At 46.5% G+C, this 288,358-nt stretch overlaps 2 protein-coding genes and 1 long non-coding RNA gene across 3 annotated transcripts; 2 read left to right on the top strand and 1 right to left on the bottom strand.

The window, feature by feature from the left end:
* The first annotated feature begins 54,490 nt into the window (after window positions 1-54,490).
* LOC146200875 (endothelin-converting enzyme 1-like) lies at window positions 54,491-236,776 on the top strand. Its single transcript, XM_084592984.1, has 7 exons — window positions 54,491-54,754; window positions 95,889-96,067; window positions 117,932-118,128; window positions 135,520-135,830; window positions 161,394-161,633; window positions 201,251-201,541; window positions 236,663-236,776. The coding sequence occupies exons 1-7, from the start codon at window positions 54,491-54,493 to the stop codon at window positions 236,774-236,776; spliced, it is 1,596 nt and encodes a 531-aa protein (XP_084449110.1).
* On the top strand, window positions 67,811-75,194 carry LOC146200877 (uncharacterized). The gene is made up of 3 exons (XR_014704855.1): window positions 67,811-67,966; window positions 69,840-69,990; window positions 74,842-75,194. It is a non-coding gene; the product is annotated as an uncharacterized LOC146200877 (long non-coding RNA).
* On the bottom strand, window positions 143,216-148,461 carry LOC146200876 (uncharacterized). The gene has a single exon (XM_084595610.1). The coding sequence runs from the start codon at window positions 148,251-148,253 to the stop codon at window positions 146,967-146,969; it is 1,287 nt and encodes a 428-aa protein (XP_084451736.1). The 5' UTR covers window positions 148,254-148,461; the 3' UTR covers window positions 143,216-146,966.
* Window positions 236,777-288,358: the final 51,582 nt, after the last annotated feature.

The raw sequence follows: 288,358 nt of genomic DNA, 5'->3' as shown, positions 1-288,358 counted from the left end.
GTCATCGACGGTACCGGAACCATGGAAGAATGCAAACATTATCCTCATTCACAAGAAAGGGGACTCTAAGGACCTTAAAAATTACAGACCAATCAGCTTACTCTCTGTTACGTATAAGGTATTCACTAAGGTAATCGCTAATAGAATCAGGACAACCTTAGACTTCAATCAAGCAAAGGATCAAGCAGGGTTTCGGAAACGGTACTCTATTATCGATCATATCCATACCATCAATCAGGTGATAGAAAAATGTTCGGAATATAACCAGCCCTTATACATAGCATTCATTCATTACGAAAAAAGCATTTGACTCAGTTGAAACCTCGGCGGTGATACAGGCATTCCGAAATCAGGGGGTAGAGGAGCCGTACGTGAAAGTGCTGGAAGATATATATAGTGGCTGCACAGCAACCATAGTTCTGCATAAATAAAGTAACAAAATTCCCATAAAGAAAGGTGTTAGGCAAGGAGACACAATCTCCCCAGTACTATTCACAGCTTGTTTAGAGCAAGTATTCAGAGACTCGAATGGGAACAGTTAGGGATAAGGGTAGATGGAGAATACCTCAGTAATCTGCGATTTGCTGATGACATTGCCTTGCTAAGCAACTCGGGGGATGAACTGCAAATAATGATTGATGACCTAGACAGGAAAAGTAGAAAGGTAGTCTTGAAAGTCAATATGCAGAAGACTAAGGTAATGTTCAACAGCCTCGGGAAGGAACAGCAGTTTACATTAGGTAGCGAAATACTGGAAGTAGTAGGCGAATATGTCTACTTAGGACAGGTAGTAACCGCAGATCCGGACCATGAAAAGGAAATAACAAGAAGAATAAGATTGGGATGGAGCGCAATTGGCAAGCACTCGCACATTATGACTAGCAGCTTACCGGTATCGCAAAGAGGAAAGTATACAACAGTTGCATCTTGCCTGTACTCACCTATGGGGCTGAAACGTGGAGGCTAACCAAGAGAGTTCTACTTATGTTGAGGACAAGTAAGAGGGCTATGGAACGAAAACTGGTAGGGGTAACATTAGGAGATAGAAAGCGTGCAGAGTGGGTCAGAGAAATAACTCAAGTTACCGACATTCTAGTAGAAATTAAGAAGAAGAAATGGACATGGGCAGGACATGTAGTACGAAGAGAGGATAACCGATGGTCGCTGAGGGTAACAAACTGGATTCCAAGGGAAGGAAAGCGTAGCAGGGGGCGGCAGAAAGTTAGGTAGGCGGATGTGATTAAGACGTTCGCAGGCGTCAAGTGGATGCAGCTAGCACAGGACCGGGTTAAGTGGAGAAATATGGGTGAGGCCTTCGCCCTGCAGTGGGTATAATCAGGCTGATGATGATGATGATAATATTGTGGCTGTTCATAAAGGGCAGACATGTATAAAATATATAATGATATGCATACATATTGATTGGGAGAACTGGGACTAGGGCCTCCCATCAATTACCTGCGTCATGAGAATAATGTGGGCAAGCCCAAGTGCGGCTTGCCTTATAGAACCCGCATCGGTCCCATGTTACTATCTCAGGGGCTAACCGAAATAAAAAAATAAATGTTCAACCAAAGCGGCTGCCAGAATCTCTCCAAAGCAGAACCATCAGGGGAGTTGGCGGCATGTGCCCTTTTGGCATGCGGGAAAAATGTGGGCAGCCCCGCAAGGGCTGCCTGCACCGGTCATTAGTGGGGCTCATCGAGGCTTTGTCGACAGCCCCCTTCAGGCCTACGTCGGCCCCTATTGCAGCAGCCATATTGGGCCCACCTGGGCTGTCCTGCATTGCTTACATTGGACGCACCGGGGCCCCACCTTCATTGCCCACTTTGTGCTACCTGGGTTGTAACATACCCCCAAAGATGGCACCCCTAGAGCAGAAAGAACCTTTGATTTTTTTCCTACCCCGTGAGCTCCCCTGCTTCCAAGGGCGACCGGGCAAGAATGCGGAAGACTTCATAAACCTGTTGAACGCGTGGCAACATTAAACGCCTAAACCGGCGAAGCGAAGAGAAGGCAAGTCTACTTCGCTCTAGAAGGATCTGCCCGAATATAATTCGAAAATTAGGAGACTTCTTTGAAGGATTGGGAGGCTTTTAAGAAAGCGTTTTTACAACAACCTTTAGAAGTATCATCCTGATGGAAACAACCCCGCCCTTCCGTGAATTACGGTATCAGTTCCCAATTGAGCTTGTTCTGGCTTACGTTGAGGAGATGAAACACCTCTTCCGTCGGGCCAACCCAAAAATGACGCAAGGTGAGATAGTCTATTTTTTTGATGCGAGGCATGAAAGAATGACTTTTCGCTTCCTTCGTCAAAAGCCCACCCATAACCGTGGTCGAATTCCAACGAGAAGCATCCTCACTAAAGCTGACCGTCGGTGCCCGTACTCGCCAGTGCAATCGGCCTCTCCAAGTGTTCTCTGCAAACAACTGCGGCACCACAGCTCCAACTACGGGTAACCTTCATGAGATTATCCGTGAGGTTGTTCGACAAGAGCTTCGCCACTCCTCTCTTCGCCAACGCAGCCGCAGGTTGCGTCGCTCACGGACACCATCCCTGAGGACACCCTCCCATCAGCATGCATTGGGCGTTCCTCAGCCGACGGCTCCGACAGCTCCAGCTCCAGAAGTAACAGAGAGTAACTTTGCTGCTCCATTACACTTCCCTATACACCGACGCGACCCTCTAAGCCCCCTTCGACTTGAACAAGATCCACCTTGAACATGGCCCCCACCCGCCAAGCCTAAGAACGATCGCGAAGCCCTAGGAAGTGCTGCGACGTCTGCGACACTTCCCATACAGATGCATCGGCCTGCTTTGCTTCGCTATCGACGCTCCACGACCCCGTTCTGGTGGACGATCAGAAGAAATCGAGCGCTACTTGCGCAGGGCAGAGTCAAAAACCCTTCGGTACCGCTCGTATACGCCCGATTTGCATTGCCGGGCAACCCTAACATCTAAGGAATGTCTCGTAGCCCCCATAGAAGAAACTAAAGGCAGCAACCTTTGGCCGACGAGGAGTGACGACGCTGCCGCATTTACTCCTCCGCTAGCACGACGATTCGCCTAGACTCAAAGCTGACACCGCCCACCCAGCCAAGTGGCAATAGCGTGCCATAGCCGCAAGCTCTGTACACGACGGAGTCGAGATCGAACACCGAAGCGAACATGCCTTAAGAGAACACGAGCAAGTGACCTAGCCGTCGCTGTCGACGGCCGCACCGTTACTGCCTTAGTGGACACCGGAGCTGATTATTCTGTCATTAGTGGACTATTCGCCGCCCACCTCAAGCAAAGGATGACCACGTGGGATAGCCGACTCATCCATATTGCTTCTGGTGACCGTATTAGGCCATCGGTGCAATGCACCGCTAAGGTTACAGTAAATGGACGTGCCTACCCAGCTAGCTTCGTGGTTGTACAAAATACTCGCGCGTTATTATCCTGAGTATGGATTGTCTCAGTGAACATCGAGCGATCATCGCCGTTCCATCAAAGCTCATCAAGCTTTCGACAGACAATGTCATTCCTACTACGATTACTTCGACGCAATTTGCCGATGTGAACGTCCTGGACGAAGAATTGTGTATTTTGTTGTGTTGGATTTTATGGCTAATAGCAACTAAAATCATCATGCGCCAAACTCTGGGTAAATCAGTTCCTGATAGAATAAGTTACAACTTGTTTAGCAGCTTTTCATTTAAATATTTAAAAGAGAAAAATACGGGAATGGCGTTCTCTCTTAGCAAGAGGCTTGGTTGAAATAGAATGTATTCACTATAGAAACATATAAAATGTTTCTTCCGGATTTTTCTCTATTTCGTGCATCATATTGAATGGGGTTTATTGTCAGCTATTCACTACATGGCTCACATATAGGCTTTTTTTTTTCCTCGGAGGAGTATGAAGCTGTGTGTGAGGTGTTTGCCCAATTCGGAGGCGACATAGGATTACTTTGTAAAAGCGCTCTTTATGACGGAATGACTTCCATTCTTGAACAATAGGCTTGATCAATTTTGTTGTTTTTCCATTATCCCAGGGAGCCTGCCATTTAGTTGTTAATTTACCCGCTATGAATTTCATAGTGTCTTTGCGGGGCATATTGACTTTATTTATTGCAGTCCTATGAGCCCGTGCAGCACATTGGTTCGCTTTCTCATTCCATTTATGCCCATGTGGCTAGGGACCCTATAGAATTTTATAACCTTCCTTTGGGTGGGTTTTGCTACGAAAGCAGAATCAAGGTTCCGGGTCTGTTAGGATCCATTATTCGGGGCTTCTTCATTTTTTTCTTTTAAGAGGGTTTTGTGCAGGCGAACTCTGACTAATTTCCATTGCCAATTCGGAGGTCCTGGACATTCGCAGGGCAGTTTCAGATGTTTGAGTTTCAGGCTTCTTTTAGTAAGAAGCCTTTTGGGCCGTCAGCAGACAGGCCGGTGGGCCCTATTTTTCATATGACAGAGAAGCTTTCACTGTCCCTGCCTGATGCGGGGGTGATCCTGCCCGAGGCATAGCCTGGGCAGGAGCCAAACTAAAGTGTGGCCTGTCACCCCCATGTGTCCTCTAGGAGTAGTCTGCCTTTGCTGAAAAGATAAAGGGATTTTCTTTTTGAGGCGTTCCCGTGCTTCTTTCACTCTGATGTTTTCTGTTGTTTTTAAAGTCATGATTTCTTTTTCATTTTTCCAAGATTGGCACTACCTGAAGTAGGCAGGGTGGTCCCCATTACAGTTGGCGCAATGCGGCACAGCAGCACAGTTGTGCCAAGTATATGGTCAGTTCCACCACATCTTGCACATTTTCGACGGTCATGGCAGCTTTGTGAGCCATGGCCGAAACTCTGGCAATTGAAACATCATCGTGTATTGGGAATATAATATGGGACAGTGACCTTAATGTACACTACTTCGATTGATTCGGGTAGCATAGAGGTCGCAAACCTGAGCACAAGAAGTTTATTTGGCATTTCCTTGTCATTTTTTCTTATTTTAATTCTCTAGACTTTTGTTACATGTACTTAATTGAGTCCGTCAAGCATTATTTCTTCCTTTAATGTTTATGAAGTCGCTCTCAGATATAACTCCATTGACAGTGTGTATTGACCTGTGAAGAGACGCTGTGATAGGGATGTCCCCAAATGACTTCAGCTTTGGAATATTGTCACATTGGTCTTTGTTTCGAACTTCAAGAAGCAGGTCTGCACTACCTAGTTTCGATACTTTGGATCCTGGTTCCAGGGCTTGTGTTAGGAATTTTGACACGATGAAGGGAGATGCAATGCGGGTTGACTTCTCTGGTTCTGCGCTGTTAATGACGGAAATTGTGGAGCACTTCTTAATTTCTATAATAGAATTCAGATAGTACTGTGGTCCACCTTTTGTGTTAGGCAATAATTTTGTTTTGAAGAGGAAGCTGTAAAATAAATATGCTCTTCGGCCTCAGTACCAGCCATCCATCATCGAGCGCAACAAGGGAGCGGGGCAGGAGCTTTAAAAATAAGTCCTGCCCACGCCAACTGTACACAGTAACTATAACCTAAAATGGGCAACTTAGGGTAGTTACGCCACACAAGATTAACCCTGGTCGTCAGGACGAAGGAACAGTCCAAGATGAGATAAAAAGCCTTTATTCAAATCACTGAAATCACTACCTCTGAAACCTACTAAAAACTGCAGCAATAGTGCATATTATTTTATGTCTAACCACCCGCTTCCACTGAATCTCTGCCGACTTCCCAGTAGAACCATAATAGCTGAAACCGTGCGCAATTTTAACCTACCAATAGGCCACATTACTAATGGGGTAAGACTAATCGAATTCAATGGTGACAAAATTTGGAATGGAACTCTTATGATTTGAAATTATAAGTAATTTAGCGCCCACATTTAATACATTACTCCTTAACCAGTGGTGACCTATGTGAATTATTGTAGTTTTCTTTTATTATCTTTAGTTCATTATTACTCATTGCTATTTTGTCTGTCTATATTGTACCGTAATCTGGATGGACCCAAAACTAGCCATCTGGCTATGGGATCAAACAATAGTTGAGTATTTTTGTACATTGCATTCATAATAAACGAACTGATGCACGGTAACTGTCTCACTTGTTTTCTGTGGACACCTCAACCACGCCATAAGGGAAGGGAGGAAGGCGGGAGTGAAAGTGGAAAGAGAGAAAGTGGAGCCGTAGTGGAGGGCTACGAAGTAATTTTGACCACCTGGGGATCTTTAACGTGCGCTGACATCGCACAAAAAACACCATGACAGGATAGTTGTAGGGTACAAGATAAGAAAGTAAAAGATGAAGGGGAGGATAGCAAAAGATAACTGCCGATTTCCACCGGCTGGGTGAGCCCGGAGGTGCCGTCTATGGGAAGCGTGGGCCAAAGTGGTGTGTTGCCTCCGCCGAGGAGTACTAAAGGTAAAAACACTCGACATCGGCTCAACCACCAGGATCCCCTTTTCCCCAGACACAGCGATGCCCCGCACGGCTAAGCGAGGGTGGTCAGGGTCCGTGGTGTCACACAGTACACACAAATATCTGCTTTAACTGATGCCCCCTTTGGGATGGACGAAGCATTGGCCGTGCCGCCCCGATCAGGTCTCGTAGTGTGCTCTAATCTGGAATGGAATTCGTAATGGTTTGAAGCATAAAAGCAATTTCGCATGCATAAGGCATCCATCCTCGACCAGCAGAAATCCTATGTGAATTGTTGCAGTTTTCTTTTTATTATTGTAGTTTATTAATTGTTGCTATTTTCTGCCTTCCTATACTGCATCGTAATGTGTGGATGGACGGATGGAATATCGGAGCGTCCCCTTTGAAACGGGGTGGTAGCAGTAGCTATTGGATCAAGCACTAGCCCTCTGGCTACGAGTCCAAACAAGGTTTGAGTATTTTTGTGCACTGCATGCATAATAAACGGAAAAAACAAAGACAGGATACTTGTAGGATATAAGATAGGAAAGTGAAAGATGGAAGGGAAGATAGGAAAAGACGATAGCCGATTTCCATCGGGTGTGTTAGCCCAGGGGTGCCATCTATGGGAAGCGTGAGCCAAAGTGTCGTCCTTTAATGCTCCGCCGAGGAGCCTTAAAGGTCCACAAACTCGGCATCGGCTCAACCACCATAATCCCCTTTTCCCCAGACACGGTGATGCCACGCACGGCTCGGAGTGGGTGCTCAGGGTCGGTGGAGTCGTAAAGTACACAAAAACATCTGTAACAGATGCCCCCTACGGGATGGACAAGGAATTGTCGGTGCCACCCCGATCAACCCTCGTAGTCTGTTATGGTACGCATTCATCGAAGCCGCCGAAGGCATCTTTGAAGCAAGCACTAGACTGCTCTTGGAACGAGTGGCATCGCAGGAGGCATCGACGAACCTCACCGAAGAATGCCGGCACTTTAACCAGGAAACGACGATCGCTTCCCTCAACGCGCTAGAAGACCCCCGAGAGGTGTCCGTCCTACCCGACCAGCCCGCAGACGATGCACCCACCCGAGGAAATCTGCCGACGTTCGAGATCGAGCAAGCATTACTCCGGCGTAGGCAGTGCCATATTCGCAGTCTTCTTAAAAGACACAGCGAGTGATTCTCGTCAGCGTCGAAGATGTGAGAAACGCCATTAGCAAATTACCACATTATCACTAACGAACACGCCCGACTTCTACGCCAAAGCTCGCGTATCACCGCAAAACGCCAAAGCATCCGTGAGCAAGTCGATGAGATGCTTCGTCATGAAGTCATCCACCATCTCTCAGCCCCTGGGCAGCATGGCGATGAAGAAAGACGGAACACTTCATTTCTGCGTTGAATGCCCCTGCTTAAATAGCATAATGAAGAACGAGTTTTTCCCGCTTCCTCTCATCGACGACACACTCAATCTTCTCTGTAACGCTAAGTAATTCTCGTCGTTTGACCCTAAGAATTGGTACTAGCAAGCTGAGGTCGACGACAGAGGCCACGAGAAGACCGCGTTCATCATGCGAAACGGCAATTTCAGTTCAAGATATTGCCATTCGGCGTCTGCTCTGCCCAGCAACATTCCAGCGAGTAATCGGCACCGTACTGGTTGGCTTGAAATGGAAAATACGTCTGCTGTTCTTACACGGCATTATTGTCTTCTCTTCAAACTTTGAAAACCATCTGAGAGGGCTTCGAACAGTGCTTGACGCAATCAAGTTGTCAGGTTTAACATTGAAAGCGGAGATGTGTCACGTCGCAACGAAGAGATTTTCCTTCTAGGTCATATTGCCGGGAAGGAGAGCGTTCGCCCAGAGCAACAGACAACAGATGCGATCGCACACTTTCCAGAGCCAGGTGACAAAGCTTTACGCAGATTCCTCGGACGGTGCACATTTGTCAACGACTTTTCGTGCCTCACCGAATCTTTGACTCAGCTCACACAGGCAGACGTGTATTTCAATGGTAATCACCGCAAGCGGAAGCCTTCGAAGAACTCCCCTCCTTTTCTAGGCCACTTTGACGAGAACGCCGAGACAGATACACACCGACGCGAGCAGCGAGCGAAGACCGTTCTCGTTCAGAAGAGTACCTGACAGGAGAAAGTAATCGCCTACGCTAGCAGGTCCCGCTCAAAAGCTAGTCAATTATTCGACGACCGAGAAGCAGTGCCTCGCGTCCATCTGGGCACTTCAAATCTCCGCCTCTACCATTCAAGATAGTAAGCGATCATCATGCGCTCTGCTGGCTCACTAATTTGAAAATTCCCTTCGGCCGCGTTGCTCGATAGAGCTTATGTCTCCAAGAATTTGACATCACAGCGGTCTACAAGTCTGCTCGCAAGCATTCCGACGGAGATTCCTTTTCCCGCGTCCCTGCAGACGCACCTCCACAGGACGACGGCGATGCGTTCTTGGGACCAGTAAGCGCCAGCAGTTCCCCTCAACCGCAGCCCTCGGACCCTGAGTTGAAGGATCTAGCGGACAACTTAGAAGGAAAGATAACTTCCCTTCCTGCTGTGTTTAGACATCAGTAGTCCTCTTTCGCGCTACGCAACGACGTCCTCGTGAATAAGAACTTCGCGTCCAACAAAACTACAGACCTCCTTGTCGTACGTAAGGAATTCCGAAAGGAAAATTTGCAGGCGTTTGACGAGGAGCCAATAGCAGGGTACCTTGGAATGCAGCGCACGTTGCGTCGGATTCAAGAAATGCACTGCTGGACGCGGTTACTGCCGACTTTGCCCCATACGCGAAAATGTGCCGTGAGTGCCAGCGACGTAAGAGGCCTCCAATCTGACCAGCTGGGCTACTTACCCCATACCACTCCCGACAAAACCCTGTCAACATATTGGGATGGATCTCTTCGACCCCATTCAAAAGTTCATCCTTTGTTAACAAATGAATCATAATGGCCACTGTCTACCTCACCCGCTACGCCAATGCAAAAGCACTGCCAAATGGTACTCCAGCAAAAGTCGCCAAGGTTTTTGTCGAACACATTCTCTAGCGAAACGGCGCGCCAGACGTACTCATTACAGAAAAAGTACAGTATTTACGGCGGAGCTGATGCGAGCCCTGCTGACCTACAGCCAAACAAGCCGCCGACGTATAACAGCGTACCAGCTTCAGACCAACGGATGTACAGAGCGTCTCAAAACGACTCCGGACGTAATTTTCATGTACATCGACTCCGAGCACAAGACCTGGGATGCCATTGCGTCCTAAGTGACCTTTGCGTGTAAATGGGCCGTCGAGGAGACAGCGAGAGCAACCCCGTTCAAACTTGTGTACGGTAGGGAGCCCACAAAAACGCTCGAGGTCATGGTGCCGCAAGTGACAGAAGAGTACCTCGACTTCGCCGCCTACCTGCAGGCTGCAGAGGAAGCGCGAAGACTCGCTCGACTGCGAATAAGTCCAGAAAAGCACGGACGCCCGACGATGCAACTTGCGACGACGCGTCGCAGAGCACGAACCAGGAGATCAAGCTTGGGTTTTGACGCGGATACACCTCGCGGACTTATTGAAAAGTTCTCGCGCCGGTACTTCGTCCCATACAAAGTGCTTCACCACATCGGACAGCTTAACTATGATGTCCACCCCGACGGCACGACGACATCCCAGCGGCACTTGGCGCGTCCAGAAATCGTCGATGTTGTGCGCCGAAAGCCTTGTTTCTCGCACTCAAGGCCCTTGTTATTTTAATTTCTCCTATTTGATATTCTGTGTTTATTTTGTATGCATCGAGGCGATGCCTTTTAGGGCGGTAATGCCATGAACTTTTCGAATCTTGTTCCTTTTCGACAACTGCCGGTGTGCAGCCTTATCACCGTGATTCTAGCGCAGAGATCGATATGTACCCTGTGTTTGTTCATTTCGCTAAACGCGGCTTTATCATAGCCTTTGTTGCAGAAGATGCTTCGAGATGCATCGCGAAAGGTTGCAGCCACGCGAGTGAGTTTTTCAATGTTCGAGACTTTGCTAATCACCGTTTGCGGTTTTATCTCAATATTTCTGCGCCGCCTTTAAATCGAGTGCTGACGAGTGAAACGGGCATTCGTAGATCGATGACCGCTGAGCACGCTTGTTGCTATCACCGCCACCGATTGTTTAGTTCTTCTGCAGGCGCAAGTCAGCCCAATAAAGTGTCGACGTGATTGTCATCACCACGTGACAATACTAATCCCTGGGTTTCCTAAGAAACTGTACGCCTGAAGCGGAAAAGGGAAAAACAATTGAGGAAAAAACATCAGCGAGTATCCCTCTGCGCCGAGTGTGTCAAAGCTTTCACAATCCGCCTTAAGCTTAAAAAATACGTACCAAAGGCAAAATACGCATACCACGTTACAACAATGAAGAATGTTCTTTTTTCTTCGCCTGTAAAGTTCTGCGGCATTTGTCACCTAGCAAGGACACATTCTCTGGCACGAATAGAGACCAAGGAACTATTACAGACAAGTTAAGAATTGCGAATTCCTTTAACAAGTTCTCTTACATTTTTACATCTGCTGATTGCTACATTCTACATTTTATACACCATGACAACAACCTTGCTATCAATAACACAGGTATAGCAGAACAAGGCGTCTTGCCCCTTTTACTGAACGTTGACACAAAAAAGGTACAAGGAATTGACGACATAGCGGACACCTTCCTATACAGACACGCAGAATGGTCCTCTAAGTATTTATTTGTCATTGTTGAAGCATATTTATCCCTAGCAGCCCTACCCAACGACTGGACGTATGCGAAAGATATACCCATACCGAAAACAGAGAGCAAGGCAATTCTTCCATCGTAAACGTCCATTTCGTTTTTGTGCACGAGCTCCAATTTAATGGAACATATGATTTTCAAACACATATGTGCTTTTTTGCGGGAGCACAATCTAATTGATCCTCGGCAAAACTGTTTCGGCAGGGGGGAGTCCACGATCACAAAACCGATTCAAGTAGTGTATGTCTTCGCTGCAGCAATATTTAAACGATGCCAAGTATACATTGTTTTCTTGGACTTCGAAATTGCGTTTAATTATGTGTCTCACTCAAAGTTATTATTAAAACTACAATACATTCTTACGAATGACACACTGATCGCATGGACTGCCGCATATCTTTCGTCTAGAAGTCAATATGTGTCAGTTGACGGAGTGTGCTCAGGTTCTGTTTGTAAGCTCAGGTGTTGCAGAGAGGTCAGTTCGTCTGCCTATCTTTATTATTGATATTGTCTACGAAGGGTCTGTGAAAATAAAGCGTTTTGCTGATGAAAAGTTCAAATGACCAATCTCCACTAAATTCTTCATTAGCCAAAATAGAAAACTGGTGCACCACATGGCACATCATAACCAAGAACAGAGTAGCATTGGCAATGACGCGGTCGAAAAGAAAACCCTTTTATTCCCATATTCCTTTAATGACCACCTTCTGTCGTCCTTTAAAACCAACAAGTATTTAAGTGGAATGAGAATGTTTTAACAAGATTAGCCGGGCTAGTTGGTCCATAATGAAAAATGTGTTAAATGCGCGAAAACAATAGGACAGCAGCAAGAAACAGATACGCAACTTTTAAGTGTCATATGTGTTTCTTCCTGTTTTCTATTTTTTTCGCGGAGTTACCACATTTTTCTTTTTGAGCATGTTTCGTGCTTCGTATGCTGCCCAAAAAGCAATAATTAAGCTAGTTTACACTCGAGAAGGGCCCTGCAAATGTGCACTCACGATATAGAACACTTAGCTTACAAAACATTTAAAAGATCTGTTCTTGAATATGCTTTGGCTGTGTGGTGAAGGTATTATTATAAAACTAGAATCAGTCCAAAAACGAAATGAAAGATTCTTCTGCGGCCCATACTGTTGGCGCACCTTATAAACTGCTGTAGTAGACAAAGCTAATTTAGAACCTTTACAACAACGACGGTCTTATGAGAGAATGAAATGTACGTCTTCAGTCGATAATAGCAAGCTCGATATAAACAGGAACATTTGTGTCGAGCCTATTGCACGCGAGCTACACGAGCATATTATTAAAAAAAACTCAAAGAATACAGCTGCAGAAGAGAAGCGTTCAAGAATTCATTTTTCCGAAGAAATGTCCGCCAGGTGAACACTCTGCATTCTCATGCTATGGAATCTCTGCCTGTCGAATCTTTTTCATCAAACATGAAGCGCCTGTAATTAGTTTAAACAAGGCGTTTTTGTATATGCGAAGCGTCACGACACCTGAAATTATTTGTCAGTGTGTTTGGTGTTGTAGTTGGGATCTGGTCTCCTGATGTAGCAGTATACGCTCGCGATAACCCCTTTTGTGCTTCCAATGCTTATCTGCCATAGGGCGCACCGTGCAATGTGTTCTCGCCTATTTCTTCTTCCATGTATCTTGTAAAACTTTTTTCCTTTGTTATCTTTACTTTGCACCCCGCTTCTTTCCAAGGCCTTCTGCGAAGGCTGGCGGTATTTGTCAAATAATTAATTATATCTAGTCGAGCACGGGCTCGTTAGGGAGCTGAAGCTGGGATTGGAGGAAGAACTGAGCTCTTTTTTTGTACGGTGCTGGTAGCGTCCTGTAATTTAACCTAATTGAGCGCGTTCTAGTTCTTCAGCACAGAGTCGTTATGTTCGATGCATGTCCATGCACATTGCTGGAGTTAAAAATGGGCTTACCTTAGCTTCGCTTCATCGTTCTAAGCGTTGAATGTTGCAGTGCTTTCCAAGAGGTCAATCAAGTCTTTCTCATCTTCGTCTGGCCGTCCTTGGAAGGTGGGGGACTCGCGGGGCTGAAACAAAACCACGGGCGGTTTGGTTTCTGTTCGGCGGGCACTGTCTCTGGTGGTACGTCACGCTGATGAAATTCAACACCTTAGGTAGCTGGGATTCAGCACCTACATAAGGAATGTGGCAGTGGCGACGCTATCTAGAAACAACAAGGAGACTCGCGTGGCACTGAAAAACACGCTTTATTGGGCTGACTTGCACACTAAACGCAGTAACTCTGCGGCGACATTAGCAGCAAAACATTCTTTCTGGTCGTCGAGCTACAAACTTCCGCTGCACTCCTCAGCGCTAAATTTAGTCAGCGAACAAAGATCTACAACATGCCGCAAAAGCGGCAGAGGTGTCCAGAACAAACTGCAGCATTGTGAAAACAGACGCGTATGGATGGAATAATTCGAGATACATCTCGGCGCATTTTGCTCGACAAATAAAGTGATAAAGCCGCGTCTCGCAATACGGAGTGCAGAAAAAAACAAAATACCACAAGATTCTTTTATGCGTTACATTTTTGATGATAAATCGATGAAAACAAGAGGAAATAAAGTTGACAATTGTTCGCGGGAATATTATACAGAAACTGACAAGAATGCTGTGTAACACTTTGCTGCTTACGATAGTCAGACACAGGTTGATTTGTTTAGCTAAATTGTTGTCACTGGAAGGCGGGTCGACAAATCAATGCATTGCACGGTTCATGGGAGAAGCACCCGTTCTTTTTTCGACGATCTTTAGGAATGTTCGCAGTGTCGTCATTATCCTCCGGCGCTTTAATGCAAGTAACATTCCATCTCTCTAAAGGCCCGTTTAAAGTAGCCCTGCAAGCAAGGATTGTCTACTGAAGAGTTGTCTATAAAAGGCTTCATGTACGTTCCTACTTTTGATAACCTCTTTACCGTTTTTGGCAACGAGAATACTTTAGAACTACATTTAAAGCTTTTTTTGCGCATTTTCGCCTAATTAATGAAAACGTTTTAGGAACTTCCCTTCTGCCATGGCAGGCGCTCCTGCCCACAGTGAAACTTAATATGTGTTCTTGGCAGCGATGAGATAAGCCAAGAGCAGCTTTTTGTCGTGAATGAGGGCTGCTTCATGCCATAGTCAACAAAGCCGGAAGCGTAGCTCAGCAGTTGAAACGGCTTCACTCAACATGGATGTGTTCTTGAAAGTATCTTTGCTGCTATCTGCAAATGAGCATGCGGACAGCTTTTCCAGAGTCACGAGCATAATGACCAACAATCCACAATGCTGACGATATCACGATAGAGCTTGCACAATTTGCTACAAGACTTCGACAAGCCTCCAAACGAGAGCAAATAACATTTTGTTTAGCATGCTTGGAAGGCTTTTTTTGCAATACCACGTTTCGAATTTATTAGCGGCCTAGTACCGGGGGTTTCTGCTGTGAGTTAGACTTCTGATAAGTAGCTTTCAGTATGCCCTCAGATTTCACTATGTCAGCAAAATTCTTATACATGGTATGATTTCCATTACATAGGATGCCGTCATTAAGTGAGAGGTTTTATAATATTTATTTTAGCTTACGGATATTTATCTGCTAAATGAGATGCATTAGTAGCTAGCTAATCCACTGCATTGCATTCCTTCGTCTGCGTGCACGCTCCTTTCGAGTAGGTGTCCTCTGGAATGAACAGGTCCGCCTCCCCGTGCCGTGACTTCTACGAGTTCGCGTGCGGCAACTGGGCCGAAGCCAACCCGGGTCACTCTTCTGAGGCGTCGCGCAGCACGGTTGAGCTAATCGCGGAAGCAGGGACTCTGCTCGTGCGAAGCAAGTACACCGAAGGAAACCAGACGGCTGTAGACAAGGCAGCCATCCTCTTCTCGGTGAGTGAAACGGATTTAAAACGGAAGCTAGGGCACGTTGGTAATCCATTTATTGTGTGAACGTGTTCATATATATGGATGCAGGCATGCAGTAAACTTGTCAGTTGAAAGTCAGCTCTCGTCTTGTTGTCTTCCTTCGTCCCTGTCGTTTTTTTCGCGCTGTTCTACACAACGAGTGAAACGGCACGTGGTCACTAGCAACATAGACAAGGCGCTGTAATGCTGTATTCAAGCAATGTATCAAAAGAGAAAAGTCTGGTTGCCATATGAGGAATCAATAACTGCTGCGCTGTCTCTGCCTTGTTACTTCGTTATTTTTCACCGCAACCAGCTGTCTTACCTGGCCCACTTCTAAGCTGGATAGTTTGTCAAGACCTAAGATTTCTAGAGGGGGGGGGGGGGGGGCTGTTCCACTCTCTTCAGACACTGACGTCTGTGCCGGCTACATAAACTTACCAGCCGCCTCCTAAATATGGAAGTTTTAGGTTGTCGAAAACTCAGTTTTCACCCGCATCTAGATCGTCCCCTCCACTATGGAGCCTGCTTTAACCACACGTGCTAGTTTCAATACCCGGCATCAGGAAGAAGGTCGAGCTATCGCCGACAGAACTAAAACAAGTCACTCTTGAATACTTCCATGAACACCATACCAATTGTTTACATGTATACACCGACGGCTTAGTGAATGCCGTGAGTTCTTCAGGCTTCATGATCATACCCGCAATTACTAGAGAAATAAAAGTTAGGAAAATTCACCGGATTTTTTCAACAGCCACAGAGCTAACCGCTCTACGTGTCGCAATTAGGCATATTAGTCAGCAGAGCCCTCAGTGGTGGTCTATTTTCACAGATTCAAAACCAGTCCTGCAAAGCCTTAAAAGCGGCTCTTCGCCGTGGAACTCATGAGAAACTCGTCGCGGAAATACGACAACTTCATCCATATGCCATAAATGGAGGACATGACATCATCTACCAATGGCTTAAAGGACACACCGGCATAGCGGGCAATCTCCGGGCGGACGAGGTCGCACGACAGGCCCACCAAGACAGCAATTGCGTGTTGATCTCCTTTTCCAGGGATGACGCAGCGGGCAGGCTTCGCGCACTTGCGCGGGAGCACACGTTGTCCTTGTGGAATTCTGGCTAGTTTGCGAACTGCCGCTTAAAATCCCTGGACCCTGACCTGAAGCTCCTGCTTCCAGCTGGCCTTCGCCGACGTGAAGAAACTTTGCTGTGCCGCCTGTGGGTTGGTGTAGTATTCACAAACTCTTATTCTTTTGTGATAGGTAAGGCAAATACTCCTGCATGTACAAACTGCGGGTGCGACAAGACTACGCCACATTCTTTACAAGTGCCCAGTATACAGTGAGGAAAGACAGTGTCTATGCCGTGCGCTGGAGCGTCTAGATGGACGCCCACTGACTAAAATTAAGATTCTAGGTACCTGGCAAGGGTGATCGTCTGCGGTGAAGGCCTCCCAGGCACTGCTCCGCTTTATAAAAAGGACCGGCCTCATCGAAAGGCTATGATTTTGCAGTTATGTTATGTGATATGACTGTGACGTGATCTGATGTGAGTGTATTGACTTCACCCATCTATCTCTTACCTACAACTTTTAATCCACTCACCCCTTTCCTCCAGTGCAGGGTAGCAAAGCGGTTTCTTTTACAGGTTAACCTCCCTGCGTTTACTCCTCATCGTCGTCCTCCTCCTCCTATCGATGGCGCAGACGTTGCGTCCTAGCACGCGCAAAGCTTTGTGGGGCATGGGAAAACGTAGAAGCATGGCTGGTTGTTAACAGCGCCCCTTCAAAATACTAATGGTGTGGGCTATAGTGCTTGGAATTTCATTTCCGTAATGCTTCTCTAATCAAGCTGCCAAAATAGACCTCGGTGCCATCCAACGACGCACGCCCACCCTTTCACCCCTGACAGCTGCAAACCTATGCCCCCACCCTTTCCTTAAGTGCACCGTGCATAAGCGGAATCCAGGGCCGCCGCGTGCTGGTAAATAAACGATTATCTGCCCCCCCACCCCATCATCATCATCATCATCATCATCATCAGCCTGACTATACACACTGCAGGGCGAAGGCCTGTACCATATTTCTCTAATAAACCCACTTCTGTGCTAGCTGCATCCACTTGACCCCTGCGACCTTTTAAACCTCATCCGCCCACCTAACTTTCTGCCGCCCCCTGCTACGCTTTCCTTCCCTTGGAATTCAGTTTGTTACCCTAAACGACCAACGGTTACCCTCTCTTCGCACTACATGTCCTGCCCATGCTCATTTCTTCTTGATTTCCACTAGAATGTCTGTAACTTGAGTTATTTCTCTCACCCACTCTACACGCTTCCTATCTCTTAACGTTACCCGTACCATTTTTCGTTCCTTAGCCCTCTGCCATTGTCCCCAACTTAAGTAGAACCCTCTTGGTTAGCCTACAAGTTTCAGCCCCATAGGTGAGTACAGGTAAGATACAACTCTTGTATACTTTCCTCTTGAGCGATACCGGTAAGCTGCTAGTCATAATCTGGAAGTGCTTGTCAAATGCGCTCCATCCCAATCCTAGTCTTCTTGTTATTTTCTTTTCGTGGTCCGGATATGCGGTTACTATCTGTCTAAGCAGACATATTCGCATACTACTTCCAGTGCTTCACCACCTAACGTAATCTGATGTTCCTTCCCAAGGCTCTTAAACATTGCCTTAAGGCGGAGTCACACTGCAGAAACACAACAGCGACATCAACCGAACAAGTTCGCCAAACAAGCCGCCAACAAGTTTCCGAACCAACTTGTTGCCCAACAGCATGTCACACCGCAGAAACAGCAGGGAAGCCGAACAGGTTGCTGCAGTGTTGCCTCGGTGTGACAGTGTTCAACCAAACAAGTTAGCCAAACAAGCCGTCAACAAGTTTCCGAACCAACTTGTTCCCCAACAGCATGTCACACCGCACGAACAGTCGGGAAGCCAAACAGGTTGCTGCAGTGTTACCTCGGTGTGACAGTGTTTGGCAACCAAAACAAGCAGGAAACAGTGTCCGTCAACGGTGTTCGGCCTGTTCGCTGGCCGAGCGAATTTCCGGACGACAACAGACCAACCAAAGTACTCATATTTGAGCTGATTGACTCATTCCTGCGAATTTCCTACTTGGAGATACGGTTTTCTTTTTTTGCAGAGTTTCCATGCAAACCATTTTCCCCGTTGTGGCGTCTTGCAGGCAGCGCATTCACCCGTTGGCAAGGGCACGGACGGCGCCTCCCGCGGGTGGCGATGATATGCGCTGCTGCCTGCCAGCCGTAACGTCGGCGGCTGACTTATTGCGCCGGGAATTCCCGCCTTGGCGGCGGCTGTGTGAACCTTGAACCAAACGTGAGCGTCCCGTGTGTGTGCCTGGGAACATGTAAACTGACAACCCCCATCTGCAGCGTCCCTCCGACGATTCGGCGCCGCGGTGGCTGGCGCCGTGCCATCCGTGTTTACCTTGTTTTGGTAGTGGTGTTTTCTTTTTGGAATGGGCTTAGTGCGCAGCAAATACAGCGTCCATGCTTTGATGCGAGAGAGTGCGATCACGGGACACCGAGCAGCAGTGCGTGGTGCGTCGACAATGAGAGCGGGCACGTGAAGAAATGGGCAAAGGAGTGAGTGGTGCGTCAGCACGGAGAGCGGATGTTTGAAAACTGTGTGCGAACGTGCGAGTGTGAAACGAAGAAGTGTATTTGTAATCGAGTGGTTAATTATTGATAAGGCGTATGACGTGATCGGATCAGCGAAGCTCGCGTGGGCGAGCTGTATGGTTATGCGGTCAGAACGCCGACTCGACGTCCGGACGAGGAATTCCACTCGTGTTGTGTTGCAAGCCAAGGTGGTGGTCTGTCGGATTCGCGTTCTCACGGTCGAGACCTCACAAATTCCTCTCATGTGACTTTCCTGTACTTCTGTGAGTATGTAGATAAATCTCATGTAATGTCTTCTCTGCCGTAAGTCTCTGCCCATTCCTCCAAACAGCTCATCATTTCTCAGGACGGGACCTGAGGAGATCGACTAGAGTGAGAACCGAACCGAGGTTCCCACATATAACAGTGCCCTCGTTCATCATTAAAGCAAGTTCAGAGTAATTGGGACAACCTCTTTGTCTATTGAATTTTTCACAGGCCCGTGTATAGCGCATGAATTTGGGCGAAATAGTAGCAAAATGGGCGGCTCCTGACATAGCGTCTCAACGAGCAACAAGTTTCCGCGGTGTGACACGGTGTCGCCCAACTGTCTGAGAACAAGTTCGCGGCAGCTGTTGGCGGGCGGCAACGACATGTTTCCCAATAGTTCGTGTTGGCGCGATGTGACAGGGCCGCCAACACTGCGCGAACACGCTGTTGACGGACAGAGTTGACCAACTGTTTCCGCAGTGTGACTCCGCCTTTAGTCTTCTGCACATTGATTTTCAAGCCTACCTTTCCTGTCTAGATCATCAATAATTATTTGCAGTTCATCCCCCGAGTTACTTAGCAAGACCATGTCATCAGCAAATCGCAGATTACTGAGGTATTCTCCACCTATCCTTATCCCTAAAGGCGGAGTCACACTGCGGAAACACAACAGCGACACCAACCGAACAAGTTCTCCAAACAAGCCGCCAACAAGTTTCCGAACCAACTTGTTGCCCAACAGCATGTCACACCGCAGAAACAGCAGGGAAGCCGAACAGGTTGCTGCAGTGTTGCCTCGGTGTGACAGTGTTCAACCAAACAAGTTTGCCAAACAAGCCGTCAACAAGTTTCCGAACCAACTTGTTCCCCAACAGCATGTCACACCGCACGAACAGTCGGGAAGCCAAACAGGTTGCTGCAGTGTTACCTCGGTGTGACAGTGTTTGGCAACCAAAACAAGCAGGAAACAGTGTCCGTCAACGGTGTTCGGCCTGTTCGCTGGCCGGGCGAATTTCCGGACGACAACAGACCAACCAAAAGTACTCATATTTGAGCTGATTACTCATTCCTGCGAATTTCCTACTTGCAGATACGGTTTTCTTTTTTTGCAGAGTTTCCATGCAAACCATTTCCCCCGTTGTGGCGTCTTGCAGGCAGCGCATTCACCCGTTGGCAAGGGCGCGGAGCTTCTGCAACGGCGCCTCCCGCGGGTGGCGATGATATGCGCTGCTGCCTGCCAGCCGTAACGTCGCCGGCTGACTTATTGCGCCGGGAATTCCCGCCTTGGCGGCGGCTGTGTGAACCTTGAACCAAACGTGGGCGTCCCGTGTGTGTGCCTGGGAACATGTAAACTGACAACCCCCATCTGCAGCGTCCCTCCGACGATTCGGCGCCGCGGTGGCTGGCGCCGTGCCATCCGTGTTTACCTTGTCTTGGTAGTGGTGTTTTCTTTTTAAAATGGGCTTAGTGCTCAGCAAATACAGCGTCCATGCTTTGATGCGAGAGAGTGCGATCACGGGACACCGAGCAGCAGTGCGTGGTGCGTCGACAATGAGAGCGGGCATGTGAAGAAATGGGCGAATGAATGAGTGGTGCGTCAGCACGGAGAGCGGATGTTTGAAAACTGTGTGCGAACGTGCGTGTGTGAAACGAAGAAGTGTATTTGTAATCGAGTGGTTAATTATTGATAAGGCGTATGATGTGATCGGATCAGCGAAGCTCGCGTGGGCGAGCTGTATGGTTGTGCGGTCAGAACGCCGACTCGACGTTCGGACGAGGAATTCCACTCGTGTTGTGTTGCAAGCCAAGGTGGTGGTCTGTCGGATTTGCGTTCTCACGGTCGAGGCTTCACAAATGCCTCTCATGTGACTTCCCTGTACTCCTGTAAGTATGTAGATAAATCACGGCAGAGATGCCGTAAGCCTCTGCCTATTCCTCCAAACTGCTCATCATTTCTCAGGACGGGACCTGAGGAGATCGACCAGAGTGAGAGCCGAAACGAGGGTCCCACAATAACAGTGCCCTCGTTCATCATTAAAGCAAGCTCAGAGTAATTGGGACAGCCTCTTTGTCTATTGAATTTTTCACAGGCACGTGTATAGCGCATGAATTTGGGCGAAATAGTAGCAAAATGGGCGGCTACTGACATCAGCGCCTCAACGAGCAGCAAGTTTCCGCGGTGTGACACGGTGTCGCCCAACTGTCGGAGAACAAGTTCGCGGCAGCTGTTGGAGGGCGACAACGACATGTTTCCCAATAGTTCGTGTTGGCGCGATGTGACAGGGCCGCCAATACTGCGCGAACACGCTGTTGACGGACAGAGTTGACCAACTGTTTCCGCAGTGTGACTCCGCCTTAACCGCTCCCATTCCAAGTCCCTCAACACTTCATCTAAGCAAGCTGTGAATAGTACTGGGGAGATCGTGTCTCCTTGCCTAACACCTTTCTTTATGGGAATTTTGTTACTTTTTTTATGCACAACTATGGCTGCTGTGCAGCCACTATATATATCTTCCAGTACTTTCATGTACGGCTCGTCTACCCACTGATTTCGCAATGCCTGCATCACCGGCGGGGTTTCTACTGAGTCAAATGCTTTTTTCGTAATCAATGAATGCTATGTATAAGGGCTGGTTATATTCCGAGCATTTTTCTATCACTTGGTTGATGGTATGGATATGATCAATAGTAGAGGGCCGTTTCCGAAAACCTGCTTCATCCTTTGCTCTATTGTAGTCTAAGGTTGTCCTGATTCTATTAGCGATTACCTTATTAAATACCTTATACGTAACAGAAAGTAAGCTGATTGGTCTGTAAGTTTTAAGGTCCTTAGTGTCCTCTTTCTTATGAATGAGGATAATGTTTGCATTCATCTATGGTTCCGGTAACGTCGATGACACCAGGAACTGCGTATACAGAGTGGCCAGTTTTTCTAGCACGATATCCCCCCCGTCGTTCAACAAATCTGTAGTTATCCAATCCTCTCCAGCTGCTTTCTCCCTTTTCATAGTTTCTATTGCTTTCTTGACTTCGTCCTTCGTCACTGGTGGAACGTCTGACTGTTTTTCTCTACCGCCAATCTCATTACGGTCCTGACTACTTTGTCTACTATAGAGATCAGTATAGAACTCCGCGGCTACTTTGACTATCTCGCCCATATTCGTGATGACGTTGCCCGCCTTGTCTCTTAGCGCATACATATGGTTTTTGCCTATGCTCAATTTTTTCTTCACCGCTTTAAGGCTTCTTCCGTTCTTTACAGCATGCCCCATTTTCTCCATGTTATACTTCCTTATATCGGCCACTTCGCGCTTATTGATTAGCTTTGATATCCCGGCCAATTCTATCTGGTCTGTTGGACAGGAAGCTTTCATACTGTGGCGTTTCTTAATCACATCTTTCGTCCCCTTAGACAGCTTACCGGTATCCTCTCTAACTATCTTACCACCTATTTCTAAAGCCCACTCAGTAATGATATCTCTGTAATTATTGTTCATTGCTTCTAGGCTAATGTCGCCATCCTGCCCCCCAATTGTGCATAAAGGTGGTCGTGTGCCGTCGTTCGTTACGCTACCAGTAGGCATGAGCAAGCAGAAGAAGCATGTAATTGATATGTAATTGCTTAATAACGCGATACAATTCAAGCTGTTGGTGACTGTTGTGTGCCAGTAAGTTATTTGTGTGTCAGTGAGTTATTTGAGTGGTCGAGAGGAACATATGACGCCACAATTGCATGACCTCCGCGGATAATTTAAACACACGATAACGGTGATGCGGTAACATCAGTAGCCAATTTCTCACTCGTCCCCAGTCTCATTATGTCAATCCACAACCATTTCTTAGTGCCTCTGAGGAACGCCGATTTCCCGGGAAAGCGGCCGTGAGGGGGAATCAATCTGTCGTTTTGGTCATTTGCCGGACCGCTTACTTTTAGGTCACTCATTACCATTCGTTCAGAGCGATAGGTTACATGCCAGAGCTCAGCAATTGCTTACTTTTAATGCAAAAACTCTTCTTGTCACAAGAATTGCAACTAAGTGAGGACAGACCCAGCCATGATAACGTTTCAGGGCGTAATGCTAATCATCAGTTGCGAGTGTAAATATTATGTAAGCCGAATAAACAATCAAGCAATGAATAATAATTCATCCCCTAAAATATTGCAGAATGGAATAGGTATTTATTTAAAATTTAATTATTTTGGCCGATGTTTTGCAGCTTGTTTGTAGGTTCATTGACTTGGGAAATCAGTTAATTAGGGGTATACTCACTTATTTATTAGAATCAAAATGCATATTTCAAAAAACTTGGCGCTTGCAATTCGAAAGCATTTTTTGGCTATGGGGGTGTGACTTCGGTGTGTGACCACGAGATATCACAGGCGAAAATGACCAGAACGTCAAGTGACAACAGCCAAATATTTTGACAATATTTGACTATCCAATCTAACTTGAGTACCACCAAGTCGACAGTGCCAACCCTTCCCCTCCGTTTGGATGGCTCACTCTCTGCGGAGATCCGCACAATTTGGCCACGTCAGAATTAGACCAAACGTACGTTTAACTTGGTATGGTCAATCCACTCTTGACATGCAAATTTATGATGGTCACTTCCAAAATTTAGACCTACTGAACCCCACCAAATTGACTTGATCCAAATGTGACCAAAATTGGTGAATAATCGAATCAGAGCATTGTCAGTTCTATGTTTATTTCTGAATCGGTATGGGCTACCCCCCAATTTGGTCCCTGGACCCTCAAAATTTGACCTTTTCGGAATTTTATCGAAATCGATGTGTAACAAATTTGAGTACAGTCAGTTCAATGGTGACTTCCAAATTGGTATGTGGCACTCTAAACTATTTTCCCTAAGCCCCAAACCTTTATTTTGTCAAGATTTGGTCAAAATTGGCATCTAACTTAATTCGTGTATAGCTAATTCATTTTGTACTTCCAAATTGGAGTGGGCCGCCCGTAAACTTTGGCTCCCGATATCCCCACAATTGCGCCTCGTCAAAATTTGACCAAAATGAATGCCTAAGCGAACTCTAGTGTTGCCCACACAGTGGTAACATTCAAATTCCGATGGGTCACCTACGAAATTTGCTTTCATGACCCCCAAATCTGACTTTTGAATTTGAGCAATAGAAACGATAACTGGTCAGTATACTGAGCAGCGAAGCAGATAAATGGAACTAGGTGCGAAGATCGCAATGCTTCCGCATTTCCTCTCATACGAAATGTTAATTTTACCCTTGAAATTTTATACCCAATTTTTAAAATATTGTAACGCAGCGAGAAGCCGGAGAACAGAGAGAAGGTGGCCGATTTTCGTCAGATGATTTTAATTAATTGCGGCCTGCGTAGCGCGAACGCTCCTGCCCGCGCCACTGCCCGCTCCTTTGTCCGTAGCAATACTCGGGGTCACCGAGCGATGGTCCCGAAAGTGGAAAAGGAAGATTCTCGATGTCGATGAGATCAATGGCATGACGATGGACGTGAATGAATGGTTGAAGATAGAAGAGGAAGAAGCAAGAAACAACGGCTTGCCACCACGATGATTTCCGGATGCATCATGGTCCAGGAAGCTTTCGAGCCACAGGTTGCCAAGACCCGATGGCTGAGGCCCAGACACGCACTGCAAGGCATGAGCAGGAATGATGTGCTAATGTTTGACGTCGTCTTAGATTGTTAGGATCTCTCGTGGGCGTCTTGGATCGTTCGGGTATATGGTCGGCATTTCGGGTCACTGGGGTCCTATGTTCAATTAGCTCTCTCGGTATGTCTTGTGGTCGTGCTGGTGGCGTCTCGGGTCAGCCTCTCCTTCGTCGTGTGTTGTGCCCAGGGTGCGGGATGGGGCAATGAAAGGAGAGCTCGCAACGGATCTGGCATGCTCGGAAGCGGCCAATCGGTGCCTGCTAGACCTTCTGCCGACGGCAAAAGAAGACGCAGTGCGCCGAAGCTCCGGACCAGAATGAGGAGGGATGAACGCACCCTGCATCTCCGACCAAAATATTACGAGGCGGAAAGCCGGAGAACCGAGATGACCAATGACAGTGAGGTAATTTTATTGAATCCCGGCGGGTCTAACGCGGGTGCTCCTGACCGCGCCACTGCCCTCTTCTTCCTCGTCCGTAACAATAGCGCGTTTGAACCTGTGTTCAGCGTCAGAAAAATCTATGATTTGTCTTGAAAGTTCTGACATCAATAAAGTATGTGGCATCAAGATATCAAGCATAGGGCTGCGCAAATTTTGAAAATTCCCACCCGACATTTGGCAGCTATTTGGCCTAGGAGGCAGAAAAACATGGGCCGTTCAAAATGTTTCTCTCGATCAAGCAAATAGGTTGAACCCCCAAATAATCGAGGATCAAGAGGGGTTAAATAGTTATGAGGTTGGTTGAATAATAGGTTTTATACGTGACCCTTCTCAAGTTTCTCAAAATTCCGGTGTTGAAAAGTGTTCGTGGGTAAGGGGTGGGGTTAAGATAACAGGTAAAGTTTCCAAAAACCAGTGCGAAGAAACGGGGACGCAAGGAAGAAACCACAGGAACAAGCGCTGACTCTCAACTGAAGTTTAATCACAGGAAACAGGCTTATATAAGGAAACAGAAACAATAAAACACCAAAACCAGAACGCACGTGTTACTATGTGATACCCTGATATGCAACCTCACAGTCACGCAGGAGCAGGGATGGTTTTTTTGGATAATGTGTCACCAACTCGCCCGCTTAACTATCCTGGTAAAGTTTATTACGTGGAACTGCCTAAAACATTCAAGAGAAGGAACTGACGCCTATGCCTATGCTTTCGCATTAACTATCAAAGAATGTGGGTAAGAAGGCTGCAGTGTTTTTCTGACTTGCTGTGCTGCTAGCACGCACCCTCTTTTGGCGAATAGCTGTGGTATGTGTGCGCGCACAAGTAATAATACATTGGAATTCAAGAAATCTACCTTAGATGAACAGGTTTCGCAGGCTTTTATTTCGTTGATATTCAATCTTGATTTTACGATCTGTTTCTTCCCTGCCGTTGGGCTAAACGCACTGGATGAAAGTTAGCGCACAGACGCCTTCAACGGGCGAAAGATGGGTGGCTACGTTTGGGTGGTGCAGAAGTCTGTTTTCCTCCCGTGCTCCCGTCCCGCAATATTCTGACCGCGACATTACATTCCAGTAAGACTGATACTGTTATCAAAAAAATGCTCATCAAACTAACAAAACAAGCATAACTGATATGTGTTCCCGAATTAGCAGCGCTTACTACGCCCCTTCATGGATCACTGCCTTGTCGTCGCGGAGGGGCTTGCGAAACTCGATGAAGTCGTGAGCTCTGCTGTCTATGGCCACCCAAGATAGACAGGTCACGGCAGAGAGTTCTGGCAAAATGTGATTCACTGGAGAAGGTAATGGCATCTCACTCCAGTATTTTCTGCCAAGAAAACCCTATGGCCAGTCACAGTAGCATTAATGATTGGGCGCCAGAAGATGAGCCCCCCAGGCTGGAAGGCGTGCCACATGTTATTGGGAATGAACAAAGAGCGATTCCTAGTAGCTCCAGGACGAATGAAGCGGCTGGGCTAAAGCCAAAAGGACGCCCAGTTGTGGATGTGTCGGGAAGCGACCGGAAAGTCCGATGTCGCAAGAAGATGTACCACATAGCAACATGGAAAGTAAGATCTATGACGCAAGGTAAACTGGATGTCGTCAAGCGAGAAATGGACAGATTGAACATTGATATCTTCGGTGTCAGCGAGCTCAAGTGGACCGGAATGGGAGAATTTAATTCCGGCGACCATTATGCCTTTTATTGTGGGCACGAATCCAGGAGAAGGAATGAGGTCGCTCTCATAGTAAACAGAAGAATGGGCAAAGCAGTACTAGGGGGCAACCCCAAAAACGACTGAATAATTTCACTTCGAATCCAAGGTCACCCTTTCGACATAACAATTATCCAAGTCTATGCACCAACCACTACTGCTGAAGAAGCTGACGTTGAGAGATTTTATGCTAACCTGCAATGCCTTTTAGATCGCACTCCATCATCAGACGTCCTTTTTCTCATAGGACACTGGAATGCTAAGGTGAGGAGTGAAGAAATATCAGGAATTACTGGCAAGTTCGGTCTTGGTGAGAAAAATGAAGCTGGTCAGAGGCTAGTAGAGTTTTGTCAAGAAAACAACCTGACCATAGCGAATACCCATTTTCAACAGCACAAGAGGCGCCTGAACACATCGACTTCGCCGGAAGGTCTGTACAGGAGTCAGATTGATCATATTCTTTGCCGGCAGAGATGGGGAAGCGCTATACAAGCAGTAAAAACAAGGCCTGGGGCCGATTGTTACACCGATCATCAGCTTCTTGTTGGCAAGTTTAAGCTTCGATTGAGGAAAACGCAGAAAACTAGAAGGCCTTTCAGGTATGATGTGGAGCAAATTCTATCAGAACATGCAGTGGAAGTGAGGAATCGATTTCAAGAATTAGAACTAGATAACAGAGAGCCTGAAGAGGTGTGGACTGATGTTAGTGATAAAATACAATAAGTTGCCACTAAGGTAGTATCAAAGCAAAAGAAATGCAAGGAAGCAAACTGATTATCTGAAGAGGGTTTGCAAATAGCTGAGGAAAGGAGGATAGCAATGTTATGGGGGAAAGAGAAAGGTACAAGGTTCTCAATGCGGATTTTCAAAAAATAGCAAGGAGACATAAGAATGCTTTCCTGAACACACAGTGCCAAGCAGTTGAGGACAACAGCCAATTGAGAAACACAGCAGCGCTGTATATGACAATCAAAGATATCAAAGGAAGCTTCTGTGCTAAGCTGGGCGTGATAAAGGACAAACAAGGCAGGGACCTCACTGAAGCCTCAGAGATAAAGAAGAGGTGGCAGGAATTCACAGAACTGTACAAGAAGGACACGTATGTGCAAACCCAACATAAGATGGTTGTGATTACTAACCTCTAGCCGGGCATCCTGAAGAGTCAAGTTGAATCGGCCTTAGCCAGACTTGCTAAGAGCAAAGCTAGCGGAATTGATGGCATTCTAGCTGAGTGGCTTCAAAACCTCAGCCATGGCGCTGTTAGCGTTCTGTATTCTGTATACATTTCGTCAGAAAATCTGCACAACCCTGCAGTGGCCACAGGATTGGAGGAGGCCAGTTTACATCCCCATTCCAAAGAAAGGCAGTGTCAAAGATTGTTCCCTCTACCGCACGATCACGCTTATCTCGCATGCTAGCAAGTTGAGGTTGAAAATCCTCCAAGGTAGGCGGCAGCAGTATTAGGATCGGGAGCTTCCGGACGTGCAAGCTGGGTTTCGAAAAGTCAGAGGAACTAGAGAAATCATGGAAACTTCTGAATCATGGAAAAAGCAAGAGTTCCAGAAACCCATCTACTTCTGCTTTATTGATTATACGAAAGCGTTTGACTGCGTAGATCACAGCAGATTGTGGCAAACTCTCCAAAAGATGGGATTCCAACTCACCTCATCTGTCTCCTCAGGAACCTGTATGAAGGGCAAGAGGCCACAGTCAGAACTGGGCATGGTCTTACTGATTGGTTTCCGATTGGGAAAGGAGCGAGACAAGGTTGCATACTGTCGCCCTGCCTATTTAACCTATATGCTGAGTGCATCATGAGGAAGGCCGCTCAGGACGAGTCTTCAGCGGGAGTGAAGATTGCTGGAAAACGTATCAACAACCTTACATATGCGGACGATTCCACTTTAATGGCAGAAAGTGAAGTGCAACTCAAGAGACTTCTGATGCGCGTACAAGACGAGAGTAAAATGTTTGGGCTTAACTGGACAATAAAAAGACAAAGATCATGGCGTCTTGCCCTATCAAATCCTGGAGCATCAAGGGACAAGAAGTGGAAGCTGTGACAGATTTTCTCTTCTTGGGCTCCAAGATTAGCCGGGAAAAAGTCTGCAGCCATAAAATTAGGAGACGCCTGCTTCTGAGAAAGAGAGCCATCGCTAGCCTTCACCGCCTAGTAAAGAGCAGATACATTAGTCTGCCAACCAAGAGCCGTATAACTCGTGCTATGGTCTTTCCAGTTGTGATGTATGAATGAGAGAGTTGGACTGTGAAGAAGGCTGACCGCCGAAGAATGGACGCGTTTGAATTGTGGTGCTGGCGGAGACTCTTGAGAGTTCCTTAAACTGCCAGACTGTCAAATTAGTAGATATTATTGATTATAAACCCTAACTGCTCATTGGAGGGTCGAATTCTAAAGAGTAAGCTCAGCTACTTTGGTCATCTGATGAGAAGAGAGGAGTCGCTGGAGAAAGATTTGATGTTAAAGAAAGGTTGAGTGTCACCGGAAAATGGATAGGCAGCGAACGCGGGGGTTGGATGGCATCCTTGAGGTGCTGCAGATGAAGTTATGTGATGTTAGGAAGATAGTGAGGGACCGGAAAGCGTGGCGGGATATGGCCCGTAGGGTCACGAAGAGTCGGACAGGACTGAACGACTGAACTGAACTGAAGCTATTACGCTGTCACGAACTGTGTTAAAACATGTGTAACGAAAAACTTGATGTAACATACATGTAACAGCAGTGCGAACACAATCACAAAATCATGGAGATTGGATAGGGCGCTATTTCGTGCTAATTTGTGAGCCTCAACACTCTGTCCATCGGGCCAATAGGGTGAATCAAAGATATTCGTGTAAACAAAGAGAGGAGCCACGCGAAGAAATACACTGGACAGCGGTGTGCCGTACATTCCTTGCCGTATTGCACCTCTCAGAAGGCACCATAATTGGTGATTTTCCACTGGACACAAAATCCTATCCTTCTGCTACCTTTTCCCGATTTCTGAAGACGCAGCATTGCACTCATATGTGACACTGTACATTGAACAAATTACATAGCATTCCAAAGACATGCGCAGCAGAAATATGGGAGAGGAGAGTTACACAGACTGGGGAGCGGTCTTAAAGAGACGAAAAATCTCATTAACTGTTTTAGAAATACAGAAAAAACGAACGATCCTGAGCAGTCTTGAAGAAATAATTTAATGAGGCAATATTTTAGCTATATTGCAAATTTTAGCAATTTAGATGCTTGACACACAAAAATATTGTTTCACTTTAATTATGTAACATAAGCAAAAGTTTCTCTGTGAAAATAAGGTGAATGAAAATACAACGAATGTCTCAAGAAGCACGAGTGAAAAATAGGAAGTATGCAAAGAATGATGGTTTAGTTTATGGAGCTCCAATAAGATGTGTTGTCGGCCTAGTTGGTGCAGTACTTCAGACATCTTAAGTTACTTCAGACATCTTAAGTAGATGTCGTAGACCTTTTCTACTCCATACCGCACGCGGATTTATTCTCAACGGTAAGAGCATGTGTGGAAGAACATGGAGAAGTGTCGTTCCAGAATTCTGTAGGCGTGCCATTAGATGATTTTGTGGCTCCTCTGGAATTTTACCTCAGCAGTACCTTTATTTCATTTGACAAAGACCATTATCTGCACCGCCAGGGCATATGCATTGCTTAATTCATAGCTTCAGTACTAACCAACATCTTTTTATCGCATATTGACCACTCATTGACGACAGCCCTAGATGGCAGCAAGATTTTATAAGTGTTCAGATACGTGGATTATTTTTTAGTTCTGTTGAGCAAAAGCCATCCTATGACGTACCAGGATACGGTGAATGGTGTTTTATATCAGTTTAGGCAGCATGGTAAAGGTTTAACATTTACTCGTGAAATGCCTTTGAAGGACTGCCTACAGTTTTTAGACATCCACATGATCCTTTCGAACAGCAATTATTGCTGGTTATATCGCCCCAGAGTCCAGAAGGGTCTGTTGCCCTATAGTTCGCCACACTCAAGAGTTGTTAAAAAAAGGTGGATTGTCGCTCTGTACCTGGAATCCGGTCTCATGAAGTCGTGTCCACACAAAATGCAGGAATGTTTTAATGATCAGGTGGACAGGCTTTCCTCTGCTGGTTTCCCCTGTACAATCGTGGCGGCTATGGCTGAGACATTGCTGCAAAAGATAAGAGGCAAAGGGCGGAAAGCAAAGGAAAACCGGTAGTCATGCCATATGTTCACAAGATATTGCACAACTTGAAGAAGGTGGCGGGGAAGTTCAAAGTGCCGGTGGTGTTTTCAGCACCTTTCAAAATGGCAAAGCTATGCCCCCGTATCGCCAAACAAGGAACAAAGAAAAGCGGCTGCGGCAAGAAACATGCTAGGCCCTTCGCCAAGTGCGCCATCGGAGTTGTCTACGAGATACCATTGTCTTGTGGAAAGGTGTATGTAGGCCAGACTGGACGCTGCGTGAACGATCGTGCACGCAGCGTCATTAGCGACGGGGCAAAGTTCTAATTTGGCTAAGCATTGCGTGCCTTGCAGGGGTTGTCAGCCTCGCCTGTATGAGATTAGGATTCTCTGCAAGAGCTGCAATTCACTCGCACGTGAGATCATGGAAGCGTACTTCATAAAGATAAGAGGGACTGACTGTATCAGTGGGTCTTCTGTAGTGCTCTACAGCAGTGAGGTATCTGAAAAGAGTGTCCCAGTGTCTACTGTTTGTAACCTGCTTCTGACGACCTGTCTTTGCTGGTAGTGACTTTTTATTTACACATACATTTTTTTTCATGTATTTTTATGTGTATTTGTTTAATATTTTTTTCTTATTTTACCTTGTTTAATATTTAGGGTTTTGACTGTACATGACACTGCCTTTGCTACAAGAGATGGACAATTTTTTTTGTTCAGTACCCTTGGGTTTCGTTTTTTACCTTGTTGTTTGTTAGATCTTTTGCTTCGTTACGTGACACTGTTTTTGCTACGATGGCTATGACTGCTATCGCTTTTTTTTGCTAGTTACCTTTGGTTTTTACCCTGTTGTGTGTTCTAATTTTTACGTTCTTTGGTTAAGTCTTGACACTGCCTTGCTACGATTAACTGTTAAGATCTGTGTCGTTTATTTATCGCTAAAATTGTGTTTAAACGTACATGCCTAGGCTTGTCATTGATGAATTTTGATACCGGGTGCGGGGAGATGCGAAAGGGCTATAAACGCCTGAGTGGCCGAAGGTTTAAATATGCGTTCCTCTTTCTTTTCAATAAACAGTTGGCAGTTTGCACTCGTCCTGTACCCTGTATTGTGTGTGTCCTTGTTCGCGCAACTTAAGATGACTGAATTTATGGAGCTCCTACTTCCCAAAATGTCTCATGCTATTAGAGACTTTGTGTTTGGGGGTACTGATGAGAGTCGACCACCGGCGTTTCTTTACCGCTCCATGAGGTCGCACAGCACACAGACAGGTGCCGCTGCCGGGATCCAATCCAGCATCCTTGGCTACAGCAGTCAGCCCTTACCACTGCGGCTCCCCGGCGAGCTAAAAATGATTTAACGTGTGCAAAATATGCTGCGCCTCCTCATTTCGTGGTCGTTAAAATATGCAAGCCCAGCTGTAGGTTTTTTACCGTAACAATTCGTCGTCTACGTTTCCAACTTGCATCAGAGCCATCCCAGATAGGACGCAGATTAAGCCATGACGGCAGCAGGGTGCCGCGGAGACTTCCCTTGTTTTAGTGCAGTTTCAATAGCGGAAACTTTAATATGGCAATGTATATCTCCAGACCAATGATCGTCATTTGACTTGTTGGAGGCACCCTCCCAGCATCTGTGCAAATTTAAAATTAGCGTATATATATATATATATATATATATATATATATATATATATATATTGACATGGTTTGCTTGTGACTAATGGGACAGAGTTAAAATCAAACAGGATGTCACACAACTTTCCCGATTTTCTATATCTTAACAACAACAGTTTCGGACTGTGGGCTGTCCTTCTTCAGAGTAGAATTGAATTGTGTGACGTTGTGTGACATCCTGTTTTAATATACATATATATATATATGCAGATAAATGAAGGATATATATATGTATAGACATGGTTTGCTTATAATGCAAACACGGGGGCCAGTTGGTTGATCATTCTGTGGAATACTGCGCTACTTGATATACAGAGACAAATGGAAGACGACACACGAATGAAGCGCAAATATTCGCGCTTCATTCGTGTGTCGTCTTCCATTTGTCTCTGTATATCAAGTAGCGCAGTATTCCACAGAATGGTTTGCTTGTTACTAATGGGCCAGAGTTAGATTCAAACAGGGTGTCACACAACTTTACCGATTATCTATTTTATTCCAAAAGTTTCGGACGGTGGACCGTCCTTCTTCAAGGCTCAATTCCACCTTGAAGAAGGACGGTCCACCGTCCGAAACTGTTGGAATAAAATAGATAATCGGGAAAGTTGTGTGACATCCTGTTTGAATATATATATATATATATATATATATATATATATTGTTACGTGGTGGCATGACAAGCGATGGAACACGGTGACACAACAGAAACAGAATGACGTGCTGACATGACGATGAAATATGCTTTAATGGCCAGCGGGCCTGGCGCGAGCGCTCCGCCCCGCGCCACCGCCCGCTTCGTCATCTTCGTAGCATTACCCGGGGCCACCGAGCGATCGTCCCGATCGATTGCTAGAAATCAATTGCATGAAGTGACGATGAACACAGACGCAGGATTTTGACATAAAACGTTGGACACAACAATGAATGCGAAGATGGGAGGAATGCTTGCACTGGAGCATCAAGTCCAATCTTCACCGTTTGCCGAAGGCCAAGGCTCGTGGACACGCCGAACGGCTTGGGCTGGCGTGCTGTCTTCGCTCCAGTGGTCGTGAGGTCGCTTCCTCGTGGGGTCGGTAGGGTCGGCTTTGGGCTCTTCCTGGTCGTGTGTTGTGGTCAGGGCTGGGGACGAGGCGGGGGACAGCGCCTGGTCGGGTCTGAGCAAAAAGGGCTGGGGCAGAGCTAAGCGGCGATCTCCACGGGCTTTCGGCAGATGGACCCGGCGTACAGTTGGCTTCGACGGTGCAAGGCGAGGATGGGGATGAACCGCACCTCCAACCAAACGTTACGTGGTGGCATGACAAGCGATGGAACGCGGTGACACAACAGAAACAGAATGAGGCGATGACGATGAAATATGCTTTAATGGCCAGCGGGCCTGGCGCGAGCGCTCCGCCCCGCGCCACTGCCCGCTTCGTCATCTTCGTAGCAATATATACCGGGTGTCCCAGCTAACTTGAACCAAAGGTTACAAAACAATATATTTGAGGTAGGTCAGTGAAACCAATTGCATACAACTGCCAGCCTGTTTGCGCACTACAGGCAATTTTTTGTTTTGCAATTATTAATTAGCTAATTACGTTAATTTTCTAATTTATTAAATATCGTTTAGACCAAAAATGTGAATTGGAAAGTTGTACAGCACCTTCAGAAACCCCTATTCCATTAATTGCGATAAAGAAAGTTTCACGTGTATCTTTTTTCCGAGCTCAGAAGAAAGCCCGCGAAATACAAATAATACCAAGTGACTAGCGCATTTGTGCGCCGCGATTGTGCTGCGCTCAGTCGTGGTTTGAGCGAACGAAATCAGCTGCGGCCGTGACCCGATGGTCCCGTTGCAGCGGCAGGCAGAAATGTTGGCGATGGTTCGAACGAGCTCGAGCTCGCACGTCGTCACCGCAATTTTGGCCAGGCCTGCGCACCGCAGCAGCCTATATCACGACAAGCGGATGGCGATAAAGAACCGCAAATGAAGGTGCAGCGCTAATTTATTCGAATCACATGATGTCATCTCGCCCCTTTACCCAAGCCTGTATGCGCAGATTCAGTGGCTGATACCTTATCGCTCATCCGTTTGTGGTGGCGTTCGCCGATGGGAGAGGAGGAGGCCTTGTTAGAATTTCGGTGGTGTCGGCTCGCCGCTCTCGCTGCTACTGCACCGTCACGTGGGCCGGCTGTCTGACGCGGGCGAAGAAGCCATCCCAGGCATATCGGCCTGCCGCTTTAACGGGGCCAAGAAGACACGGCCGCAGCTAATTTCGTTCGCTCAAACCACGACTGAGAGCACCACAATCGCGGCGCACAAATCCACTAGTCACGTGGTATTATTTGTATTTCGCGGGCTTTCTTCTGAGCCCGCAAAAAAAGATACACGTGAGACTTTCTTTGTCACAATTAATGAAATGGGGGTTTCTGAAGGTGCTCTACAACTTTCCAATTCACATTTTTGGGCTAAAGTCGATATTTAATAAATTAGAAAAATTAACATAATTAGCTAATCAAGTAATTGCAAAACAAAAAATTGCCTCTAGTACGCAAGGAGGCTGGCAGTAGTATGCAATTGGTTTCACTGACCTACCTCAAATATATTATTTTGTACCCCTTGGTTCAAGTTAGCTGGGACAACCGGTAAATATATATATATATATATTGAAGAGGCTGTCACAAAACTTTCCCGATTATCTATTTTATTCTAACAACTGTTTCGGACGGTGGACCGTCCTTCTTCAGTGTAGGACAGCCTGTGTGAATATATATATATATATATATATATATATATATATATATATATATATATATATATATATATATATATATATATATATATATATATATACATATATATATATTCGGAGCTCGTGCGTTCGGTTCCCACCATCGGCAAATTGTTCTTCCTTTTACTTTGTGTTTATTTACCTTTTCCTACTACTCCTATTACTAAGTTTACCAAAGTAAAAATTAAAACAAAAGACAAAGTACAATCCCAATGCTTTCCTTGGCCTCGCCGACTGTTGGCTTCTTTCATTGGTGTATTATAACGAGCATCCTCATTTCTCCTTTACTCATCTGCTTGTAGCCTACGGGGGTCTCGGCTCTGGCAGTCTTGTGGCCATATGTAGCGTAAGAGGGTTCTAGCACAGCTTTCGGCCTCGCTCTTGATCACGTTCTACGTGACGCTTGCGGTAACAAAGGACGTTCCACGTCCGCCGCTATGGCTGAGAGTGGCGCTGGTGAACACACTCAAGGTTCGTATACAGACAACATAAATACCCAAGAGAGTAGCAGGGGGGACAGCGGCCGATGTAGCTCAGTTGGAAGAGCACCGGACGCGATATTCGGAAGTCGTGGGTTCGGTTCCCACCATCGGCAGGCTGTTTTTTCTTCTACTTTGTGTTTATTTATCTTTACCCTAAACAGATCACATTACTAATTTGTGTGATTATCCAAGTAAACATTAAAAAAAAGAACACAAAGTACCATCCCCAACGCTTTCCTTGGCGTCGCCGACTGTTGGCTTTTTTCCTTCATGTATTATAACGAGCACCCTCATTTCCCCTTAATTGATCTGCTTGTAGCTTACGGGGGTCTCGGTTCTGGCAGTCTTGAAGCCATAGGTAGCGTCAGAGGGTTCTAGCACAGCTTTCGCCCCCGCTCTGATTACGTTCCACGTGACGCCGGCGGTAACAAAGGACGTTCCACGTCCGCCGCTATGGCTGAGGGTGGCGCTGGTGAACACTATCAAGGTTCGTATACAGACAACATAAATACCCAAGCAAGTAGCAGGGGGGACAGCGGCCGATGTAGCTCAGTTGGAAGAGCACCAGACGCGATTACTAATTTAGGTGATTATCCAAGTAAACATTAAAAAAAAGACACAAAGTACCATCCCCAACGCTTTCCTTGGCCTCGCCGACTGTTGGCTTCTTTCCTTCATATATATATATATATATATATATATATATATATATATATATATATATATATATATATATATATATATATATATATATATATATAAACTTGAAGTAGGTGACGCACGGTGAAAAAACAACAGTTTAATCCGACGTTACGGCTGGGGTCCGGCCTTTGTCAAGGAATGTAGCATTCCCTACATTCCTTGACAAAGGCCGGACCCCGGCCGAAACGTCGGAATAAAGTGTTGTTTTTTCTACCGTGTGTCAACTACTTTAAGTCTATGCCCTACCGGACCCATTTGAGCTTCAACCCCCTCCCTATATATATATATATATATATATATATATATATATATATATGTATATATATATATATATATATATATATATTGTTACGGACAACAGGGCTAGACGTGACTAAAACGACGTGACGAAGCTGTACCAGCCGGCCCAGTTACACGCACAGCACGCGAGCCGACTTCGGCGTCCTTGTCTTCCAGGCGCCACCTAAGAACATCAGGGACACCAGGTGGCATTACTCCCCTACTAAAAAAACGAAAGCACAGACTGGGCGCGTGCGATGGGCGATGCAAGTCAGTACAGAAACCAAATAGAAAACGGAGGCTGTGCCCTACACAACTACACCAGCGCATAGTACACTTTACATTACAGCGTGAAATGCGGCTTCATGCGGATAACGTGCACCACCTCAGAGCGTGGTTGCCGACGCAAGGTTTGCACAGTACCCGCTGGAAGGACTTCGTATGTGACTTCTGTGACACGGCGCAGAACCTTGTAAGGTCCATAGTAACGCGACATCAGTTTTTTAGACTTCGATATTTTACTGGCGCGGCGACAGGGGACGAGGAAGAAGATGAACCAACTAGCTCAAATCTCTGTGTTACTACAATTTATTTCTAGTTCGATGAACTCTGTTTCGTGTCCTAAGAACTGAGCGCTTGTCTTGTCGTCTCTTCTTGTCCCTCGTCCCCTGTCGCCGCGCCTGTAAAATATCGAAGATGAACCAACTAGCTCAAATCTCTGTGTTACTACAGTTTTTTAGACTAGCCCGGAAGGCGCACCGTGTCCGCACCCAAACTTGCTTTTCAGGTTGGTATGTGACGTGACGATGACGGAGGTTGTAGCGACGCGTGTCCTTGCCCTGTTGTTGCTGAATGTGAATGTGGGCAAGTTGACGTGCTTCCTCGGCGTGCTGAGCAAACAGTTCTGCCTCAGGCGTGAAAGAATTATCAGTGCAGCACGGAAGCATGGCATCCAATATCATCTGAACGTCGCGTCCATAGAGCAGACGAAATGGCGTAAAACGCCTCGTCTCTTGAATGGCAGTGTTATAGGCATATGTGATGTACGGGAGAATCTCGTCCCAGGTCTTGTGCTGGGTGTCTATGTGCAATCATGTCGGCGATCGTTTTATTGAGTCGCTCCGTGAGGCTATTCGTCTGTGGGTGATAGGCAGTGGTTTTGCGATGGCTCGTGTGATTGAGCTCAAATACGTCGGGCATAAGTTGTGCCTCGATCGGTGATGACTTGGGACGGTGCTCCATGCGGCAACACAATTTGCTGCATAACAAACAGGGTGCCTACTAATTGCAGCACTTCGCTACCTAATGTAAACTGCTTTTCCTTCCCGAGGCTGTTGAACATTACCTTAGTCTTCTGCATATTGACTTTCAAGCCTACATTTCTACGCTTCCTGTCTAGGTCATCAATCATTATTTGCAGTTCATTCCCCGAGTTGCTTAGCAAGGCAATGTCATCAGCAAATCGCAGATTAGTGAGGTATTCTCCATCTACTCTTATCCCTAACTGCTCCTATTCCAAGTTTCTGAATACAAGCAAGCTGTGAATAGTACTGGGGAGATTGTGTCTCCTTGCCTAACACCTTTCTTTATGGGAATTTTGTTACTTTCATTATGCAGAACTATGGTTGCTGTACAGCCTCTATCTATATCTTCCAACACTTTCACGTACGGCTGGTCTACCCACTGATTTCGCAATGCCTGCATCACCGCCGATGTTTCAATTGAGTCAAATGCTTTTTTGTAATCAATGAGTGAAGTACTGGAAGTAGTAGGCGAATATGTCTACTTAGGACAGGTAGTAACCGCAGATCCGGACCATGAAAAGGAAATAACAAGAAGAATAAGATTGGGATGGAGCGCATTTTGGCAAGCGCTCGCAGATTATGACTAGCAGCTAACCGGCATCGCTCAAGAGGAAAGTATACCAAGTTGCATCTTACCTGTACTCACCTATGGGGCTGAAACGTGGAGGCTAACCAAGAGAGTTCTACTTAAGTTGAGGACAACCCAGAGGGCTATGGAACGAAAAATGGTAGGGGTAACATTAAGAGATAGGAAGCGTGCAGAATGGGTCAGAGAAATAACTCAAGTTAACGACATTCTAATGGAAATTAAGAAGAAGAAATGGGCATGGGCTGGACATTTAGGGCGAATAGAGGATAACCGATGGTCGCGTAGGGTAACAAACTGGATTCTAAGGGAAGGAAAGCGTAGCAGGGGGCGGCAGAAAGTTAGATGGGCGGATGAGGTTAAGAAGTCCGCAGGGGTCAAGTGGATGCAGCTAGCACAGAACCGGGTTAAGTGGAAAAATATGGGAGAGACCTTCACCCTGCCGTGGGTATAGTCAGGCTGATAATGATGATGATGATGATGATGATTATGATGATGATGATGATGATGATGATGATAAACAGGGCGATGTGCCACTCTTCACCGCCCTGGTTTCCGCATACCGTGAGAGATAGTCGGTCGCGACGATAATCCATTTCTTACCGACCTATGTCAGCGGAAATGGGCCCAGAAGGTCGATGCCGATTTGGTCAAACGGCGTTCGGAGAGGCGCAATAGATTGAAGCAAACCCGCTGGCTTGAGAGGTGGCGCCTTTCGACGTTGGCACTCATTACAGCCTCTGTCGTAGCGATGAACGGTGTTAGCAAGTTTAGGCCAATAATAGGCTTGATGAACTCGGGCGAGTGTGCGTGCAAACCCCAAGGGGCGAGAGGTGAGCTCATCGCGCAAGCAAAAAGGATATCGGCATGGAGGTCGACCGGCTCTACGAGGAGGTACGCTCGGTCAACAGTGCTGGAGTTTTTCTTGAATAGAACGCCATTCCAGAGACAGAAAGCAGACAGGTTCGGAGCACATTGGCGAGGGATATCAGCAGCGCGACCCTCCCGGTGATCAATCACAGATCGAAGGTCAGCCCGTGTCCTGTGCGATGTCAGTGCACGATAAAGAACACCAGGTGGTCGATAATTCAGGAGTCCTCCACTACGGTGTCTCTCATAGCCTGAGTCGCTTTGGTACGTTAAACCCCACAAAGCAAAGCAAAGCAAGCACAAGAAGGTCCGGGTTAACTCACATTCGGGTCATTGTGTCTGAAGCACTTACCAGTCCAAGAAAACCGCTCTCGTCGTCCGTGCTCTAATCGAGTAAACCGACGGGTGCACGCGACAGCGCGTCAGCATCTTCGTGCTTCTGGCCGGATGCATACACAATGGTGTACTCAAATTCTTAGAGGCGAAGACTCAAGCCATCCATCACAAAGAATGATGGTCGATGAATACTTTAAACTGGCGGCCAAAGCGGTAAGGCCTAAATTTCATGGTTGCTCACACAACCACAAGGCATTTTTTTCCGTAGTCGAATAGTTTGTCTCGGCGAGGGAAAGAGTGCGGCTAGAATACGCGATGACCTTTTCAACGCCAGCTTGGTGTTGAATGATTACAGCGCCGAGGCCGATATTGCTGGTGTCTGTGTGGACTTCAGTGACAGCGTTTTCTTGAAAGTGCGCAAGAACAGGGCTTTTTTTGCAGTCATCTGCGCAGCTCCGCCAAAGCCTCTTGTTGCCGAGGGGGGCGGCAACCTAGGAAAAATTGGCGATGAAGCGGCGGTAGTATGCGAGAGACCCAGTAAGCGTTTCAAACGTTTCTTGTTTGCAGGAACGGGAAATTTGGTGACAGCAGAAGTCTTGTCGGGGTCTGGCCTCACACCAGCGGCGGTCACGAGATGACCGAGAAACTTAACACTCTTTGTAGCCAAAGTGACATTTATCTGGCTTGAGCGTTAAGTCAGCTGAACGAAGGGCGTCTAACGCTGTGCGCAGGCGTTGAAGGTGTTCGGCAAAGGTTTCAGAGAACGCGACGACATAATCGAGGTAAACTAAACAAATTTGACTTTTCAGGCCAGCGAGGACCGTGGCCATCCTGCTGTGGAAAGTAGCCGGCGCTGAACATAGGCCGAAAGGCAGCACTTTAAACTCGTACAGACCGTCTGGGGTGACAAAAGCCGTTTTTTTGCGGTTACGCTCATCGACCTCAATCTGCCAGTACCCGCTCTTCAGTTCGATTGAGGAGAAGGACTGGGCGCAACGCAGTCTGTCGAGCGAGTCGTCGATACTGGGCAGCGAGCATACATCATTTTAGTGATGTCGTTGTTTTCTATAATCAGCACAGAAGCGAAAGGCCCCATCCTTTTTCTTTACCAGCACGACAGGGGACAAGTACGGGCTTTTGGAAGTTTAGATGACACTATCACGAAGCATCTCCTGAACCTGTGTCTGAATTACTTCACGTTCCGTCGTTGAGATGCGGTACAGCTGCTGGCGTATAGAGCGGGCATCATCAGGCGTAATTATGCGGTGCTTCACAAGAGGCGTTTGCCAAATTTTCTATGAGGGCGCGAAACAAGCACTGTTTTCTAGGAGGAGAAAACGCAGTTCGAACTGCTGTGTTTCCGAAAGATCTGTGCTAATATCACGACGGTAAAGGAATGGGCGCACATTTTCAACTGCTCCGAACATAAAACATTCAGAAACGTCTGCTAAGGAGTCGGGGAATGCAATTGAAGTAGCGTCGAAACGATGGTGGGGTTCGTTAGTTAAGTTAGTCACCAGGAGCTCAGATCGGCCGTTACGGAGGTGGATGAGGCTCCGCGCATAGGTGATGCCGTGGGTAAGCAAAAGGGACTCGTTGCCCTCGGCGATCGCCGTCCCGTCACATAGTTCGTCGCAGGTAACAGTCAAAAAGCACTGGAACGTGGCGGAATAGAAACGCGCTCGGCAGAAATTCGAATGGAGGCGCAGTGTTGGTGGTCCACGGTGTCAGTATCATCAATCAGATTTCTGGGTCGAAAAGGTCACGGTACGCTTCCGGAGATCGATAATGGCTCCATGCTCCTGGAGAAAATTACACAAAGATTACAGTCTCGGGAGCTGACAGGTATCACTAGGCAGCTGGCAGCAAACGTGGAGTTGCGAATTTTTAACTCTCGCCGTGCACTGCACCGCCCGGAGTTACGACATGCCCGCCAGCGGTGCGAATCTGCGTGGAAGACTATGGCGTCATTACTTTTTTCAGAAGCGCTGCTAGCTTCCCGCTTAAAATCGAAACACCAGCGCCAGTGTCTACCAATCCGCTAGCCTTATAGCCGTCGAGGATCACGGGTATATCCAACGAGAATCTATCTTCATGTGTACGAACTGTTGTCGGGGCCATCAAGTCGCGGTCGTCACAGGTTGCGTTGTCGGGGGGTCTTCGTCGCGTCGATTTGAAGCGACCTCACCCCAGGGGGTCCTTTCTTTATTTTTTCTGACGCAGACTAGGCGACCGTCGCTGAGCCATCCAGGAGGAGCTGGGCTGCGCCGATGATCGGCGTGGAGACGGAGATCGTGACTGTCGCTTAAAAGTTGGCGCCATGCGCTGCTGGGCTACGTAGTGTTATATATCCTGGGATCGTTGTCCTAATGATGGGCGACGCATGTCGATGGAGAAAACCCTTCAGTCCCAGTTGTCTATTTGGGCACTGGTGATACAGATGACGTGGTTCCCTGCAGGAGAAGAACAAGCGCCGCCGATTTGGGGCACGCCACAGGTCTGCCTTTCGCAGAGGTGGTTGACGGTTGTTAATGTGCGGCTCAGGGTGGGCTGAATACAGTGCGCTTTGGGCAGGTGGGAGAAATAGTGTGGAATCAAGCGGAGGACATCGCAAGATGTCCGCATACGTTAGCGACAGGACTCGGTGGAAAAAGATAGCAGATCAGCACAAGGTACAGAAGGCCGAAATGCTTGCTGATGCTCTTCTCGGACGATACTAGCGACAGAGCCGACCGTCGGCTGGGGAACACCGAAAAGCACCTGGAGCTCTTCGCGCAAATGGAGCAGATGATGTATCGAAGAAGATCCGGAGCAGCCCCGAAGGCCGAAAGCGCCTTCGTGAGCGAAGCGGCGAGTACCGGCCTGTCGTAGGTCGTAGACCACTGCTGGAGCATCCTTTCCATCGTGACTACCTCAATAAGAAACTCGGCAACCATGCACGGGGAATTGCGCACGAGGCCAGCGAACAGTTGATAATTAATGCCGTGCCTGAGTTGGCGCACCTTTTTTTCTTCGGGCATGGCCGGGCCAGATCGTCGGAACAGCCTGGCCATGTCCTCTACGTACACGGTTATAGTCTCGTTCGACATCTGTATGCGAGAGTGTAAAGTCCTTCCCGCTCGTTCTCGGCGATCCGAGCTGGTTTAGGTGTCCAGGATGCAGCGGCAGAACTCGCGCCGCGATGTTAGGGCGCCTTCGTGACTCTCGTACCAAGTACGAGCGCCATCTTCCAGGCTACAAAAGACATTCCTGAGCTTCGCAGCATCGTACCACTGATTAAATGAGGCGACCCTTTCAAACTAGACGAGGCAGTCTTCGACGTCTTCAGTCTGACTGCCGCGGAAAGGCTTAGGCAGTCGTGCCTTCTGTAGAGTGTAATACGTTGCAGCTTGCATCAATCAATCAATCAATCAATAAATCAATCAATCTTTATTTCAGTTTGTACATGCAAACTGGGAACTGAGGATGGTGAGAAAAAGCAGTGAATTACATACCGCTAGACGGGCCTCACCACCACTACAAGTCAGCAGTAGGTACAAGGCAAAAAAAATCCACTGTTAAAAAAAAAATACGAGTGCATCTACCGAACAAGGTTGACAGAAACATGTCTCATAACAGGCAGCAGTAATAGACGCAGAAGACCGTGAGGCTGTAACACACAGTGGCACAGTATGTTCACACAGTTGACATCACTGTAGCATAGATTGCTGAATAAAGCTTTTCCGAATAAAGCTTTTCATGTCAAGGGGCGCCTGCTGCGGTGAATTCCAACATCCCGTGCTCAGGTGGTAGGCCTAGGTTCCTCCAGCTATCGCGGTGCACAGCAGTGTCGATTGGCACAAGACCTGAATCCTGGGCGTGCGGAGGAGTGCGGGACATATACTGGGATCGATACCCTGCTCCAACACCAAAATATGTAACGGACAACTGGGCTAGACGTGACTAAAACGACGGGACGAAGCTGTACCAGCAGGCCAAGCTCCACGCACAGCACGCGAGCCGACTTCGGCGTCTTTTCGTTCCAGGCACCACTTAAGACCATCAGGGACACCGGCTGCAATATATATAAACAGAATGCCATACAACTTTCCTGATTATCTAATTTATTCTAACAACAGTTGCGGACGGTGGACCATCCTTCTTCAGGGTAGAATTAAGAATCGACCCTGAATTCTGCCCTGAAGAAGGACGGTTCACCGTCCGCAACTATTGTTAGAATAAATTAGATAATCAGGAATATTGTGTGACATCCTGTTTAAATATATATATATATATATATATATATATATATATATATATATATATATATATATATATATATATATATATATATACATATATATATATATATATATAGAGAGAGAGAGAGAGAGAGAGAGAGAGAGCGAGAGAGAGAGAGAAGTGTACGCTTCATTTAAAGAAACATTTTATTGTACTTGATGTTTCATCATGAGTGCGAATGTAGACGATGCGGGTAGATTTTAAAGGCGAAGAGCGGAAAAGAAACTTGTGGCGCCTTCGCCTTTAAAATCTATTCGCATCGTTTATTTTCGCACTCCTGATGAATTTTTTTAATAAAGCGCGTACATTTTGCTCTGTAAATTTTTAAGCGGCCAATTACGTTAAATGCTCTCGCGTCCTGTATATATATATACAGGACGCGATATATATATATATATATATATATTTATTATAAGTGAAAAATTGCTTCATACTATTTCCATGTTAATTTGTAGTCGACGTTTCGGCAGGAGCCCTGCCTTTCTCAAGACTGTATAATACATTATTGAAGGCTTCTGGAATAAGGGTCCGCGAGCCATGGTCTCGCCCGACGTGAAGAACCAAGACTTTCTTAAAAACCCCTTTTTATTCCGGATCAACATAAAAGTAATGAATAAAAAACAATAACCTCATTGGACAAAACAGCGCTGAAAACATGCCGTCGAGGTGCGCGGCAATGGACGATCAAGAATAAAACAACAAGGGTCAGGGCCCTACCGCGGCTACACACAACACTGCGGCGCGAAAAGGGCGAGTAATAGGGCCAAAGCATTGACGACGGTACAAAAACATTGCTTCTCGGCATCCTTGTAGGCACTGTTTCCGTCTTCGTCGGGCAGGACCCCGCTCCGTCATCCGTGTACATCTAGCCGGCTTGTGACGCTCACTGGCCTCCCGGTGAAAAAGCCACTAGCCTTGCTTCCGACGCGCTTATCTACCTTAGGTTTCGCGCCAATAACATGCCGCCCCCGCTCCAGGCAGCTTGCGCATGCGTACTCGCGCTCTCCGGCCAGCACAAACAGGACGAAGCGCGCGCGGTTTGAAACACTTAAAGGGGCTAGGGGCCCCACAATATATATATATATTGACTTATTTATGTACAGATATAAAGTAGGTTTTAATGGGCCAGTTTACGGAATAAAGTAGATCGTTACGACAGACGCGACTGTTCGTTTTCAAAGTTTATTTTGTCGACTGTTTCGGGAATGATATTCACTTCGTCGGGAGAAGTTTAAAATATCCCAGTCTTGTGATAATCGACTTGGAGAAAAAGCACGAGGAGGTCTGACCCCGCCTTCGCAGCTCATTCGAGAGGGAGGGAGAGACCGCACAGTATGCAACATTCAAAAGGTGCGATTCAATCGTATAGCGCAATGACAGTCAATTATAGAAACAGTCTACGCACAGGCACTCGGACGTAATTGACAACATATTTTATTTGCAGAAGGTCGCACCTTATACAGGCCGACGAGTTACGTGAGAGGGAAGGGCACGTTTCATAACAAATACTGATGCCTGAGCCAGCAACAAGAGCGCAGGTGCAGGCAGGAAAGGTATATGTCTCCATAAAATTGTAATATTTATTTTTATTTTTCATATTTTCAACAATTGCATCTATTCGAATATCCATCTCGGACACAATCGGAAAAAGATTGTATGGTGACATTATGATTTCAAAGCTTCTTCTAAGGTAAGCTTCTAAAATATTTTGCTCTGTCTTCTCTGTACCCTTGCCAAGAATGTTTGTATGTTCGAACCGGACCGCGCACACTTTGTTATTAGTTACGGACGCGTGTTTTGCACCGTATTAGCGCACTTGCACAAATAAATTTCCGGTTGGATATTGTGAACGGTCACTGATGCAGCGGCCCATTGGCCTACATAAAACTTTCCGCAAGACATGGGAATAAAGTGTGCCACTCTAGTGGACGAGTTCATTCTCTGCTTTTCGCAATTTTTCAGGAATTTGCTCTGTATGGGGCTTCTAAAGCACCCACATAACTTTCCAAACTTGCTGGAGCAGAGGAACTAACGGACATGCCCTGCCTGGCTAAACAAGCAATAACGAAAAGAAAGATTGAAAAAAATAGGGCACTGAGACAGGTTAGTCCTATCAAGGCGAAATGACGAATGTTCGTGCTATTTGCTGGTGTTTGTCGCTTTTTATTATTCTGTTTAGCATTTTTTACTATTGCTGATTATCACAATTATTGAATGCATCGCAAACTCACTCGGGCCAGCTCTATTAAATTCGGACCAACGTGCTTTCAGGACTTGCGGGTAGTGTGCCCATCTTCAACTCTGAAAGTCATAGATTGATACCTAGCCTATTCGAATTACTAGAATTTTGTTTTGAGAATATTTTTTTTCTGCTTTGGATTTACGAAGCTCGGGAATAAATACTCCATCGGTCCCAACATGTTTGCCTGTCTCTGCTTTGTGTTGCCATATGGTCAAGAGGCCCTTCGAATTGGGTGATGCTTGTTCATTAGGCTCTTTTGTGCTGACGCTGCAATCCTGCTTCATCAACCTGAAATTTTTGGCACCACGTTTTTGAGGACGAACGCCCGTTTATGTTGCTCAGGAACGATCCAAGGCTTTCGCCTCAAGTAAGACGCTCTGATGGGCTAGTTGGTTTATTTGAAGCCAACGAGTAAAACTGCGCGAATAAGGCGACACTGAAGGAATACAGAGGCACAAACAAGGCGTAGACTTCCAAATATATTTATTTATGAATGAGGCGGCTTATAAAGCCTCTGAAAAAAAAAAAACAAAAAAAGCAAGTAAGACACTGATTCCTAAAAGAGGTGAAGACTGCACCAGTTCGCTGTCAGTATCACTATCGAGACAGGAGATTGAGTATTTAGTAGGCCATGTTCGAGTTGCACAGTTGCGATGACTCAGCTATTAGCTGCTGTTGTCACTGTGTCGATCGTTTTTCGCAACAGTGTCTTTAAGGGTTTCTTCAGAGGCTTTATAAACCACCTATTTCATAAATAAATATACTTGGTAGTCTGCGGCTTGTTTGTGTCTGTGTGCGCCTTCAGACCCGTGTATTTTACGCTGTTTTACTCGTTCGTTTCGGCTCAGTAAGAGAGCTGTCTTCAAGAGTAGATGCTAGTGCACCTAGCAGCATGTTGAAGCAACTGGCTGGTACTTTTTCTTTTGGTTTCGCTTCGCGAAATGCTTGCATGTTGCCGGTGTTTGGGCTTGGCTGAAGGGGCAGATGTTATCTCATTTAACCCCTCGTGAGAAGTTTACCATACGACACATTTCTAAGCTGGAGGGAAATGTATACCTATAATTCAATCCGGTAAAGACTCGTGAATTCCAAAGTGCCTTTATATCTGGCGTGCTTGTTTTGTGTTTAGAGCAAGTATATGCTCATTTAGCATTCGGTAAACCAAAAAAGAGACAGAATGTCCAGGAAAATGTTTACATCAGGGCAAGGTAAAGAATTAGCCCATCTAGGCTGTATTATTAGTTAGGAAACATTTGCATGATAACAATGACAACGGCATGGCAACGAAAGAATACTGCGCCCAATGCACGTACCCACGAGAAAAAAGACAGATACGAAACTGCCGGTGCAGTAAAAAAGCGGCAGTGTTTGACAAATTATAAGAAAATGCTTCCAACTGCCGACACAATGAGTGCACGAGCCGGAAATTACTTTAGTAAGCAAGCCAGCCGCACATATGGCTGAAGTGACGGACGGAATAATGTTTCTCACTTTCTTCTTTCGCGAATATCTTTTGCGCCGCCACCCTAATAACGAGTCACAACACTTACATATAGCTATAGCTCACCGGTTGCCTAGCATGTCAAAAGCACCTGATGCGGCAAAGCAACACCGAGACAGCCGGCGCTTACAATGCCTTCGCAATGAGTGGTGTTTTGGCTACGGCCTCGGTGAGTGGGTCAGTGGTAGAAAGAAAAACAACCTTGGAACGTTTTTCAGTAAATTATAATTTAATACACCCACGCGAACTGGTATGCTTAGGCGTGAGGTAATTATTTAACAAAAACGAGCTTGTAGCTTTGAGTACAACGATAGTTCTTTAAAGCTTCCGTTCTAAAAAGTTTGAGGAGAATAACAAGCACTAGATTTGTTTGTTTTGGAGTTCATCCTGTGGGCGCATTTGCCAAAGTACCCCCTCTTTAGCCTTTAAATATGGCGATAGTATTACGAATTCCGCGCCAAGGAGAAGCCGACGTCGGTTAAGTTGTTTGCAAGAAAAATGCTTATTAGACCAGGGGACATGACGTCACAGCCACATAATCTCGCTTGCAATTTTTAAACTCGCCTGACGCTGTCTTTGAATATGACTTGAGGCGTATAACGAAAGGGGTTATCACATAACTTGTATTGCTAACTGAGCGTCAGAGATTGCCTCACCCAATAAACGTCTTAAAAAAAATGAATTCGCCTATGGAGATGTTTGAAGAAATTTCGACAGCAGTAGAACCTTGACCCTTTCGGTTACGATTCAGGACCAGCTGAAGACATGGCCGCGCCAAACAAGAAGACAAGTCATGTTCCTTCTGAAAAAGCAGAGTTCATAATGACTGCTGCCTAGCTCGGAGCATACCGGCAAATAACACTCACGGTAGAACTGCTCCTTGATTGAAAACGGTGGCGTAAAGGAGTAACTTATTTTGTTGTACGTTTGTGGGTCATACCAGCCTAATTTGTCAGTTTTAATCCATATATCATCATCTGCGGCGATGGCGGTCGATAGTAGTGAAGTTTCTCAGCAGCGGTGCTTGTAGCGCCACTTGTGGCCATCGGTGAAATGACCAAACTGCCGTGAAGAGTACGGAGGTGGGCACTCGTTCGTCTGCTGGGCGCGAGATTGTTCTACCAGTACAACTAGTACGAAATTTTGCTCTCTTCACAGCCGTTGAAAATTTGATGACCGATTCTGAACAAATCATATGAGGCCTTCTACCCAAGCATGGTAAGAAACAATATCGCCGCTAAATTATACCGTTGTCCAAGAGAGAAATAACATTTATTGCACCCGTCAAAAGGTTGGTGAGGATCCGAGGCGAAGCTCTGTCCCAACCATGTCCTCCCCCTCAGCCGTCGACCTGGATCCCTTGGATCTTAGCAGCGGCCAGGGCAAGACGGATGACTTCTCGTTGCCCTTTTTCGTCCTGCTTGAGAAGTAGTGCCTCCCAGGACTCATCTGTTCGGTCAGGTTCTCCAAATCTAGGACACGTCCATATCATATGGATCATGTCCGCTATGCCATCGCAACGTTTGCACCTGGGGCTAAAAATTTCCGGGTGCCACTTGCTGTAAAGCTGGGGGTTCGGGAATACTGCAGTCTGTAGCTTACGCCACATAACCTCGTCACTTTTGGTGAGTTGCTTACACGCTTTTGGTAGTAATGATCTGCCTAATTTGTAATGATTTAGGATATCTTGGTTGGTGTTAAGGTCGTCGTCGAACTGCAGGGGCTCCTTATCGCGCAAGGGGTACGGGGTTCCGCATAAGTCGTCACTGGGATCCCGGAATGTAGCTAAGCCTCGGGCCAGTAGGTGCGCTTTCTCGTTCCCCCTCAACCCCTGGTGCGCCGGTGTCCAAATGAGCGCGACCTGCTCTACCGGTGGTGAACCACTGGCCAACACTCTTGCTGCTATGGCCGAAATGCGGCCCGCGTCAAAGTTTCTAATCGCTGATTTCGAGTCTGTAACTATAATTTTGACCTGTTGTTGTGTTAGAGCTAGCGCGATGGCCACCTGTTCCGCCTCCGTTGTGGTCGAATTTCGGGTGCTGCAGCAAACTACCGAGCCCCCGTTTTCTCTAGTTGCTACTGAAACACGTCCCCTACCGTTCGCGCATTGTGCGCCATCTGTATATAAGACGTCCTGTCTGCCCTCAAAACGGTCTTGCAGCGCTGTCCAAACTTCTACGCCAAATATGCACACCATTAGAACGAGGAAATTTTCTTGGGCGTGCCGCGAGCGACGCATCAATCAATATGCATCTATCTCTCTTTCATGTAAAATATTAATATTACGACAAAATACTAACAAGTATGTGCGTGATTAGAGAGCCCAACAGGACACCATCACGTCGTATATATTGAGGCCAAGTCAAGTCAAGTCACTTTTATTTTCAACATTTACAATGTTGACGGTCTCCAGGCAAAAAGCTGTAGGGACAGCTTGACGGGGCCTGGAGACCGGCGGCAGGCAACAGTGACAGCAGTCAGTGACAGCAGTAAAAAAAAAAAAAAATGAGTACAAGAGATCAGTTGCTACTTGGGAAAAAAAAAAACGCATATTTTATCACAGACATACAAATGAGACGAATGAAGTGAAAATATAAGTTATATCAGGGTGTTATATAAAGACTAGCGTTTACATACACAAAATATTACAACAAACCGATAATTACAACATGACGGACACAAAAACTCAATCTACTATGTATATTACACGCGGTACCATTTTACACTGGAAACAAGCAAAAACACAGGTCAGCCTATAAACATTGATCGTAAAACTTTGCGTGTTAGTACAGCGTTACTAAGAGTGGTTAAATTGAACTTATTTAGCAACATTGGCACTGTATAACTTAATGACTGCAGAAGGTAATTTGTTCGGTGGTGCGGAATTGTCCATTTTTCAGGTGCACGTGTTTTAGAAATATTGCAGCGTAATGTTGCACCCGAGAGCGTAATTAGAAATTCTTTATACTTTTCATTAGCAAAATGGAGGTGGTGGAGAAGATGGTAACTATAAAGAGACTGAATATTGATTATATGATGCTGACGGAATAGCTCAGCTGAAGGATGCAAAAATGGTACTTTGTTTATGCAACGTATGGCTTTTTTTTCTAGACGCAGAAGTGTACTGATGTTTTGTTTGGTGGTCGTCCCCCATACTAGCGTGCAGTAGTTAAGGTGTGAGCGGAAGAGGGCATGGTACACTTGTAGTCTGACAGACATAGGAAAGAGGTCGCGCGTTCTAAATAAGGCACCTGCAGCAGACGAAAGTTTTTTAGTCACTTGTTCAACATGACTGTCCCATGTCATCTGATTGGAAAATGTCACACCTAGGATTTTATGCTGTTTAACGATATCTATTTTAAGGAGACCTAATTTTAGCTCCCGACTACAGGCCAGACGTTTGTTTTTAGGAGCAAATAAAATTGCTTTTGTTTTTTTCCCATTTATTTCTAAGCTGTTTACTTCGGACCATTTCAGTACCTTTGACAACGCCCTATTCGCCATTTCAAACAATTCGGCTTCATTAGTTGAGCTAAAGAACAAACTTGAATCATCCGCATATAATACAAATACGGCATTATCATCAGTACGCATAAGATCATTAACGTAGACATTAAATAAAAATGGCCCAAGAATACTGCCTTGTGGGACACCAGATGAAATTGGCTGGAAAGCGGAATAGTAGCCATTAATGTGAACACACTGGGATCGGCCGGCTAGGTATGACTGCAGAAGAGTATTTGTTAGCCCACGGACACCATAATAATCTAACTTGTTAAGGAGGGTTGTGTGACATATTGAATCAAAGGCTTTACTGAAGTCTATATAAATTCCCAGTGTTAACTTATTAGCTTCAATGTTTTTAATGATGATTTCTTTTTGCAGCAGAAGAGCAGATTCCGTTGACCTACCCTTCCGAAAACCATGCTGACAGTCAGATAAAATATTGTGCTTAGTAAAAAAACCGTCTAGTCGGGTGAGCATAATCTTCTCAAGACCCTTAGAAAAGACTGGAATTATAGATATTGGTCTGTAGTTGCTTAGATCGTTCCGGTTTCCACCTTTGAATATAACAGAGACTTTTGCACGTTTCATGTCGTTAGGAAATGTGCCAGATGCTAGCGAAAGATTAAATATATGCACTAAGTACGGACATAAGAGATCAAGGACATGTTTGATAGGTTTAATCTGGATGCTGTCAATGTCAAGGGCTTTACTATTCTTCAGGGAGAGAAACGTGTTGAACACTTCAGATTCATCTGTGGGTTTTAAGAACATGGTCTTTGTGGAATTTGCCTGTAGGCAGCACGAAACTTTACTAAGTGATGAGCCTTTCTTTGGTCTGGCGGCGAAGTGGGAGTTAAAGCGGTCAGATAATGCAGATCCGGAGACTGGTTCACCGTCAACTATGATCTCGAGCATATCAGGGCGGTTAGGGCACGTTCCAAGCGCGTCATTGATAATTTGCCAAGTTCGGTCTGGTCGACCAATAGACACTTCACTGAACAGGTGTTGGTAATAGTGTGCCCTTGCTTTTTTCAGTTCGGCCGTAATTTTATTGCGAAGTTTTTTGAATGCTTCAAACGCTGTTGGGTCCTTGGTTTTTAAAAATGCACTGTAGAGTTTGTTCCTTTGACGAATTAAATGAATGTGCTCCGGATGGATCCACGGTTTTCGCGCACGCCTATGAAGCTTTAGGTTTTTTAGAGGAAAACAAGATGTGTAAATGTTCAGAAACATAGACATAAAGGTATTGTAGGCGTTGTCTGCCGTGCTTTCTTTCAGAACCGCAGACCAGTCGTTGTTGTGGATTCTGTTCCGAAATAACTCCAAGCTAGAATTACTGATGCTTTGATATTTAATTATGGGGACACGTGCCTTTGCTCGAGGAGTGGAGTGCGAATAAGCCATGAATATGGGACAATGATCACTGATGCCAGAGCTTATAGTGCCAGCTGCCACCACGGGAGTACAAACATTAGTTATGAACAGATCCAGAACTGTAGAAGTCGTTGGAGTTACACGAGTAGGGGTAACGATTACGTTCCGAAAACCAGTGGATGTTATTCTGTTCACTAGTTCTTTTTTTGCAACGCTTTGAATAGAAAGATTGATGTTCATATCACCACCTAAAACCAGCCTTAAGCCATTAGTGGAGGCAAAATCGAGAACAGAGTCAACAAAATCTAAAAAAGCACTAGTATTAGCAGAAGGGGGGCGATACATAACACAAAAAAGGGTGTTGCTGTTTTGCAAACATAGAGCCTCATAATTTGGGCTTACAACCGTAAAATTGGGCAATTCATCGCAAGATATTGTGTCCGAAACATAAATCGCTACACCGCCACCACGTTTGTCAGTTCGATGCGCAGAAAAAAACTTATAGCCACTCAGATAAGGTGCACTATCCTGTGCAGAAAACCATGTTTCGGTTATCATTATAATTGTAAATCTGAAGGCAAATTGTTCGAGAAACAGCGTGAATTGATCATTTTTTTTAACGAGAGAACAAGCGTTGATATGAAGAACAGTTTCTAGGTGTTGGTTACCAGGACATAGTTTCAGCGATTCGGGTAAAACAAATTCCTGATAATCCTCGTGCGTAGCCATGAAGAAAGATTGCAGCCTAATTAATCCCTTAATTGTGAGATTGTGCGTGGTTTTGAAGACGTAAGGCAGAAATGGAGGCTGGTAGGCCCTTCTGGTGACCTTCAGTTGCTTTTATTCCGCATTTGCGTTTTAGTTTAGAAGGTGGCGTTCCAGAACGCCGATGACGTTCAAAGTCCGACTTAAATCTTTATTAAACCTCCAAAGGTTTTGATCTGTCACGCGATTTAGCTGGTTCAATGCATGGCGTCAATTTTGAATATTTGATTGCCATGCGACAACTGCTTTTTATACGTGGATAATAACCGCAGCGAACATGTTCTCCAGATAGTTACTTTAATATCTTAACACTAAACCAAACATAGGGCCGTTCATGAGTAAAACTCAATCCGGCACTGAGAGATTCCTCCAGAAATGGTAAGTGTTGTGTTATTGTGTTCCATTCTTTATGTGCCTCGTAGTTCGCGCTGTTCGACCCTGGAAACAAACCAGCCAAATTGACAGATATATAGTGAGGTTTACTGTGGAATTCCAAGGGAAGGCAAGTGTACAAGAGGCGGCAAAAAGACAGGTAACAGGACGAGAGAAGCTTACAGGGACCACAGCGCCACGGCGGGAGGAGGACATAACTGTATGAAGGGATATAGAAGAGGTCGCACTCTTGCTTTAAGGGTAAGATGCCTGGGGATGATGTAGTACTGTGGAGTGAAGTGCGATATCTGGTAGTGTAGTCTTCGGTAATCACCGAGCATGCGGTTGAACGCAGAGTTGCGTGGACGGCGACGACCAAATGGCCCGGCTAAGGGACACGCTGTTGCCCGAGATGGGCATCCAGTGGCCTCGCACGCGAGGCGATGAGGATCCCCTGCAGAAGCTCGTCGAGCTAAGCGTCCAGTGGCAACTGCCCACGCTGTTCGGGGTGCGCACCGACGACTATGTGCAGCTGTCGCAGCAGCGAAGCCCCGTTTTCGATACGGAGTCCATGAAGTGGTGGCCTCCGCTATTCCGGCTAATGAGGGATCATGGCGAATACCACGGCTACGTGCGTGCGTTCTACGACGCACTTACCAACGACAGTGACCAGGAGGTAAGATTCCCTGCAGGTCGGCCTGAGTTAGAGACAGTCTTTGTCAAACGTTTATTGTCCACGAGTTGAATTCTGTGCCGTGTAGTAGCACTGCTTTAATATTCCTCGAAGTCCTTTCCGTTAGAGGGGGTAGCGCGAAAAAGTTTACCTTCAGGCGATAAGAAATATTCGGAATGCGTTACGAGCCACGCGCGCGGTTCGGAAGGAAGCCCTCTGGACCCTATAAACTAGTGACAAAGACTGTACATGCTGCATGGCATAGCTTTAAGCGAATAAACAGGTGTATGCCTGTTTATTGGGCACCATGCGCACTGCGACTTTTTTTTCACAAACAAGTGTCGTCTGCCGGAAACCCTTTTTTCACCTATACTGTGGGTACCGGCCGAACGCGTGCGATACACTGAGTGGAATCCATGGTCACGATGATCCGCTATTCGACACGGCGATCCATACGTATTGCTTACGAATAAAAACGCAAGGAAACTTCGAATCATTCAGGAGGAAGCAGCAGATATGATACTGTGGGCCCTTTGCGCACCACCACTAGATACAGACAAATCTGGGTCGCGCGAACGTGCCCGCCACGTTCTAGACGGGACGTCCAAATTTATATCAAGACTCTATACTTATTTTTCTTCTTTCGACATCTTGAAAGCTACGTTTTCTTTCTAACAATTCGGCAAGGCCGCAGAACAGGGCGGTACAGGGAGTAGCTGTCAGTGCCGTTCTGTGTTGTCGCCCTGCATCTGTCCTGCTGTTTCTGTGCTTGTACTGAAGTAAAACTGGTTGCTGGGCTTCATGATAGTACGGGAAAACAGTAAGCGCAAAAAAAGACAAACACAAGAGAGGAGACAGGACAAAGCGCTGTCTCCTCTCTTGTTTGTCTTTTTTTGCGCCTACTTTTCTCCCGTACGTCCTGTGGTTGTGTTCCGTACGGTGTCTAACAGTTGTCGACCATGAACCCTGACTGCTCATTGGAGGGTCAAATTCTAAAATTAAAGCTGAGCTACTTTGGTCATCTGATGTGAAGAGAGGAGCCGCAGGAGAAATATTTGATGTTGGGAAAGGTTGAGGGTCACCGGAGAAGGGGTAGGCAGCGAACGCGGTGGGTAAATGGCATCCTGGAGGCGCTGAAAATGAAGTTATGTGATGTTAGGAAGACAGTGAGAGACCGGAAAGCGTGGCGTGATATGGTCTATAGGGTCACGAAGCGTCGGACACGACTGAACGACTGAACTGATATATGGTATATGGAGTTTAATGTCCCGGAAATGGATTCGGCTATGACGGGTGCAAAATAAGCAGAATAAGATGACGCGCATTTGAATAAACATGGTCCAATGCTGTATTCAGTTTCATTTCCTTTCATTTATTTACCCTCAAGGCCCGAGGGCGTTGAAGAGGGGAGTGCTAGTATACAGTGGTTACGTACAAGGTGTTCCAATTCTAATAATACAATGTGAGCGAATGCAGAACAAAACGCTTGTGATCGATGATGGAGGCAGTAGTTCCGGGAAGATGGCTCTTGTCCTTTCCTGTTTGGGGGAGGAAAGGCTCAGCTGCAGTTTAGGTTTAAAGAAAGGAATACCTATTATATGCCAATAATAAACTCATGTCGAAACATAAGAAGGAAGGGGTATAAGATCGCTGCACAGACTGGGATTACGCAGTCTTGGTCAAAAATATACGGCGAAACGTTTTGCTTCTGAGCCCCGTAACGGGGCTCGTTGCGCACCTCTAGTGATCGAAATCTCGTAGATGACAACTCTCCCCCAATATTCTCTAGCTTGCCTGTATCTTCCATTAGAGCTTCCAGAAGCTCCATTACTGGGCTTAGAAGCGAACTCCTAGGGCCGTATATTCTTGGCAAAGGCTGTACATTATTTTCTAAAGTAAGCAAAGACGAGCGTACTTTCGACGGCTAGCAAAGAGATGTAAAATGTAATTTATTCTTCAGAGATTTATAGTAGGGTACCGTTTCCGAAAACCTGCTTGATCCTTTGCTTGATTGCAGTCTAAGGTTGTCCAGATTCTATTAGCGATTACCTTAGTAAATACCATATACGTAACAGACAGTAAGCTGATTGGTCTGTAATTGTTAAGGTCCTTAGCATCCCCTTTCTTACCCCGCCGGGGTGGCGCAGTGGTTATGGCGCTCGACCACTGTTCCCAAGGACGCGGGATCGAATCCCGACCTCGGCGGCCGCTTTTCGGTGGAGGCGAAAAGCAAGGCGCCCGTGTGCTGTGCGATGTCAGTGCACGTTATAGAAACCCAGGTGGTCGAAATTTCTGGAGTCCTCCCCTACGACGTCTTTCATAGTCTGAGTTGCTTTGGGACGTTAATCCCCACAAACCAAACCAAACCAAACCTTTCTTATGAATGAGAATAATGAGCGTTCTTCCATTGTTCCGGTACCGTCAATGACACCAGGCACTGCGTATACAGGGCAGCCAGGTTTTCTGGCGCGATATCCTTCAACAAATCTATAGGTATCTGATCCTCTCCAGCTGCTTTCCCTCTTTTCATAGTTTCTATTGCTTTCTTAACCTCGTCCTTCGTCACTGGTGGAACGTCTGACTCTTTTTCCCTACCACCAATCTCATTACGGTCCAGACTTTGGCTACTGTAGAGATCAGTATAGAACTCCTCAACTACTTTGACTATCTTGTTCATATTCCTGATGACGTTGCCCGCCTTGTCCCTTAGCGCATACATCTGATGTTTGCTATGCCCAATTTCTTGTCACCTCTTTAAGGCTTCCCCCGTTCTTTACAGCATGCTCATTTTCTACATTTATACTTCCTTATAGCAGCCACTTTGCGCTTATTGATTAGCTTTGATGTCTCGACCAATTCTATCTGGTCTGTTCGACTGGAAGCTTTTATACTCCGGCGTATCTTAATCAAATCTTTCGTCTGCTTAGACAGCTTACCGGTATCCTCTCTAACTATCCGATCGCCTGCTTCTACAGCGCACTCAGTAATGAGCGCACTCAGTCATCCGCAGTACCCAGCCTATTATTGCCAGCGATGTTTTATTGCATTGGCACTTGCAAGTGTGGGTCGAGGCCATTAGGTTTGAAGCCAGCCAGACTGGCACGAAAAATAAAATCACCATGACCAAAATTACCAAGCGTGGGTTTTGAACCCACTGTAATGCAAAAAGATGAACTGTGTCAGCCGCTTCAACACAGCGCTACGTGATCGGCGATATGTACCTCTTCGGGTGTTGGATGAATGGTTCTAACTCCTCTCTTTCGCGCGCGCTGCAACATCTGCAACCAATGGAATGCCGCGTGGCACATAATTCCTCAAGTCAAGAACTTCGCGAAACGCAGATGCAGTCGTGCGGAGAAACCGCCGCCAGCGCTTTTCGTGTTTCATGTAGTTTAGCAACGTGTCAGAACAAGTTTTGTCGCCAAACGACAAAGCAACATCAAATAAAACAACGTTCAAGCTGGGAAGTGTTGCTAGTGCTTGATGAATCATGATTTACCGAGCTCAGGTATTTGTGTCTTTGGTTACTTTGCAGCTAAATGTTTAAGGTAATTACCACCCCAGTGCTTTCTGTTTTCGGGCAAAAATCGCTGAACGAGCGAAGGTCTTTTTTTTTCTCGCTAATTCAAGAAATAATTGTTACTACTACTAAACAGAGTAAGTAGCAGCAGGCTTATTTTCAGCTGAGGTGATGAAACACTGAGAATAATCAGAAGAACGCTTTAGTTTCTCTTTGACAGTAGAGCGACAGCGCCTTTCAAGCCACCTTTTCATTCCGCGAATTTGTTCATCACATTATCTAATTCAATAATGTTGTAACATCACGACGGATCCCGAACCCACGTCAGTAAGTCCTACCAACCAAAACGTGTTCACTAGGTGCGGCTCTAACATACGGGGGCGACCGTTCGTCGGGAACGGACTTGTGCATAGAAAAAATGAAAGATTTGTCGTGTCCACTATGTTGCGTGCTCTCTTGGCATGCAGATTTCCTGGACTCCAAGCCCTTTTTTTGTGACAAATATTTCAAAAACATCTATTTTTACCGTCCCCGTTATAGAAGCCTCATCTAGAATTTTGGATTGATTTCTATCCTGTCTCATTTACTTCTCTTTTTTTTAAACTTCTGGTATATTTTCTGACGGCCGCTTGAGGATGGCAACTGGTGCGCCGAGTTTTCAGCACAGCGAACTCGGTCCACTATTTCGTACACCACTCTAACAAGTCAATGTTCATGACTTTGCTAAGATCAAATTAATGGAGTGATGAAACCATCAGGAATTAAAAAAAAAAAGAAGTCATCGAGGACTCACATACTCAGACCGATACTCTTAAATTCACAAAGGTTAGTATTCGAGAAGTTTTCTCCTCTACAGCCAACAAACCTTATCTTGCGGCTTATTCTAAGATTTCGCAACTCGCCAGCGAGTTGCATGCTATGACGAAAACAGTAATTGCAGAATATGCTTAGTCAAGGACAAATCTTTCTAAGGAGGCAGCAGGAGCTTTGGAGAAAATGAAATCAACAAAACCCATTACTTAAAACGCAATGCAATGACTGTTATTTTGGTAAAAAAATAACGACCCTGTCAAGGAGATGAAGCTGGAAAGACATCTTTCCTATATTGATATGTGTTCCAAAATTAACCTTGAAAAAAACCAAAAGTAATTTCTATTTTTGTACGGTAAGCAAAACATTCGCGAAAGTAGTATTCAATGCACTTTCTTGATACTGTGCGCAAATCAAGTTACGAAACGATGGGCCTCATGCTCTCGTGCCTTCATTACTGAGGGATTATTTCGACGACCAGCTACTGAGGCCTCTGGCAGCTTCCCTTATCGCCTCAATGTGAGTAGATGTTGTTGTCGCTAAAACGTATATCTAGTTCTTGAGAACGATAATCTGCCAACTCTGCAGGGCAGAAAGATGTAAGTTAATATTTCGCACTCCTGCCCAATATATCACAAACTATGTTCTCAAAACTTGGACAGGAGCTTATATAGTGCTCGAATTATCAGACGAAATTGTAAGGAATCGAAACATAATTTAGTTTTCCGAGTTCCACACTACTCTTAAAACAACTAAAAAAGAAATTTATGTGCTGACTGGGGACAAAATATGAACACAGAAAAATACTGGACGACGTGCTGCCCCGCCTTCTGTATTGAAATTTTTTTTAGTGCATCCGTAAGGGGGGGGGGGGGGGGGGGCGATAAACTATATTTTATCCGAATCAAGCATGTGTAAATAACCTAAAGGAGATCGCTGCTAGGAGCACCCAATTGCAAGAAAAAAGCTGCGAATTTGCTTGGTATGGGATTGCGTGCATAACGTGTAAAAAGGTGCAAGGCTCGTACGAAGTCGTGTGTTTCACACAACAACAAGGCCGAAAAGCAATTCCTTATCGTGGTTGCAACTGTCCCGACAACGTGACATCTAGTATTAGAATGCATCATAAAACCGCGCAAAAAGACAAGGGACAGAGAAGAAAGCGACGGGACAAAGCGCGGAACTTCAACGCATTCTAATACTAGCCACCAACTAGCCCGTCTCTCACTATTATACTTGTGACATCTAGTGCTGTAAAAAATATGGCATAGATCTTGTGCAGTTTGTTGTGCACTAGGCCGAAATGTTACGAGCTCTCTGCATAGCGCAGACGCATTAGCGTAGGAACGGGCAACAGTGAATCATGCGAGTTACATGCGAGCCAGCTAGGATGGCGCTTCTACTGCAGGGGCTGTGCAAGGCATACTAGAAGTTAAATGTAGGAAGGCTTTAATAAAGTAAAAAAACACCGAGGAAATAAATATATAGGTAATAAAAAGGTTGCAGCGGTGGCGTAACGGTAGAACATCCGCCTCGCATGTAAGAGGACCGGGGCTCAAATCCCGGTGCCCCGCAATTCTCCATCGGATTAAAAAAAAAATCCGCGTGTCGATGGAATTGCATAAATAGGTTTGGGGTGCGACCTGATGCCGGTGAACACCTCCGGCAACGCACCCCCCCACCAGGATGGGAGTTGGCCACCCTGGTGCAGTAAGTGGCCTAAACCTCTCATGATAAGCTCCACAAAACCCCGGCCCTCAGTCACCAGCGGCTGCGAAACAACTCACCACGGCGGCGGTCAGACCTGTGACACAGCAGGGGGGTGCTAAGAATGCCTGGCTCCGCTGGACAGGCCGCCATTGCAAACTGACCCTGGCAACGTTTAATGCTAGAACCCTAGCTAGTGAAGCTAGATTAGCAGTGCTCTTACAGGAACTAGAGGGTATGAACTGGGATGTCATGGGGCTTAGTGAGGCTAGGAGGCCGAATGAGGCATATACTGTACTGAAGGATGGGCATGTACTGTGTTATCGAGGTTTACCAGAGCGGCGACAACTAGGAGTAGGAAAAAGGTTTCCTTGTCAATAAGTATATAGCGGGTATTATAGATGAATTCTATAGTATTAATGAGAGAGTGGCAGGCATCGTAATTAGGCTTAATAGGCGGTATAAACTGAAGGCTGTACAGTCCTATGCACCTACATGTAGTTATGAAGACCAGGCAGTTGAAAGCTTCTAAGAAGATGTAGAATCAGAAATGCGAAATGTAAAGACGCAGTATACTGTACTAATGGGCGACTTCAATGCCAAGGTAGGGAAAAAGCAGGCAGGAGACAAGGCAGTAGGTGACTAGGGCATTGGTACCAGGAATAGCAGGGGGGAGTTACTAGTTGAGTTTGCAGAGCGCAATAACTTACGAATCATGAATACCTTCTTCAGCAAATGGAAGAACCGGAAATGGACATGGAAAAGTCCGAACGGGGAGACTAAAAATGAAATCGACTTCATAATGTGTTCAACCCCCGCCATCATGCAAGATGTACAGTTAATCGGGAAAGTGCGATGCAGTGACCACAGGATGTTGAGGTCCCGAATTAGCCTGAGTCTGAAGAAGGAACGAGACAGATTAGTAAGAAAGAAACCCATCAACGAATCAGCGGTGAGAGGGAGGGCAGAAGAGTTCAGGATCTCGCTGCAGAATAGTTATTCAGCTCTAACCAAGGACGGCGACATTACCCTGGAAGCAAGGAACAATAATTTCAGAGATACCATTACTGAGTGCGCGGTAGAAGTACGCGGTAGGATATTGACAGAGAATACCGGTAAACTGTCTAAGGAGACGAAAAAATCGATTAAGAAACGCCGGAGTATGAAGGCTTCCAATCCAACAGACCGGATCGAATTGGCCGAGATATCAAAGCTAATCAATAAGCGCAAGGTGGCCGATATAAGCAAGTATAACATGGAGAAAATAGCATGCTGTAAAATAGCAAGGCTATAAAACAGATCTATGCGATAAAGGACAAGGCGGGCAACGTCATCACGAATATGGATAAGATAGTCAAAGTAGCCGAGGAGTTCTATACAGATCTCTACAATAGCCAGAGTAGTCAGGACCGTAATGAGATGGGCGGTAGAGAAAAACAGTCAAACGTCCCATCAGTGACGAAGGACGAGGTCAAGAAAGCATTAGAAACAATGAAAAGAGGGGAAATCAGCTGGAGAGGATCAGATAACTACAGATTTGCTCAAGGACGGGGGGGATATCGTGCTAGAAAAACTGGCTGCCCTGTATACGCAGTGCCTGGTGTCATCGACGGTACCGGAACAATGGAAGAACGCTCATTATTCTCATTCATAAGAAAGGGGACTCTAAGGACCTTAAAAATTACAGACAAATCAGCTTACTGTCTGTTACGTATAAGGTATTTACTAAGGTAATCGCTAATTGAATCAGGACAACCTTAGAATTCAATCAAACAAAGGATCAAGCAGGGTTTCGGAAACGATACTCTACTATCGATCATATCCATACCATTAATCAGGTGATAGAAAAATGCTCGGAATATAACCAGCCCTTATACATGGCATTTATTGATTACGAAAAAGCATTTTAACTAGTTGAAACCTCGGTGGTCATGCAGGCATTGCGAAATCAGGGGGTAGACGAGTCGTACGTGAAAGTGCTGGAAGATATATATAGAGGCTGCCAGCAACCATAGTTCTGCATAAAGGAAGTAACAAAATTCCCATAAAGAAAGGTGTTAGGCAAGGAGACACAATCTCCCCAGTACTATTCACAGCTTGCTTAGAGGAAGTATTCAGAGACTTGGAATGGAAGCAGTTAGTGATAAGGGTAGATGGAGAATACCTCAGTAATCTGCTATTTGCTGATGACATTGCCTTGCTAAGCAACTCGGGGGATGAACTGAAAATAATGATTGATGACCTAGACAGGAAAAGTAGAAAGGTAGGCTTGAAAATCAATATGCAGAAGACTAAGGTAATGTTCAACAGCCTCGGGAAGGAACAGTATTTTACATTAGGCAGCGAAGTACTGGAAGTAGTAGGCAAATATGTCGACTTAGGACAGCTAGTAACCGCAGATCCGGACCATGAAAAAGAAATAACAAAAAGAATAAGATTGGGATGGAGCGCATTTGTCAAGCACTCGCAGATTATAACTAGCAGCTAACCGGTATCGCTATAGAGGAAAGTATATAACAGTTGCATCTTACCTGTACTCACCTATGGCGCTGAAACTTGGAGGCTAACCAAGAGTGTTCTGCTTAAGTTGAGGACAACCCAGAGGACTATGGAACGAAAAATGGTAGGGGTAACATTAAGAGATAGGAAACATGCAGAGTGGATCAGAGAAATAACTCAAGTTACCGGCATTCTAGTGGAAATTAAGAAGAAATGAACATGGGCAGGACATGTAGTGCGAAGAGAGGATAACCAATGGTCGCTTAGGGTAACAAACTGGATTCCAAGGGAAGGAAAGCGTAGCAGGGGGCAGCAGAATGTTAGGTGGGCGGATGAGATTAAGAAGTTCGCAGAGGTCAAGTGGATGCAGCTAGCACAGAACCGGGTTAAATGGAGAAATATGGGGGAGGCCTTCGCCCTGCAGTGGGTATAGGCAGGCTGATGATGATGAATAAAAAGGTTATAAGAAGCGAATCATCATGTCTACCCCACAAAATAACTTGACTGTCGCTCGGACATTTGGAGTATGGTGTCAAGGAAAACAGCAAGCTGTAAATAGACTGAGGGTAGAAGCTCCCACACGCACACACAGCTAACAACTTGGGGCTTATTTTATAGCTCTCAATAATTTCAGGAGCAATAAATGAAACAAGAACTGAGAAGGAAACGATGAGCCCCTTTCGCCACTTACTGTCTCCCTGAGTTTCCACGCTATCCAAGATATCTTCTATATATCTTCTATATATATATATATATATATATATATATATATATATATATATATATATATATATATATATATATATATACATATATATATATCACCGCGAAGCCTTCGAAACTGTATTTGTTGTTTTTTAACCGCCACCGGAATGCAGCATTATCAATGTGATTCTATGATGCATAAAAACTGTATTCTCTGTTTGTTAATGCTCGATGTCGCGAGAGGCGCCCTTATCAGTTTCTTTGTTGTGCAAGATGCGCCGAGATCTGTATCGAAGCTCACGGCCACTAGCGTATGTTTCTACAATGTTCCAGGTTGTGCGAGTAACAGTTTGCGACGTTACTTAGAATGTTCTGAGCAATCTTTAAATTCAGGGGTGGCGTGTGCGACAGGCATTCTTTTTTCGGCGATCGAAGAGCACGTTATTTGCTATCGCCGCCACCGAGTTGCATAGTTCTTTTGCAGGCGGAAATGAGGAATATATATATATATATATATATATATATATATATATATATATATATATACTGTCACCAACACACGTAACAAGCAGCACAACAACCGAGCTGGCCCTTTTTAATCAAGCGAAATTCGAGACAGACGAGAATGTCAACGGTGCACAACGGCAGCTAGCCTGGGCCAGTAGTACTTTCGGCGTATCCGTGCCAATGTGCGAGAAAACCCGAGGTGGCCGTAAGAAAGGTCATCCCCAGGCAGCACAAAGCATTGGGCCAATGTTGTAAGTACGACGGCAAGCAGTGGCCCTACATTGGGCCAGCCTAACCAGCATGCTCCCAACATAGGACATGCCAGTCAACACAATGTCCAACAATGGCCCAGTCTAGCCAGTGCTCTCCCAGTGTTGGCGCTGCCAGTAGCCAACACTGGCTAGCTTGGGCCAAGATGTACAGTGAGTACCCGATATTGGCACTGCCGTACATACAGAATGTCTATGTTGGACCGAGATTGCCATTGTTCCTCCAATAATGGTCGCACGGGTTTTAAAACTGGCTATAATGGGCCAAGCTGTCCTGCCTTCCTCCGTCATTGGATTTTCCGTTTTTTAAAACTGGCTACATTGGACCAAGTTGTCCTGTGTTCTTCCGGCATTGGATGTTCCGGTTGTTAAACATGGCTACAATGGACAATGTTATCCTCTGTTCTTCCAGTATTGGATGTTCAGTTTTTTAAAGATGGCTACAATGGACCAAGTTGTCCTGTGTTCCGCCGTCGTTGGCCGTTCCTTTTTTAAAACTGGCTACAATGGACCATGTTGTCCAGTGTTCTTCCGGCGTTGCCCGTTCAGTTTTTAAAACTGGCTACAATGGACCAAGGTGTCCGGTGTTCTTCCGACGTTGACCGTTCCGTTGTTTTAAACTGGCTGTAATGGACCATTGCAATTTGTCTTGTGTTTTTCCAGTATTAGCTATCCCTGTATGAAAACTGCCCACGATGGACCACTTTTTCCCCTGATCTCGCAAATGTCATTGCCATCCTAAAAACGCAGCTTTAATGGGCTGCCGAAGTGAATATTTTCCGTTGACCATTCAATCAAAACAAATTCTCCATTTTTATGGTTGAATACACGTGCGCTGGACGCCAAAGCGCGGCATTTAATTCCGACAACATTTCAGCCGATCGTTCGGACCTCACCAAGTACCACGTACGGGACGACAATTACTATAACGCATTCAAGAACGTACCGCTGCAACTGTCTGGATTCGTCATATGCGGCGCACCTTTGGGGGTCAGCTATATGTGTTTATGGTTTTAGCCTATTGGCATGCATGCAGATTTCGTCGCAGGCGCGTACGTTTGTCGCACAATTATATCTAATGATAGCACGACCGTGCGACCACATTTGTATACCCCAGACCGGCTAGCACTCACGACCCAATATGCCTGTATTGGACGCCGATTACATCCCTGCATCTATACGTAACCTATAGTACAAATCCAGTTGTCAGTGAGAACGCGCATAAAAACAAAATCGTGTCGCCATAGCATGTTCATGTGAAATTAAATTAGTGATTAGAAGGTAGCTTTTTCATTGCCGAGAAGGAAAACGTTGCCTCAAGTTGAAGGAACAAATGACCATTTTCTCAGCGATGTTTTTGTTCTAGTGCTTTTGTATTATCCATAAGGAACTACGCGCAGCATCGTCTGTTTACCTGGAGAAAGGACCGAATACGATGTGTGTACTTTCTAGACACAATCACTGGAAAATGAAAAGCCGGAAGACTCGCGAGGTTACCATTTTAGTTTTGGGCATTCACACGGTGGTAAAAAGAATGAGTTTTTCGTGCAGACTACGAGCATGAAGGCGCCGGTACATTTATATGGCGCACAACATATATATCGCCAATAAACAAAAAAAAATAGTTTTTTCCGCCTATTAGTTTAGAGTTTGACCATTCCAACCATGCTAGGCGGTGGCAAAGGAATAAAAAAAACTGTACAGGAATGAAAATAATGTGCGCTGTCGAGTCATTCGAAAAAACGAATGCAGCCTACAAACACTGTTTTAATGAGGCAGTTTTCCATGCCCTTTCCAATTCTTTCATTCTACTAAAATGATTTGGAATACGTTGCTTGCTCATTGAACGTTATCGTCTTTTTGTGCAATCCGCGTTAAGGTGAAGGTGATTGCGAAAAACATCTGTGTATTGCACTTGCGCAACAAAATTATGCAAGGTGTTTTAATGGTTTTGAAAGCTGAGGTAGTGTAGAATAGGTGGAAAAAGTTTAAACAATGTGAAAACTGTTTTTGTTTTCCTAAAAATTTTCAATGTTCGCTGTTTTCTGTAAATTAGCGCGATCGTATCTCTGTATCCAAATGTCATAAAAATATGAGCTTTAGCTGTTTGCGGATAATTATGCTGAGAACATATCGTGGAATTATTGCTGCTCTACCATGAACCTTTTCTGAAGTAAAGGCCTGCAAATTAGGAAAATTTTCGTTTCCTGGGCCGATGTTGAGAATTTTTATAAAAACATCTACTCATAACCGAAAAGCGAACATTAACTGAATACAAATAAAAACATGTATATATTTAGTCGGATAAATTTCAGCTAGCTAACTTGAGCATAATTTGTATAATCTATAACCAAAGTTGGCCAGAATAGAAGAGAAGCTCGGAACTCCACCTCTTTGACATTATTAATCAGTCATCACGCAACAGTATATAATTAATATTTTGAAGTAAATATAAAAGGTCGAACGACCATCCTTTGTTCGATCATAGGTGGCGAAAGGGAGGGGACGCGCGCATTTGTCGATGCACCAGCTGTATGGATTTACGCAAGAATGTGGATGGTAGATGGGGAGGCTTTCTATTTTTTTAGAAAATGTTTGTCCGTGGTTGGCTTGAAGAAACAATGCGTTTGCGAACACACAAAACAAAACTATTTATTAGAACTCGACTCGAGCGGTGCGCGCTGGCGGCCGCTCATCGGCACGGTCCGAAGTCACGGCTGGCCGGTGCAAGCAGAAGAGGGCCGGGTAAAGTAGGAATGGAATGTTGAGAGGGTCGTTGGTCCTTCGTTCCCACGCGCAGCCCTTGCGAACACAACACCGCGGCGGGAATCACGCGCTGGTTGAGCGGGTCGTTGTTCCCCCTCGCCTACGCGTCTACGTGCAAGACACAACAGACAGCATCCCCAGCTGCGCTGCTGTGCGGCCTCCTCCCGAAGCGTTCATTTCAGAGCTTGTTGGAGACGCTACAAGACTTGTGACAGCTTCTTAAACCTTTCTTTAATTTCTTCCCTCATTTTTTCTTTTTCATTGTGCTGTGCATAATTTTCTCTTGCGCCTATACATGTCCATGTGCTCCGGTTGGTGCTTGCTACATATCAGTGAATAGCTGAGCTGTGAAATGTCGCCAGAGTACGGATTACAGCAACGGCGGGATACCATCGGCATTATCAGACTCAGTGAACGCCGTCATCTTAGACCGTGAGTATATATCTTTGCAGCATGCCATTGCTTCATAATTGGTTCTATATAATCTCCTACCAGTCCCAAATGTTCTCTTTCCTTATTCTCCTCGAAACAACTGCGGGAAAGAATGACTTCAAGAACTAAGCGAATTTTCGTCCGGGTTACATGCAAGCAATAAGTGCGTGGACCTATTTGCTGGCTGCGATATGAATAGCATTTGCGCCGAAAATAGAGGAGCCGTGCGTAACAGGTGTGTATGCCACCAACACGTGACAGAACACTGCAGGCAGCCATTTGCGCAGTTTTTTGACTGTGCAGCGCGCCGCAATCAATTAGTAACCAGATACTATGCGCCCGGCTTTGTACATATATTTTGGACAGCCTCTCTTCTGCGCGCAGGAAGCCATGTTCACACAGTTTTTGGATTTTGTTAAGGGTTAAGGGCAGTTTTTTGTTTTCAGATGTACAGACGAAGTTTTGAAAACTGTTCGTGCCGTCTGTGCAAGCGAATTTTACAGTGGGGCAGACATGTGCGTGATGCCGCTTGATGACTAGGCTATAATTAAGTCATAATGAACCTCCACTTTTATAATGGTTAATATCATATTGAGGAATTGAAAGCCGTGAACAGCGCGTGAGCCCCTATTCAAAATTTTCTTAATCGACGCCCCCCTTCTGAGCACGTGCCTTCAGGTGAGGGCGTTATCAGAAAGCGGCGACAATAGGAGAGCGATTTCGCAGACGCGCTTCGAGGGCGGGGGAAAATAACAATACAAGCAAAAAGGCACATCAGCCGTGTGTGCACTGCGTCCCTGTCACTGCAAAGTAAACAACGTGCACGCGGGACACAATGTACAAAACATTGACGGCCGGTATGAGGCAACCATATCGTCCGAAATATTGCTCGCGAAGCGCTCGATGACGGCGCGCACTTTCAGGCGAAAGGGGACAGGACGTCAGGTCCGCCTGTTCGGCAATTACAGCTCTTTGTACCTCACGTGCCGTACCGTATGCATGAAGTGCACGCCATAGCCATCGTGCAAGAATGTTGAAACCGAAGCAGCGATCCACGTATTCTAATCCTATAAGAAATCATTTGGGAGTAGAAAAGAGCAACTTAATATGATGTGCATGGTTCTTTAATGAACGATATGTATAAATGGACGGTTGAATAGTTACAGTAATGGAGTGTTCCGCTAGAATTGTTTACGGCCGTGACCGCAATAAACATTACTCATATTGCTCTTAGCTTTAAGCTCTGGCATTGATAAGCCTATCTAAAGAACCGACTGGCAGTGACAGGTTGTTTACAGCTGTTGATCAAAAGGTAGGCCATCATGCTATTATTGCAGGCATATTTGCTTCTTTTTGTACCTCTGTTTACTAAAACTTAATTTTGTTCCCCATTCCTAGGGACGCTGCACCTCTTACAACACTCCCTGTTCAGTCGCTTTTATTCAAGTATACAAAAAGGAGGAAATGCGCATGCACTCATAGGATAGCCTGTCTTTCCGTTAACAGCTGCAAATAACACGCCACTGCTCCTCGGTACTTTGGATGAAGTTTTCAATGGGGTTACCTGAGATGCCTAGCAATTGCTGTAATATTTATACCAATCACTGCAGTGAAACAGAAAGGTAACACTGCATCACTTTAACTGCTACATGCACCTATAAACGTGCCTTAATTTAATGCCTATTCTTATAGACGCAGGACCTCTTACTATAGGCTTTGTTCAGTAAGCAACCGTCTTTCATTGCTTCAATTTCTATCTCTCCACCACTTTCTTGTTGCTCTGGGTGTGATCATTTGATTTCATTGTTCAAATCATATTGTTTTATCATGTGTGAATGATTTAGCCTGCACATACATGCTTTCATTTTTTTAGATGCGCATCGGGAGCGTTTTCTACGTAGAAGTGGATCGATTGAGTTGTATCACTGGTGCGAAAACCGACAACCCCCAGAAGATATGTGTCCTGTGGTTGGAAGGGCAATAAAGAAGAAGAAAATCAGCGGAAAAGCCTGCCTAAAAAAAAGGTAGCACTGCATCACTGTAACTGCTGCATGCACCTTTAAATATGCCTTATTTTTATTGCCTATTCTTATAGACGGTGGACCTCTTGCTATTGGCTTTTTGCAGAAAGCAACCGCCTTTCATTGCTTCAATTCCTATCTCTCCATCACTTTTTTGTTACTTCGAGTGTGATCCTTTGATTTTATTGTTCAAATCATATTATTAAATCGCCGGTGAATGATTTCGCCTACACATACATGCTTTCATTTTTTTTAGGTGCGCATCGAGAGTGTTTTCTACGTATAAATGGATCGATTAAGTTGTATCACTGGTGCGAAAACCAACAGTTCGGTACCCCCAGAAGATTTGTGTCTTGTGGGTGACAGGGGTATAAAGAAGAGGATAATCAGTGGAAAAGCCTGCCTAAAAACTTACAAAGATGGCGCAAAAGCAAAATGCTGATCAGGGTTAGAGTCTGATTACTTCTGTTATCCCATTTCACTTGCTAGGTGATGTGACATATATGAAGCACCTTAGTATAATTTGTGGTATACTCACTGAAAATTGTGTACACATTAACTTTTTTCTCGTTCAATTATTTTGAGTGACGCACGAATTGGAATAAAACGAAGTCATCCACACGTCTAATGCCCATAGACATTAGATGCGTGGATGAGCTCATTAATTGTGTTCCTATGTGAGCATGCAATAGTTTGTCGAATATATTAATATGTTAAAAGTTGATTTTTTTACTGTTAACCGGAGTAATACATATGCTCCATATCATAGCATTATTCGCCTGTAGTTTGTATCTGCTCTTTCCTAAATTGTATTCTACAAAGTATACGTGTGTCATCTCGTACGTCTATTTAACTAGCGAACAATTTGCAATCGAATCCCTTTTGTGATGTTTCAGCTACAAATAATGTATGGCAGTTGTGACAATATAGGTAGCTTTAGGTATAACATATAGCGCGGAAATCTTTAATATATGCGCTGATATTTTTATTCACCGCATTGGCTAAACCAGCCTGTTGAAGAGACGAAATGAAAACAAATATGGATGTCTTCGGACAGGAACAGTAATCGTGGTGCCATGACCATTTTTTTAATTAAATTTTCATATGTCGTGGGCTAATGTCTCGACACAAAGGAATGACCCTTAGGTTTGCCAGATGCGGCGTAGTATTCTCGAAAAAAAAAAAAAAAACGCCTATCACTAAAGCTGGAAAACGCCGTTTTTGTCGTTTCAAAAAGTTGCACGTTTGGAGGCCGGCTGGTTGCGTAAAATTTTGTCATCCACTGTTTTTTACTCACCGCATTTGGGTAACGTTTACTTGTATAAGAAGTATTAAAAGTGTGTTTCATTGGTGCAGTTGATTTAGTAAAAAATCGCAAACTTTGCTTCAAGAACAACGCGCTACAAAAATGTTAATGTTCAACCTTACATACTGGCGTGACGCATTGCGTTGTTTGCACTAAAATATTCTGTGTTTATTACTCAGGTCATATTGTTAATTTAAGGCAGAATTTGGAGCTCTAAGCTGCTATGTGTGTTCTCTGTAGCGCCACCAAAAGTATTATGCTGGAAAGCGATTTGCTTAAGATTGTAATTATAAAAATTACACATTGAAAAATCATCTTCAAAAATATAGTATTGTTAGTGGTGGGCAAAGATGACAAATGCAATAATATATTAATAACCTAGATTGAATACTATTGCACCTAGCAATAAAAAAGAATGCAGGACAGAGAAAAAGTTCAGCCTTCACTTGCGTTCTGCCATGAAATTGACAGAAATAGTGAATTAATACCATTTTAAGCTATATTAAGTATTTGTCCCAGAAGCAGAAAAACGGTGTTAAGCGCTGACAATGTTTTAAATTTTACTTAGGGTAAAATGTAACTAAATTAAGCAAATACTAAATTGAAGTTTTGATGCCTATTCCATAAGGGGGAGCCATATAAGCACATCTATAGAACAAAAACAAGCATTTGTATATTTCTAATATTACATTTTGCAGAATTAAATATATTTACTGACTCAAATTAACAAAGTACTTTGCATTGTTTCCACAGATTTTGATAAAAATTGATGTTGCGGCCGTTTCTTCAATTCTAATCAGTTTTCCTTATTTTACCATTTTCTTACTTTTGTCCAATTTCAAAATAATATGCAGATACACACACAAATCTAGAGCTTCAAATTTTTTCAGAAATAAAGAATGGAACCTAGATAATGTAGAAAAATAGTTTCTGTGCCAAGATATTATTGGATCTTGCAAGAATGCAGGCTGAGTTTGGCCATTATCAGCACAAGCACTCGGTTTAATATTTAATGTTATATTTTTAAACAGTATAACGCAACACTTTTTAGTCCGTGATATTTTTGAGGTACTGAAGATTTTTGAGAGGGATTTGAATGAAAATCGAAGATGATCTTTTTTTAATTGCAGCAAATTTGCCCTTTACTGCTGTTTTCGAATTCTGAGCAATTTTGATGCGTTGTGGAGAACACACCTAGTGGTCTGGAGCTCCAGATACTGCCTGGAATTAAGAACATGCGTCAGGAAGTGAAAACATATTTAGTGCAACCAACCTAATGCATCATATGCCAGTACATAAGGTTAAAAATGAATATATTTGCAGCGTATTGCTCCTGAAGAAAAGTTTGCGATTTTTTAATAACACAACTGCAAAAACAAAATAGGTTTCTAATAGTGTTTGTAAATATAAAACCTGAATATATTTAGTGAGTAAAAAAGAGCAGATGACAAAATCATGGCATCCAAACTTGCAACATTTTGAAATGGCAAAAACAGCGTTTTCTACCTCTAGAGATATACCATACAATTGTTTTTTTTTCGAGGAAACTACGCGTATCTTGAAAAACTAAGGTTAATTATTTTGTGCCTAGATACTTGCCCACCACATATAAGAATTTCATTGGAAACGAAAGATGGCCATGGGACCTCGATTATGTTTCTTATCTAAGGCACCCATAATACGCTGTGAGAAAGCCAATATCAAGGGCTTTTTTTAATATTCCATATTTCGAACGGTTGTGCCATCTAAGAAAATTAGAAAGCTAGGCACACCTTAGGTGTAGCCAGCCCTCACTTTCTGTTACAGCTGCATTTGCTAAGCTGAATTAATGCGTTGATTACTTTATTTTAGCCACGAATATAGCGCTATTACGTGTCAATTTTAAAGAAAGGCCGCAGTGACGCGATTCCTGTAGAATTTGTAAGTGAAATCTGTAAACCTTACAAATCTACCCATATATATATGATCTCTTGCAGGTTTTATTCAAGCTACATTACACCTCCTGCGCCCCATAGCTTGAGCCAAGGGTTATAAATAAACCATTAGAAACAGACGATGGAAACCGGTGGTGCATTGCTGGCAGCCACTTAGGACAGCGCAGAAAATTTTTATTTTGTACGTGGGGAAGTGAGGTTATTCGCTTCAAGTACTAAATATTCACTTTAGACAATAAATAGGACTTACAAAGTCGGTGAGCACGTTCGGAAACCCCTGTTTCAATATTTGCGGTTAGAAACCTCATGTGTACCTTTTTTTCCAGCTGTAGATAAATTCCGGGTTATGTAGATACCGAAACCGTTACCAGCCCATTCGCGCACCTCAACTGTGCTGCTCACAACATGATTTTGAGCGGACAAAACAACCTGCCGCTAAGATTGCTAGCCCCATGCATGAGTAAGGGTGATATGCTGGCGATGGTTGCTTCGCGTCGGCCCTTTGGCGCACATGAAGGCTCGAGTTACAATGAGCGCTCCGAACTTTGCAATGCGGACAATGACTACAAAGCGGTAAGGATATAAATGAGTTTAACAGTATTTTTCAGCTGTAAAATACAAATACAGTCTTGTTGGACGATGTGCTGGCGCGGACGAAGAAACCATAGGCAACTTGTAGGTCTAACGCTACACAGGGCTGTCGAGCCAAGCCAAGTCCTCAATTGTATTGTCCGGGAATCAGATTTCTGTATTTTCGTGGTTTCCTATTGTATCTGGCGTTCAAAATGCAGACGTGAGGGTTCTTTATCACAAATAATCAAACGTGGATTGTGCCGGTACTCTTCAAAGTAGCAACACCATTTATTGTGTAAGTCATTAATCAGTAATTTAGGTAAATAATGTCAATAAGGATTCCAAACAAAACCTTTTCTGTGGCGCTCAAGGTAGCTTCCAGCAATATATATCTGGTTTCCTTTGCCTGGCTCCGAAATGTTTTTTTTATCCCTTGGATCAAATTTGCTTGGACAAGCAGTATATGTGTAAAAATGATGCACCTGTGAGCTACCCGTTTAAGTGAGCTCCCGTTTAAGTGAACTACCCACAAAACCAGTCAAAAGCGTATATCAGCTAACCAGCGGCCAGTGCAGCAGTCGTGGGCTTAGATCGCTTGTGTATATTATATCTAGCCATTTAAAAAAAATGAAAATGGTCGCCGAACATTCTTTTGGTAACGATTATTAGTATAAACTGTTTGCACATCGCAGAAAGCGTAGTAGCGGCAAAAAACTAGCGCGCCAGTCATATGCGGAGACAGCCGATAATCAAGCACTAATTCCTAGTGTGGGATGAAACACTGGCTGTCTCAGCCGTATTGCTGTGGAGGCGATCAAAATGCAACAGGGCGCATGCTATGCAATGTATGTGCGTCTTTCATCCTAATAAACCCAAGGCAGCTGAAACTAGTCTGGAACTCATCAGTATAGTGTTTCTCATTGACCATAAATTTCGGTACATGAATCCTGGAATTTTCTACATCTTCCTAAAATAATGCGCGCGATTTTATATGCCTCGTAATAGTGTTGTAAATTTTGTTTCCTCATTGTTTTTGTGCAGGTGCCATTTGCGAAAAAGTTGGGGTGGACGATTTGGAGGCACACGCATTTATTCGCAGGTGGCTGCCTGGTTCCTGTGACAGGGGGGGGGGGTGGAAGAAAAAGGCGTTATGCTGAAACCTCCCCTGGCGAACCAGGCATGCCACCTGTGAATGCAATTGCAGGGTCAGCCCCCTCACTACGCCTATGAGTGTGCCCTCCAGCTCCCTGGCCCCTTCCACTTCCCGAGAGCCCGCCCTGCCCTGACCAACCCTGCCACTGCCCCGCTAACTGCTGCTGTGTGTGCCCTCAGCGCTGGCTAGTAACAACTGCCGTCTATAGTAACAATTGCAATAAATATTATCTTTTTGTGAACCATGCCCTTGTTTTGTGAATATCTACTGGTTGCTCATGAGCAACAATTTGAATTTATATGGCCACTCCTATTTGATAAGGCCATTATTGTCCCAGCAAGTTCGATGTGCTGTCACGAATATGGCTAGAATGAAAAAGGCCGCATTTTATGGCCTGCACAGGCAGTGCCACAAAATGTGTAATCTTGACATCATCAATGGCACATGAATGGAGTAGCCGGTGTACCCATAAACCATTGGATTAATATTGGTATCGACAATATGCGGCATGAATGGAGTAGCCAGTGCACCTGCAATGGCTAACCATTGGTATGATATGGCATTGACAATGGGCCATCAATGGAATAGCTGGTATTAAACAAATATTGGTAATACAATGATGGTATAATGCTGGACAGTATTGGCAAGAAGCATGGTGCATGAATGGAAAGTCTAATATTGTGCCTACATTGGTGGCTCCAGCTTGGTTGAACACTGGACCAATCTTGGAACGAAAGATGGGCCAAGAATGGAGAATGTGGTAGAATGCCCAAATGCCAATATCAGTCCAATATTGATGCCATTCTTTTCCAGTGATGAACCATTGTTGGACCAATGCTGGTGTGCTGCTTGGGTCGTGGCACGCACGAAGAACTTCGTTATGTAGCGTTGTGGGTACTACAAGCAGATAAGCAGCTTCTGCTGGACCGTAGTTCCTCTTGTAGAGCACACAATCGCGCAGGCAAAATGACTACAGTCCGCTCCTGAAGAGCTGAGGAGGAGATGACATGGTTCCTTCGAGGTATTCAATGAGGGACAAAAGTTCAGTCAGCCCGCTGCTTTCGGGATAAGGTGGACGTCGCAATAACACCGAGGAAAGCGGAATCGTCGTTGGAGCCGTCCGCATGGCAGGGAGTAGGGGCAAGGGACAGACAGTCAGCATCATTGTGTTTCTTGCCAGACTTGTGCACGATTGTAACGTCAAATTCTTGCAACCGAAGGCTCCATAGAGCAAGCCGACCCGATGGATCTTTCAGGTTTGCCAGCCAACACAGAGAGTGATGGTCGCTCACGACATGAAACGGACGACCGTACAAGTACGGACGAAATTTCATGACTGCCCACACAACAGCGAGGCACTCTTTTTCGGTAGTTAAATAATTAACTTCAGAACGGGACAAAGTGCGACTGGCGTAAGCAATGACACGTTCTGCACCATCCTGCCACTGAACAAGAACCGCACCGAGGCCAACGTTACTGGCATCCGTGTGCAGTTCCGTGTCGGCCTCTTCGTCGAAGTGGCCAAGTATTGGCGTACATTGGAGACGGGACATGGGTTCCGTGAAAGCGTTTTCCTGGCCGGGGCCCCAAAAGAACGGCTCGGCGTCTTTTGTGAGGCGGGTCGGAGGCTCAGCGATCTTGGAGAAATTGTTAACAAAGCGACGATAGTACGCACAGAGGCCGACAAATAGACGCAAGCTTCGTTTATCCGCTGGTTTGGGGAATGAAGAGACAGCGGCCGTCTTCTCTGAGTCTGGGCTAACACCTCGAGCGCTGACAATGTGGTCAAGAAATTTCAGCTCGTTAGAAGCAAAGTGGCATTTTTCGGGTTTTAGAGAGAGGCCGGCAGATCGGATCGCCTCGAAGACAGCGCGCAAACGTTTCAGGTGCTCATCGAACGTGTCCGAGAAAAACACGTCGTCGAGATATACTAGGCATGACTGCCACTTCAGACCAGAGAGTAGTGTCCATCATTCGTTGAAATGTGGCAGGGGCCGACCACAGGCCAAACGGGAGCACTCTAAACTCACACAAACTGTCCGGCGGAATAAAAGCGGTCTTCTCACGGTCTCGCTCGTCAACCTTTATTTTCCAATATCCACTGCGGAGGTCAAGGGACGAAATGTAAGTGGCATGGCGAAGGCGATCGAGGGAATCGTCTATGCGTGGCAGGGGGTACACATCTTTTTTCATGACGTTGTTGAGGCGCCTGTAATCCACGCAGAAACTCAAGGTTCCATCCTTCTTCGCAACGAGGACAGCAGGCGAAGACCAGGGGCTTGTGGACGGTTGAATAATGTCGTCCTGGAGCATTTCTGTTCCTTGGCGGCGGATGGTATCACGTTCTTTTGAAGACACCCGGTAAGGACGCTGACATAGTGGACGTTGGTCATCGGCAACTATAATTCGGTGCTTCGTTAGTGGCGTCTGTCGGACCTTGGAGGTTGATGCAAAACAATCGTGGAACGAATTGACCAGATTCTCTATGCAGCGTTTCTCACTGCGCAAGAGGTGCGGGTTCACATCAGTCTGAATGGCTGTAGGCGTCGCATTGTCGAGGTCTGATGTGTTGTATAAAGCGTACTATCCTGTACATTCTCCAAGTTCTTCAAAATAGGCGACGTCGTGTTCGCTGTCAAATGTTGGGGTTCACATGTGAAGTTTGTCACTAGCACTTCGGCTTGGCCACGGACAAGTTCGACAAGGCCCCCAGCTACACAAACTTGTCGAGTTAGATGCATTGAAATGTTAGCTTCAGCAATGTCACGCGTGCCGGTGCTGTGATCACATTCGACTGTGACGAACTTGCTCGCATGCGGAGGGATCGTCATGTGGTCGTCACAGACTCGCAACATCGTTTTCCAGAAGTCCGTGTTGCTATCAACGGCTAGCTTGGTTGAAAACGATACCATGAGCTGCTCCCGAAGGTCTATAACAGCACCATACTCTTGAAGAAAATCCATGCCGAGAATCAGATCTTTGCAGCACTCTTGTAATACGGCAAATGTACCAGTGAATTAAAACCTCAGATCTCTATGCGACTAGTGCACATGCCAATCGGCGTCATTACATGACCACCGGCGGTACGCATCATTGGCCTAGACCAAGGCGTCAGAACCTTACGGAGTACCGTTGCTAGCTGGCTGCTCATGACGGAGAAATCGGCGCCGGTATCCACAAGTGCGGTCACATCACAACTGTCGGCAATTACAAAACTCTCCCCGGAAACAATGCGTTCGCAACACGTCGGTAAGTTCATCGGATCGGGTCGTTGCCGCTCCGGACGTCGCGTCAAATCGTCGGGTGGAGGCCGTTTAATCTGAGACGTAGCGGCGGCCCACCCCCGGAGGTCGTCGTGTTTAGTTTTCCCGGTTAGGGGACGTGCCTCTGAATTTCCCAGAGGAGGAGTACCGACTGGGCGAAGCAAAACGCCTCGGAGATGTCGATCGCGACCGCCGTTGTGGGGACATTGGCTGCATCTCGTTAGCAGCCAAGTATTCCTCAATCTCCTGTGGTCTTTCTCCATAGCGGGGTCGAGGCGCGTTTGGTGGAAATCCTCTCAAGCCTATTTTCCGGTATGGGCAATTGCGAAGAATGTGACCAGGTTCGCCGCAGTGATAACAGAGCGGCCGTCTGTTGGGCGTGCGCCACAAATGTGCCTTGCTGATAGCGGGACGCTGGTATTGCTGCGGCTCGATGGGGCGCAGATCTTGTTGCTGCTCGACGGGGCGCATGTAGCGAGGTGGTGGTCTGACAACGGGACAGAATGGATCTGGCGCGGGGGCAGGTCGACGTAAGACGTCACTATAAGTCATGACGCATGGCTCCGGTTGTGGTGCTGGTGGTGGTGGTGGCTGCACCGCTCGCCGAATTTCATCACGGATGACGTCCACGGTAGAATAATTCTTTGCAGAGGGAGCATTCAAGTTGAGGTTTTGCAGCTCTTCGCGGACAATGCTCCTCACAAACTCCCGCAATGCTTCATCCCTGGCTGCTGGCACAGGCGCAGCAGGGTGTGGCCGCTACGCTTGCCTGGCGGCCGTGTTGGGTACTTCGTTCCTGCAGGAAACGTTCCATGCTGGTAGCTTTTAATGAGGCCAGCGAACAACTGCTCCTTCACCCCGCGCATGAGGTGCCGTACCTTCGTTGCCTCAGGCATGGTAGGGTCGGCCCGATTGAAAAGCCGCGTCAGGTCCTCGACAAACATGGCCACACTCTCAATTGACTGTTGAGACCTTGAGCGAATTGCAATCTCAGCGTTTTCTTTGCGCGCACTCGAGCTGAATGTTGTAAGCAACCCACGGCGAAAGGCTGCCCAGTTGACAAAGGACGCCTCATGTTTCTCAAACCACGTCTTGGCCGAGTCTTGCAGCGCGAAGTACACATTCAATACATTCCGCTCGTCGTCCCATTGCTTAAATGCAGCCACACGGTCAAAACTGGCCAACCAGTCTTCCACATCCTCTAACCGGTCACCATGAAATGATGGCGGTGATCGCGGTGCGAGAAGGACGAACGGTGGGGCGTTGCTGGAAGGCTGACTTGTCTGGCTGCTCGTCGTGGATGTCATGGTTCGTAGTGGGGTGGACAGCGGTTCAAACTTAGGTTGTAGGCCTCAAAGGCGACGGCTGGCTTTATGGACAGGCGTCGCGTCCACGCGTTCATGAGCAGCGTCACTGACGTCTTCGGGGGCAACATACATGGGATCTTATCCTGCACAATCCACCAAATGTCACCAACACACCTAGCAAGCAGCACAACCACAGAGCTGGCCCTTTTTAATCAAGCGAAATTCGAGAGAGACGAGGATGACGCTTAGCCACGTGCCCAAGACATTCGGTCACTTGGTGGCGCCAGAAGAAGGTCAGCGGTGTGGCAGTATACATATATATATATATATATATATATATATATATATATATATATATATATATATATATATAGCGACCGGGCAAGCGATTCTCGTCCTCGAGAAAATTAGGTAGATCGAAGATGGCAGCGCTTCATGCGAGCCAAATGAACAACTCGTGTCTTGCGGGGTTGGCGGTTATTCGTCGTGACTTTGGCGATAACGTAATTCACGTCATTCAGTTGGTCCAACAGATGAAGAGGCCATCGTACTTGCAAAGAAATTTCTCATATTTATTTATTTTATTTAGAACATATTGCAGTCAATATAGACCAAGCAGGAGGGCAATACAGGACAAAAAATGCATTTCAGCGCCACCATCGGCAAGCAAAAATATAAAACGAACAGGGTACAGTGCAAACATATGATGGTAAAAAAATTGAATCAGCAAATAGGGAAGCAAAAAATCAAAGCAGGGCTTTTCGTACACCTTCTTCAAAAACTGTTACATTATTAGCGGAGAAAACATCTTTTGGAAGTGCATTCCACTGGGGGACAGTGCGCGGAAAAAAGAGTTCTTCAATCTGTTAGTACGGGCAAAGATTGGTTCCAAGTTGTGATGATGGGAGTGTCGGGTTGGACAACCCACGCGTGGATGAATGAACAATTGTGCATTGATATCAAGTTGGTGATTGCAAAGCCGATACAGAAACCGCGATCTGGAAATCATTCTTCTCGTTTCTAATGTCAAAATGTTGTTATCACTCATTAGAGATTATGGGGAATCTAATCTGCCATATGCATTGAATCCTCGCTTGCGAATAGGCGTCCAAAGCCAGACGTAGTCTCCAGGGAAGTAAGCCACTGCACGATGATGCAGATCGTTGTGTTCTTTCGAGCTGCTTTGAGAAGCCAGTGTTCGTGAGCGGGCTATACGATGGGCGTTTCGGCACGGCATAGTATCTGGGAAACAGCTGCATCGTAGTTGGGGGAAAATGGCAAGATGGTGTATAAAAAAACGTGGGAAGGTCTTGCATAGAGCAAATAGAAAGGAGGATAGCCGGTAACTTCATAATTTGCAGTGTTATAAGCGTACGTCACATACGGTAGCACTGAATCTCAGTTGCGATGGTCAGACGAGATGTACATGGACAGCATGGTTGTCAAGGTGCGGTTGGTACGCTCGGTGAGACCGTTGGTCTGCGGATGATACGGTGTCAAGCGTCTGTAGTGTGAACCACAAAGTTAGAGCATTTCTTCCACGACATCAGCAGTGAATTGCCGACCACGATCACGTATAATAACACGGGGTGCGCCATGGCGAAGAATAACGGAATGCAAAAGAAACGACGAAACATCAGCAGCCTTTGCGGTAGTGAGAGCAGTAGCCTCCGCGTATCTCGTAAGATAGTCAACGCGGACGATAACCCAGCGGCAGCCCTCTACAGGCTTTGGAAAAGGACCGAGCAGGTCAATTCCAATCGTTTCAAAAGGTGAGGTAGGTGGCTTGACGGTTTGCAAAGGTCCGGCCAGCGTGGTGGTGCGTGTCTTAAGTCGTTGGTATTTTTCACATGTCACAACGTATTGCTTGGTGGTCTTATAAATTTGTGGCCAATAAAACGCTGGCCAATTCGGTGCAGGGTACCACAGAATCCTAGATGTCCAGAGGTAATATCATCGTGCATGGCATGTAAAATTTGTGCACGGAGACCTTTTGGGACGACCAACAGGAGGGCAGCACCGTCAACTGAGTAGTTCGTCTTGAACAAAACACCATCTTCAATTGTAAACTGCGTTGACTCTGCTCTTCCTTCTGCCTCTTGTATAAGAGGCTGTAGCGACCGGTCGTTGCATGTTCTCGCCTAAAGGTCGCCATACTAGGAAATGTCGACGCGATTAAGGCTAAACACCCGTCGAAGCCGTCTTCATCGTTAACGGAAGTCGGCAATGGATGCCGTGACAAGCAGTCTGCATCACTGTGATGTCATCCACTCTTGTACGCCACATCCAAAGGTGTATTCTTGTAGGCATAATGCCCAGCGCGCCAGACGACTAGATGGATCGCGAAGTCCGATAAGCCAGCATAATGAATGGTGGTCAGTAACTATGGTGAAGTAGCGTCCATATAGGCATGGTCGAAACTTGTGCACAGCGAACACAATGCGAGGCACTCCAATTCGGTAACTGTGTAGTTCCGTTCACATTTTGTCAACGTGCGACTGGCATATGCAACAACGTGTTCAGCCCCACTATGCAGCTGCACAAGCACCACCCCAAGACCGACGCTACTGGTGTGAGTGTGGACCTCAGTCACAGCAAAAGGGTCGAAGTGGCGCAGCAGTGGTGCTGAAGTTTGAGAAGACTTGAGCAGATTGAAAGAGGATTCGCACTTTAGGGTCCACGCAAATTGCGAATCCTTGTGCAATAGAGAAGAAAGGGGGTGGGCAAATTGTGCAAACAAAGCAATGAAGCGACAACAATAAGAACAGAGGCCAAGAAAACTCCGAAGACTTTTCAAGGTGCGTGGAGTTTTGAAGTCGCGTACTGCAGCAATCTTCTGCGGAGCCGGCCTGATACCATTCTCGTTGACGAGGAATCCAAGAACTAAAGTTTGTCGCTCTCCAAAATGGCACTTCTTCGAATTCAAAATGAGGCCAGCTTTGCCAATGCATTCAAGAACTTTATGGAGCCTCTCATTGTGCTTTTGGAAGGTCTTTCCAAAAATGATAACATCATCAAGATAACACATGCATATTTCCCATTTGAGGCCACGAAGAATAGTGTCCATAAATCGCTCGAACGTCGCGGGAGCGTTGCATAATCCAAAGGGCATTACATGAAATTCGTATAAACCATCTGGTGTTACAAAAGCAGTCTTCTCACGGTCAGATGGATGTAGAGGAATTTTCCAATAGCCAGATCGCAAATCAACAGAGGAGAAATATGACGCCGAATGCAGACAGTCGACAGCGTCATTAATGCGAGGTAACGAGTATACGTCTTTCTTTGTTACCGCATTCAAACGACGGTAGTCTACAGAAAATCGCCAAGAATTGACTTTTTTTTCGCACCAGGATCACAGGTGCGGCCCACGGACTGGAAGAATCTCGGATGATTCCTTTGTGCAGCATTTCGTCCACCTGTTTTTGAATTATCTTGCTCTCTGCCGGGGAGACTCTAAGGTTTTTTGGCGAATAGGGGGTGCTCTTCCTGTGTTAGTTTTGTGCGGCAGCCGAGAAGCAAGGAAATGGCTACTCGATCCATTTGAGGCAGTCAAACACTTGGCCAGAAGTTGTCAAAATGTCTTGCAGAATACAACGTTCCCTAGATGGGAGCGATTTGTTGACCATGCCCTCAAACTCAGCACAATATTCACACTTGTCTTTCTCGGCTCCTCTGCAATCGGAAATAATTCCAACAGTATGATTCGCAAAATTCTCAAATCTCGCGAGTGTCAAACCAGAAGGAAGACGAACGGGCTCTTCTGACACGTTCACAGCCCAGAGGTATGCGCGACCATCCTCCGCCTCCACGACCGGAGCGTGGCACAAAAATACTTTTTTTCGCTCCATTCGAGACATCTGGCTCGACGACTATTGAATGTTTACCCATGAAGGATGCGGATGACTTCACGGGGAGAAACGTCGCCGTCATCGCAGGCAGCATCACATCTTCCTTCAAGGCGAGAACTCCTTGATGACTCTGAGACATGTTATCTACTAATGCGGGGATAATAGTCGGCTGCAAACAAATTTCACCGGCACTAAAGTCTAAAGTCAACACCCAAGATAACGTCATGTGTGGCACGTCTCTGTACAACGAATTCTGCCCTGTAGCACTCGTCACCAATTACAACTGAAACTGAGCACAGGCCAACCGAAACTAAAGTTTCACCCCCAACTCCACAAAACGTACTCTTTTTGTCCCACACAAACATAACACTCTGTCGAAGGCGGTTCTTAATGAAAGGCTCATAACAGACAAAGCGGCACCAGTGTCAACCAAAGCATCTGTTTTAACATTGCCTACACATACTGACACTTTGTTCTTTAGCCTGACGATAAGTAGAGGTATGCGTGAAATTGACCCTCAGGCGACCTTACCTCCATCGGTCGCACCACCTAGTTTCCCAGCGGTGGAGAAACAAACGGCGACGCGGGGATGGCGAACGAGGTTGTCGCTGCGGTAGGGGAGTGATGCTGCGATCGGACACAGGGGAGCCATTCCGTGCGTGGCGTTGAGGGGAAGAGGGCCGATAGACGGTAGCGGGTGGCTGCTGCTCCCACTGGGCACTATTCGTGAAGCGCGGTGCTCTTTGGACAGGGGGTCGGGTAATTTGACGACGCGGGCAAAAGCGGAAGATATGTCCGCTGCCCCCACAGCCGTAGCATACGGGTGGCTGGCGGCTCCGGTAGTTCACTTCAGGATCCTTTGGAGGCCAAGGTGGGGCGATAGAAGCGCGACGAGGAGCACCACGAGGCACTTCATCCGGATGGGCTGGACGCTGCGGAAAATAAGGGTGCGATGTTGGTTGCAGGGTCCGCTCTGCGCCGTTGTTGTAAGATGTTTGGCCGCTATTTTGTGCAGCCCATGACGTGCGTTGTTCCCATGATGATACGGACCTCGATGTCGGGTGGTAGGGTACATCGAAATTTGTACGTTGCCGCAGAATATCGAGCACCTCGCGTGTAATCCTCCTGACCATAAAAGCGATGTCTTCAGCCTCCGGAATGTCGATACGGGCAACAGTTGTCACATTTGAAAGACGGCCAAATTTGGGCGCTATGCGACGTGCCTTTAACGCCTGAAATGCCCGGCACTGCTTGATGACGTCTGCAACTGTGGCAAGGGTGTCCCACGAAATAAGGAAGTTGTACACATCCTCAGCAATCGCCTTGAGAAGGTGCCCTACCTTGTTTTCTTCTGACATCTGCTGGTTTACAATGTGACAAAGTTTCAATATTCCTTCGACATAACGTGTGCATATCTCACCGGGCAGCTGGGCTTTCCGGGAAAGCTGACGCTCAGCGCGTTCCTTCCTTGCAAGGGTATCCCGAAAGGACTTCGCAATGTCTTCAAAAAATCGGACCCACGTCGTCAGGAGTTTTTCGTGGTTATCAAACCAAGTCAGAGCCGTGCCAGCGAGGATGAAAACAACATTGTACAGACGTGCGATTGAGTTCCATCGGTTGTACTTGCTGCATCTTTCGTAATGTCGGAGCCATTCCTCAACGTCATCTTCGGGCTCATCGTGGAACGTACGCGGCTCTCGCTGGTGGGGAAAGGCCGTCGTCTCTTCAGATCGCTGTCCATGAGTCTGCGTCGTGCGGGTGGTAGCCATTGAAAGGTACTTTTGAGGAAATAAAAATGGCAAACCTGCTACACGACGGCTGCGACGAGGTACTGGTGGATCCACAACCTTTTTACCCAGCGCCTAGCACCAAATGTAATGGATGAAATGGTTTTAATACAGGTGACTTCGTATGAAGGATGGACGCACAAGGCTCAGAAAAACCCAAATCAGTCTGCGCGCGCCTCGCTTCCTGCGCTGCTTCTGCTGCGCTCAGTGCGCCGCTACGCGGCGTAACAATATAGATAAAATATATATATAAACATATATATATACCATGCCAGCCTTTGGCACGCTTGCCTCGGTGCACGACAGATGGCGCACCATGTCAAAGCAGCTTTTCAGCTCTCTTCTGCGAAAATTGTGCGCGCCGCCGAGAGCAGTCTATTCCGGAAGTCTAGGCAAGTATCGATGTTGAATAACCTAAGTATATATATATATATATTTTTAGGTGATTCAACATCGGTACTTGCCTAGACTTCCGGACTGCTCTCCGCGGCGCGCACAATTTCCGCAGAAGAGAGCTGAAAAGCTGCTTTGACATGGTGCGCCATCTGTCGAGCACCGAGGCAAGCGTGCCAAAGGCTGGTATGGCGCTTGCATTGCTGCTCGACAGATGGCGCACCATATCAAAGCAGCTTTTCGGCTATCTTCTGCGAAAATTATGCACGCCGCCGAGAGCAGTCTTTCTTCGACTCCGGGAAGTCTAGGCAAGCACCGATGTTGAATCACTTATCAGATCATGTTTTGCTACTTTGTGAACGTTATTTCAGCTCGAATGGGATAGTAGATTTGCACTGAAAGTTTTTAAAACCGGCCCCCAAATATTCAAGAACCTGTATATATATATATACATATACCGGGTGTTCCAGCTAACTTGAACCAAGGGTTACAACATAATATATTTACCAGTTGCATATCACTGAAATGCCTGCTTGCGCACTACAGGCAATTTTTGTTTTGCAAATACTTAATTGGCTAATTTTAATTTTTCTAATTTATAAATATCGACTTTAAACCAAAAATGTGAATGGGAAATTTGGAGAGCGCCTTCAGAAGCCCTCATTCCAGTAATTGCGATAACGAAAGCATAACTTATATCCTTTTTTTCCGGGCTTAAAAAAAATGTCCACGAACTACAAATCAAACCACGTAACTAGCCTATTCGCGCGCCGCGATTGTGGTGCTCTGTCGTGGTTTTAGTGAACAAAATCAGCTGGGCCCGTGTCTCCTCGACCCCGTAAACCGGCAGGCCGATATGCCTGCGACGGCTTCTTCGCCCGCGTCCAACATTCCGCCCGCGTCCAAGCCGGCCCAACCTTCCGGCCAGGCTTGAGCACGCAGGACGTGATGCTCCGACTAAAACACGACATCATAGACTCACAATTTAGGGACGCCAAAGTATTCTTGTGACTGGACTTAATGAAACAACGTCAGGCATGAGGCGATTCTAAGCGGTCTTCAGGAGATCGGAGTGGGATCCTGAAAATATAACTACATAAGAGACAGAACAGCTTGCATTGAATTCTAAGACATTGAGTCTCCCACATTCAAGCTAGGAAGCAGGGGCACACCGCAGGGATCGGTTCTCTCCCCATTCCTCTTCAACGTGGCGATGAGGGACCTCCCAAAAGCGTTGAGCAACATTGAGAAGCTCAAATTTAGCATGTACATGGACGCCACCAATTTCTGGATAAACCAGGGGAGTGAGGCGAGCATAGAGAGACGACTGCAGGCAGAGGCAGACACAGTAGTGGACTACGCGGCTAGTAGGGGGCTTTTGTACTCACCGCAGAAATCAGAACTACTAGTCTACAACCCAAAATCGTTCAGGTGCAAGCAAATCGCAGAATTCGATATCAAAGTGGAAGGAATGTCCGTACCAAAGGTTGATCAAATACAAATCCTAGGGCTATACATTCAAGAGAATGGATACGACGGAATACTAAAGAAACTTGAAGGCTACGCCACACAAGTCCTAGGCATATTCAGTAGAATAACACTGAAGGGCCAAGGGTTAGAAAAAGGAGCTTGATCAGATTTTTGCAAGCATATGTCTTAAGCCGCATAGGCTACTCTACGCCGTATTTAAAACTTAGAGCAGAGGAAAAAATAAAATTAGAAGCACTTATTAGACGATGCATAAAGAGGGCCCTGGGTCTACCATTGAGTACATCCACATAGATGTTGCTTGCTAGGGGGGTACACAATACGTGGGAAGAAATAAAAGAAGCAGTCAGAGTGTCAACTCGAAAGGCTCAGTGAGACAACAACAGGAAGAAGCATTTTAAATATGGTAGGCCTGCTGGCAGACAGAGGGTTGCAACAAAAGTCGAGCATCCCGCAGATATATCGAGATAAGCTAACCATCTCTCCTCTTCCTCGACACATGCACCCCATATACAACGAGGAAAGGAGGCAAAAGAGAGCAGAAGCACTCATAAAGAGCTTCGAGCCACTGGACAGCAAGGCAGTTGCATACGTTGATGCAGCGAGTGGGACGTCAGTGCGGCGGTAGCTTCGGTAGTCGACAGCCGAGACGCCCCAGTATCGGCAGCCACGATCAGAAGCCGCAACTCCGAAACAGCTGAAGAAGTTGCGATAGCGCTCCCTTGCGTAGGAACGGAAGCAAAATTCATAATTATTGACAACAAAACAGCCATCTACAATTACGCAAAGGGCAGGATCGCACCAGAAGCGGTGCGAATCCTGATCGGAAAACAGGTGAATAGAAAAGTCAGCTTAATATGGACTCCAGTGCACTCGTCTGTTCCTGGTAACGAGGCGGCACACAAGTTAGCCCGAGATCTCTACTTCCGGGTAACCGCGGAGCCGCCTGATTGCCAGAACATAGACGAACGTGTATTAAATTACACAGAAATAGTCTAAAATTATAGACAAAGCAGAAAACCGGTGCCACCACCAGATAAGCATCTGAACAACTGATAGGCGACTGCATGGCGGTGTCTACAGGTAGGGACTTACATCCACCAGGTCTGTGACTATCACGTGCAGAAAGATGAGCGACAGGACGATAAATGCAAGCAATGTGGGGAGAGAGGGACCCTCAACCACGTAATTTGGGAATGCGCTAGCTCCACAGGGACTAAGACGAAAATACTTAGTAGAGGACCCTGGGAAACCCTTCTGCGGAACGAGGACCCAACTCTTCAGAAGCAAGCCATCCGCCTGGCGGAAGAGGCCGCATGGAACCAAGACCTCTTTGCCTGCCTCTAATCGCGGAGGTCCCGGCCCCCGTCCCCTCGGCTTGCGTGCCGGGGGCGGGGAATAGGGGCCTTGTTGTCCACACACACACACACGTGACGGTGCAACTAGCAGCGAGCGAAGTGAGCCGACACAAACCGAAATTCTAACATGGCCTTAACATTACCTTCTCTCCCATCAACGAACGTCACGGCTAGCGGATGACCAATAAGGTCTCAGCCACAGAGTCCGCGCTTACAGGCTTGGGTAAAGGCGTGAGATGACGTCATGTGACTTGTCTCAGATTCGCGCTCGCACCTTCATTTGCTGGTACTTTATCACCATCCGCCTATCATGACGTAGGCTGCTGGGGTGCGCAGGCCTTGTCAAGATCTCGGTGGCGACGGGCGAGCTCGAGCTCGCTTCAACCATCGCCAATATTTCAGCCTGCCGCTGCAACGGGACATCGGGTCAGGGCCGCAGCTGACTTCGTTCACTCAAACCACGACTGTTAATTCGCAGGCTTAGTTTTTAGCCTGGAAAAAAAGATATACGCGAGACTTTCTTTGTCGCAGTTAATGGAATGGGGGTTTCTGAATATGCTCTAGAACGTTCCAATTTGCATTTTTGCTCTAAAGTGAATATTTAGTAAGTTAGAAAATTAACGCAATTAGCTAATTAAGTATTTGCAAAACAAAAAATTGCCTGTGGTGCACAGGGAGGGTGGCTAATATTTTTTAACCTTTAGTTGAAGTTAGCTGGGACACCCGGTGTGTGTATATATATATATATATATATACATATAGTAGAGCGTTACGACAGACGCGACTGTTCGTCTTCACAGTCTATTTTTTCGACAGTTTCGGGAATGGTATTCCCTTCGTCAGGGCAAGTTTACAATATCCAATATCAGCCCAATATCCACAAGACTGGATATTGTAAACTTGTCCTGACGAAGGGAATACCATTTCCCAAAACTGTCGAAAAAATAAACTCTGAAAACGAACAGTCGCGATTATCGTAACGCTCTACTTTATGCAGTAAACTGTCCCATTGAAACCTCTGTATATATATATATATATATATATATATATATATATATATATATATATATATATATATATATTTCATAAAAGTCTTCCAGGATCCAGAAATATGTATAAGATGAGGGGTAGGGGCGCACAAACGAAAACAAAGGTTTATTTCCGACGTTTCTGCTGGGGCCCGGCCTTCGTCAAGGAATGCCGGGGGAACATATATATATATATATATATATATATATATATGTTCTAATCTCCAGCGCATCCTAACATCTGTGTAAATAAACCTCGTAACAAGTGTGGGTTTTCTTGGCAGGAAATACTGGAGTGGGTTGCCATTACCTTCTCCAGTGACATGGTCCATAGGGTCACGAAGAGTCGGACACGACTGAACGCCTGAACTGAACTGAACTGAACAAGTGTGGAGGAGTTTGCGGGCTATAGATCACCACAGACCTCTACTACACCGCCGAAGCAGATGCTATCCCCCTTACGGACGGAGATGGCGCAAGCAGATGTTTCAACGCCGCCCATGCCAGCAGCACAACCGACCACCCCACAGCCTTATCGGGAACCCCGACACTCAAGCCTGGGGAAGACGTGGATGACTGGCTGACCCACTACAATCGGGTGAGCAAATACAACCGCTGGGATGCGAATACCAAGCTGGCGAATGCGGTATTTTTTCTTGATGAAACTGCACTAACATAGTTTGACAATCATAAAGCATCCCTTACCACGTGGGATCGCTTCATGGAAGAAATGAGAGCGGGATTCGGCGATGCCGATGCTCGAAAAATGAGCGCCGAACAGACTCTGGCTCAGCGAGCACAAGCACCGGGGGAGACCTGCACAACTTATATAGAATTCCTTAAGCTATGCAGAATAGTTGATACTCGGGTGACTGAGGAAGACAAAGTGGGCCACCTCCTCAAAGGAATAGCGCAAGATGTGTACAGCTTTCTCATCTGCAAGGAGGATTTGAATACTACCGATGATGTAACACGACACTGCCGCACGTTTGAAGGTTTGAAGCGACGCCGTATCATTGCGAAGTTTGGTCGGTTGCCTAATGTCACAAGTGTTGCCAGTGCGGATGTGTCTGAAGTGACGAGCATGGCAGATACAATTCGACAGATCGTCCGCGAGGAGCTTCGGAGACATCAATATATTGGGGGTCACGTCAAACCCGTCTACAGTGGCACATCTTCGGCAGACAATAGCCCATATTCTACCGGGGTAGGCTCCCTCTGTTACAACTCCTTCGGATATTCGATGCTCTGCAGCTCATCGCCCGTACATGCAACCTCTCACAATCAACGCCTACAATAGCGAGCACTCTCGTCCTCCTCGTCGACTGCATCCAGAACGCGATGCGTTTAATTCAAGCGAATATTAGCTTTATTCATCGAATGAATGTGAGCCGCCAGTGTGTTGTGCCTGTGGAATGATCAGCCACATTTCGCGTGTTTGCCGCAATCGCCGTCCTTACCTGCAGTATTGCCGATAGTGGGTGCGCTCCCAAGCAAGGTTTCCTGCATATAATGATGATTCATACCGAATAACACCTGGCCGGCATAAGTACTGAGCAACAGCTAGCAACCAAGAACGCAGAATGGCGCTGAACCGAAACGAATCCCCGGCCTCTGGCCGTAGCCTTACACCACCATCTCGGCGCCTACGACGCTTCCCTTCTCCCCGACGACGGTCGCCACCTCCGGGAAACTAGTAAGTGCGGCCGATGGAGGTGAGGTCGCAAATGATTCTAACTTACCTATGCCTCTGCCCGTTTCGATGTTAAAGAACCGAATTAAAGTGTTTGTAGACGGTGTACGTTCTATGGCGTTGTTGGACACAGGTGCAACCATTTCTATTATAAGCCTCGCTTTTGAAAACTGCCTTGTTCGTAAAATTATGTTTGGTTGGGATAGTGCGGCAACATTGTGTGGTGTTGGTGGCGAACCACTTAACCCACTTGGAGTGTGTTCCGTGAATTTTGTTATCGCTGACCATACATTCTGAACTGAATTCGCAGTACTTACTCGATCAAAGCATGACGTAATTCTTGGACTCAATTTTCTGGAACAATTTGGGGCCACTGTCGAGTTTCGCAATGGAGACATTTCTGTGAGCACTCGAATTCAATATGCTTTGTGCGAACATTCGCGGACCAATCCAGCACACTTTCGGTTTCGGACGACATAGTCATTCCTGCAATGTCAGCAGAGTTTATACAAGTTGTTCTCTGAAGCTGTGCCAGTGATGAGTTCGACGCTGTGGTTGAACCACTCACCCTCAACTACGCGAAGAAAAGTATTCTCATTCACCGCTGCGTCATCTCAGTCATGAATGGCCATTTTTCTTTGTGGACGACTAACTGCTCTAACGAACCTGTTGTATTACCAAGTGGTCTAAAACTTGCCAACTTTGACGAAGACGCTGTTAAATGAGTGGCAGTTCTCAGCACAGACATATCCCAGCCTACCGCATTCTCAGAAGTAGATAAAACAAAATTTCTTGCCACGATTAACATGCCCATGTCAGCAAGTGACCTTCACAGTTTAGTGGCAGTTCTGTCGAAACATACTGCGGCTTTCAATTTCTCTCGGGACTCACCACCACGAATTCCCATTTCTCCTACTCAGCACTGAATGAATACTGGGACTGCTGATCCAATCCGTCGGAAGCCTTATCGTGTATCCCCATCAGAGCGCCAAACAATCGAAGAACAAGTTCGTGATATGCTGCATAAGGGTATCATTCAGGAATCGTCTAGTCCGTGGGCTGTCCCTGTAATACAAGTAAAAAAAAAAGATGGCACATGGCGATTTTGTGTTGATTATCGACGACTGAATACTGTTACCAAGAAGGACGTGTATCCCCTGCCACGTATTGATGAAGCCATTGATTGTTTACATTGTGCTTCCTATTTTTCCTCAGTTGACCTGTGATCATTCTATTGGCATATCCCCATGCACCCGGAAGATAAAGAAAAGATGGCATTCATCACCCCAGACTGGTTGTATTAATTTAATCTTATGCTGTTTGGATTATGTAACGCTCCAGCCACGTTCGAAAGATTTATGGATACAGTTTTGCGCGGACTGAAGTGGCACATTTGTATGTGTTATTTGGACGATGTAGTGATATCCGAGACTACGTTTCGTGAACACAGCAGTCGATTAGAGATTGTCTTGGAGGGCATTGAGAAAGCTGGTCTGGTACTCAATTCTAAGAAATGTCGTTTTGGAGAACGCAAGAATGTGGTACTTGGACATCTCGTAGACAAGAATGGAATCAGGCATGATCCGAAAAAGATCGAAGCTGTCACTTGTTTTAAACCGCCGAAATCATTAAAACAGCTCAGGAGTTTTTTGGGGCTTTGCTCCTATTTGCGGAGTTTTGTTCCGACGTTTGCTGGTCTAGCATCCCCTTACTTGTCTTCTGCAAAAATATGTGCCTTTCAAGTGGACTGCCGATTGTGACTCCGCCTTTCGTCAGGTAAAATTTATTTTGACATCTGGGCCTGTATTACGCCACATCTGCCCATCAGCTCCAACAAAACTTCACATTGACGCCAGCGCAGTTGGAGTTGGTGCTGTGCTCGTACAGCGCCACAGTGGCAATGAACATGTTGTTGCATATGCAAGCCGTTCTTTGAGCAAGGCTGAGCGTAATTACACAGTAACTGAACAGGAATGTTTAGCTGTTGTTTTCGATGTGCAACGGTTTAGGTCATATCTTTATGGATGTGCACTCAAAATTTTGACGAACCATCATTGCTTATGTTGACCTGTAAACCTTCGTGACCCCTGTGGACGCCTTGCGCGGTGGGCTCTGCGCCTACAAGAATTCAATTTTACTGTGTCCTTTAAGAGTGGTCGTAAGCACGTTGATGCTGACTGCCTGTCACGGTTGCCGCTTGAAATTACTGATTGCGACAATGAGATCTTGGATGAATATATAGCTGCCATCTCTCCAAGCTTCCCCGATGTTGGGGGATTCAAGATTGCGCAGCGGAACGACAAGGAGTTGGCACCGCTTTTTGATGCAGCAAGTTCCCGGAGCCCTCCGCCCTCATTCTGCATTCGTGAGGGTCTACTATACAGGAAGAACTACTCGTCAGTAGGTTCGCGGTTTCTTCTGGTAGTTCCTACAAGACTTAGGTGTCAGGTTCTTCGGGTAATGCACGACGATGCCAGGGCTGAACACTTGGGTTTCGCCAGGACATTGCACAGGAGTAAGGAATGTTTTTATTGGCCGAAGATGCATCAAACTACTCAAAGTTATGTGGCCAGCTGCCTCCAGTGTCAGCGTTTCAAGCACCCAACCTGTTCTCCGCCAGGTCACCTTCAACCTATAACGCCACCACTAACCCCCATTCGAACAGGCGGGAATTGACCTTCTAGGACCATTTCCGCGATCCTCCAACGGAAGCCGCTGGGTCTACGTGTGCACAAGATTACCTTACGCGGTACTGTGAAACTGCTGTCCTAACCTCAGTGACTGCTTCTGATGTCTCGGCCTTCCTCCTACGGTCCATCATTCTTCGACATGGGCCTCCTCGTGTGTTAAAAAGCGACCGTGGGCAACAGTTTACGGCAGAAGTTGTAGAGGAACTTCTTCGCCTCTGCTCATCCCATTTTCGCCATTCAACTCCTTACCACCCACAAACAAACGGTCTTACCCAACGCACCAATCGTACGCTTAGCAATATGCTCGCAATGTATGTCGACTCCCGCTACAAAAACTGGGATGAAGTCCTTCCGTTTATAACGTACGCATTTAACACTTCTAGGCACGAAAAAACAGGCTACAGTCCGTTTTTTTTGTCTTTACGCACGAACTCCAAGAACTACTCTGGACACATTTTTACCTTTTTCACTCCCTGCTGAAACTTCACTCGCGCATACTCTCTCTTTGGCTGAAGAAGCTCGTCGACTCTCTATACTTCGCACTCTTGCCTCCCAGGAACGCTACAAGCACCGCAACGACAAGCGTCATCAAGATGCTAATTATACCCCTGGTGATATGGTGTGGCTTTGGAAACAGTTGAGTAAGCGCGGCTTGTCTCAGAAACTGTTGCACCACTATACTAGTCCGTTGTACTGAAATGCCTCCGCGCAGTCAACTTTGTAGTCTCTCGCCTGACCACCCAAGGTCGTCGTTCTCAGAAGACTCAAGTAGTCCACGTGGCCCGCATGAAGCCTTTCTATCAACGTGACGAACCTTGACTCGCCCGTTGGGCATCGTCTACGAAGGGAGCAGTGTCACACACTTCGCGCGGTCCTGTATTGGAGGAAGATGAGGTTTGGCGGGATAAGCAGAAGAAGAAGAGGAAGATGGTTCTGTCCACTCTGGTGTGCTAATCTCCAGTGCATCCTAACATCTGTGTAAATAAACCTCGTAACAATATATATATATATAAGGATATGGGGTGCTTATGCATGTCTCGCCTTCGTTTTTGTGAGGTAGACTTCATAAATCTCGCCTTGGTTTTGGTAATTATACCACTTCACAATGTGGCATTACTCACATTGCGCAATACATTTACAGGCAGATATGTGTTTCTTCAGAGGGCGGCCATATCGCTTGTTGATTGCAGTATCATCTTAGCTTAGGCGTTCTTCGATGCTGCTTTCTGTTTCACCCATAAAATACGCCTCGAAAGACAGTAGGATTAACTAAATTACTTCAGTTACGTTAGGAGCTGTATGTCACTCCACTGTTTACCCGCGCTGCTTTTAAGCCTTCACTAGTCACAATTGCTTATATCATATTCAGCCTCCTGGACGGGGATAATATCAGATTTCCTCACACATATTTACTCAGGCAGTCGTTACGGACAAGCTGAAGTAGATAAGCGGCCAGTAAGGTATTTATTGAATGGTATGCAAGAGAACAATTTTGTAATAAGCGCGCCAGTTCTGCTTGCACATCTTAGCGGTCAAAATCAGTGGGAGAATTCGAGAAAACAGGCGGTAGTCGCAAAGACGGAAGAGTGGCGAAGTTCGCGGATGGTAAAAATATTCTTTCTGGCGTTTACCTGACCACTATGCAGCCGCGCCACATCAAACAACAATACTCACTGCTATTTTCTTACTTCCAAATATGAATTCATTGATTGCCGTTTATCCTCCCAGCTTCTGGCAGCACCAATTCTAAGAATAGATTTCTTTATTTAAACTTTGCACAGAAAATAAGAAGGAGACTGTTAGAGACGATTTCCTTCCCGTCAATTCCATGGCATTTATTTCTGCTTTCTCGACAATATAAAATGACAATAGCAAGTCAGCAGTAGCTGCATTCATTTCTACGCTTGACATCTTTTTATGTTTGCAGGTTGCCTGCAAACACGCTTTTCAGGATTTTAATCATGATACATGTATACAAAATTAGGACTACCATTAATTCTTGTTTTTTACGGACTATTTTTTGCCATTCATTAAAAAATGAATGTGTGCCCTGCAGTTGATGATCTGCCGCTCGCAGGTGCTGGATCGGGTGACGGACACACTGACCCGCTGTGACACATACTTGCTGGAGAGCATTCGTGGCGCAGAGACACATCGCGATGGACTTCTGAACAAATTCCAACTCCAGGAACTCCAGAGCAAGCACATGCTGAGTATCAGCGTCGACCGATTGGTCGAGGCACTGAACCTGAGATGGTATGCTACTTTCAGGAACATTTCGTGAAGGACGATATTGAAGGACAGTTAGAAGTTAGCTAGTCCTGTTGTACTATAAGTGCAGATGCCGGCTGTAGTGATTTAATGACCGCAGCGCCCGGTTTCTGAGCCCAAGATATTGTCTTGAAATCTTCGTTACTTTAGTACAGTGTTTTTACATGTGAAAAAAGTACCTGTGTCCAGTCTAAATCTATTTAGGAATAAAAAACTGATAGAGGAACTCATCGCCAGCCGTTAACAACGGCCTCTCAACGGAACGAAATTCAGATGAAAGACACAATGCGGTATTTAATTAGATCATGAATAATTTCGCAGCGACAATAGTATCATTGATGCTTGAATGATGTGATTGCAATTAATACTGTTGGCGTGTATTTGAACATATCGAGAAATGTTTAGAAGATAGCCCGTCTGGCGTGACACTTTGCTCTGCTCTGCGTGAAGCAATGGTAGTGAGAAGGGAAAGAGCATAAGAATATGGGCAGGCGCAAGGATACGCTGCAAATAAATGCGATGACTCTTTGAGGAACACAAAACCTTTCAAAAGACGAGCAGAATGAGAAAAAAAAGGACAGGGTGCGCGCATGCTCGCAATTAATTTACTACTGCAATTAAAGGCGTTTCACGCTCTTTAACGTAGCTTGCGCGGGTTTACTGGGGTCGTACTACAGACGATTCCCCCCTTTCTTCTTTCTACTCGCCTAATTTCCCGTTTGCTGTTCAAGCGATAAAACATACCGCAGAGCTAGGAGAGAATCCCATGGCATTATAACATTACAAGAGGTTATGCTAGAGCAATAAACCCTTTTACTCTATTATGGGCTGATTTGTGTGTAGAGCGCAGGCCATGCAGGTGCGTTCATAAAGTTTGGTTAAAATGTCTGGTTCGGGTGATCAGGTACGGCCACTAGCAGGATAACGTGGCAGCTTAGGACTATCTACTGAAACGAATGAGAGTGATATTAGAGGCACACAATAATGCAGTTCAGCGAGCAGAGGCGGGATTTATGCGAACAGGGGACCGCAGACCGGAGCCATTAGCTCAGTCGCGTCGTGCTCTTGCTACGACGGGCGCCTCAATAAGGGTTTCCGCAAAGAACTTTCGCAGCATCCCAATGCGGCGTCCCTTTCAGGCTGAACCAGTTGGGGACATTAAAACTTATAAACCAAAAATAAACTCTTTTCTAGCTCAGCTTCGCCTATGCTGTTGTTCATTCTTCAGATTTTTAGCCAAATATACCGCCATGACTAACTATTCCTTCATATTCATGAACACCAAACACAATCCCCTATGCCTTTTTTGTGTGAGCCGTGGAAGGCTCCTTTCTTATGTATTGTCGTAGGTTACAGACATGAACATTGGAACATCTCTATGCAAGCACCTTGATCTTTCCTTTCAGTTGTGTGCGACCGCTGTACAGCAGTGTATGCTTTAAGTGTGCCTTAGTAGTTTACTTTTCTTTGTGCAACGAGATATATTTTTCTAAAAACATATTCTGAAGTATATTTCGCGGTATGCTGCAATGGGAATTATTGTGGGACATAAATGGGATCGTGTGCAATTTCAGCTGAGGGGATTCTATTCTCAGGAGTTTTCTGTGTGGTGAAAGTTTCTGTGTACTTCAAATTTTCGCCAGCAATGGTGGAGTGCCATGCTTACCAGCCTCTAAGATTTTGTATGCTTCGATGAACAAAGTATAATAAAAATTTGTTCTAAAGCTTGAAAAGGAGGCACCGGATTTTTTGTTGGTAATTTTTAGCTATGTAGAGTTTAGCTTAGTTGTTTGCCTTTCACAACCTTACCCTACAAAACACCGGTTTATTTATTTTCAGGTCCTTGCCTCAAAGATGAAGTATGCGAGGGTACAGTTAAGTTTATATTGTTTTTTTTTTTTTAATACTGCAGACCCTTCCCGGGCACATGCAGGAGTGGATATAAAGAAAGAAAAATTGTTAAATAGAAAAAGAAATGTAGGCATAATAACGATTCACACACAGCGTGCAGATTAACAATTCATCACAATAGTGGCGTAATAGTGGCGATGACATCAATGAAACAAAAAGAGCTTGTTGAACAGGTACGCAAATATAGTTATAAAGTAAAAAGTTAGTACCATTGATTGATCACGGTGGTAGTGGTGGCGATTCAACGCCAATAACATGCTCTATGAATTATTCTACTGAGTTACCGTTTGCAGCAGCGGAGGGTAGTTTATTCCAGCAAGAAATAGCCGAGGGAAACAAAGACTAAGCTTTAATCTGCCTAATGAGTTTAAGTACTTTTTCATGGTTAGTTCTCGAAGAGTGACGGAATGGTTACCGGAGGTATGTTTCTCGGCATATGTTCAGATGATCGCGATAGAGTAAGTACAGATATTTAAGTCTTGATATTGTTCTACGATGTGCTAAGCTGTGAAGATTTGGTTTTTGAAGTAGGTTTGGTACGAAGGAATGTCTGGAAAAGTCTGAACAAACACAGCAGAATGGTATGTTTCGAATACGTCCCTGTTTTGTTTTTTAAATATTTCTGGTGCGGACTCCAAATAATGTCAGCATATTCTAATGCCGGCCTCACAATTGTTTTGTATGCATTAAGGTAATGAACTATTTTCACGGTACCGGATAATAAGTGTTAAAGCAGTGTATGATTTCAGTCTTATTTACTCATTTTTGTTTGACAGCAATAGGTCTAAAACTTTTCTTGAATCTTTATCAAACGTAACAGTGTTTTGTCGTGACCACCGTACCCACAGTTGTGATAAGTGGCTTATTTCTCACAGGCGCACTGACTACATGATGTAGTCCCTAAAAAAACAGATAATCTTTTTTACTAAATAAATGTTTAAACCAAGTTGTCAATTTGACGACTGCTACCCGGAGACAAATACACGAATTCTTTGTTACCTAACTGATGACGGCTTCTATTTTTGATGCTGATTTGTTCATAATGAAATTTTCTTGGTGCTGACTTTTCTTTGTTACTTTTACTTTTTAGCGATATTTGTGATCTGTGTTTGCTTTGCTTGTAATCTTGACCCGTACACTAAAAAATGGTGATTTTTGTCTTAGATGCTAATGCATAGACATGCTTTGTATGCTGCTGCCTTGTAAGGACCCCAGGCACCCTCAAGCTGTTTCTCAACAGCTTTTTCCTCTGGGGACCCCCAACGACATGTTGGAAATAAATGATGATGATGAAGTTCTACATTAGGTGTAGCGTTGCACAACCTTCTTCTGAAGTAATACAGCTTTTCTTAGGTCTTATGACATATGGTTTTAATGCGCTGTTCCCAGCTTAGATTTCGTGATAATGTCACTCCTACGTATGTTATATATTTAGTTTTCTCGACTATGACATTGCCTACAGTGTATAAAAAATCTAATTATTTTTTTTTCTTGTTACTAAATATTAGTTTCTTAGTTTTGATAGCAATGAGTCCCTTCCCAACCTAGTGCACCAAGACTTAATAGACGATGGAGATTCATTCAATTTAAGTTGATCTTCGATGGTTCCTGTTGCTTTATGTACTGCGCAGTTATCCACAAAGAGTCGAATTTGTACCCCAGACTCATCACATAAATGAATACTGGTGATATAAATTAAGAACAATAAGGGGGCGAGAACCGAACCCTGCGGTATTCCTGAATACACATCCAGATAATCAGATTCGGAGTTTATCGGCCTGGCGCACAGTTTACGGTTGCTCAAAAAGCAATCAACCCATGTAATGATGTTGTTTTCAATCCCTATAGCGTGAACTTTCGTAAATAAGTTTTTATGAGGATATAAGTTAAATGCCTTAGAGAGGTCTAAAATTATGGCGCCTAACTGACCTCTTGCGTTAAGGGAGTTTGCGACATCGTGCGTTAACTCTGCCAGCTATTTGTTGGTTGATAATCGTGACCTAAAGCCACGTTGTTTACTGTAGAGAAGGTTATTAATTCTAGGTGGTTAATAACTGCTTTGTAAATGATATGTCGCAGCACCTTATAAGTTGAGCTTGTTAGCGAAACAGGCCTATAGTTGTCTAGTTCATTTTTGCGATCGCCCTTATGAATTGGAACCGTTTTAGCCCTCTGCCATTCTTTCGGGATTGTTAGTTTTCAACAACCGAGCTAATATTTTTAATACATATGTTAATGTCCAGAAAGCTTATCTGTTTAAGAAATTATTTGAGATGTCATCAGGACCAGATTTGTTCGCCCAGTTTCCGCAGCACGCAGAAAATGCCATCTTCTCTAATGTTTATTTCAGACATGGGATAAGTGATGGAGTATGAATCAAGGCAGGCGCCTAAACCGAACGTGAGAAAACAGATTGTAAAACGAGTAATATTTTGTAGTAATAATGACAGGGTTAGTTATGATTCCACCGGACGTTTGTATTCCGGAAAGTATTAATTGCTCGCTTGGTAAGCAGCGCCAAAAGATTCGTGGGTGAAGCTCCATAAATCACGGTAACGTCTCCGAGAAGAAATGTGTTTTCGCGGTTCAAATTTTGTCTTTGAGTGCAGTGACAAGGCTAGCAAGATCGCCTGATAAGCAACGCTTGCGCCGCCGCTTGATCTTTCTTTTCGGATGGATAACTTTTCGCGCTATCCAGGGATAATCTGGGTTGACTTGTTGTTTCCTCCAATGAATGTATTATTTTTCGAGTAGGGAACAGCTTGCTTAAAATAGGACCACATAGCATAAGCATCTTGATTGCTTCAAAAGCCGGGTAACAAGCTCCCAGTTTGAAGGTTTGAAGGTTTATTAAAACGAAATACAAGTCAATTATAAGTGCATAAAAAAGTTTGTACAGTAGGAGGTCCCGAAGTAAGACTGTCTGGGGGACCTCCCATCAGGAATACATGAGTATAAATACACAAGTGTGGCAAAGGATCTAGAAAACGATGTAATCAAATTGAAACCTATTAAAATTTCGGCAATGAATAAGTTACACAATAGTAAGCGGGCGTAAGTTTTCAAACAAGAAAAAAAGAAAAAGAAAAAAAGCAATCAAAGGCATACATCATGCAAAGCGCAAGAACATTATGAAAAACACAAAAAATATCAGACATGGAATGGGCAATGGATGGATGCAAAGATAATAAGAACGGAAGCAGAGACAGATAAGAAGGTTCACAATGACAAACACTTTGACCGTTTGCTGTCGGAGTGGGGAACAGAAAATGCGATTAAGGTAACCTTAGGTAAGGTATGAGGCTGAATTGTTTGATAAGCGATGTTTTTTTAGTAGAGTGTAGAAAGCGGGTTTCGAACGGGCTGATTTAACTGCTAGCGGTAATGAATTCCAAGTTTTTATGGCGGAGAAAAAAGTAGTTTGTTTTCCGTAATTTGTGTTTACTTTTGGTAGTAGCATATTATTTTGTTCAGAGAATCGAGTGTTATTATTATTAGCGAGGATAGATTCAGAGAAACAGAGAACTTGACAATTATCATTGCGAGCGCGGTAAATTAAAAGACCTAACCTAAGATTAAGGAGGCAATTCAAGGTAAGAATGTTTAGGTCAGAGTAAAGGCGTGAAGCAGAGGCTGTGTATGGGCTGAATGATATAATTCGAAGCGCTTGGTTTTGAAGATGAGAAATACATGATAAATGGTATGAGTACGTATTACCCCATGATGATATGCAATAATTAAGATGACTGTTAATGAAGGCATAATATAGGGATAAGAGAACATGGCGTTGAAAAAAATGTCTAGTTTTTATTAACACCCTTATTCCAAATGAAATTTTTTTACTGACAGACTTGGTGTGTAAATTAAACTTTAGGTGACAGTCCAGCGTGATGCCGAGAAATGTAACGGATTCGGAGGCAAAAATCATATGATGTCCCAGACAAATGTTTGGGTTCGTGATAATTTGCTTTTGATGAGTGCGGAATATCATGAAGGTGGTTTTTGTAGAATTAAGTTGTAGCATGTTATTTTGGCACCATAAAACAATATTCTGTAAGTCTGTGTTTAATTTGTTTATTAGGCGTGTGAGATTACTATCCTGAGTGAATATCATTGTATCATCCGCATAAAGTATACACTTAGTATTAGTTAAGAGCAAAGGCAATTCATTTATGTAAATGAGGAAAAGAAGTGGACCTAAAATGGAACCTTGTGGCACTCCTAAATTTATAGTTACAGGGTCAGAGAGCGTGTCTTGTAACTGGACAACTTGTGTACGGTGAGTAAGATAACTACGTAAAAGGGCTAAAGCAGGCCCACAGATGCCAAGGGATTCTAATTTAGTGTACAGTATTGTATGGTTAATTTTGTCAAAAGCTTCAGTGAAATCTAAGAAAACAGCACCGGAAAAAAAGCCATTATCTATATATTGTTTAATACTGTCTGTGAATTCGATTAAAGCTAGCTCTGTGGAGTAATTAGGGCGGAATCCAAATTGCTCATCTGCTAACTGTTTGAACTTAGGCAGGTAATTCATTATGCGATTGACGATTAGCTTTTCTATTACTTTACTAAAGAAAGGTAATATAGTAATTGGACGGTAATTAGTTAGGCATTTTTTGTTGCCTTTTTTGAAGATTGGTATCACTTTACCCTTTTTAAGTTCAGCTGGAAAAACACCAGTCCTAAATACTAGATTTATTATGTGACTAAGAACATTTGACAGCTCAAGACCAACCAGCTTTATTTTGAAAGACGGAATTCCATTGATTCCAGGAGCAGTATTTTTTAAGCTGGAAATTATCTGAAAGACTAAATCTGGTGAAGTAGGACGTAAGTAGAAAGAATGAGGGCATCGACTAGGGCTACAGAATCTGCTTGGAGGCAAGGAACCGCAGCGCGAGAAGAAGGAATTAAATGCATTGACAATGTCGGATTGATTATTTAAAGTACTCTCGCCATCAGAAACTTTTGTTATGCTTATTTTATTTTCAGCCAGGTTTAAGAACTCTTTAATTGTTGCCCAATTCTTACGACTGTCATTTCCATTTATAAGTATCTCATTTTGATAGTATTCTTGTTTACAGCGTTTAAGTGCTGCGGAGAGAATATCCGAGTATTTTTGAAAGCGCTGTTTTAGGTGGAAGTTAAATGGCTGTGTCCTAACCTTTTTGAGGAGGTTATTTTTTTTCTTTATACAGTTTAGAAGGCTGTTAGTGATCCATGGGTTCTGCGGAACTGAATACCAATGAATGATGTGGCTTAGTGACGTGCATGAGCTAATGATTTCTTTGAGCTTCACGGAAAATTTACTGAACGCGTTATTGGCGCATGTTTCATGTAATATGCTATCCCAGTTAGTCTCAGGTACTATCTCAACAAACCGGCCTCTATTGAAAGATTGCTTGTGGCGTATTCTGGGGGTCGCCTTATTAGGGCATTCGATTAACAGAAAGACAGGGTAATGGTCCGTGATATCAAAGTTGATAAGTCCTGCGATCGTAGGCGTAATAACATTTGATAATACATGATCAATGAGTGTGCTTGAGCCTTGATGTGTGATGCGCGTAGGTGACTCTAATAATGACTCCAATCCGTGGCCGAGCAAGCAGTTTTTGTATAATGAACAAGAGCTATCAGAAATGTCAGTTATATCGACATTAATGTCACCTAAGATGACAATGTTCATGTTTTCACAATTCAAATTTTGAAGGATAACGTCTAGTTCACGACAAAAATGCTCGTAAGATGCGGAAGGTGAGCGATAGATACTACCAATGATAGTGTTTTTGTTTGAAGCAAAAATGGATTTTTCAAATTCTAGCCAGACTGATTCGCACTTTTCTGTATTAAACATGATGTCGTGACGGCTTTTGTAAGATATAGCATTAGAGATAAAGATTGCAGATCCGCCGTGCTGGTCAGTTGACCTATGACAGTATTCATTTTGATAGCCGGGTAAAGCAAATAGCCTATCATCGTCAGGTGACAGCCCTGTCTCAGAAAGACAAATTAGTGAAAAGGAGTGACCAGCGAGCGTTAAAAAGTTAACTAAGTCATCGTAGTACCTTGGTAAACTGCGAGAATCGAAGTGGATAACAGACTTATGGGTATGAGCTGAATTAATGAGAAGGCTTTTAAGGTGATCTATTGAGTTGAGCATGATGATTATCGATGTGTGGTGCACGGTTTAAGTGAAAACACACAGATCATCAGACCCAGCGATACTATCCTATCCTTGGATCACTATCCTATCACTATCCTTGGTCTTCCTTGCCTTGATACGTCCGTTATCCACCCACACAAACTCCCAGTTTTTTTCTTTTTTCAGGGTTAGTGCTCTGCCAAGCAAACGTTTGTTCTCTGGGGTAAGATGATCGTTCACGTAGATTGGCTTGTCGTCGTTAACAGAGACTCTAAATCCAATCGAACTTTCGCTGATGCGTGCTTTCCTAGCTTTTGCAACAAACTCTGCCTTCTTGGTACGGCAAAAATAGCGTGCTATGATGTTGGTGTCCCTTTTCGCAGGAACGCGATGAGCAACTTCTAAGTCAGTGCTAGAAAATGGACAACCTATTTTCAATCCGATTTCTTCCAGGATTGCGACGCAGCTCTCACCCTGAGTCGAAGGAACTCCTTTAACCTCAACATTATTTACCCTAGAGTATTGCTCCTGTTCAGCCAAACGTTGTGCCAACTGTTTATTGCAACGGGCAAGTTCCTTATTTTCTTTTGTTAAGTCAGCTTGCTTGTTTCCCGTTTCCTCATAGAGTTCATTAAACAGGGCAAGGCTGCTCCGCAATTCATGCACTTCTTTTTTCAGTTCGTCAACATCTTTTGCCAATTCCGCGTTGGTAGGCATTTTGACAGTGAAATGATTGGCAGTGAAACTACTGGCAGCAGTGGTTGCGCCAGAAAATGTACAAAAAGGAATCGATGAGAACTAACTAACCTGCGTGAAGAGCACAAGATAATCAGGGCCTGTTCACTGCCGAAACCCTGGCTGCCAAATGGTCGATGCTGTCCGGTGTCTGTCCTTAGTAGTCTTTCTGGGGGGCGGGAGGTCACGTTGTACGTCGGTAGCGCTGGCGGCTGATGATGGGTGATGAATGAAGGATTCTTTTCTTGACGTTGTGTCACTGTGACCGTCACACGTGTGTGCCGCAGTAGGATTACTTCTTACGGAGAAATACCTGCGTGAAGAGCACAAGATAGTCAGGGCCTGTTCACTCCCGCAACCCTGGCTGCCAAATGGTCGATGCTGTCCGGTGTCTGTCCTTATGTAGTCTTTCTGGGGGGCGGGAGGTCACGTTGTACGTCGGTAGCGCTGGCGGCTGATGATGGGTGATGAATGAAGGATTCTTTTCTTGACGCTGTGTCACTGTGACAGTCACACGTGTGTGCCGCAGTAGGATTACTTCTTACGAAGAAATACCTGCGTGAAGAGCACAAGATAGTCAGGGCCTGTTCACTCCCGCAACCCTGGCTGCCAAATGGTCGATGCTGTCCGGTGTCTGTCCTTATGTAGTCTTTCTGGGGGGCGGGAGGTCACGTTGTACGTCGGTAGCGCTGGCGGCTGATGATGGGTGATGAATGAAGGATTATTTTCTTGACGCTGTGTCACTGTGACCGTCACACGTGTGTGCCGCAGTAGGATTACTTCTTACGGAGAAATACCTGCGTGAAGAGCACAAGATAGTCAGGGCCTGTTCACTCCCGCAACCCTGGCTGCCAAATGGTCGATGCTGTCCGGTGTCTGTCCTTATGTAGTCTTTCTGGGGGGCGGGAGGTCACGTTGTACGTCGGTAGCGCTGGCGGCTGATGATGGGTGATGAATGAAGGATTCTTTTCTTGACGCTGTGTCACTGTGACCGTCACACGTGTGTGCCGCAGTAGGATTACTTCTTACGGAGAAATACCTGCGTGAAGAGCACAAGATAGTCAGGGCCTGTTCACTCCCGCAACCCTGGCTGCCAAATGGTCGATGCTGTCCGGTGTCTGTCCTTATGTAGTCTTTCTGGGGGGCGGGAGGTCACGTTGTACGCCGGTAGCGCTGGCGGCTGATGATGGGTGATGAATGAAGGATTCTTTTCTTGACGCTGTGTCACTGTGACCGTCACACGTGTGTGCCGCAGTAGGATTACTTCTTACGGAGAAATACCTGCGTGAAGAGCACAAGATAGTCAGGGCCTGTACACTCCCGCAACCCTGGCTGCCAAATGGTCGATGCTGTCCGGTGTCTGTCCTTATGTAGTCTTTCTGGGGGGCGGGAGGTCACGTTGTACGTCGGTAGCGCTGGCGGCTGATGATGGGTGATGAATGAAGGATTCTTTTCTTGACGCTGTGTCACTGTGACCGTCACACGTGTGTGCCGCAGTAGGATTACTTCTTACGGAAAAATACCTGCGTGAAGAGCACAAGATAGTCAGGGCCTGTTCACTCCCGCAACCCTGGCTGCCAAATGGTCGATGCTGTCCGGTGTCTGTCCTTATGTAGTCTTTCTGGGGGGCGGGAGGTCACGTTGTACGTCGGTAGCGCTGGCGGCTGATGATGGGTGATGAATGAAGGATTCTTTTCTTGACGCTGTGTCACTGTGACCGTCACACGTGTGTGCCGCAGTAGGATTACTTCTTACGGAGAAATACCTGCGTGAAGAGCACAAGATAGTCGGGGCCTGTTCACTCCCGCAACCCTGGCTGCCAAATGGTCGATGTTGTCCGGTGTCTGTCCTTATGTAGTCTTTCTGGGAGGCGGGAGGTCACGTTGTACGCTGGTGGCGCTGGCGGCTGATGATGGGCGATGAATGAAGGATTCTTTTCTTGACGCTGTGCCACTGTGACCATCACACGTGTGTGCCGCAGTAGGATTACTTCTTACGGAGAAATACTTTTTTTCGGCCTTAAAGACGTCGAAAAGAAACTTGTTAAGAGTCGGAAACAAAACTTGGAGACCTGTGCTCCACTGAGCTCGATGTTCATTTAATACAGAAGCGTGATCAGCCCGTTCGTACTCTGAATAAAAGTAACAGATAGTTTGACAGTCTTATTTGAAAGAGACAATGAAATTGTCAGGTTTAACTTGTTATGGTTTGGAATTCTGTTAGTCACGTTTACTGAATAGTTTTCAAGGGAATTGCTAGCAAGCATGCTGTCGGTAGAGAAGAGCACGAACCGAAAGTTCAAGTATTAGATTGAAACTAAATGATTTAATGAAAATCTAAAGGTGCTCGGTAGCAACATTTCTGCGCTTTTTGCTTCTTTGTTGTCGTGTGGCAAGTCTGACCAATTGATTCCAGGCAAGTTCAAGTCTCTTGTTACGCTTATTTTGGAATTTAAATTCACACGTTGTACGAGGTAGCCGTTCATTGTTTCGAGATACTCAGGGGAGCGTTGGGAGGTTAGTACACGCCTTCAAAGAGTATGCGTTTGCCTGCGCATTGTGTATTGGACCATACGCATTCTCATGACCATCAAGAGGGTTTCTAGTTGGGCTAGTTGGTTGATAGTTGGCGCTCTTGTGTTTCGTGCCGTTCTTTACGTCGCTTTTTCTTGCGCAACGATGCTTGAACATCTCATGACCATCACTGTCATCCATGCGAAAAATTGTAATGCGGTTTTATTGCTATAAAGACTCCTCCTCCTCTAGCGCTTCGGCCATTACGGATAAGTTTGTACGATGTAGTGATTATTTCCGAGTCTTGCACTTCTGCACTTCTGCATGCAACCACGTTTCGCTTACGACCAGAATGTTTGGCTGATATAACAGTATTATACCTGCAAGAACACTGAGTATTATGACTGCAAGTGTACTGCGAGCATTCAGAGATATAAGTCTATGAGTTTTATGGCCATATCATTTTTACGCCGGTCTTTCGTTTGGTAAATTGCCGAACCATTGGAGCGAGATGCCCCAAATCTGTAACTTTGTTGTGGATTCCATATGTACACAGTCTCGTCCACGTTCAACTTGTCGAAAACAAGTGACACTTTCGCTCCATTCGCCTTTTCACCCGCTGCAAAACGCCAAATATTTGCTCGTCTCTCTTACGATCTTTGAGAAGTCCTCACTTATAGAAATATCTGATTCCTTCTATTTAAACCAATTGGACATAATCTTAGCTTTTTTAGAAAAATGAATAAGCCTCAACATGAGCGGATGCGAGTGTTCGCTGTTGCTGTATCTGATTTGATGTATTCTCTCTATTGAGGCTACTCCTACTCCAAGAACGGTCTTAAAAATATCGTGGTTAACTTTATCCTCAAGTACTATTGTATCTTCTGCCGGCTATCTATTCTGAATCGAAAATGAGAAGGTTATTGCGCCGGCTCCTGTTTTCCAGATCCTACCTTTGCTGACAAAATCGAGCCCCGGTTTGTCGTTATTCATACAAGTGGCTACGCATTCTGCTATTTTCTCTTCACACTGCCTCAATATGCTCATTTCTGTCTCGGTTACTGTGATCCTTTCTTGGACACTAACCGTTTATTCTACTCGTTTTAATTTTGTTGTTATCTCTTTCAATTCTTTGTTCGTTTTCGTCTGCTCTTTTAGAATTTTTTCAAGCATTTCAGCTCGCATTTCAAGCATTTCGACCTAGACTCAGAGTCTGAGTCAGAGCTCGGACCTGGGTTTGATTTTACGCCACCACATGTCAGTAGCAGCATTCTAATTACAATAACACAATCAGCCATTGTGGAAACAAGAAACTGTGGACTTGGAGCACTGTCAAGGCACCAGAGTCAACCTGACCTGAATAAACTATGTGTTTATCACCAACCTAGGCAACAAAGATGAGATGCGTAAGCATCCCTGCTCGTGCGGTGCCACCAAGTCCACTGAAGTATCGGCCGGTGGAGCCCTTGCTTATATAGCTGCGCAGACGTGCTTCTGATGACATCACCGCCTGGGTCAGCTGGTATGGGCGTACCACGCGTGCAAGGGAATTGAGTGACTGTGGTAGTACTCCGTCGTTGATAAGGCCGTCAGTCAAGCGGTCCAGAGTATTCAGAAATGCTGCCTCACAGCAAGCATGCGCACTGTGTCCATTGATAAATGCAGCTGATGACAGTGCGATCTGGCAACAAAGAAGAGATGGGTAAGCATCCCTGCCCTTCCGGTGCCACCAAGTTGACCAAGTTATGTCCGGATAAATGTTCGAATTGTGTAAGGTATTTCTTTTGCGGTGTCTAGATAACGGGATATAGCCGCGCTGTCTACTGAAATAAACTTACGAGGATGAATAAAAACATTATTGACCAATGTTCAAAATATTCTCATTTATTACAGTTCAGGAGCTGTATAAATACTTTGCACAATGCTACACAAGTTAACGTTCCCGCAATGAGACCCTCCCCCAAGCCTTGGCACAACATGAAGCTCTGATAAATGTGAAATTAGCCAAAAGTTTATTGATTTACTTTATTGTGCTTTGTGGTGCTTACCATCCCGTCCCGGTGGTACTCGCAGGAATGGGCGGCGCTGTACTGAAGGACTCTTGATGTGTTCCTATTCCTATCATTAGTGTGCAGCGACTTCACATGAAACATGGACCTTTTATTGGTACACCTAGGTTCCCGCTCAGCAGGTACCCCGGAAATGCTGTAGTCGCCGATGTGTCTAATAATATTTGTGATTGGTCAAATTGGGCGACTTTTTCCGCTCGAAGTGGAGCAAACAGAAGGTTGAAATATCACATCTATTTTGATTACACGGTCTCAATGTGAGTCAAGCATGCTCCTTACATAAGAATATGATGGGAGGTAATTTTGCACTCCCGGGAACTGTGTTCATTAGGTTGGAATCGGACGCATGGCCCTTATCTTACGAGCTAGGTACCCTACCCCTAGATCAAGCAGACCCTTTTCTACAGCTTGATTAAAGCGAGTCTATAAATGTATGTGAGGAGGTATTTCACGTAATATTGTATCTTACAATGTCATCCTAATGGATACGTGTGTAACAGCAAATCGATGGTAGGGAGGTACTATGCTGTATAGGGAAGTATTAAGTCTTGCCCCATCGGATCCTTAGCCGGAGCAAAAATGTGCCTCGAAACCTTGTCGCCTTTTGCTTTCTTTCAATGGTGATCGGGTTTATATACCACGATTTTTATAACGGAGATGTTAAATGAAGAAAAATAACAAGTGCTAGCAGACTAGCTAACTTCGCCTAACCTAACCTAAGGAACACACAAGCACAAACGTCGAATAAACTGCGTGAAAAGTGCCACAAAAATCGTTTCATTTTTGTATGTCACCATTATTTTGGAACAAGGTAGCAACGCGTACTGCCTACCTTACTGTAAAAGTAAAGTTCGTCTCTTGCAAGCTCGTCTGTATGTACAACGCGCACATTACAATATAATCTCTTGATGACCGAGACAGTTGCTAGGTAGGCAAAGATTGAAAGTCGTCGTGCACTGTCATCCATTCACTTTTAAGGCGCAGGAGTAAGCAGCGTCTTTCCTCCCTAAAGCAGCGCACTGTATTTGGCTGCGCTAATAAGATTCAGGGACTTGCTATTAGATTCTGAAGCCCTGCTTCCGCTTGATGACATGCGCAAACCCACTTTCATGAGTAATTGTTGTGGCAAATTGCGTAAAATGATGAATGAGGTCGGCTTCCTCGAACATTCTTGCCATCTCGCGCCTCAGTCCTGGGAGTAAATTGTTTGTCGTAGACCTACTTTCTTCTATTTGCTAGAGTCAAGCAAGCATGAGGAGAGCCGTTGAGCCATTTGTCTATGCCAGCGGAAAATTCTTTATATTGTCGTCAACATACATGTAAATGTAATGGTTTAGTTGAAATGCATCGGGACGCAATACAATGCAATCCTCACTAAGCGGGAAGAATATATTGCTTCAGCTCAAGGCATTTATTTTTTTGTAAATAGATTTATAATGTGGCATGCCATCGGGGTCTCGGCGCAAAAGAAAGAACTGCGCGATGGCATGCCGCGATACCATAGCTTCTGCCGACCAAGTTTAGGTAGCCTAAATAATGTAATGCCACATTCTGTAGATGTGCTATATAAAGTGACTCCTTAGAGCTACACGGTAAGAACTGCAAAAAAGTATCCTTAGCAGGGCTGCATTTACTACAGCGGCAGACGACAGCAATAACTTTCTGATACAGAAACATATACAGACGAATATCTCGACCAAACATGAAAGCAGTCAGATGCCGATATTACTTGATTTACCTTCACACTTTTTGTTGTTCAGCGTTTATTTAGCTTTTCGTGACACTTTTGCAAATACGCATCACGAACTTAAGCTGTTAGATATATGTGTAGAAAATATGGGGAATCATTGCACGTTTCCCGTAAAGCTTTCTGGAGAGAACGATCTTCACAAAAAAACTTTGTGAACAAGTGTCACAAATATTTATTTATTTATTAATTTATTTGTGTACATACCGCAGACTATTGCTGAGTTCCAAGCAGGCAGGTTAACAGCAGTGAACAATACAATAATGTACGACAATAAAATTCAGCATAAGCAGACATGATTTTGCAATGAATAATAATAATAACCACTTATGTTTTCAAAGATGGCTACAAACAACACAGGTTACAAATTTTTAGGCTGTGATGGCTCGGGTAGGGAGTTCCAGTCATGGATGGTACGAGGAAAAAAGAAAAATTTTAACAAATTGGTTCTTGAACAATAAAAGGTTAGTACAGCTTTGTGAGTGTCTGGGTAAAGATAAAGCGAAGTGTCAAGCCTAACCTAATTATTCAGAACTAAGCAAAGAAAATGTAAACAAAAAGTTTGCCTCCTTGGCTGTAGTTGTTCAATACCACGGACTAGCATTAGTTCGGTTGGGGAGTCAGTGCGGAGAAACTATGAATATATTGTCAGGCATGCGCACAGAAGAGGAGAAGGAAGTACAAAAAGAGGCTCTCCGGAATAGAGAAAGAAGAAGAAGCTCACCATCTGTTACTTAGCACATCAGGCTAAGGTGCGGAATTGCTCTGTAAATAAACCCTGACAGTGTGGTGGAAGGTGCTGCAAAGATCACCACGGATTCCTCTCTACCACGTTCGAGCCGAAGACTCGCTGGGCTTCCCCCTTTGACCACCGCAATGATCCAGGACGGCGACGCACGGCAGCCAGGCCCAGCGGCACCCGTATGGCAGCATTACCGTGGGCCGCGGACCTTTTCTGGCAAGGCTGGCGAAGATGTGGATGAGTGGCTCACCAATTACCAGCGGGTGAGCAAGTACAATCGCTGGGATGCCACTGTAATGCTGGCAAATGTTGTTTTTTTCTTAGACTCCACAGCCCTGACATGGTTTGAGAACCACGAAGCGTCTCTAACGAGCTGGGATCGTTTTGAAGAGGAGATTCGAAATTGTTTCGGGGATACCACGGCAAAACGGAAATGCGCTGAGCAGACTTTATTCCAGCGAGCCCAAGGGCCTGGTGAAACATGCACAATGTACATAGAAGAGGTCCTAAAACTCTGCAAAGCGGTGAATCCGAGCATGTCTGACGAAGACAGAGTTGGCCACCTCTTAAAGGGCATCGCGGTGGATGTATATAACTTTTTAATTACAAAAGAAAACTTAGATTCTCCCGCGGCCGTGATCAAGCACTGTCGTACATTCGAAACTTTAAAGTTCCATCGCATAACCCCGAAATTCGGCCGTCTGCCTAACGTGACCACTGTTGCAAGCGCGGATTCTCACGAGCATTCACGTGAGCCTCCGAATTTGGCAGAGATGATTCGCCAAATTGTCCGTGATGAGCTCTCCCGCCATCAAGATGAGAACCGCAGTGCAATCCCATGTGATAGCTGCTCCCTGCAGGCAGCTCCCATCCAGCGCTCTTCTTGGTGTTCTACCGCTCCTCCTCCTGTCCGTGACCACCGAAACGACTCATATGGCCCTGCTCCCCTAGCTCGTTCCCACTACAGGGCGCCACCTCCTCCGCAACAACCCCAGCGGCTGGACTTTGCTGATCGCTGCGATCCTGTTACCGAGGGCTATTATTTGGACCGTGCTCGTGCACCACCCGTCTGTTACCGCTGTGGTATGCTTGGCCACATATCCAGATTCTGCCGCCGCCGGAACCCGCCACCACGCTACCAGCGCCAATGGACAAATCGCCGTTCTACTGTGAGCCCAGAAGTCCATGACCCGACCTATCCCCCTCCTTCGGGCTCCTACCGCTACGTACCACCACGCAACGACTCGCCAGTTTCTGATCGCAGCCTGACTCATCCTGCCCGCCGCTCCCGACAATCGCCTTCTCCCCGCCGTTCTTCTCCGCCACCGGGAAACTAGCGTGTGCGGCCGATGGAGGTGCGGTCGCCAGGTCATCGATATTGCGAATTCCTCTACCGGTCGTTATGCTGAAGAACCGCTTGGAAGTGTCAGTGGATGGTGTTTGTGTTATGGCCTTAGTGGATACTGGTGCTACAGTTTCCGTGATGAGCTTAGATTTTAAGAACCGTCTCGGCCGCAAAATTATGTTTGGCTGGGATAGAACTGTCATATTTCGAGGTGTAGGGGGAGAATCGTTGGTTCCGCTTGGTATTTGTTATGTAAATGTAGCGATGGCTGGACACGAGTTTAGAACTGAATTTACGGTGCTCCCTCGCTCTACGCACGACGTTATTCTAGGAGTTGACTTTTTACAGCAGTGTGGCGCAACTCTCGACTTCAACAGTGGCGAGATATCAATAAGCCCCAGCCTTCGATCGGCCCTCATAGAAGAATCGCCGCGGGCGGTCCAAGTGTTTTCTGTCTTCGAAGATACCGTCGTCCCGGCGATGTCCGCCATCTTCGTCCCAGTTGTGTCTTCGGGTGCGGTTCCCAATGCCTTCGACGCTCTGGTGGAACCCACTTCCATTTCCGGTGCCAAAAAGAGTGTGTTGGTGCCCCGCAGCGTTGTTCGAGTGAACGAGGGCCGTACCCCGCTTTGGACTGTCAACCATACGAATGAACCTGCCGTATTGCCGCGTGGTTTGAAACTCGCCGACTTTGAAGAACGCCTTTCTATGCACATCGCCGCGTTCAATGATGGCGTTGCTCGTTCAACTAGACGTCCCGATCATGCTGATTCCCAGTTTAAGTCTATGATAAATGAATCGCTACCCACCAACGACCAGCGAATATTGATGGAGGTTCTTATGAAACATGCGGACGTGTTCGACTTTGCTCGAGATCAGCCACCACCGATTCCGCCTTCCCGCACCCATCACATGATCAACACTGGATCTGCACACCCGATTAGACAGACACCATACCGTGTGTCACCTTCAGAACGTAAGATAATTGACGAACAGGTCCGTGATATGCTGCAAAGAGGAATCATTCAGGAATCATCTAGCCCATGGGCCGCCCCTGTGATTCTCGTGAAAAAGAAAGATGGCACCTGGCGATTTTGTGTCGACTATCGCCGCCTCAATACTGTCACCAAGAAGGATGTTTACCCGCTCCCACGTGTTGATGATGCCATTGACTGCCTCCATTCAGCTTCCTACTTTTCATCTGTTGATTTACGGTCCTTATACTGGCAGATACCGATGCATCCGAAAGACAAGGAGAAGACGGCATTCGTGACTCCCGATGGGTTATATGAATTTAACGTGATGCCTTTCGGCCAATGCAACGCTCCGGCTACCTTGGAAAGATTTATGGACACTCTTTTGCGTGGTCTGAAGCGGCAAATTTGCATGTGTTACCTAGATGACGTAGTGATTTTTGGGAGGACCTTCGCCGAGCATAACAGCCGTTTAGCTGTGGTCCTTAACTGCATGGAGAAAGCGGGTCTCGTGCTGAACTCTAAGAAGTGCCGCTTCGGTGAACGCCAGATCGTTGTGCTTGGGCATTTGGTGTACAAAGACGGTGTTAGGCCTGACCCACAGAAGATTGAAGCTGTCAGCTGCGTCAAAGAGCCCAAGTCTGTGAAAGAACTCAGGAGCTTCCTGGGTCTGTGCTCTTACTTTCGACGCTTCATCCCTAAGTTTGCTGACGTAGCCTACCCCCTCACATGCCTCTTGCAGAAAGATATTCCTTTCAAGTGGACTCCTGAATGTGATTCTGCGTTTCGCCAGCTCAAGTTTCTTCTTACCTCGCGGCCCATACTGCGTCATTTCAGCCCGACAGCTCCCACTGAACTCCACACTGACGCAAGAGGCATCAGCGTGGGTGCTGTGCCCATACAACGGCATGACGGAAACCAACACGTTGTCGCTTACGCAAGTCGCACCCTTAGCAAGTCTGAACGCAACTATATCGTGACGGAGCAAGAGTGCCTTGCCGTCTTTTTTGGCGTACAGCGGTTTCGCTCGTACCTTCATGGACGTTCCTTTACACGTAAGATAATTGACGAACCGACAACCGACCCCTGCGGTCGGTTGGCCCGCTGGGCATTACGCCTTCAGGAGTTCAACTTTACAGTGTCGTACAAATATGGCCGCCAACACGCTGACGCTGACTGCCTCTCGCGGCTGCCTCTCGCAACTACCCTCTGCGATGACAACTTTGACGACTATCTTGCCGCCGTTTCCGTACAATTTCCGGATCTTGCCACTTTCCAGCGAGAACAACGAAAAGATCAAGACTTGGTAGCACTTTTTAAAAAAGCTCGTGATCCGGCATCTGCGAACCCTTTCTGCATTCGCGATGGTTTGCTGTATCGAAAAAAACCTCGTCTGGCGGTGCACGCTTTCTGCTAGTCGTTCCGGCTAGCCTCTATTCCTCTGTTCTACACTCTATGCACGATGACGTTACAGCTGGGCACTTGGGGTTTGCCAGGACTCTTACGCGCATTAAGGAACGTTTCTACTGGCCAAATATGCGTCGAACGACTCAGCGTTACGTGAACTCCTGCGTGCAGTGCCAGCGGTTCAAGCTCCCCACGACTTCTCCGCCGGGCCACTTACATCCGGTGACACCACCGACCACACCATATGAGCAAGTGGGTGTTGACCTCATAGGCCTGTTTCCCCGCTCGTCCAAAGGCAATCGCTGGGTCATCGTGTGCGTTGATCATCTCACGCGTTACTGTGAAACTGCCGCCATCCCTTCCGCCACCGCCGCTGACGTCTCGTTCTTTCTTCTTCACGCTGTCGTCCTCCGTCATGGACCTCCTCGTGTAATTATCAGTGACCGAGGCCGGCAGTTTACGGCAGATGTTGTGGAACAGCTTCTGCGCTATTGTACTTGCCAGTTGCGTCACTCTACGCCGTACCATCCCCAGACAAATGGCCTCGTCGAACGTACAAACCGGACACTGACAAACATGCTTGCGATGTATGTTGACTCGCGGCACAAGAACTGGGATGACGTGCTTCCCTTCATTACTTACGGCTACAACACCTCAAAGCATGAGACAACTTCTTATAGTCCATTTTTCCTCCTCTACGCCCGTCCGCCTCGACGTACTCTTGACACCATTTTGCCGTTCTCTCTCGACACTGAGCCGTCTGTTTCGAGCTCTCTCTGCCGCGCTGAAGAGGCTCGTCGGGTCGCCCGATTACGCACTCTGGCCTCGCAGGACCGCTCTAAGCAGCGCTACGATCGTGGGCATCAGGATGTCTCCTACCTTCCCGGCGACTTAGTGTGGCTCTGGACACCTCTCCGCAAGCGTGGTTTGTCCCAGAAGCTGTTGTCGCACTACATAGGCCCATTTATTGTTCTCAAACGCATCAACGAGTTGAATTACGTCGTGTCTCGCCAATGTTCCCACGGTCGCCCCTCTCGGAAAACACAGGTAGTTCATGTCGCAAGAATGAAGCGCTGCCACTCTCGCTCGGGACTCTGACAGCCCAGGGGCTTCGTCTGCCAAGGGGGAAATGTCAGGCATGCGCACAGAAGAGGAGAAGGAAGTACAAAAAGAGGCTCTCCGGAATAGAGAAAGAAGAAGAAGAAGCTCACCATCTGTTACATAGCACATCAGGCTAAGGTGCGGAATCGCTCTGTAAATAAACCCTAACAATATTAATCTAACTGCTGTTCTTTGTATTCTTTCGAGCTTCTTGATGTTAGACTTGGTGAAAGGCTCAAACATTAGGCACGCATAATCAATCTTAGGTCATGTTTGTGTATTATAGCTTAGGAGCTTAACATCAGCGGGAGCGTTGCGGAACTTATGCCTGAAGTAACAGAGTTTTCGGAACGCAGTTTGATATCTTGAAACAGTTAAATTTAGTACAGGGCTAGGAACAGTATCTGTATAATTACAAAAGATTCTGAGGCACCAGAGTAATATAATATTTCAGTCCAACCAACAGCACACTTAGCCCCAACAGGAGAGCGCGTAGTGTGCGGAACTCCTCCTTGACAAGTCCATTTATTTGTCTGCTTCTGTACCAATATCCCCAGAGAAAAGCGAGATGGCGGAAAGCTTAGCTGAAGCACTAACAAACCAAGGGGATGAAAGCCTTTACCTCGCACCTTCTCCTAAGGTAGCGGAGTCTACGTAGAGTCCGGTGACGGATCCCTAACACATGGTACTCAAAGCTTTTTTCCCTAATTAGCATCCAACACGTACCTCTGGCCAGTAACAGCCCCATGCTCTTACATATATCCAGGTGTTGTAGTGGTTAATCACTGCACGAAGAAACACCACACAGGTGGAGTGGTGAGAGGCAGCACTGACCAGCAATTATCCAGAAGATCAGCTAAAGTTCATTGATAGTGTCAGGATGGTGGCAGTAGCCACTAGAGCTCTGAAAGCAGAATGACAACTACTCATTCCTCAAATGCATGTTTAAATAAAGGTAATCAATTGATACATGATTAGATCGTTCAAGCAATAAACAATTCAGCAAATCCTTTATTACCTGCTTCACAAGAATGGGGCAAATATTACTTGCAGGTTTCTTTGCACCTGTATTTAGGTTCTCACATATAGAAATATCGAACAAATTTATGAGGCCATCTAGCTAACTTTCGGATTATCTTATAGCAACATTCGCAACGCAGGTCCTTCAACGTCACACCCGAGACCACAGTGTACAGCCTCGATCCGATGGCTTTAGAAAGCAGAGTCCACTTCCTCTCAAATTTTACGTGGGCTGAGTCCAACCTGCTCATCGAGTGGCACGTACTGCAGAGGATTGCTCCGGCAGCTAGTCCACCCCTGCGAGATCTGCTGGTGGCGGTGTTCCTGAATGACAGCGGTGAGTTAGCGCTTAGCCCCTCCACGAACGACTTGTTACTTTCGTCGAAAGAAACGCCTTTCGCAACATTATCAATTCCATCACACAATAGAGCAAATTTGCTATATTTAGAACACAAAGTACCAGTGGTTATCTTCATCGCAATATTAAAATTCTTCTCTAAACTGTCATACCAATTGTGAACCGCAACACAAAACATCAGACAGCCAAATTACGAGCAGGCGGATTCAGCAGTGAACATTCCTTTTTCAAGCCTTTAAAAAAAAAAAAAAACTTTTTTTCTGAAAGCAAAATATGTTGTTACGGTTGTCAATTGTTTGTATATGAATGAAGCTAAAAACCTGTTTGTTCTGAGAAATGTTATTTAAATTAGTGTGCTTGTTATCAGAACATTATCTAACAAAAAGGCCCCCTTATTCGTCTGAGAGGCACCTAAAAGCAGAAGGCGCATCGCACTTAAGATATGGGGCAGGTAGAACGAGACGAAGAAGATGGTTACGCGGTATGAAAGAAAACTGAGCAAGAGTAGAAGGGGGAAGTCTCAGTTCGCAGGTCGAGCCAACATAGCGGCAAGTGGACTTGTCTTCGTTTGTCCAGACAAAGACAAGTCCACTTGTCGAAGCGTTGCTTCGACCTGTGAACTGAGGGTTCCCCCTCCCCCCCCCATCTACCTTAAACATTTGGTTGCGATTTCCTTTGAGCTTTGGCGACCTCTGAATTGTAAGAGGCGCTCTTTTGCAATGGCTTAAATTTATCTCAAAGGATAATGAGACGGCAGTAAATATCCGGTTGTTCGAGGACTGAAATACTCCTCGTTTAGGCGTTTTAACCCCGTTGAATGTATGTTATTATGAGGAGTTAAAACCCACTAATAGAAGGGCAGATTTGGGGGGTCAAACAAAAGCATTACCAGACCAGTCAGACTAGGAACTTGTGGCTGAAACCAGCGCTAACACGAGGCGAAGGGTAGAGAGGGGGACACGATTCCATAGGGTGGCGGGTGGAGGGGGCAATGCCGTGTCCCCCCTCTCTATCATTCGTCTCGTGTTACCGGATTTTAGCCGCAATATTATAACCATTCCAACATTCCACCCTATTATAGGAACATATCTTTTTTATAAAGAAAGATTATACAACACAAATACCAACAAATAACGTACTTAACAAACAAGACGAAGACGGACATAAACTGGTAGCAGTCACGTAAGCTAGAAGGTAAATTGGTTCACAGGAAGGGAAAGGCGCAGTAACTGTCACACTTACTCTGTGGACACCCGAACCGCGCCGTAAGGGAAGGGAGGAAGGTGGGAATGAAAGTGGAAAGAGAGAGAGGAGCCGTAGTGGAGGGCTACGGAGCAATTTCGACCACCTGGGAATCTTTAACGTGCGCTGACATCGCACAGCACACGGATGCCACTTCGTTTCGCCTCCATCGAAACGCAGCCGCCGCGGTCGGGTTCGAACCCGGGAACTCCGGCACAGTGGTCGGGCGTCTTACCACTGCACCACCCCGGCGGGGCTCACGTAAGCTAGAAGAAGGAATTCTATGCAAACGCTCCCGGTCGCATGGGCTCACAGTGCAGGGAACACACTTGTGTCCACAGGCGCTTGGTTCAGGACAGCGGGTGGCTAGTAAGCGGGAAAGGCTGGACTGAGGCTAGAGGCCACAATTTGCCGTCAAGCGGCATAAACACCAAATTTTTATGTGCGTCTCTCCAGCGCACCCAGCACAACGCCGAACGTGCAAGATGGCTACGTGCTCCAGGAGCACAACACGAGTCGGCAACTCCCAGGTGTAGTCACCCTTGTCATAGGACACGTAGGACGCGATCAGCAGGAGCTCCGTGGACACTCCGAGGTCTGGTCTCCCGGGTCGTAGGCCAGGCGGGACACGATCAGCCGCAGCTCCCTGACCACCCGTCTTTCTGCAACGCGGATCCGCCTTTCTCCCTCTTGTCTCTTCTATCCCGCACGCAGCACACACTTTCGTCCTCTTCTTTCTCGCTTCTCCCTCGTGCTGAAAGATGCAGCCGCCGTGTGGCACAGCTACTTACAAAATTCCTTCTTTCCGAAAGTTTTTATAGGACAAAACTTCAACCAAACGAGCGTGGCACTTGGTGTTCTCGACGACCAGACAGCATAAAGCACAGCACATTGCGCACATCACACATTTTAGGAGTGTCACCAGCGTTCAAAGAAGAGTGTCTATAGGTGTTCCTTATAAAACACTAAGTACAACAGAGTGCTTCTAAAGTCCCCGTGATCTACACTAATGTTCTTAAAACGTGGCGATCATAAGAACTTGAAAACACAGAAAAAAAAAAATAAACGAAAGCAGAATATGCACAGAGAATCAGACGAACGCTTCCGATTTTTTCAACTGTTCAGCAATCCCTTTCAAATCAAGCATTCTTGTACATGGTAACCAAAGACAACACTGTAAACATTAATTGATCTACGTCACGAAATTACCAGCGACAGAAACACGCGATCTCTTTCAACAGCACTAGCGCTCAGTGTCTCAATTATACAGAGAGCAAACATTCTTTCACTCAACTCTAAACATACAGGAGCTCTTTACTTCTAGGTTCTTCGTTTTAAGCCAGCAATTTTCAGCGAATGCCTCATTGAGACCGCCCTGAAGTTCATTAATGCGTTTCCTTGACTTCGAGTACAAAGTCACCTGAGGAAAGGCGTCTGTACATCGATGTGACGACTTATTGCTAGTTTTGGCCCTAATCCTTCTGGCAGAGCGATGCTTGTCAGCGAGGTATCCTGTAAAAATCGAGAGTACTGATTTGGGCTTAAAACAGTGACTCTTGTAGATTTGAATGTAGTCCTTCAGTCCTACAGTTTTTCTGCATGCTTTGGCTATCTCTTTCGGACCTTCACTGCAAATAGCAATCATCCTTGTTTCTCTGATATGAGTGCCTGGAAAGATATGCAAAGATTAATCTCGCTCGCTATTTAGCTCGACATTCCTTTTCGGCACGATATGTTGGCCCGTGTCGCATGACCTGATAAATGTTCTAATGTCAGCCTGTACCCCCGGCCAATAGAATTCAGTGAGCACCTTCTATCTTGTTTTCCGGATCCGCTTATGGCCTGTTGGCGGGCTTTACCGAGCCGGTATGAGGACCCGAGAACGCAAGCATTTCTTTACCACTACTTGTTCAAATATTCGCCTGGGGCAGATTTTATATGACCAGAAAAGAAGCCCGTTCACAAAATGATAGTATGGCTTCTCTTGCTCTTACCAAGAAAAGTTTTTCGTAGCTTTCTCCAACAGACATTCCTTTAAGGTGGTACACTTTCGTGCTCAAGACATAACGCAGAACGTGGCACATCGAGCGCATTGTGGGCGAGACCGTTGCTGCCCTCCGAAAAGCTCGCCACTACACTAGGGGAAGGACCATTGGCTAATCCTACCGGGGCAGGGGAAGTCATCTGCTACGTAGGAATGGGTGAGTAAAGTAAAAATGAAACCTTTGCACAAGGAACATTGCCAATTATGACGTCATAAATGGGAATGAATAGGAAACGTGCAGTGACCTTGCGCGTGAAGTATGGTAAGGAGATCATCGCCTTCGCTTCTGGAACATCAGTGTAAGTTCCATCCGCCAAGGACAGCATTGCCTTTTTTCCTGTAAGCGCATCCGTGGGAATAACAACCTGACTCACTACAATGTTATTGCTGCCTGTGTCACGCAACACGGAAGCTGCCAGTCCGAACACCTCACCGTGCGTCACGGGCATTTCGACATCTTTTCCAGCTGGCTTTCTAGGTACCTTATCCCTGGAGGTGTTAGAAGAACATCGAGGAGTCAGGCAACAGGCAGACTCCGCACGGTTCCTGAAATCTTATGCATGCATTACTGTTCTGCATGTCCTGACCTACGGCAGAGTGTACAGTTAGGTTGATTTGCCTTCATACTGCAACCTGCGTCTCTGTGACCAATCTTCTCGCCAATAAAGCACCGAACCGTGGACTGAAAGCGAAGAGCATAGGTTTCGGGTCTCCATTTATTTTGTTCTGACTTCTCATTAGAAATCAATAGATTCTTCTGCCGCTGTGACTTGATGATGTGACTGGCCGCCTCCATCAATAGTTCAAAAGCCTTAAAATCCCGTTTACGTAAAACACGCCAGATGGAATGCCAGTTGTTTACGCACTACTCAGCCACCTGCACGTCATGAATACTCTCAAATGTGCGGCTTTGTTTCCGAATTTCGACCCAGTGGTAAAAGAAGCTAAAAAGCCTAGTAGCTTATTGCGATGCTGTTTCGCCGTCTTAGGATTTCCTTTGGCCACATTTCTCATGATACCCCTCAGCATTAAATCGAAATCTATGTAGTAAAGCAAACTTAGCTTTCTCAGTCAACGTAATCCTCGGGCGAGAGGCGGCCAATAATTTTAGGGCTTCACCACCGATGCATAAGCTCAAAGCTATGACCCATTTTTCTCTTTACCACATGTACAAATCTCTGTCTCAAAACCCTGTCCTGAGGCCACATGTACAAATCTCTTCAAATAGGCATCTAAGTCATCTGGACTTTCATTGAACGGCGGTATAAAGCTAAGAAGATTTAGGGAGGGGGCATCAATGGCATTGCGTTTTGCAAATGGCTAAGGAGAATGATTTGCGCCACCTTCCATAAGCCTTTTTTTGAAAGCATTACGCAAATGAAGACGAGCACGACACACATGTAGACAGGACAGGCGCTAACTTGCAACTTTGGAAAAAACCCTCACATGAAATATGTCGAATTTTTCCATACGCCCTTTCTCATTTTACCTGTTTCATCTCACAATATCGTTTTAGGGTGGAGCCTTGTACACACCAGTCTATAATATTTCGCGTTTTTATCTCCTTTTTATGCTTTCTCATTTATTTCGTTTTTTTCTCGTGTGTTTATTTTCTTACTTTTTCCAATTTTTCTTCTTTTTGCCTCTCTTTTGTTTTTTTTTTGTTCTTTTCACGTCTAGCATTCAGTCTAATTTTAATTGTTTTTTTATTATTTCATGAAATTGCTTAAATTTCATATTCTGTTTTTGTTTTTTGACTTAGTTTAAGCATATACTTCCTGTTTTTATGACCTTTAGCTGTTATTACACTTGTAATGCTTTCTTTAAATGGTTCGCCCTCCGTTTTGTTATATTTGTATCTCCACCTCGTTTTCTTTTAGCATAAACTCCTTATTTATTTTACTATATTTCTTGCCTTTTTCTTACTTTTCTCTGTATAGTTTACGTCGTATGATTATTTTTATGGTAAGAGCTTGCACACTCCTTTCGTATTTTCTTCTTTCACTTCCTTGTTTGTTTTCATGGTTTCACCCGTGTTAATTTATGTTTGTTTTTTATTTTGTGGACAACCTTCAAGACCAGCTTTTAAAAGCGATTCATGTAACAAGGCGTGTCTCCTTTTTGTTTGTGACCCCAGTACCATGCATTATATGCTATTTGCTTATTCTTTCCACCAAGTGTTATTTTGATTGGGCTCTGCTATGCGCATACTCACCGACTGATATGGGCAACGGCTCGTACTTATTCGATGTTTTCAATACAAAGCTTTAAGTTAGCGCCTCTTCTTTCTAGATCGGTGTCGTGCTTGTCTTTATTTGCGCTATGTTTTCAAGAAAGTTCTACCAACTAGCCCAAACCAAACATCTGTTCCATGAGCCTTACTTGCATCTCCAAATTACGTGCCTCCATCTCATTTGTAGGGCGTTCTAACTTCTTCTCCATCGTAACTCGTGCGTCTACTCCAGTTTCTCCTTCGCAGCTTCAACCACAGCGATTATATCTTCCCGCGCCTTCCGAAGCTTTTGCACTTACGCTCACAACTCACCATCGTTCAATACAATGCGCTCGTCTTATTCGACCAACGCTGAAACGGTCATATTTCCTCTGAAGACATTTTCCTTATGTTGCCTAGAGACCGGCCTGGTCCTGTCCTGGACGCCAGAATTGTGAGGAGGTGCTTTGAAACCCAACAATCGAAGGGCGGATTTGGGGGTCAAACTAAAAGACGACCTGACCGCTCAAACTAGGAACATATCTTTTATGCAATACGATTAGACTTGACAAATAACAAATAACGAGCTTAACGAACAAGACGAAGACACATAAACTACTAACAGTCCCCAGGCGCTAGAATATTGAAGCTTATTCGGACGCTCTTGGTAGCTTGGGCTCGGAGTGCACGAAACACCGGGTGTCCACAGGCGCTTGGACAGCAGGGGGCTAGGCGGCGGGAGGGCCTCGACTGAGGCGGAGACCTCACGTTCCCGTCAAGCAGCAGAAACGCCATATTTCCAGGTGCGTCTCTCGAGCGCACCCAGCACACCGCCAAACGTGCATGCTGGCTGCGTGCTCCATGAACACAAGAGGAGTCGGCGACTCCCAAGTCTAGTCACCCGGGTGATAGGAGAGGTGGGACGCGATCGGCGGGAGCTCCATGGCCACTCCCAGGTCTGGTCTCCCGGGTCGTAGGCCAGACAGAAGACTGTCAGGCGCAGCTCTGGGACCACGCGTCATTCAGCAACGCTGCTCCGCCCTTTGTCCTCGTTTCGAGAGCCGCAGCCGCCGCGTGGTACTCGCTCCATACACTCATAAAATAACTGTCATGTCGTTGCCTGGGCTTCGGTTTTCCTTAGCATAACCATGTAGAGTGCGCAGGATTACGCAGGGTTTGTAATTACTTCTCTGGGGTAGCCTGACTGGCCTTCTAGCCAGCTCTATAAGTGAAAATAAAATGCTTCTCTAGAATACTAAACTCTTTACGAAGGATGGATTTGCAGCCTATAAATAATATGCACATATGTGCTATATTCGAATAGAATTCAAGAACGGAGTAACAAATACTCTTCAAAGGAAGCCCTCCATCCCATGCATTCTTCCGCGATTGCTGCGGTTAATTTTGCGGACAACTTATTCTGTTGCGCTGCAGCGAAGGCTAGGCACAAAAGGGAAGGCGACGCCTTTCTTACATGCTCTGGCGCGTATTGTTCGGAGTTGGGGTGCGGAATATGAAGAAGGATGTTTGGAATAGGATCCGTTTGCGCTGTTTGTGCCCATTCTTCACGGGACGGGGACAAAAGCCCGTCACCTTCTCTTTCCTGCCGGGCCTTCTCACCGGAATCACTGAATGATGTCCTCGAATATAGCATTCACTGAGTTCATGCTACGATGTTAACGACCGCGTCACGTTGACTGGTCGACTCAATTGGATGTAGGGCCTTTTTTGTGGGTATTTGCTGCTCCGTTCTTGAACCGTTAAAAAGGAAACTTATCCGAAGGAGTCATAAAGGTACATTAGGCGGTAAATGCTATAAAGAGAAAGTTGAGAAAGTACGAAAATAGCTGCTTTAACGAAGGCGGACACTTAGATGCTTTCTGTAATAAATATAAGATTTTAAACGTAGCCTTTATTTATATAATTTTTTAAAAAGCATCCGCTATGAAGGGCAAATACTTTCTAGGCTCATGGAACGACATCCCGTGCGCGAGATTTGTGCGTCAGATCTGTGCGCTGATCTGTCATGTGACAATAAGCCTGATGACGACATCAGAAAAATAATAACCCTGTCTCCAGCGGAATTAGAACCTCCGTACAACAGATCCACAGCAGAGAGCTTTAACCTACTGAGTTACACCGCGGATTGTGAAACGCACATAGTAATTCTCCTGTGTACCGTAAGGTTGACAGTAGCGATGCAAATGACGCTGAAATTAGCGATAATGACAGTGATGACAGTAACAATAATTATTTCGGTGCATTTAGTTGAAAATGATGAGAACCAACGTGACGCACCAAGAGATGCCGCAACGCTCCGGCTTTCGCATTTGTGCTGTGTAGATCCACAGTGCTCTCGGAATTTTCACCCTTCATACAATTTTATCAAGGCGGAGGCACTGAAGTGTGCAGAAGACATAGAGAGATCGAATTTAAGACAAAATGACAGCCGATGCTGAGTTATGCCTGAAACGAAATTTCCATACCACAACCTTCTTCAGTTTATAGATGACATATTCCTTTTAGAGCGTCGCCACATCTGTTGGTTATCAATCAATCAATCAAGTTTATTTTGCATGAGCAAAAAAGGTGACGGGAGATAAAGCTGCATTATTTACAGCTTCACCTGGCTCCAGCTACCTATTCTGCAGTAACTTGAACAGTGTAGGCATTTGCATGAGAAGAATTGAATAGTGTAAGGAAATCTCTTTTTCACTATTCAATGCTCTTTCATTGTACAGATTACAAGGCATATACAGTATCGCTTACAAGAACATCTCTAAAACGCTCTTGTATGGCATCGACAGGTCAGCTACTTTATTTATATTTAGATAATTGAGTATGTACGATGGCATATGCTTTATTGCTTTCTTTCCGTACATTGTACGGGGAGCCATTTTTCTGACATCGAAATCGGTGGAGGTGCCATCGATGATCCCTTCTCCTGCGGACGACCCTACGCGGCCGCCTCTCGTGACCACTCCTGTTCATCGTACCAGCCGACGGCTCCGAGGCTTGCCCCCCGAGGCCTTCCCTCTTGACGAAGAGACTCTAGCTGTGGCAACGACACCGCCAGCCCGTACCATGACTGTCCCTTCTACCCCTTCGTCCTGTCTCGTCCTTCAGACTCCACGTACCCCTAAACCATTTCACGGTGAGCAGTTTGAAGACGCCGAGGACTGGCTAGCTCACTACGAAAGGGGGGCGACGTTTAACGGCTGGGACGACGCTGCGAAAATGCGGAACGTCTACTTCAGCCTTGAAGACGCTGCTCGGACATGGTTCGAGAACCGCGAGGCCACATTCTCTACGTGGCCGGCATTCCGAAACCAGCTCCTCGGTACGTACGCCAACAGTGACCGCCGAGAGAATGCCGAGCGTGCCCTGACCTCTCGAGTTCAGCGTCAGAACGAAGGGGTCGCAATGTACGTTGAAGACGTCATGCGCCTTTGCCATCGCGCCGACCCGTCCATGAGTGAGGAGAAGGTGCGGCATCTGATGCACGGCGTCAAAGACCAGCTTTTTTCCGGCCTCGTGCGGAACCCGCCCACCACCGTCGCGGCGTTTCTGGCTGAAGCTGGGACGATGGAGAAACTGCTACAGCAGCGATGCAGCCAGTACGCTCGGCCGCTGAATTCCATCTCCACACTATCGCAGTCTGACCGAACCGACTACAATCCCGGGGCAGATATGAGCTCCCTTCGCGACCTCATTCGCACCGTGGTTCGCGAGGAGCTCCAGCAACTTCATGGATCATTTACTCCTGGCGCGGCTTCCCTGGACAGCATCATCCATGAGGAGGTCCAGAACACACTCACGCCACCGACAAGTACAGTCGTTCCACCACCACCCCCGGGCCCCAGCCAGCGGATGACTTATGCTGATGTCACACGCCGCCCAGTCCTACTACCTACGCCTTCGCCTTACACGCCACCTCAGGTCGCTGTGCACGCTACGGAAGCGCTGCCCCTTTGGGCAGATCGGCGCCAGGCGCCCCGGAAGACTGATCTCTGGCGCGCTCCAGATAACCGCCCTCTCTGCTACCACTGTGGCGAGGCAGGTCACCTCTACCTTCAGTGCCCTTATCGTCAGATGGGCCTTAGAGGATTTTCCCCCGACAGCCCTCGTCCACGGCCTGGTCAGCGGCCTCATGACATCGCCGAGTACGTCACCCGCCAGCGTAGTCTGCCACATTCTCCTCGTCTCGAGTCGCGCTCGCTTTCGCCTCGTCGCACTTCGCCCTTTCGGCCACGGTATACAGCTGGACGCTATGGCTCCTCGAGCCCTCATCGGGAAAACTAGCTCCGGCGATATTTGGGGGCGAGGCCGCCGCACACTGATTCGCCGTAAAGCTTCCACCGCCGCACCGCTCGATTCGCCCCGACGTCGAACGCCGAATTCCTGTCCAGTTTTCGCCGCACAGACCAGATCGCCCCGACGTCGTCCGCATCGCCGACCAGTTATCACCTCCGTGTCACTTAAATCGCCCCGACGCAGACAACACAACTGCCGCCCTGCTTCCGTCGCCCTACCGCTTGCTTCACTCTGACCTGCCGTCGACAGTGAATTGTCCCGACGCCGACTACCCAACCGCCGTCCAACTTCCGCCGCCACACCGCTCACTTCACTCCGAACCGACGTCGACAGGCCCTGCTATTGGCCGGGTCTCCCTGGACACCCCTGTTATCGTCGACACGTAGGAGGTCAGCGCTTTAGATGATACGGGAGCCGATTATTCTATCCTTAGCGGGCGGCCTACAAGGACACTGAAAAAAGTGATGACGCCATGGAACGGACCAGACATACGGACGGCAGGCGGACGGCAGGCGGACATGTGGTTGCACCACTGGGTATGTGTACAGCCCGGGTTACGGTGCGAGGCTGCACATTTGTTGCGACTTTTCTTGTTCTACGCGAATGCTCTCGTGATGTTATTCTTGGCATCGACTTCCTTCGTGAGCACGGTGCCACTATAGATCTACCGAACCGCTTGGTGACATTTTCCGCCAAACTGGCCACTTAAAAGCATGAGTACCGCGGGTCACACTCCACGCTGCGAGTCGCCGACGATAGCCTCACAGTGCCACCACGCGCCAGCATCCTCGCCAGAGTAACCTGTGACGAGCCACATCACGACCTCCGGGTTGTTGAGCCTAATGTCTCCCTGTCACTCGCCTTGGGAGTTTCTGTGGCAAGAGATCTTTGTTTCCTTCGTGGAAGAGAGACGGAGGTGCTTGTCACCAATTTCTCCAATGAACATCGACATCTGTTCCGTGGCACTGTCATTGCTTACGTCGACCATCTGCACGAAGTCGCCGAATGTTTTGCTTCAGAGGAAGCTACGCCTAGCACTGCACCGGATTATGCCGTACACGCTGTCGACATCAATTCTAGCCTTTCCTCCGTTGAAAAGAGGCAACTCCAAGATCTATTGCTGGCGTTTCGTGTGTGCTTCACGTCTTCATCTCAAGTACAGCAAACGTAGGTCATTAAACACCGAATTATCACGCATGAAGACACTCGACCCATCCATTAGCAGCCCTACCGTGTGTCTCCTCGGGAGAGAGACGCTATCCAACAGCAAGTCAAGGAGATGCTCGCGGATCGCGTCATTCAAGCTTCAAGCAGCCCATGGTCGTCGCCTGTAGTCCTCGTTAAAAAAAGACGGAACACTTCGTTTCTGCGTTGACTATCGGAAACTTAACAGTATGACAAAGAAGGACGTCTATCCGCTGCCACGGATTGACGACTCTCTCGACCGACTTCGCCGAGCCAAGTACTTCTCCTCCATTGACCTCAGGAGGGGTTATTGGCAAATTGAAGTTGATGAGAGGGACCGTGAAAAAACTGCCTTCGTAACACCAGATGGGCTCTATGAATTCCGCGTCCTCCCATTCGGGCTCTGCTGTGCTCCTGCCACCTTCCAGCGGATGATGGACACTGTGCTCACAGGCGGCAGACATGCCTTGTTTATCTCGACGACGTCATAATTTTTTCGCCGACGTTCACGGAACACCTGCGCCGCCTGAGAACTGTTCTCGAAGCTGTCCGGTCTGCCAACCTTTCTCTCAAGCCTCAAAAGTGCCACTTCGGGTTCACCGAATTGAAGTTTCTTGGGAAAATCGTGAGTGCTGATGGCATCCGAGCTGACCCTGAGAAACCTGCTGCCGTTGCTGCCTTTCCCGTCCCCGCCGACAAAAAAGCAGTCCGATGGTTTTTGGGGCTGTGCTCCTATTATCGTCACTTTATCAAAAACTTTGCACAGATGGCTAGCCCTCTGACTCTCCTGACTCGAGATGACGCATCATTTTCCTGGGGCGCCGAGCAGCAGATGGCTTTCGACGAGTTACGACGCCGGCTCCAGTCACCCCCGATCCTGGCACATTTCGACGATAATGCCGACACAGAGTTACACACGGATGCGAGCAACGTCGGTCTTGGTGCCGTTCTAGTTCAGCACCAAGACGGGGTCGAGAAACTTATTGCCTACGCCAGCCGTGCACTTTCCCGTGCTGAGTGTAACTATCCCACCACTGAAAAAGAATGGCGGTAGTATGGGCCGCTGCCAAGTTCCGCCCGTACCTTTATGGCCGACCGTTTCGTGTCATCACTGACCATCACTCGTTGTGTTGGCTGAAAAACTTAAAGGATCCTTGTGGCCGCTTAGCACGTTGGGCATTGCGCCTGCAGGAGTTCGATTTCGATGTTATTTATAAGTCTGGCCGGAAGCACACAGATGCTGATAGCCTGTCCCACGCGCCCGTCGGCCCTCCTTCGTCAGGTGCCACCGACCACGATAGTTTCCTCGGAGCAGTCACTACGTCCGATCTCGCCTCCAAACAGCGTGCCGACGACGAGCTGCGACTGATTATTGACCATCTTGAAGGTGGGCATCCTACAATACCCCGCACCTCCACCAGTGTCACGACTGAAGTCACAGCGAGCCGTGAAGGTACACGTAGCCGAGGACCCGAGAATAAGGTCGGCTTGTAGTTCCGATCACAGAGTCCAGCACCAGCGCGCCGCTCGTGCCAACCACTGCTTCGTCGTCGTCGGCACCAAACACGGCTGTCGCGCGGCGCTAGGCACGTGGCAATATTATTTTTTGTCAGATCTGACAAGTTTACAAACGTGTCGAATTTTCCTTTTACTGCACTCTTGTAAGTCCTTGAAAGGCTAGAATTGTGCATGTTCTCTATTTTGAGTATCTTACGTTTATTGAAACGTGGCCCTGTGTTTTCAAGAAATTAAGTATTTTCCACAATGCCGGCATCCCTTTTTGATCGTATTTAGTCTGTTTATGTTCGACTTAATTGTATTCCCTCACACCGACAGGCAGTATCGTAGCTGGGAGTTGAAAAGGGGTTCTTATAAAAGCTTTCTCGTCATTCCACGGAGATTGTGATGGTACCTGTTCAACAGGGCTACGATCTTGCTTAATTCTCGCGACAAACAAAGAACATGATGATTGCAGGATATGTGGTCGGTGAAAAGGAATTTTCACTAATTTTTCTGTACGGGCCAAAAGTTATGTTAGGTAGCATAAAAGGCAACATTCTAGGAGCACGAAAGAGGGAGTTTTCAATACATGTAGGGTCAGAGTGTTTTTCCGACACCATTCATGCAGACTGTGACAAAATAAACCGGCATCTACTTGTATTTCTTCCAAATTATCCCTTGCTAAAAAGTCTGTACAGACATTGGCATAAATTGAAAAATGACAGCCTTGGTAAATTTCTGCAATATTATTGATGCAAAAAGGGAGAACAATGGGGACTAAATTGCTCCCTTGTGGAACACCGGATTTAACTTCCTTTGACAATGATTTGTTTTGGTGTGTTTCAACATACTGACTCCGACCTCCTAGATAGGACAGAATACGTTGGTGTGCAAATCCGCGAAAACCGTAGTGCTCCAGTTTTTCCAGCAATAATAAATGATTAATCGGTCAAATGCCTTGCTGAAGAAATATCTTCCTAAAGTTATAAGGGTTTTTCTCAAATTTGTCTATTATTCTCTCTTTTTGTACTAAAAGCGCATTTTTTAACGGTATTTGCGGAAACCAAATTGATGATCTGTTATTAGTGTGCTTTTTTTTTAGAAGATTTCGATGTAAGTGTTGATAACCCTTTCACGTCCTTTCGAGAAAACGGGAAGGATGGACACTGCTCGATAATTGGTCAAGTTGTTCTTTTCCCCTTTCTGGTGTATAAGTGTGGCTCGAATAGCTTGCATATTAATAGGGAAAACGCCAGTTGACTTGGCCAACTTAAATATATGCGGTAATGCAGGTGCAATAATATCGAGGACGAGTTTTATGGGCCTTATTTCTATGCCATCTGAATCACGACGACTGTTTTTAGCGGTTGAAAAATTAGCAATACCTCTGACACATTTGTGGGCCTATGAAATAGGCTGTACGGTAATGTTTGCACTCAAGATGCTGTACAGTGCAGCAGTACGCCTCTGAACTTAAAGCTTGAGAAGTGCAAAGCTAAAAAGGACACTTTTTCTTCATTTCAGCCCCCAGTTTAACAAGCACAAAAAACTCTTGTTACTTGGCTTTACTGAGCTTGCAGGACATTGGCCCTTTAATGAATACAAAACACTCAGAGACCAAATGTGTACATTGCCTGCCAGTGAAATATTTCCGGTTGGATCATGTTGCTTTGCCCCCAACACATTACTCAGGAAGAAGCTGGGGCGGCACAATATCAAAGCTGTTTTGTGCGCATTCTGTAACCTGGAAAATTTGTGCCCGCAAATAAGATATAAAACCATCAACGTTACTGTGTCCGTTGATATGTTCTGTGAAACACACTTGTCAACCACATGTGTGTTTCACGAAATATATGAGTCTTTGAACAGACAGAACAGATATATTAACCGAGTCTTTGTGAAGTTCACGACTTCAGGTGCTGTCGGTTCTTGTACGGCTGAGTGCGAAAACAAACTGTAAATTCAGCAAGACTTTTATAACTCTGTATTTGTCGCTGCCTGCCCTTGTAGTGACTTGAAAATGCAATTTTTCATGACTACGGCATTTTAATGTCAACCTTTCTGTCAAATGCTAAACTCCAATTCAGGCGCGCTGAGCACTGCGCTCACTTTAAACAGCTTGTGGATACTGCATGCACAAATAATGCCATTTTCATATTTGAGAAGCCTTGATCTTATCAGATAGGGGTAAAACTGGTCGAAAAAAAAGACATGACAAGAGAAATAGGAAAGAAACTCGACAACACGGGCAAAGATTTACAACTGCTTATCCGTGATTGAAATCACATGCTGAATATGCAAGGAACGAAGGCGCTCAGCCACTACTATTAATGGCACAAGAGATAAAAAAAGTACGCAAAGCATCATTTTTTCTTCCACTTCACTAAAAAAAAAAACACTCATCACTGCGGAAGCTCAGATTTACGATTAACCAATCAGCCCGCAGGAACGTTCTACTTCAGCTTTGCGTGATAAAGCAAAGGCATCTTGAAAAACGGTTTTGTTTATGACAACCGAGAAATGAAACTCTTTAACAATAAGTGCAATATGTCAGCTGCTGTATATGATGTCTGCAAGTAAAGATAAAAGTAGGCGTGTTCTTGGAACAATTCATTGCCTTGTTGCCTGACGCAGTTCAAAGGTCATTTTTCCTGCGGATAGAAAATAGACTGCAGTCTCTTCGGGAATTTCATTCTTGCATGGGTGACTCGTAATGTCCACTTTTTGCCGCCCGCTAGTGCTATGTGAAACATACCCACCACTAACAACTAGGAGAATGTGCAGAGTACTGGGCCAGATCGCCTGAAGAATGTGAACGGTAAAATTAAATGTCCTTAATTTGCCTTATTTACCACCAGGATATTCCGAAGGATAGCCTGACTAGTGCCCTACTACAACAAATTTCAACTGAAGTCGCCAGAGGAGCGTACCGAAATGGGCGTATAGCCAGGGTAGCGGGGTGGGGAGAACGTATGGTATCACGACACGCCGCGAAACTTTGTGAAAGTAGGAAAAGGATGGAAATGAGGTTTCGGCGCAGGCTATCTAATTTCTTATTTCTTTACTGACGCCGGACAACACACACCGAGAAACATATCGCTACGCCACGGCTATCTAAGAAGGACAAACAAGTTTTTCCCGATTCACACCTGTTTTTTGAAGTCTTCGACCGGTAGGAATAAACAAGTTAGGAGGTTAGTTCAACTTCTCACATTTGTCAAGGACGCATTACGGTGGATTTGACTTCGAAATAGAGGTGCTGCTCGGTGGTTACGCGGTGCCGCGGACCGCCTGCCGTCGAGACGTGGAATGGAGCAGGCAGTCAAGGGAATATCCATACGAACGCCTTTCTTAGGGAAGTGTAAAGAAAAGGCAAAGTATACGTCACAATTCTCGGTGCACCGTGACTGCGCCAGGGGGAAGGGGGGAAGGAGGGCCTAAAATAAGAAAGACAAAGAGCTCCTAGAGTGCAGGGCCTTGGAATAATTTCGGCCACTTGGGGATCTTTAACATGCTTTGACATTAAATCATCAACAGCAGCGTACGAAATAGGCAGTCAAATACGGATGGCATTCTTAGGATCGTGCCAATTCAAATAGCAGTGACGTGATCGAGTGCCATATTTGGTGGGCCAGTCACCCAGTTCGGACAGCGGCTGCTAAATTTAGCTGGTCGCCGTCACTTTCCAGAACCTGAGCATTCCACTATGGCAGCTTTCTTCTTTCAATCCCTCCCTTCCTTTATGGTATTGTCCACCCGTACGTGCGACAGATAATACGCTTTTCCTTCCTTTTAGACCACCTATCGATTTTATTACTAGACATTGAGCTATCACTCGATGTTCCGTTCAGCACATTTAAACAGTCTTCCGGGCTTTCTTGGTTCCAAAGTGTCTAGCTTTCTCGGATATAACTCTCAAGGTTGAAGCAGTTGTGCAATATAAAAAGCTTACATTATGACATTTATCGTAGTAATATATTCTGCCGACGCGTGGCTAAATCATGCTTTACAATTTTTTCTTTTCCAACCAAATAGTTTAGGCCGCGATAATAAAGCGGTTGGTGCTCCTTTTGACAAAACTAAGAAAAAAAGAAAGGAACTCTCAACTGATAATAGGCGGGTATATTGATCGTAGTGGTGCATTCGCACGATGTACAAAATAAATGGCTGAGACTTAATCAAGCCTATTTTGATTAAAAAAAGCGAAAGCAATGTTTTGGTTTTGGTTTGGTTTGATTAAAATTACATTTAGTCATGGTATTGCAGCGAATAAATTGCCGAGAGATGGAGTCGAGGACGCCGTCAAATACAGGGGACAACACGTGAGGCTTTATCTGTCGTCAAAGGTCAGGGTCAAATGTAAAGTGGTGGTAAAGCATAGGTGGTAGAATGATTAAGAGATAAATCCGCATTTTGACCTCTGGCTCAGGTAAAGCAGCCTGCCAGACTGAGCTTGGTTCATACATAGTGTAATGAAGCTTTCGCTTCAAAAATTCGGTCCATCGAAAACTTCCCATGTGAAAAAGGCGCTTGTTCAACAATTCTGTACTTGTGCGCTATGTGCCTTAAGTCGCTGTCATGAGAAATACAGTGGGACAAATATATATCTTGGTTGCCTATTTTTGAGAGCATAAAACTCTTGGCATAGATCCTGTTGAAATCTACAGTTACAAGTGCGAAGGTGTTTTAAAGTAACAGAATACCGTTTTGCTTAATCCACACGAGGGAAACTGTTCTTCCAATTTGAAAATAATATAACTCGATGAACTGCCGGCTTCTATACAAGAATATGGTATCTTTCGAAGTAATAGCATACGTCGGCCCACTTTCCCCGTCTTCCTCTCTCATTGTCTCGTTTCTTCATGACGCGCAGGTGCGGCGTGGTCCGTCACTGCCGCGCGCTGCATGGAGCTGGTCGTTGACCTAATGGGCATAGTGCCCATGTGGCCCCTCATCAACCAGCGTATGGCCGCCAACACACGCGAGAGAGCCGACCTCGTGCTGTCGCGCGTCTCCAGGGCTCTCGAGAGCAGCATTATCAGAAGCAAGTGGATGGACCCCAAGACTGTGGATGTAGCGGTACGCCAGCTGGGTGGCATCAAAATGATGCTTGGGGCACCGCTTGAGGCGGACACCGTGCGAATCCTGTCGATGCTCTACGAGGACGTGCCAGAAGCAACGTCGGTGCGTATAGATGGTTACGGCGATGCACAGAGCTCAACTGTGGCGGGGTTTTTCGAAGGATTTCTTTGCCTAAATGCTCGAGGAAACGATTTGCGAAACTGTCAACGTACCCTTATCATCGGGAGGATTATTACGCCCATTGGAGCACTAACTTTTCGCGGCATCCCTCCTTTCCATCCTTTCCTGGGCCAGCTGCCGCCACTTTAAAACAGTCAGGCGTTCTGAGCACACGCGACTGACTCCTAGCCCCAGAGAGAACATGTTTTAAAAATTCGCAGCCGTTGACACGCGGCGAGATACCTTTCTTTTCGCGACGCGGCACGTACATCGTTCACACCAATGCGTCAAGGTAGACAATGCCTAGAAAAATCTCCAGGTGGTATTCGTAAAAATGTGCGATTGTTATAGCGAGCTCCTCATCCTTGCGACCTTGAGAGATCTAGAAATGAAAACGGCTTTGCTGGGCTACTAAATATTTTGAAGGATTCGAGTTGTTTTGGAGGCGATACTTTATTACATTCAAAGAATGAAGCCGAAAACCTGCCCTGCGATTTATATTTGTGTACACAGTACTCGGACGTTTGGTGATGGCTATAGTAACAGTTAAAAGGTGTAAACTCCCGTCACTGTGAGTAATTTTGATTGCTAGTTTTTCAAACAATCAAATTGCGGCTTTTTTGTTCGAGGAGCCACTTCATTGCCTGGAATGATGACAAATCGTGCACAGTAATGAAACAAAATTTTTCGGTTTTGTTGAGTCTCGTCAACAGTTGAACGAAATGTGAACTCAAATGTTTCCTTACTTTAAGTACAAATGCAACATATCTGATTAAAATTTTGATAGAATTCTTTAATTCTGGCTAAGTGGTAGGGCTCACGACTGCTGAGCCGGGAGGCTTATATACAAACCCGACCGCGGCGGCTGCATTTTGCTAGAGGCTCGAAGCACGCAGCCATGTACACTGGGGCGTCAGTGCCCGTTAAAGAACATTATTTGGCCTTAATTTTTGGAGCTATCCATAGCGGCCTCCCTCAAAGCTTCAGTCACTTTGACACTTTGATGCTCAACAATAAAACTGTAATTCTAGTAAGAAGGCGACGAAAGATAACGCCTAGTAATTTTTTCAGGCGTTAATGATGGTGAGAGAGAGAGCTATAGCCGCCATTATAATTCATATTCATAACATATGAAACTATTATCTAAAAATACAGACTCTCGAATAGCGAGAACAACAGTGAGAAAGGGCCAAGGTAACAAAGAAAGGGATTCGGTCTCAAGACTGGCTGGTAGGTAGGCACTATTGCTAAAATCGACAAAAAAGGAAGAGCAGGCTCACCTTAAAGCACACTGAGTAGTGAAGTAGCTTCGCTTACAAGGCCTTAATGCGGCCAGTCTAGTCGTGGCGGAGGGGCTTGCGAAACTCGATGAAGTCGTGAGCTCTGCTGTGTAGGGCCACCCAAAATAGACAGGTCACGGCAGAGAGTTTTGAGAAAATGTGATTCACTGGAGAAGGTAATGGCAACCCACCCCAGTATTTCCTGCCAAAGAAACCCTATGACCAGTCACAATACCATTAATGATATGGCGCCGAACGATGAGCCCCCCAGGTTGAAAGGCGTCCCACATGTTACTGGGGATTAAGAAAGGGCGATTCCTAGTAGCTCCAGGACGAATGAAGCGGCTGGGCTAAAGCCAAAAGGACGCTCAGTTGTGGATGTGTCGGGAAGAGACCGGAAAGTCCGATGTTGCAAGGAGATATATCACATAGCAACATGGAATGTAAGATCTATGACGCAAGGTAAACTGGATGTCGTCAAGCGAGAAATGGACAGATTGAACATCGATATCTTAAGTATCAGCGAGCTCAAGTGGACCGGAATGGGAGAATTTATTTCCGGCGACCATTATGTCTTTTATTGTGGGCACGAATCCAGGAGAAGGAATGGGCTCGCTCTCTTAATAAACAGAAGAATGGGCACAGGAGTGCTAGGGTACAACCCAAAAACGACCGAATGATTTCACTTCGGATCCAAGGTCATCCTTTCAACATAACAGTCATCCAAGTCTATGCACCAACCACTACTGCTGAAGAAGCTGAGGTTGTGAGATTTTATGCTGACCTGCAATGCCTTTCAGACCGCACACCATCATCAGACGTCCTTTTTCTCATAGGAGACTGGAATGCTAAGGTGGGGAGTGAAGAAATATCCGGAATTACAGGCAAGTTCGGTCTTGGTGAGCCAAATGAAGCTGGGCAGAGGCTAGTGGAGTTTCGTAAAGAAAACAACCTGACCATAGCGAATACTCATTTTCAACAGCACAAGAGACGCCTGTACACGTGGACTTCACCGGACGGTCTGTACAGGAATAAGATTGATTATATTCTTTGCCGGCAGAGATGGAGAAGCGTTATACAAGCAGTAAAAACAAGGCCTGGGGCCGATTGTGGAACCGATCATCAGCTTCTTGTTGTCAAATTTAAGCTTCGATTGAGGAAAGCGCGAAAAACTAGAAGGCCTTTCAGGTACGATCTGATCAAATTCCATCAGAATATGCTGTGGAAGTGAGGAATCGAATTCAAGAATTAGATCTTGAAGACAGAGAGCCTGAAGAGATTTGGACTGATGTTCGTGATATAATACAAGAAGTTGCTACTAAGGTAGTTCCAAAGCAAAAGAAATGCAAGAACGCAAACTGGTTATCTGAAGAGGCTTTGCAAATAGCTGAAGAAAGGAGGATGGCAAAAGTTGTGGGAGAAAGAGAAAGATTCAAGGTTCTCAATGCGGATTTTCAGAAAATAGCAAGAAGAGATAAGAATGCATTCCTAAACATACAGTGCCAAGCAGTTGAGGACAACAGCCGATTGAGGAACACGAGAGCTCTGTATAAGACAATCAAAGATATCAAAGTAAGCTTCTGTGCTAAACTGGGAATGATAAAGGACAAACGAGGCAGGAACCTCACTGAAGCCTCAGAGATAAAAACGAAGTGGCAGGAATACACAGAAGAACTGTACAAGAAGGAAACGGATGTGCAAACCCAACATAAGACGGTTGTGATTACTGATCTCGAGCCGGGCATCCTGAGAGTGAAGTTGAATAGGCCTTAGCCAGCCTTGCTAAGAACAAAGCTAGCGGAATTGATGGCATTCCAGCTGAGTTGCTTCAAAACCTCAACCATGACGACGCTGTTAACGTTCTGTATACATTATGTCAGAAAATTTGGACAACCCTGCAGTGGCCACAGGATAGGAGGAGGTCAGTTTACATCCCCATTTCAAAGAAAGGCAGTGCAAAAGATTGTTCCAACTACCACATGATCACACTTATTTCGAATGCTAGCAAAGTGATGTTGAAAATGCTCCAAAGTAGGCTGCAGCAGTATGTGGATCGGGAGCTTCCGGACGTGCAAGCTGGGTTTCGCAAGGGCAGAGGAACTAGAGACCAGATTACCAACCTTCGCTGGATCATGGAAAAAGCAAGAGAGTACCAGAAACCCTCCTACTTCTGCTTTATTGATTATGCGAAAGCGTTTGACTGCGTAGATTACAGCAGATTGTGGCGAGCTCTCCAAGAGATGGGAGGTCCAATTCACCTCATCTGTCTCCTCAGGAACCTGTATGAAGGGCAAGAGGCCACAGTCAGAACTGGGCATGGTCTCCCTGATTGGTCTCCGATTGAGAATGAAGTGAGTCAAGGCGGCATACTGTCGCCCTGCCTATTTAACCTATATGCTGAGTGCATGATGAGGAAGGCCGGTCTGGACGAGTCTTCTGCTGGAGTGAAGATTGCTGCGAAACCTATCAACAACCTTAGATATGCGTATGATACCACTTTAATGGCAGAAAGTGAAGTTGAACTCAAGAGACTTCTGATACGCGTACAAGAAGAGAGTGAGAAGTTTGGGCTTAAACTGAACATTAAAAAGACAAAGATCATGGCGTCTTGCCCTATCAAGTCCTGGAGCATCAAGGGACAAAAAGTGGAAACTGACAGATTTTCTCTTCTTGGGCTCCAAAATTATCCGGGAAGGAGACTGCAGCCATGAAATTAGGAGACGCCTGCTTCTGGGAAAAAGAGCCATGGCTAGCCTTGACCGTCTAGTAAAGAGCAGAGACATTACACTGCCGACCAAGATCCGTATAACCCGTACTATGGTCTTTCCATTTGTGATGTATGGATGCGAGAGTCGGACTCTGAAGAAGGCTGACCGCCGAAGAATTGACGCGTTTGAATTGTGGTGCTGGTGGAGACTCTTGAGAGTTCTTTGGACGGCCAGAAGATCGAATCAGTCGATATTGTCACGTAGTAGTGACGAGGTCGACGACACAAATGAAGAGGTCGATAATTGCACTAAAGAAACTCTTTATTTGGGCTGACTTGCGCCCGCAAAAGAACTAAGCAACTCGGCGGCGGCGATAGAAACAAACGTGCTCGTCGATCGTCGAACAAAGAATGCTTGTCACACTCGGCAACGCTCAATTTAAAGGCTGCACAGAAGAATCTAGATAACGTCGCAAACAGCTACCAGCACGGGCTGGATCATTGTGGAAAGACAAGCGAGTGGCCGGAACCTTCGAGACAGATCTCGGTGCGTCTTGCGCTACAACAAAACTGATAAAGGTGCGACTCGCGACATCGAGCAGTAACAAGCAAAGATTACAGAACTGATACGCGGTCCAGAATCAGAGTGATAAGCCTGTATGCCGGCGGCTGTTAAAAAACAACAAATATTGTTTTGCAGGTTTCGCGGCATTACTCCCCCCTTAAAAAAACATCGCCGCGATGTTTCAAAACAAAGAAACTTAAACATAAACACTGCAAAGTATAAACACCACACATTCTTTAACGCGCGTAATATGGCTTCAGTCGTACAACATGTACAATTTCTGGGCGTGCGTGTCGCCGTTGTGATGCTGACATTCCGTCGGGAATGACTTCATAGTCCAGTGGGCCGACGCGGCGAATGATTTTGTACGGACCAAAGTATCGACGCAACAATTTTTCACTTAATCCGCGACGGCGAACAGGTGTCCAAACCCACACTTGGTCTCCTGGATTGTACTCTGCGTGGCGTCGTCGTAAATTGTATCGTCGGCTGTCGGTGCGCTGTTGGTCTTTAATACGCAGCCGTGCGAGTCGTCGGGCTTCCTCTGCACGCTGCAGGTAGGCGGCGACGTCATGGTTGTCTTCGCTGGTTACGTGGGCCTTGGTGTCCGATCTCGGCTCCGTCGTTTCTTCAGGTCATGGCCGGGGCATACCGTTGTTACTTCGCTGGGCGGCGGTGTCTGCTTGCACTTTGGTCGTGTTGTCCTCGATGACGTCGTGTGGAGCGGCGGTGAAACGGCTGCGTCGTCGTTAGTGGTCGTCGGCGGCGGAGGATGTTCGTCTTTTCGCCGTTGAGCAACCTCACCTCCAAAGGTTGCTGCCTTTAGTTTCCCCTGCGCGGGCTTGGGGACCTTCCGCGCATACTCTCATCATAGGTACGGCCTGGCGACGCAAAGCGGGCCCTGTACGGCGATGGAGATCTGAACCGACGGCTTGGTGGCACAATCTCACCGCTACGCAGATAGTTGTCAATTTCTTGTGGTCGTTCACCTGGGCGGGGTCGTGGAGCGTTGACTGCAAATCCGCGGAGACCGATTCGTCGGTACGGGCAGTGTCGCAGAATGTGGCCGGCCTCACCGCAGTGGAAGCATAATGGCCGGTTGTTTGCAGTCCTCCAGGCGTCGCACTTCCTGGGGCTTGGGGGTCGTTGGTAGGCTTGGCGTGCGGGGGCCAAGGGGCGGCTTTCATGAACAGGAGGGTAGCGGCGAGGGCTCGGAAAGTCATTACGTCGGGGCGCAGGGCGACGTAATGCACCAGCGTAGTTCATTGCTGTTGCCTCTTGAGCTGGAACAGTCGCAGCCGTCGATTGAGGAACGCCCAGCGCCTGCTGAACTTCTTCACGGACGACGTCCGCGAGCGTCGCCACCTGGGGTTGTTGCGATGATGGCAACATTCGGCGGAGCTCCTCTCGCACGATCTCCCGGATTATGTCCCGAAGGTTTTCTCCGCTTGGGTAGTGGCATGAGTAGTCTGGTTGAAATGGTCGCTCGAAGTGGCGCATCCGGGTGTCCAACGTCTTCTCGATGGTCGATGCTTCACTTTCAAATTCTTCCACAGTTTTCGGCGGGTTCCGGACAAGCCCCGCAAAAAGCGACTCTTTAACTCCTCGCATTAGGAATTTAACTCTCTCACCTTCGGTCAAGTTAGGGTCGGCGCGGCGAAACAGGCGTTTCATCTCCTCTACGTAGACCAGGACGGGCTCGTTAGGTAGTTGAATTCTTGATTGGAGGAGGGCCTGAGCTCTTTCTTTTCGGACAGAACTTGTAAAGGCCGTCAAGAACTGTGCTTTGAATGTCTCCCAATCCTTGAAAGAAGTCTCGTGATTTTCAAACCAAACTCGGGCATGTCCTTGAAGAACAAAGTAGACCTGCCCGAGTTTCGCAGCGCCGTTCCAGCCGTTGAAATCTGCCACACGGTCGAAAAGGTCCATCCAATCTCCCGCATCTTCATCCGGTAGTCCATGGAAGCAGGGGGGCTCACGGGGTTGGACGAAAACCACCGGTGCTGTAGGCTGGGCCATTGTCAGTGTCGATGCCTTCCGAGATCGAATGGGGTCAGGCAGCAGACCGTGTTCGGGTTGTAGGCCTTGAAGTCGGTGGCTGGCTCGGTGACCTGTAGGCTGGTCTTCCAGGGCGACAGGAACACGGCTTGGGTCTTCGCTTGAAGGATCAAATGCAGCACCTCCACCAGATGTCACGTAGTAGTGACGAGGTCGACGACACAAATGAAGAGGTCGATAATTGCACTAAAGAAACTCTTTATTTGGGCTGACTTGCGCCCGCAAAAGAACTAAGCAACTCGGCGGCGGCGATAGAAAGAGAAGTTTATTTGGTACCTTGAACGTACATTTGAAACCACAGACGATCGTGGGTGCGATGTTTATACAGTCGTCAATAATACACGCTATTCACTGTGCTCAAACAAAGGGTAATAATAACCGTAGCCAAAGCTGTCCGTATGGCCTCTCTTCGCTTAAAGGAAATAAAACTCACACGCACATCAAGGTGTGGAAACTATCCCCCAAAAGAAAAAGCCGTTTGACAGGGCGACCGATTACATCCCATAAAGGCGCAATATAAGCTTGAATACTGCGCCTACTCAAGACCTCGGGTGCAAGCTTAAGAAAGGGGGGGGGGGAAAGGGGATACGAGGCTCGCAGGCTAGTACAGCAAGGCCGGCATCTTCAGCCTGTTGTCACCTACAACAAAGAAGCGCGTATGCCAACGCCGCAGAAACCGCGCCTCACCATCTCTTTCTAGCTGATCAGACACGTACTTCCAGATGACGAGGCGCAGATTCCGCAGCGCCGGGTACATTGCGCGAGCAGGAGTCCGACGTGCCTCAGCGAGGCAGCGACGCCGCCACAGTACATACATGGTGGCGGCGACAACTAAACGTGGAAAAAGGCCACGCTGGCGTCTTGTGCCAGGGCCTACGCGAACTCTAAACATGCGCTGCACGAGGCGCCACATAGTGCGTGCAACAACACATTCAAAGAAAACATGCTGCAACGTTTCTACGCCACCGCAATTGGCGCATCTATCGTTGGGTACCACGCCCCACCTGGCGAGGCGCTGGCGCGTGGGAAGAACCCCCCAGCGCCTGTTCCACTCAAAATCTACAACTTCATTGGGCATTCGGCCTGTCGCCAATGCCCGCCATTTGGAGATGGCTGTCATCCGGATTTCATCCGGTGTAAGGCGTGCACACGCGATTTGTTCGCTAATCTGAATGGGTGGCGTGTCTGTAAGGCTCGCATCAGGTAAGTCGGCGTCTAACGCCTCTTTCATTCCCGCGACAGCGCGATAGAAAGAGGACGGCCTCTCTGCTTGGGGGCCTACATGCCTTCCAGGGTTGAAAGCCCGACGTGCCGTGCTTAACCAGTAGACGAGTAGTGAGCGTCCTGGGTAAGACTCCCTTGTGAGAAGGGAACCCACTAACCTCACTGCCAGCACCCGCGACACAGTAGGGATGCACGGCAATCCAAGGCCTCCCCTGTTTGTCGGCAGTGTTAACAAGTGACGGGCAACCAACGCAGTCCGGCCGTCCCACACAAAGGCGCCTACAAGAGACGCGAGGCGGCCCGCTGTACGGCGCGGAATTATTGCGACGCGTGCCACATAAAAAGCGAAAGCGCACACACGAGTTTTCACAACCGTGGCTTTTGCCCTTAGTGAGAGGCTGAAAAGTGCGGCCTCCGAAAGAGCGCGTGTTGCTCGCAACACAACCTCTTCCCAAGTACGGGAAGAAACTCCACTTGTTTCGAACAATATCCCCAACACACGGACTGCGGCCACAAAGTTCACCGCCACAGGCAGTGGATCTCTGAAAGACCCAAAGCGCAGCGCCTGGCTTTTACTAGGGTTGAGCTGTGCACCTGACAGAAGAGCGTATTGGTCAAAGGTGGATAGGAAGACTCGGAAGCTCTCGCTGTCCCGAACAAAAACACAGATATCATCCGCATACGCGGAAACCACTAGCGTTTCCTGTCCTACCATTGGGAAGCCCCGAATTCGTTTGTCGGCGACTACATTACTCAGAAAAGGATCCAGAGCAAGCACGAAAAGGGCCGGTGAGAGCGGGCACCCTTGTCTTACCCCTCGTGTTACCGCAAAACTGCCTGCGATGGTGCCATTGAGGACGAGTTGGCTGGTTAAACCATTATATAGTGATCTTATGAGTCGTACAAATTCAGTCGATAAGCCAAAGCAACTAAGCACATTAAAGAGATAGCTGTGATCTACGTTATCAAAAGCCTTCGCCTGGTCTAAAGCAACGAATATACCACTGACATTTTTGGCATTTGCGTAAGCGAATACATCTCTCGTTAACGTAAGGGAGGCAAACACCGACCTACCAGGTACCGCGCAGGACTGGTAAGGGCTTACCAGGTCCTCTAAGTAGGCTCGCAGCCTTCTGACAAGTAGAGTGGCAATCAGTTTATAATCAGTGTTCAGGAGGGTAACTGGTCGCCAAGACGCTGGGCTTGATGGTGTGAAGCCGTCCTTTAGGAGCAAGATGATGCGCCCAGCGTTAAACGAGGGTGGTTTCGTGCCATTTGAAAGAAAACCGTTTACAAGCTTAAGAAGCAAACCTCCGATGATGTCGAAAAAGGTGGTGTAAAAACCTGCCACTATCCCATCTGGACCAGGCGCAGTTGACTGATTCATGGCCCCTAAAGCGTCGCGCACCTCCTCCATAGTAGCTGGAGATGTAAGTGCCACGCGTGCCTCTTCAGGAACCTGAGGGAGGGGCCCGCAGAAGGAGCTGACAGCTTCTTCATAGCCTTCGCGTTGGTCGACGCCCTGGGAAGAAAACAGGGCAGCAAAATGGCTGCAAAAGATGCGCTGGATATCGGCTTCATCTGAAGAGGGAGTACCATCTTCCAAGATTACTTCATCCACTTGCGGTGGCCGAACTTTAGACTGACCTTGCGAGCGCGCGTAACCAATGTCAGCTGTGTCAACAAGGGGAATGCGTGAACCTGCTGCCATACGTGATGAGCGGGAGCTGTTCTCAAGGATGCGATGATACCGAGTGCGCAGTGTATCAAGATACTCTCTCATTGCGAAAGTTAACTCGCCGCCATCGCGTACAATCCGCATACGTCTGAGGACGTCATTGAGCGCCGTAGTAACACGGACGCGCCGCGCTTTCCCCGTGAGCACGAGAATGTCTCGCCATCGTGACTTGAGGGTATCCCAGCCTGTGGGAGTCCAGTCAGTCACATCCGCTACCAATGCCCGCAGTTCCGCGCGAATCGTAGTAATGCACTCATCATCATGCAGTATGGATGCGTCCATTCGCCACATTAGTGGGCTGTTGGAGCGTCCAGGCGCCCCCTGTAGAGTGACCATTACTGGGAGATGGTCGCTAATATTTCCGACCGCTGCAGGAAAGGGCAGCACCTCACACTCAAGCAAATTGGCCAGCAGGGTAGAGGGGACGTAAACTCGGTCTAGCCGGCTAGCACTCCGACCCCTAGTGCGCGTTGCCACAAAATTGTCCCCATGTAGTGCGACCCATGTGTCCTGAAGGCACAGGGAGCGGACAAGCTTCCCCAGTTCTTTTGCATGACAATGTGACGCGCCCTGTCCGGGCCCCCTGATGTCGCGCCATGAGTCCAAAACACAGTTAAAGTCTCCAAGCAGGACGTGTGGAACATCATCCAAAAAATGTGGCGCAATGGATTTGAAGAACTCGTTCGTCAAACTACGCGTGACCGGCGCGTAAACGTTGACGAAACGAGTCCTCCGGCCGTCCAAAAAAACGTCCACCGCAATCAAGCGACCATCGAGACCGAATGTGCAGTGAGCACTCGATCTGAATGCAGGGTTAAGAAAAACGACACCCACGCCGCAAAACCGCGAGTCCGTCAGAGAAAAAAAAGGCATCAACATTAAAATAAGAACGAAAGGAAATGACATCTGCAGGTGTACGAAAATTGCATTCCTGCAAGAACAAAGCATCAACTTGATACAAACGTGCGAGGTGTAGCACTTGCCGCTGCTTATCGGGATTACGGAATCCTTGCACGTTAAAAGTAAGAAAGCGAAACCTAGCCATCATAACAAATGAGTGAATGAAACCAAAACAGCAAAGAAACGCAGCTGGAGAACAAACAAAACGGCGAAGGACTCACGATATAGTTCTGCGGACCAAGTTTGCGAGTGCACCCTGCGTCGGCGCCATGGAAAGGCATGACGGTGTCCGACAGGTCCCCGCTGAGGTTCCGGCTGTTAGCTCGACGACGACGCGGCAGCGACGATACACGGACCATGGGCGGCGAAAACGTCCAGTCAGAACGAGTGGCTATGGAAAAAAGCACACAGTCACACTCGAACCCACACACACTGCACCGCACGCACCGTCCATCGTTCACCACCGGCGCCGGCGAAGCCGTAGTCCCGATAAGATAGCAGTGGCTGGGGTGGAGCGCCAAGGTTGCGGCGCTTCGGCCACCGCAAAGCGGGAAAGGATGAGGTTGGCCGTCACGGCCTGTCACCTTGAAGAGTGGCGCCATAGCACTCACGTCTCGGAAAACGAGACGTCCATCGGTGCGTCGTTCTCAGCGGTCTTCGGCTTCTTTTTTGGGGCCGAGGGCGTCGTCACGCTTGCTCCACCATCCGATGCCGAGTGCTGGCGCTTTGTTTCGTCAGCGCCATCCAAAAGTAATGTTTTCCGCACACTTGTGCGTTGGGTCTTGGGAGCACTTGCGCCCAACTCGCGCAACGACCCGGGCAGGAGACTAGGTGTTCTGGGAAGCTGAGGTTCATGGCTGTAGTCTTCCGACTGGGCATGCACGGTAGCTCCAGGGGAGGGGAAAGCCGCCGACTCCGAACAGGCCTCGGGCAGAGCGCTCTCCTTCGTAATGGGTGCGTTCAGAGCCGCACCCTCGTATGTCGGTGTGGCGGGAAGGTACGACGCGTCCGAGTCAGTCACTGACGAGAAGGACGCACGCGACGACTCGTCGTCGGACGTAACTTCCGAGCTCCTGACGTCGGATTCCGGCGACTGGGCGGCGGTGGACGCCCTGTCCAGTTCGCCCTCAGAATGTGTAGTGGGGGTTCTACTTGACACTACCGAGGGCTCATTGAGGACTGTCACGGCGGCGTTTCCACCTTGGTGCGACATGGTATCAGGCGTAGCAGCGGCCGCATACGAGCGCGGCATCACGCAGTCCTTGGTCACGTGGTTACCGCCGCACCGTTTACACGCTGCTTGGCACGCCTCTGTCTCGTGGCCGTACGTGGAGCAGCGGCCACAACGTGCCGCGGTGCAGGAAGCACCAAAATGGCCCTCTGCGCCGCACTTGGAGCACACTCGCTTCATCCCACGATACTCCAGCATCGCACGGTGCCCAGCGACAGTGATGAAGTTGGGTGGTGCCCGGAGCATGTCTAGCTTTACCAGCCTCGCTCCGGTACGCACATGACTCTTTCCCTTGAAAACCGGCTCGGTCACAGCGCGGACCTTGCCGTACGGACTTAGAGCGGCGGCGAGGGAGTCGTCGCTCACTGACGGGGGTAGACGGAACACCGTCACGTAAACCACTGGAGCAGCCATTTGCGCCAGTGGTACTTGCTTTCCAGCGACGAGGATTGCGCCCGCCGCTACCATCTTAGTTGCTTGAGCCATCGACGAGACGGCAGCAAGGAACTTTGTTCCGCCGAGGTGCTGCAGGTACTGCAGACCCCCGACACCGACGACTGCCTCGAGTGCATCAATTAGGTCGTCCGCCGGAGCAGGCTCCGGTAGGGTGAACTGAAAGCATTGCGCTTTCGTAGGTCGCTGGACTGGAGGCGGCAGGTCCATGGCTGCCCTAGCCCCGGACACCACAGCTGGAAGCGTGGCGCCTGGGCCCTGTACCTGGCAGCGGGGACTCCGAGGACGAGTTGGATCCGGGGGCCGCCGGAGTAGGCGTCACTGAAGGCAGTTCGACGACGGCGATAGCAACGTGCTCGTCGATCGTCGAACAAAGAATGCTCGTCACACTCGGCAACGCTCAATTTAAAGGCTGCACAGAAGAATCTAGATAACGTCGCAAACAGCTACCAGCACGGGCTGGATCATTGTGGAAAGACAAGCGAGTGGCCGGAACCTTCGAGACAGATCTCGGTGCGTCTTGCGCTACAACAAAACTGATAAAGGTGCGACTCGCGACATCGAGCAGTAACAAGCAAAGATTACAGAACTGATACGCGGTCCAGAATCAGAGTGATAAGCCTGTATGCCGGCGGCTGTTAAAAAACAACAAATATTGTTTTGCAGGTTTCGCGGCAATATTGTCAAACATAAACCCTGACTGCTCATTGCAGGGTCAAATTCTAAAGTTAAAGCTCAGCTATTTTGGTCATCTGATGAGAAGAGAGAAGTCGCTGGAGAAAGATTTGATGTTGGGAAAGGTTGAGGGTCACCGGAGAAGAGGTAGGCAGCGAACGCGATGGTTAGATGGCATCCTCGAGGCACTGCATATGAAGTTATGTGATGTTAGGAAGATATTGATAGACCGGAAAGCGCGGCGTGATATGGTCCATAGGGTCACGAAGAGTCGGACACGACTGAACAACTGAACTGAACTGAACTGATGTTAGCAAAAGCGAGAAAATGCGCGTATGTTGCCTATATGTGCTGCGGATTAGTGTGATAACAGAAAACTCGTTGCATGTATAGATACTTCCAATATATTTTGCACTTGTTGTGTATTTCGCCTCAATAGATAGTCAAGAAGCCGGAATTTAGTGTCGTAGTTAGTTTTGAAGAAGTAGACTTTACATTTGTCTTGTGTCGAAGGACACACTGATATGAATTAGTACACGTTTAAAGTGAAAAATGCATCTTTGTTTTCTAATGCGCAACGTCCAGCTCCGAGTTACAGTTCCTGAACGGTTTATGTCGACTTATGTCTGCGTGGCGCACGAGAAAGGTACTGATGACAAAATGACAATACCAAATGTTATGCAGCTGCCCACAGCCCATGTCTATTAATGATATTATGACGCAGTCCTCCGTACACCTCGGAGAATGCGATCGGCATAAAAGGTTATCCCGTGCCGTTAAGTCGGACAGACAGCGGACCTCTTTTATTTACTGAAAATAATCGAGGTTCGATTCGCAGGAATAATAAAAAAAACTAATCGACATTTCACTTAGTATACATATATTATGTTGAGGCATGAAAAGGAAAGAAAAATAAAGAACCTCTCACCGTGCCACTTTCACTTAGTATACAGACGAAAATACAGCCTTTTATACACTCTCATTTCAGTGCGTTTTAAATTAATTAAATAATGTCAAAGGCAGCTTCATTGCCTCGTGCACACCTGTCCATAACACAAATAGGCTATCCTTGAAGAAATAAGAATATTTGTTTTTCAAGAGGTACGAATGGAAAAGCCTCTCACCCTCGCGCAGACCGAGTACAGCTCACTAACCATAAAAACGCAACATAGACAGCGAAAAATGTATTCATTGTGTTAATCCGCATTAGGTTATGCGGCAACAGAATATACTTCTGCAAAATTTCATCTTGGAAAAGGATAATCTAGAGAAATAATAAGTCCGTTAAAGGACTCACGAATTTTGTATTGCACTGCATTTACTTGAACTGAATTTCGGTTAAAAGTATGGAAGCAAAGGGAAAAGGCTAGAAGCCTGACAAAGGCTCCTTATGCAGTTCGGCCCACAGGTAGCAGAATCACGAACAGCTACAATTACAAACATAAATTACTTGTAACTAAACAATGTATATGTTAATCCGATGCATCAGGAACTATTTTGGACCTCTGATACAATACCCTAAATGATAGAATGTCCCGAGAACGGCTCAGGAAAAAATAAATCCACAAGCGAGGTAGACGTCAGAAATTATATTTCTATTGGAAGTATCAGTAACAGCGAGCGCGAGACATAACGACGCAATAAAGTCATAATACAGATGTAAAAGTGCGACATCATTTTAGCGGAAACAAAGGTTCGACGAAACAGTAATAAAACGTCACCAGCATGAACAAAGTACTATAAAACAAATAAAATTAACTTCAGTTTCTCTCGGTGATATATTCATGAGCGCTCTTTGGAAATTGGATTCTTAAAGTCTAATAGGTTTTCAATGCGATAAATTAAAAAAAGGTCTTTAAAACTGTACGTACTGCCTTTCACAATTTGTCCTCACCCTATGTGTCCTCGGGCGATGTGTTGGGAAGCAATACACTGCCGAGCAGTTTGCAACGCTGTAAAGTTGTTCGTTTGGACATGTTGCAGGATCCAATTGATTAGTCTTTATTACAGATAATTTTGAAAAAGAAATCTTGCTCTAAATGTAGACGATGCTCGTAATAGCTTTCATTCATACGCAAGGCTCGCTTTCGTAGGGCAATCAACTTCTGAACATTTTGTTTTTGCGCAGTAGCCTCCCACATTAGCAAATTGAATAAGACATTGTGGAAGAAAAACTGCATTACACAGCGACGTTTGCAGCCATTGTGGTTCATTGTGGCTCTGCTGCCAGTTTCGATGACAATCTGTCCTGAAGTGGAATTCAGAAACTTTGCTATTGAACCTGTTCTACGCCCGCCGCCAAAATTGAGGCCAGTATCCGATGTCATTGCCTTATTGATGGCGGCCACTATCATGAACTGTCTTAATGCTGTTTAGTTTTGAATTATTTGTGTAGCAATTTATTCGATGCCACCTATTGAGGACAGGTTACTGCAATATTTTCGTTGTTGCAAGAATAAGCAGCTCGCACAATATTTCAGATATAATTCGCAATCTATGTACTATCACCAAGAAAATAATTAAAGAGCACTGTAGAATCTGCATTGGAGAAGCACGAAAGCATTGATGCTGCTGTTGGTTGATTCTAGTTGCTTAATTCTGTTCTTTGTTACCCATTTTTGTATTTGGTACTTTCGAATAGCGCGCCAACCACTTTATATGCCCTTTTTTGGTTCTACTTGCGGTCGCGTGACGTCACATCCTCTACGTCATATCATTTCACTTCTTGTTTGTTCAATTTAGTCTTTGGTACTTTCAAATTGTGCGTCAATCCCTTTGTATGCGCTTTTTCGGCTCTGATTTCGGTTGCGTGACGTCACATCCTTGACGTCACATTAATTCACTTCTTGCTCACCCATTTTAGTCTTCGGTACTTTCATATAGCGCCACAATTCCTTCTTATGCCCTTTTTCAGCTCTACGTCCGGTTGCGTGACGTCACCTGTTTGACGTCACCCTAATTGACTGTCTTAATTAACTACTTTAGTGTTTGGTACTTTCCAATTGCGCGCCGATCCCTTCCTATACTCTCTTTTGGCTCGAAAGCACGTTGCGTGACGTCGCATATTTGACGCCACCCTAATAGACTGATTTATTTAACTGCTGTAGTATTTGATACTGCCGCGAAATATACAAAGCTGTATTTCTTGTTCTTTGGCAGCCGCAGGCATGCGGCCTTATCACCCTGATTCTGGATCGCGTATCAGTTCTGTATTCTTTGTTTCTTAATGCCCGATGTTGCAAGAAGCACTTTTACCAGTTTCGTTGTCGCGCAAGATGCGCCGAGTTCTGTCTCGAAGATGCCAATCACTCGCGTATATGCTTCTACACTGTTCCATGTTGTGCTAGTAGCAGTCTGCGACGTTATCTAGATTGTTCTGAGCAGCCTTTAAATTGAGCGTTGAGGAATGCGACGGGCATTTTTAGTTCGACAATCGACGAGCATGTTCGCTGCTATCGCCGCCGTCGATTTGCTTAGTTCTTTTACAGGTGCAAGTCAGCCCAATAAGGAGTTTCTTCAGTGCAATCACCGACTCTTCATTTGTGCCATCGACCTTGTCACCACCAAGTGACATCTGGTGAAGGCGCTGCTTTTGATCCTTCAAGCGAAGACCCCAGCCTTGTCCCTGTCGCCCTCGGGGACCAGTCTACAGGTCACGGAGGCAGCAAAGCTCCGATGCTAAGGTCTACAACCCGAACACGGTCTGCTGCCTGACCCAGTTCGACTCCGGAAGGCATCAACTTTGGAAATGGCCCACGCAACAGCACCGGTCGTCTTCGTGCAGACCAGGGAGCCTCACATCTTCAAAGGACTGCCTAGCAAAGATGCGGACGACTGGATGGACCTTTTCGACCGTGTGGCAAAATTCAATGGCTGGAACGACGCTGCGTAACTCTGGCAAGTCTACTTTGTTTTTCAAAGACATGCCCGAGTTTGATTAGAAAATCACGAGAATTCTTTAAAAGATTGGGAGATATTCAATACAGAGTTTGGCCTTTGCAAGTTCTGTCCGAAAAGAAATAGCTCAGGACCTCCTCCACTCAGGACGTCAACTCCCAAACGAGCCCGTCTTGGCCTACATAGGGAAAACGAAGCGCCTCTTTCGCCGCGCCGACCCTAACATGATCGTTGGTGAGAAACTGAAATTTTAATGCGAGGCGTAAGAGTCTCTTTTTGCAAGGCTGGTCAGAAATCCGCCAAAACAATGGCAGAATTCGAAACAGAAGCGTCTATCATCAAGAAGACGTTTGCACACCCGGATGCGTCACTACGAGCGACCACTTCAACAAGACTACTCAAGCCAGTACCCCAGCGCATCTGCAAGCGGAGTAAACCTTCGAGACCTCATCCGGGAAATCGTGCGAGAGGAGCTCCGCCGATTGCTGCCATCATCGCAACAACCCCAGATGGCAACGCTCGCGGACGTCGTTTGTCAAGAAATCTAGCAGGCACTGGGCGTTCCCCAAGCGACGGCTTCACTACAAGAAGCAGTAGTGTGATGAGCTATTCTGCTGCCTTACATCGTCCTGCATTCCGACGTGGCCTTCCAAGCCAACGCGACCTCCTAAGCCGTCGTCACTACCATCCTGCTCCCGAAAGTAGCCCCTTGGCCTCCAGCCTCCAAGTTTATCAATGATCTCCAAACCCTAGGAAGTGCGATGCCTGGAGGTGCGAACAACCGGTCATTATGCTTAAACTGCGGTGAGGTCGGCCACATTCTGAGCCAGTGCCCATACCGGCGAATCGGTCTCCGCGGATTTGCAGTCGACGCTCCATGACCAAGCCCAGGTGAACAACCGCACAAAATCGACAACTATCTGCGTAGCGGTGAGATTGCGCCACCAAGCCGTCGGTTAAGGTACCATCGCCGTACAGGGCCCGCATTGCGTCGCCACGCCGTAACTACGATGACAGCGTGCGTGGAAGGTCCCCAAGCGTTTGCAGGGGAAACGAAATATAGCAACCTTTGGAGTTGAGATTACTTCACAATGAAACCATGGACATCACCCATCGCCTACGACGGGTCACGACGACGCAGTCATTAAATTGCCGATCCACAAGACGAGAACGTCGAAGAGATCCCAACCAGACTTCAAGTTGGCATCGCCGGACAGCGACGTGATGATAGTGTGCACCGGCCGCGACCTCAGCATGAGACGAAGCAGAGATCGAACACCGAAGCCAACGTGCAATACTAGGACGCAAACAAACGACCTTGAGGTTGCTGTCGACGGACGCACAGTTACCGCCCTTGTGGACAATGGAGCCAACTACTCTGTCATCAGTGGAGCTTTCGTCGCCCAGCTCATGAAGGTGACGACCACTTGGGATGACCCGTTAATCCGCACCGCTGGTGGTAACCTTATTACGCCATCGGGGAGGTGCACCGCAATGACTACAGTAAATGGACGTACCTACCCAACCGGCTTCGTCGTCCTACAGCACTGTTCCCGTGACGTGATTCTGGGCTTGGATTTTCAGAACGAACATTGCGCAACCATCGACCTCCGATAAAAACTCATCGAGCTCTCGACCGAAAAAGCGTTACCTGCTAAGAGAACTTCGATGCATCACGTTGCTCTTAACGTCCTCGACGTAGAATTGACCGTACAGCCCCGATTAAGCGTCATCGTCCCTGTGGTTACAAAAGAAGTCAAAATCCCGGGAGGAAACAGTTGTTACAGATATTACAGGACTTGGCATCGCAAAAGGCATCGTCTGTTTCCGTCATGGACACGCTTATGTGCTCGTCCCGAACTACACTGACGAATACCGGCACCTGAACCAGGGCATGGCGATTGCTTTTCTTGACGAGGTAGCGGACACCCCAGACGTCTTCATCCTGCCCAGCCAACTTGAAGACCATGCACCCAACCGAGCCAAGCAGCCCACTTTCGACAATAACCCCGCGCTCCCCCGCGACAGACAAGACCGGATTCGCACTCTTCTTGAAAACTACAGCAAGTCCTTGTCTGCAGCATCGAAGGTGCGAACAAACTCCAGTGGCAAAGCATCGCATCATCACGGACGAAACGCTCGACCGCTACGTCAAAGCCCCTATTGTGCATCGCCGTGAGAACGCCAGGCCACACGCGATCAAGTTGAGGAAATGCTGCGTGATGACGTGATCCAGCCATCGAACAGCCCCTGGGCGGCACCAGTCGTTTTGGTCAAGAAGAAAGACGGCACACTTCGCTTCTGCGTTGATTACCGTCGCTTGAATAGCATAACGAAGAAGGCTGTCTACCATCTTCCCCGCATCGACGGCAGACTGGACCAGCTCTGTAACGCTAAGTACTTCTCGTCGATAGACCTGAAGAACGGGTACTGGCAAATTGAGGTCGACGAAAGAGACCGCGTTTAACACACTAGACGGGCTCTGCGAGTTGAAGGTAATGCCATTCAGCCTCTGCTTTGCACTAGCGATGTTTCAGCGTTGTTGGCTGGCTTAAAGTGGCAAATTTGTCTAGTGTGCTTAGACGACATTGTCGTCTTCCCTTTTGAACTTTGAAGGACATCTTAGAATGCTTCGAACAGTACGTGACGCAATCAAGTCCTCAGGTTTAAGGTTGAAAGCAGGAACGTGTCACTTCGCCTACGGGGAGATGTTGTTTTTGGGTTATATCGTCAGCAAGGAGGGAGTTCGCCATCTCACCACTGAAAACAGCAGCAATCAAACAGTTTCCAAAGACCGGTGATCAGAAAGCTGTGCGCCGAATCCTCAGACTGTGCGCATATTACCGACCATTCGTCAAGACATTTTCACGCCTCGCCGAACCTTTGACGCCGCTTACAAAGGCAAGCGGCCATTTCAATGGGAAGCACCGCAAGCGGAAGCCTTCGAGGAACTTAAGCGCCGTCTACAGTCCCCTTCCTGTTCTAGGCCACTTTAATGAGAACGCCTAGACTTAGATAAATACCGACGCGAGCAGTCTGGGGCTAGGCGCCGTTCTCATTCAGAAGAATGCCGGACAGGAGAAAATAATCACCTACGCTAGCAGGTCCCTTTCGAAAACCGAAGCCGATTACTCAACCACCGCGAAGGAGTGCCTTGCGATCATCTGGGCCGCTTCAAAGTTCCGCCCCTACTTATACGGCCGACCATTCACGGTGAGCGATAACCACGCGCTCTGCTGGCTGGAAAATTTAAAAGACCCATCCGGCCGCCTTGCCCGATGGAGCCTACGTCTTCAAGAATTCGACATCACAGTCATCTACAAGTCAGGCCGCAAACACTCTGATCCAGACTGCTTGTCACGAGCTTCCATTAATGCGCCAGTGAAATAAGATGACGAAGACGACTTTTTGGGACTGGTAAGCGCCAGAAGTTTCGCAAAACAACAGCGATCAGACCCTGAGCTGGAAGCGCTAGCTGATTACTTAGAAGAAAAGACCGCTTGCCCTCCTGCTGTGTTCAGGTGACATTTATCATCGTTCGCGTTAAGCAATGGGCTCCTCGTGAAGAACTTGGCACACAACAGGACCGCGCAGCTTCTTGGTGTGCCTAAAAACGTCCGTCAGGAAATTCTGCAGGTGCTGCACGATGAGCCCCCACCAGGTACTCTCGGCTTTACGCGCACCCTGCGTGGAATCCAGGAGAAGTACTACTGACCGCGACTGCCTGCCGAAGTTGCCCACTACGTGAAAACATGTCGTGAGTTCCAACGACGCAAGACGCCGCCGATCAGACCAGCAGGGCTACTAAAACCGATTCCGCCCCCAACCCTGCCCTTTCAATAAGTTGGGAGGGATATCCTCGGCCCCTATCCATCTTCGTCTATGGGTAACAGGTGGATCATCGTGGTCACTGACTACCTTATCCGTTACGTCGAAGCAAAGCCACTACCCAAAGGAACCGCGGCAGAAGTCGGCAAATGTTCTGCCGAACAAATTCTCTGGCGCCACGGCGCCCCAGAAGTGCTCATCACGGACAGGGGAACGGCTTTTAGGCAGAGTTGACGGGAGCCATCCTGGAATAGTCATACAAGCCATCAACGAAGAACTGCGTACCATCCCCGGACCAATGGCCTTACGGAGCGCCTGAAAAAAAACGATCGCTGACATGATCGCCATGTACGTCGACGCTGAACACAAGACCTGGGACGCCATCTTGCCGTACATGATCTTCGCGTATAACACGGCAGTCCAGGAGGCGTTCATGCTTGTGTACGGCAGGGAGTTCACAACGACGGTCGACGCAATGCTGCCGCACATAACCAACGAGGACAACTTTGACGTCGCCGCCTACCTGCAGCGTGCAGAGGAAGCCCGACGACTCGCACGGCTGTGTATTAAAGACCAACAGCACACCGACACCCGACGATATAACTTACGATGACGCCACGCTGAGTAGAATCCAGGAAACCAAGTGTGGGTTTGGACTCCAATTCTCCGCCGTGGGCTAGGTGAAAGGCTACTGCGTCGATACTTTGGGCCATAAAAAATCCTTCGCCGCGTCGGACAACTCGACTATGAAGTCATTTCCCATGGTACGACAGCATCACAACGATGACGCGCGCGCCCTGAAATCGTATATGTTGTTCGTCTGAAGCCTTATTACGCGCGTTAAAGAATCCGTGATGTATTTTGTAATGTTTTAGTTAAGTTGCTTTGTTTATTTTGAACATTTAGACTGTTTTTTTAAGGGGGGAGTAATACCGCGAGACCTACAAACCTGTATTTGTTTTTTTTTTTTGGCAGCCGCAAGCATGCGGTCTTGTCACTGTGATTCTGGATCGCGTATCAGTTCTTTATTCTTTCTTTCTTAATGCCCGATGTTGCGAGAAGCACCTTTATCACTTTCGTTGTCGCGCAAGATGCGCCGAGATCTGTCTCGAAGATTCCAAACACTCGCGTATGTTTCTACAATGCTCCAGGTTGTGCTGGTAACAGCTGGCGACGATTCACAGATGGTTCTGAGCAGCCTTTAAAATGAGCGTTGACGTGTGCGACGGGCATTCTTAGTTCGACTATCGACGAGCATGTTTGCTGCTATCGCCGCTGCCGAGTTGCTTAGCTCTTTTGCGGGTGCAAGTCAGCCCAATAAAGAGTTTCTTGAGTGCGATCACCGAATCTTCATTTGTGCTATCGACCTTGTCACCACCACATGACAATAGATTCAAATGTGGCGCCAAGCCATTCGCTAATGAGAACATTTTCGCCTTTAAGTTTTAGATTTTTTGCTCTAAATAATTACCTGACTAACCTTTCGGCCTAATTATTTTTCGCACACATTACACCATCCTCTATCGATTAACACCACTCATTAACCTCTATGACATCTGGATTACTCACAACTGCTGCAGACATGATTTTGCAAATTTTGGCCAATCCCTTCCTATGCCTTTATCCGGATCTACTTCCGGTTGCGTGACGTCACATCATCTACGTCACATTAATTCACTTCTTGTTTATTCACTTTAGACTTTGGTACTTACAAATTGTGCGGCAATCCCTTCCTATGCCCTTTTTCGGCACTACTTCCGGTTGCATGACGCCATATTGTTGACGTCACCTTAATTGACTGATTTAATTACCTACTTTTGTAACTGATACATTCAAGTAAGGCGCCAAGCTATAAGCTGAGACCATTTTCGCCCTTACTTTTTAATTTTTTGCCTCAAATTTATTACCTAATCAACTTATTAGCCTGATAATTTTTTGCTCACATTACGTCACCCTCTATCGATAGACAGAGCTCATTAAGCTCTACGGTATTTCAATTACTCACAACTGCTGCGGACACAATTTCGCATGTTTGCCTCTGATTAATTACCCAATTTGTTTGTTAGTCTAATTAATATTTCTCACACACATTACGTCACCCTCTATTCATTGACACAACTCTTTAACCTCTACCACTTCTCAGTTACTCATAACTGCTGCGGACAACTTTTACATTTTTCGCCAGTAAATATTTGCCTAATGACGAATTGGCCTAATTATTCTTTCTGGAGCAACATTGCATCAGCCTCTATCGATTGACACCACTCGTTAACCTCTGCCACTTCTCAATTACTTGCAACTGCTGCAGACACGATTTTGCGGACGCGGCCTGCGGACACGGTCTACGGACAGAAATTTGTGAGCATAGGAAAGTAACTCTTTCGCGTTAATAACGAATTGCATAAAAAGCCTAAGAAAATAATGAATAACATAAAAAGCCCACCATAAAGCACAGGAGACATGCATTCACTTGAAATTGTGTCAATAAAAACGCGTTAAATTGAGCACAGTCTAGACTGTGTTCGGAAGGCTCTCTTATAAAGCTTCCGAGCACCACCCGACCTCGTTGTGTTGCAACAGCAACCTGTTACGGGAGCATGGTTTGCGCAGCTTGTTGCTACGCAGGACGTAGAAATGGGTACGACCCCAGACGCTCCGGCAAGTCGACGACAAATTCGCCACGATCGCAGCACCGGATAACCTTGCCGCATCGGCACCTTTACCAAGTGAGGCGGGAGGTGTCATTCTGGGGGACACGAGACCTCAGTTTCTACGTACTTGAAAAAAGGCGAGCAGGGTTTTGAAATTCGAGAGCGTATACGTAAAGAACTTACACATTCCACTGATTTTCGGTGAATGCTACTACTTAAAATGAAGTGATGACATCGCTGACCTCTGCGAGGTATTGGCAGATAGCAGGACATAAGATCGGAAGATCTATGTCGCAAGGCGGTAATTGCTTTTGTGCTTTGAGAAGGAGTTTAAGTCGCAGCTGTCATTTCTACTTGCGGTATGCTGCGAGTTAGCAATCGTTAAAGCGGATACACTTTTGACATTCGATTGCCCAAGACCTAATAATTAAAAGAACTTCCAGAATAAGGGCTTTTTTGTGTTTTTTTTTTTTTTTTGCATAGCTAGTGCCAGAATGTACCATGTATTGCAGCACTGGCAAGGCTCATATGGCGCGGCGGAGTCGTGGCTTTGGCGGAAGTGCTGCTAGCAACTTACAGAATATCGTGATTCGCTGCCGTGGTCTGCCACCGAGCGCCGCAAGTGCACACACATTGATTAGTTCGAATGCGAAAAATTGCGCGTTGCCGGTCAGCATAAGACATCCGGCGTCCTCAAGGCGATCTGCGCATAGGCAGGGGAGCCATCGGTAGCTAATCACGTACTAAGTCTCGGATCGGACTATGATATATCTAAAATGGTACCAATATACGGCGCACGTGCGTGCTGTTCCCGCAGAAATATATAAAGTTATGCGATCCTTTCATTAACCACTGCATCACTGAACAGCTGGCTGCAGCTATCCATCACAGTACCAAGCATTGTAATAACCGGGCACCGCATTTCGTGTCAGGTTCGGTAACCGCGCTTGACCCGGCGGTGTACCTACCTTATTGTTTTGTAGTGTCTGTAAAGTTTAAGACATTTGATTACAGTGTTCTGTAAGTCATGCGATTGTGATGGCATCAATTTTCTTAAATGACAGTCCGTAGGCGAGCACGTGTTTCTCTCCGCCGCTGCCGCAGATGAACAAAGCAACCTATAATCGCTGCAGACTTCAGACGTATATTTGGTGAAATGAGAGAAAATGAAACATCAATTATGTTATGTGAATTTATTTATTTTATTTCATTTCTTTAATTAATTACAAATATTTCCAATCCAATCTAGTCTTATTGCAGGAAGGGTATATCTAAAATTGTCTAGTACATCTAACACATTTTAATGGGCCAGGATTGGCAACAGTGTAGTAAAGCACGAGAGCAGGTAATGGGTTTACAAATACACACATTCCTAATATTTACACTTTTCAAAATTAAAAGAAAACGACAGAGCAAACAAACTCCGAGAAAATAACAATGGCATAGGTACCAAAGGTATGAATTGATGTCCTGTTAAGAATCGATGAATCTAGGCTATATCCATTCTCTTATTGGTATTGGGAAATATGAAAATCTGAAGCAGTCAGTACGAAATAGTTGCTTGGTGTACAAAATAATTGCTTCGTGAGTGGTGTTTTTGAGTGTTTATGTCTTGTGTAGGATCGTGGTTTTACCATATCCAGGTTTACCTTGTAGTATCTATGTTAATCTCCTTGTGAAGGAGCTGATACATGAACTTCGAACGCTCTACTTTGGCGGTTTTGAGAGCTAGATTGTTAGCCTTAGAAGTAGCTTAGCAGAAGAATCTGTTAGCTTGTATTTATTAAACATTTAGCTCTGTGCAGAGGTGGAGTAGTTTGAAAGGTTTCAATTTATTAGATTGAAAAGTAACTTCAAACCCTTTTAATTGAACAAAAAAATATCCAGGCTGCATATATATTAGGTCCTCCCAGAAATCACAAACCATCCGCCTAATACAGGAAGTGTGTTTTGTACCGAAGGGCTGTGCATAGGACCGTTTCGCATTCCAATATTGAGTCAATGGTTAGTGCTATCTATGTTAAGAGGTCTTAAGATTTCCTAGAAGATAAAATGTCTTAATAACCGAGGGAAAGTGATCTTTACACAAAGCAGCATAATTATTTCTTTGCATAAGCTACAGACCTTTAGGCATTGCATAATGGCTCCAAATGCGAAAGAGACACACATCAAACCCAGCTGTGTTTCTCCTCAGGCCTCCTATGGGGGTTGCCGAGGTAAAAAAAAATGCTCGGTGATGAGAGCGCTACACATCTGAGTGTTTATGCCAGTGCACATAGCACCCTTTCGGTCATCGCAGGATTTTCTCACCTCGTGGCGAGGAACCCTGGAGGCGATGCGTGTACGCCTCGTCTACCCCCAGGGCTACGCGGACGTCTATTCCTACAACCCGCTTTGGCACGGCGTCCGCTTCAATGACGACACTGACACGCTGCTCGTACCTGTGCGCGACATGTTCATGCCGAACTTCCACACGACGGCACCTGGGGCGGTAAACTTCGCTGGTCTTGGAGCACTCATCGCTCGAGGATTGGCGCAGGTTCGGCCATTGATTCCGTCAGTCACTTATATCCAAGAAAAACACCTTCGCCTACGCATTGCGGGGTAAATTGAGCAAAATAATGAAGCATAAAGGCAGTTTGAAGCCAAAATTAAATCCAGCAGAGTAGAACGTGTTATAAGTCGACTGTAGAATAGAAGTGAATTCAAAAGTCCGAATTATTTTATCTAACGTGGAGAGCGCTTGCTTCCTGGTTATGCTGCCGGTCTTGGTTTGATATAGGATACATCCCCTTACATGAATTATTATCTAATCGCTTAAATTATTTATGTCGCGTTTCTCTTAGCGGCATGAGCAAAGTCACAAGAAATTTTTTGCACTTTCTCTGATGCTTGATCAGAGAAGCCTCTATCGAGCTACCACATGTGCAAGTAGCTACATAACAGATTTCAATGTATCAGTGCTATTTATTCACGTATACCTGTCATTAAACAAAAACAGCGCAGTAACGGAGACATGAGGGTAGAAAGAAGATGGGACCTTCACTGATCATCATCATCATCAGCCTGACTATACCAACTGCAGAGCGAAGGCCTCTCCCATATTTCTCCAATTAACCCGGTTCTGTGCTAGCTGCATCCACTTGACCCATGCGAACTTCTTAACCTCAACCGCCCACATAACTTTCTGCCAGCGCTGGTACCTGTCATATGACGTCCTTAAGTAAAACGATGTGTGGATATTACATATTTCATAGCGCGCACACTTCTAAATGTATTTAGAAGCAAACAATGCCTACTGGAGCCATACCAGAACAATGTGGAGCACGGATTAATTTTATTGAAAAAATAATATTATTACTATTCCATTTATTTCCATCAATGATGGGGGAGGCGAGGCAAAGCGCTGCAGCCGCGGCTTGAAACGTCCTCGTCCTCTCTACAGCAGCAGCAGTAGGCATCATGCAACCAGACACACTACTTCAAATGAAAAAAGCCCAATCTGTACAGAAATACTAATAAACACACATAAAATTCGTGATAATAAAGGTATGTACAATGAATTCATTTCCTTCTGTGCGAGAAAGAAAATGTGAATACAAGTCTCCAAGTTGAAGATAAATGGCTATGCATGATTACATGAGCGAACACTCAGGACTGTAAATGCACTGCAATGAATAAAATGCGAAGGAAGAAGGAGCACGCAAGGGTTTACAGCGAGTGAAGGCGACTTGCTAGATAGTGCAGATCTAACACCGATCACATAGAAGCATGTATTAAAACAATTTCTGTGGATACTTAGCCTGCCTGCATTGATGTGTTCTAAAACATATTAAACGAGCATCAGCAACTTTATTGAATCTTTGACGCATTTCAACACATAGTGCCCGTATATCAGCATCATACCCTGCAACCACATTTTAGAGCATTAAATTTTGTACGACAAAATTCACAGCATTGAAAGCCTACGCTTGACGGCTTCGCAGGCTCCCTGCTCGGTTTTGTTATGTTCATATTTCGCCCCATCCCGGCTATGTACATTGCATGTCCACGTGGTTTCCTTTTGACGTGTCTCGGATTACATGTGCAGATGAGCAGAAGGAGTTCATCTTAACCTAGAACCTAGAGCTGAGTTCTTGCTTTGGTGCACACCTCCGTATTGAAAAATTCTGCATGAAATATATGAATTCTGGTAAACTTCCAACCAATTTGACGGTCACACGGGTTAAGTTCACTCTATTACATGTTTGTAGTAAATTGGCTTGCCTTATATTAGCCCCAAATTTGGCGTTACAATAAAGTGGGGTTTATTTTACAAAAACCTTGATTGTGGGCAGTTCATCACACTACCAAATATCGGAGTTGTCGAGCCTGGTCTTTGGCTGAAACCCTTTCCGGAAACTGGCCACTTAAGTGCGCGATAATAGCAAAAGTTATTGAGGCATTCCCGGCATATGATGTTTAGGCTGCCAACCATGTTTTCGATCATCGGCAAGACAGCAGCGGCTTAACTACTGTAGGCTTGCGCGTGTAAGATGCGCTACGTGTCTGATGTCTATGCGCTGCCTCCATGTGGCATCAGCCCAGAAATTGATATCTACTGGACATTCGACAACCGTGATGGACCAGGTAGGCCAGGAAAGCGTACATCATTAAGAAATTTCGGATCCAATACCGGTGACAGTGGTTTTGTCACTTATAGCATGCATAAATGTGTCTTTCAATGCGGTCTTTTTATATACTTATCACTGTCGTAAGTCCAAATTAGATACTTTGCCCAAACGGGCTTCACGCACTCACACCGATTCACAATGCAGCCCGTCAGAGCACGCTTTTCATGCGGTTAACGCAGTTTCCGTCATCATCATCATAATATGCCGGACTATACCCACTGCCTGTACAATCTTCAGTTTATACCGCTTATTAATCCTAATTACGATGCCTGCAACCCTCTCATTAATAGTATAGAATTCATCTATATTACCCGCTATATACTTATTGACAAGGAAACCTACTCCTAGTAGTCGCCTCTCTGGTAAACCTCGATAACACAGTACATGCCCATCCTTCAGTACAGTATATGCCTCATTCGGCCTCCTAACCTCACTAAGCCCTATGACATCCCATTTCATGCCGTCTAGTTCCTCTAACAGCACTGCTAAACTAGCTTCACTAGCTAGGGTTCTAGCATTAAACGTTGCCAGGGTCAGTTTCCAATGGCGGCCTGTCCAGCGGAGCCAGGCTTTCTTAGCACCCCCTGCTGCGTCACAGGTCTGACCGCCGCCGTGGTCAGTTGTTCCGCAGCCGCTGGTGACTGAGGGCCGAGGTTTTATGGAGCTTATCATAGGAGGTTGTGGCCAATTACTGCACCAGGGTGGCCAACTCCTGTTCTGGTGAGGGAGTGCTTTGCCGGAGGTGTTCACCGGCATCAGGTCGCACCCCAAACCTGTATATGCAATTCCATCGTCACGCGGATTTTTTTTTTGTCATCCGGTGGAGAATTGCGCGGCACCGGGATTTGAGCCCCGGTCCTCTTGCATGCGAGGCGGATGTTCTACCGCTACGCCACCGCTGCACCCTATTGCACAGGCCTATGCACCTACATGTAGTTATGATGACCAGGCAGTTGAAAGCTTCTATGAAGATGTAGAATCGGCAATGCGAAAAGTAAAGACGCAGTATACTGTACTAATGGGCGACTTCAATGCCAAGGTAGGGAAAAAACAGGCAGGAGGCAAGGCAGTAGGTGACTATGGCATTGGTTCTAGGAATAGCAGGGGGGAGTTACTAGTTGAGTTTGCAGAGCGCAATAACTTACGAATCATGAATACCTTCTTCAGCAAACGGAAGAACCGAAAATGGACATGGAAAAGTCCTAACGGAGAGACTAAAAATGAAATCGACTTCATAATGTGTTCAACCCCCGCCATTGTGCAGGATGTAGAGGTAATCGGGAAAGTTCGATGTAGTGACCACAGGATGGTGAGGTCCCGAATTAGCCTAAATCTGAAGAAGGAACGCAATAGATTAGTAAGAAAGAAACCCATCAACGAATTAGCGGTGAGGGGGAGGGCAGAAGAGTTCAGGATCTCGCTACAGAATAGGTATTCAGCTCTAACTGAGGATGTCGACATTACCCTAGAGGCAAGGAACAATAATTTCAGAGATATCATTACTGAGTGCGCGGTAGAAGTAGGCGGTAGGATAGTTAGAGAGGATACCGGTAAGCTGTCTAAGGAGACGAAAGATTTGATTAAGAAACGGCAGAGTATGAAAGCTTCCAATCCAACAGACCAGATCGAATTGGCCGAGATATCAAAGCTAATCAATAAGCGCAAGGTGGCCGATATAAGGAAGTATAACATGGAGAAAATTGAGCATGCTGTAAAGAACGGGGGAAGCCTTAAAGCGGTACAAAAGAAATTGGGCATAGGCAAAAACCAGATGTATGCGATAAGGGACAAGGCGAGCAACGTCATCACTAATATGGACAATATAGTCAAAGTAGCCGAGGAGTTCTATACAGATCTCTACAGTAGCCAAAGTAGTCAGGACCGTAATAAGATTGGCGTCAGGGAAAAACAGTCAGACGTTCCACCAGTGACGAAGGACGAGGTCAAGAAAGCACTAGAAACTATGAAAAGGGGGAAATCAGCTGGAGAGGATCAGATAACTACAGATTTGCTGAAGGACGGGGGGGATATCGTGCTAGAAAAACTGGCCACCCTGTATACGCAGTGCCTGGTGTCATCGACGGTACCGGAAGCATGGAAGAATGCAAACATTATCCTCATTCACAAGAAAGGGGACTCTAAGGACCTTAAAAATTACAGACCAATCAGCTTACTGTCTGTTACGTATAAGGTATTTACTAAGGTAATCGCTAATAGAATCAGGACAACCTTAGACTGCAATCAAGCAAAGGATCAAGCAGGGTTTCGGAAACGGTACTCTACTATCGATCATATCCATACCATCAATCAGGTGATAGAAAAATGTGCGGAATATAACCAGCCCTTATACATAGCATTCATTGATTACGAAAAAGCATTTGACTCAGTTGAAACCTCGGCGGTGATGCAGGCATTGCGAAATCAGGGGGTAGACGAGCCATACGTGAAAGTGCTGGAAGATATATACAGTGGCTGCACAGCAACCATAGTTCTGCATAAAGAAAGTAACAAAATTCCCATAAAGAGAGGTGTTAGGCAAGGAGACACAATCTCCCCAGTACTATTCACAGCTTGTTTAGAGGAAGTATTCAGAGACTTGGAATGGGAGCAGTTAGGGATAAGGCTAGATGGAGAATACCTCAGTAATCTGCGATTTGCTGATGACATTGCCTTGCTAAGCAACTCGGGAGATGAACTGCAAATAATGATTGATGACCTAGACAGGAAAAGTAGAAAGGTAGGCTTGAAAATCAATATGCAGAAGACTAAGGTAATGTTCAACAGCCTCGGGAAGGAACAGGAGTTTACATTAGGTAGCGAAATACTGGAAGTAGTAGGGAATATATCTACTTAGGACAGGTAGTAACCGCAGATCCGGACCATGAAAAGGAAATAACAAGAAGAATAAGATTGGGATGGAGCGCATTTGGCAAGCACTCGCAGATTATGACTAGCAGCTTACCGGTATCGCTCAAGAGGAAAGTATACAACAGTTGCATCTTGCCTGTACTCACCTATGGGGCTGAAACGTGGAGGCAAACCAAGAGAGTTCTACTTAAGTTGAGGACAACCCAGAGGGCTATGGAACGAAAAATGGTAGGGGTAACATTAAGAGATAGAAAGCGTGCAGAGTGGGTCAGAGAAATAACTCAAGTTAACGACATTCTAGTGGAAATTAAGAAGAAGAAATGGACATGGGCAGGACATGTAGTGCGAAGAGAGGATAACCGATGGTCGCTGAGGGTAACACACTGGATTCCAAGGGAAGGAAAGCGTAGCAGGGGGCGGCAGAAAGTTAGGTGGGCGGATGAGATTAAGAAGTTCGCAGGGGTCAAGTGGATGCAGCTAGCACAGAACCGGGTTAAGTGGAGAGATATGGGAGAGGCCTTCGCCCTGCAGTGGGTATAATCAGGCTGATGATGATGATGATGATGATGATGATGATGATACCCACTGCAGGGCAAAGGCCTCTCCCATATTACTTCAATTATTCAAGTTTTGTTCTAGCTCCATAAAATTGATTCCGACGAACTTAACATCCGCTCACTTTACCTTCTGCCGCCCCCTGCTACATTCTTGGGAATCCAATTTGTTACCCTAAGCAACCATCAGTTATCCTCCCTTAGAGCTGCAGGCCGTGTTCATGCCCATTTCGTGTTCTGTATTTCTACTAGAATATAAATAACTCTTGCTATTCTCTGAACCACTCTGGACGTTTCCTACCTCTTAACGTTACACCTGCCATTTTTCATTTCATAGCCTTCTGCGTTGTGCTCATCTTACGTAGAGCTCTTTTTTTGTTTTGTTAGCCTCCACGTTCCGGCCCCATAGTTTAGTACAGGCAACTGTTGTATACTTCTCTTTGAGCGATACCGGTAAGCTGCTAGTCATAATATGCGAGTACTTTCCAAATCGCAGCAGCGGTGGCGCAGAGGTAGAATATCAGCCCCCCATGCTAGAGACCCGTGGTTCGAATCCCTGTGCCGCTCAATTCCCCACCGGTATAACAAAATGAAAGGAAAAAACCTGCCGGGCGATGGAAATGCATAAACAGGTTTGGGGGTGCGACCTGCTGCCGGTGGGCAACTCCAGAAAGTCACTCCCTCACCAGAAAAGGATTTGGCCACCCTGGTGTCGTAATTGGCCACAACTTCTTATGAATACCCCAACCCCCGGCCCTCAGACCACAGTGGCTCCGCAGCAAATGACCACGGCGGCGGTCAGACCTGCAACGCAGCAAAGGGGGTTAAGAATCAATGGCCATGGCAACGTTTAACGCTAGAACGCTGGCTTGTAAACCTAGTTTAGCAGTGGCAGTATTTAACAGGTAATTAATATTTAAAGGAATTACAAGGTATGAAACGGGATGTGATAGGGCTTAGTGCAGTAAGAAATTCAAATGAGGCATGTATTAAACTGAAGGGCGGACATGCATGTGCTGTGGGACAGCACATGCACAAACGTCTGTTCCTTTTCGGAACCACCTGGCACACAGCGCGCGACGCTCCGAGCAGCAGTCAGCGATGATGATGATGATGATGATAATGATTGATCTTTATAGAAGAAAGAGGTGAAAGTTCACGCGCTGCGCTCGCACAAATGCCCCCGACAAGAGAGCGGCCACCCTGGTCGCTGATTACAGGGATGAGGAACGATGGGCATAACGCTTCATGCGCGAGATGTGGATGATATATTCGGAGCGACGACGTCGATCTGCGACGGTGTGCGAGGGAATAACGCGATAGTTCACCAGAATGTTTGTTGGAGTACTGTATAAGGGCCAATGTAACGATGGAAGAACTTCTCACACAGGCCAGGAATGCGGATTGGTGTCCACAGGAGAACTTCATCACCGGGGTAAAAGGAGGGAGTTCGATGGCGTTGATCATACAGGGCTTTGCGTTCTTGTTCAGCATCTTCAGTGTTCAAACGGGCAAGTTGGCGACACTGGGCCATACGAGTGGCAAACTCTTCGCCCAGAGATTCAGACATAGAGGGAGCAGAGAAGAAAGCAGTGTCGAATACTGTCGATTGTTGACGGCCATAAACTAAAAAGAAAGGGCTTTAACCAGTAGTGCGCTGAACAGCGGAATTGTAGGCGTAGGTGACGAAAGGTAAAACGTTGTCCCAGTTCCGGTGGTCAGGAGCGATATACATAGATACCATGTCGGACAAAGTACGATGAAACGCTCGATGAGTTCGTTGGTCTGAGGGTGGTAGCTAGAAGACGTCTTATGGACGGTGTTGGCTGCGCGCAGTACTTCCTCAAGGACTTGAGAAAAAAATGTCTTTCCACGGTCGCTAATGAGAATACGAGGAGCACCATGACGCAAAACTATCGCACGCAGGAAGAAATCGGCGACTTCAGAGGCGGCACCGGAGCGAAGAGGTGCGGCTTCAGCATACCGCGTTAGATGGCCGATGGCAGTGGCAACAAAACGGTTTCCGTCTGACGTCAAAGAGAGAGGACCAAACAAGTCAATGGCGATTGTGTCAAAAGGCACGGATGGGCAAGGTGGAGATTGCAGTAGGGCAGCAGGAGGGGATGTTCAACGCTTGCGATGCTGGCAAGACGGACATGATGAAATGTATTTGGCGACGCTGGCAGAAAGCCCAGGCCAGAAGTAGCAGCTCTTGATATGGTCGTAAGTTTTAAAGTGGCCTAAGTGTCCAGCAGCGGGGTCGTCGTGGTAAGCCTCCATAATTTTAAAACGAAGGGAGCGAGGGGCAACGGGTACCCAGCTTTGACCCGTAGGGTGATAAACGTCGCGGTAAAGTGTTCCATGATGAAATCGGAACCGCGAAGCTGACGGCGCAAGCGACTGATTGGGACAACTGATTCTCCACGGAGGCGAGCGATGATTGTGCGGCAGTAAGGGTCAGTCAGCTGCAGGACGAGAAATCAGCATTGTTCTCGAGAGGAGCTATAGCGATGGGTGTAACATTCAGTTGGCCAACAGAAGGCTGACTCGGATGGCAAGAGGGAGAGAAGACCGTATGTGGAGCCGCGTCAGTAGGTATCAATGGGCAGCGAGAGAGGGCGTCAGCGCCGAGGTGTTTTCGCCCAGATTTATAAGTGATGGTGAAGGTGTATTTTTGAAGACGTAGTACCCAGCGACCCAGTCGACCCGATAAGTTCTTCAGCGATGACAGCCAACATAGTGCGTGATGGTCTGTGACAATGGTGAAGTGGCGGTCATACAAATAAGGTCGAAATATTTGAACCGACCAAACAACGGTGAGGCACTCTTGCTCGATAATAGTAAAGTTACGCTCAGCTGCAGTAAGCGCACGACTGGCGTATGCGACGACTTGCTCTTCAGACACTGCATTGCGTTGCAAGAGAACCGCGCCAATACCGCGGCCACTGGCGTCTGTGTGAAGTATGGTGGGTGCATCAGCGTCAAAATGGCGAAGCACAGGAGTGGAAGTGAGTGCCTGCTTGAGAGCTTTGAAGGCGTCTTCACATTCAGTGGACCAGGTGTAAAACACTTGGGAAGACACGAGCTTGTGTAAAGGGGCAGCAATTGTTGCAAAGTTCCGAATAAAACGGCAGAAGTAGGAGGCTAAGCCAAGGAAGCTGCGAAGATCTTTCTGGCGTTGGGACCGAGGAAAGTTAACGACAGCCGCAATTTTTTCTGGATCAGGCTGGATTCCTGCCTTACTGAAAACATGGCCGGGTACTTTGATAGTCTTACTGGCAAAGTGGCATTTTTTGGTATTCAGCCGAAGCCCCGCCTGGGGAAGGGACGTGTGGACTTCAGTGAGACGCTGTAAGGGCTGAGCAAAGTTTGACGAGAAGACAATGATGTCGTCAAGATAACATAGGCATGTTTTCCATTTCATGCTGCGAAGCACGGTATCAATCATGAGCTCAAAGGTGGCTGGCGCATTGCAGAGTCCGAAAGGCATCACGTTAAATTCGCAGAGTCCGTCGGGGGTAGAAAAGGCAGTCTTGTCCTGCATCGTGCATAGGAATTTGCCAGTATCCCGAGCGTAGGTCGAGATTGGAGAAATACTCAGCGCCTTGGAGACAGTCTAATGCGTCATCAATACGAGGCAAAGGGTAAACATCCTTGCGCGTGATCTTGTTAAGTGCCCGGTAATCCACGCAGAAGCGGACTGAGCCATCGTTTTCTCGAACGAGAACCACAGGTGAGGACCAAGAGCTAGTCGATGGCCGGATGACATTTTGAGCAAGCATGTCAGCAACATGCTCCTCAATGACTTTGCGTTCTGCTGCTGAAACGCGATACGGCCGTCGTCGAACATTAGCAGAGCCGTCCGTCTCTATGCGATGAGAGTCGACGGAGGTCTTCCCCAACGCTGAGGCGCACACATCAAAAGACTCTCGGTGCCGCTAGAGGACGTCTAGCAGACCTGTGGACTGCTCGGATGTAAGGTCAGGGCTGATGGCGGCTGCGAGCGCAGTGGATGTCGGAAATGGAGGCTTGGCAGCAGGCGGTGGTGCGCTGGAAGGTGTGTTGAGGGGAACGGGATCGCAGTCAAAAATAAACCCAACTGTTGCTCCTCTGGGCAGTAATAACGGCTGGAGAGTTGCATTGAGGGCCGCAACCACCGCGCAGCCACGGGTGAAGGAGGTGAGGCACGAGGCAAGAGCTAGGCCGTTGGAGGTCCACCGAGGAGCGGGCATAACGAAGGCCTCGCCATCGAGAGGGTAGTCCAATGTCACGATGATCAGCTGCTCGTGTTTTGGGGGCAAAACGAAATCAACTGCTGCGAACACGTGTGGTGGTGAACAATCAGAAGTCGGTAATATATCGGGGTCCGCAAGATGAATAAGGCGCTCACGGCAAGAGATGTGGGCGGACGCAGACGATAAGAAATCCCACCCCTAGATCATGAGATGAACGCACGTGGGGAGCACAATAAATTCAATATGATGCCGCTGGTTATCAATAAGGACACAAGCTGTGCATTGGCCGGTGGGTTTCATAAGAGTTCCATTAGTTCCACGAAGTGGCGGACCGATGTATGGCGTTAGAACTTTGCGCAGATAAGAACACAGCGGCGCCGGTGTCGATGAGGGCCTCAACGTACAATCCTTCAACAATCACTACTAACATATTCGACGGTCGCCCAGGAGAAATTGTAGATTTCGAACTCGAAGCAGCTTTTCCTCCAAAAACTGCTTCGGTTGGTTTCCGTTATAGGTTGGAAGGGTTGCGAGGCAGGACGAAGCGGTGACGTGCGGCGAAAAGGCGAAGGGATCGGCGTCGGGAAGGATGCGAGGGCCGTGAAACATCGGTGGAATTCGGAGGAGAGGAAGACCGCCGGTAAAAGTCTGAGTAGGGCAGTGTAGAATCATCAGGCTAGCGCACGCGGGCACGTTCAAAGGAAGCATAACCCCGTTGCTCGTCTTGCTGGCGGCGGCGACAGACACTGACAATATGGCCACGTATCCCACAATAGTAGCACGCAGGGCGGGAGGGGCGCCAGGCTGTAACAGGACGGTGCACTGTAGGATATGGTGCCATGGCAGCGACGTGACCGCACACGGGTGCCAAACAAGTAGGAGAAGGCGGGGTGGGTTGACGTGAAGTAATCTCGGCATATCTTGGCAAGGGATGTTGGGAGGCGTTGAGAGGTGGCGAGGGAGGGTGGGAGGCAATGGGAGGTGGGGCAGGTGCCACAGTGCAGTTGAAATTCGTCAGTTCATCTTTGATGATGCTGCCCAAATTCACCGTTGCTGGCGGAAGAGTTGGAGATACAGCAGAGGGGTTGGTGAGGCCATAGAGCTCCTCTCGGATCATGGTGCGTATTAGGGACCGCAAATTTCCATCTATGAGGGAGCCGCCATCACTGGGTTCTTGCATGAGGCGGCACGGCTGTAGCTGGTCCAGACGTTGACATGTGGATGTGATGTCAGACACGGACGACGGATTATTAACCACGAAGGCATTGAAAGCAGCAGTGTTGATGCCCTTAATTATGTGGCGAACACGCTCAGATTCATGCATAGCAGCGTCGACACGGCGACAAAGGGCCAGAACGTCCTGGATATACCACGTATAGGACTCGCCGGGCTGCTGGCGACGAGCTTCACGTTTTTTCTTTGCCTGCTCTGAGCGACCAGCCGGAGTGCTGAACATTTTATTTAGCTGGTCCGTAAATGTAGGCCAGACAGCGATGTCACCCTCATGATTGAGGAACCAAGTTTTGCGACGTCAGCCAAGTAGAAGAGGACGTTGAGCAGTTTATGAACGTCATCTCAGCGGTTAAATGTGCTGACCCTGTTGTAGTTGTCGAGCCAGTCGTCGACATCTTCACCGCGAAGGCCAGCAAATATTTGGGGATCGACCAGCAAATATTTGGGGAACTGTCCAGGCAGGGGCAACCGCAATAGGAGCAGGAGACGCCGGGGGTGAGCGAGCACCGTTGGCCTCATCCATAGCATAGGGCCGTTGACGCAAGCGAAGGCCTGAACGGAGCTCCAGGGAGAACGGTAGGTGAGTCTAAAGCGAGAGGTGGGGAATACGAATCGCACCTCGGCCACTTGTGGGACAGCACTTGCACAAACGTCTGTTCTTTTTCGGAACCAGCTGGCACACAGCGCGCGACGCTCCGAGCAGCAGTCAGCGATGATGATGATGATGATGATGATGGATCTATATAGATGAAAGAGGTGAAAGTTCGCGCTGCGCTCACAGTGCTATCGAGGTTTACCAGAGACACGAGAACTGGGTGTGGGGATCCTTGTCAACAACGATATAGCTGGTAATAGAGAGGAAGTCTATATCATTAATGACAGGGTAGCATGCATCGTAATGAAGCTTAATAAAATATCATTTACTTAGGTATTTGTAATAGCCTCAAAGCTAAGGTCGGCCGTTATAAAGGGGAAGGCTATACAAGAGAAAATCTGATAATTAGGATTAAAGCATAGATGGGTACAAATCGAAAATAAACTGTGCAAAATGATCATCTGGGAACACCGTAATGTGCAGTAAGAACATTTTCGAACCTGTTACAGATAACAGCACTGCAGGGAGAAGGTTCCAATCATTAATCGAACGCTGGAGGAATGCAATTGTAAAAATCGGTTGTGCGACATGTTGACGATCCAGTTTTAGGATGATGCTCCACACGAGGTATGATGGACGCCGAAGAAAATGACCACAAAGTTCAAGTTCAAGTTCATGTTTATTTGCTTTTAGCAACAAAAGGAAGCGCCAGAACTAAAAGCTGTAAAAACAACTTGACGCGGTCCTGGCCCCCCTTACAAAGCTAGCAGAGCAGCAGAAAGTAGAAAAAATTAATTCACATGTTTATAGCTAAACACGTTTAGACAAATAAAAACGGGTAAAACTATTCACTGTTCCTCTGTACAAACGAAGGCACGTTTTAAAATACAGGACAAAGATACAAGGAAAGAAGAGGGAAAGCACTGCAGGTACAGAAAGCAATGGTACACAAAGATGCAAAATAAAATTACAAATTCATAACAGCTCTTCTTGACCATAGAGGCTGATATCGTGGTTAAACACGCAAACTCGATCAAATCTGGCAAAAGTTTGCTTATTCAACACTTTCGGTACAGTATAATGCAGCGACTGTGTATATGAGGATGTGCGAGGTACTGGAACAAGGTGTTTTTCTTTATGTCGAGTTTTTCTGCCTCCAGGATTTTCTTTTATGTCTGCAAGTAAAATTATACAACTACTATTTGATTTTATGTGAGATTTATAAGTCGATATAAGTCTGTAATCAAATAACTGGAACACCGAATGTAGTTCATACTTTAAAATAAGGTCTTTGGTGGTATGGAGATAGGTTACACCAGCGACATACCGGACGGCTCTTTTTTATAATACATGTAGTTTTGATAAATTGGTTACTCCTGTGGCACACCAAACTAAGCTACAGTACCGGAAAAGGGATAACACGAGAGCATTATATAATAACAGCTTAATGTTAGGAGGTAGACGAAGTCTTATTCGAGCCATGACGCTAACAGCTTATGACACTTTCCATTGAACATAGCGAATATGTTCATTGCAAGTCAGGTGGCTCGAAAATACCACTCCGAGTACTTTGACCAAATCTACAAGTTCACTTTGTTCGGTTCCTAGTCGTAAGTTCATGCTACCTGATAAGTGTTTTCCTTTCGGTGAGTAACACATAGCTTTTCTTTTGCTCGTGTTAATCTTCAAGCAAGCTTTGGCCCAGCTATCCTCAAATAAAGCGCTATTTGCTTATTCTTCAGTGTCGATTTCCGTGATCCCGGACAAGAAGATAGTGGTGTCATCTGCGTAGGAGTTAAAAATTACGCCCTGTGTACAGTGTGCCATATCATTAATATAAATGAGAAATAAAAGCTGCCCGAGTATGCTTCCCTGCGGAATGCCAACGTGAATTGTTTGCAAAGAAGATTTAATGCTATTTATTTCTACGTACTGCTTTCGATTTGTAAGGTATGACTTCAGTAGCGCGTGGGGAGTTTCGCGGACACCATATCTATATAATTTTAAAGAAGAATGTTATGATTTATCATATCAAATGCTTTTCAAAAATGTTTGTGGATCCCTAGTACTATATGTTTCTTACTAAAAGCTCCTATGATAATTTCTTTTTGCCTTAAAAGGGCTGTTTTTGTTGATTGATGCTTCACGCTGAGAGTCCAAATGAAAGTTTTGTCGCGAAAAGTATGATCTAATATAATGCGCTATATTTTTTCTAGGCCTTTAGAAAATACCGGCAGCACCGAGATTGAACGGTAGCTGGAGAAGACGTTTCGGTCTCCAAATTTATGTACTGGAACCACTCGTGCAATCTGCCTTGCCATAGGAAATACACCTATAGTCAAAACTAAATTATATATAAAAGTGACAGCGGGACAGATTAAATTAAGTACGTGCTTTGCGGGAAGAAGCTGTACACCACATGCATCCTCAGTTTTAATCTTTTTGATGAATTTAATACAAAAGGACAACTCGGCACAATCAGTAGGACGAAGCAAAAGCGATTGGCTGCCCCCAAACTGAGATAGATACGGATCCGCGTCATATGCACTATCAGTTCAAGAGCCGTCGCAGTGGTGAGCCTGCCGTACGAAAAACATATTTAAGACGTTAGCCAGTATGCTACCATTCAGTTCCTCTCCTTGATGCATAAATATATCAGGTATATTTTCTTCAGTGCAAAGACGCAGCAGGGAATTCAGCTTTCGCCAAAGCACATCACAGCGTTTGGCGCTGTCATCAGAAAACATGTTTACAAAATATTGATTTCTTGCTGCACGTAATATAGAAATAAGCCTGTTCCGGTAAGACTTAAGTTCAGCAAAAACTTCTAAATTCTTATCTTTTGCGAATTTGACATACAAGGCATTTTTATATTTAATCAGGTTCAGTAGTTCTCCAGTTAGCCAAGGTTTTCGGGCTTTTTTGGTTTTTTTAATGGTGTTAACGGAAAATGTGCATCATATAGAGTTTTGAACACGTCCATGAAATTATCATACGCGGCGTCACTATTTCATGCTTCATAAACAGAGTTCCATGCTTGTTTACCAATAGCACGACGAAAAGGCTGAAGATTGCCTGCATTCATTGTTCGTATATATTTTGTTTGCTTCACATTTGTAATAACGTGATGGGGTTTTTATAACTAGCAATAGTGTTCCGAAATGGTCAGTAAGGCCAGTGCTCACAGCGCTTTCTTTCAATAAATCTGCATTAATATTTGTGATAAATGCGTCCAATAATGAGAGAAGAGTCGCTGGAGAAAGATTTGATGTTGGGAAAGGTTGAGGGTCGCCGGAGAATGGGTAGGCAGCGAACGCGATGGTTAGATGGCATTCTCGAGGCATTGCAGATGAAGCTATGTGATGTTAAGAAGATAGTGAGAGACCGGAAAGCGTGGCGTGACATGGTCCATAGGGTCACGAAGAGTCGGACACGACTGAACGCCTGAACTGAACTGTATCTTGAGTGACACGAGTTGGCTCTATTAATGCATTCCAAAACCCGTTCGCATTTATGGTGTTGAATAGCTTCTTTTGGGAGTGTGTTGGCATGAACATATTTCAGGTTTCAGGTTTTTTAGTTTTTAGAAATGTATTACACAAATTATTATGGTTTATTTGGTACATAAGGAGGTCCCGAAGCGAAACCGTCAGGAGGACCTCTTATAACAAAGTACTTAAACCAAATTCACAAATATGTCAGAAATTCACATTAAAATATGTTAAAGTCCGTGAACAACAAGAACAACGATACATAAAAAAAGAAAAACATAACTGTGTGGTTATAACTTCGTTAATAAAAATGTTTATATCTCCTGCTTAGTGAAGATCCATCCTATTGTCCATCACTTAACCGAATAAATTTTCAAGAAAAAGAAGAAAGTTGTCGAAATCGCCGGAGAGCGGTCGGTACGAGATGCTGTAGACATTAATTTGTTTACGCAAGGAATGCACTTCATAGTCTGCAGTGATTGCACAGAATTCAGCCACTTCTTCACAGATAATGTTTTCTTTCATCAAAACAGAGATGCCGCCCTCTCGTCTATCTAGACGACTTCGACAAAAAGACCGATAGCCAGGTAGAATGAATACCCGCGAATCCTTGGTGCACCAGGCTTTTGTGAGCATGATAAGAGAAAACGATATGCGAAATGTGTCAAGCAAGAGCGTTAGTTCATCGTCCTTGCTAGATATTGATCGAACATTTTAGTGGAACAGAGATAATGCCGGGTATTTTCCTATTACAGCAGATTTAACTTCAGATGGCCGAAGAACCATGTACAAAAAGTTGGTCAAAAACAGACAATTGAAAAACTCGTCTAAGCGATCTTGGACAGGTCATTAATGTGCTCAACAGAGACGACGGGCGTACCATCTGCTTTCGGGGCGTAAATATTTACTTGCCGCGTCAGCACATACTTCCAGCTAAATTCTTTCTTTCGCGCATTTGCCGCTCCAAATAATCGTTTCATTGCTGGAGAAAGCTGCTTATTTACAAAGATCGAGACCCTTGGCTCGACTTCCGATGTTTCTGATGTAAGTATTTGCTTCTTAGCTTTTTCAAGAATAAGGTCGTGTTAAGCTCTATGTGCGAACTGTACGACAATGCTTGGCGACGTAGAATTGCCAACTGTTCGAACTCGATGGCATGCCTCGACATCACCATCATCAAGAGGAACGCCAATTGCTGCGCCAAGCTTCTTGGTTAGATCTAGAACATCCTCCTTTTCAGACTGAGGTACAGCCATCACCTCAATATTGTCACGTAGGGGTGCAAAGGTCGACGACACAATTGAAGGGTCGATGATTGCACTGAAGAAACTCTTTATTGGGCTGACTTGCGCCCGCAAAGGAACTAAGCAACTCGGCGGCGGCGATAGCAACAAACGTGCTCGTCGGTCGTCGGACAAAGAATGCCCGTCACACTCGTCAACGCTTAATTTAAAGGCTGCACAGAACAATCTAGATAACGTCGCAAACAGCTACCAGCACGGGCTGGAACATTGTGGAAAGACACCCGAGCGGCCGGAACCTTTGAGACAGATCTCGGTGCATGTTGCGCTACAACAAAACTGATAAAGGTGTGACTCGCGACATCGAGCATTAACAAACAAAGATTACGGAGCTGATACGCGGTCCAGAATCAGAGTGATAAGCCTGTATGCCGGCGGCTGTTAAAAATAAACAAATACTGTTTTGAAGGTTTCGCGCATTACTCCCCCCTTAAAAAAACATCGCCTCGATGTTCCAAAACAAAGAAACTTAAACACTGCAAAGTTTAAACACCACAGATTCGTTAACGCGCGTAATATGGCTTTAGTCGTACATGTACAATCTCTGGGCGTGCGCGTCGCCGTTGTGATGCTGACGTTCCGTCGGGAATGACTTCGTAGTCCAGTGGTCCGACACGGCGAAGGATTTTGTATGGCCCAAAGTATCGACGCAACAACATTTCACCTAATCCGCGACGGCGATTTGTGTCCAAACCCACACTTGGTCTCCTGGATTGTACTCTGCGTGGCATGGTCGTAAATTGTACCGTCGGCTGTCGGTGCGCTGTTGGTCTTTAATACGCAACCGTACGAGTCGTCGGGCTTCCTCTGCACGCTGCAGGTTGGTGGCGACGTCCACGTTGTCTTCGCTGGTTACGCGAGGCAGCATTGCATCGAGCGTCGTCGTGGGCTCCCTGCCGTACACAAGCTTAAACGGGGTCGCTCTGGTCGTCTCCTGGACTGCCGTGTTCTACGCGAAGATCACGTACGGCAAGATGGCGTCCCAGGTCTTGTGTTCAGCGTCGACGTACATAGCAATCATGTCCGCGATCGTTTTGTTCAGGCGCTCCGTAAGGCCATTGGTCTGCGGATGGTACGCAGTTGTTCGTCGATGGCTTGTGCGACTGTATTCCAGGATGGCTTGCGTCAACTCTGCCGTAAACGCCGTTCCCCTGTCTGTGAAGAGCACTTCTGGGGCGCCGTGTCGCAAGAGAATTTGTTCGACAAAAAATTTGGCGACTTCTGCCGCGGTACCATTTGGTAGCGCTCTTGCTTCGGCGTAACGTGTAAGGTATCAGTGGCCACGATGATCCACCTGTTACCCATAAACGAAGATGGAAAGGGGCCGAGTAGATCCATCCTAATTTGTTGAAAGGGCAGGATTGGGGGCGGAATCGGGTTCAGTAGTCCTGCTGGTCTTATCGGCGGCGTCTTGCGTCGTTGGCACTCACAACACGTCTTCACGTAGTGGGCAACTTCGGCAGGCAGTCGCGGCCAGTAATACTTCTCCTGGATTCGGCGTAACGTGCGCGCAAATCCGAGGTGGCCTGCTGTGGGCTCATCATGCAACGCCTGCAGAATTTCTTGCCGAAGGGTTTTAGGCACTACGTGAAGCTGCGCGGTCTTGTTGGGTGCGAAGTTCTTCACGAGGAGGCCATTGCTTAACGTGAAGGATGATAAATGTCGCCTGAACACACCAGGAGGGGAAGCGGTCTTTTCTTCCGAGTAATCGGCTAGCGCTTTCAGCTCAGGGTCTGATCGCTGTTGTTCTGCGAAACTGCTGGTGCTTACCGGTCCCAAAAAGACGTCGTCGTCATCGTCCTTCGGGGGAGCATCGACGGAAGCGCGGGATAAGCAGTCTGCGTCGGAATGCTTCCGGCCCGACTTATAGACTACAGTCATGTCAAATTCTTGAAGTCGTAGGCTCTATCTGGCAAGGCGGCCGGAAGGATCTTTCAAATTAGCCAGCCAGCAGAGCGCGTGATGGTCGCTTACCACCTTGAATGGTCAGCCGTATAGGTATGGACGAAACTTAGAAGTGGCCCAGATGATTGCAAGGCACTCCTTCTCGGTCGTCGAGTAATTGACCTCAACTTTTGTGAGGGACCTGCTGGCGTAGGCGACTAATTTCTCCTGTCCGGCACTCTTCTGGACGAAAACGGCTCCTAGGCCCACACTGCTCGCGTCGGTGTGAATTTCGGTCTCGGCGTTTTCATCAAAGTGGCCAAGTACAGGAGGGCATTGCAGGCGGCGCTTGAGTTCGTCGAAGGCTTCTCCTTGCGGCGCTTCCCATTTAAAAGGTACGTCAGCCTTTGTAAGCTGCGTCAACGGTTCGGCGATCCGCGAAAAGTTACTAACAAATCGTCGATAATAAGCGCACAACCCAAGGAATCGGCGCACAGCTTTTTTGTCGGCAGGCGGTGGGAATTGTGCGATGGCAGCTGTTTTCTCCGGGTCAGGGCGAATACCATCCTTGCTAACGATGTGACCTAGGAACCGGAGTTCTTCGTAGGCGAAGTGACATTTCTCTGCTATTCGCGTCAGTCCCGATGACTTGATGGCTTCCAGCACTGTCTGTAGTCGTTTTAAGAAGACGAGAAGACAACAACGTCGTCCAAATATACCAAACAAATTTGCCACTTCAAGCCTGCCAGCACTGTATCCATTACTCGTTGAAACGTGGCTGGTGCGGAGCAGAGGCCAAATGGCATCACCTTGAACTCATAAAGGCCGTCCGGTGTGATGAATGCGGTCTTCTCGCGATCTATTTTGTCGACCTCAATTTGCCAATATCCGCTCTTCAGGTCCGTCGATGAGAAGTACCTTTCATTGCAGAGCCGGTCGAGAGTGTCATCGATGCGGGGAAGCGGGTAGACATCCTTCTTCGTTATGCTATTCAAGCGGCGCTAATCAACGCAGAAGCGAAGTGTGCTGTCTTTCTTCTTGACCAAAACGACTGGTGCCGCCCAGGGGCTGTTCGATGGCTGGATTACGTAATTACGCAGCATTTCCTCAACTTGATCGTGAATGGCCTGGCGTTCTCGCGGCGATACACGATAAGGGCTTTGGCGCAGAGGTCGGGCGTTTTCGTCCGTTATTATGCGGTGCTTGGCCAGTAGTGTTTGTCGTACCTTCGATGACGATGAGAAGCACTCCCCGTAGCTTCGAAGCAGACTGAGAATCTGGTCTTTCCTGTTGTGGGTCAATGCCGGGTTGATGTCAAATGTGGGCTGACGGAATAGGTCCGGTGCATCTTCCAGCGTTTGGTCGTGGAGGGCGAATACATCTTTAAGGTCCGCTAATTCGTCGAGAAAAGCGATCGTCGTGCCCTTGTTGAGATGCCGGTATTCCTCGGTGAAGTTTGTTACCAGAACCTGAGCTTGACCTCTCCGGAATTTCGTGATGCCTCTTGCGATGCCGACACCTCGTTCCAAGAGCAATTGGATATTTCCTTCGACGATGCCTTCAGCGGTTTTGATGTCTGCGCTACCTACGCTAACTGCGACGCTTGATCGGGGCGGCACGGTCAATTCTCCGTCGAGGACGTTTAGAGCGACGTGTTGCGTCGAAGTCGTCGTAGCAGGTATGGCTTTATCTGCAGAGAGCTTGATGAGATTCGATCGGAGGTCGATGATAGCCCTATTTTCATTTAGGAAGTCCATACCTAAAATCACGTCGCGGGAACACGGCTGCAAGACCACAAAGCTTCTGGGGTAAGTACGCCGATTTACGGTTAATCTTGCAGTACATCGTCCCGATGGAGTAATCAGGTTGCCACCTGCGGTGCGAATCAGCGGGCCATCCCAAGCGGTTCTAACTTTCCTGAGATGGGAGACTAACGGTCCACTGATGGCTGAATAGTCAGCTCTGGTGTCTACTAGGGCAGTGACTCTGCGACCGTCGATATCAACTTCAAGGTCACTTGTTCGCGTCCTCGCATTGCACGTGGGCCTTAGTGTCCGATCTCGACTCCGTCGTTTCTTCAGGTCATGGCTGGGGCATACCGTTGTAACTTCGCTGGGCGACGGTGTCGGCTTGCACTCTGGTCGTGTTGTCGTCGTGTGGAGCGGCGATGAAATGGTTGCCTCGTCGTTAGTGGTCGTCGGCGCCGGAGGATCTTCGTCTTTTCGCCGTTGAGCAACCTCACCTCCAAAGGTTGCTGCCTTTAGTTTTCCCTACGGGGGCTAGGAGACCGTCCTTGCACGTAACCGCGGCCCGGCGACGCAAATCGGGCATTGTGCGGGAGCGTGACAGACGCCTTGGCGACGGGCGTTCTCTGCTGCGCAGGAAGTCGTTGATTTCCTGTGGTCGCTCGCCAGGACGGGGTCGTGGGGGCGTCGACAGCGAAACCACGGAGGCCGATCCGCCTGTACGGGCAGTGACGGAGGATGTGTCCTGCCTCACCACAATGGAAGCAGAGCGGTCGGTTGTTTGCTGTCCTCCAGGCGTGGCACTTTCTGGGGCTTGGGAGTCGTGGTAGGCTTGGCGGGTGGGGACCAAGGGGCGGCTTTCGGAAGCAGGATTTTAGCGACGAGGACTTGGGAGGTCGCGTCGGGGTGCAGGACGACATAATGCAGCTGCATAGTCCATCACTGCTGATTCATGCTCTGGAGCGTCGGAGTCGGCGCCTTAGGAACGCCCAGCGCCTGCTGAACTTCTTCACGGACGACGGCCGCGAGCTTCGCACCCTGGGGTTGTTGCGATGATGGTAGCATTCGGCGGAGCTCCTCTCGCACGATCTCCCGGATGAGGTCCCGAAGGTTCTCTTCGCTTGCAGATACGCTGGGGTAGTGACATGAGCAGTCTGGTTGAAGTGGTCGCTCGTAGTGGTGCATCCGGGTGTTCAACGTCTTCTCGATCGTCGATGCTTCACTTTCAAATTCTTCCACAGTTTTCGGCGGGTTCCCGACAAGCCCCGCAAAAAGCGACTCTTTAACTCCTCGCATTAGTAATTTAACTCTCTCATCTTCGGTCATGCTAAGGTCGGCGCGGCGAAACAGGCGTTTCATCTCCTCTACGTAGACCAGGACGGGCTCGTTTGGCAGTTGAATTCTTTTCTTTTCGGACAGAACTTGTAAAGGCCATCAAGAACTGTGCTTTGAATATTTCCCAATCCTTGAAAGAATTCTCGTGATTTTCAAACCAAATTCGGCCATGTCCTTGAAGAACAAAGTAGACCTGCCTGAGTTTCGCAGCGTCGTCCCAGCCGTTGAATTCTGCCACATGGTCGAAAAGGTCCATCCAGTCTCCAGCATCTTCATCCGGTCGTCCGAGGAAGCAGGGGGGCTCGCGGGGTTGGACGAAAACAACCGGTGCTGTAGTAGGCTGAGACCATTGTCAGCGTCGATGCCTTCCGAGATCGAATGGGGTCAGGCAGCAGGCCGTGTTCGGGTTGTAGGCCTTGAAGTCGGCGGCTGGCTCGGTTACCTGTAGGCTGGTCTTCCAGGGCGACAGAAACACGGCTTGGGTCTTTGCTTGAAGGATCAAAGGCAGCACGTCCACCAGATGTCACGTAGGGGTGACAAGATCGACGACACAGTTGAAGGGTCGATGATTGGACTGAAGAAATTCTTTATTGGGTTGACTTGCGCCCGCAAAAGAACTAAGCAACTCGGCGGCGGCGATAGCAACAAGCGTGCTCGTCGGTCGTCGCACAAAGAATGCCTGTCACACTCGTCAACGCTCAATTTAAAGGCTGCACAGAACAATCTAGATAACGTCGTAAACAGCTACCAGCACGGGCTGGAACATTGTGGAAAGACACCCGAGTGGCCGGAACCTTCGAGACAGATATCGGTGCATCTTGCGCTACAACAAAACTGATAAAGGTGTGACTCGCGACATCGAGCATTTACAAACAAAGATTACGGAACTGATAAGCGGTCCAGAATCATAGTGATAAGCCTGTATGCCGGCGGCTGCTAAAAAACAACAAATGCTGTTTTGAAGGTTTTGCGGCAATATTGAAGCATCTGGAGTGCTGTTCGTTGTGCAGGAGTCGGATTTCATGCAGTTTAACAGCAAGCGCAAAGCATCACGTTTCTCTTGCAGACTAGTCACGCATTTCTTGATGTCTGCATTTTCCTTTTCAACAGTGCTCACCGATGTTTCCATTTCATCGTATCTTTCATTTATGAATTTTAAGCTATTCTTTATTTCTCCTATATATTTTCTGATGTCTCGCTCGAACCAATCTTTTAATTCTTTGAATTCTTGCTTTAATTCTCGCTTTAACCCTTCGAACAGCTTAGCGAGCTCTTTCGACATTTCTGTGATATTTGGGAGCAGATGTTCGTCTTGCGGCCGAAATAATTCATATAGGGTCCACTGGAATATCAGTTCGCGCACTAGCAAGCAGAATGGATGAGCAAAATATGCATGTGGCAGCAGCAGTGTCGGGATAGGTTTCTAAGAGGAAAGTAAAAGATGGCTGGTAGACAAAACAGCAGCCAACCTGCAAGATACAGGCAACGGTGTTCAGCAATGTTAGATCTCGGCACCTGCTGCTGCCAATGCGGGAGGCCGGTCGCTGTCATAGAATTTATAGCTGTAGCCACCGTGACGTCACCGAAAGCCGCTGAATCGGTAGGTTCCAAGTGTCTGGTTGCTGCAGTACCACAGTGCGGCAGACAAGCAGTAAGCATCCGGTAACGAGAGGTAGATAGGCGTCAGGCAGGTAGGCGATGAAACTTCGTTGTGTTGATGGTCCTGCAAGAGAGAGGCAACGTTGTTCAGCAATGTTCTATATCCGCCACTGCTGCTGCCTCTAAGCTGTGTACTATAATAGTATGCTTTGTGCAGCAGATATAATCGGAATATCTGACCTCTCAGTGAGATCGCAGAACAGTTTAACGTGTTTTTCATAGTAGCTGAGTAAGTATAACGAACAGATCTATACTGAATAGGTTTTAAGTGAGATTATCAGATAATCATGGTCGGGATCCCATATAGAGGCTGCAAATTCATGTTTTGGACGGCTGAATGTTTTGGAAAGTTTACGTTTTTGGTATGAACGAATTTTTGGAAATACGTTCAAACACCCTAACGAGCGTTTATTATTGTTAGCTATATAATCAAATCAGAGATACATTCGGACCTTCATGAGATCTGTTGCATGCAAACTGGCTATAATATTTGCTGTCGAAGCAAAGTATTGACTTTTGAGCTAGCCGAAAAACCACTATCAATCCCTTTACTCGATCGGCCCAGGTCTAAGATAAAGATTCCCTTCGAAATTTCCGCGCCAACTAGAAAGTCTGTACCACCGACTTGACCTGAACTCTGCATATACAAATAACTCGCGATATCGTTTTGGTCAAATTAACAGTCCGCATTGTGACAGCTGCTGTTCAGTTGAAAGCTGTGTGCTGTTACTCAATGCTGTGATGCCGATATTATTTTTGGCACGGAGCCTTGGTTATCGCCTGATGTTACGAACAACGAACTCTCGCTTTCAAACTGTTTCACTATATTTAGAAAAGATAGGTCAACTTCTCGAGGTGGCGGTGTCATAATTGCTATCAAAAATTCTTTCAAGCCCAGATTGTAGACACCGGTTCCGACTTGGAAATTTTGTGGATTGCAGTGCACCTGTCGACCACTGTAGCCTGTGCCATCGGTGTCTGTTACCGTCCGCCAGATCCACGAAGTGATTTCGTCGATAACTTCAACGAGTCACTTAGCTACTTACAAAACAAGCACCCAGCCACACCAATAATTTTGGCATGTGATTTCAATTACCAGGGAATAGACTGGCAGATGTGTAAACCCACTGGCGTTACAAGGCAGCGCGAATGTTTGCAATTTGTACCGTATCTTGTCCAACACGTGGGAACGCTATCTTAGATCTAGTGCTGACGACAGAACCGGAACATGTGCATGTAAATGTGTTGGAGTGCAGTTGCGACCACAATGTTTGACACTGTGAGTACGCTTTAGAAATGAAAAAGCCTGAACTACAAAAGAAGGTCATATGCGATTACACGCGAGCGAATTTCGACTGCATCATTGCAGAACCTTTATCATTTTCTGAAGAATTCTTCAGCGCAATTTTCCGTCGGATAGCACAGAAAATTGGAGAATACTTCAGAATAATTATTTGAATGCAAATAATATATTCCTAAAATAACATTCAGATCGTCATCGCACCACTCATGGTTCACTATATATGTAAAGCGATGCATCAACAAAAAAAGGGCGATTATCCTTAAAGCGAAACTGAGTGCCTCGGATGGTGATTGGAAGCTTTACAGGGATCAAGCTGAAATATGTAAGAGAGAAATTGAAGCCGCTAAAGACAATTTTTTTTTAATCACGATATATCAGAACTACTAAAAAATAACGCCAAGAAGTTTTGGAAAGTAGTTAATCCGAAGGCCTCCGCAACAAACGTCATATCAATTATCAAGGACGGTGAGCCTCTTCCGCCATCAGAGGTAGCTTCAGAGTTTAATTCTTTCTTTAGCTCCGTTTTCACTAAGGAAATTACAATCCCTCCTGATCTTGATTCAACTTCACTTAGTGCCACCATGAATGATTTCATCATCACTCATGAAGGAATAGAAAAAGCTATTGACCGGCTCCAAATATATTCTTCCCCTGGTCCTGACGGTATATGCCCAAAATTGCTTAAGTTAACAAAACCAGTAATCTCACATATTTTTGCCACCTTATACCAGCAATCTCTTGACACTGGATACATCCCTGAGTCATGGAAACTTGCTCGTGTTACACATGTATTTAAATCCGGTGACTCATCAGTAGTGCAAATTACAGACCCATCTCATTAACCAGTATACCTTCCAAACTGGTAGAGCATATCATATCATCTGTTATTATGAAGTACGTAACAGGACACAACCTTTTTTTTCTCCCAATCAGCATGGTCGTTCTTGTGAGACTCAGTTGTTTGAATTATAACCTGACCTGCATCATGCCGTCCATGCTAAATTAAGAACTGACGCTATATTGATTGTCTTCGCGAAAGCATTTGATAAGGTGCCCCATAATCGTTTATTACTAAACCTAAATGGTATTGGCATAAACAACAAGGTTATTATGCCTGGAGTACTACCTTTCTTGCTAACCGTTATCAATATGTTCATATAAATTGGTGCTGCTCTTCCTCAACCTTGGTAAAATCTGGCGTTCCACAAGGCTCAGTACTCGGACCGATTCTATTCCTGATCTACATTAATGACATAAGCATAAAGTGACATCATTGCTTCTACTACAAGATTGTTTGCTGACGATTGTGTTATCTACAGACTGATTACCAGCCCTGCAGATACTAACTCCTTACAGACTGACCCGATAGAATCGCCGTTTGGTGTGAACAGTGCCAAATGCAGATTAACGTCTCTAAAACAAAGACAGTGATATTTACCACTACCCCGAGGCATCATAACCATTTTTACTGCATGAATAGTACTCCCGTTGAGAATGTTAATACACTGCAATACCTAGGGGTTCATCTTTCCTCTGATCTAACATGGAACAACCACATCGATGCGATTGTAAGCAAATCAGCCAAATCACTTGGGTTCAGCAGGCATCACTTGCACCAAGCTAATCCTGCTACCAAACGATGGCACACACGGCCCTCGTCCGCTCGAAAATATAATACGCCTCTTTAATTTGGAATCCGCGTCAAATGTACTTAATCAACAAATTGAAATCGGTTCCGAATAAACAGCCAGATTTATTACGAGGAACTACTCTCGCCATTGCAGCATAACCGCCATCAAAGGATCGCTAAACTTATCATCAGTTGGAAAGCGAAGACTGGTATCACTATTATCTTTTTTTCACAGGCTCTATCATAGTCACTCATCGTTCGCTACATGTTATATCAAACCCGCCCACCGGATATTTCCGCGTAGATCATAACTTCAAATTTGAACCCACATTTTCACGAGTCCCTCCCCATTATTTCTTGCCATCCACCACTGGAACAAATTACCTCAAGGTATTGTTTTCACATTAGATCATGATGCTTTCATACAGAAGCTGAAGAAGTTCTGGAAAACAAATTCTTAGTGGATAGGCGGCATTCAGCACAAAGTCAATTTAACATTTCTGTTATTAATATTAACCACAGTCTCTGTTATTTTGTCCATTTATATGTGCTGCTTCAGTTGGTATTTTATTGAAAGTGTAGAAACTATTATCTTGTATTCAACTATGTAACCTCCCCCCCCCCCCCCCCCTATGTAATGCCCGTAAAATGGCCTTCAGGGTATTTGAATAAAAAAAAACTGTGCAACATATCCAGCTTGAGTGTCCTGCGTACGCTGACGAGAGTGCGTACTATACGAACATAGCATGAAAAAGCTCTGCGCTTTGCCTTTAACAATGGACATTGTTTTAGGCCTCTTAGCCTGCCTTAGGCAAAATAGACTCGCAATTGTAGTGAACGAAGAGCGGATATCACGAAGACGAGGACGAGAACGACGAGGTGTCGCTACGCTGCTCGAGCTCGCTGATTTTCGCCTAGACGGACAGTGCTCTTGTGCTGTTCGCCGTGCAGCTTACAGAGGGTTATATTTCCTGTTGAACCCTCAGTAAAACCCATTTCACTTGGTGGAGGTGAGGATTTCCGTCCGCCCTCAAACTCCGCAGCCGCACACTACCGACAACAGGCATGACCGACGCTACCACCCCTAGTCCAACCAGCTACTCGTCCCCCGTCTTCTGCGCTGGAGCTTTGCGCCAACGGGACCCTCCTATCTTCAGCGGAACCGGCGACCACGACGTGGAAGATTGGCTTTCCTCATATGAGCGGGTCAGTACGCACAAATGGGACGACGGCCTCAAATTAAATAACGTCATATTCTACCTAACGAACGTTGCCAACTTGTGGTTCCGCAACCACGAGGCCGATATCTCCTCGTGGTCTGCTTTTAAGACCACTTTTTTTATTTCTTCGGCAGGCCTGCAGTGCGCAAGCTGCGCGCTGAGCAACGCTTGCTCGGCCAGGCACAGCTACATGGCGAAAATTTTACAAGTTATATTGAAGATGTTGTAGACCTGTGCAAGCGCGTGGACGCTTCAATGACAGAACACGCCAAGATTGGTGACCGTTTACAAGGAATTGGTGATGACGCGTCCCAAATGCTTTTGGCCAGAAATCCAGCAACCGTCGTCGTCGTAATTTTAGCATGCCAAAACTTTGAGGAATGACGCAAGCGCCGTCAAATCAGGCGTTCTTCGCTTTCACACCAGGAGCCTCTTGCAGGTTTAACACCTGACGCAGAACAGTTCTGCTTGCGGTTACAAATAAAGCAGTTCGTTCGAGAAGAAGTTGTCCGTCAACTGTCCCTCGTTCCCCATCGTCTTGACGCTTACTCCCCTTTGGTGCCAAAGTTGCAGCACGTCATCGGCGAACAAATCGTAGAAGCACTTTACACACTTCCTGAAGCTCCTGCTGTCACTCCCTTGACATACGTCGGGGCACCAGTAACGTATGGACAAACTTCTGTTCCAGCCCTTTTGACCTACGCGGCAGTGGCTGCGCGGCCTCCGCCTGAGGCGTTACCACCCATGCAGCCTGTCCTACGCCATGCACCGCTTCCTCAAACGGCTCCGCTTCATCCAGCGACTCCGCGCTATTACAATCCGTGGCGCACTTCGGACAATCGCCCAATTTGTTACTACTGTGGTTGCCCTGGACATGTGGCCCGTCTGTGCCGTCGCCGCATGGCTGCGCCTCCCGAGCCTGCGTCTTCGGAGTACTCCCACCCGCTGCTTCGTTCTGCTCCCTCTTCGCCTGCATACGCCACCGAGTAGCGTTCGTATACGACCGATCGTTCTCCTTCTCCACGTCGCAGGTCACTGTTACCTATGCGCCGGCGACCACCCCCTGTTGACGAGGGAAACCAAGTTCCGTGGTTCCTGAGGCGAGAACTGCGTGCTCTGCGAAAAGCTCAAGGCCTCCTATTTGGCCCACGAACGTCATAGTGATCTTTCGGTGGTTTGTCTGTATATGCGCTGGTCGATACGGGTGCTGCAGTGTCTGTGATTCATGAGCAACTTTAACGACGATTACGAAAAAGTTACGATGTCATTTAACGGTTTGTCGCTCCGCACTGCCAGTGAAGAGAAAATTGCACCTTTAGCAGCATGCACAGCCCGTGTTGTCATTGAAGGTCTTTTGTACAGTGTCGAGTTCGTAGTTTTGTCGTCTTGTTCCCACGACGTGATCCTCGGAAGGGACTTCTCTAAAAATAACGCAGTGATCGATTGTGCCCGAGCTGAAGTGGAATTTTTGCCCTGTGCGACGTACTGTCCGACGACGACCGTTCAGTGATTTCTCAAAAGCTCACCATCACTGAAGACGTCGATGTAGCACCACAGGCTTGTGCCCTTGTGTCTCTTTCGTGTCCTGCCGTGTCAGTCGTTAGTGTTTTATTTACGCCGTCTGCATCCTTCATCCACCGCAAGTCCCTGCCGCTGCCGTCTGCTGTTCTCGATGTTCACGGTTACTTCACGAAGCGACTCATCTGCAATCCGTCTCCGCGCCCTATCACTCTGCTACGTGGGGAATCTGCCGGTTCAGCCCACCTTCTCTCTAACCTGTGCGCCTCCGAGACTAACCGTAGTAACTGCATCGATGCTCCGCAGTCCGATTCGACGCCTGATTCGTTGCCAGAAGACTTCTTACGAACAACCTTCTATGACTCTCTTCCACCTACCGGACGCAGCTTGTGGCCCTTTTACAGACGTTTCGTTCCGCGTTCGACGCCTCCCACACACCTCTCGGCCGCAGTTCCACAGTCGCGCATCACATTCAGACCCGCTCTTTCTCGTCTTTTCGACAGCACCCCTATCGTGTGTCAGCGTCAGAGCGTCGCGTGATCAATGAGCAAGTTGAGGACATGCTACAACGGGGTTTAGTTCGTCCATCTCAAAGCACCTTGTCTTCAGCAGTGGTGCTAGTAAAGAAGAAAGATGGTTCGTTTCGCTTTTGTATCGATTACCGGCGCCTCAACAAAATTATCCACAAGGACAATTACCTCCTTCCGCGTATAGACGATGCTCTTGATTGCCTTCAAGGTGCCGAGCACTTTTCTTCCCTTGATTTACGTTCCGGTTATTGGCAAGTACAAATGGCCACCTGTGAATAAGAGAAGACCGCATTTGTAACGCCGGATGACCTCTATGAATTTAATGCGATGCCCTTCGGTCTGTGCAATGCGCCTGCCACATGCTGAAGGATGATGGATAATCTCTTTCGGAAATGCAACAAACACATCTGCCTCTGCTACTTGGACGGCATTGTTGTCTTTTCCACCGACTTCGCTACGCACCTAGAGCGCTTGCTGCAAGTTTCGGTTTTTCTTACTGACGCTGGCCTACAACTGATTCTGAAGAAGTGTCATTTCAGTGCCCAGCAATTGACAACTGGGGGTCACATTGTCTCTAAGGAAGGTATTCGCCCTGATCCGACCAAGCGGCGCGCAGTTGCAGAGTTTCCTAAACCGGTCTCACTCAAGCAACTTTGAAGCTTCATAGCTCTGTGCTCGTATTTTCGGTGCTTCGTACAGAATTTTGTTTCTATTATTGCAACCCTTACGAAGATACTCGGGGGAAACAGTGAGTTAACTGCCTGGTCGGCCGAGTGCGACGAAGCGTTCACCACATTACGCCATCTTTTTACATCGCCACCAATCCTTAGCAACTACGACCCCACAGCACCCACCGCGGTCTATACTGATGCGAGTGTCGTTGGCCGCGGAGCTGTCTTGGTCAACGGAAAAATGGCTTTTACGAATACGTCGTCGCGCATGCGAGTAGTGTCCTCTCTAAAGCTGAATGCAACTACTCAGTTACGGAAAAGGAGTGTTTGGCAATTGTGTGGGCACTAACTAAATTCCGACTCTACCTGTACGGTCGCCAGTTTAACGTCGTCACGGACCACCACGCATTACGTTGGCTGTCCTCTCTTAAAGACCCGTCTGACCACCTCGCACGATGGGCCCTCCGCCTTCAGGAATTTGACATCCGCGTTGTATATCGCTCTGGCCGTAAGCACATGGACGCCGATGCTCTGTCTCGTTCTCCCCTATCAAACGAAACTGCCTGCTCCACAGCAGCTGATCCTGGCCTCTCGTCTCTAACCATCGCTGATATGCCTGTGGAGCAGCGCTAAGACCCGTGACTGGCATCTCTTATCGACAACGTGTCCACGTGTCCCAACGCTGCGCCTTATCGGACTTTACGCCGTCAAGCACCACACTTTGCCCTAGGAGACGGTCTTTCTACCGCCGCAATTATATGCCTGATGGTCGACGGTCGCTTCTCGTCATTTCCCACCATTTACGGCATAAAATTTGCGCCTCTTTCCATGCCGACCCTCCGTGTGCCCATCCTGGTTTAGTCAAGCCGTTTCAAAGCATTTCTCAACGCTACTATTGGAACGGCATGTATGGTTATATTCGCAAATACGTCCGCTCCTGCATCGCCTGATAGCGCCGCACGTCATCCACACCTCGTGCTTCTGGCCCCTTACAACCCCTTCCATTCCTGGCCCGTCCTTTTGATCGCATTGGCGTTGATCTTTACAGACCACTTCCCTGCACGGTCTCTGGGAACCGCTGGATTATCGTCGGCATCGACCACCTCACGGATGGATGGATGGACGGACGGACGGACGGACGGACGGACGGACGGACGGACGGACGGACGGACGGACGGACGGACGGACGGACGGACGGACGGACGGACGGACGGACGGACGGACGGACGGACGGACGGATGGATGGATGGATGGATGGATGGATGGATGGATGGATGGATGGATGGATGGATGGATGGATGGATGGATGGATGGATGGATGGATGGATGGATGGATGGATGGATGGATGGATGGATGGATGGATGGATGGATGGATGGATGGATGGATGGATGGATGGATGGATGGATGGATGGATGCAATATAGGAGCGTCCCCTTTTAAACGGGGTGGTAGCAGTAGCTATCATGCTCATGTTTCTCCCCATATCTTATTTTTTTAGAATGGTTAACTAAACCATCATTCTATTTATTAAATTTTGTTCCTACATTACTAACATTACGTCACTTCTCTGCTTTTAAGCCACCAATTTTCCAGTCGTTTTTTGCTAATTTCCACCGCCGGTTTATTCACCCGGCCACTGTTCTCTCTAAACCCCAGAGCTTCATGAACAGTGATTGCGCCTGCACCAACTTCCGGATGGATACCATTACATTCGAGTATAATATGGTCAATTGTTTCACTGGAGTTTCCACATACAGCACATGCGTCATCTCAATTGTTAAATTTCTTTTTGTAGCTGCGTGTTCTGCAGAGACCACCGCCCTACCTGCCGCTACTGCTAGTGAAGTTGCTCTGTTTTTGCTTCATCATTTTGCTCTTCGCGACGGTGCCCCGCGTGAGCTGCTGAGTGACAGACGCCGCGTCTTCCTTTCCAATGTCGTTGAAGCTCGACTGGCCGAATGTCGCATCATACATCGGACCATCACTGCCTATCACCCTTAAACTAACGGGCTGACTGAACGCTTCAATCGTACTCTCAGAAATATGCTCACGATGTACGTGCCGTCGATCAGACTAACTGGGACGCTGTTCTTTCTTTCGTTACGTACGCTTACAATAACGCCACGCATTCAAGCACCGGATTTAGCCCTTTCTTTCTCCTTTATGGACGTGAGGTGTCGTCCACGATAGACACTACATTACATTATCGTCCCAACTCCTCCGAGTGGACTCTACTTTCTGACGCTGCAAAGCATGCGGAGGAATGTCGCCAGCTGGCCCGCAGTTTAACATCAGAATCACAAGGCCACCAAAAGCATCGTCACGACAAAGATCAGATGCCACATGTTTTCCCTACCGGGTCCCTCGTTTGGCTTTGGGTTCCTGGCACCCCATCAAAAATGTCATCAAAATTTCGAACTGTGTACCACGGCCCCTAACGCATCGTTCACCAAACCTCCCCTGTAAATTATATCGTGGAGCCACTCACTCCCTCTTCGGACATGCGTTATCGCGGCCGCGAAAGTGTGCACATGAGCCGCCTCAAAACGTACTACGACCCGCTCGTCTTGCCCTCGCCATAGGTCACCAGGGTGGCTTCTCTTCGCTCTCGGGGAAATTTTAGTGAAAGAAGAGCGGATATCGCGAAGACGAGAAAGAGAACGACGAAGTGCCGCGGCGCTGCTCTAGTTTGCTGGTTTGTGCCTAGATGGACTGTGTACTTGTGCTGTTCGCCGTGCAACTTACAGAGGGCTACAGCTTACATATTCCCTGTTGAACCCCCAGAAAAAACCATTTCACAATGAACTTTTTATTCACGCATTTGAAAGAAATTTTTCTTCTAGGCAAACTCCAACTTCACTTTGAATGTTAAACTCAAGATTTTTGCACGCTGTGAACTTTATAAGCACATTTATCGGGCTATGCATTTCATCATTTCATTTTGTACTATTACTTCACGATGCACCTTACAACGCTTTTAATGGCTCCATTTTATCTCTCCCTTCATTTCTTTTATTCTCCTCGCCATTCTTTTTCAATCTCCCTCCCCGATTCCCCTTCCTTCACAAAGTAGCATGTGAGTGAAATCTAAACAACGGCTAAATTCTCTGTTATTCATTAGAGCGTCTCTCGCTCTCTCTCTCTAGTTATATAATTGATGTGCGGTTACTATGGTAGGTTAAAAGATATAAAGATACCCAAATATTTGTAGGCTGTTACCTGATCTAGCAAGGAATTGTATAGGTGATAAGAAATAACTTGAGAATTATAACGTAACACCTGCACTATTTGTATTTTTCTGAGTTAAACTTCATTAACTAGTGTTGACACCACGCCGTTATTGAGTTAACGCCCTCATGGATGATGCATTATATTCAGAATTGCTGATTTTGCGATAAACTGCACAGTCATCTGCAAAAAGGCTAATGCGCGATTGGAGTCTGTTGGGTAAGTCCTTTATATAGGTTAGAAAGAGTAAAGGAGCGAGAACCGAGCCTTGTGGTACGCCAGAAAGAGCAGGGCTACGAGTTGAGTAGTTTCCGTTAATCATTACATATTAGTAGCGATTAGTACGAAAACTTCTCAACCATGCAAGAATATTAGGATTTAGGTTTATTTTATTTATCTTGTATATCAGTATACGGTGAGTTACCTTGACAAAATCCTTAGGAACACATAAACATAGACTGTCGACATTGCCTCCTTGGTCGAGGACGCTGTGAAGAAATAGTTGAATGATGCCAACTGCTTTTCACACGAATAGTGGTTCTGAAGACATGTTGAAAACTGTCGAAGAACGAGTAATAATCGAGGTGGGCAGCATTTGGGACAATATATGTTCAAGAATTTTGCAAGGGAACCTCGTTTATGAAATGGGTTGATAGTAATTATCAACATGTTTGTCTTTTTTTATGTATGGGAACCACCTTCCCGAGTCTCCAATCGTCAGGTACTAAGCCCGTGGATAAGTTTTGTTAAATTAATGTTAGAGTAACACATAGTATGCCTATGAGATTTTCTGTTGATCGCATAAGGACCAGAGGCAGACGAGAGTTTCACGTTATCAATATCTTTTTCCATACCAGATGGATTCACAGTGAGAGCAGGTATTGGTGAAGACAGATAAGCGCCAAAATAGGGCTTTGAGACGTCTGCATGACTGGAGACGAACGCAGCGGAAAAAATAATTCAATGTAAAGGCACAGTGTTTATCAGCCAAAGACACACCATTGCTAGAGCTTATAATCACACCATCGCTGTCAGATCCTTTTACAGTTTGCCAGAACTGTCTAGGATTAGAGTGTAGCAGATTGGGGAGGATGTAGTTCAAGAATAGAGTTTTTATTTATGTAAAGTTGGAGTATAAGCAATATTTGTGAGGCGACAGCAATGCCAACGTTCTCGCAAGTTAGACGCTCTAGCATAACCGCTTCTTCTTATTGGGAAGTCTTGGAACAGCTTCGATAAACCATGATGATTTTGTGATTCTATGTATATATATATATATATATATATATATATATATATATATATATATATATATATATATATATATATATATATATATGAACGTCGGCCAGTTTACCTAAAGACTGCAATTCTTCAAATTGCGCAAAAATGCATCAGAAACTGAAGATAATTCATAATTATTTGCTTCGTGATTTCCTCGACCATCATTTCTGAAGAGCTTTAATTTTCTGCAAACATGTGTTACTTGAAAACCTATATTTAAGTACTAAAGTCGGGAAAAGTATTGACATTTGAAACTGATTCCGGATACGTTGTTAAGATAAGTCATTAACACCTCTTTTTGGGCGAGTTGGTTCATTTTTGGAAAACTTTTAAAGAGCGCTAACAAACACGACCACTAAGGACAAGAGACGAGACACAAGCGCCGACTGTCAACTGATTTTTATTGCAGCAAGGCAACAGCTATATACACAGCAGCTTACATAAGATAAGAAGTTTTCGTAACGCACGTGCGAGCAAGAGACACTGGGGGAAAAAAACACCAAAAACCAAAATAGCAAGATGCTCAAGGGGTGAACATATTAGTCACATCTAAAAAACAGACCTCAGCGTTTAAGAGAGATATCGAAGGCTTGCTAATGCATCTGTTGCCATATTTCGTGATATGAAAGGCTTCTAAGCTGAGACGTGCTGTCTTATCAATGCTCTTGCCGAAAATCTTCGTCTCATTAAATCGGGCCACGCAACCACTGCAATTACTAATATGCGCAACTAAATGTGCGTACTTGTCTTTAAAATTCTTAACATTTCTTGAATGGTCCCCTAATCGATCATTGATGCAACGGCCGGATTGGCCGACATACACCTTCCCGCACGTCAAGGGAATAGCGTAGACCACTCCCGTGGAACAGGTCACAAACCGACGTTTATGATTAATTTGGCACCCACTCTTTCTGGCCACGGATGCGGGGGCATAGCCCTCCCAGCTTACTGGGTGCTGAAAACACAACCGGCACACCGTGCCTGTTGGCCACTTTTTTAAAGTTGTGAGTGGTCTTGTGGATGTACGGCACAACCAAAGGTTTTTCGGCCTTTTCCCGATTACAGCCGCTCTTTCCTGTTCCATTCTTTAACTTCTGGAGGAGGGTCTCACATACAGCAATCAAGATCGAAGAGGGGAACCCCGCCGCTAAAAGTCGGCTAATCTGATTAAGGAAGCTATTTTGCATTCGATGCGGGCACGATTTCTTGAGAGCAGATTCCATGCATTGCAAAGCTATCCCTCACTTCACAGTCTTGGAATGCGCCGAGTCATATGGCAGTAGATCTTTTTTCACTCGAGGGTAGTAAGACCAACAAACGTGTGTTTCGCAGAATGTTAGTTCAAGATCTAAAAACTGTAAAACAGATGAATCAGGTAGCTCATGGGTAAAATTTAGCCCATGTCCATGCTTTTTTAAAGCTATTAAAACTTCACCTACTGTAGAGGGGTAGGTGAAGGTAGTCTGTTTTCTTAAAAGCACTAAAAAGTCGTCAACATATCAAAAAATCTGTAAAATCGTTCCCCCATTAAAATGCTTATCTAAAACTTTGCCGCCCTTAGATAAAAAAATGTCACACAGGGTGGGAGCCACGCAGGACACAATACAAATGACATCGCGCTGCAAATAAGGCAGGTTGTCAAGAACAATAAAAGTTGACCTCAAGTAAAACTGCAAAAGATCAGTAAAACTCTCCACAGTCAAACCCGTCTCATTCTGGAAACACACGTCGTCGTTAGCTTCAATACAATCTTTTACAGCGAGCATTAGTTCGCCTTGAGGCACGGAATAGAACAAATCTTCTACATCTACAGAGAAACCAAATCCAATATCGCCTGTGTTCTCAAGGAAAAGAGCGACATCTGCAGATTTTTTAATGAGGAAGGTTTCATCTAAAACAAGCGCCTTTAGGTGCCTTTGCAAAAATTGGCTAACATTTCTCTGCCACGACCCTTCTTCACTAACAATGGTCCGGAAAGGTATTTCCGGCTTATGAGTCTTTGCTGTGAAAAAAACAATTAGGTTGCTACCTCTGCTCTTAGTGATGCTTTTGGCGAGGGAATCAAGATTCAAATCTTTACAGAAGTTCACGAACTTGGTCTTAATCCTGACCTCGCTTTTTTTGACAGATATAAAATTCTTGTTAATTGCAGCTTGCGCTTTCTGGCTGTACATACCCTTTTTTACATACCTCTCTAAGCAACCAGCTCCAGGCATTCCGAGAGCTCATCGTCGTCTGCCTCAAGTGCCTCAATAGCCTCAATGATAACTGGCTTTCTCGTTTGGTCCTGAAGATCCAAACCCAGACTTTTGGCCAACTCCAGTATAAGTGGCTTCTTCAACCCTTTCGAATTCATGGTTATCCCGAGTGCTGCAATTTCTTCCTTTCAGAAATCTCTTATCGTCATGTACTTTCAAGTCTCGTGCTAACGATAAACAATTCCCACCACCATTGTAAACTTACTTACTACAAAGCCTGGTAAAACCTCAGCCAAGCACTCACCGAACCTTGCAACCATGATTCCAGCGGAGTCCATCCCGACGCTGCCAACCAGCTGTTGCGTTGTGTCTGCTCCAGTAGCGGACCAACGGGTAGCGAAAAGCCGAGTCAGACGTCGGGCTGCATGCACTTGAACATTGGGCGGTGGTCACCCAAGCAGAGACTGGCCGAGAGTTAGAGAGAACTTAACGAAGGTTTATTTACATTGCGAATCTGAAAAGGTACACACCAGAGAGCATTCGTGTTCTCGTTTTTAACAAATTTTGTCCCCAAGTACCTAGTTGGGGAATTTCCTATTTGGTCGAAGTCCAATCACATTTGAGTTCCTGATATGCTGACATTCGGGAACCGCCCACTAGAAACGTCCTCCCAGCGCACTCTTTCCACTTTAGCGGCACGATGGCGACTCCGCCGGGGGAAGTCAGGCATGGGGGTCCCAAGGAGGCTTGCTGGCTGTCCAAGGTCGGAACCGCGCGCCACCCACGCGGACCCCTCGCGCGGGAGCACTCCGCGGGAAAGGAATGCGGTGACCGCTCTTCTCCACGCGGGGGGGAGATGACCCGCTCTCTCTCCTCGGTGCTAACACGCAGGCGCCGCGGCTCTCTGCTTCCAAACACAGGCGCGCCCGCTCTTCGGTGAATTCGTTAGCGCCTCTGTGCACAATCCTCCGGACACAAACTGGGGCAACTGCTGCCGTCGCTGCCGACATGCGACACCGCGTTGCTGCGTCCTGGGTGGTTCTGGTCCGCGAACTCCGAGGTGGTCGCGTGCAGTCTTAGAAAAACGGACGCTCATTTCGACACGTGCACCGTCTCGTTACTCGGGAAGTTCGAAACGTAACACGGTGAAGCATGTCACAGCTGTCTGCATCAAACACGTATCCTGTAACTCCTGTATTTTTGGACACCGCTTTTATTTGTGATAAGGCTCTGCAATATTGTGAGACGGTGTTGTCAGCTCTTGTGCATGAACAGGAAGCGTACAATCCTGCTATTATTAACAGAGGGCGCCTTCTTCTAGCATCGAGCAGCTAATAACTCGACAGAAAACCAACAGGGGACGTTTTTCACAATTACTGTAAGGCGGCTGCCAGATATTGTGAAAAGCTGCAATGAATACATTGAAGAGATTAGCCTAGCCTTCCAGTGCCAACCTAAACTTTAATTTTATTTTTAGTCCTGCGCTCTCATTGAATCGTTAAGTCTTCCGCCTAAACAAAAATAGTACCCTGTTTTGGCAATGAGTAGCGGAAAATTGTAATCGTCCTGAGGGGAATCTCTGGACATATACCTCACCTGGAGGTTTTATCACGAGTTTCGATGTAGTAAGAACAGTATTCTCGAAGATTTGTTAGACAGGAAACAGACACGAGATCAGTATTCTTTGGACATTTCATCACAGGGTAATAGATGGATCTCACTTCTTCGAATAAGAGCTGTTCTTTCGCAAAAAAAAAGCATTCATTACCAAAAGGACTTCACTATAGTTAAACCAGGTTAATGAGGACATTTGTTTAACAGCTTAGACAACATAAATGATGGTAATGTAGCAAGCATAATTGCTAGCATCCTGGTTATATTGAAGCTATCTTGTAGCCAAGGCGGTATAGAGGGTATTTCAAATTATCCGACGTAACAAATTTTTCCTTTCAATTGCGGGAAAGATATGGGCGGTGCGGACTGAAAGCTGGCATTTACTTCGAGGAGGACGTAAATGTGTAGAACTCTTTCCTTACGCCAACGATTAGTCAAAATGGCCTAACGAAGGCTTTCATTTTTTAATTTAATGGGCAATATTATATTTAAAAACCGAAGAACACTGACATAAAAAGTGGGTTTGCTTTCTAAATGTTCTTAAACGGCAATATTGCTCCAAATAATGGATGTAAAATATACTGATAGCAAAGTTCATGTAGATGGCTTCCACGCATTACACATTTTTAAAATCATTATCAGTGCGGGTGGTCCACTTGGCAAATGGTGGCAACGTTATCAAATACGCAAACGCCTTGTCTATTCGGTTGTTGAAAATAAAAGAGGCGTATTTTTATATATCTACAATGCATGAAAGCGCAACGAGCTTTCTGATAAGAACATTTATTAAAGGTCAACTCCAGTACAGACTGTCAGTGTCTGCGATGAGTTCAAAAAGATACATCTGTATCGAATTATTTGAAACGTCCTTTATATTGTATGCCTGGTCTGAAACAAGGGCACTTGCCCTTGATGTTGCTTTATTTGATGAGTGTATTTGGTGCATAAATTAGAGTGTATTAAGTTGTGTGAAATACCGACGTGCGCTTTACGCTTCCTCTCCAAACAGCTAAATGAACATAGCACAGAGCGAAATATATTGTTTAAAAATGAACTACTTTGAGAGTCATTATCATCAGCCGGACTATAGCTATTGCAGGGCGAAGTCCTCTCCAACACTGAGATAGATATTGCCTCTCGGATGTGACAGCATGCTTCTAAGATCGGTAAAAAATAAATGCTCATTCGAGCATTTTTCTTTTATCATTCTCCATTCGCCATATGCTTATGCAGGGCATGCTTTCGGGTTGTGCGTGCATTTGTAAGAAAAATGCTATTAGCATTTGGGCCTCGTGTAATGACTGCGACCAGATACGATGCACAATGGAGGAGTGTAACTAGCGATATACTAGCGAAATGACGTTGTCGACGGCTGCCGCGTCGCAGATATTCGACCCGTTCGAGGCCAAAGTTGCCTTGAAGAAGTGGTCGGTGGAGTCGCGAAGGAAGTACGCCGATGTACATGCCTGCGTGAGCAAGGCGTATGGCCCCTCGTGGTTGCCGCCCATGTACCGGCGGCAGTTCGGCGACTTGGCACCCATGAAATCCCTCTACCACGCATTCCGGCCTGCTCCCACCAAGGACCGGCAGCTGGCGGAATTGCGTGAATTCGACCCACAGCAGACGTTCTTCATCGCCTTCTGCCACGCGCACTGCGTCGCCGACCCGACGGACCAGGTCAGTGCCATTATTATTAACAATGTCAATTTTTGAAATTCAAGAACCGTGCCTCAACAAATGCGCAACCCGCTGAGCGCATTTTGAAAATCCCGCTCCCATGCACATTCCGAGCGCAGGTCAGTCAATGACGCAAATGCTATGTCACCTTCTCTAAGCTCACTTTGGCTTGAGCGACAAGGAGCGGGAAGCACTGAAGCTCAGGTAGGACAGAGAATACCGCGCACCACTTTCCTGTTTGAACGACTGTGCTAGGGTATGGGCTTAGAAAGCGGGGATTTTAAGGAATGCATTTAACGGCTACACGTTCAGCACCGTTTTTCCTTCACGGTTCCGTCCACTAGGGTACATCGACATCACCGTGTCGACCGATTGCGATCAGAAGATTTTTAGAAACTGTCATGTGTTTTTATAGTAAGCGTTGCTTCAAACGTCCAGGTCAATGACTTACTGTGAATATTATTTTTATTTTATTACCTCCAACGATGAGATTGCGAAAGTAAAGTGTTGTTAGTCCGAAAAAGTCTAGCCCGGTACCAACATTGAATTAGTGCCGCCATCTGCCGCCGTTAAAGCGCACTGCAATTTTAATTAATGTTGATGACACCAGATAGAGGCACTTGTCCAAAAAGTAGTTTTACGCTCATGTATAACCGATCATTTCGCAGTTCGCATTTCCCACTCGTTAACTGCCACCTGTGTGGCTAAGATGCCATGAGTTCACATAATGGCGCCGTTATCAGCGGAACCTTTCTAGAGTACTGCTGCCGATTGCCGAGAAAGCTTTCGACGAGAACGCAATCACTTTCGGAAGCGGTAGGTGAGAACGCTAACCAGAGAAGGCCAGTCGCTGCCATCCACGCCGGTACAGTGCTACACCGGCAGCGACTTTCGGCAGAAATCGCCATAGTTGCCCATCTTTATTCCCAAACTCACAGCTTTTAATAACTCACCTCAAGACACCACCAGTAGTGTATCTTGTATTAATTATATATTTGAAAGACAAGTAGATTTAACCAGTATTCACTATATGATGTAACTTTAGTTATCACATGAACGCTGTTTGGGTCCTGCGCAACTGAACAGGAGCCCACACGTGATTAAAACTTTTTTCACAACCTATACTTCGTATATACCAACGGAATATGGGCCAACATGCAAGCACTTATGCAGTGGAATAACCTAGGCGTATCACGGTTTAGATCGCGAGTTTCTCAGAACGCGGGAGTTCTTTTTTTTTTTTCGCTTGCGCTAGCAAATACTTGTTCAGCCACTGCACTGAGCGTATTGATGTTTTTGACATTCTGGAATTTCAAATTGGATTCTGCTAAAGGCTGGTAAGAAATCCTTTATTGTCAGCAGAATGACAGAGACTTGAACAAGCAATACAATGGAGAGGTCAGCTAGTTGTTGCGACATTGTAAAAATACAGCACAACGGAGGAAGGACAAGCGACTAGACAGGGAATGCGCTGCTCTGTATACTTTCTTTGTATACACTAATTGCCCCTCGTCCATTGCGCTGCGTCTTCTTTAGAACACTGAACAAGGCTTGAAAGGGAGCCTCAGGGGATATCTCTTCATCTGGGCAGCGCGATCATCACTGGCGGGTTTTTAAATATGGTTTTGCTTGCGAAGAAGAAAAGCCGGGGAGTGGGAGGGACGAGGTTGGAAGAAAAAGAAGCAGGGCAAGGAGTGAAAGAATGTTTCCCTCGGTATGAATTTCTGAGCCTGAAACTGCTGGTGTCGTGGCCTGATAAAGGAAATAAAAAGCGGCAGAAGCAGGAAAAAATAAAGCCATGGCTTAACTCTGCTAAACTTCAGTAACCAATGCGAAAGCTGCTGCACGTTACACTAGATCCGCCTCCCTTCTCTGTGCGGCAGCCTCTCGGCGTGCTCCGTCCACTGGATGTTCGGATTCGGTCTGTCGTCTTCGCGACTCTTGAGATGCAGACAATTCACGAAGCCAGCAGACCATCCACGTGCACCCTCCTCCCCCGCTGTCCGTGCGCGCTGCCGAAAACCTTTCAACCGAGAGTTTAAATATGGACGCCGAGCGAAACCGTCGTCTCGCTGCTTTGGCTGTTCTACGTGATGCGTGCGAGGACGACGAGGAAGCGAAAAAGCGTTCATTTATTGCAGGCGTTCTTTATTACAAGCATATTCAATATTCCATATCGGTGGGCAGCTCTCTACGAGCGCTAAAAACGGGACTGTAGCTTCATCACTGAGAGCTTTTTTCGCTACTTCACCCATAATTAGCACTAGAAACGGAGTAAAGCTACAAATCTGGCAAACCCGCAAGCACAAACGCACAAGAAACGATGCACTGCAGGGAACACAAGCGAACGACGCAGCGCATGCACAACAAACAATACCCCGCTCGAACTGAATAAGAGACGAAAAGCGCGGGCGTAGCAACGCGGAGGTAGCAGCGATAAAGCGAAAAGCGCAAAAATAATCTCGGTCCGCGCGGACTGAAAACGGCGCTTGGCATATTCAGTCCGCTCCGCCCGGACGGCCCCGCCGCTTCTCGCCGTCGCTCAGAGCAGTAACGTGGGCGTCACTTGGGGCGCGGGTAGCGATGACGCGCGCGGACCATCCGCGCTCCGGTCCTCCCGCTTGAACCCACCTGAACTCTTTCCACTAAGAAATCAGATGCTGATCGCACAGCATGCATATAACCACACTTATATTCCCGTCCTGAACATCAGCTGTTCTGTACAAGTTCTTCCTGAGGGCATTTATCTAGCCGAACTGACCCCACTGTCTGACTTTAATGTGTCTGCACGTTTACCTGACACTACTGCTGGAGTATCCACACGACTTGCAGACACCCCGCCTACGGAGGCCCGCATATCAGGAATGGTAGCTCCTGACTTGTGTCCTGATCGTTCTCACGCACTTACGCGCCTTCTGACTTCGTACAATGATATTTGATTTTGGTAACCGACCATTGGGACAAACTTCCCTCGTTTTATTTTATTTTAAACACAGATTTCAAACAAATATACTTCAAGTAGTCTTGGGTATTATGCGACAGACATTGCTTTCACCTTAAATGCGCACCCTTCCCAATACAATTATGTGTTTTTGTATACGACCTTGGCAGCGAAATTACCTTTTTCAGAAAGTTTGAAGGGTTCCTAATCACAAATATTCTGTAAGCCCGAAATAAGCTGGAAAACATTGACTCATGCTGCAAAGTGGCTTGTACTCATTTCACAATTGCAATGTAACTAGCACTCGTTAAATTCATAGCCAGAATGCTCAACAGTGTCAATATAAGAATAGTTCGTCTAATAGGCTACAGCCTGGGTCTTTTTGGTGCGGTATATAGAAAGCAATCAAGCTTATCTTGCAATATTCTCAGATGGTCGATTTGCTGGAATGGGAAAATTTGTGCAGATATTAATATTTCAGGAAACAATTCGGACATTTATTTCATGCCTATTAACACATTTTTCATGGTAAATAACAATTATATTGTTTTAGAAATACCTGACGTGCACATTAAATCACGTGAAATGCCTAGCCGAAAGTGAAAGCTCAAACCTATCGACCCGTGCAATGCGGGCCATTGGTCCGGACCTCTTGCACGTAAGCTGCAATTGTCTGGCCAGGGCACACAGCAGAGACTGCCGAATTCTGGCGTGAGCTGGAAAATTTACAGTAGAAATATATGCCATCGTGATAGACCTTTTACTGACACTGTGTAAACAGATTAAACGTGAGAAATCTGTAAAGAAATAAAGTTACAAATACTGGTCAATGATTTATCGAACCTCGCATGCATACCCACGTAAAATACAAAAATCAAGCCACACGGCGAAGATCGCTACCAGTAATTTCCAAACATTGCTCCATTTCCCGATGTTAGTCTTTGGTTTTAAAGCTGCATTGACAGCCGACTACGCGTTTTATTCGATAAAAATATTTGATACCCGGCTGCAACAACAAAGGGGATACCACAGTACGCGTTACGAACACTGAAAATAAATTCTCTGGTGGAATGCATGTTTTCGAAAACGCAGAGGACGGAATTATCGGCGCGCTACTTCTTTAGTATCAAGTTGTTAGAAGCACCTCGGCGTTTCCTTTTCTATTGCCTTTTTTTTTAAGCACATTCCCAGTGAGTTTTTTGTTGCAGATGACGATCCTCGACAAACAAGTTTCTGGTTCTCCAGATTTTATGCGGTACCTTTTTTTCCTGCCCTCTTAACAATAACGGTCCCGTACATACATACCACGCTAGAATGCTCGTTTTTAATACATTAGCCTACTCTCGATGTTCAGATTTCACCCGGCCAACACTCACCTAAAAGAGATTGCGCACTGGTGAAGGCCATAAAAAACACCCCAACACGTAGACCTCAAGGACAAACCACGCAAAAGTAACCACTAGGCAAACCGTGCAAAGAACGTCAGGTCTGGGGTCGCTTTTATCTAACTGCTCAGTAACCGGCGAGCCCTTTTTGCGCCATTACTGAGCACATATTGGCCTTCCCTTCACAACCGCGCCAATCAGAGTGCTGAGCTTAACTGCTTGAAATGCAGCGCAGTTTGCAAACAAACAATTTCTCATCTTGCCTTTGCTGGAAGCTTCCGGGGTGTCACGAACTCGCCGACCCATGACGTGCGCATCGGCGGCTGTTCACGAGCTGCGCAATTCAAGAAACCGGCCGGCGCGGTCAGCATAAACTGCTCGAAATGCAACGTTTTAAGCCAGAATAATGTTCCTCACCTTGCCGTCCTGACAAACTGCAGTAGTTCCATTTCGAAGGCCAAGGAAGCCGCAATCAGTCCTCACGAACCCGTACGCAGCCAGCGCAGACGGCCCTGCCCTTCCACAGTCTTCTTCGGTCTGCTCCGGCAGCACCCGTGCGCGCAGCGCGACAAATGCTGGTGGCGCCATCCATTTCGTGGTGCCGGTAGCTTATACTAACGTTATCAGTCATGCGTCATTTCCTGAGGCCAGATTTCGCCGAGTGTCCGCTCTATACCCAATCCTTTTCTCTATGGCTAGCATGCCATCCCCAAAATAGGCAGCTCGCTCATGCGCACTCGCGCTGCCCACGCAAACACCAACACAAATATAAAAAACCGCGCGTGGTTTAAAACGGTAAAAGAGACGGCGGATTCCCACAAGGAGGCAACGGAAAAACAGGCTACGAATCTCCAAGTCCCAAAAATTAGACGAACAGCTCCTGCATATCCTCACATCCAAGAGAAAATTGGAGGGAAGGTGAAAAACTAAAAAATAGAACAGAAATCTGAGAAGAGGGGTTGCTAACCTTAATAAGGAAATTGAGCGGTATGCAGCTAAGCTGCCCGGAAGGAGCTGGGCAGATGTGTGTGATGAGATGAACACTAGCCTTCACGATACCTGTACTATCTTCCGCTACCTCATCGATCCCAATAACACAAAGAGAGGGACCAGACTAAGATAAAGCATATGTTCCAAGGGGGAAATGAGGAGCTGCTAGATGCAATCAGGACAACATACACATGTCAGGATCCGTTCCCCCCTTTACCTTGCTTTACTGGGCCCGAAAATAAGGTCATAGATGCTCCAATTGAATTGGCAGGTATTAGGGTGGTCCTGCAGGATCTCAAAAAGAGATCTGCTCCAGAGCCAGACAATATCACAGACACTATGCTTAAAAATCTGGACGAAGATTGTTTACAATTCATTTGCGAAATCTCCAGATTGGTCCTTATTCCTAAACCGGGCAAGAAACTTGAACTATCCAACATGAGGCCCACATCGCTCACCTCTTGCCTTGGAAAGCTCATGGAAAACGTGGTCCAAATTAGATCTATAGGCATATGGAAACCAAGGAACTTTGGTCAGAGGAGATGGTAGTGTAAAGCTGGGATTAAGCGCACAGGACGTCATGCTCAGATTAAAGCACGACATCATGGACGCTCCCGAGGACGATGCATCATATAGAGCCATCCTAGGACGGACTGGATCTCACTAAGGCATTTGATAATGTTGAGCACAGAGCAGTTCTCGAAGGCCTCAACTCGGCTGGAGTGGGAAGCAAGTGCTTCAAATATGTCAGATTTCCTCACCCGCAGAAAAACTAAAGTTAGCTTCGTGGGACTTATCTCCGAGCCCATCAGTACCTGGGGCGAGAGAAACACCCCAGGGATCTGTCCACTCCCCGGTACTCTTCAGTTTCGCAATGAAAGATCTCTCGTCTCATCTTAATAAGATAGAAGACATCAAACATAGCATCTATGCAGACGATGTAACAATCTGGACCGATGGAGGCTCCTGCGCCGATATATCGCATAGGCTCCGGAAAGCGGCGTATATAGTTGAAAACTACGCCCTAGGTAGAGGACTATCTAGCTCTCCTCACAAATCTGAGCTTTTCCCCAATGTGCAGCAAAGCACAACTAACCGGAGAACCCCCCTACCGTATCTACACAAGCCAGTAGAGGTATACGTGGGAGGGAGCAAGGTACCGAGAGTCAGCACCATTAGGATCCTGGGGTATTTCCTACAGCAGAAAAGGAAAAACACCACCATCCTGAAAAAAGCTTCAGACGTATGTTGACTACGTAACGGGGATAGTGAGGTGAATTTCGCTCAGGAACAAAGGCCTCAGATAGCACTGCCTAATAAAACTGCTTCGTGCCTTTGTAATGGCAAGATAGCTTATGCCACCGCCTTTTTCAATCTCAATCCTGGTGAAGTAGAAAAGTTAGAGAAAGTAATCAGAACGTCATTCAAAAGGGCTTTAGGCATCCCCACCAACTGGCCGATAGACCGATAGAGAAGCTTCAACCTATGGGAACTCCAGTGTAGTGGGCCGAAAAATACTACAAGAACTAAAGCTTCAGTCAGGTGAGCCAATCTATGTCGCTTGAACTCCCGGAGCTTGAGACGCGGAAACTATTCAAAATTTCACTGTTCCCTAAGATAGATGGATTTATTGAAAGGAAAAGGCAGAGAGGTTGGCCGGAAGAATTCAAATCTGGCCTGCTATTCTGCACTGGGGAAGGGGAAGGAGAGAAGAAAGAAGGTCATGATGGGTGACGATGTGGGAGAAGGTATATGAAATACATATACAGACACAGTAGCTCGCTTTACAAGCACGAATCAAGTCCGCTGGCGCCCAAAAAACGTCAAAGAGCACGCACTGCGTGGACACCCTCCCCCTTGTCCTGCCAAGCGCCCAGCAGAAGTTCCTCCGACAGAGGCACCTTGCCCAAACGCTTCAAGGAAGCGGCTAGCACACTTCTTTCGCACGCATACGCTGGGCACACCAATAATATATGGTCCACAGTCTCTGGGACGCCACAAGTTGAATATTCCGGCGAGTCCATCTGTCCAATTAAATGTAAGTACTTGTGCGTGAAAGCCACGTTTAAACGAAGTGTATGTAGCAAGCATGCCTGATTACGCGCAATATCACGCGGAACAAAATTTCAATGTTTGATCGAGTATTCTTAGACGAATGCGTCGGGCGTCTGGCTGGGCCTAGTAAGCTGCTATAGCATTATTCATATAACTCGTAAGAAGGCACGTCGTATCCGCTCTTGAAAAAGGCACAGCTGTTTGGAGGCTATTGATGAGTGCGCTTTTCGCTTCAACCTCGGCCTGTTCATTCCCATGGAGCCCGAAGTGGGCAGGGATCCATTGAAACATTATCCTGTGGCCTTGCAGCTAGGCAGATGTGAGGAGCTCCACAATGTTTAGTGCCAGGAACTGATAGGCAGTGTGGCGTAAGAAGTTTTCCAAAATTTGTAATGCAGTTTTTGAGTCCGTGAATATACACCATTTTTGAGGTGGTTCCCCACATATGTAGCGAATAGATTCCCGAATGGCTACAAGCTCAGCAGTGGTTGATGTAGAGGTATGTCTCAAAAGGAAATGCAGAGTCGTTTTCTGAGCTGGTATGACCACAACTGCAGCGGATACCTGTGCTGACACAGATCCATCGGTGTATACGTGAATATAATTAGAATATTCTGACCAGATGTGAGTCACAGTAAGTTGTTTGAGTCCACTAATTGGCACCATTGACTTCTTTAGTATTCCGGGAACACGAAGGTGCACCAAAGGTTTATCCATCGTCCATGGTGGTTAGGCGGGACGATATGGGAGGGCATATCCTGTCGGTACTTGCGACTGATGGCAGCGGAGTGCACTTGTAAAACTTCAGTTCGGCCTCTCATCCAGAATCTTGCCGAGTAGGTGAAAACGGTGTCTTGTAAGTGCTCGTAAATATACACGAAGTGGTTCGTGTGACAAGTATGTGGATATTGGGAGAGCATGTGCCTCTTCAATTGTGCCTTTGTTAGAGCACCGATCCCTAAGAATATGCCCCCGATTATTGACAAGGAACGAAGACAGCATAGAGCAAAATTTATTCAAAGTAAACCAATAAACGACCCTGCTGAGGAATTAGCCTATTGCGATTCTGCCTGCGGGCTAGAAGGGCCCGCGGTCATAGCAGTTGTAGATGGGAACCACTCCCAGAAAGTAATCGGATCCATTATTAGGCGTAACGCTTTAAAAGCTGAAGAGGCTGCGATAGCGCTAGCATGTACAGGCAATAAAGCCAAAACTACCCTTTAATATAATAAGGCGGGTGTTAGGAACTTCGGCAAAGGCCTAATTTTCAAGCAGGCGGCGAGTCTACTGAGAAAACACCCGCTAAACGCGAGGTTTCAGTCATCTGGATTGAGATTTACGAGGGTCTACCAGGTCTGCCTGGCCCCATGCCGTCGTCTTACCCTACTCTACGCATGACGTCCTTTTAGGAATGGACTTCTTGAAGTTTTGTGGCGCTACCGTGGACTGCAGAAGTCAAGAGGTTAATTTTGACGGCTCGCATCTGCCGACTCTTTTTGAAAGCGGTCGTAATGAAGAAACAGTTTTTCGTATTACCGAAGACACAATAGTGCCACCTTTGTCTGCCATGTTCGTCCCTGTGTCCGCTCCACTTCTTGACCAGGTTTCATTTCAGGCCGTGGTGCACCCAGTTCACTCAGCATGCCTGAAGAAAGAAGTTATTATTCCTGACGGTATGATCGCCGTGCATCACGGTAGTGCCTCGTTATGGACGATCGTCAGAGCCAGCAGTTTTACCAACGGGATTGAAGCTTGCCTCCTGTGGACCTAATGCGCCCCGCGTCGTTGTTTTGGTCACAGATGCTACGAGTGCCACCGTACCTCTGGCTGCTGATAAAACTTCGATCTTCCGCATGATCAGAGACCAAACTCAGCTCAGTTCAACGCCATACTCTTTTGGATATTCTTCTACCGTTTTCGCCTATGTTTGACTTTTCTCAAGCAGATGGACCATCCTCTCGCCCTGCACATCGGACCCATCATACCATCGACACTGGTTCGGCTCGTCCCATCCGACAAATGCCATATTGCGTGTCCCGATCTGAGCGCTAAGTCATTCATGAGCAAGTCGAGGACATGCCACGGAAGAAGGTGATACAGGAGTCATCTACCCCTTCGGCTGCCCCTGTCATTCTCGTACGCAAGAAAGACGGTTCGCGGCAATTCTACGACGACTGCTGGCGTCTAAATTCTATTACGAAAAAGGACGTCTATCCTCTTCCTCGCATAGACATGTCCTCGACTGCCTCTCAGGTGCCTCCTTTATTTTCTTGTCTTGATCTCAGATCTGGCTACTGGCAAATTCCAATGGACCTTGCGGATAAGAAAAAAACAGCCTTTGTAACGTCAGATGGTCTTTATGAGTTTAATGTTATGCCATTCGGGCTGCGCAATGCGCCTGCCACATTTGAACGCTTTATGGACACAGTCTTCATCATCAGCCTGACTATACCCACTACAGGGCAAAGGCCTCTCCCATATGTCTCCAATTAACCCGGGTCTGTGCTAGTTGCATCCACTTAACCCCTGTGAACTTCTTAACCTCATCCGCCCACCTAACATTCTGCCGCCCTCTGCTACGCTTTCATTCCCTTGGAATCCAGTTTGTTACCCTAAGCGGCCATCGGTTATCCTCTCTTCCTACTACGTGTCCTGCCCATGTCCATTTCTTCTTCCTAAATTCCGCTAGAATATCGGTAACTTGAGTTGTTTCTCTGACCCCCTCTGACCGCTTCCTATCTTTTAATGTTACTCCTACCAGTTTGCGTTCCACAGCCCTCTGGGACGCAGTCTGGCGCGGCTTAAAATGGGACATTTGTCGTTGCTACCTAGACGATGTCGTCATTATTGGGAAGACCTTCCAAGAACACAATGACCGTCTAGTATGCGTCGTGAATTGTCTGCACTACGCCGCCCTAATTCTAAACTCGAAAAAGTGCCGCTTTGGAGAGCGCCAAGCGCTGGTGCTAGGACACCTTGTCAATGGTGATGGTGTAATGCCGGATCCCCAGAAAACTGCCGCTGTTGAGTCTTTTAAACCCCCGCAGACAGTGAAGGAGTTGCGCAGTTTTCTAGGGTTGTGTTCGTATTTTAGACGCTTTATACATCGCTTTGCTGACGTTGCTTACCCATTGACGTGCCTTCTCGACAAAAACTCCACTTTTGACTGGACACCAGACTGCGACGCGTCATTCCGTCAGCTGAAGTTCTTTTAATATCGAAACCCATCCTACGTCACTTCGATCCTGCTGCAGTGACAGAAGTTCACACGAACGCTAGTGGAATCGGTCTCGGGGCAGTCCTTGTCTAACGGCACGATGAACGAGAACATGTTATCGCGTTCGCAAATCGTACCCTGAGCAAAGCCGGAGCGAACTACACAGTCACCGAACATTAATACCTGGCTGTAGTTTTCGCTGTGCAGCGTTTCCATTGATATTTGTACGGACAGTCGTTTGCTATCGTAACTGACCATCATTCACTCCTTTGGCTGCAGAACCTTCGGCTCCCATGTCTTCGCCTCGCACGCTGGGCCCTCCGGTTACAGTAATATGACTTTGCTGTTGTGTGCTAAAGCGGGAGGCGTCATGCAGGCGATGATTGTCTTTCTAGAATGACAATGATCACGATCGGACCAGACAGCGACGATTTCGACAATTATATGTCCACCCTCGAGCCGGCGTTCCCCGACAGGAATATTTTCAAAACGGAACAGCAAAGTGATAGTAGTCTGCAGCCTCTCTTTGCCGCCGCAAAAGCCAGCGCAGCTACAAGCCGTTTTTGTGTGTGTGTGATGGCCTCCTATGGAAAAAGAGTTATTCGCCTGTCTGTAAGCGATGCCTACTCGTAGTTACCAAGACGCTTTGCACAGACGTTTGCGTGTCATCCATGATGATCCAACGTCTGGGAATTTGGGATCAGTTCTAACACTCCACCGTGCTCAAGATTTTACTTGCCCAGAATGCGCTCAACAATTGAACAATACGTTGCCAGTTGCAAGCAATGTCAACGTCCCAAACGTCCAACTGCAACTCCATCTGGCTTGCTGCACCGTGTGAAGACCCCGACAGCTCCGTTTGATCAAGTAGGCATAGACCTCGTAGGTCCGTTTCCGAAGTTCGTGGATGGAAATCGCTGGATTGTAATCTAAGTGGACTGTCTCAGACTCTACTGTGAGACCACCGCTTTTCCATCTGCTACGGCGCATCAGGTGTCGCTTTTCTTGCTGCACTCAGTCATCTTACGACACGGGCCGCCATAAATTATCATCACTGATCGGGGCCGACAATTCACTGCTGATGTCGTTGAAGAGCTCATGCATTTATGCACCGTAATTTCCCGACACACGACGCCATACCATCCCCAGACAAATGGCCTGACTGAGCGCCTCAACAGAACGTTTATCAACATACTAGCCATGTATGTGGATGCAGGTCATAAGAACATGAACACCATACTAGCCTTCATCACGTATGCGTTTAATGCCGCCACGCATGAGACGACTGGGTACAGTCCATTCTTCCTGCTGTATGCTAGACCGCCACGCTACTCCCTGGATACTATCCTGCCCTTCTCAAGCCGTGAAGATCCCTGCCTTTCTGAAACCCTTTGTCTCGCCGAAGAAGTCCAAATAATCACTCAATTACGGTGTGGTGCTTCACAAGAACGTTCTAAAGTACGATCCGATGCCAGTCACCGGCGGGTCATGTACTCTATAGGCGATTTAGTCTGGCTTTGGCGTCCAAGTCGGCGCCGTGGCCTACATCAAAATCTCTTGGTCCACTATGACGGCCCATATGTGGTTGTCAAACGCATAAGGAATTTAACTTACGCAATAGCTCGCCTGACAGCATCGGGTCGTCGGTCTGCGAAAACCGAACTATGTCATGTTGCCCGCTTGAAGCCGTGTCAGCCTCGCACGACTCACGAACACGCCCAGATGGCTAAGCCTGAACAGGGGAAAAATGTCACGCTATTGACGACGATGAAGGATTGTGCTGGTGTGGGAGAAGAAGAGGAAGAAGCGTTAGTGTCTGGCGGCTAGTAGGCTTCACCTAGTCAAGCTGCCACAGCATTGTAAATTATTATCCTTTCTTATTTTACTGTAACAATATGTCATCTTTCAGTTAGTAAAATACAGTTGTGAGCCTGTGTGCGTCCATGACACTTCTGTGTCTGTTGTCCGTGTTTTCTAGAACAGTTACTCCATTTCTAAGATGAGCATCACTGCATGCAACAATGCTACCCAAAGATTTATGTGGTTCATCTGTTGATGGTGTTATGCCAAGATGCAGCTTTAGGGATTTTTTGTTTACGCAAGATGTACCAATATTTATCTCGATTGATTACTGTAGTGCATGACTACTTCCTCATTGTTGCGAAATGTTGTTGTAACTCTCGGCACTCTGTCATTCAACCAATCACTTCAAATGGACTGCAAGCCACTAGGATGGCCCACCTACAAGTATATAACTTGCGGGATCTTATATGCGAGATAGTTCGGGAAGTGCTGTGCTGGCTGACTGCAACTGTTGTTCCGACAGCCACAGGTGGCGGTGCTTATGGACGTCCATGAAGCAGTCCAGCATACATTTGCCTACTGGCCATCGTTGACTGCAGTGGAAGCTCTAGCCCTAACCAGAGTTCCTCAATACTTTTTTTCTGGTCGCGAAACTCCTCCGTAACGCTATGGGAGAGGTTCATGTACCGCCCGCGCCTGCCGCGCCGCATCGCCACTGGGCACTGAAGGACGCCGTTGAGGAGCTCAGCACCGTCGCGACCGATCAGAAAGCATCGCCGCTGGTACGAATTTGGACGTGTCGTGTTATGCTGTGCGTTTACATCAAGTAAATCGTGTGCGTAGAACCATGCCGATCACTTGCTGCGTACCAGGATGCCGTCCCGGCAACAAAGGTGCGACCGAGATGGTCTCGTTTCGCTTTCCTGCTGACTAGGAGCTATCGGAAAAATTGAAGCGTGCAATACTGCGGGAAGAGACTGGTGACTTCACTTTTGATTCTAAATATGCGCGAGTTTGTGAAAAGCGCTTTCATGCTGTGGAAATCATTCGTGTCGAGCAATTTACTGTGAACGGCGACGCGGTATCACTACAACGGGGAGGCCAGCACTGCGGCCGTACGCTATCCCAAGCATTTTCGAAAGCCTTCCAAGCTAGTTGACAATTGTCTAAACCACAAGGCGGTCCCCAGTAGCTCGGAAACAGGGGAGACCGCGGCGGATTCGAATTTAGTGATAGCACAGGGAGCTCAGCTGGCTCAGTTGCATTTCATGCAACGTAAACAGCGATATCTGTTTGTACACAGCTAGTAAACAGCCGTAGCACCGAGGTGCAGCCGTTGTCATTGATGCATTTCTGTGAAAACATCGCGCGCACTTGCGGAGTGCAAAATCTTGTGCTATTATCCTTAAGAATTCGTTTCTCGAATTCATGACTATAATCGCATAACAAGCAGCCGAAAAAATCTTGAAAAGAGATCAAAATCAACGCCACGGGAGCCATAACAGACGCGCGCCGCGGCTATGGGTGGGCTCAAGAGAAAACGGCGGCGGCTATTGGTCGGCGAGGACAGCGGAGCACCACGACGACTCGTAGGCCGACGCGCGCTCGACAGCTCCGATCTTGACAATGTGGTGGCACCGGTGGCACGGTAGCCTGACATCGGCACGCCGCTGACCATCACCGTAGAGAGACAAGGGCAAATAAAGCACAGAAAATGTGTTTGCTGATGATCTGCCAATTGATATCGGGTGACGAAGATCTGTGACTGCGCCTTAGCGTAGTAGTCACGCGCTAAGTGTTCAACCCGGACTGCGGTGCAGTTTTCGCTTGCGTGCTGCAAGTTTTGCGATCGGAGAGAACAGCGTGTAGGCAGGAAACAAGTTAACGGTGCTGCGGCTCGTTTAGTGGGGCCAGAGTAGGGCTAAGTTTGCCGCCACGTTATAAATTTCATTCGTAGCAGGTTCTATGCTGTGCAGTTAGTTTCACGATTGGCGTATGCTCCGGTGAGGCATACGCGTATACTATTAGCGTTGTCTCTCATCTCTCTGGGGCGCACATCTTTACGTCACCTAATACAACAATCACGAGACGATTTGAGCTTTCAGGGGCAAATAAAACTAGAAATGTGACGGTCACCTGCAGCACCGGCAGCGGATGCATGCCCTTCAGTGCCCAACTGCGCCTCTAGCGGCCACCGCTGACCCAATATTAAACTTTGGCGGGAGTTGTGAGACCAGAAAAAATATGTATGGAGGGACTCTGCCATAACTTACACATCTATAGTATACAGTCTCAGTCGCATATCTGCACTCCAGAGCCTCTCCGACTCGAACCAGTAGGTGAAGGGATGTTGCTTCTCAGGCCCCACCCTCCCAACACACAAGCGATGCCCAAGCCCCAGAAAAGCAGAGCATGGATGTCTTCAAGCCACTGCCTCTTGTGCTTCCATTGTGATGAGGTTAGCCACATTGTCATGCCTCTATAGAGGAATTAGTTAAATTCAGTCGTGTGCAACTCTGTGTGACTTTATAAACTATATCACGCCAAGCTTTCCAGTTTCCCACTATCTTTCTGGGAACGAATGAGGGACACAGGAGAGCAGGTAGGCAGCGAACGTGATGGTTAGATGGCATCCTGGTGGCATTGCAGATGAATCTATGTACAGACGAATAGGCATGTTCAATTCTACCATTGGTGACCTAAAATCACACACCAGCCAGCGACTGCAGAAAATTGACTACCTGCACAGGGGAGTATGTATCATCAGATGGTGTCAGCATGCCATATATCCCATTCTCCATCACCGTTCATCACACAATCTGTGTCACCGGCACACAGCTACTGTGGCTGTCTGAGGAAGGTTCACACTCCTTGTAGAGGGAACCATAGAGAGGGAACTATGGAGATGAGGTTGCTTCATAGTGAAGTAATAGATTTGCTGATGAATGGTGATGATGCATCTGCTACGGTGGCGTCAAAGACGAGATTACGATAGTTAAAGATGACTACGTGCAAGAATATAACACCTGTACCATTGAGTAGTGTGTAATGATGACTTGGGATCAGTGTGCTGGCACTGAAAATGTAGGCACCACCAGCTGTGTGAGCCCGAACCTGCGACTTGCATCTTGGTCATTCAGGCTACGTCAGGGTTATGACAAGCTGCACCAACAACGTGTAGCTGCCCTCAGGGCAGACCAAGGCTCAAACCAACCTTGACTTGATGACTCAGGCCATTCTTTCACTCACAATAAACTCAAAGCAGCTTGTCCGTAAAGCCAATTGGCAGCTCTTGTTTCTTCCTGAGCCGACCATTAAACATGGCACTGTCCCTTCAGCAATGGTCTAAGAGCAAGTGTCTGAGGCCATGCAGTCAGTTTTTAACCCGTATCTGCACTGCTTACGTGCACAGAAGTTGCCTGAGAGGTACTGGCAGCATTTTCCAGTTTCCGACGTACCCTCGGGCAGCCCCCGTTCCTGCTGCTCTGCCACCTTTCCAATGCTTTAAACCACAGTGGACTCCGGACAACGTGCCTATTTGCGACACCTTCAGCATCGCCTGACACGCGATGCATCACTGCCATTGCCGCGTCTTGCCCGCTAGTGACAAAGCCGACCATTGAGCATACGTCTATGACCTTCTTCGTACCTTTACCTGAACCTCACCTTCTGAGCACCTGGACTACAACAGTCGCCGTCTGTTTGCCACTGTTCCCTATTTCCACGTCCCCGCTGGGTTTCTTCACGATCTGCCATCCGATACTGCCACATGAAATTTAGTGATCGCAGTTCGGGTGGTAACATTTGCCTTTTCATTGATCAGTTGAGACTTTACCGTCAAATGTGATGAAGGTTCCTGTGGAGGTCACTGATGTTCTTGCCCTTTTAGATACTGGTATTGCTATGCCCATCTAGTGGGAGAACCTGTGCTGCCAGATTCAAAGTGATGATGCCGTTATGGGGTTTTTCTATTAGTGCTGTTAATTGACAGCTTAGGCCTTTGATCTCATCTACTGCTAGAGTCATTATTTGGGGATTTCTGTACACCACTGAATTTATCATACTTCCATTGAGCTGCCATGACCTCATCGATTGCGCTGGTGCTCAAGTTGAGCCCTTTTCTTTGGTAACACGCTGATCGATACCTCTACCACGTGCGCCAAACTAACTGTGCCTTATGATGGTGCAATCCTGCCATGTTATGCTATGCTGCTATGATTTTGTTATCTGCGACTCTTTTTAGTGGGCCTGTGTGGTGGTAGTGGCACTGTTGCAGCAGTAGGGGTGGCGAACACGACGACATGGAGTGTGCATCGTGATGTGCGCGTGGTGGCGTTTAGAGTGGCGTGTGAGAGTGTTCGTGTTCAAATGCAGTGGTTTTTGTCTGAGTGTTGTGTGCAGCGATATGGGAGCTTCGGTTTGCCATCTCGCTACTTGGCGAAATGAAAGGACGCGAAGACTTCGGTTCGCCATCGTCTCCCACGCTCCTTCGACTGCATGACTGTCTACCGCAGGACTTCTGACAGCTGTGCTCCGGACCAGCGGCTTCACTTGTTCCCAACGCTGACTTCGAACTGTTAGTGGCACGAGACGCTTGTGATCACAAATATGCACTAGACCAACAGTCCGAACGCTGTGCTTGAGTTGTGCCACATGGGCCGCCTCTCGTGTTTCACCCGAATGGTTGTGTGTGTTTGTGTATTGTCTAGATTAAGAGATGTGGCATCTGAGTTATAAAAGTGTCTGTGTGTGGGAAGTGGCATCTGCTTTAGCGAACGAGGCGGTGAACCACCACAGCCTGTATTCGTCAGGCCATCTGACGGCTTCAGTGAGAACCTGTGCTACCAGATTTGAGAAGGGATGATGCCATTTCATGGTTTTTCACTTCATGTCGCTAATTCACAGCTGATATCTCCTTTGATCGCATGTACTGCTAGAGTCATTGTTCAGAGTTTTCTGTACACTACTGAATTAATTGTACCCTCATTGAGCTGTCATGATATCATATCCGAGACGCTTTGCATTGTTACCGCATGCAGTAGTGCAGCCAGAGCTCGAGTTTTACCAACATTGGCATCAACGAATGCCATAGACGTCTTCTCCCTCTGTTTCCGCGCTCGTTTTTTTGTTGTTTTTTTTTTAATAAAATAAAGGTGCCGTTGAATCTCCTAGATTTTAACCCTGCAAAACTGTGTCTAGCCGGGTTAGAGCTATCACCCATTTTTTTTCTCGCGGCTGTGGGTTTCGCGGACCTGAAAATCACCTCGCGGGCCCCTATTTGAGAAACACTGACCTATGATATGCTTTTAGCAATTACCACTATGTGACGCGACATTTTGAATTCCTTTTGGTGAAGCGGTGACCACAGGCCACTAACAGTGTTTTCAACGCTGTAGCTAAGGCTCACTGTTTTGGGTGAGGTTGTGTACATATTTCTTGTTGTGTATGTTTACATTGTGCATGTTTGCAATTCGAACAATGTAAATGTTTCTTAAAATATGAAATTTTAGATTACAACGTTTTGAAATGCCTTTTGCAGATAATTTTGGACCTGTGTTTGGTGCACGTTTGAAGGAGCATGCAGGTGGCTTAAGCGCTGACAAATCTACTAGTCTCGTTGACCGCGTCCGTGACTGCGAGTCTTGTTGTCCTTCGCTGCACTGTTCTGATGTCCTTTGTGTACACCCGGCGCGCTTGACACGCGAGATGTTGGGGGCCTGCCTCATGAGGAGGAAACTTAGGTTGTGAATTAGTAAGCCATCAATTTGTCTGCATGAAGGTGGGGTTGCGTGCCTGCATCCCAAGTGGCATCACGTGTTTGTTCTTTTTTCCATGTATTGTGTTCCCTCTTTGATGCGCTTTCAGTTGTGATTCGGCGCTCGTCTAGTTCTCCTTTGCTGTCGTGATCGTCTGTCGTGCTGTTTTTCCATCCAACAGTTTTATGACTTCGCGCCGTCTCATATCCACGAAATTAGACTTGTGTGGATTCCTGGCCATTGTGGAATTTCAATGAACAAATCCGCGGATTTCCTTGCATCCGCTTCTTTGAATGGCCCTATCCTTTCATTAATTCCACACTTCTCTTTATGGGTTCCGGCGCGATTCAAACAATTTTTTTAGATGAAATCCTCAAATCCGGCCTTTTTATCTTTTGACGACTTCCGGCATTTGGGGTACAACTGGAATCCTGGAGTGCCCTTCCCGACAGTGCGAGGTGTGTCTGACAAATTTCAGGTGTAGGATACCTCCCCTTAACTTTTATCTTCACAGGTCGGGTTGTGCTCCTTCAGCCATGTGTTCATACTGCAATGAACCTGAGACGTTTGAACATTTTTTCCTGACCTGTCGCCGTTTCGCCTCCCTCCGAAAGCTTTTCCTTGAAATTCTTTGCAAAACTTTATCTATATCCTTGACTGTTCCCAATTTACTTTAGTTTGGCGCTACTCAGCTGGGTTTCAGCAGCGGGACAGTACGATCAGCGGTATACAAATTTGTTAATGCCTCTGGTCGGATTGCTTGCTAAGTGTACCGATTCCACTGCTTTTCTTTTCAGGTTCTTATTGCGTTGAAATTATTCCTTTTTGTTTTCTGATCAGTAGGGCCGGGCCTTTGCATATTTATATGCATTATTTTTTCTCGTATTTAACAGCATAACTTCCTTAATACTGGTTTCACGTGTGGCCAATCCCCTCGTGGGTATGTGCCATTATCTGAGGGCACAAAAACAACAACCATGGCTGTTTCGACGCCACGGGTTCGAGAGGCGAGCTGCCCGCCGCGCCAGGAAGACGTGTGGAAAAGCCCGCCTCTTGTACGCGCGCTCGCCGGCGCCTTCTCGTTTATTGATATCCGGCGACCGCTGACGGATACGAAGCCTCGCTCTGAACCTCTCTTATGCTTCTCCGCTCTAGCAACGGTTCTTGAGGCCTCGCGCGATAGCCGCCGCCGTCTCTCTCATATGTTTTGCTGCCGTTGTGTCCTTCTTACCTACGGGCTCCATCCTTCGCTGTCGACGCATCAGAATAATAGCGGCGCCGCCTCGTCTGGGAGCGCGCCCCGCAAAGGTGCGCCCACCACACCTGCTGCTGCAGAATAGGCAGGAAGCACTTAGGAGGCCGCTGGCGCTCTTGAAACTTTCATCACCGGCATGTTTGTGGTCGTGCTTTCGCTGAAGCCTTTGTTTCCCTGGCGGAAGAAAATGCCTGCATCTGGCTGGATGCGTTTACGAGGTGCACCCCATGTGCACCCCTAGGAGCGTTTCGCTTAATGGGCGGCTGCGGCCTCAGACTTATTGTGCTTCCATTTCTCGTCATTCTTTCGTTATTATTATATTGTTATCGTCATAATTTGATCGAAGAACTGACGTGTAGAGCGAATGGATATTTTCGGGAAACGCAAAGTCCGCTTCACAATAACGCTGCGTACCACGTAATGGCGGTACAGCCACTTTTCAATGTACGCAGGAGCACTTTGTTTTGTTTTTAGAGGCACACGATGTTTAACGTGGTCCCTTTGACGTAGTTCACACACACTGCATTCGGCCAAGCGTCATGCACCAATTAAGCGCTTGGTCTTCATGCGGCTGTCGGCTAGCATCAGCGTATCAATAAATGTTGTTCGTCATCATCGCTGATCAGTGTGTGACGCGTGTAAGCCTACTTACAAGTTAAACTTCTACAAAGGGCCTTTTCACCCAAACTTTAAACATCGACGGACACTTCAAAAGCTTCACTTTGTCTTGCGCGCACACAAACACACACACACACACACACACACACACACACACACACACACACACACACACACACACACACACACACACACACACACACACACACACACACACACACACACACACACACACACACACACACACGCACACGCACACGCACACGCACACGCACACGCACACACACGCACACACACACAAAGAGATAGAGAGATAGAAAATGAGGCGCTTATATTGCATGGAAAGGGCGAAAAATATTCCTTTTTCTAGTATTATGTTCCATAAACAAGCTTTTGTATGTGGGCATAAAATCTAAGCGTCTCGATGTTCCTCCTATCTGGTATAGGCGGGGTTGCTTTGTGGACTGAGAAACAATATCTCGCTTTACCTCAGTCCATGGACGTCTTAACTATACACATATATAGAGTTCTGACGTCACTATCTGTTTTTACTTCTCGAGCAAAAGAAAAAAAAAGAAAAACGGCCGACGCTATGTACACTTGTCTGCCGTGTCCGCTGTAAACAAGCCCTTAATCGAAAGTATACTGTCCCGCGTCTCGCAGCGTCATTACACCAAGGAACATGCTGCTCTAGCCATGTTATTCCCTTTTTCAACGTAAACCACCCTTATTATACCCGCTGCGGTCCATCCTTTAGAGGCTATCTACCCTTCTGCGCGCTAGCCTGGCTGGGCTTCTTTTTATAACCTCTCGCTGGCGCCGCCTCCAGCAAAGAGCCCGGTACATAGGGGCTTGCTTTGCGTGCCTCAGTCCGAGACCGGGGGCGTGGAGCAGTCTCCTCTTCTATAACGTTCTTGATTACATCTTCCCGCGGGTTACCGAGGCCCGAGTTTAGGCGCATGTCCACGGTGCTGGTCGTAACTTAGTTATCCGAGTGTTTATGCCTCTCCTTTTTCTTTTTTTAACGTCCTTATTGGAGCAGGGGAGACGCAGCTGTGCACCGGCGCTCTAGCTGCAGTGCATGTTGCGAGTATGCGCGGAGACACTATAGTTATCTCTCTGGCAAAATAACTTCCCTGTAGAATAAGGCAGGGTCGAGCAGGGCAAGATGGTAGAAGTAGGAGGAGAAAAGTAGTATGCCCTATCTATTCTGGAGTCCCGAAACGATGTTTGCCAAGTATTTCCTGTTTTGACTAGACCTTTGGAAACGATGCTTTCTGAGCAAACGCCGGCACCTGCGCTTGAAAGCGGATAGCTCGGTGCGGTATACATAGTCTTGAAAGAATTGCGCTTATCGATTGTCGTGAGGTGCAGCGGTGGCTTAGCGGTAGAACATCCGCCTCGCATGCAAGAGGACCGGGGTTCAAATCCTGGTGATGCGCAATTTTCCACCAGATAAAAAAAAAAATCTGCGTGTCGGTGGAATTGCATAAACAGGTTTGGGGTGCGACCTGATGCCGGTGAACACCTCCGGCAACGCACTCCCTCACCGGAACAGGAGTTGGCCACCCTGGTGCAGTAATTGGCCGCAACCTCCTATGATAAGCTCCATAAAACCCCGGCCCTCAGTCACCAGCGGCTGCGGAACAACTGACCACGGCGGCGGTCAGACCTGTGACGCAGCAGGCGGTGCTTAGAATGCCTGGCTCCGCTGGACAGGCCGCCATTGGAAACTGACCCTGGCAACGTTTAATGCTAGAACTCTAGCTAGTGAAGCTAGTTTAGCAGTACTGTTAGAGGAACTAGAGGGCATGAAATGGAATGTCATAGGGCTTAGTGAGGCTAGGAGGCCGAATGAGGCATATACTGTACTGAAGGATGGGCATGTACTGTGTTATCGAGGTTTACCACAGAGGCGACAACTAGGAGTAAGTTTCCTTGTCAATAAGTATATAGCGGGTAATATAGATGAATTCTATAGTATTAATGAGAGGGTTGCAGGCATCGTAATTAGGCTTAATAAGCGGTATAAACTGAAGGTTGTAGAGGCCTATGCACCTACATGTAGTTATGATGACCAGGCAGTTGAAAGGTTCTATGAAGATGTAAAATCGGCAATGCGAAAAGTAAAGACGCAGTATACTGTACTAATGGGCGACTTCAATGCCACGGTAGGGAAAAAGCAGGCAGGAGACAAGACAGTAGGTGACTATGGCATTGGTTCTAGGAATAGCAGGGGGGAGTTGCCAGTTGAGCTTGCAGAGCGCAATAACCCACGAATCATTAATACCTTCTTCAGCAAACGGAAGAACCAGAAATGGACATGGAAAATTTCTAACGGAGAGACTAAAAATGAAATCGACTTCATAATGTGTTCAACCCCCGCCATTATGCAAGATGTAGAGGTAATCGGGAAAGTGCGATGCCGTGACCACAGGATGGTGAGGTCCCGAATTAGCCTAAATCTGAAGAAAGAACGCAACAGATTTGTATGAAAGAAACCCGTCAACGAATTAGCGGTGAGGGGGAGTGCAGAAGAGTTCAGGATCTCGCTACAGAATAGGTATTCAGCTCTAACTGAGGATGGCGACATTACCCTAGAGGCAAGGAACAATAATTTCAGAGATATCATTACTGAGTGCGCGGTAGAAGTAAGCGGTAAGATAGTTAGAGAGGATACCGGTAAGCAGTCTAAGGAGACGAAAGATTTGATTAAGAAACGCCAGAGTATGAAAGCTTCCAATTCAACAGACCAAATCGAGTTGGCCGAGATATCAAAGCTAATCAATAAGCGCATGGTGGCCGATATAAGGAAGTATAACATGGATAAAATTGGTCAATTAAGGGGAAATGAGGGTGCTCGTTATAATACATGAAGGAAAGAAGCCAACAGTCGGCGAGGCCAAGGACAGCGTTGGGGATGGTACTTTATGTTTTTTTTTATGTTTACTTGGATAATCACTGAAATTAATAATCTGTTTAGGGAACGATAATTAAACACAAAGTAGAAGAAAAACAACGTGCTGATGGTGGGAACCGAACCCACGACCTCCGAATATCGCGTCCGGGGCTCTTCCAACTGAGCTACATCGGCCACTGTCTCCCTTCTACTTGCTTGGGTATTTATGTTGTCTGTATACGAACCTTGAGAGTGTTCACCAGCGCCACCCTCAACCAATGCGGCGGACGTGGAACGTCCTTTGTTACCGCCAGCGTCACGTAAAACGTGATCAAGAGCGAGGGCGAAAGCTGTGCTAGAACCCTCTTACGCTACCTATGGCTTCAAGACTGCCAGAACCGAGACCCCCGTAAGCTACAAGCAGATCAATTGAGGGGAAATGAGGGTGCTCGTTATAATACATGAAGGAAAGAAGCCAACAGTCGGCGAGGCCAAGGAAAGCGTTGGGGATGGTACTTTATGTATTATTTTTAATGTTTACTTGGATAATCACAGAAATTAGTAATCTGTTTAGGGAAAGATAATTAAACACAAAGTAGAAGAAAAAACAACGTGCCGATGGTGGGAACTGAACCTACGACCTCCGAATACCGCGTCCGGTGTTCTTCCAACTGAGCTACATCGGCCGCTGTCGCCCCTACTGCTTGCTTGGGTATTTATGTTGTCTGTATACGAACCTTGAGAGTGTTCACCAGCGCCACCCTCAACCAATGCGGCGGACGAGGAACGTCCTTTGTTACCGCCAGCGTCACGTAGAACGTGATCAAGAGCGAGGGCGAAAGCTGTGCTAGAACCCTCTTACGCTACCTATGGCTTCAAGACTGCCAGAACCGAGACCCCCGTAAGCTACAAGCAGATCAATTAAGGGGAAATGAGGGTGCTCGTTATAATACATGAAAGAAAGAAGCCAACAGTCGGCGAGACTAAGGAAAGCGTTGGGGATGGTACTTTATGTATTTTTTTAATGTTTACTTGGATAATCACAGAAATTAGTAATCTGTTTAAGGGAAAGATAATCAAAGACAAAGTAGAAGAAAAAATAACGTGGCGATGGTGGGAACCGAACCCACCTCCGAATATCGCGTCCGGTGCTCTTCCAACTGAGCTACATCGGCCGCTGTCCCCGCTGCTACTTGCTTGGGTATTTATGTTGTCTGTATACGAACCTTGAGAGTGTTCACTAGCGCCACCCTCAACCAATGCGGCGGACGTGGAACGTCCTTTGTTACCGCCAGCGTCACGTAGAACGTGATCAAGAGCGAGGGCGAAAGCTGTGCTAGAACCCTCTTACGCTACCTATGGCTTCAAGACTGCCAGAACCGTGACCCCGGTAAGCTACAAGCAGATCAATTAAGGGGAAATGAGTGTGCTCGTTATAATACATGAAGGAAAGAAGCCAACAGTCGGCGAGAAGAGGGTTCTAGCACAGCTTTTGCCCTCGCTCTTGATCACGTTCTACGTGACGCTGGCGGTAACAAAGGACGTTCCACGTCCGCCGCATTGGTTGAGGGTGGCGCTGGTGAACACTCTCAAGGTTCGTATACAGACAACTTAAATACCCAAGCAAGTAGCAGGGGGACAGCGGCCGATGTAGCGCCAGTTGGAAGAGCACCGGAAGCGATATTCGGAGGTCGTGGGTTCGGTTCCCACCATCGGCACGTTGTTTTTTCTTCTACTTTGTGTTTAATTATCTTTCCCTTAAACAGATTACTAATTTCTGTGATTATCCAAGTAAACATTAAAAAAATACATAAAGTACCATCCCCAACGCTTTCCTTGGCCTCGCCGACTGTTGGCTTTCCTTCATGGATAAAATTGAGCATGCTGTAAAGAACGGGGGAAGCCTTGAAGCGGTAAAGAAGAAATTGGGCATAGGCAAAAACCAAATGTATGCGATAAGGGACAAGGCGGGCAACGTCATCACTAATATGGACAAGATAGTCAAAGTAGCCGAGGAGTTCTATACAGATCTCTACAGTAGCCAAAGTAGTCAGGACCGTAATGAGATTGGCGGTAGGGAAAACAGTCAGGCGTTCCACCTGTGATGAAGGACGAGGTCAAGAAAGCACTAGAAACTATGAAAAGGGGGAAATGAGCTGGAGAGGATCAGATAACTACAGATTGGCTGAAGGACGGGGGGATATCATGCTAGAAAAACTGGCCACCCTGTATACGCAGTGCCTGGTGTCATTGACGGTACCGGAACCATGGAAGAATGCAAACATTATCCTCATTCACAAGAAAGGGGACTTTAAGGACCTTAAAAATTACAGACCAGTCAGCTTACGGTCTGTTACGTATAAGGTATTTACTAATGTAATCGCTAATAGAATTCGGACAATCTTAGACTGCAATCAAGCAAAGGATCAAGCAGGGTTTCGGAAACGGTACTCTAATATCGATCATATCCATACCATCAATCTGATGATAGAAAAATAAAAGCCTTTGACTCGGTTGAAACCTCGGTGGTGATGCAGGCATTGCGAAATCAGGGGGTAGACGAGCCGTACGTGAAAGTGCTGGAAGCTTTAGATAGTGGCTGCACAGCAACCATAGTTCTGCATAAAGAAAGTAACAAAATTCTCGTAAAAAAAGGTGTTAGGCAAGGAGACACAATCTCCCCAGTACTATTCACAGCTTGTTTAGAGGAAGTATTCAGAGACGTGGAATGGGAGCAGTTAGGGATAAGGATAGATGGAGAATACCTCAGTAATCTGCGATTTGCTGATGAAATTGCCTTGCTAAGCAACTCGGGGGATGAACTGCAAATAATGATCGACGATCTAGACAGGAAAAGTAGAAAGGTAGGCTTGAAAATCAATATGCAGAAGACTAAGATAATGTTCAACAGCCTCGGGATGGAACAGCAGTTTACATTAGGTAGCGAAATACTGGAAGTAGTAGGCGAATATGTCTACTTAGGACAGGTAGTAACCGCAGATCCGGACCATGAAAAGGAAATAACAAGAAGAATAAGATTGGAATGGAGCGCATTTGGCAAGCACACGCAGATTATGACTAGCAGCTTACCGGTATCGCTCAAGAGGAAAGTATACAACAGTTGCATCTTGCCTGTACTCACCTATGGGGCTGAAACGTGGAGGCTTACCAAGAGAGTTCTACTTAAGTTGAGGACAACCCAGAGGGCTATGGAACGAAAAATGATAGGGGTAACATTAAGAGACAGAAAGCGTGCAGAGTGGGTCAGAGAAATAACTCAAGTTACCGACATTCTAGTGGAAATCAAGAAGAAGAAATGGACATGGGCAGGACATGTAGTGCGACATGTAGTAACCGATTGTCGCTGAGGGTAACAAACTGGATTCCAAGGGAAGGAAAGTGTAACAGGGGGCGACAAAGATTTAGGTGGACGGATGAGATTAAGAAGTTCGCTGGGGTCAAGTGGATGCAGCTAGCACAAAACCGGGTCAAGTGGAGAAATATGGGAGAGACCTTCGCCCTGCAGTGGGTATAATCAGGCTGATGATGAGTATGATTACCGAACTGTAGCCGCAGCTACTTATGCGCCATAAAATGCAAGAACACAAACACACCGACAGCATTTGGGTTGCAAAATGTATTTGGGGTTTATTTGACAAAGTTAACATGATTGAGAGAGGTTTGTAAAATATAAACTGCTGCTATCTGCAATGTGATATAGTCAAACATAAATAACTTTCATTCTTTCGTCAGCGCAATCAGTATCTTGTCAACTGACTGCCAAGATTTCACCAGCTGATCTTCACGTGTCTAAGTTCGGCTTGACGGGGCAGTGTTCGTCACCTTGTGGTGCATAAAACATCCGTGCTGTATTCTTCTACCTTCCTGGAATGAAAACGCGCAGTGTTTACAGACATACTGTAAACATAAAGCTGTTATGAGAAAGCTGTAGGTTGTTTAAAATCACAGGTATTGCAGTGAATAACTACGCACATGATTATTCATGAAATATCTGGGCATATGGCATACCCCTATATGGCACAGAAGTACAGCAGTCTCGTCGTGTGAATGCACCTATGTATTAGACCCATTGATGACAGTCTTCAGTGGTAATGGCACATACCCACGACTGGGAATAGGTCACGAAATATAGCCGGTAAAAAAGGTTCATGAACAAGAAATTGGGCGCTTTAGTAATTACTAGTCTAAAACTAGAATTTCACGAAAAAGAAAGGAAAAGAAAAGGCAGAGAATTCTCATTGTAGCAATCTACCTGGTGCAATTATATAGTCGTGAACAGAACTGCACACAGGTTGCAGAGTATATCTCTTGGCACTTGCCCCGAAGGAGAGGAAAATAAACACAAATAGCATGCGTGAGTAATCATCAGTTGAACAACCTAACAGTCACTAAAAGTGTTCCACAAGGAAGCCTGCTTTGGCCACTGTTGTTCAAAGTGTTCATCAAAGACATTTCCCGCATCGACATATCGATCAAATTTGTTGTATATATATATATATATATATATATATATATATATATATATATATATATATATATATATATATATATAGGGCGGATCTGGTACATATGATGGGTGAGTCCAAAAATCTAAAATATAAATCGAGAGACAAAAAATAATTTTGGAAGACTACTGTCGAGCTCACGCCCTGAAACATTATTGGGCCTAATCCGACTAGCTGACGTCGCCCATGTCCAAGGACTCCAGGCTGCCATCTTTGTAGATAAGTTGATGCCTATCTTGTCCCTGTTGAATATTTATTAATGTTTTACCAGCACCACATGCAGACGACTGTTCTATTATGCCTGGCACAGATGCAGACACGTTGACAAAGAAATGAAAAGCCTTCCTGTTAACATCATTGTTGTGGTTGCAATCAAAAGAACTTAATATAAATCGTTGGAAGAAAACGCAAATGGTTTTCACAGGAAAAAGTTTTTTTGTAATCATGCTGTCACCAATGAGGGCCAGAACATTACAATTGTAGGCTCACAGAAAATAATGGGTCATGCTCAACAGCAATCTATACTGGGACTTGCCTGTTGTCGCATATGCATAAGGTTTTCCATGATATTTGATGTTATGTCATATCAGTGAACACTCCTGATGCACATTGAAAGAAATTGAATCTTTTTTTCACATCAACCAATGCATTAAGACCCCAGTGGAGGGTGGGTTAAACAATAAAATAGTTGTACCATCCTTTTCTGGAGGATAAATAACATGCACCAAATGGGTAATTGTGGTGCAAATGTCTCCATGAAATATTACTTCTGAGCCTTCGCATTGAGTATGCACATACACAGTAGCTTGCTGCAATGACATTAGAGCTGGAAATGCGTCACGTGTCCAGGCAAATATCACACAAAACTGTGAGGCCGCAAAAAGAAAAAAGCCTGTGGGAACTTCCCACGCTTTGCCCGATGATGAATACATTCTGGAGAGGGGTGCCTGAGTGCACATCGCCCAGGAAGATACGGTGGCTGTTTAGGAGAAGGAAAATGGCCATAAATCCATTACACTGATTCATTAGAAGTTGAGTTTACAGATGCTGTTTTCATGCGCTGTGTGTTACATCAGACATGCCCTGGGTGTTTCTGGCAGACAAACTCCTTGTTCGACAGTTGCTACACTATCCAAGTGAAAAAAGAAGCTTCTATGCCTCCTCGCCCATTCCCAAGGCCTGACTGCTGGAAAATTGCTAAGCAATACTGTTTGATTAGCTGGCTGACTGACCCGGAGAGATGTGCCGTGTTTTATTAGGCAAAGTTCTGAGAGAGCGCTGGATTGATTGTTTAAAGTTTTCTTGTGGAGTAAAAAAGGATAATACTGACCCTGGCCAAGAGGCTCATCAAGTCAATCATTGCTATAAACTTCTTGCTTCTGACCTTTTGCTGTTAAGACCTTTGAAGTATGTACATAAGTCTGCAGAAGTGCAATCAAATTTCATTGTTTTCGCTCTCTCAGCTTCAAAACGTCATTCTTCTCTCAAACCGAAGACTCAGTCATGCCACTGAATGGAATGTAGGTTCAAAACAATCTGAGACAAGCATAACAATGCACAAAGCATTGCGATGGTATCGTGAGTGTGCGCCATGAACATGAAAATTTATGAGTAATTTGTATCCCTACTCATTTATTTTTATTTATCGCTGCTTCCATAAACCATTGGATTTTGTATAATGCACTGCTGCTGCTGCTGGTCGGTGCATAGTTTTAGCATGCATGCAAATGCTAACAACCAGGGTCTAGTGCAGTTGTACTAAGCAGTCTTGAGTTTTAAACTTTCGTAACTTGTAAATGCATTGAGATAAATAAAACTTTTTACAAATTGGTGCTGCTCAAAATTATATAAATATATCCTCACTTCTCAGTGTCACTGACTGCAGGCTTGGTGTTCACGGCAGCGGCTCCGGACCGTGCAGACTTGGGGCTGTGCCATAGAAGCAAGCAAATGGAAGAAACAATTATTTCTGCAGCCATAAGATCTTGGGCTGTTTTCCGGCACATACACCACAATAGTGTGTATAGTTGGTGCATAAGGCTCTAATGATCATACACGAGCTTACTTTAGCACTCTGGCTACACCTTGTACACTGCAGTAAAAGAATCAAGACTGACCATTGCAGTGCTTTGTAAGTTTCTGTAACATTCTCGACAAGAACATTGAAGAAAGAAGCGTTGTCGCTTACCATCCCAAGAGTTGTCATGACTGCTTCCATGGTATCATGCGCCTCTCTTTGCACCATGTCATTCAGGCACTTGCAGGCTCATTTTCATTTGAAAGGGAACAACCATATGACACAGACCATTGGTATTTAACTGGCCAACATAATGTAGGATCTAATTGGGCAGCTGAAAGTTGCGCCAGGACACAAGAAAAGTACCACGAAGCAGACACTGTTGCCTTTTTTCAATGCAGTGGTCCTTGACAAGTATCCTTTTTTAATTTTCAGGTGCTTTTATAACACAATGAGCAAACCAGCTCAGCTTTTTCCACTTGTAAATGCATATAGGACTTCCAGTGCCGGAATGTTTTGTCCAACAGCATAAAATATTGGCGCACTTCATTTCACGTGCTGACACAGCGACACATGTTCATAAGCTTGGAGCAAAAAAAATTTGAAAATTGAAAAGATTTCTTGCAATATTTGGCTGTGGCACTGCATTCAGCATGTACTGCTAATGGGGCCAATTGTCTGAGAAGACTAGCAAATCATCTGGCAAACAATTTTCATTTATTGCTCCTGGCGGCTGTGCACATTTACATGCACATGTAAACAAAGCAGCTACATGACGTGTATTATGCAACTCGAGCCAAGCTTAGAAAAAATGCTGAAATATCGTGTATCTTAATTCGCACAACGTAAGTGGCTTTTTACTTTGCGCTGCTATTCCCAAACAATGGACTGCACGGTGTTCAGACGGGCGGGCCGTACTTATCGTGAGAAAGCATCATCCACCACTCCTACTCGGAGCGCACGTGATCGGCAGGCGCCGAGTCACTGCCATTTCGAGCTACTAGAAAGTGCAGTTTTCGTCACATATGGTAACTAATTGTTCCGCTCGGACAGTCCGCTGTCCGGTCCGCTCGTCTTAACAGAGAAGGTAGTGACTTACCAGAATCATTTTTTTTCTTACGCTGGATGGCTTGCAAAGGCCTTTGCGAACGCCTTCATTGCGCAGCGGTGCGAGCGCTCGTTCGCCGTCAGCGGATCCCTAGAAATCGTTGCAAATTTTTTGGACGGCGCCTTCGCCCTGCGCTGTACAGCGTAGAAGATGGTGGAGATCTGGAGCCACTTGCTGGTCGTCCGCCGCACTGGAACGGTTGCGCATGATGTTTTATTGGCGCGGGCAAGGGCATTGCAGCATCTGATGACGTCTTTCCTGTTTTTTTTTTTTCATTTGGGATGCTTGGGAAAACTATGTGAAAACGGGAGAACTACGTTGGCATAGCTTGGCTCTATGGCTGCTGAAATCTCGTGAGATCTCGCGAGATTACGGCAAGCTGGAAGTCATGCGGCATACGTCTCCGGAGTACGTCTCCAGCGCCTTTACGTATCGGCACTTTGCACGCATGCGCAGTAGGCGTCGTATACGTCTACGTCTGTACGTCTCCAGCAAGCGTCATACGTCTCCGGCAAGCTAAATCTCTCTAATGTCATAGGGATCAAACTATATGACCTAGGCCGGGAATTTCAATCACGCCACATTCAAAATGAAGCTAGGTAACAAATTGACCACAGGTCCAAAATAACAAATTGGACAAAGGTCTAAATGAAGAAAACGTTCGCGAGGAGTTTAACGTAATAGAGGCTTTACAAACGTTAGCGCCATCTATTGAAAGAGACACAAACTGTGCGCGGCGGCCATGTTTTGTTCAGTCCGCCCGCGCCTCCCATTGAGTACGCTGTCAACGTGCGCCTTCTTGGAACCCGTGCTTGCACCGCAAGGTGCATTGGAATGATCACAAGCGATTGTTTCATTTTTTAACATCACAGCAGTCGCTGCTAGCACCAAGCTCTATTCGGAATGATGCCAGCATGTTTCTGCGTACCCGTCTGCAGCAAGCGCATCGTCGTAGATGCCCACGGAAACAAGGCATACGCGTGTATGCGAACGCTCGTTTGCAATCCTAATCGGCTTTACAAGTGTCACTTGCGTCATGTAAAGCATTACTGCACGTCCCTCTGACTGGGAGCTAGCTCACAGAACGTGCTATCACCTAAAACAGCAAGGTTGTTTTGCGTGCTATGGAGCCTTGTTAACTTGAAGGATAAGCTTATGCTTCGATGGAGGACACGGGAGAAGGAGCAATGTATGTATACCGAACGCTATAATTCAAATACGTTCTTTGAAACCTTTTGTACGTAGGTTGCATTTACCATTGTGTATTTGATTTACGACAAGGGCATGATTACCGAAACTACTTTTCACAGGCGTACGAAATGGTAGTGCTTGGTGCGGAGAGCAATACGGCTGTCTAGTGCGCCCGAGGTGCGTGTTTCACGCAGCAAAAGCGGCTGCCAAACCCGCGGCGTCTAGTAAAGCAGGAAACGATGACATCCCACTAGTGTGTTGTAATATGCTCACGTCCAGCCCGTTTCGAAAGATGTTATCACGTGATAATGCATGCGAAGTCCGGTCCGCGTCCAGAGCGCGCAGCTTAGGTTTGCATTCTGCGCCTTCATACCCACAAGTGCGAACGATAAAATAACGAAGTTTGCTTTTCACTATTGTGCATTTTATCGAGTCGTCCGATAGTTCGTTAATAGACAGCCACCTGAAATTCAGTTGATTTTGTAAATATGCTGATTTTTTGTTCATTCCCTCCGTCAAATAGCAGACATTTGAAGCCTTAAGCTCACATGAAAGTGCTGTCATGGGAAGCTTCGAGGAACTCGTAGGAAGAGGAACTCTACTGAAACGAAAACAAATTTGAAAAGTCAGCTCACCTTACTGCGAAGTGCCAGTGCTTGGTGCAACTGGCTGTGTTCGTAAAGCCATATTTATATTATATAATACTGTTATAAAACATTAGGGGGACACTTAAGGTCCGCCGTGAAGGGTATGAAGCGATAGCGTCTCTCATTCACACACACACGTTTTCTTTCTTCCCTTTTTGAATTTTTAGATTTTTTTGTTATTTTATATTTCGATTATTTGTTTCTTTATTGTATTTAATGATTTATATTTTTATACACCAATACTCAGGGTCAGCAACAATCGCCTTTCCATTTTGAGCAATTGACACCTTTGAAAACATTCTTCAATTATTTCAATTAATCTATTACACATTCTAAATCGTCTTCATTAGCATCACCAAGTACTGGTTTTTCTTTCTGAGCATTTTGTCACCTTTAAACCCTCAATTTTTTTTTGTATTTTCTGGTTGCTTTATTTAATCAATTGGCCAATTAATTACAAATATTTTATTATCTCATCATCGCCTATTGCACACCAATAAATCTTCACTCACTGGGAGCCGAAATTACAATGACTCATTTTTCTTTTTTTTCTTTTACGCAGTCCCCGATTATTTCCGAGACCCGTGCCAATAACTGCGTCGACGGCATAGGCAGGAAAGTGCTAAGCGCCATTCCGACTTACGTCAAATTCGGCACGATTCTTTGATCTCAAAACAAATTGCATCCTCGCTCATTTCACCAACAAGTATCCCAGTCGTAGCAGTGGGATGAGCGACGATGATGCGCAAATCAAGCAAACTCGCGATTGTCTCTCATAGCCGTTAAAGTAAATAGCAAAAGCACACAGACAAAAAAAAATCTGCACATTACAAAACTTTAGATGCTGTACCTGGATACGGATGATGCTGCGCAGATCGACGAGGGGCCCATGCACGACTCGTAGAGCAGTTTGTAACCGTTACGCCTCGGCTGTCAAAATACGCTTCTTGGCTTCGCTAACAGACACCGCCAGGGACAGAAGAGAGGTCCAAGCACAGCACACTAGGTTACAACATGAAAAGCGCAGACAGAACAGCGGGCGCTGACGGACGGACACGAAGCGAACCAAAGCGAACGGATGGAGCGAACAACATATGGCTGCCAGCGCGGGATCAGCGTGCCGCTCATGGTTGCCAGACTCACTTTTGTAAACCCTCTATTGAAGTATTTCAGAAGTTAGAAGTAATCGATTCAAATAAATATATCACCATTTCGGTTGTAGCCCATGTCTTCTGCATGCGAGACGAGAATGAAACGCATAAGCCAAGAATGATTTTTTTTGCACCCAAAATATATATTTACATAACCCTCAGCCTAACTTGACTGAATTAACATGACTAAAATTCTTTCCCGAATTTAAAGTTTCAACGCTTGGGACCCAGTCAGCTGCTCACGAAGGGTGGTTGGTACATAGGAGGTTGGTATCAAATGTGTTCAATAAGCACCTAATGAACGCGTTGTGCGGCGTCTAACTTACTAACGCGTGTTGGAGATGTGTACTCATTTTACAGTAATAATAATTTTACAATTGAAATTATTTGTGCAAGAAAATTAAAGAAAGAATATTCGCGCAATGAAAATGCGGTGTCAAAGGCGTTTCGCGTCTACTCTTAAGAAGAAAGTAAAGCATCCCCCTATACTTTTGTCTCTATCTAAATGGTAATCAGAGTATGTGGTGCCTCCTTGTGTCATTGGCTCTTTTTTTGCACTTATTCGCACGTGTTGCACCTTTGCATTTTATGTGTTCGATGAGTTGCTACAAAAACCTTGACTTAGAACTGCTTTATGAAACCTTACTCTAGAAGCATTACTCTAGAACCATTAGAACCCTTTCGCAACGAAAGGGTTCACTCGTCGACTCAGAGAGGCGGATATATGTAATTTCACAAGTGTTTTGCAACGATGTGGAACCTATGATCATATAAATGGGTACTGCCGCGCCTTTCTCCTCACCACTGGGAAGGAAGTATAGAAAGCGCACGTCTCCTGCGCTTAGCATCACAAACATATTTAGTGTAATACGACAGGACAACAGGAATACAAGACGAAGGCGGGCAGAACACTAAGTAGTCCAACTTTAAAACATTTTAAAGTATACTCTGGCGTTTAGATCATAGACGTCACAGTTTCGAAATAAACGCATCAATTTGAAGAAGGTTTCACTCAGTGTCTTTTTTTTTCTTGCGGACGTTCCGTGATATTAAATAGGTGAATAAAACAACTAAAGTAATTTTTAAAGTAAAGGCATAACTGTCTTTACAGTTACTGCAATAATTTATCGCAAGTTAGCACAGCAGTGGATAAGCATTTGTGGGACTGTCTGGAAAGCTACGGCGGCGTTGATTAGAAAGGGAGCTCTAGTTGGCATAGTGAAGCACAAGTAACTGCCGAGATCGAGTACCTATAGGTAAGATATGCCAGTATTGCTTGAGCATCCCAGGTAGACAGTGAACATGTGAAGATACACGTGCCATCCAGAAATGTATTTGGTTTTTGTACGTGAGCTATTTGGTCAGGTCTGAGTGCTTATGGCTGTAAACATTAAGTGCATCTGTTCCTGCAGATCACGCAGAAAGTCTCGTAGGCCTCCGTTTGACTCGAATGCTGTCTTGATGCCCCAAAACGTTATAAGAGAGGAATTCTCATATGATGCATTTGAAATTATTTCAGACTACGGACAGAAAACGAAACAATTTGAAATTCAATCACGCAGGTGGCAAGAGACCGGTGCAACGTCCCTCTGCGCAACCTGCCCAAGTTTGCCGTCGCTTTCAGATGTCCCCTCGGAACTCCCATGAACGTGCCACAGAAGTGCGCCATTTGGTGACTGCGGGAGATGAAGACTTTGGCACTGACATATGCATTCGCTAATAATTTTTTTTGCATTTTCGGTTATAATACATTTGAGCGTAATATTGTTACTCTGCGATAGATCAAGTTTTGTGCAATGCCAAGTAAATAATATTTTATCATTTTTTATTTTGTTTAGTATATAATACTCATTTTCTCATTGATCCTTCAAGCGTTTTCATGTCACAATCAGTTTCGTGCTAAGTATGCCCTGCTTACTTGGGTGTGTATATATGACCGACCTTTCTGATAGAAATTAATCCTGCGGTAGAAACGTTGAGTCAAACAAATATTTCCTTTAATGAAGCAGAAGCTACGGTGTATGTGTTAGGTTGTATGTTATGGTGCATAAGCAACTAAGGCTATGATAAGCCAAAAACACTGTATGGTGTTTTCTTGTTGGACGATTAAAACATTGTTAGGTTATGAAAGATTGCTTAGAAGCACTGATTCTTCTAAAGAGCTAAAAGCGGAGGACGTACTGACGAGTGCATTATCCCCTAGGAGCAGTATGAGATGTAACGGTATAATTCTATGTAAAACTGACTAAAATACTTTTCCTAAACCTTTCAAGTTTTCTACGCGAGTACAAAATGTGGTTTATTGAACGCTTATGCCCACAGCCTTCATATATCGGCTTAACTACTTTTCTGAAAATAAAATTGTGTTTTAGATGCGTGTGTCTGACTCGAATGCGACGTAACACTACTGAAATGAAGAGATTCCGAAGACGGCACGAATTTCATTCTTCCATGACTAATTTAACAAGGTGGAGTTTCTGATTCATTTCATTCTTCAAAAAACGTTTCCAATGTTCTGTTTTTTTTTTTTAATTTTTTAAAACCTAATGCGGTATATTTACTTTTTCCTTTTAGCAGTGTGAGCATCTGCAGCGCATGCACCGGCTGTCTCGTTACCGCTGATTTCATCATGACTGGGTACCCAGCACAATTTAACGAATTGCATTTTCTACTGAGGGTTGCATTACATTTTTATTGTGTAATGGTCTGAGGACGGAGATGGCGTTGATTAGACTCTCTTGAATTTGCTCTTTACTGTTTTTTTTTTATTTCTACAGCTAAGGAGATGGCATAGCATGTCAGTATAGAATGGTGCATGCTGACGTAACCTGCTTTTTGTTTTTGCTTTGATCTTCCACTATCCCGATATCTATCTAAGAAGCTGTTCTAGAACCTTCTGCATGAAATGCTTTGAGATCTTTTTATATCTCTTCTAAGGTCACGAACTCTTGTGGTATGTGTTTGCGTGGTATTTGTCGTCTATGAAACTGTGTGAGTGTAGGTCATATACAGAGAGAATTCTATACCAAAGTGGCAGTGGGTCATGTCTCGGGCCGATTATGAGCAAGGTGTTTGTTAAGTCTAATTCTTGGCATTTCTCTTGAAAGCAAAGGAGGCGGGGTCTTGTTGCTTGAGGATTGGTAGTGAGCAGCGAACTGTAGGTGTAGGTCCATGTAGATGTGCGCACAATTTGACTTAAAATCCCTTACAATCGAGAAAATGCCACGAAAGCGTCGAGAGTGGCTTAGGAAATGGAGGTTTTCCAATGCCGGGTATGACTTCTCTGGAAGTGAAAGCACTGACGTCTGTCGCTCGATATTCGATAACATGTCTGAAAATTGTTACTTGTTATATCAACTTGGACGTCAAGAAAAATAACAAGCAGTATACAAAGCTGTTCAAAGTCAGGTAATTTAGCTTTGACCGTAAATAGCCTTTCCGAAGGTTCATCATTTTACACCGTGAATTTAAAACAGGAGATTAGCACGCAAGTATTTTGAGAAACGATCAAATAGGCAATATGGTGCCGATTGGAGGGCTATATGAACGGTAAGACCCTTGGTTCTATTTGTTAATTATGTTAAGGGATGCGGATTCGCTTCGAAGTTATGGGTGGGCTTTTTTTCCGAATAAACACGCTCTGTAATGGTGAATGACATACAGAACCGACTCTGGTAGTTTAGGAGAAAATGAGGTAAATTCTACAGCCATGTTACTGTACAACACTGGCTTTGTGCATTCTCGTCTATAAAGATGCGTGTTTCATCATGTGAAATAGGACAGCACTGTGGAAAAGACCGGGGGATTGGAGGAAAACGAGGCACGCTTAACGATTACTCCTATATGAAGATCTTCTCGAGTGTTTTTGCATGCATTCGTGATTCACAGCGGAGAGCAAGCTTGTATAAAGTGCATCGAACGGCTTTGTGGAGCAATTCAGCGCCATCTGAAGCTAGGACCTGGGTTTGAGTTATGCGTCCCAAGCGCATGCGCGGCTAAAATATAGTGGTGCCGGCTCATCAGTTCTCGGCCTCATTTCAGCTCAGTGCTTGCACTTCATGGCGGAAGGTACGTACGTAATGATATATTTAGCAGCAGCCGGGAAACCAACGCGTTTCGCTCAAACCTGAAAGCGGCTAGGCCAGCAAGGGCAATTGGCATGGGGTGATATCTCGGTTTAAAAGCAAGTGCAAGTGATAGCGGATGATCTCGCGTTTCAAACAAGCACCAGGCTAAGAGTGCGAGAATTGGGCGTGGTTGGTTGTTTGGCGCCTGTATTCGTCTTGTCCGTATGACTTTTACCTCCACGGACATCGCGTTGCGTGCGTATTGTTTGATGACATTTGCGCTAGGGAATAAGCTAGAATGAACACGGCATTTGGCATTTGTACAGAGCTAGGAACCTGAGTTTCTCCGCACGAGAGCAGAGGAGAATAGTGCCTATAAAGTGCGTTTCTCAGCTATTCCTCCCGTTTGCCTTCCTAGCGGTCTCACTACACTCGAGAAACACGACGGCATCGCGACACCCTGGTGATTGTCACAGGCTCACAGATGCAGGTAGCGCGGCCCTAGCGGTCCAAAAGATGCTCAGCAAGCGGAGGCTGCACAAAGAAGCGATAAGCAGGCGTCCCTCCGATTTGTCGCTCATGCGCACGGGACGCATAACCTAAACCCAGAGCCCAATGTTAGATGTTACTGATTTACCCCGCAGGGCGCGGACGTCATGCTATAAATAATGTTGCTCACCAAAGTACTATCGCGCTCAGTATGAGCTATACCACTTGAGAACGTGTCTGAGATCACTGCGGGATTACGCAGAGGCGCCGATATTGACGTGTTTCCGAATTATCGGTAGAGGACATGGCTGTTGCTGAGTGTGCGTCACTACTGCTTGCTTGCTGACACCCTCGCCCTTATTTCTTCATGGTATCAGTTCCGGAAATGATAACGGTAGCAGTAGCCTGACGGCCAGACGTCAACGCCCAAGTCCTCCTTCATGAAATCCACAATTTATGGCGGCCGCGTTTTTCTGAATCGCTTTATGTCTGTATTGGAGATGACAGAAGTTTCTGCTCAACGCTCATATTCTTGTAGGTTTTCAGTTTGTTTGTATTGAATTGTCAAAAGAAACAAACAAAAATGATAGAAACAGCTATGAATAAACGGGCCGAGATAAAGAAGCAAGTGCGGCGATCCGCGGCTACAGGAAGAGCTCCATCCTTTTTCCCATACCGACGAAGAACAATATTGCGTCATAGAAGACGACGCCAAAAATGACGACTGGAACCACAAACGCGGGCCTGGAAGAGAAGGAAGCTTGAACGCAAAACTCGTTCTGGTCGACTAATAAAATCGTCCTATTTTTATGCCCTCCTTGGCTTTCTATCGAGACGTGACACTGATGAAGGTGCTGGGTATGCATAAGATTCCTTCCGGTGGTCCACAGCAGATCCCATACATCGACACGCCTGTCCATCGCAACAGCCGCCACCTTCTTGGCCTAGCCCCGGAGTAGAGCTGTCTGCCGAGCGGCTCTCCAAAGCCCAAGTTCGTCAGGTCTCCCAACCCTACGCCGGTGACAAGGTGCCAGAGTGATTTCGCGGAGGAGCGTTTGAAGATGCGGAGGACTGGCTCGACCCGTTTGAACAAGCGGCCAAGATCAATCAGTGGAGCGCTGACCAGAAGCTTTGCAATGTTTGTTTTATCCTTAAGGAATGCTAGAACGTGCTTTGAAAACCACGAAGCCAGCTTATCCACATGGAATGACTTCCGCCGCCAGCTGGTAGACACTTTTGCGAGAACTGATCGACGAGATAATGCGCTGCGCCTGCTTGAAGTGCGTGTCTAGTAGCCGAATGAGAGCGTGGCTATGTTTGCTGAAGACATGGCCTGCCGCTTTTGCCGTGCCGAAACTGATATGAATGAGCTAAGGAAGCCACGGCATCTCATGCACGGTGTCAAAGAGCAAGTGTTTGTCGGCTGGGTACACAGCCCACCTAACACCATGAGGGAGTTCGTTAAAGACGCTACAGCTATAGAGCGAGCCCTCTAAGATTGGTGCCACCAGTACACCCGACCAACTGTGCTCCGATGACTGCAGCGGCGCTAACTGCAACCGACAGGACCACTCTTAGAGACCTCATTCGAGAAATTCTCCTTGAGAAGCAGCAGCGAATTACGGCTAAGAAGCCTCAGTCACCAGATGCCCTCATAGAAGCTGTGAGGAATGAAATTCGATACGTCCTATCACCATCTGCGTCATGCAACGAGTCTCACCCGGCGACAGCGCGGCAGTCATTTCCGAACCATACCACGAAACCAGAGCCGGTCAGCTACACAGCTGACATTCCTGCCCCTTACCACGAGCCGCAACCCGAGAGCAATGCCGCAGTCCTTCGTCGCCCGCCTTCAGACCGCGCCCCTTCGAGCTCACCGAGCCTTCAGGAGACGCGATTCTTCCAGAGGCCTCAGTGAGCGCCCTCCAGGCGCTTTCAACCACGCCTTATTGACAGGTGACGCATTTCTGACAGCCGACCACTCTGTTTCTACTGCGGACAACCTGGCCATGTGTATCGGTACTGGCGCTACCGCAAAGAGGGCCAGACCTTTCTGCCTGCTTCTGCTCGTCGCCCCCACTTCAGCGCTGACTTGCTCAAATTGAGGATGACCCTCCGGTCAGCAGGGAAGCCGAATCCCCGGGGTTCAACCGCTGCTCCTTCCCATCGCCACAGCGTTATTCTTCGCCGATGTATCGTAGCGTTGCTGACGTTAGCGGACGGCGGTCCCCTAGCCCTCACGGGGGAAACTAACAGCCGCAACCTCGCGAGGGGAGGTTGCAACCAGTCGAAAAGTGTCAAAACCATCACCACCGCCACAATTTCCGACAAAAATTCGTTCTTCTGACGCCGCTGTAAATATTGACAGTGCCGCACTACCGCCGAAAATGCTCCACCAAATGAGCAGCCCCGACGACGAAACTGACAGCGCCGACCTTTCCGCACTGCCGCCACAAATGCCAAAAGAGATAAGCAACCCAGATAACGTTGTTAGTGCTTACCTCACCATTCCTATTGACGGGCTGGAGGTACATACATGCTCTGGTGGATACCGGGGCGGGTTTTTCAATTAGCCAGAAATTGGCCGGCCCGCTGCGCAAAGTAAAACCCGACTGGACTGGGCCAGTAATGAGAAGTGCTGAGGGTAGGTACTGGTACCGACAAGGAAGTGTACTGTGTGGAAAACCAGTTTCCTCCCCCTTCGCCGCGACCGGCCACCACCCCTCCGCCGAGCGTCGTGGCAGTGCCGGCTGGGAAAGGAGGTAAATACCTCCCCTTGGGGGAAGGAGAATCAACGATGGATGCGCCACCAAGACGTCTACGCGGGTTCCCGCGAGATGACGACAGAGAGCTTCTGGATCCAGCCGGCAACGAGAGCGGTCGTCTCCCGCCGTCTCTCCCGGCAAATGCCGGGGGATAGCGGGCACGGAGTACGCTGCGCACACGGGAGGACCCGTCGTGCACGACCGCCCATCTTCTGGTTCCCAACGGCGAAGCGACCGGTAAATACCGCACGCTCTCGCCGCCTCCCGCGGCAAACGCCGTGGTATGGCTTCGTCCGAAGAATGCGGCGCGCACGGAAGATCCCGGCCGCCATATTCACGGCGCGTTCAAATGTCCGCCGCCGAAATCGCACCCCCATTCCCTAGCCGGTGAGTCAAAAGCCCTTCTTACGTAGCCTTGCCCTTCCAAGGAAAACCTTGTTGATGTATAGCTAGCCGGCATGCTCTGTATTATTTGCAAGTGCAATAAATAGCATTGGAGTATTAACTATGTGTCGTCCCCGTCCTTTGTCCCTTTGTTCCCCTCCGCGGGTCACTAGCGAGGACGCTGCACCTGCGGAGTAGGAGCGGTGCGGAAGACCGTCCCCCTTTAAACCTCACAACTGCCCGAATAGGAATAGGAAACGCGCTGTTTGTTGACAGCTTCGTTATTCTTCCTGAGTGCTACAAATACCTCATCTTAGCCATGAACTTCCTGCGTCTTCATGGGGCTGTAATCAGCATTCGAGACAGCGTCGTTGCTTCACCAATAATCATGAAGACCTTGGTTATGCGGAAGTACCACTGATGCCCTTATGCGTCGCCAATGAAACGGTCACGTTACCTCCGCGATCATGCTCTCTTATTGAAGTGAAATGCGACGTGGCGCATACTGGCGATGGCATCGCCCAACGGGCAGTCACCCTGGTACTCAGCTGAGGCGTTTCTATAGCTCGAGGGCTAGTCAACCTAACCAATGGGCAGACCGAAGTGCTGCTGACAAACTTCAGCGACGAGCGTCAGGAAATTCCGAAAGTCACAACTGTGGCCTTTTTCGACAGCCTCCCAAATACGCAGCACTGCTTGTTACTGCAACAGAAAGGATCAGTGTACAAGACGCCCGTAACCATCGTCGATATGAGTCCAAATTGGTCTTCAGAACGGGACCGCTTTTTGGATCTCATAGATCAATTTCGAGACTGTGTGGCTTCTGAATCGGCCAAACGCCTTTGACAAAACATCGAATTATCACGGATTGCTCAATTCGCATAATTCGCCAAAGTTCACACCGTGTGCTCTGAAAGAACGTGAAGGCATTCAGCGCCAGGTGGTCGAAATGCTTAGAGACGACGTTATCCAGCCGTCACAGAGTCCCTGGGCTTCCCCCGTGGTACATGGTAAAAAGAAGGACGGCAGCTTACGATTTTGCGTAGATTATCGCAAGCTCAACCAAGTGATCAAAAAGACATGTACCTTCTTCCTCGCATCGACGATTCCCTTGCTCGCCTACGAAATGCACGTCACTTCTCATCAGTTGGCTTGAAAAGTGGATATTAGCAGATCGAAGTAGATGAGAGCGATAGAGAGAAGACAGCATTCATCACTCCCGACGAATTGTATGAGTTTAAGGTCCTTCCGTTCGGTTTATGCTCGACACCAGCAACATTTCAGAGGCTGATGGTCATAGTATTTCAGGATTTAATTAGGACACATGCCTGGCGTATTTTGATGACGTGTACGTGTTTTCGGCCATATTTGAAGAGCATCTACGCCGTTTGCTAGCTGTGTTTCAGGCCATACGAATTGCAGGCCCTACACTAAAACCCGAGAAGTGCCACTTCGGTTACGAGGAGCTGCACTTATTAGGTCACGTCAATAGCCAAGAAGGTCTCTGGCATGATTCGTAAAAGCTGTCCGCAGTCGCCAAGTTCCCAACGCTTACGGACAAAAAGTCGTTGCGGCGCTTCCTGGTTCTTTGCACCTATTACCGCTGGTTTATTGCTGACTTCTCACGAATTGCCTGGCAATTAACTTCATTGACACGTGACAATGCTGTCTTTCGCTGGGGTGAACAGCAGCGGCAAGCTTTTAATGAGTGGCGGAGATGTCTATAGACACCACCTGTCCTGGCGCAATTTGATGACGACGCCCCAGCACAGCATCATACGGATGCTAGCAACGTGGGTTTAGGTGCTCTGTTGGTGCAGCGCCAGGTTGGTGGGGAAAAAGTAATTGCTTACGCCAGCACAACCCTATCGAAACCAGAGAAGAACTACTCGGCGACAGAAAAAGAATGCCTTGCAGTGGTATGGGCGGTTATGAAGTTCCGCCCTTATCTGTACGCTCGCCCCTTTCAAGTCGTTAGTGACCATCACTCTCTCTGTTGGCTGACGAATTTAAAGGACCCTTCAGGGAGACTCGAGCGTTAGAGCCTTCCATTACAAGGATTCTACATGGCAGTTATTTACAAATCTGGAAAGAAGCACACGGATGCTGACGGCCTTTCGCGAGCGCCGGTCAAACCTTCCTCTATGACCGATGAAGACACTGCGTTTTTAGGAGTCATAGATGACGCAACGCTTTCCCAACAGCAGCCAGAGGACAAGGAATTCCTGCCTCTCACTGATGTCTTTGATAAGCGAACTACAGCTGTGGCTAAAATTTTTGCGCGAGTAATCTCTTCATTCTTTATTGGCAACAACATACTTTACAAGAAAAACTTCCGTCCTGGGGGAAACCGTCATCTACTCATCGTCCCATCGTCTCTCCGTATTGAAGTTTTGCAAACGTGCAACGGCAGGCCAACCGCCAGTCACCTAGGCTTTCATCCGCACGTTGGCTAGAGTACAGCACGTATATTACTGGCCAAAGCTGCCGGCGATAGTGAAACACTATGCACGTACTTGCCTAAACTGCCAGCGCCGTAAATCTAAACTGCCAGCGCCGTAAATCACCCCCGTAAAACCAGCCGACCTACTCCAACCTCTTCAAGTGCCGACGATACCTTTTAGGCAAATTGGCATGGGCCTCCTAGGACAATCTCTGACGTCTACAGCCGGCAATAAATGGATAATTGTCGCCACCGAGTATCTAACCCGCAGCGCGAATACCAAGGCTCTGCCACGGGCTACCGCCGCCGAAGCAGCTCGGTTCTTTATTGAGAACATTGTTCAGTAATGTCGAAATTTGGGCTAGTTGCTAGCGATGCATCTAAGACACCGCACATAAACCACAAAACACTCTGCGGATGTCGGAGTCATATAAATTTACAGATATGTAGATGACCTTCCGGCTTTTCTTAATGTCTGTTGAAAAAGCCCTGGTCTCTGTTGCAGATGCGGTGGTGGGTTTGTTCGGGGGCTGCTCTGATTCCCTGAGATTCACTGTTGAACTTCTCGATAATGAGTGCATTCAGTTTCTTGACCTGCGGTCGGTCGACCACATATGTTAGGCCTACATGCCGAGGTCGAAGAAGGCAATTCTGCCTTTTATTGCGAAAGCAATACTACTTGCACTTTCAAGCCTTTGCCGTACCGTGGCGGTGCCACCATTGACCTTTCGCGCGACCTCTGTGTGATGTGACGCCGAAGAGCTGGGCGACCATCTCGCGCCGTCTGCGAGCAGTGGCAATGCCACCAGCGGCGGCCTAACTCCCGCGCTTTCCGCCAGGAGCGCAACAGGTGTTGTGATGTCACGTCGAAGAACTGGCCGACCAACTCGCGCCGTCTGCGAGTAGTGGCGGTGCCTTGTGTAAGTCGTGTGCACACAGGGTTGATGAATGTTTTTCTCTACAAGTTAGTAGGCTGAAGCAGTCGGGTTTCCCGTTGGACCTATTAGTGCCCAGTCTGAGTCATTACTGAAGGGCTACCGAAAGAGAAAAAAGCCGGTGAGTGAACTGTGCACTCAGGAACAGAATCCTTCCAAACAGGCCTTTCAGGTGATACCCTTCATGCACGGGGTGTCACATAATTATCTTAACAAGGTAGTCGAGAAATCGGGTGTTCTAGTGTTTTTCGCTCCGCATACGCTTTCCAAGCTGTGCAGGCTCGTTGATGAAGGGCACACAAAGAAAGCTTCCTGTGGGGTAAACCATCATAATAGGTTTGTTCCTTGTGCAAAAGGTGTCATGTATCGCATTTCCCTTAGCTGCGGCAGTATTTACGTGGGACAGACGAGGAATTTCGTGAAAGACAGGCTGCGCGACCACGCTACACCATTAAGGACAGGTCATGGTTCGAACCTTCCTCTGCACTGCAAAAAATGGAAGGACAGCGAAGGCGGGTGTGTGCTCAAAATGGGAGTGACAAGCATCATGACAAGGCAAAGGATTCACAGAGATATTGGAGGCCTGGAACATAATCGCCGCAGGTAACGACTTGTGCGTTAGTTCAGAATCGGTATTATTGTTAGAGAAATAACGCAGATTTCTGGGTAGCTGATAGCCGAAGTTGTAGCACACGTATCTATTTTTCACTTCTCTCATGTACCGATTGTTTACTCTGGTCACACTATGGTTTTAGGTTTTTGTTTGTTTTTGTTCTACTGGTGAGGGGTTCTTCCTTATGTTCTTAGCACAACTACGTCCTGCTTTGGATTTGTTTTCATGTTTTAGACACATGCTGAATTTCCTGGCGCACGCTCACCGAGTGAGAGGTGTTTCTTCGACCACGCATCAGTTGCTAGTGCGCTCTTGTCCGTCCTGCTCTCCTATGTGTTTCGTGTTTTATGCGCGCTATTTCAGAAGGAGAGCATTGTCTTGAGGCATGGCGCTCCAGCACTCATTATAACTGACCGAGGAATTGCATTTACGGCCAAACTTTTGGAGACCGTTCTCCGCCTTAGTGGTACCAGTCACCGTAAAACTGCAGCCTATCACCCTCAAAGCAATGGGTTGACGGATCGCTTCAATAAGGTAATCGCGGACATGCTTTGCATGTACGTCGACGTGAACCACAAGAATTGGGACGAAATTCCTCCCTACGTCACGTTCGCCTACAATACGGCACACCAAGACACCACTCGCATGACACCATTCAGCCTCCTTCACGGGCCACCCAGTAAAAACTATGCTGGACGCTATTTTGCTCCCGAATGCAGACACCGATGATCCCGATCAGGACGCCGAAGAATTCTCACAGCGTGCAGAGGAAGCTCACAACTAGCGCGCGTGCATATAAAAAATCAGCAGGAGCATGATGCACGACGCTACAATCATAGGCACCGACATGTAATTTACGAACCTGGCGACAAAATGTGGGTCTGGACGCCTATTTGCCGCCGTGGACTCCCCGAAAAACTATTTTGGCGATACTTCCGGCCTTATGCTGTTCAGCGACGTTTAACCGACGTTACTTATAAGGTGGTGCCAGACTGGGTGTCGCCATCAAAGTGACGAATCCACGTTGTACGTATGAAGCCGTACAACTCAGACGGACCTTGACCTCCTTCCTTTTGTTCTCATCGGGATGATGCTTCCCGAGGAGGGGGGCAAATGCCGCATTGAAGACGACGCTAAAGATGACGACTGGGACCACAAGCGTGGGCCTGGAAGAGAAGGAAGCTTGAACGCAAGACCCGTTCTGGTCGTCGATTAAAACCGTCCTATCTTTCGGCCCTCGGCGTTCTATCGAGACGTGACAACACGCTCGGTGCCACTGTGCGAGTAGAGAGTTCACTCGGACGTGTGCTCTTTTAGGTTTGTATTGCGAAAGCAATACTACTCTCGGTTTTGAGCTTTCAGCGTAGCGCGGTGGTAGCCACGTCTTTCCACGTGACGCTGTGATGTAATACCCCATGTGATACAAAAGCGAGAGATGGGCTCCTAACTCAAGCGGTCGGCGTGGTGCGGTCGGAGCCGCGGCTTATTTGGCAGGAGCAGCCAACTTGGGTCTCTCGTTTCACATGGGACAGTTATGTGAGAATCAGCCCGCTGAGAACCTGGCATTCACGTTACTCCTATAGGCCACTAGGGCACGTTCATACTGCTTTGTTAAAGCGGAGCTTTATATGTGGGCTGAGGAAGAAGAAAAAGGGAAGAAGAGGAACGCGCGGTCACCGGCAGCTAATGCTGTCACTCAATATTTGGTTCAGCAGCGTTGAACTCTTGTAACTTTTTTTCACGCCTTGTTTAAAACAGGGTTTTATTTCATTCTTTGTTCACTTAAGGACTCGAAGACATTACTTAAGAAGGCACCTTATAGGCCTCAATACGGTGAACTTTGTTGAAAACAAAAATAATACAGAAAGCAAAACACACACTTAGAGAGAAACTGTAAAATAAAACTACACAAACCTATATGCACGTCACACAAGTAAATTATCACTGTTCCAGTCACGGTGGCTCAACGATAATAGAAGGAAACTTGGTCGTAGGTATGCACAGAAGTGGAGAATTAAACAAAAGTTTACTTTTTATTTTCTTGTGGAATACTTTATGATCAATGTATGGAGCAATGCCATTAGGTAAATATTTCCAGAGTGCTATTGCGCTGGGGAAATATGAGTGGTTGTAGTAGGATGTGCGGCCGCTTAAACGGGCTTTAAGAATGTAGTGGTTGAAGTGGGCGGAAGATCGTTACGGCGCGGTTAGCTAAATGTGACGGTAGTTGGTATTGTGATGGAATGCACGAAATAGGCAAAATGTGGGCCTGGCAGCCTACCCGTAGGCATCATACCATTCACCACATCATTCTTCCGGAAAAAAATTGTTTTCCTTGTGCAGCAGCTTAGCAAAAGAAGGGTAATATCTCGATAACAATGCCATGTAGCTCAACATCAATGCGTTGCTACGCACAGCAACCGTCTAACATGTGCATAAAACCGCGCTCTCAAAGCAGCGACCTATCCCGGTGTCTGCCGCTGGAGTCGCGCGCAACAAATCAAATTAAAGATTTCATTAGTCACAGATGTGTCTTCTTCCAACCAAGTGCCCAAAGCTGGGCGGAAGAAGGCAAAATTTGTGTAACAGCGCATCACACGGTATTATAACTCTAGCTAATATTCTGTGTATTTTTTGTCCTGGAATCCAAACAATGAAGCGTTTCTCGCCACCTGCGACAAAGCGGATCTTCACACGAGCGGTGCAAGAAATAGACATATGCATTGGACGTAACTTCCGATAAACCGTTTTGCTTTGGTGTAGAGTTTCACTCTCTAGACCTGCCAAAGTCTGCACTGCACGACATCAGATTGAGTCACCTTGTTTTTTGTACACTCTTGTGGCTCAAATAACACGCCGAAGGTGTGACCAATGAATTCCTATACTTATAGTATCGCATCACTTCACCTCAAGGCTTTTTTGCAACCGGTTAAACCACTATCCGCACATTAAGAATAATTGGCGTCTCTCCATTGGCATCTTTCCCCGCTTCCGAGAAAGGCACCACAGGTTTAACCTGTGTCTAAAAACTCGGGGAGATATATCAACACTACTGTTTGTACCTACGAAAGGAATCTGTATGTCGTCTTTTTGCTTCACTGTAAAATTATTTGTTGCGATACTCACCGCGTTTAAATTAGAGGCCGCGAAGGTCACTTCGCTGCCAACGAGCTTTAAGACTTGCTTCGGCTGTGCGGCTCTAATACCCAAACTCCACATATTACCTTCCCGATGGCCATAAATCTCATTGAACGTTATATTCATATCCTCAACAACATGCATTTTATATATGTCGAACTGTACCATCGTAACTGGCATGCCGTATTCTTATTATTGGTCTGCACATACAGCACTACGAGGCTTGAGGTAACAGTGTCGTCTTTTCTACCTGCTGCGGGTCAGCAAGCGCTACAGTTTTCAAGACGCCATCTTCCTGGAGACGTTTCTAGGCAATAATATCAATCTGTAATGGATATTGTTATTCCGGGAGCGGTTACAAAGCGCTAAGAGTGAGAATGGGACGTGCTCAAATGGGTCAGCTTCATGCTACGAAATAACACGGCTGGCTGTTCAGATTCTTCACTGGTCACTGTGCAAGCATGGAATGGCCCATGTTAACCTTGATTATCCAGCGGAACGCCAAGATGCTCTTGGCGTAAGTGTTGTGAGTTTTACCACTGCCAAAAGCCCCGCGCAAGCTTCGATAGGAAACAGCAGGGACAAAATAGGCGAACGTTCAAGGTATGATTAGGTCCTCGGACACAGATTGTTTCGAAAATAGTAGACGTGTCCTTCACAAGAGCGCTCATCAATTTACAGTTTACGAACACACCCCAGTGAGACAGTTTAACGTTGTACTTCATTCTTGAAAGACTAGATGTTAATTATGACATCATGGGTAGAAAAGCAGAGTAGAGCAAATAAACTTCGTGACACACAGCTGGTGAAGAATTGGTTAAATATACAAAAGGAACAGATGATTCGCCTCACACACTCTCAAAATGATAGAGCTTGGCGCAAGCCGAAATTGCTTTACCTTTAGAAAAATGTTTTGCTTTCTTAAATGAAATAAAAGTTATTTCACCAGAATCGGGGTACATGTAATTGAGAGTTTTTGTTAATTGTGCTGAGGTTAATGAGGAAAAAGGCGTCTATATGGCGCCTGGCGTGGCCTCGTGACCTTCACGCACGCGCGAACAGCGCCGGTATTTTGCTGAAGGAGACCTTGTAATTAAGACAAAATTATATCACAATCAAGCGCGGTCTCTTAGAACTCAAAACAAAATAAAGAATTAAACATAAATAATCAAAGCAAAAACAGAGCATCGACAAGAAAAAGTCAACAACAACAAAACTGTTTGACACATTCTTTGGTGACGTCGCAGATAACATCAGGTAGGAAACGTTATCCAGTTCTGACTCTGCAATAGAACCGCGCATGAAGGCGAGTCCTGGTACCAAGCGAACATGCGATATGAGTCAGCTTGTATTGGTTGCCTATTCTGTTTCTTGTTTCATGTTTTTTGTTTCGTGTCTCAAAAAAATGAAAAACATTGTCACGACATTTGATATTAATCTGCAGCCTTAAGCAGTACTAATTCTTTCACTTCTTTTTTAAAAGAGTAGCGTGTTTTAGAATCGACTGCCATGAAATGCAATCCTAGAAACGTGTTTAGTAATAACGGTAGCTCGTATTCTATTGACTCCTCACCGTACATTGTTCTAGCACATTGTTTCACGTATTTTTCATCTCTTAACACATAACCACAGCCTGGTAATCAGTATCTCGTAACAATATTTCTTGCGTGTGATTTAATTTCTAAATACAGGTAGTTTGTCAGGCTCTGGCGAAATACGTAAGTAATTGGTAATACTTTATATTTTAAAAACAGTGGAGATGCATGTTCATATCGAGATTTGTTTGCTATAAATCTAATACACTTCCTTTGCAGGCGATACAGTTTTTCTTAGTTACCCTTGCCAGTGATGCTCCATACTAGTATGAAGTAGTATAGTGGGAGAAAATCATTGCGCGTTAGAGTTTCTGTGTACACCAAGCTTGCAAAATAAACCTTAACCTATTGACGAGAACGAACGTTCTTGAAACATTTGTTCGTAATTTTGATATATCGTGTGTCCAGCTGTGATGTTCAAAGTACACTCCTAGGAACTTATGTACATCCGCTCTATTATTTTGCTGGCCCTGCGAAGTTAAGTTTATATTATTTTTAATTATCTTTTTCCTCGCTCGAAATGATATATAATTGATTTTTTCCACATTAAGCGCTAGTTTGTTTGAAGATAACAGTGATGACAAAATACAAAGCCACTCATTTGCCGTATTCATTACTTCCAAAAGATCGGGACCACTGAAAAATAAATTTGTGTCATCTATGTACAAGATAACGTTAGGTGTCAGCGATGTCATTACAGTTTCGTTTATATAGAGAAGGAACAGCAATAGTCCAAAAAGTGAGCCCTGTGGGATACTATATTTTATAACTTAAAAACTTGATTTAACCTTAGCAAACCCATCGATTCTGCGACTAACTCTTGAATAAAAGTACCGATGGTCCACAAACACAGTATCTTTCCAGTTTGTAGAAAAGAATGTTGTACTTTATGGAGTCGAATGCCCTCTTGAAATCTAAGAATATGCCTATTGTTTTTATTTTCAATGTTCGAAATTATTTTTTATTTTATGTTTAACAAAGTAGACTCTACTGAGTTACGTTTCTGGAACCTGTACTGCTGATGTTTGATGACGCCCTTGCTGTATAAAAAAAATGACCAATTTAATCTTGATTACGAGCTCCGCTATATTTAAAAACACCGTAAGTACGAAAATAGGACGGTTGTTACCGAAAACTTTCTTGTCGCCACCCTAGTGTAGCGCGCTGACGCGGGCAATTTTCATTTTTTCAGGAAACAAATCGTGGAACAAGATACAGTCACAGGTGTGTGAAAGAGGTAAGCTTAGCAGGTTAGCCACCGCTTTCACTAGACGAACTGCTATTTCATCGTACCCGCTTGCACAGCTGTCCTTGAGACCTTTTAGCACGGATTCAGCATCGTATGGCGTAGTCGGAGATAAAAATATTGAATCTGCCAACTGATCATCAAAATACAATTCAGAGTGGGTGCTATCGCATATATGCGTAATGCCCAATGTTAGAAAATTAGTATTGAATTTTTCAGCCAAAGTGGAGCCTCAATAAGCATTGCCATCAATTATGTGTTCTTGTGGGTCAGAACGCGCACTTTGCGAAAGAAAGGATTTCATTGCTTTGAAAGATAGCATGGCATTAGAGTCTGCTAAAGCCTAAGTGCAAATATTGTCTATCAACAATTCGAATTCAATAAGGTGAACAAAGGCAGCATGAACACAGAATTCAAGCGCTATACGTTTACTGCTGGGACGACCAAAGTTCCTGTAAAAGGAACAAGAAGTCGAAAGGAAGGTCAATCAATCAATCAATCAATCAATCAATCAATCACGTCTTTATTTCGTTTGAAAAGGAGGAGTACGGGACTAAACGCTCGGAGAGCTTGACGAGGTCCCGACCCCTTACAAGTCAGCAAACAGCAAGATGACGGCCAGTAATACATCAAATTTACAAAAATAGACAAGTAGCAAAGAGCATGGAACAATACACACTGCAAGTGGCAAACACAAGAAAAACAAATAAACGAAAATGCCGGCACAAATAATTTTAACAATAAAATAGAAGCTGTCAATTAGAATGCGAACAAAATGAAATCCATTATTTTAGTCCTGCAAAAAAGCAAGTTGGCAAAAACATACGATGATTCCTATTTGGTGACAGGTAGGATCAAACTCCTGCCGGTTTAGTAAGTTTAGCAGCGAGGGTAGCGTGTAAGATAAAGATTGTTGACCATAACATGTTCTAGGTGTGGGCGCAAGCCACATTTCTTTATATCTGGTCTAACGATCGCTTGCGTTCACCTGTAATTTTGCAAGACGAATTGCATAATCCCTGTGAAACTTAACAAGATCTTTATAACGTAGCAGCAACCTATAATTGTACAAGCAAAATACAGGAAGAATATCATATTTTGAAAAAAGAGGTTTCGTGGAGAAAGTGTAATGAACATCAGCAATATAACGCATGGCTCTTTTCTGCAGCAAATGTAGCCTGCGCAAATTTGTTACACCAGTTGTGCCCCACACCATTATGCAGTACTGCATGAGCGATAACACTAAAACATTGTAAAGAATGATTTTCACTTTGGCAGGAAGAATGCGCCGCACACGAGCAATGGCACCGGTGGCAAATGACAACTTCGATTGGAGATAGTCAATGTGTTCATTCCAGGCAAGATGCTTTGAAAATTGTACTCCAAGACTATTTACAGAGTCCACCATCTATAATGGTTGGGAGCCAAGAAACAGACTCATCTGTTCTGTCATCACTTTACCTCTAGGCATGTACAGAATGACCTTTGTTTTAATGGGGTTTATTTTCAAACAATTTACCTCAGCCCAGGCCTTTAAATCAGCTAGTGTCTCGTTAGCCTTACCCAGGTAGCACGGAATGTGGGGCCCCGGTAGGTCCGATGTAGGCAAGTGGGGCTGGGGCAACCATCATAAAACCTGCATCGGTCCCCGATGGAGCAAAAGTGGGCCAGCCCCATTTGGGCTTGCCCCTGCTCCTCCTGCATAGGTCCCATAGCGGCGTTTCTTGCGCTAATGCAGAGCACATTCCTGCATACAGACCACAAGGGTCTCTTGCCGGATATTTGAGGGCAATCCAGCCTAAATGTGGGCTTTTTATGGGAAAGCCCTCATAGATCCGAAGTGAGGCCGCCCCCATTAAATCTTTGTGGGACCAACATCGGCCGTAGTGGGGCAACAAAACGGACATACCCACATACTGCCCCAATCGGCCCCTTGTAGGTTACTTGAGGGCAGGTGAAATATGAATAAGGGCTCAATTTGGGCAAGCCCTCGTGAAGTCCAAATGAGGCAGCCTTAGCTAAACCGCCTTAGGCCCCACATAGGCTGTAATGGGGCTGGAAGGCGGGCGTGCCCGCATGGTACCAAAATCGGTCCTTTGTGGGGACTTTGAAGGCCCGTGCAACAGCAGGTGGGCTCTAGGTTCAAAAACAACGTCCAGCCCAATTGGGGCTGCCCACATAAAACTGCTTTATATCCCACATGGGCCGTAATTGGGCTGGAAGGCGGGAGGGCCCGCATGATACCAATATTGGTCCCTTGTCGGGAATTTGAAGGCACGTGCAACAGCAAGTGGGCTTTAGGTTCAAAACCAACACCCAGCCCAATTGGGGCTGCCCACACAAAACCGCTGTAGGTCCCACATTGGCCGTAATGGGGCTAGAAGGCGTGCGTGCAATTGCGTAATCATTGTTTCCAACCTTTATTTGCATTAGATGTTGCCCTAAATTACTATTATAGATGATTTGTATAACAGTTGTTGCCATGTTTAGTCGATTAGAAATTTACATGGGTTTAGTTCTCGCGCTCATGCAAATTGCGCTACAAATACTAAAACAAACTGATTGCTAACTGTTGCCTCTTATGTGGTTGCTTTGGACAGCCTGCAACTCGCAGCACAATATTACTGTTCAGAATACACATCTCCATAGCCTGAACAAGATGCACATGAAGGCATCTCTGCTAGATGAATGTTATGAATTATTGCAAAATTTAATATTGTGGCTGTTTAGAAAGTGCAGACATGTATAAAATAATTACTTAATTATGTGCATAAATATTGATTGGGAAAACTTGGACTAGGGCTTTCTATCAATTTCCTACGTCGGACCCCTATGAGAATAATGTGGGCAAGCCCAATTGCGGCTAGCGCTATAGAACCCGCATTGGTCCTATGTCATTATCTGAGGGGCTAACTGAAATAAAAAAAAATGTTCCTCCAAAGCGGCTGCCCAAATCGGTCCAAAGTAGGACCATCGCGGGGAGTTGGCGGGATGTGCCCTTTTAACAATGCCGGAAAAATGTGGGCAGCCCCGCAAGGGCTGCCTGCATCGGTCCCTAGTGGGGCCCATTGGGGCTTTGTCGACAGCCCCCTTCGGGCCTACGTCGGCCCCTCTTGCAGCACCCACATTGAGCCCACCGGGGCTGTCCTGCATTGCCCACATCGGGCCCACCGGGGCCCACCCTTCAGAGCCCACTTTGTGCTACCTGGGTACTTTCAATATCTTTGTACATACTGCCAGTAATAAAGACTGTGGTATCATCTGCGTACGAAATAACGGAAGAATTATCTGTGCAATATAAAATGTCATTTACATAGATCAAAAATAAAAGTGGCCCTAAAATGCTTCCTTGTGGTACACCCACAAAAAACGGCTTCATTGCGGCAGTGGAATTATTGGCATCTACAAATTGCATTCTAAAAGAAAGATAAGATTTAAAAAGCATATGGGCTGTTCCACGCATACCATAATTTTCTAATTTGTTGAGAAGGATAGAATGATTAATTAAATCAAACGCCTTGGAGAAATCGATGTAAATACCTAGTGCCATGTGTTTATGACTGAATGCATCTATTATAATTTCTTTTTGAGTGAGGAGGGCTGTTTCGGTAGAACGGTGCTTTCTAAAACCATGTTGAAAGTCATGGAGGAGGCCGTGGCGATCAAATTCTGATAGTAATCTATCGTGCATTATTTTCTTGATACCTTTTGAAAATACCGGAATGATTGAAATAGGCCTACAATTAAATAGGCAAGTCTTGTCGCCGTGTTTATAGATGGGAACAACGCGTGCAATCTGCATTTTCTTGGGAAATATACCTGTAGACAATATGTGGTAAATATGAGCAAGAACAGGGCTGATAATAGCGATCACGTACTTTATAGCGCGAATTTGGATACCTTCGGCATCCAGTGACTTGCTGTTTTTTGTGGTACTGATACAGGAAAAAACTTCTGGAGAACTTGTTGGAGCAAGGAAAAGCGATGCCGCATTCCTATTTACTGGCAGAAACTGCAAGTAGTTGTTCAGGCTGAGATCGTCATACTGGTCGGGTTTCATGGTGAAAACTTCATTAAACGCTTGTGGAACTGCATTTCCTGAAAGTTGCTTTCAATCATGGTACAAAATATCTGGAATAGCTGAACTGGAGGTGGGATGCAGCAGTGCATTCAATTTTCGCCAGATTACATCGCTTCTTTGATTGTCAGAGTCACTAAATATACATAAAAAATAAGAATCTTTTGCTGCCCTAAGCTTTTTTGTCAGACTGTTCCTACATTTTTTATACTCCGCAAGCAGTGCTCCATCTCGAGTTTTCACAAATCGTGCATACAAGGCATGTTTTTGTTTATTCATGTCAAGAAGCTGGGTAGTTAGCCAAGGTTTCCGCGCCTTAATTGTCGTTGCAAGGTTCTTCAGTGGGAAATGTGCATTATATAAAGGTTTGAAACTATTTATAAAAGCTGAATAGGCAGAGTCACTGTCTTGTGCGACATAAACGCTTTCCCAAGTTTGTTGGGTGATTGCGTGGCGAAAAGCCTCAAGATGCGATGAAGTAATAGACTGAACATAAACCGGCTGCTTAGTTTTCCAGTTACATGAGGGTTTTTTTTTTATCTAGCAGAATGATACCCAGATGGTCACTAATGGCAGTGTATACAACATCAGGCTCTAAAGAATCGATATTAATGTTTGAAATGAACACATCTAATGAAGAGGCGCCATCAACAGTCACACGCGTTGCAGTAGATATGGTGTTTAAGAAACCTGAACTTGTAATTAGGGACTGGAAATCTTTCTGTAGCTGAGATTATGATAGCATATTTATATTGACATCGCCTCCTATAACAAGATTCATTTTCTCTTCCGTTACATAAGTCAAGAGTTTTTCAAGGGAAGCAAGAAAGCGGGTTGCATCACCTGACGGCGGTCTGTACACGACAGAGAACACATTTGTGCGGCTTTGCAATGTTAGCAGCTCATAATCAGGAGTTGTATCAGTGAAATAGTGGACAGGTTCAGCAACAATATCTTCTTTGAGCATAAGCGCTACGCCTCCCCCTCGCTTATCTCGACGACTACAGAAGAAGGATTGATAACGGGAAAGCTGAAACGCATGCGATGTGGGCGTTAGCCAAGTTTCGGTTAACATTATGACACTAATAGGTATTCCGAAGCTGTGGATTAATATTTCCAAATCATCTGTCTTATTTGCTAGAGATCTTACATTTTGACGGAAAAAAGTCATTGCTGGCTTTTTGTCAGATACAAGCTGTTTTAGTTCAGAAGACACATAACCCATATCTTAAAATAGGGAATTGCAACAAACCTGTTCATATCTGTTACTCCTACGTCATCTTTTGCAGATCGCCAAGATGCGCAATAGAGACAATTGGGCTGCCTTCACATTTTCGGGTGAAGATCTTGCCATTTCGATACCACGCAAATTTCCAGCCATGTGCCTTCTCTTTGCCGTTGACAGCCCCGAACAAACGCTTCCTGGCTGGACTTAAGTGCTCATTAATGTAAATCGATGTGCTTGTCTGCATTTCTATGTCGATGTCCTCGGTTGTAAGTCGTTTTCTGGCTTTATCCAGAAAACAGTTATGCTTTGCACTGTGTTTGAACTGTACCACAATGTTAGGGCTTTTGACGTTGCCTGCAGTCCTAACCCGGTGGCAAGCTTCAATGTCGTCATCCTCAAAGGGTAAATCAAGTGCCGATGCAAGTTTTCTTGTTATTTCGAGAGTGTTTTCCTTTGGTCCTAGCGGCACACCTTTGATTTCTACATTAGAACACCTAGTATGCTGTTCATTTTGCAAAAGTCTTACTTCATGATCTTTAAGTTGTAAAAACAGGGCATCTCGGTCCTTTTCGAGAGCGATTACTGTGTTCTTTAGCTCTAAGTTCTCATTTTCCAACTTACTGAACGACGTTTTCATTTCCTCGTAATTCTCGTTCGCAAGTTCCAAGAACCCCCTCATTTCTCTGATTTCTTTCTTATGTCTCTTTCAAGGCATTCACGCAGTTCTTTAAATTCATTCTTCAGTTCACGTTCAAGTTCTTCGAACAATTTCGTAAACTCTTGCTTGGCTGACATTGCCCACAAAAAAGAAAAGCGAACGTGATGACAAGCGAAAGAAGTTTGGAATCACGAAAATACAATAGGATGAACGTTTGTGAAACACAAATGAGGCAGCAGCAGCTACGGCAGAATGCCCTTGTAGTATACAAAACAAGTATTTGAAAAATTACGAACCTGAGTAGGCGAAAGAAACTGCTCAATATGCGTGTATGCGGCAGCAACTGCTGCTGCCAACTGATGTGAATGTGCTTCCTGCTGGGCTTTTAACCGTGAGGCTTGGGATTCCGCGCAAGCGCGTTGCTGGAGATGCTGCAGATAACTTGATGCTTTAAGGCTCAGGTAACAAGCGGTGCAGCCAGGGTCGATCCGAAGATTTTCTTGCCGGAAGCTTCTTGCAGCTGTACTGTTTCCTGCGTAGGCGAAAGGAACGGCTCAATATGCGTGCATGCGGCCGCAAGTGCTGCTGACAACTGGTGATCCCAGGTGGCTCATATCGCCGCGATGTCAGGTTCGTATATATCCTAAAAGAGTGTTACTTCTCGCTGAGCTTCGGTGGCATGGTTTGAGAAGGGTTCGGCCGCAGGTGGCGGTCTTGTGGCGTTGGGCGGGAGGTACGTGCGTTGATATCACAGCGGTATCACACAGAACGCAGGCGCCAGTGGTCAATGTAAGTGTCTTGGCGAGTGTGATGACGACGCTGATTGTATTCGGGCTGTTGCTGTCGACAGAGAGTATTGCCTACGTAGGTGGCACTTCTTCCTATAAGCTGACAGGTGAAGCTTAGACCGCAGGTCCACTGACTGTCGAAGCTCGATGCAACGTTTGCCAGTGCCCAGCAAAGTATGAGATTGCATGGGCGTCCTGAAGCGCGCAGCCCTTACACGAGCTTTACAGCGATGAAATCGTTCTATATGTCGGAACAGTTTTTCATACACCATTCGCGGATCATGTCAGTCATGAGCACGGGAAATGTGAATTCAACACTGGTGTTAGGAACGACGTCGACAAGTCGCATAATTTTCGAGCTGTGAAGAGCCATCAGACACCGTAGCACTCTACAAAAGCCCAATAATATCTGGAGTAGACATCATGCTTCTGTACTGCTGATATAAGCGCAGACATCCAGAGCGAGTGATTTCAACAGTTATTTAAATTTATCCTATTCAGACCTATGAAGGTGCACTAATCTACTCAATTTTAGGAACCCATCCGGGTAGGTATAGCGTTGGCGTCACTAGCTAGTTGCCTCTGTGAAAACAGGCCTTGCATGGAGCGTTGTGGCAGTGACAATATCGTATTATATGCAGAACCCGAATACTGCGCTGTAGGTCTGATCGCTCAGTCATGTTGCTTTTTCTGAAATCATAAAAGCGAAGTAAAACAGAAATTCTACAAAAACTTTATTCCGAGTGCTCCTACATAAAACCAAAAGGTCCTCTGTTCTTGCCCATTCTCAGCTCTCCACATCGCTTGGCTCATCTATCCGAGGAACGTTTCAGCTTCGGCAAGTTACACTCATCGTTTTCGTACGGTACTCCACCAGAACACCCGCATATGGTTTCAAACTTTTCCTGACAGACATCTTTCGCTTCATTTCCGGCGTTGCAGAAGTAATCATCATTCGCCCAAAGCTCGCAATTGGTACGTAAGTCTGTAAAAAGGACAGAATGATTCACAAAATTAGATTGCACAGTCTTAAACGTGCAGGAAAAAGCATTACTGAATAAACTCAAAACTAAGTAGGCGGCCCTAAACTTAAAGCTTAGCAATGAAGATATTTGGTAGTGTTGTTAATTTGAGCATTTCAGCGGCACTTCCACTCAGCATGCACTAGTGACAATAGAAACCCTGTAAGGCGCACCAGCGCTGTACTGGGCTGTCCTCCTTCAGGGGCAACATGCGAGTGCGTGACCGTTCTCTTCAGAGCTTCAATGAGCTTCACCCGACAGCTCTTCGAAGCAAAACAGCAGCTTGTGTGAAGCACCTCATCCAGGTTCGTCTGTACACTCGCTAATTTGACATGATGTCTTTCCGTATATGGCGCAGACATTTTAAAAAGCGCGATCACCTCCTTGCGTGCTCATCATCATCAGCAGCCTGACTATACACACTGCAGGCGAAGGCCTACAGGCCAACATTGTCCGTCTGGCAACCGAAGCGGCGAACCGCTTTGTCTCGCATATTCCTACAATTAATCTGGTCATGTGCAAGCTGCATCCACTTGAGCCTGGGAATTTCTTTCCATCATCCGCCCTCCTAACTTTCTGCAGCTCCCTGCTACGCTTTCCTTCCCCTGGAACACGGTTTGTTAACCTAAGCGATTATCGGTTATACTTTCTTCGCACTATGTCTTGCTCCGGCTCATTTCTTCTTCTTGATTTTGCACTAGAGTGCCAGTAACGAGTTATTTCTCAGACCCACTCTACAGGCTTCCTATCATGTTACCCCTACCAAATTTCGTTCCATATCCCTCTCTGCGGTCCTCAACTTAAAATAGTACCCTCTTAGTTAGCCTCAACAATTCAGCCCCGTAGGTCAGTGCTGGTAATATGCAACAGTTGTATACTTTTCTCCCTAGTGATACCGCTAAGCTGCATGTCATAATCTGCAAGGGCATGCCAAATGCGCTCCATCTCAATTTTATACTCCTTGTTATTTCCCTGTCATGGTCCGGACAGGCGGTTAGTACTTGTCTAAGTAGACGTATTCGCAACTACTTTCAGTGCTTCGCTACCTAGCGAAAACTGCTGTTCCTTCCTGAGGCGGTTGACCATTATCTTATTCTTCTGCATATTGATTTTCAAGCTTAGATTTATACATATACTGTCTACGTCATCAATATTCATTGCCGTTCATCCCCTGTGTTTCTTAGCAAGGCAATGCTATCAGAAAATCGCAGATTACTGAGGTATTCTCCATCTATCCTTATTCCTAACTGCTACCATTCCAAACTTCTGGATACTTCTTCGAAGCAAGTTGTTAATAGTACTTTGGAGGTCGTGTCTCCTTGCCTAACACCTTTTTTATAGTGCCAAAATGTTATTACTGCCGTCGCTATATGGCGAGCTCGTGAGACTGGCACGCGTTCGTCTTTGCTCGCTGTGGCCGTCGCGAGTCACTTAGCCAGCCGTGCCTTTTTTTGCCAGTGCTTTTCCGTTGGTGTAAGTAAACCTGCCTACCCAGTTCTACTGGCTTCTGTGACATTTTTGATGGAGGTGCTGGGTACATACCACGTACGAAGAGCCTCTGGGTGCCTCCAACGCCCAGATACATACCGTGGACACGACACCCGTGCACAAGGCGCTTGAGAGGCTTAGCTCCTGGGTGTGGTCCCCTTTTCCCCCACTGTGAACAATGATAACTACAGCGGCAAGCCAGACCACTCAGCTTCCTTGAGGGCCCAGCCGCTGCTCTTAAACACTCCGCGACTGCCCACACTGTTCCATGATGAAAAGGTTGAACACTTTCAGGGCTGGTTGACCAGCTACGACCGGATCGCCGTGTTTAATGCGTGGAATGAGGAGCGGAAGTGGCGCAATGTTTATTTCGCACTTAAAGATGCCGCCAAGATGTGGTTCGAAAAACACGAGGATACCATTACCACCGTGCAGGAGTTCCAGCGGCAGGTGCTCGAAACATTTGGCAACGATGCAAGGAAAGATATGGCCGAACTGGCTCTGCAGTACCGAGCACAGCTGCCTAATGAGAGCGTCGGCATGTTTGTAGAAGAAATAACTCTGCTTTTCAATCGGGCGGATCCGTCTATGTCGGAGGCAAACCAGGTGCGCCACCTTACGCGAGGTGTCAAGGAGCAGCGTTTTGTCGGCCTTGTACGTGACCCTCTATATTCTGTGGCTGATTTAACGAAAGGAGTGCCAAGCATAGAGCATACCCTGAATCAGCGAGTTGTGCATTTTGATCGCTCTGCGAACATCACTGCTGTGGACTTCCGCTCACCGATGACTGGAAACGAGAGTAAAGCAGTTTGTGAACTTATTCGAAGCATTGTGTGCGAAGACCTCTCTCGAGCAATACCCGCGTGTCGGGGGCATCTTAGATGTGGTGCGCGAAGAGCTCCGCCAAGCAGTGCCATCAGTGCCATCACCCAAGCTACCTGCGCCGTACATCATGGCGTACAGCGACATGTTGCGTAACCTTGCGTCAGAATCTCGGCGCCCTGCATCTCTGCTCCTCCCGCTCGTCCTGCACCCTGATATTTAGTGTCGACTGGTCTGCCTGATGCTCGATAAGCCGTTCGCAAAACACATGCGTGGCGCACGCCGAACAACCTATATTTGTGCTTTCGCTGCGGCGAAGCCGGTCACGTATTGCGGCACTGACCGTATCGTCGGATGGGTTTGAGCGGATTTTCACCGGATGCCCTTCGGATGAGCTATGGCGAACGACCTTAGGGCATCGATCAGTACCTCAGTGACAACATCCCACCTGTGTCCCTCCAGCGACGGCTGTCCAGGTAATCATCACCGCGACAGTTTTCCTTCAGCCGCCGTTATTGCTTCAGGCAGTCCCCAAGTCCGCGCCGGAAAAACTGAGGACAGCGACCCGGGGGTATAGGGCCGCCGTTGATGAGCACTACTATCAACATCCTCCGCTATCCGATTCAATCACACAGACCGACGTCCGACCCTCCGCTCCGACTAGTCCGACCACTTTCCCGCGATCGCCGGAGCCTTCCTCCGACGCCCCTAATTGATGCACCGTACGACCAATGAAACCGACGACCTCCCGACGATCACAGAAAGCTTACCTTCGACGCCTCATTTCGACGCAACGTACGACCCGTCAGCCACACGGTCCCTGATATGCCGCACTTTGTCGACGGTGAGCTCCCTTCCACCGAAATACTGATCGTCGTTGATAACCACCACACGACTGCCTTGTAGATACCGGCGCGGATATTTGTCCTATAAGTCGGTACCTTGCTACCATCCTGTGAAAAGTCCTGACTCCTTGGCACGGAGCCCCGATAAGGACAGCCGAACGGCATGTAGTAACGCCGCTCGGAGTATGCGCAGCTCGCGTAGAGACTCGCCTCAACTTTCTCGTGTTGCTTAGTTGTACTAGCAGAGTGCTCCAAGGACCTGATTCTCGGCCTTGATTTTCATATGGAAACGGCGCAATTGTCGAGCTCCATGATTTCATGTTGACTTTTTTTCCACTCGCCGCGTAATCTCCGGCAACAACACACAGCACAGCGACGACTGCGCAGGCAGGCCAGTTTTCCGAGTGTGCGCTCGCACGTCACTCTACCTCCACGCGCCAGCTTGTTTGTTACAGTGTAGTGCGATAACCCTCCCGCTAAGGCCTGCAGAAACGAATGTGAATTTATTTTTGAGCCTACAAATCTGCTTCGCTCGGGTGGTCATTGCCATGAGTAACCAATGAATTGAACTGATTTTACCGAACTTAAGCACCGAATAGCACCATTTACCGCAAGCTACAGTCATCGCCTATTTTGACGAAGTCAGTGCACCCTCCGCCCACTGCGCTCTTTCGCTGGCCAAGGAAAACCCTCCCGAGAGCACTGGAAATACTGTTCAAACTGACGTGAATTTGGCTTTGTCTCTTACCCAGAAATGACTCCTTAAAGCAATTCTGGATAATTACTATGACCGCTTTGCGTTCACTTCCAAAGTTAAACAGACGTCAGTAGCCAAACATAGAATTGTAGTTGATCCCACCGAACTCCCTATCCGCCAATACTCCTAAAGAGTGTCGGCGAAAGAACGGGAGGCTATTAGGGCGCAGGGTAATGAAATGCTCCGCAGTGAGGTGATCCATCCATTCAGATTCCCACCGGCCTCACCCGTTGTGCTGGTCGCTAAAAAGGACGGAACACTCAGAATCTGCACCGATTAAGGAGGCTCAACAAAATTACGAAAATGGACGTCTACCCATTGCCTCAAATCGACGAATCGCTCGACCGACTTCGCCATGCACGATACCTTTTATCAGTCGATCTAAGAAGTGGTACTGGCAGATTGAAGTCGATGAACGTGATCGAGAGAAGAGCGCGTTCAGTACTCCTGGTGGACTGTGCGAATTTATGCTGCTTCCCTTCGGCTTGTGTTACGCTCTCGCAAACTTTCAAAATATAATGGAAACTGACCTAGCCGGCCTGAAATGGCGGACGTGCCTGCTTTGATTACGTTGTCATTTTCTCTCCGACCTAAGAGGAGCATCTCAAACAATTGACGGCCGTGCTAAATGCTTTCCGGTTGTCCGAGCTCTCACTAAAACCAGAAGAATGCCACATTGCATTCCAACAGCGGAAGTTTCTGGGCCACGTCGTGAGCTAGTTGAGCGGGAGATAGCATACGCCTGTCTTGTTCCGAAGCAAATTATTCTACTACTGAAAAGGTGTGCCTAGCAGTTGTGACTGACCGGAAAGCGTGGCGTGACATGGTTCATAGGGTCACGAAGAGTCGGACACGACTGAACGCCTGAACTGAACTGAGCAGTTGTCTCGGCGATAATAAACTTTCAGCCGAATTTGTATGCTCGGCCGTTTAGAGTAGTCAACGACCACCACTCACTCTGTTGGTTAGAAAACCTTAAAAATCCTTACGGCCGGGTGGCCTGTTGGAGTCTCCACATAGAGGAGTTCGACGTCACTATTGTGTACAAGTCCAGAAAAAGTCCAGTCAGCAGTGACACTGACTGTCTATTCCGAGACCAAGCCCGTTATACCTAGTTGCATGAGCAGAGGTATATTATTTTATATTTTTTGGTAGCCTTACTATAATTATAATATCTATTCCGAGACACTATCCCGTGTTCTTCAATTGAAACAGATGACTCCGTTTTTGTGGGCGCTCTCACGACGCCAGATCTCGCTCAACAGCAGTGAGACGACAATGAACTGCGGCCTCTCATCAATTACCTCGAAGGAACCGCCTCATCTCCGCCTCGCCCTTTCACGCATGGCCCGTCGTTGTTGGCGCCATATACAAGAAAACCGACACTTCCACAGACATTCAGTATCTGCTGGTGGCCCCAACGCTGTTCCGTACCGACGTTTGGCAGGCTAGCCACGACGAGGTTTCTTCCGGACATCTCGATTGTCTCGCACCTTGACACGAGTACGACAAAAGTTCTACTGGCCCAAGCTTGCCACTATTGTTCAGCCCTATGTTAAGACGTTCCGTGATTGCCAACGTCGGAAGACACCACCTGTCAAGCCGGTCAGCTTGCTGCAGCCTATTTTTCTTCCTCGACCACCTTTTCACAGAGTCGGAATGGACTTGTTCGAGCCATTTCCTACTTCATCATTAAGCAACTACTACAGTATTGTCGCCACTGATTATCTCACCCGCTATTGTAAAACGAGAGCTCTTCCCAGCGCCACCTCTACTGATATTGCGGACTTTTTCATCTTTAATATAGTCCTTCGTCACTGTGCCCCTGCGATCATTTTAACTGACAGAGGCACGTCATTTTCGTCCGCTCTAACCCAGGACATGATGCGGCTTAACTGCACTTGTCGTCGCAGAACAACAGTTTACCATCCTCAGAAGAATGGCCTTACTGAGTGACCATAGCCGATATGCTTTCTATTTACGTCGACGAAGACTATAGGGACTTGGAGCAGATACTACCATATGCAATATTTGCGTATACCACTGCAGTCCAGGAAATGCCCCGCTTCCCATCGTGTCGTTTGGTGTACGGTCGCGAAGCCGTCATCATGCTGGACGCAATGGTACTGCCAGACGTTGCTCACCCATCGGTTGCCGGCGCTGACCAATTTGTGCAGCATGGTGAGGCCGCTCGCCTGCTGGCTAGACACAACAAGAGTCCGGACAAACAAGCCAAAGATGCTCAGCGTTATAACCTTCTTCACCTGGTATACAGTAATTTACAACCTAGGCGCTTAGCTTTGGGTGTGGACACCTGTTTGCCAGTGAGGTCGCTCCGAGAAGGTGCTGCGCCCGGACGAAGTACTGCGCAACTCAACGACGTCAGCTATGAAGTTATCCCGCAAGGAACTTTTCGCTCCTCCCGACGTCAAGCACAATTTGAAGTCGTGCACGTCGCCAGGAGGAAGCCTTTCTACTCCCGCTAGGTCAAGCCGCATCTGTCGTTTTTGCTTTCTGTGACTGCTTTATGTGAACGCGACATCCTTGCCGACTACGGTTCTGCTCGACCTTGCCACTCGGCATCGGGACGTTTGCTTTTCACCTGGAGGGGCAATGTCGCAATGTTATTACTGGCGCTGCCATGGGGCGAGCTCGGGAAACTGCCAAGCGCTAGTCTTCTTCGCTCGCGGTGCTCGCTCGCCTGTCTGTTAGCCAGCCGTGCATTCTTTTGCCGGTGCCTTTGTGTAATTGTACGTAACCCAGCCTACCCAGTTCTACTGGCTTCTGTGGAAACAGGAATTTTGTTTCTTTATGCAGAACTATGGTTGCTGTACAGCCACTGCCTATATCTTCCTGCACTTTCGCGTACGGCTCGTCTACACCCTGATTTCGCAATGCCTGCATGGCCATCGTGGTTTCTACTGAGTCAAGCACTTTTTCGTAACCAATAAATTGTATGTGTAAGGGATCGGAGCATTTTTTATCACTTGGTTTATGGTATGGATATGATCGATCGTAGAGTACCCTTTCCAAAAACCTGCTTGATAGTTTGCTTGATTGCAGCCTAAAGTTGTCCTGATTCTATTAGCGATTACCTTAGTCAATACCTCCTTATATGTAACAGACAGTAAGGTAATTGGTCTGTAGTTTTGCACGTCACCAGCGTCCAATTTTTTAAGAAATAAAATAATGTTAGCGCTTTTCCATGGTCCCGGAACCGTCGATGACACCAGGTGCTGTCTATATAGGGTGGCCAGTTTTTCTAGCACGATGTCCCCCCGTCCTTAAAAAAAAAATCTATTATTACCTGATCATCTCCAGCTGCTTTTCCCCTTTTCATAGTTTGTAATGCTTTCTTAACATCGTCGTTCGTCACTGACTGAATGTCTGACTACCTTTCGCTACCACCAATCTCATGTTTTTCCTGACTACTTTGGCTACTGTAGAGAACATCATATAACTCCTCCGCTACTTTGACTATCTTGTCAACATTCGTGATAATGTTGGCCGCCTTGTACCTTAGCGCATATATCTGATTTTCGCCTATGCCCAATTTCTTCTGCATCGATTTAAGGCTTTCCTCGTTCTTTACAGCTTTCTCCATTTTCTCAATGTTAGACATCCTCACATCAGCAACTTTTCCTTTATAGATTACTGAGAGCGTAAGCGAGGAACACTAAATAATAAACTGGGAATTTAGCCTTCGTTGAGATTTCGCTGGCATGCTACTCTGCGTAGGAAGGGGAATCGGGGAGAGAAAGATGAAAAAAGAAGGTGAGAAAAATAAAATAAATGAAGGGGGAGATAAAATACGGCCAATAAATTCGTTCTAGGTGCATCGCGGAGTAGTGGTATAAAATGAAATGATGAAATGCACAATTTTACAAATGTGCTTATAGAGCTCACAGCGTGAAAAATGCCTGAGGGTAACATGCGAGGTGAATTTAGGGTTTGTCAAGAAGTCTAATCTCTTTCAAATACGTAAAAAACAAGTTCATTGCGAGTCTGTTGCCTAGGGTAGGCTAAGGCATCTAAAACACTGTTGATTTCTAGAGGCACTGGGGAGAGCTTCTCCATGCTATGTTCATAGTACGCATGCTCGTCAGGATACGCAGAGCACTCAAGCAGGATATGTTCCACAGTTTCAATCAAGCCGCAGTTGTCACAATGTGGACTGTTTATTTGACTGAAACGGCATCGCAAGGCATCTGTATATGCTCACTTCAGGCGAAGTGGGCGATAATTGTTTTATTTCGCGAGGATATTTTGGAGGGAGTCGTAATCAGATTTGGGTCAACTGAGTAATGAAATTGGTAGTGATGTGTCGGCAAGCTCTAAAGTCTTTACTTTGCTTCGAAAGCAAAGTTTTTAGCCACTTGGAATGCATCATATTTCGTGAAAAAAAGTTGAAATGTACCTGTCAAGTTGTGGTAACCTTTCGGAGCCGCTTCATCTGCTGTATTGCCTGTAATGCTACAGTGAGCTGGCATCCACTGAAATGTTATGCAGATGCTTGTGGAAATAGCCAAATTGTGTAGATACCCGACATGAAAAGAAATAGGCTGATGATTGATTTTCTTCAACAGGTTACACAGGATTTGCAGAGATGCTCTGCAATCACTGAATATAACCCATCGCCCAGGGTTTTGACGCAGGATGTAGCAAACAGATCCTTTAAACCTATGGAGCTCAGCTGTCTTAGATGTCTTGCGATTTAGCCGGTAAGACAGGACTTGGTTCTTTCAGGGCACTTAAAGTCCACAGGAAGAAGTGTTATGAGTAGTTAATTCATCGGTCAATATATGGGAACACTGTGTATAATCCTTGGTTAAGTATGCGAGAGCGGCTTGCAGAAGTGTTGCCTGTGGCATGCGGTTCTTCGCGATCTCGACTGGAACAGATGTGTTCACCTTTAGAGGTGATAGTTTTCATGGGGAAAAGGTGAAAGGTAGTAGATTTCGCGGCTGAAGAATATTAGGGACGGGCGGAAACTGTACAGTTTGACCAACGCCAGAGTAGCTATTAATTAGGTGAACACGGTGTAAGAAGTGCTTCTTCGAGTGGAGGACATGTCGGAGATGGGTATGCATAGTTCCATGGACGGCAATCACATCTAGCAGGAGACAACCTGCTTCTGCAAGTTTTCCTGATGCAGAGGATTCCATTAAGAGGCCAAAGCATGTCCGCTAGCAGTCGCTCCGCGCGGCTACAAGACTTTTCTTGCTTGTTGGAGATAATCTTTCAAGCACCGGTAAATAGTGGCGCAACGCACCTTCAGCGTAAGCTTTTTCAAGCAGACCGATCGACCGGCATATGCTGCCCCATCGTGTTCTAGTCATGAATAAAAAAAACGGCGGTGCTGCAGAGATCTTCTCGCGGAAAGTTTGGAATTGAATTGAAGTTTATTTGCATCATATCACATACAATGTGTATATGACACTGGAAGCGCGAGGAAAAAGCTGTCTCAAGGACACCTGGACAAAGCCCCACGCTCCCATAGTGGCATCACGCAACAGTGGCAGAACAGCTCCATGGCAAAAAAAAAATACAGCAATAAAACCGCAAACACAGTATTAATGAATTGCTGCGCAACAGCGTCATACGGAAAGGATGAGGCGAAACTGGCCAAATAACTGAGAACATATGTATGCAGTTTACAAAGAGGGCGCTCAACACAGCTCAAAAACAAAGCAAACAAAGTAACATATTGTTTTTAATTATAATTGTTGAAGAAGTTACTGATAATGGTACGTATTGATTTGAAGCTAACTGTATTAAGGTGAATATTCTGACTGTGAAGCCAATTAAGTAGGTGCCCAAAAGAGGTTACTGTCGATCATAACACCAAGAACTTGCTGTGATCGTACATACAATTGTGACTATCCACCCAGAAGAAGTGGGTCTCGAGTCAACCTTTTTGTTTTGAAAACCATAGGAACACTCTTCTATGATGAGAGGCGAAGACCCAGTGAGCCAGGTATATTGAAGTGTGCAGTAACGCTCTCCAAGTACTTTGCTGCGTTATATAACTCAAAAGTGATGCACATGCAGGTATCATCTGCAAAACGCGTTATGCGTACTCCTCGAGGAAGGTGGTTTGTTATATAAATATATATATATATATATATATATATATATATATATATATATATATATAAGGGCAATATGAAACAAGAGAGGGATGAGCGAAGCTCACTGAGGTACGCCCATATTAACTGCGTGAAAAAGAGCTGGAAAATTTGGTGCTCTCAAAAACATTTGCCGCTCTTGTAAATAGCGTCCAATCCAGTTTTAAAGCTTTCCTCCGAGGCCAAAGGCTGCGCACGGCTGTGAGCATTACATGCTGAAACACAGAGTCAAAGCGGCCTTTATGTAAAGGAACACGGCTGTCGGGATGTAACCAGCGTGAAGGCGCTCTTCAAATGCAGAGCCAAGGGCACTTACATTTTCAGTGGCAGACCTATTTTGGTGAAACCCGTTCATTCCTTGAGGATACTCATTTCGGCTCTCGAGGAAGCAGGAGAAGCGTCTGTAGATCATTCTCTTCATAAATTTACGTAGACAGCTCAGTTGGGCGATGGGTCGGAATGATGCGTAACTTGTTGGCTGTTTAGAAGGTTTCAAAACGAGCACATTTTGCGCCAACTTTCATTCCGTGGGGACCTCACTAGACATTAGGAAAAAGTTGTTATATTCCAAGAATCGAAGCCAGGCATTGTCAGGTAGTTTTGTGATTTCGTCATAGGTCACTTCTTCATGACCGGGAGACATATGTCTGTATAATTCCACGAATTGCCAACGCTAAGCTGTGTCATTCCTGTTCTAGCGCGCCAAGCTCGTTTATGCCCTCTGCCTTGCTGCTGGACCGACCGCCATCGGCAGTTCATTGCAGGAAGTGGCCTGCATCTGCTCAGGCATCTACAGCGTGCAGAAAAACACTGCGACGCAGCCCGTGTCGTCACTCTGGGAAACAGGGCCACCGTGCCCTACCTAAAGGATCACGCGCCACTGTGTTATTTAACCTGCCAAAGTGGCGCAGTGGGTATGGCGCTCGACTACTGCGCCCAAGGACGCGGGTTCGAATCCCGGCTTCGGCAGCCGCTTTTCCGTGGAGGCGAAAAGCAAGGCGCCTGTGTGCTGTGCGATGTCAGTGCACGTTAAAGAACCCAAGGTGGTCGAAATTTCCGGAGTCCTCCACTACGGCGCCTCTCATAGCCTCAGTCACTTTGGGACATTAAACCCCACAAACCAAACCAACCACTTTGTTCTTGGGATTTGCGGCCACGCATTGCCGACGCTATGCTGTGCCATTCCTGTTCTAGCGCTCCAAACTCGTTCGTGCCCTCTGTCTTACTGCTGCACCGACCGCCATCGACAGTTCTTCGCAGGGAGTACATCGGTGGCCTGCATCCTGCATCTTATCAGGCATTTACAGCGTGCTGACAAACACGGCGACGCAACCCGTGTCGTCACTCTGGGAAACAGCGCCACCGTGCCCTATTTAAAGGATCACCCGCCACTGTGTTCTTGGGATTTGCGGCCACGAATTGCCGACGCTAAACTGTGCCATTCCTGTTCTAGGTAGTATCCTTGTTTTTTATCTTGATTTTTTCTTTAATTTTATCTTTATTTTTTTTCTTACTTCGTTCACCCGTAGCTTCTTATCCCCCTTCTGAGTGTTTTATGCGATTTCCGTGAACAAGTTGGGTATCGACGTCTGCACCTACTGGTTGCGCATTGACACATTTCTTGCATGCCGAGGGTCGGGAAATAGCGAAACCGATCGTTTTTGCCCAATTCCGGGATTCATCCGTGTTCCTTCCCCTAGGCTATGTCTTATATCCTTGTCGTTCTTTGCTCTCCTTATGCTATGCTCAGGTGATATTGAATCGAATCCTGGCCCTAAGACTGATGGCTTCTCGCGATAGTGAAGGAATGCCATGAAGAGACTACTTCTGCCCTAGCTGAGATTAAAAAGGATGCAGTGGATATTAAGTCAGGACACAGTTCCTTAGAACAAAGCATTGGTAGCATGTCTGATGTGAAAATAATGTCGGTGCTGTCAATGAATCGTTACAACAGGTGAAGTCCGGTAAATCAAAAACAAATGAAGAAATCGTGGATGTTGTGGATGATATCGAAACAATCTCCGAAGAAACAATCTTCTAATCAAAGGTCTCCCAGAAAAATAAAACGAAGACTATGAGGAATCAGAAAGAATTGTTCCCCTCATCTTCAGATAAATGCTGGCGACATTGAGAGCGCCCATCGAGTATGACAGCGCGGAGACCATGTTCACCGCCCCTCGAATGTTAAATTTCTAAATTTCAAAGCTTCAAACCTTTTCTAAATTTCTACACTTTCTAATGCTAAGGCAAAACTTAACGCTTACAAACAAGACCTCGATACTCCTAAGGTTTGGCTGAAGGAGGATTTCTCCCCCAGGGTACAATATGCCCGAAAGATGCTGCGTGACTATGCTAAAGCGAATCATTACGAGAAGGAGCATTTCAGTGTTCGATTCAGCAAGCTTCACCTACACGGCTGTATCTGCGAATATAATTCATTCACAGACAGAAAAGAGCTGATCACACGTACGACTCCTTCCGCCGACTTACTGCCTTCTGCGCGTCAACCTCATGCCACTCGTGTATGGGCTATTTCAATATTTCTAGATAACTTCCGCAGCATTTTTTCAAAGGTCGATGTTTTAAAATCCTTTTTTTGCACGCATGCTCCCCTGACATAATTATCGGCACAAAAACATGGTTAACTGACCAAGTTTCCAACAGCGAGCTTGCGCTTCCAAGTTATTTGGTGCTCTTCCGCAAAGACAGGGATAACTACCCAACTGAAAAATCCTGTATAAAATTCGTACAGGAAGTCGTATACAGGTTTACTGTACAGCATCTGGGATACAGGATTGTGTGCTATTTCAGGAAATTCCCGTACTGCCCTGAAAAGTTCGGAATGAAACCGCACGGATCTCTGATACCGGAATGGTCTGTACGGTTTTGGCTCTCGTTTCCGGAAAGAAACGCGTCGCCAGGCTGGAAAAAGCATGCAACGATATAAAATAACACGACTACATTTAGAAAATAAAATAAAATAAAAAAAGCTTTCATTTCCTAGTGTGGATTCGAACTTCGGTCGTCATGGTATTGAGACGGGCAACAAACCACTACTTCACAACGGGCAATGGTCGCAGTGGTTATTATTCAGTATATGTAGGAAATTTCGTTCTTTCGTATTTTGTATGTTCTTCTTGGCTGTAGAATGTGTGGATGTAATTCACCGATCACCCTTTAAACACGCTGAATTCTTTTCCAGGCTATCACTAGGGTTCACAAATGTCCTGTATCTTTAAAATGCGTCGCTTTATTGCAGGCAAACCTCACAATATAATAATTTACTAGTGTTGATGTGTTTTTGATCGTCTACGAACGCTTGTAAGTTTTTCTACACACAGAGATATCCGCTGCACTAATATTTGTAATACTGGGTGTTTTAACTTCATGTGCTACCAGCGGAGCCGCGACGTCAATGTATACACTTCCGACTGAGATCCGGTATCAATAACATTCGAGAACGTGTCACCTGGTGTTCGGCTATCTGCGCATCTTTTGATGGTCAGCGATGTTTGTTTATTTTTCTTGAACAGTTTTTTGTCATCACTAGCGAAACGATACGTTCGTGCATCCACTTTCGCGTTGAAGGCGGTAGATCTTCAGTCGCAGATATGAAGACACACCGCAAGATTGTACGAGCTGCAGCGACTGTTGTACGCGCAAAAGCGACGCGACGCGCGTATATTCTTGCTAGCGCACACTTCGACGGCTTCGCATTTTCAACGTATTTGTGAAACGAAGTGTGCTCTTTATATACAGAACGGTTGTATAATATATTTGGTATCATTCTTATTTAGTGCGCTGGCTGTCCGGCATGGTCATTCTGGTTGAGCTACATCGCTCAGTAGTACTTGCGAGCAGGGTTGTTGGCTATACGACTCCGACGACCTCCGGCGCTGCATAATTATACACAAAAACAATACACACACAAGAAAAAGAAACTAAGACATTAACACAGAGGATGCGCATCATCTGTGTTAACGTCTTTGTTTAATTATCTTGTGTGTGTATTGTTTTTGTGTATAACCATGCAGCGCCGGAGGTTGTCGGAGGTACATCAATCGGCCCGGCTTCTGTTCAGAAGCGGAAGTACTCTGCCCGGTATCAGTTACAGAAATGACGCGTTCGTCCGGTTTCTGGTTATTTGATACAGGCTGAACCGAAATGAAACCGCGCGGTGCTGTCATTCCAGAAATTCCTGTATAGTCCGTGGCCCTTGTTTAAGAAACACAACTGGACGCCCGGCTGGAAAAAGCATGCAGTTCTTTAAACTAACATGACCACATTTGAAAGGAAAAAAAAAACAGTAAGAATGTTAGGATTCGAACGTCGGTCTTCCAGGCCAGCAAGCACACTCTTTAGCTACTACACCACGGCGGCATACGGTGGCAGAGGTTATATTTCTACTTATGTAGTCGACATTGCTCTTTCGTACTTTTTGTATTTTTGTAGGGTGTAGCATAATTGTGGTCCTAATTGAACGATCGCCCTTTAAACACACTAAATCTTTTTCCTGACTATCACGAAAGTTTATCCATGTCCCCCATCTTTACAATGTATCGCTTTCTTGCAGACAAACCTCAGAACGTCACAATTTACTAGTGTTGATGTGTTTTGTCATGGTCTTCGAACGCATGGACGTTTTGCTACATATAGATAAATGCGGTGCACCAACACTTGTAATACTGCTTGTTTTAGCTTCACCTGCTGCCAGTGGAGTAGCGACGTCAATGAATTTACTTCCGAGCAAATGTTTTGCATACGTAAACACACGAGGAAGTGACTCCCGATGTCCGGCTGACCTGTGCATATTTCGATGGTCAGCGATGTGTTTCATTTATTCTCAAGCGTATTTTATCCTCGCTAACGAAACGCTACGTTCTTGCTTGCACTTTCGGGTTGAAGGTGGCAGATCTTCAGTCGCAGATATGAAGATGCACCGCAAGATCGTACAAGCTGCAGCGACTGTTGTACACGCAAAAGCAAAACGCAATGCGTGTATGTATTTGCTAGCGTACACATCCACGGCTTCAGATCTTCTAGGTATTTGCGAAACAGCACGTACTCCACATATACAGAAATGTTGTAACGTTTAATATGTATGGTTTCATGCTAATTTACCGCGAAGGCATGTTCCGACGTGGTCATCCTGGTTGAGCTTCACGATCCGCCCGAATTGCGTTGAGAAGCGGAAATACTCTGTCCCGTATCGGTTTCATTCATATCGGGTTTGTCCGGTTTCGGAGTTCACCTGTCCTGTATATGAGCTCAATATAGGACCGGTCCGCCCTGTTTCATATCCATACCGGACTGGGATGTCATGTATAAGTTGCATACTGGAAATGGTCTGCCTTGTATTAACTCTATACCGGACTGGACCGTCCGGATTGAGATTCACACCGGACATGACCTGTCCGATATAAACCCGTTTAAGCTTCATACAGGGCTGGTCACACCGTTATGAAATTTAGACGGGATAATACAGGACCGGTTCAAACCCGTTTGGCGCGATACGGGATTTTTCACTAGGGTACCGAGGTAGCGGAGTTATGATCGCCGTTAAAGATGATTAATAACCTTCTCTTGTGCAGATTGACACACCTTTCGAGTTCATTTGGGTGTCTGCTTGCTTTCAGCACATCAAAAGCATTTTTGGGGCTTGCTATCGTCCCCCTTATAGCAGACCTGATTTTTCTTAGCTTCTGAATGATGCTGTCGAACATATTACAACAAAGTTTCCAAAGTGTAATAATGTCTTAGGTGGCGATTTCAATTATCCCTCCATCAATTGGTTGTCTTCTTCTATCTGTTGTCAAAATAATCGCTCTGAATGCGTTCGCTTTTTCCACTTGCTTCAGCTGCCTCACCTTTCACAGCTGGTACAGGAACTCAAGCACGGCAGTCATATCTTACATTTGCTTTTAACTAATCATCCTGAACAAGCTACAACGCGCGTCCTGGAGGAGATTAGCGACCATAAGCTGGTTCACTGCTCCTTAATGATGCCTCAGATTAACAAAATAAAAGAAATAAAAACAATGCGCGACTACCCTGATGCAGATATGCAGAAAATTAATCATATATTTTCAATTTTTCCTCCTGGTTTGCAGACACCCGTGAAATGCGATCCGAGAACGAGAATTGGTGCCTATTGCGTGATAAGCTCAAAGATATTGTGTGTACTTGTATTTCACTATTCACAATCAGAGCAGGAGCGAATGACCCCTAGTTCACAGCCCATGTGAAGAGAAGCCTGAACAAAAAAGAAGGCTTATAAGATAGCTAGTCGAACCAATTCACCGCTTGACTGGGAGAGCTACCATAAGCTTTCGAATCTAACTAAAGCTGCGATCCTGGAGGCTAAGGAAAACTATTTTAGCCGGACTCTCCCCAATATGCTTAAAACCAACCCTAAAATATTCTGGCGCTCAGTTATTCCCAAACCTGACCAGACTGCGCCTATCCTAACGGACGAGAATAGTTGTGCCTATTCCTCTCCATTTATCGCTGAAACGTTTGCTGAACTCTATCGTCAAGTATTCACAGACGAGATGCCACTTACCAGTTTCCATTTACTCACTCCTTCGTGTACACAGTTAAAGTCCCCCAAAATTGTAATATCTACAAACCGCGTAGCGAAGGCGATTCACGGACTTCCGCTTTCCACCAGTCCTGGCCCCGATGGCATCACCTCCAAACTTCTCATACTAACGTGCCATAAATCATCATTTCTTTTGTCGCTGCTATTTCAGCCGTCACTTTACTCAGGATGCGTCCCGGATGACTGGAAGATTGCTCACATCATTCCTATACATAAGGCGGGAGCTCGTTCTGATCCTGCTAACTACAGATTCATTTCACTGACATCAATATGCTCCAAACTATTAGAACACATCTTGGTTTCACACATTATGAGCCATTTAAACTTAAATAATCTGCTTCTATAAACCCAACATGGTTTCCGGTACAAAAGATTATGCCAAACGCTGTTATTTGAATTAGTTACTGACCTACATCATGCGCTACATATGTCCCTCGACACAGACGCAATTTTTGTCGATTTTTCAAAACCCTTTGATCGTGTTTCTCAAAAACGTTTACTGCTCAAAAGTATAAATCTACAGCTTGATGATAACACGACCAGATAGGTTGCTGAATTGTTGACTAATTGTTTCCAATCAGTTAAGTAAAAGATTGCATCTCTAACCCTACACGTGTAAAATCAGGTGTCCCATAAGGGACAGTTCTCGGGCCTTTGCTCTTTTGAATTTATATAAATGACATAGCAAGTAACATAAACTCATCAACTCGCCTTTTTACAGACGACTGCGTAATGCATCAAACGATATCTACCGCGGAAGATGCACACACGCTCCAGTCCAACCTAAACAAACTAACTGAATGGTGCCGTACTTGGCAAATGAAAATTAATGAAGAAAAACTAAACATAAATATTTTGCCTGTTCCAGCACCGTTACATAGCGTGTACATAATCGATTAAACGGTTGTATCTGTATCTTCTATAAAGTATCTAGGTGTTCATTTGCATTTCAATCTCTCTTGGAATGCTCATATAGACCTCATCGCCGGCAAAGTTTTAAAAAACTTGGCATGCTAAGGCGCCGTTTGCACCTCGCAAATCCTAGCACAAGACATCAAGCTTACACTACACTTACATCAAGACATCAAGCTTACGACCAACCTTAGAATATGCTTGTCATACGGCATCCTCATCAGGACTCCCTTTTCATTCAATCTTTTTGAATCCGTCCAGAATAAAGCAGCACGATTCATTACATCATCCTACTCAAGATTTCAGAGCGTATCATCAATAAAGAAGTTTTAAAACTACCATCCCTCACTTTCAGAAGGAAGTTTGCGCGCTTATCATTTCTTCACACATTATACTATAGCGATTCGGAGTTTGCTCGCTCCCATCTTCTTCCTGCTCCTCACGTTTCATCACGCCTTGACTATGCAAAGAAAATCCTCCCAATTTTCGCGCGAACAAATAAATACCAATATTCACCCCTCTCTTTAGCAATAAATGAATGGAATCAGTTGCCGTCAACTATCGCTGTTTTGACTGATTTATACGTTTCAAGCAGCGTTGCTAGCTTTTTCGGATGCATCGTAGTCAATTTGTGCAGTTTTGTCCTTTCCTGTGTAGAGTTTCCTTTCATTGATGCTTTCGGTATCATCTGTGTTTTTGAGTCGGTGAGATATCAAATGTTTCTTTTATCATCTTTTTTCTGGTTTCAGTTTCTGTTCTCATGGTCAGCTGTGCAGTGTCTGTCATGCGCGATGTGCATGTTTTTCCCTTGTGCTGAAATCGCTGCACATATTTCTCTTTTTACACTGCTCTGAGTATGTTGAAATGTTGCTTGCCCGACTATTTTTTCTTAGTTTTGTATAAGGATTACTATGACTAGTTATACACTTTCCTCACACACCAACATAACATCATCTGTTATCCTGTTTTGTTCTACCCTTATTTGATCCACATCCCCCCCCCCCTATGTAATGCCCTTCTGGGCCTTTAAGGTATTTCAAATAAATAAATAGTTCTGGATATCTCTTCAATTGTGAAACGTAGGTCAGTCAGTGGCACTGCCGCCTGGTGATGATTGGCAAACCATCTGTGGAGTGCGGGGAAGGCCCTTACCGTGCAGACAGTAGTCCGCTGTATTCTGCCGAGACTTCTTGAATTGATTTTTGTTCTTGCAGACATAATACAGTGAAATGTGAAGCAATTGGAGGGGCGTGCGCATACTCTGAACTATCCGCCAAATTTTTGCAACTGCTTGGCGCACATCCAGCTTATAACGAAACACACGCCATCTTTGCCGACTAAGCTTATCCAGGTAGCGTCGAATGTGACGTTGTGCCCGTCGGCAGGTACGAAGGTCTTCGAGGTTTTTGTGCGCAAAACTTTCCTTTAAGCTCGCCTGCAAATAGCGCACAATATTTCAAAGATCTCATCATTTGAGGGTAAGCTATCGCTTTTGGTTGTGATTTGTGTGCTTTCAGTCAGGCAACAATAAGCTATGCTCGATATTAGTTCACCTTTTCGGGTTGCGGCAGTAATTCCTCTGATTGCAGCGTCTTTATATGCATCCCCATCTGCAGATTTTATAAGAAATTATTTTCGCGCTGTCTGTCCAGATGCAGCTAATATGAGGACTTCGTAATGATCACTTCTTCGTGTTTCCAGATCTGTGGACCAGCCAAAGATGTAGGCAGATGTTTTGCGAATGTTTTGCGAGACGTTCTGCAAACTTGGCGCCTCAGACGCATCTGTGTGAGCTTCCCAAAATTTCATTACGAGCGTTGACGTCTCCGCAAATAATATGTTGAGTGGGGGCATTATTATCAAGTTTTCAAGCCTCGAAGCATCTAACTGCGTGCCTGGCTCAAGATATACTCCAATAAGTGTGTACTCTTGCCTCCCAATTACTGCTAAGCGCACACATACTCGTTGTCATTGTGGGGCGGGACTTCAGTCAAGGAGCCGGGGACATCATTGCAAAAGCCTATCAGCAATCTGCTGATGTTATCTGGTCGTTGTGAATGATGAAAATAGTATTGTGTATTCTAAAAGTTCCTCCTACCACGATACAGAGATGACTATGAAAGGGAAATGGTACGATAGCACGAGTTGCTGAATATTGAGTGTTTCGAGCGTAAACCACCAGCGTTACACAGGAAAATAGCGCAGGTACGAAACGTGTTATGGATGATAACCTGTGTTTAATCCATGGTTATAGATGTGTCTGCTCGTGCGCGGGCGGCCTCGGCATGCAGAACGAAATAATCAGCACCCATTCCTGCGGGACTGACACGATCAGGAAGTAGCTTTGCGTCCAGCATAGTCTTGGCTTCGCGGCCGTCGACTAAACGATACGGAGTGAAGTTCGCCGTTTCTTGTGGCGCAGTGTTATATGCGAAGGTGACATAGGGAAGTATTGCGTCCCAGTTGCGATGGTTCTCGTTGACATACATTGAAATCATGTCGGCGATTCTCTTATTAAGCCATTCGGTAAGTCCATTTCTTTGCGGGTGATACGCGGTTGTTCTCCGGTGGCTTGTCGCATAACCTCCTCTGTAAGCGGCGAGGTGAAAGCCGTTCCCCTGTCAGTTATAACGACTGCACTTGCACCGTGGAGAAGTACAATTCTCTGCATAAAAAAGTTTCTCAATTTCAGCAGCGGTTCCACGGGGAAGAGCTTTTCTTTCACAGTATCGGCTAAGATAGTCAGTGGTGACCACAATGTACCGATTGCCAAGCGAGGACTCCGGAAACGGGCCGAGTAAATCCATGCCGACTTGTTGGAACGGGACTTTTGGTGGATCAATGGGTTGTGGTAGTCCGGCCGGCTTAGTCGGCGGAGTCTTTCGACGTTGGCACTCCCGGCAAATTTTGTAGAAGTGCTTGACCTTTTCTGTGAGCTTAGGCCAACAATACCTATGGCGTATGCGTTCCAGAGTTCAGGAAAAACCCAGGTGACCAGAAGAAAGGTCGTCGTGAGACGCCTGCAGGACTTCGTCGCGAAAAGCCTTAGGTACGACGAGAAGATAAACGGCTTCCGTCGGCCCGTAGTTCTTGTACAGGATGCCGTCTCGTAAACAGAACGATGACAATTCGCGCGAGAAGATTCGGGGCGGAGTCGGATTATTTCCTTCTAGATGCTCGATAAGGAGCCGTAGTTCGGAGTCGTCTCTTTGTTGTTGAGCCAACTTATCCGTAGAGATAGCGCCAAGAAAAAGAGAATCGTCTTCGAACTCAGTGGTGTTATCCTCAAGAGGCGCGCGGGACAGCCTGCATCACTGTGCTTCTTGCCTAATTTATAGACGATGGTCACATCAAATTCTTGAAGTCGAAGACTCCGGCGTGCTAGCCGCCCTGAGGGATCTTTGAGGCTCGCCAACTAATAGAGTGAGTGTCGATCGCTCACTACTCGGAAAGGCCGGCCATAGAAGTAGGGGCGAAACTTTGTCACTGCCCACTCAATAGCTGTATACTCCTTTTCGGTAGTGGAGTAGTTCACTTCGGACCGGGATAAGGTGCGGCTTGCATATGCGATTACGCATCCAACACCATCCTGCCATTGTACAAGGACTGCTCCAAGGCCGGCATTACTTGCATCTGTGTGCAGTTCTGTATCGGCTTGCTCGTCGAAATGACCAAGTATCGACGCACTTTGTAGATGAGTTCGTAGTTTCTCAAAGGACCGTTGTTGCTCTTGGCGCCAGCAGAACGGTTCGTTCTCATTTGTGAGGCGAGTTAGAAGCTCAGCTAGCCGGGAGAAGTTCTTCAGAAAACGCCGATAGTAGACACAAAGACCCAGAAAACGACGTACGCTTCGCTTGTCGGTTGGAATGGGGAAAGCAGCTACGGCGGTTGTCTCGTCGGGGTCTGGGATAATGTCCTTGGCACTCACAATGTGGCTCAAAAACTTCACCTCTTAAAAAGCGAAATGGCACTTTTCTGGCTTAAAGGCCCACTGTCCACCCTCCGGTCGAAAATATTTTCTTCCCCGGTGACTGTGAGACTTCGCCCCTAGAACGCAAGGCCGCAAAATGTTTTAGAAAAGAATAACTAATAATGCAGTTAGAGCCACCGCAATCACCTGATTCTGTCATGCTTCTCTCCTTCCGTTCCCTCGCAAAAGTGTTTCACTAGCCTCCGCAAGACAAGTTCCCCTTCCTCCTCCGCGTTTGGCGGGAGGTGGGGCGTGGCACTCCGCGAGCGCGAAAAAAAAAAGAAAAAAACAGGCGAGGGAACGCGCGCCGCTGGATTCAGTCTGGCCGTGGCGAGAGAAAAGCGCTCAGAGAGCGGTAGACACCCATCCTTCTCCCGTCCGTCAGCGAGACACACCAGTGGACGTCGTTTTCTGGAAGTACGTCATTACTGTGGCTAGACGGGTCAGCGCAGAAAACGGGGAAGCTGGCTTCCCGAAGGAGCGCATTAGAGAGTTTGATTTGTATTTTCGTTGCTTTGCGGCGCGCGTGTCACTGTAGCATTTTACACAGACTATCTCCGGTACCTGATCGAAACACTGGGCTCTTTTGCTTAAAAGGTCTTTCCCTGGACAGTGGCCCTTTAAGGGACAGACCAGATGAACGGATATGGCTTCTAAAACGGCACGCAGGCGCCTCAGGTGTTCTTCAAAGGTGTCGTAGAAAAAAACAATGTCATCCAGGTACACCAGGCAAGACTGCCATTTCAGGTCAGGAAGCACAGTATCCATCATCCGCTGAAAAGTCGCAGGAGCCGAGCATAGGCAGAAATGGAGCACCCTGAATTCATACAAACCGTCCGGGGTAATAAATGGGGTCTTCTCCCGTTTGCGTTCATTCACCTCTATTAACCACTGCGTAAATCGAGCGATGACAAGTATTTGACGTGGCGCAGACGGTCTAGGGAGTCATCAATGCGTGGTAGAGGATAAACGTTAAATGTCTTTTTTTGGTAACTTTGTTTAAACGCCGGTAATCAGCGCAAAAGCCTTTCTTCCCCACTAGGACAAGCGACGCCCATGGGCTCGTCGACGGCTGGATCACGTCGTCCTGGAGCATTTCCTGAACTTGTCGGCGAATTGCATCCCGCGCTCCTTCGGAGAGACCCGATAAGGCGACTGGAACAATGGTCTCTGGATTTCGTCGACTATAATTCGGTACTTTGTGAGCGGTGTCTGTCTAACCCTGGAGGTCGCTGCAAAACAGTCCCGGAAAGAGTCGATAATGCTCTCTAAGCAGCGTTTTTTATTAGTCAGGAGGTCCGGGCTGACGTCGGTTTTATGTGGAGTAGTCGACTTGTCTAATTACTTCGTGATTTCAGACAACGAATACTATCCTGCGTATTTCGGGAGTTCTTCAAAATACGCAATCGTTGTTTTGCTCGCCAAACATTGCGGTTCACAAACGAAGTTCGTCACCAAAAGTTTGGTTCGCCTGTTCTTCAATAAGTCCTCGGGCTACACAGACTTGTCGGGCCAGGAGCAGCGACATGTTTGATTTGGCGATGCCACGAGTTCCGGGGTTGCTATCGCACTCTACAGTCACAAACATGCTGAATCTTTGCGGTATAACAACGTGGTCGTCCCATACCGGTTTCCATTGGGCGAACAGGAGCACTTTTAGCTGCACTAAAAGTGCACTCGCGAGATTCGGCGCCTAACAGTGGTCGAACAGGAGCAGTAGTGTTGTATTCTATTGGCGGAGGTGGCGCGCTTTTGTGGTCCCGAGAGCTGCCGAGAGCAGTCCCCGGTATTCCGTCGCCAGCGGCGGAGTACAGGGAGAAGGACGACGTCACCTGACCTTTTTGACGTCACTTCTGATTATTCGCCCGGAAGCTGGGCAGGACGGTCGGGAAAAATGGCGGAAGATGGCAGCGGTGGCGTTCGGCTGACGGATACGGGCAACGCGAGCGCGGGAAAAGTATGATCACATGACGCCTGACGTCACGCGCTCCCTCTCACTACGCTGCTCTCCTAGCAGCGTGAATGTTCCGTTGGGGAGACGAGAACGCGCATCCCCAGTGTTTCGTGCGCTGCTCTGGCTGCGCGTTGCTCTTGCTCCTGTTAGCCCAATGAAAACCGGTAACAGACTCGCAGCTTCGGCATGTGTTTCTGGGGTTCGGCGTCAAGAGTGCGGTGTGTGACAAACGACACGATTAGGTCCAAAGTCGATCACAGCGCTATACTCCCGGAGGAAATCCAAACCGAGTATCAGGTATTCAGATATGTGGCGCAAACTAGCCTCTCAAGCCGTTATTTCGAGTATCAGGTCCTTGGAGCATTCGGGAAGCACAGCGAAGCAGCCGGGGAAAGTTACGCCTCGGATCTGTATTCGCGAGGTACAGACACCAATCGGTGTAACCACATGGCCGCCAGCTGTTGGTATCTGTGCCCCCCCTCCCCCCCCCCCCCAGTTCAAGGCGTCAAAATATTTCTGAGGGGCCGTGGCTATCCGACTGCTCATTACCGAAAAATCAGCCCCAGTGTCCCCGAGTGCATTCACTTTATGGTTGTCGGCGGTTACGGTAATTTCGGCGGAAACCAATTTTTCGCAGCTCGTCTGGTCGAGTAGCCGTCGTTCGGCACGTCGCGGTAAATCGTCGGGTGGAGGCTCTTGACTCTGTACAGCTGCAGCGGCCCTACCCCCGTAGGACACCGTCTTTAGTTTTCCCGCCGTGGGGAGGTGCCTCTGAACTGGCCAGAGGTCGCAGGGCGGTTGGGAGACGAGACCCTTCTTGGAGACGGCGATCTGGACTGGCGTCGTTGTGCAGTAGGGGGCTGCACATTAGCGGCCAAGTAGTCCTCGATCTCTTGAGGTCGCTCACCGTAGCGCGGTCGAGGTGCGTCGGGAGAAAAGCCCGTGAGGCCTGTATGGCGGTAAGGGCAGTCGCGCCGAACGTGGCCAGGCTCCCCGCAGTGGTAGCACAATGGTCGGTTGTTTCGCGTTCGCCACACGCGACCGCCACCGGGGACACCTCTCCGGGCGGAGGTGTGAAACTGAGTGTGTTCTAGTAATGTTGCCCTTAGCATGGGTAAGGCCAGCTAAAACGTCGGTAATACAGTCCCGGCACATGACGGCGCCAGACGAGTGATTAGGAATGCGGCAGTATGATTGTGACAGTGGCAGTTTGTTCCAACCAGTTCACTCGGGTCTTCTTCCATTCTGGCAACTGTTAACTTACCTCTTAATTACAAATTCAATGTCGGGTGAGATTTTGTGATGACGCAGTTTTTGTTTGTAGAGGCGCTGTCATTAAGAACTAAGTTTGCCATAAAGCTTACAGCAGTAAATACAGTCCTTTTTACGTTGTTGAAATTGACCATTGCTCTCAACATAAAGACATGCGGACATTTCAGTGAACTCGAGTGACTTACACTCTGTCGCCAGTGATGGTGCGAGCTGCACTGGTCCGCGTAAACATAGAATGAGCTGGTGTGAAGGCAGATATAGATTGGTCATATTGGGAGAATCATCTTTACCTTGTTATCTCAACCTGCATTTCGCAACCTCTCAAGCTTACTCCCATTATTAAATCAACACTATTGCAGAACATGGAAAAGAAGTTATAAGGCTATACACTTCAAACTCCTGTGTTATCTGCACTTTTCCAGCTCATCGAGATCCCGCAATAAGCAACTCTTGGTTTTTGAGCACAGGCTACAAATCATTCTTTTATTGCAGCTTACTGCTTGGAAATGAATGCGAGGGCAAAACGATTTTTCGCTCATTTTTTTCCATGAGCAGTAGTTTACTTTACTTTACAATTTTGTTGACCGACGCATTGCCCTGGCTTTTCAAAAAAGCTTTAGGAGGATTTGTACTTCACCTAATGCTGTATGGTTAAATAATGACGCGACGTGGCCACCAGAGACGGCGTCGAAACATGGTGTAGGAAGTCTAGGCATCAAAGCCTGCTAGCGAAAATCCAAATTTACATGCAGCGTATCCAGTTCATTGTATTGCATTCCGTGACTTCATGCTGTAATCATCACCGGCTGTAAAATAATGCAGCTTTTCATAACTGACGAGGCTAAGAAAAAACGGGAGTGAACGGACTAGGCCATTTCAAACTTACAAACGAGTTGCCTGCACTCAGTTAGTCCTGACACAAGGTGTCGCACCTTTCAAGAAAAACGATCTTTGAAATACACTGGCCTCCCTACATATTGGCCTATTCGAAAAAGCATACGTACTGAGAGCGCTTCCTTTTGGCTCAGGCTTGCGATCCAGATGATTCTACAGATTTATCTGCACAATGTGACGATTTCAAAATTGGGGTGATTCATCCCGTTAGGAAGAAGTGGCTGGCCGCTAAAGACCGCTCGCTTTCGACAAAGCGCAAAGAATTTCATTCCGGTTTTTCGATATCGAAGCACCTTACCAAGTGAAAGTGGTTCCGGGAACCTTTCTCAAAGGGTTATCATACAGCTCCCACGATGGGCAGCTGACCGGCTGTCAGAGACCGGTCTATACGTTTCGGAGTGTTTTCGAAGCTTTAGAGTATTCAATTATTTTATGCTTTGTGTTCTCGACATGCGACGACCTGGCAGGCCCTGGCCACGGGCGGAAGCACGTAAAGCGACCTCTTATGCAATCTGCGCCGTATCCACGCCGACACGATACACGACCACCAGCCGCACTACATGCTGCACAGATGACAGCAAAGCCATCGTCTAGGCAAGCAGCCCTTGTAGTGGCAGCAAGAGATCAGGGCCCTGCGAACAAAAGACCACTTGAACCAAAAGCAGCGATGCGCCTTTGAGGGACCATGCAGAGGACATGGACCAGGCATCGTTTGTGGTTGTGTCCTACAAGAAAAAGGGAGCTGCTGGTGTTCCGGGTGTCTTGCGACGCACCGAGGTAAGAGGCAATCTATGGAAAGCCAAGCCAAACATTGCGGCTTCGGAAGTTGTAGCGTCGGCTCAAAAAAAATTCTCAGCCATCGTTTTAGCAAGGAAATGAGCACGATGGTTACGGTATCGACATTGCCTGCTACCGAGCATTTGCTGACTGTTACTATGCGAGCTGGAGTGGCTGTAGAGCCCCGGGTACGGCACTCTTACAGGAGGATGGTGGCGTTAGTGAACGTTTCACGCAATGTAAATACTACTTTCTCATTTCAAGAGCAAGCAGCTGCTTGCTCTTGAAATGAGAAAGTGCTGAGTTACGGTTACGACTAGTCGTAACCGTAACTCAGCACCGGACGCCTAATTCGGTGGTCGTACGTTTGGTTGCAACAGGCGCTTTGTTGTTGTTCGTTCTGCTTACTATTAAATTATTTCTGTGTTAAATTGTTCATGTTCATTACAAAAATTCATAGCATAGCTTTTCTATGAGTGCCTTTGGACCCTTTATTTATAAATGTTCTTATATTAGCGGCACAATTTGCCATCGAAACAATAAATTATCAGGGTCTAGTAAGTAAGTTAAATAGTAGTTTAGATAGACCGGAAAGCGATATTTATTACAACAGTTTTGTTTCGCGTGAAGCGTAGCGTCACTATTAGTAAGCGGCTTCAATGACATTACTAGGATCTGCGGCGCCCGGTACGCTGCGCCCCCCTCCTCCTCCCACGCATCAATAACACCCCTTCTCACATAATGAAGCATAGCTCCAGCCTGTTTTTTGATTACCTTCCATTTTTTGTCTCGTGCTTTCGCGTTGAAGCCTCACTTGGCCTTTTTGGTTTATGCACTCTTACCCAGTGCAGCACTGAGCATGACCATGAGGATTAAATCACAGCGTTCGCCTTTCCGTGCTGCAGAACGACCGCATTATGCGTAAAAGCGCAGAAAAAGGAGAAATGCATTCATGTTCCCTGTCAAGCCGCTGCGAGGTGCGGAAATTTTTAAGGTTTCAATTTTTTATTCTCACTTGTATATCTTCATGTTCTTTCTTTCTTTCTTTATTTGTTCCTTTCTATTACAGAAAGCCGGAGCGAAAGCTAAAGGCTACAGAGCCTGACAAAGGCTTCCGCTCCGGATGACGTTCAGCGTGCAGTTTGAAAAACGTATACAAAACATACAAAAGAGCACTTCGAATCATAAACACAGCGCACAAATACAGAAATTTGCATGAAACTGAGCCACTCCAAATAACTATGGAAGGGAAAAAAGAAATACAAAAGATTGGCATTTTATTGCGGATTGCTATGTAATAAACCAACTGCAATTAATGAAACAGATGAAACATACCGCTGTAGACGATATCAATAAAACCGTTTGTTGAACTTAGTGATACAGTATAGA

Source organism: Amblyomma maculatum, chromosome 2 (assembly GCF_055883805.1).
Source record: "Amblyomma maculatum isolate TAMU_Amacu chromosome 2, ASM5588380v1, whole genome shotgun sequence".
Classification (NCBI taxonomy): Eukaryota; Metazoa; Arthropoda; class Arachnida; order Ixodida; family Ixodidae; genus Amblyomma; species Amblyomma maculatum.
This window is presented reverse-complemented; position numbering and strand designations above follow the sequence as displayed.

What these genes read in the sequence shown, in the direction of transcription:
- LOC146200875 (XM_084592984.1), top strand. Translation starts at nt 54,491, where the DNA reads ATGGGCATCCAGTGGCCTCGCACGCGAGGCGATGAGGATCCCCTGCAG. An exon ending in ACGTGCCAGAAGCAACGTCG is followed by an intron (nt 135,831 to 161,393) that starts GTGCGTATAGAT and finishes CGGTCATCGCAG; the next exon opens with GATTTTCTCACCTCGTGGCG. An exon ending in TCGCTCGAGGATTGGCGCAG is followed by an intron (nt 161,634 to 201,250) that starts GTTCGGCCATTG and finishes GCCGCGTCGCAG; the next exon opens with ATATTCGACCCGTTCGAGGC.
- LOC146200876 (XM_084595610.1), bottom strand. Translation starts at nt 148,253, where the DNA reads ATGGACCTGCCGCCTCCAGTCCAGCGACCTACGAAAGCGCAATGCTTT.